Genomic DNA, 286,981 nt, shown 5'->3' on the forward strand with positions numbered 1-286,981 from the left:
TTAATGACAAATGTTTGTGTGAATAAATATTTTTGTAAATGAGCTCATTTTCGGAAAGTATAGTTCTGTTTGTCTGACCAGACATTGATTGAGTGAGTGCTAACCAGATGACGGCAATCACTTCAGAATTAAGCAGCAATAGTGGCTTCGCTTCCTCTGCAATTGGATGCTAATGAGGCTCAGAGGAATTGCTTTTGGGTGGAAGCTTTTAGTTGGTTTATGGCATGCAAAAAAACAGCATCTGCACACTGTGCAAAAAAACGTCGTTTATTGCGAGCTTTCGGTCATAGACCTTCAGGCATAAAACAGACAAGTGAATGCAGTGGTTTTAAGGGTTCAAACTACATCATGATTTAGCTAATGCACAACACCTGTGTCAAGAAATTAACCTAGTGACTAAGCATCAAGGGAATTGTAGTCTTAGATTAAGTGGACTACAAAGTATTCATGAAACAGTTAAGACCCCAAAACATATTTACAGTATATATACATAGCAGAACAAAAAAAACAAAGACAATAGAGAAATGTTACAAACATGCAGACATCAGGCAGTAGCCATCATATAGCATAGAACATATCAATCTAAAGTAATTTATTCATAGCATAACACGTCAAAATCCTCATTTAGACCTGGGAGTTGTAGACTTTCTAGGGTATGGATCCAAAAAAGCTATCTGGCATAACCTCCTGTCAACATCACCCCCTCTCTGAAGAGTAATCTGCTCTATGCCCTGGAAGGGAGGAAATGGGTGGGAGTGGTTATTGAAATGAAAGGCTACGGGGTAGTTCACATCTTTTCGTCTTATGGAACTGATTCTTTGTTTGAGGGGACGGGTGGTTTTACCAATATAGATTTTCTCACATGGGCATTTTAACATATACACAACATTCCATTTGAGGGGAAACACCCTTAAAACCACTGCATTCACTTGTCTGTTTAATGCCTGAAGAAGGTCTATGACCGAAAGCTCGCAATAAACTATGTTTTGTTTGAGTGTGCGGATGCTGTTATTTTGCACTCTTTTGATACTCTTCGGTTCCAGCACCTCAGCAAAGTCTGATCACGGATGAGCGGTGGTATTTTCACTATTTGAGTTGGTTTATGGCACAAAATATATTTGTCATAAAGTACATACTGCTCTGAAGGTCTCTGAGATGTTGTGGTGCGGATGATTCCTGAAGTTTCACAGCTCTGCTTTTGAGTACTGCATTGCCTTTGCTGTATTATGCCATCTCACAAACGCAGAAATCTTTAAAAGAAGTGCCTCTGCCATCTGTCTGACAATAGTAATATCCACTCACTGTATTACACAATCGTCCGGTTTCACAGACAAGGCCTGAACCTAGTCTAAAAAGCATCTTCAATGGAGATTTTACATTGACAGCGTGATTTCGTCTAGGACTAGGCTTAAGCCTCTGTGAAACCAGCACTAAAATTGGTAGCTTATCCGTAAGTCACTTGTTAAGCATGATGATGTGAAAGTAGCATTTGAGTTGCAGTGGAGTCAGGGAATAATCAGACGCTGCAGCTGCAACATCACTGCAACATCTTTTATATCACTGCATTGCTTATACTGAGACCTATGCCTGAAATGATAACAGTTCAATCAGTGCTACTGAACGTAGTCTTAAGCAGTGATGAAGAAAAGCAATGCATTAATCACTAGCTTCCTTTGTTGTGATTAACTGTAAATAAAACATACACTGGTTGCAGCATGATGATCTTAGAATGATCTTAAGCCATCAACCTTCCATTACAATAACCTCATTGTCCCAGAGATGACTCGCTTTGCCTGCTTGATGGGCATCTTTGGGTAGACCAGTAATCACATTTCAGACCTAGAGCTTAGTCACAATTAGATTGGTTGCAATGGGCTCCCTGCTGACAGATAGCTTGTCTTAAATGATGGACTGGATGTATGTACTGTACACAGCAAAGCAAAATACTGTTTTTCACCCCCAATTATGGACAATTTGATCCTTTTCAATCCCATCACTTAAGAGTTCTTGTTTAAAACATATTGCACTTTCTCTTGATTCCTTCTAATGTTTAATGGTTAATGCTCATTTGAAGAGCATGGTCACTCATCTTTCATTAGTGTTCAGTACTGTAGCAGTGAACAGGTCTGTACACTACAAAATACATCGCAGTGTTTCAGGTTGTCATTGTGGTTGTCGAAGCAATACATCTTTTGTGTAAGACGCTGATCCATTAGACCTCAGACATGAGTCCTCACTATCGATATTTCTATTACACACCCTATGTGTCTAGATGGATTCACTCTTCGCCACAACCTTGTTAGAGAAACCATTTTGTGGGAAGTGTCATCATAATTCCATTACTCTCTGAGAGTAGCCCTCTTGCCTTTTTCTTCCCGTATACACTCAGCATCTGCAATGTACGCAAGCACTAGCATTAGGTTGAAAGGGAACCAAGAAGTCACAGAATATACACTTGACAGCTGGAATGCATGTGGAGGGGTCCATTATCACTTTGTTGTCTCTTTTTCAACCTGTATCTAACTTATAACATTGACAGAGATCACAGTATTTTAAGTTAGACATTTATTAAAGTGTATCTTCATAAATACAGTTATTGGGCTGGGAGTAGAGGAGTGATGATTCTCCATACAATGTACACCAATATGTTTTGCTGATAATAAAATGTTGGGGTCAATACCATGTCTGAATCCTGTCAGGTGAATTAGACATAGAATGTATCCATTAGAGTGCATTAGAGACAATTAAATTCTCGGTTGACAAGATTTCAGAGGAAATTGACACCAACTTGGTTCCACAGGCTATGATTCTGATGAGATAACGGTTGGCTCTCTTGTGTTCTTAGCTGTCCTTCTGTTCACTTCCACCGGGACCACATGGAATCAAAGTGCCCTCTCTGAAGACACCTGAGAACGTTCAGGGAGAAAGGCTGTCCCTTCAGTAGTCAGGTGGCTGAGGAGCATCCATGCATCTGTCCAGAGAACACCTGTTGGGGCGGAGTGTCACAGTGCCACACCCTCTGACAGGTCTGAGTGGGTGGAGCCATAGCTTATTGTGGTGAATTCTGTAGGCATGGACGGGCTGGGCTCTTTACTGGCCTGTAGAAAGATATTAAATATAATTGAACTAGGGAAGGCAGCTGTATAAAGGTTAAAAATAAAGAAAATGTGTAGATTGTTGAGAAAGAAAAATAATGGTCATGAATGGATGTATGGAACCTACTTTTCTTACATTATCAAACTTTCTGTCACTGTAGACCTCATTCTTGTCAATGAAAGTCAACATGATCCAGTCACAGATAATGGAACACTAGAATTAAATCAAGTGAAAACATAACAATGATTAAAAGCTAGCACGAATAATGGAGGTTGGCCACTGATCTAGCTTCTCTCATACTACGAGACTGGTTGGCACCAGAACTTACAATTCCAACTGATGTCATGGCTGTCACTGTGTTGATAATAGTTGGGATGAAGCTGAACTTCCCAGCCTGCAAAGGAATTATGGAGTATTGAGTACAGTACAGTACTGGTGAACATGGAAACTGAGGACACTACCTGTGGTCCATGGCATACAGACATATTCCTCTGAAATATGAGTAAATGTGTGTTGTTGTTTTTATTATTATTACTATTATTATTATTATTGATTGACTGAGTGACAATGATAGGGGAAAATCATACATGTCCATGAACAATGACATCCAGACGAATCCCAAAGGCCTTGATAAGTGTCCTGAACTCTTGTCCATCCTTGCTGTAATACTTGGCAAACCTACAGTATGCATCATTTTTAGAATCAAATAAGCAGAGAATGACAGGGAGAGGGACAGTTAATCTATCATGCCCTTCAATGCCAAAAGATACAATACAGTTAGTCATGTCAAGGAGTGAATGGCTCACCTGTAGTGGTAACCTGAGTTGGGCAGGTTCTTACGGAAATCCAGTCGACGGAAGGAGTATGTGGGCTTGCAGTTGGACGGATCCAGGTCTAGGTCACACTTCCAGTTGATAAACACACCAATCACTTCGCCCTGACAATTATCATGATCGGATTCAGAGTTTAAAGACATTGTAGCTTAGATTGTGTCCTGTTGTTGGTTGATAAGGGTATTCGGTAAAATGTGCAAATTAACGGCATCAAATTAAAAGGTTACATGTCAAGGTGCATTGTATACGCATACATGTACTAACTTACAGTCCTGCAGAGCTCACTGAAGTTCTCCCTGGCTTGATCAGCAATGTAGCCCAGCTTGAAGATTGGGCAGTAGGGTTCTTTCTCCTCATGGTAATGGCACTTATTCAAATAAGCTTTCTGCCGTCTGTTTGGTTTGATGTTTCCTCTGCCAAAGAGATAAGAGAAAAGTGCTTGTAGTGCAGCAACAATAATACAGTGAAAAACTCAAGAAAGATCTACTTGTTATGGCTCCACATTAGAAAGATTGGCCTTGTATTTCAACCTGATAGAGAGAGAGTCTGTGTGTGTGTGTGTGTGTGTGTGTGTGTGTGTGTGTGTGTGTGTGTGTGTGTGTGTGTGTGTGTGCACATGCGTACGTGTGAGTGAGTGAGTGAGTGAGTGAGTGAGTGAGTGAGTGAGTGCAAAAAAGAGAGAGTGGGTGAGGGGGTTTGGGGGAGTGGCATGTATTGTCATACTTACCTCAGAACTTTAAATTTGGGGAAGTGGATGGTATTCTTGATGTAAACAGTGAAATTGATGGCCTCTATTAATGCTGGTTCTCTGTAGGATGCAAGATTAATTACTGACTTTGTCTAGATTGGAGATATTGTTTGTTTTTTACTGTCTCACATTTAAAATGTACATTGTATTGGACACTTACCGTACTGCTGCATATTCCTCAACAGGACACCAGGTCTTTATCTCACAGGTCCTGAATGTGTGGTTGTAGTATGGCACACAGCGCCCGGTTCTCTGTCCTGCAGGAAACAACGCAGATTGAACACATCGGATAAATCGTCCAGGACATACTGAGACTGGCTTACTAAAAGATTACAGAAAAGATACCATTGCCATCAAAGTCAACTTCTCCTGCAATGCAGTCAGAATCTGCTGTGCAGTTGGCTTTGGGAACCATGAAATACTGAAAAAAGAGAACATCATTGTGAAATATCTGAATTTTCATGTTCTTTGTGATTGTGTTACAGCTGACACTGACATACCTTAATTACCTCATCTTACAGTGCTTTTTTATCAATGGGAAATATTGAACAACTATACAATTCAATGTCCACATCTAGTAATGATATTGTAAAATCCAGCACAGTAATGTTTTTCATGTTGTACCTACTACAGCACTGAACAATGGAGTGTACTACCACCAACTCTGGTTGACCTCTCACCTCAGCGCACACCCCCTGGCTCTGATTATGTGTGACTTCCCTTCTGAGTATTGTGCTGATCACGTCACCACCCTGCAGTTGAAATGCCACACAGAAGAATGTACCATATACTATAATGCTGTAAAGACATTCTAATGACAGTCATGTGATGACAGATATTATCTCTGTATAAGCATCTCTTCAAATAAACACAGACGAACAGTTTCCTTGATCGCATTGTATGTTCTACAGTATTGTACATCTGGTGGGCTCACCTCTGGGGGACCAACATACTCCACCATGTCCAGGACATGGTCCCCCTGCAGTGCTATGCCTTTCATTTTAGTGTAGACTGAGCTCTCTGGCCGTGTCTCACTGTCCTGATATGCCTTCTGACTGATGAAGACATACCTGTAGGGCCACATTCAACATTTCTGAATTATTTATTTTATTTATTACAGATTTTGATTTCGAATGAGGGATTACCGTACAACATCTTCAAATACAGTATATGCCAGTTATTGGGTGTTATGTGATACTGGAGGTACTTGAAAATGAAAAACTGGTCCTCTTCAATTTGTCTACCTTTTCTCTTGATTTACTGTGAAATCCAATACGGAAACCACTTGTACATAAGAAGATTGATAACTTTCAATACAATTCAGGATGTCCTCTGACAGTAGCCTAATCTATGACAATGAGATTTGGATCATATTACATAATAATGGTCAGTAATGGCCAGAGAAGCTGCCGCCATCCCTCTAGATGACAGCGGTGACTGAGTACCATTTCCATCAATTATTTTTATGAGGTAATTGCAAGTGAAAGGCATTTTCTCACCAAAACCTATTTCACAGTGCATTTAGCTATAGTTTAGATACTAAAAGCACGTCTTTAAGAACAAATTCAAACAAAAAGCAAATTATAAGTAAATGTACAAGCTAACCTTGTATAAAATAATAATCATACGTGTTGTAATTCACTAATCTTCACTGCCAATACGTTCTCAAGCCAGACATAAGTCACCTTGTTTATGATGATATCAAGAAAGATCCAAAGCACACTAGTTACTCCAAGAACCAAGATACTCTCTCCTGAACACATTAAAAAGTCATAAAATAAGATAATTACGCCATTGCATGCTGATTCAAATACATACATACATTTACTTTTCAAAAAAGGCATGCATAAACAGAAGGTTATAGCTTACCATATGAAATACGTGATCACCAAAAACTGAACCCCCCTATATATGACTCCAAGAGTTTTGTTTTTAACCACCATTACCTTTGGGGTTTCATAATCCCAGAAACCAATAAAATAATCCTTTATAAACTCACGCAGTCCCATTGTGATGAGTTTTGGAGCTGTGTGTACAGATGATGTCCTGTGTGCAGCGGTGAAAGTAGACGTGTGCCGTACGGTACCTGCTCCATTCGCACGCGCGTGCATGCACGTGCAAGACAGTCGGCTTATGATAGGTCTAGACTCAGATATGCAGCGTTGTTTCATCTCAGTGTATGGCAGAATCATTGGCGCAAAAACGAATAGATTAAATCATAATGGGCGGAGGGTCTGGGAGTCCTCTCCATAGGAAACATTTTGTTATTCTGTTAGCGCATTTGATACAATCATTTTCAGCAACATTATAAGCAGCAGTTCGCTAAGACACAACATGGCTTGGCTAGTGCCAAGTATCATGGACGGACGCATATTTTACTATTTAGAGGTAGCCTGTTTTTTTTTTTTTGCTTTGGTTACACAGGACCTATCCATGAATTGCTCCAGTGAGGCTGCTTAGGCTATTCCATGCAAAGAAGTATGCTATAATAAAATAGGCCAACAATGGGCTACAGAACCGATATAAACAGGGATTTTCAACAACAAAAAAAGAAGAAAAAAGATGGACATAATAACCTAACGGTTTAATTAGCCTAGGTTACTTTTAGAATTATTTCCAACATTGATTCGGTAGGTAGATTACTGAGTGCTGGTAAACTTCACCAGTTTTTACAGCACACACGCGCCAACTGCAAAATTGTATTTGATCCTGGCTACAACAACTTCAGACAACTACAGGGGGTTATTTGTTAATTAAGAAATGAATGTGATAATTACATCACAAAGGGAAGTGAGAGTATATATTTAGCCTATTATTATTGTTGATTTTCGGAATTGGTCTACTATTTAATTGGTATTTTTAAGGCGTAGCCTATTTGAAAGTACAGAATGCCTGAGAGCCTTATATTGCATTATATTACATTATATTTTGATTGGTCATCTGGTGCCTGAATATTATTTTTCTTTTTTATTCTATTTAGGTGGACCTTTTCTGATATTGTTGGCTTAGGCTATGATAGAGCGTCTCTTCTATCATGTAGCCAATCATTTCATCATTCTTGCATTGTGTTTTTGTAAAAAAAATGGCATGGGATAATGTGTATTGAGAAAAGTATGTGTGTGTGTGTGTGTGTGTGTGTGTGTGTGTGTGTGTGTGTGTGTGTGTGTGTGTGTGTGTGTGTGTGTGTGTGAGAGAGAGAGAAACAAAGAGAGAGCGCTTTTGGCATCAGAAGGTTTTTGTAGGTAGCCTACTTCTCTAAAGAGCATTATTACTGTAACTAGTTGGCACTGTATCTCGGATGTGATGCTGCTGTTGCTGCAGTGTGAACTATTGATGGGTATAGCAGGCCCTAGACCTAATGGATTTAAAGATGTAAAAAAAATGGAGCTCCTGACAAAACTCAGACGGATGACGTCATAATCACAACAGTCGAGATGACATAATAACGTCACAATCAAATGTGGGTTTATAAAAGACAATCGAGCCAGTTTGATGTCAGTATTCACAAGGATCAACACGCTATCACAAGGTAAGCGCCTGTGGACGTTAGCGTACTTGTGTGTGTGTGTGTGTGTGTGCGTGTGTGTGTGTGTGTGTGTGTGTGTGTGTGACTGGGTGTGTGTGTGTGGGGGGGGGGGGTCTGGGTGTGGCTGCGCGGGTGTGTGTGTGTGTGGGGGGGGGGGGGGCGGGGGCGGGGGTCTGGATGTTTCTGCGCGGGTGTGTGTGTGTGTGTGTGTGTGTGTGTGTGTGTGTGTGTGTGTGTGTGTGCGGGTGTGTGTGTGTGTGTGTGTGTGTGGGGCGGGGGCGGGGGTCTGGGTGTGGCTGCGCGGGTGTGTGTGTGTGTGTGTGTGTGGGGGGGGGGGGGGCGGGGGTCTGGATGTGGCTGCGCGGGTGTGTGTGCGCGCGAGCACTGACTCCGCTGAGTGTCAAAGTCTAGCTCGTTTATTGTTTGAAAGTGATCAAAAGTGTATGCCAACAGAGATTCTTATATAAATAAGCTTTTTCTTTACAACCCGACGTCCTAGCCATATTTTTTGAAGGTAGAAATACGAAAAGGATAATGGCTTTTTGGCACGTTGCAACTGATGCTTCAATCACAATGTCACGCAATATCAACGTCAGTCACTTTTGAAGTTCAAACAGCCTCACAGTCATCCATGAACTCATAGGGGACAAGTCATTCTATAATAATTATATATAAATATAAAATACGTCATTTCACATTCTCTTCCTTGTTCAGTTGTTTGTAGAAAGTTATAGAAATGCCAAAGAAGAAGAAGAACCAGGGAGATGACTTCAATTTCCAGTCTGCTTGGCAGCTTGAAAAGGAGTTTCACGATGACGACATCACCTTAACCGAATCTCTGGCCCACAGAGCAGCCAGCCCGGAGGACCAACCCAGAGGTGTGTGGTGTGTGGTGTGTGGTGTGTGGTGTGTGGTGTGTGGTGTGTTGTGTGGTGTGTGTGTGTGTGTGTGTGTGTGTGTGTGTGCGTGTGCGTGTGCGTGTGCGTGTGTGCGCGCGCGCTGAGTAGAGATCAACGTGGGTCTTGCGTGTAAATTACCGGAGAGTCTTGAATTACAGATTTGCGCTTTAAAAATTTGCCTTGACAAGTAAAAGTCATATTAGGTGTAAATGGATTGTATTAATAGGATTGTTGTAATTTATCAGTTACATGATTATAGGTTACATGATTAACTTTATCGGTTACATGATTCACTTTATAGGTTAAATGATTAACTTTATAGGTTACATGATTAACTATCGGTTACATGATTCACTTTATAGGTTAAATGATTAACTTTATCGGTTACATGATTAACTTTGTAGGTTACATGATTAACTTTATAGGTTACATTATTGATTAATATGTTACATGATTGAAAATTAAAAGAGATTGATTAATATGTTACATAACTTAAAGAAGTAAATTTCTGTTGTATTGACTAAGAATAGGTAGAACTGCAGGTCCCAGAAGGCCTTGCGGCAAGACGTCATAGAAGTTGACAGTTTAGTTTGTTGGTTTTGAGAAATGACTAGGGGACAAGTAATTATATAATAATAATATATAAATCTAAAATACGTAATTTCACATTCTCTTCCTTGTTTTTCATATTGTAGCCATGTATAACGATAGCTCAAGAACGACAAGAAGGAAGCATGAGCAGAAGGCACGCCTTCAGCAGGCTACTAGGCGGAGGGAGGAGGCTGCTAAGCTGAAGGAGAAGTGGAGGGCCCGGTTGGAGGCCATGGACTCTGCGTTTGAGGCTGAGAAGGTGGAGACCGTCACTGCAGAGGACAAGAGTCTGCAGAGTGAGGCCCTGGAGGACAAGGAGGCAGCAGAGGAGGCTCTGGTCCTTTGCAGGGAGGAGGTGAAAGAAGGCAGACTGAGAGAGAGCGACCTCCAACAAAAACTCCACGTTATGGAGCAGGAGAAGAGGAGCCTCGTCTGTGACAACTCCGACCTGGAGAAGGAGAGGAGCCAGGCCCTCGCTGCCCAGCGAGAGACTGAGGGGAGCCTGGCCGGGGTCAAGGCGACCCTCCTGGAGACCGCCAACGCCACCAGGGAGGCAGAGGACCACATCAAGGCCCTGCAGAAAGAGGCCCTGGAGGACAAGCGGGCGGCAGCTGAGAAGGCTCAGGTGCTTGACAGGGAGGTGGAGGAAAGCAGACAGAGAGAGAGCGACCTCCAACAAAAACTCCACGTTATGGAGCAGGAGAAGAGGAGCCTCGTCTGTGACAACACCAACCTGGAGAAGGAGAGGAGCCAGGCCCTCGCTGCCCAGCGAGAGACTGAGGGGAGCCTGGCCGGGGTCAAGGCGACCCTCCTGGAGACCGCCAACGCCACCAGGGAGGCAGAGGACCACATCAAGGCCCTGCAGAAAGAGGCCCTGGAGGACAAGCTGGCGGCAGCTGAGAAGGCTCAGGTGCTTGACAGGGAGGTGGAGGAAAGCAGACAGAGAGAGAGAGACCTCAAAAGAAAAGTCCATGTTATGGAGCAGGAGAAGAGGAGTCTTGTCTGTGACAACTCCGACCTGGAGAAGGAGAGGAGCCAGGCCCTCGCTGCCCAGCTGCCTCAGAGGGATGCTAGTGGGAATAAGAAGAAAGGGAAATTCAGGAAATTCTGTTCAATGGTGAAGCGCAAGGTAAAACAGAAATATACAGTGAATTTATAAGAAAGCCACATTCCACATAATTTCACATTAAGGAAATGTAATGTAAAGGTAAAGTCTTACCAGTTTATCGTAAAACAACAGACAAGCTATGCATTGTTGTTGTAGGAATACTGGGGTTTTAAGAGATATGTTCTGTCATTGATTATTCTTCTGTAACAACTGATATAGTGCAAGAGGACCAACCAGGCTGGTGTCCAGCCTCCAGCTGAAGGACAGAAGGACATCAACGTAGGTATCCGGCTGCTGAGCTGCTCTCCAGGCAGACGGCCTCCGTCACCCCAGTAACCGTCTTCACGACGATGGACACAGCAGAGGTAAGTCAACACATAGAACACATAGACCAAGGACATACTAACTAAACTAATAAAGTATTCTATTCTGTAGCTATAGGCCTGGTGAAGCTCATATGAACTCTCTCTCCTGTCTCTAGCACCCGGCACGACTCCTCCAGAGGACGCTCACAACTGCAAACAGCCTTGGCCGGAGCTGCTGTCCACCGTGAATAAAAAATAATTTGGATTCCATTCCTTTTGCTTGTGCATTTTTCATTTTTCTTATGAACTTGTTATGCTGAAGATTGTGTAACTAGATAAGTGATCTTAAATATCATAGCTAGAAGCAACTGCAATTACAGCAACAAATATAGTAGCTAAGCATGTTTACAGCTATGCCTGAGGCAATATCCCAATAGAAATGTAATCATAACAAGAATCATATACAAGAATCATATACAAGAATCATAACAAGAATCATGTACAAGACATATAATGAATCATTAGAAATATACATGAGCTAGAAATGGTATGCCTACTGAAGAAAGATGGTCATCCATTCTCCCTCCCTCCCTCCCTCCCTGATACTAAACAACAAAGTAATTACTATTAAAGTGATTATTACTATACATTTATTAACTTTAACTTTATGAAGCAGTTTAATTGGAGTTGTGTTAGCCACATAAAGAAAATACATATCTAGAACTGAATTATGAAGGTTACTATGGGATTAGGTTAGAGAGAGAGAAGGAATGAGGATTGTGTTACAAGCAATATCCCCCTACCTGGTCGTACCCTTAAATGTCCACTAGATGGCAGGCATGTATCAGCATAAAGCAGGGGTCTCCAACCTTTTTTCATCTGAGAGCTACTTTGAAAAAATGTAAGTGGCCGAGCGCTACTCATATCTTATTACTTACATTCATTCACATAACGAATTCTTTTGTCTTTTTGTCTCTTTCAAAAAATATTGTGCATGTGTGTAATAAGTGTGTTGACTCATTCCTACACTTAGTGAGATGACTGTCACTGCATGGAGTCTACTACTACAGTTGTGTATGCTGGAGTGTATCCACTTAGGTTCACTCTTATAGAGTCATTTAAATGGTCATCTGTCAGGCTTGTTCAGAATGTAGATTTCATTACATTCATATCAGAAAAAGCTGATTCGCAAAGGTATGTAGACAAATAAAGCAAATACTTTCAGGGCTGCTTGGTGAATATTCTTATAGTTGTCTGGGTCTACCAGGCTCCAGAAATGTTGTGAATGTTGTTGCGATTGTAGCTGGACATTATTCTGGAGATTTAACCTCCATCTCCATCTCTACAGGATTGACACTGAACAGTTAATCTATCTGCTCTCAGTGTTTCCCCTAGGTTTGCTGCCTTGGGGGGGTGGCATGGAACCCCCCCCCTCTGTGATGATAACTCAGCATTAAGGGTTGGTTGGGGGTAAGACCCTGCGACATACCAGCGTCATGTCCAGGGGGTGTACTTGTACATCAAGCCGCCTCACGCTACAGAAACAGGAGAATCCTGCCCTATGGGCCATTAGGCTCGAGAACCATCGGTTCACAAGGCTACTTACGTATGTGGTCTTGACTACCTGTCCACTTTCTCACCTCTCTTTCTCACCTCTCTATCCTCCTCTCTCCCTCTTTTGCTGTCATTAGTAAATGATCATTTAAATCATTATAATCTACTCTATGAGTTTATTACACAATGTCAATAGTTCCACCTGTTGTGAAAGGGATTGTCCCTGTGAGAGGGATGTCCCTCAACCAGTTTGACAGTGTCTGGGTGTCTTTTGATCATATCAACTTGAATTGATTTAAATCGACTTTACCTGAGTCCAATCAGAGCTGTAGGCACATTCTACAAATGGACAGTTATTTATTTTGAATAGCAGAAGTCTGAAAAGTAACAGTCAGGTATTTGACAGGCAAAATGACTGTAGCCTGATATGTAGTCAGTATAGGCCTGAAGAGAGTTAGTCCCAGTGCGACGCTGTTCGCGTCCGCGTGGCTGCAGCTAATCAGTTGGTGAATTCACTGCAGAACAAAAGTCACCTTTTGTTACACAAGGGAAGGATGAGGGGCTGTTACCTGAAGTTCCTGCCTCAGTACTCTTAATAATAATAATAATAATAATAATATTAATAATAATAATAACCCCCAGGAGAGGACATGGCGTGAGGACTGGAGTGCCTAGTGGAGAAATGGCGTGTGACTGTGCAGACATGACCACCCACCAAGATAAAGGTGATGATGGTGTCTGTCTGCTAGCTGAGGACACAGAAAACATTGGCCCACGGTTCCCTCTGATTTTTTCCCCATCTTTTATTTTTCAGCAGGGAAATTCCATATCTTATTATGATGTACATTCACACTACATGTTTCCTCTATTTATATTCCTATTACCTCTTTAAGTTAATTTAAAAAGGCTTGGAGTTAATTTGAACCTCTTTCGCATGCAACCCGCAGGTGTTCAATTTACCGGTATGAACGTTTTTAAAATCTCACACACATTTCCTGATGTATTATTTATGTCTCATTGAGTTAATTGACATAAGTGGATCTACATAGGCCTATGTTAGAAATGAGTGTAGCAATTTCTTATTGGGTTTTGGTGTGGGACTTGTATAATCTCCACATTTTAGTGTGTGAACCTTTGGCTCCTGTCCAGGTTTGAAAGCAAAGCAGTGAAGGAAGAATTTAGATGTGTGTGTTTGTGTGTGTGTGTGTGTGTGTGTGTGTGTGTGTGTGTGTGTGTGTGTGTGTGTGTGTGTGTGTGTCATTGATGTCGTCATGCAATTAGCGAAAAGGCAAGAAATTGCTAATGACAGCTGTGCCACGGATTAGTGAATGATGTGCCTGGCACACTGAAAAGAAGATGAGGTTTACCAAATGGCATCCATTATCCGTTGTGTCCAGTATGTATTTGAAATATATGATATGAAAATGAAATAATGTTGTACGTCATAAACCCTTCATGTACCGTAGGTGTATGTACTGTATCAGACCTTTTGGGTCAGACCTTCAGCCTTTAACTTCTCTTCAAAAAAGGAGACAGTCAAAAATGTATGCTCCAGTCTCTCTCCCCGTTATGAGAGTGACTCAATTAATTTAGATAGACCAGTTGAAGTTTTCCCAATTGTCCCATTGTGACGCAATAATCCGTCGCACCACAAAATTTGACAAAATTTGACAGTGCGACAAAATCGCACGCCGTGTGCTTTGTCCCATTCAAAACGAATGGAATAGAATAAATCGCATGCCGTGTGCATTGGGATGAGATTTTCTCATAGACTTCAATGGTGTGAGTTGAAAATCGAATTTTGTGGTGCGACAAAATCGCACGCCGTGTGCATTGGCCTTGAGTCGCTTTGGAATAAGGCGACTGCAAAATGCCAAAATGTTAAATGTAAACAGTGGATTATTATAATTTTCTATCAATCCACACACAATACCCAATAATATAGAGTTGTGCCAAATGAATAATAAAGAGCCCCCCTTTGTTGTTGCTCATGTTCTTTTGTGTCAGACCTGTAAGGCAAGGAAACATTGTTAATTTTTTGGGCTTGTGAGTGTCATACTGTATCTCTTTCTAGGATTCTATTTCCACATTTCCATATTGACATGTCCACCTCTGGACAGCATTAAAGCGGCTTGGGAGCATGATTTGGGACAGGCACTATATGATGATCAATAGGATTCCATCCTCACATCAATACACAAATCCTCACTGCATAAGACGCTGCCTATGGCAATTTAATTTAATTAGCAACTGGTGGGAGAGGTGAGATTGGAAGGGGGGGGGGGGGGGGGGGCTGTCTTATTTTACAGTTTTACTGTTAACATCGCCATTGTTCTTTTTGTTTGTTTGTTTTTATTTACATGTTGATGTGTAGCCTATTCTGTAAACAATGTGAATTCATTTGCCCTGCCCCACAAGCTCTGAAAAAAAAAAAAAAATCGAAATTCAATAAAACATGTTTTGAAAAGAAAGACATTGGGTTAGGTTTCTTTTTCATGTTATAATTCCCACAGGGGAAACAACAACTCTTACCCATAAATATATATCACTTTTATTTTAGACACTATTTGTATATAGTTCAGCATATCATACCTGAAAATAGCATATTCTTGCTTGCATTCTTCATACTTGGACCTGTGTTTAGAAAGTGTAAAAGAAAAATAATGACATAAATGACATGTTAATTTATTTATCCATCCCTCACTTACCCTTTATTTCTAAATCGATCTGCCATTTATCCATATTAGCCATATCAAATATATATGATAGTCCATAATAGATTTGTAGATGTTCAGTAGATGTTCAACTAACTGTCAACAACATTTCAGCACACTATGCATTAACCTTAGCCCTAACCTGAGCCCCGACCCTAACCTTATTCTTTACCCTTAAAGAGTTGCATGTGATAGTTTGATCGTTTGCTATAGCTATAGCCTACCGCCACTATTTATTTTACCGGACCGGACCGAACAAGTGTCGGGTCAGATATAGTGTTCCCGTGTCAAATAGTGTTCCCCTTATATTAATTGTGGTTTTAAGACCAGGCTAAATTGATTATTATATAATTGATCTTATAGCAATTTGTCAATTTGACACCAACATCAATCAAAATGTTTGATTTGAATAGCATAAGGTTACAGATGCAATCAATAAAATCTTATCAGCAAGCATCAGTCACTTTCTATAGATGAATAAATACAAAATATACATATTTTGAATACATATGCCTAATGATATTCATAGAGACGTGTATTGGAATATCAAAATCACAGTTATAATTTACAAAATGTGATGAACAGGGGTATTGACAATAATCCTATAAGGGTTTGAATGGAAGTAGGCCTAATGTAATTTCTGACCCCTAAATATTATAAGCCTCTTATAAGAGTATGTCATATCTTAGCTACATCTCTATATTATTTTTAAAAGACGTCTGGCTCTATCCAAACCCTCAATCCAGCCAGGGAGTATTATGGAATGGACATTTAATGGAAGACGAAAGCCCCCCAAACATTCACTTGTATCTGTCTGCTACTATGTAATGACAAACGTTTTCCGATATTCTCTTATAAGTGGATAAATGTTAAAAGCATCCAAAGAATCCTTACATGTTACATGCCCTTAAACGAGTCCCTATTGAAGTTACATGGAAGCCCTCTCAAATGTGTTACAAAATGTTATTTCTCTATATGCTTCATGTGTTGATGTGAAATTAATTTACATTCGTTTTCTATTAGGCTAATCAATTATTATTTTCCAAGGGAACAGAAAATAGTAGTCTTAGTATAGTGAAAGCCGTTGACAGAATATAATATAAATGTAAGCACATTGTTCTGGTCAGTTTGCTTCTGTAAAGACATTACCAACGGAGATCTGCCAAAGAGAGTATTCCCTATCAACAAGTGCATGCAGATAAAGTGCTTTTTTCAGGTTGTAATTGTATTCAGGCTGAACATAGACAGCTTGTATTCGCGGGGTCCTGCGAACACAGTCCACGCATGTGCATCTCATTCTACACGTGCGTCAGTCGTCCACGGGTCTTTTCCTGCTAACCAACGCGCTTGTGTTTACGTGTTGTGTTGAGAAGAAAGACCGTGTAACAAGCAACGTATTTAATAGAATAGTACCTACATATTATTTGTAAATGGGGGGTCTACAGAAGAAGAAGGTACGTAGTTAATGCAACAATGTCAACAGCTAACGATAGCTCAATCAGCTGTTTCGTAGCAGGATGCGTTGTTAGTAAGCTAGTAGGCCATTGCAATGTGCTAAGTTTGAAAATGTTTACTGTAATGATGCTACTCAAATATGATCGTGTAATTAGCTAACCAGATATATTTATTGCCAAAGTTTCTAACCTCCGTCCTGCATTTTATTTGTTATCAGTATGAGAGGGGCTCTGCCACCAACTACATCACCAGGAATAAGGCTCGTAAGAAGCTGAGTTTGAGTTTGGCAGACTTCAGGTAGGCTTATAACTTATCAACCAAGAGTGTGTTTTTGACTAATGGTAATAAGTAATAGCATTATTTGATTTCATGAGTCTTCACTAGCCACTGTATTGTCAAATTGATAGGTTCTCACCCACTGCAATGTTCTAACTTTACCTCTGTTCTTCTTCAGGCGACTGTGCATTCTGAAAGGCATCTACCCCCATGAGCCCAAACACAAGAAGAAGGTGAACAAGGGTTCCACAGCCCCTCGGACATTCTACCTGCTCAAAGACATCCGCTTCCTCCTGCACGAGCCCATCGTTGGAAAGTTTAGGGCGTACAAGGTAATGTTGATGTCTTGTGGTTAGATGTAATCAGATTTACTGCTCCCCCACACATTGAAAATGTCACCTTTTCAGTGCTCGCGGTCTGTGACGACCCTATTAACACAGAAACTGAAATAAAGCTATTCTGTCCGTTTTTTGTGGGCTGCCTATTTAGGAAAACATGCTATTCAACAAGCCATTTAGATTGGCTGCCCTCGCCAATGTAGTTTGGGGTCTCTTCGGACACTGTTGAACATTCCCCCCCACCGTACATTCAAAGGGAAACTCCGATCATTTCCATTTCAATGGTCTTGGATTCCTTGTTTTGTGGGGAACACATGGATATTTGTGTTTTAATTGTATTCCCCCGGAAACCGTGTGGTTTTTCCACCGTGCCTCCACACAGCAAACCACTGATGCTTTTCTGACCCGTGAAACAGTCTGTCCAGAAAATTACTGAAACAGAGGAATTTAGAGGCATTCTAGAATGCCTTTAGATTAAAACCTCAGCAATTCTTCAATTATATGTTTTGGGGGCCCCAGAGACCTACATTAACTTGTGAAAAAGAAACTGATAGAATACCATTTGAAGAGTTTCAACAGGCATTTTGTAGCATCACTTTGTTCTGTCTGTGGCAGATATTTGTGCGTAAACTGAGGAAGGCTTACGGAAAATCGGAATGGACAGGAGTGGAGCGACTGAGAGAAAACAAACCTGGTTATAAACTTGACCACATCATCAAAGAGAGGTGAGGCTCCATGCAGTGCCAACAACCAACAGAAGAGGGACCTATTTCTTTTTCTTTCTTTTTAAAAATTGTGATTGTTGATCTCTATACTGAAGAAGAAAATCTGTTGAAACTGACTTTGTAACATTAGTAAGGGGAGGCAAAACATGTGGCTTGAAGTCAGATATTTGTGGTTGTCTGACTAGTTTCTTGTAGTTGTCTTATATGTGTGTTCATGTTTTTCTGACAGGTATCCCACGTTCATAGATGCTCTTCGTGATATCGATGATTCCCTCTCCATGTGCTTCCTGTTCTCCACATTTGCACGCACAGGGAAATGTCATGTCCAGACCATCCAGCTGTGCCGACGCCTCTCTGTGGAGTGGATGAACTACATAGTTGCGTCTCGCTCACTCAAGAAGGTAGGAACTAGGAACATCTTCATTGAAGGTTGATGTAGTGCAGGGATGTTGATGAAGCGAGGATGATACTGACTGTTAGCTGTAGCCAAACGCCTTTCAAATAGATCAAGTCAATTAATACATATATATAACAACCAAACAGTGTCAGAGAGAGTCTATTTGGCTGAAAATGCTACGGATCTTGATTGCTGTTAGCACTTGACAATGGATGTTTGAACAAGTTTGCAATTTGGTCTGGATTTTGAATGCTTTTGGGCAATGGATAGCTGGTGGTCAGATGTATTCTTAAACCCTATTTTGCTTCTCCTGACAGGTTTTCCTCTCCATCAAGGGTATTTACTATCAAGCAGAGGTCCTTGGACAGCTCATCACATGGCTGATTCCCTACCAGTTTGCTCATGATGTAAGTGCTGATTGACAGTATAGCAGCCAAATTCAAATGCATATGTCAGTTTGTCAGGGGTCTTGATAGTTTAAAATGTACTTCGTTAAGCATTAATCACCTTCATTCTCCCCTTACTAACGTCTCCCATGCAATTGGGTTTTATCAGTCAAAAGATCACATACAGAACAAGATTCAGTGTTAAGGCTGGCCTGAGGCCAGTAAACAGATGTGCTGGGACAGATGAGTCACAGGTTATATTAGCTTAACAGAGAAACAGAGACCTACTGTTATAGCTAATAGAATCCAAAAGTGCTTTCTACAATGCAATAAAGAATAACATTTTTAGAAATTCTATGTTATGTTACAAAATGTTTGAATATATAGAGACTGTACAACTAACATAAAGCCTTGCAAAACCTCCAATGTATACCCCATCTTAGGGCCAGAGAAATTCAGTTTGTACCAGTAGATTTCAGGGTTACTGGGTCGGTGAGACAATGGTTAACGTTGAACCATGCAGTGGCAGTGATACATAAAATATTTGGCAAACTTTGCTTGTTGACTTAGCATTGACCTTGCAATTGATCTGATCTTGACTTAAAAAAGTAAAAGATAGAATGTTTGCAGAAGATAGCAACATGGTTGTATGAAAGACAAGCAAGTCGAACCCTAATCCTTATTGGTAAAAGTGAGGTTTGTGACCCCTCTTTGTAAATGGATGATAGGATTCTTTCACAGACAGAAAGTACTGCCTTTTACTTTGTGTGCTGTCATGTATTTAATCAAATAAAAGGACCACATTTTCAATATTAATTCACTGCAGGGAGTTGTACTTCTAGCACAAGCAGAATCCCTTGCCCTGTGTTAAACATGCCTTAAGGGTAACCATAGACATTATATTCAAATGTCTTTAGTCATTAGTTTTAATTTCTCCATCAGCATCCAACAGATGTAGACTACAGAGTGATGGCCACCTTCACAGAGTTGTACACCACCCTACTGGGCTTCATCAACTACCGCCTCTACCAGACTCTCAATCTCGTCTACCCACCCAAGGTACACAATACAGCACAGCCGTCTCTCGCCCATTTCAGCAATGGCATTTCACAGAAATTCTTATGTTTTAACTTTTAACTTTTTTCATTATGTATTACTATATTTGTATGAATAAACTGTAGATTATTGGTCTTTAGTTATTTTGTTTCATGCCTTTTTCTAATTCCCACACTCTCCAGCTGGACAGCAAGGCAGAGTCTGAGGTGAAGGCGGAGGATGAGGAGGACTATGCCATGGATTCTGAGAGTTACTTAGAGGTGGGACTTTGAAATGTTGTGTGGCTTGATAGTGTAATACTTATATACCTGCTGTGTATCTATGACAAACCTGTCTGTATCATTGTGAGTTACTCGGTATTAAGGGTAGATGTTGATCAGCCTGAGCAGGTTTGAAGCAGTGTAAACTGGATCAGTATATTTCATGTTCTCCTGTTCCCTCACAGAAACTATCAGCCCTGAGTGCCAGCCTTGCGCGGGTCGTGGCCACAGTGGAAGAAGAGGAGGCTGCACTCGACCAGTTCCCTTCTGAGGAGGTACAGAGATACTGTTTATAAGTACCGGGTTATTCGGTTTGTTTTCCAACAACCAATTATATAGACACTTAACCCTAATGGACTGGGTTTACATAGCTCTTTGGTGGATTGAATTTGATTATTTGATGATTAATTATTGTTGGAAAACTTAGAGATAAGATGAAAATCCATGATAAACTAAAGGCAGAATTGAGAGACTAAACACCCCTTCACTAAAAGCGTAATATTATTAGAGGTGTTGGACTGGGGAGCACAGCTCTATGGTTACCAGGAAAGAGGATTTTGTAAACAAAAGGATGAAACTAATCAGATCTCTGTACCTACTCCCTTCTCTTTTTCTATAGGAGGACGTGGAGAAGATGGAGGCTAGAGAGAAGGAGCAGAAAGAACAGGAAACACAGAAGAGGCTTTTTGAGGGGCTGAAGTTTTTCCTCAACAGGGAAGTGCCCAGAGAGCCTCTGGCTTTTGTCCTGAGGTTAGTGTTTTCTTCCTCTGAGACACCCCCCAACCATTCTATACTGAATCAAGTCACTCTGCCACACTTTGATAAATGCGAGGAGAGCAAGCGAAACATGCCAAACTGAGCCTGACCATGGACTTTTGGACAGATTCTTTACCACTTCATACTTCAAAGGCAGCTGTGATGCACCGTAAATTGAAAGTTAACTTTTTTCTTGATTTCCCTCAGGTGTTTTGGTGCTGAGGTGTCTTGGGACAAGTCCCTCTGCATCGGTGGCACTTATGACGTGACAGATGAGACCATCACCCATCAGATTGTGGACAGACCTAACATGGACAAGCAGTACATCAACAGGTGTGGGAGCACAATAGATCATTCAAGTGCATCTGTAATAGCTTGGAAATACTACCGTCAGATGTCAGTTTTCTTGCTCTTTCAAATCTCAGTTTAAGCTACTCACTCACTGGGGTCCTTCCCTCAGTTCCCTTCAAAGATGGGGTCGGCCCCACAATGCCCCCTTTGAGAGAGACCTTCCTGTTCTGAAGTCTCAAAAGACCCCTGTTCTCCAGGGCTTCCTGGGGGGGTGGGTGTGGGTGGAGGGGGCGAGTAGAGTCATGCCTGACAGATCTTGACTACATTTTTACATGCACATTGTACGCGGAATACTGGCCCTTAACAACACTTTCTGGTTAAGAGTATACCCCGGTTTTAGCGTTTACATGAGACATAACATATCCAAATACCATGCCTGCTAATAATCCTGTTTACATAATCAAATTAACTAACCTGACTAAGCCCCTCCATGCACATTATTTTACACTAAATATTATTAGGCTGGATCACAAACTACCAGGGAGGAGATGCTAGTCTTTGTTAACCTATGTTTTCTGTTTGCATTATTGCAGAAGAGCAACAATCATGTCGATTCCTGTCCTTAATAGAGACAGAGCGTGAGGCATTAGAAAATGCATGTTATGAACCTCTCATTTATGCATCAGACCCCTCAGAGACTATCATTACCGACAGACAAAACTCAACTGCACATACTTGAATCTTCTCTGGCCTTTCTAAATTGTATAGCTGAGCATGGGCAAACAAGCACATTTTCCAATACAAGGAGAAACCAGGATAAGATGTTTACATGTCTCAGTATTCTGCTTATTAGAGACAACCCACATACTTTGGTTTCATACGTGGCCAGCCGGGGATCGAACCGCAAACCGTTGTCCCACTTTGCTCTTTGCCTTTTGATTTAAGCTAGTGAAAATAATTAAATACTCTTAAGAGTGTATGATTTGTCTTGGCATTCATAAAATGTCACTGTAAGTGTTGACCGTCAAGAAGGGTGTAATGATTTGGTTGTCCATGTCCTTGTGTCAGGTACTACATCCAGCCCCAGTGGGTGTTTGACTCTGTCAATGCCAAGCTGCGTCTGCCTGTGGAGGACTTCTTCCTTGGGGTGACTCTGCCCCCTCACCTGTCGCCCTTCGTGGAGGAGAAGGATGGGGACTACGTGCCTCCAGAAAAGCTGAAGCTCATGGCCCTACAACGAGGGGAAAAGCCTGGTAAGAACCAAGCCCCTCTGTTGCAGCTATATGAGATCAGCATCTGTTATGCATGGATGTATATTACGTTATCTTAACGTTTACCATTTTCAAACCTCAGTACGAGAACAGGATGAAGAGAGTGAAGAGGAGGAGGATGAGGAGGAAGAAGATGAAGAAGAGGAGGAGGAGGAGGATGAGGTAGATGATGAGGAGTTGACAGATGAGAAGAATCTGAAGAAGATGGAGGAGCAGCGATCCAAGGGCAAGGTAAGAGACGTCTACCTGTCTTTCACATTCTGAATTGCTAATTTTATATAACGATTAAACAATGTGGTTATCATATGAGGAATATTTAGTAAGATGATTCTCTCCCCTGCAGTCTCTGCCAGTGAAGGTTACTCCTGGGAAAATGAAGCCAGAGAACCGCATGCGTCTGGATCAGGAGGAGAAAGCAGAGGAGAAGCGCCTGGCCATCATGATGATGAAGAAGAAGGAAAAGTACCTTTACGACAAGATCATGTTTGGGAAGAAGAGAACCGTTCGAGAGGTATGTCTAGACCTGCCTCCCACAGCTAGAGTATCCATGGATAGATGCTGCAAACTATGAGCTTGAATGTGGTCACCATGGGAACTGCAGTACTGTAACAAATCCATGAATGTACACAGGGGTCTAGAGGAGGAGGCGTTATTATGGGAAACAGACAGAACATTCCTAATAGAAACCCCCTAATCTGATCCCTGCTATGTATCTAACAGGATAATGGTTAACAAAGTTGAATAGCTGGGCCCTGGAAAGCTTGCTTGCTAGATGATTGTCCATTTATCGGGCTAGTTACCTTGGTGTGTAATAACAATAGGTTCTCTTCTCACTCCACTGTTCATTAACTCAATCTACTTTCCCTTAAAGGCAAACAAACTGGCCACCAAGAGAAAAGCCCACGAAGAGGCTGGCAAGGCTGAGAAGAAGAAAAAAAAGACCAAGAAACAATAGTCACCTGACAGGATATAAAGGACATTTATTCTCATGAGTTTGTTATGATACTTGATCCTATTCAGAGTGAGGGGAGTATGTATCGTATGTCATACAATTAGTTTGCTGGCTGCTTACCATTGTTCCAGAATATGACATAACCTTTTGCCATTGTAAGGAGCATGACCATATTCTATTTGTGAGAACTCAGATATTGTGGTTAGATTTTCCACTGATGCACCATATTTTAATCTGTTGTATTTGTAATTAAAAGGTGGTCTATATGTTCTTCAGTACAAAAACCTGTTTTGAGTCTTCTTCTTATTTTTCTTTGATTAGTAGCAAACCAATCACAAGCCCCACAAGATGAGCTTTGAATGTGGCCTTACTTGGAGGGACTCCATTGGCTGATTTAGCCATGATTATCTTTCTCACTTTAAAAAAAAAATGCAACTGAGAATTAGTTTTTTGGGGGTGTAGTTTTATGAACCATCCAAAAATCAACCTTCAAATCTGTCAGAAATCTTCCAAACAACAACATCCTTCCTAATAATAATAATAATAATATTATAAGATTCAAAGAGGCAGCCACCAGACACAAAACTGAAATTCTGTGAACACTCCCCCAGTACATGCCTGGCAATAACAATATGTTTGCATGCAAACACAGTGTTGGTAGTAAGACTACTCTATTTTAGAAACATTATTTGTAAATGAACAATTTCTTTCAAGGTATTTAATTCCCTGATCATTACTGATTAAACAGTCATTACAACCATTAGAAGCTTTTAGAATTTAGAAATCTTAAATGTTACATACTGGATCTTTAAAGTACATTTATTTCTAGTATACTTTTTGTTAGCATGCTGAAGCACAAATTTAAGGGCATGAAATTACGTATACGGTACTTTAAGTAAGTGCTTGACTTAAGCCTTTGTATTCCTTGCGGAACACAGGCCATTGATGAACAGTTTCAGCTGTACTTCTATTGTTTATTGTTTGGTGTGTTCCCACAGGTTGGTGTTGTTGATTGTGTTTGGCCAGTAGATCCCCAGGAGGTGTTTAAGACAGCGATTAGTGAATGTCTGCAGCTTGTTGGTGATGTTAGTAGTGGTCTTTCAGGTTACTGATCCATATAGAAGTATGGTCTTAATGTTGGAGTTGAAGATGTTGAGCTTTGTCCTGGGTGAAATATTTTTGGAAATCCAGATCTTGTTTCGGATGTTAAATGCTGTTCTTGCTTTCCCTATTCTTGCCTTTTACATCTTACTCTGTTCCACCATCCACAGCTATGACACTTCCTAGGTAAGTGAATTTGTCGACCTCTTCATGTGCCTGGTCCCTGATAAATATGGGATTTCTGTTTTGGTTGTTGATCCGCATGATTTTGGTCTTTGGTCGATTTATTTTGAGTCCAAACTCAGCGGCAGGTGTTTCCATCTGGGACTTGTCTTTCATCTGTTGGTGGGTATGTGAGAGTAGGGCAATGTCATCAGCAAAGTCTAGGTCCTCTTCTGTCAAACTCCACTGGATGCCAGTTTTCTTATTGTTGGTTGTGTGGTTCATGATCCAGTCGATGCATAAGAGGAAGAGGAAAGGAGTGAGCAAGCAGCTCTGTCTCACTCCGGTGAGCACTTCAAACCTTTCTTGTGCGCATCCCTGGTGGAGCACTTGGCACTGCAAGCCCTGATGTGTGTTCTTTAAGATGTTGATGTATTTTTTAGGGATTCCATAGTGCGCCATGAGTTTCCATAGCAGTTCACGGTCTACACTGTCAATGAAGTTGACATGTCAACACAGACAGGTGTGTGCCATTCAATGGATTGCTCGATGATGATCCTGAAGGTGGCAATTTGCTTGCTGCACGATCTTCCATGCCTGAAATCATCCTGGTTTTCCCTCAGTTTTTCATCCACCCCCTTCCTCAGTCTCTCCAAGATAATTACTCCCATATATTTTGGATCAGCTGGTATAGCATGGTAGTTGAGATTTCAATATCGGCCTGTAACACCTATGCAGGGATCTCATCTGGCCCTTCTGCCTTGCCATATCGCAAGGCCTTAATGTTCTTCTTGATCTGGTTGGGGGGTCACAGTTGATCTCAAGCATGTGTGAGGCTGGTGGTATCTACCATCTGGACAGGGGGCTGTCTGTTGAGCAGCTCCCTAAAGTGCCTCCACCTTTGTTGTTGTTCTTCCTTGGTAGTAAGGAGTCGTCCCTGTTTGTCACAGATCTGGGTGTTTGTCTGCCTACATTTGCCGGCTAGTTTCTTGGTAGTTAGGTAGAGTTCCTTCTGGTTGTTTTTCCCAGCTGCTTGCTGTGCCAAGTCCTCAATGTATTTCCTTTTGTCACATTTGGCACTTTTCTTCACCTCCTTGTTTGCTGCTTCATAATCTCTATGGACTGTCTGTATCATAGTTCTTTACGTTTCATATCCAATTCATTATCCCGTACACATCCCTGTGTACTTTATGACCTGGTCTCCTGGCCTTCATTAAGCCTAAGGAGACAGCATCCCTGGTACATTTATTTACAAAGCCATACTGGGCAAAGTCCTCTCATATCTATGCAATCTCATGTCACTCACCAACAACTGTTATGATTTTCGTTCCACTATGGTTGCTCTACAGGACCTTTGACTTAGATGCCTCTTCATATTGTAATTACTTACTTACTGTTGCATCAGTCTGTACCACTAGGAGTCACATTTTTAGGTTTAGACGGGCTGAATAATTTAGTGGTGCTGGCTGTGTCTCTGGCTAGCAGATGGCAGCCTTCTGGGTTTCATACGTCCTCATTCGATAGATGGGCCAACACTGATACCAGAGGTGTGGAATGTGATGCCACAGGCCCTGGGAGTCAGTTAACATTCTGCCAGTGGACAGAGGCTAACGGCTCGAATGCACTGCAAGCGGCAACCTCGGCAGTGCATGCTTTTAATTTCGGCACCCATGTTCCTGCGTTAGAGCAGCCATACAGCACGTGTGAGGTGTGTATCTCAAGCTGGCTGCTGGGGCACGCCATCTAGAGATTAGGACTCTTGCCTATTTTTTCTGCGTGGAAAAAATTAAATAAACTGAATGTACAAATATAGGGCTGGCAGTAGCAGCTCCATAGTTACGCCGAAAACCCACCAGCGACCTTACCTTACCTTACTTGTGCGTGGCGGAACTTTTGCTGGACTTTTTGCTGCGTCGTCCTCACCAAACGCGTGTTTGCTACTTCCGCGGCGTGTCTCAAATAGCGGGTTTTCTGTTCTACAGGTTTTCAGAGGTGTGCTTATCGAGAACTATTGATGTCTTGATGCCTTGCTGTCCCTATTTCCCCCTCTTTCTCCTCTGTCTCTTCACCACTTTCATTAACTTAATTAAGATATCACCGGGGGGAAAAATTACTACCGTTCTTTAATACGGAGCTGCAGCCCTATCATTGTATATTGAGCCCTATCGTTGTATATTGAGTTTGCCTTTGATAATGGCCATCAATAATATAATGTTTCATTTCACTTCATTATGAATTGTTCAACCTGCTAGAAAGGGCGCCTAAATGAGACTCACAGACAACGCGTAGGTAAGGTAAGGTTGACGCTTGCGGTGGAATTTGGCCCTTAGAGCCACAGAAGACACGCAGCCAGTAGGGAAGCCTCAAGCGTGAGAGCTGCAGCAGTTCCGCCACTCACACGCGCTGCATGTACACAGGCGTCCGGTGTGTTCGAGGCCTTAGGTCTCCATGGTGTCAGAGTGTGTGGGGGGCTGAATGATTGGTCAGTGCCATGGCCAGTGGGTGGTGATGACGAAGGAGCGCTACCCTCCAGGCCCTGTGATGGTGCTGTGACCTCAGTGAGCCAAGGGCCAGGCCAGTCATGCCCTCTGCTACTCAATCTCCTCATTCACTGACTGAACCCCTATGCTCAGCCCCTCCCCACTCACCCGCATGCCTGATCTGCATTCCATGCATGCCCGCCCAGTCCAGGTCTCAGCCTGGCACTCAGGGCGCGTGCATGCAAGGGCACACTCCGCTCAACAAAAGCCTAAGTGTTGTGGTCAGGCACAGGGAGGGAGGGATGATCAGCATGCTTCCTATGCTGTCTCCCTGAATATTGGAGGGCCACAGTGTGGCCAGAGGGAGGGAGCATGCCCCCCATACTGTAATGGCCAGTGCTGTATGACCACATCTTGCTACATACCGGCTCCCTGAGCCAAATAGACTCATCAATCCCTTTCTCAGATGTCTGGCTCATTTTCTATTGACACCACCTTATTGCAGTTGCTTATTGCAACCCTCGGGTACATAAGGTTCAGAGATAGGACATGTTAGAATAGGTATAGCATAGCATAGAGTACAGCACAGTGTTTTATTTGTATAGTAGTGGATAGTGTACATAGCCTTTATTTATGTAAACCAGCTCTTTTCCCTTCTTTTTAGTTTTTTTTCCTAGCACCAGGGGAGCCCCCCCTCCCAAATTTTGTTGTATAGTACCTGTACTATATCAATGACAATAAAGACCATTCATTCATTCATTCATTCATTCATATTGAATAATGCATAGTTCCAAAGGATAGATCCAAGAGGTGAATTGATACAAGATGTTTTCTTTTGCCCCCTGCTCTAATTGCCCACTGACTACCCATTCACGCTATGTCAGTGTCTGTGCATCGTATCTCAATATGGTGTGGTACATTTTTTTTGATGTAACAGAATGCAGAATGAATAAAAAACTAAATATGTACTGTTCTGTAGCCCACTTACTGTACTGTGCTTGAGCGTTAGAGCTGTTGACAATAGTTAATGATTGATGTACTTCAAATGTATGTTTGATGTATTTCAAACATCCAATAGACCCAATATTCAAATAAAATGATCTATATGAAGCTGGCTTGCTAAATAAGCCTTTTGAAAAATGCTGTCAGAGAAAGACCAGGCTTGATCACAATTGAAGCCTTTGTGTGCAGGGTTTTGCATTTGTTCCTTTTTTTAGTATTTACAACCCCCCCTATCAGCTTGCAGCTCAGACTCCAGTGTCCAGTGTCTCTCAATAGCCTTCTGTATGCAGCAAGAGGATAGAGCCCGATGCCCTCCCCCTATCCCACCCTTTCTCTCTCGCGACCTCTCTCTTTCACACATACTGACAAGTGCAAGTCCCCTGACAGAGAGGTTGACGTCACTGGATGAACCTCCGTGTGGTGCTCTGTTCAGCTGGATCAGTTTTATAACTGAGATCGGAAGAGGCAGTGGTGGCCAGAGACATCAGGTGTGCACATAAAGAGAGAGCACCTGCCAGGTGAAGGGGTTTTGGAGTGTCACACACTATAAGGAAAGAGCTGGACTATGTGTGGGGCTAATGACAGCATGTGCGACTTGGCGGGATCAGGCAGGAGCCACCAGTGTACTGGACAGCCTATCTGAGACCACTGGAGCTGAGAGAGAAAGCTGAGGACCATCGTCTTACAGCTATGCATTTGGGGAAACAACTGTCATAGGTTTAAACTTCAGCAGCATTTTCCATCTAACAAGAGGGTAAAACGAGATATTCATTTTCATAATGAAAGGCAGATATCGTATGAGTGATCAAATGAGATTTGCTGTTGACAGGTTGAGGCAACTTTTCTGGTGCATCATTCACTGTCATTGGAGTAAGTAACCACACTGGACATTGCTTGTGCCAATGATATGTTATGTTATTCTTGACAGATTATCAAACAGTTATGTGTAATATCCATGAACCACATATTATAGAATAGAGCCCATACTGTTTAACAAATGTTTACATTTTTGACAGTTATATCACACTATGTCAATAATATTCTTGTGTATAACTGAGGGTTATGACATTGCTGGTTACGTGATTCATGGAGAGAGAACATTTGGATACTACTGTTGGCATTGTTTAATACTGTAGTTATTAATCTGAGTTTACTCATTACTCAACTAGATCTGTACTGTATATTTGATATACCATAAAACATTTAGTTTAAAAAATAAATAAATAATTATTTGTTTACATTTGAATATTGTTTCCAAGGTAAGCAGCCGTCTTAAGTGATGACATCAAAGAGCTTTATCAATGCAAGGTGTAGGCTAAATCACTGGGCCCTAGGGTCCCCTTTGTTTGGAGGCTAATTTTCTACTGTATCCCCAAGGCAGAGGAAATGCTAACCTAATCAAACACACATTCATACTGAGGGCCATTTGTGAGAAAAAAACAGCTCCATCGTAAAACCCTGAATCCAAACTAGCGCTCAAATGCCTCCCATCACCCTGGGCTTGGGAGCAGAGAGAATGCACCCTCACATTGCCTCTATAATAGCCCCTTCATGGAGCCCAGACAAAGGAGCAGAAAACATGGCCCTTTACTCCATTCTATAACAGTCTGTTATCTGTTATAACAATCAAAATACAAAATAGGCGAGTGTTTCAGTTTCAGTTTTCAATAACTACTTTTGAGAGAATTAAGCTTTAACAAAAAAAGAAAAACAGATCTTTCATTGGTTTGTTTCGTCTCTCTTGTTCCTCCAGTCTGCTACAGGGGACAACTGTGTCTCACATGTTACTCTATAATTCTGAGTCAGCTTCAGGGTCAGTACAGATCTGATAACAGACTGCAAGGCGGAATGGCTGGAGGTAAACAGGATCACTTTCAATGATAATATATTATTCATCAGAGAGATAGATGACACAGAAACACAAGGGACTGTAGTGTATACTGTAGTTCACTGCAATTTCAGGAATGTTATCTAGCCGTATTAAATAATGAATAAACAAATACACATTTTGTAACACTTGTCCAAGATGAACCCATGCTGTTGACACACCTTTCACTCATCATGAAGGCAAAACCCTAACCCTAACCCTAACCCAGAGGAGTGGACCAAGTGGATGTCCTGAATTTGTCCTGAGGCATGATGAGCACCATTTGTGCACACAGCATCCTGTGCTCATTGGGAACGTCAATTTGACAGAGCTGCTGTATGTGTTCTTCTGTATAATTGGGCACATGAGACAATGGAACCATCTGACTAATAGATTGTAATGAGCACCTCTCCTTTTTCCGACTCAAAAGAAGATTTGTTAAAACCTTAGAAGGTTTAAGGACAGCCAGCCCTTTACTTTTAGTAAATTGTGATTATGTTGAACTGTTGCCTAATGTTACAATGCTTTTATTCCAGATTACCCTGTATTGGGGACCATGGTTGGCAAGCAAGGGAGGCACTGGAGGTCAATGTGCAAAGGTCTCATCCTGGGGACCCTGCTCACCAGCTGTATGATACTGCTCTACTGCCTGACCGCTCCACAGGTCCACTTCAATCAGCCTGAGTAAGGCTCAATATAACACATTTTTTTAAATATATTTTTTTTTTATTAATATTTTTTTATATATTTTTTAAAATATTTTACTGGGTGGAAGTTGGTGCAATGCTCACACTGCCATATTGCAGTTCCAACTATAGACCTAAAGTTAAAACTACTATCGTAAAACTACGACTTATTTTAAATTAATGATCGTACTATAAAACTAATTTGGACATGTACTTCTTTATCTGTAGGGTTCCAGTGCCTTACTCCTGTGCACATCGTCCTACTCAAGCACACATCACACCAATCTCAAACAGCTCCCAGCACGTTCCTGGACAGGCAGACCTCTGCACTCCTAAAGTGGACATCATGTTTATGAAGACCCATAAGACAGCCAGCAGCACGCTCCTCAATATCTTCTTCCGCTTTGGAGAGAAGCACAGGCTTAAGTTTGCCTTCCCCGACAGTAGGAATGACTTCTTCTACCCCTCACCTTTCCAGCGCTCCCAGGTCAAGGACTATAGGCCTGGAATGTGCTTCAACATCATCTGTAACCACATGCGCTTCAATAGTGCTGAGGTGGCCAAAGTGCTTCCCACAGACACCTCCTACATCACCATCCTGCGAGACCCTGCTGAGCTTTTTGAGTCCTCCTTCCACTATTTTGGTCGTCTGGTGCCTCTGACCTGGAAGATCCCAGGGGAGGACAAGCTGACTGAGTTCCTGACTGACCCCTATCACTACTATGACTCTGAGGGCTTCAACTCCTTCTACCTCAAGAACCTGCTGTTCTTTGATTTTGGGCATGACAATACTCTAGAACTAGGAGACCCGCGGGTGGCGGAGGGGATCAGGTCCATTGCACAGCGGTTCCAGCTGGTTATGATGGTGGAGCATTTTGAGGAGTCACTCATCCTGCTCAAGGCCGCCCTCTGCTGGGAGATGGACGACCTGCTCTTCTTTAAGCTTAATGCACGTAAAGGCTCCACTGTGTCAACACTGACACCAGAGCTGAGAGCAAAGGCCCTTGAGTGGAATGCCATTGACTGGAAACTGTACCAACACTTTAATGCTACCTTCTGGAGGAAGGTGGAGGCATACGGGCGTAAGAGAATGGCAGACGATGTGGCTGAGCTGCGGAGGAGGAATGCAGAGATGGCAGCCATCTGTATCGAGGGAGGGCATGCTGTGGAACCGGGGAGCATCCAGGAGACAGCCATGCAACCCTGGCAGCCCATTGGAGAAAAGTCCATCATGGGCTACAACCTGAAGAAGAACGTGGACAAGGCCCACCGCAAGCTGTGCCGTAAGATGCTCACCCCCGAGCTGCAGTACCTGACAGAGCTGGGGGTAAACCTGTGGATCACTAAGCTGTGGGGCCACGTGAGAGATGTGATAAACTGGTGAATAGAGAGACATGAGCAAGAGTGGCCAATTCAACATTAAAGGGAGTGCGTGAGAGTGAGTGAGAGAGAGAGAGAGAGAGAGAGAGAGAGAGAGAGAGAGAGTGTGTTTGTGTGTGTGTGTGTGTGTGTGTGTGTTTACTCTGACCTAAAGGTATTTGTTTAGTATAGCCTCCTCAATCATGAAAAAAAGTTGTACTTATTTCAGCAGTATTTACTTGTTTGCCTTGTACTGTATGATTGTAAAATGTAATGTTGATAAGTGCTTCAGAACTGCAAAGTTCACCTCACAATCTGAACAGTCTGCACACCCAGTAACAAAATGCCACACTTCCCTGTGTCACTCTCCCTGTTTCTGTGGGGCAAATTGTTCCCTGTCCTTTTCTTCCTATTTATTGATGTTGAACTTGTGTGAAATGAATACTAGTGATTTGAACCCTTTTCCTCTTCAGTTGTTATTGGTAACAACAACAACAATGCCAGTAGGTGTTGTTACGGAATCAGGAACACACACACATCTCGCAGAAGATAAATAAATAGATAAAAGAGAAATCTCCCCTTCCTAACAAGAACATACTCCGATGTACCCCTATCCCATCCACTTTCCCCTCACTCCAGCCAATCATCTGAAATGATAATCGTATATTGTATCTTTAAAATAAAAACAAGAAGAAAATGGTCTGTTGTATTGATTTCAGTAATATTGTGGAATGTAAACTCAAGTAAACTACCCACCTTTTTATTTTGGTGAATTGGGGTTTCAGCTAGGTCAGTGTTATTTGGGTTTACTGATTTTCACCACTACATCCATGATTACTTCATCAAAAACGTATACAATGTTGATAGTTTAAATGACGACTCGCAGCTCCTTTTACTGCCTAGATGCGATGACAGCATGAGATGTCGGAGATCCAAGCAAAGGATCTGTGAAATTTCCCTGTGGACAAGTAGGTCACTGTTTACTGTGATTGGTTAAATTGTTCTTCATTAATAGCCAATGGTGACTTTTCTTATGGTTTCTTGGAATTGATGTTCTAATGAACATGAGATCCATTAGCAACACTACCTAATAAACTACAACTCCCGCCCAAAATAAGCTTTTTTAGGGGCGTGGGCGAATTTGTGTTCTCTGAGCTCAAATAAGCTCCATCTAGCAACATTAAGACTTCCGGTTTCGCTTTTTGCCTCAAAAATAAAAGCGCGAGTTAAAACATGAATGAAATCTTATCTTATTTTAGCTGAAATAACCACACACAGTACACAACACAAAGTAATTTTGAGCTTTAAAATGTACATGTCATTTTTAACATGACTATTATATTGGTATGAACTGGACTGTACAGAACTATTTTCTAAGATTGCAATACTGGTACCACTTTACTTGGGAGCACTCCTAGAATGCATATCAGGTGAGTTTAAATCGATGCGGATGTGATAGCAAATTATTCTCGCTAGTTACTAACTCTGGCCATACACCACAACGTGCCCAATATGCACCGTGTAGGACACATATAATGGACGGTACAGAACTATTGAAAAATAGTGAAAAGTCATTCGGTAAAGTTGAACTTGGTTGCTGCTATTTTGAAGAAATCCTCATTTACATACATTTACAGTGACCGGAAGTAGGTGGGCGGAGTCCCACTGTTGGAGGTCAGGGAACATCGACGTGGGCGATTGGGTTGCTAGTTTGTTTTGCTACAAGAACATATCATATTCAATATTAAACAACTTTTGGATTAATTGCCTCCAAGTCGTCGAAGTATTTTGAGGAAGAAGGCGGACATAGATGAGCTAACGCTACCATATATCTCTTCCCAATAATATTGTCATCTTATTTCAATCAGTGCAGAGCACAGCTAGCTACCGTGCTAATAGGCTACTACAGTTAGTTCACAGCCAGTCATCACCAGCAGTGCTGGCTACTTGTAAAAACCATGTAAAACTACAAGACATGTTTGCTTGCTAGGTGGAGGTTTGCTAAGCTAGATAAATGACAGGCAGTGTATCCCTTGGCTGTTGATCCCAGCGGACACACCATCAACAGCTAAGTGGGGTTGAATGTGATGGTCTCCAGCAATCATGTCTTGTAAATCCACCAAAGTCGCCCCAAGTGTTGATTTCGACCATAGCTGTTCGGACAGTGTGGAGTATTTGACACTCAATTTTGGCCCATTTGAGACTGTCCATCGTTGGAGAAGGCTCCCACCGTGTGACGAGTTTGTTGGTGCAAGGTAACCTGGAAGATAATCTATCTTGACATATTTTTGAATTGCAGACAGTATTGCTTGTGGTGCAGTGTACTCATCTTTCTACCCCTTTGATGTTATGCAGGCGCAGCAAGCACACTGTTGTGGCATACAGGGATGCCATATATGTTTTCGGGGGTGATAACGGGTAAGAGGTGTTTTGCTTTGCATTGGCATCCCTTGTGATGGTGGTAGATTATTTTTATTATTATTATACAAATTCCTTACCCTTGCCTAAACCCTCCATGCAGGAAAAACATGCTGAATGACCTGTTGCGCTTCGATGTCAAAGATTGCTCGTGGTGTCGGTAAGGATTTTCGACATCAGTTCCTGAATAGACGTGGCCCTGCCAGTGTTATCATAGGCGTCATCATGTGTCTGATATCTGTTACAGAGCCTTTACCACTGGCACCCCGCCTGCACCCAGGTATCACCACTCTGCTGTGGTGTATGGCAGTAGCATGTTTGTTTTTGGTGAGTTGATATGTTCTCTTCCCTTTTCTCCAGTTTGTGCTACATGACTGGATAGGTGGATAATTACTACATCTTCTGTCTGAAACATTTCAGGTGGATACACTGGAGATATCTACTCAAACTCCAATCTGAAAAACAAAAATGACCTTTTTGAATACAAGTTTGCAACCGGACAGTGGACCGAATGGAAGGTGGAAGGCAGGTAATGTTTTAGCCATAAGAACATAATGCATGTGTGATACACTTGCTGATTAAACAAAATCAGTAGCTGCCCATATAACTTCAGACAGCAGTACATAATAAAATTATATAAATTATAATGCATTATAATTATTATAATGCAACTTTTCAGTTTGCCAGTGGCCAGGTCAGCACATGGTGCCACGGTCTACAGTGATAAGCTATGGATATTTGCTGGCTACGATGGAAATGCCAGGTAGGTTTGTCAGATGATTTAATATTTATATCTATATTCTTCAAACCTATATTTACCTAAAAAGGTAACTTGTTTGTCATTGTTTTCCCTGCCTGCAGGTTGAATGATATGTGGACCATCAGTCTTCAGGATCGAGAGCATGCCTGTTGGGAGGAGGTAAGAATACAGTGCCTTTGTCAGTAGAAGGAACATCTCAAGACTATAAAAAAAACAACAACAACCACACAAAAGTTAGATGAGTTGCATAAAAAGCTAATGCTGCGAATTGTTTTGGTGTGTACCTCAGATTGAACAGAGTGGTGAGATTCCCCCGTCCTGCTGCAACTTCCCGGTGGCTGTGTGCAGGGACAAGATGTTTGTGTTCTCTGGCCAGAGTGGAGCCAAGATCACAAACAACCTCTTCCAGTTTGAGTTCAAGGGACACATGTGAGTAAGACCCGGGGGAGGTTCTCTCTCTTTGGAATTACCCAAGGGGTGTTTCCTAGCCATATTCCATGATACATTTAAAAACGAATTTTCAGGGGCAATGCTGATCTCAGGATGTCAGGGGTCAGAGATGAGGTTGTTTTCTTTTTAAATCCTTCTGTTCAGGTGGACACGCATCCCAACAGAACACCTGTTGCGAGGTTCTCCTCCGCCCCCCCAGAGACGCTACGGCCACACCATGGTGGCCTTTGACCGCCACTTGTACGTGTTTGGAGGCGCTGCTGACAACACCCTGCCCAACGAGCTCCACTCATATGACGTAGACTCCCAAACCTGGGAGGTGATCCAGCCCAGCCTGGACAGTGAGGTACTGTATGTGATCTAGACATGACTAGGGCCATAGTAATCTGTTTTCTCTGTGTCCCAAAAGCAGATGTGGGAGCATGATGTGTGTATTTACCTGTGCATTGTTATAGTTTAGGTAATTTTTTTATAAGAAAGAACCCGTGTCTATGTATTGGTTAGACTGCCAAGACTAAAGAATATTTGATACATCAGTTGCAGGGCAGCATGTTCATTGTGACCTTGTCTGTTGTATATGTGTTTTGAAGTACTACTGCTCTCTACCTTTTACAGGATCCCTTTGGAAATGAAATGATCTCATCTCAAGGGTCAATCCTGGTAAAAAAAAGCTTTAATATAATATCTATATATATATACAATCTAAACTGTTTCTTCTGATACCTACTTGCTTTCTGTATTTTTGTCTTTATTAACATTGAAGATAGTCAGCAGCATATATAGTAGTTTTCCTTTGTGAATTACAGACAAGTGGGTGACATCCCTCAGGTATGTAGTTCTGCCTGATGAAGGGGTCACATTCTATTCTATAGCGCATTACCAAACAAATCTGGTCACAAGGTATGGACCACTTAGCCTGTCATTATTTGACTACAGGGGATTTTAAAACAAGGTCTGAAGAGCAGAAAAGGACTCTTCTGGGTCTTATTATGCACTGATTAATAATCTGACTACCGTATTTTCCGGACTATAAATCGCGTTTTTTCCCCATAGTTTTACATTGCCGTCTAAAGCCGCCAGAGGGCGCTCTGGGCTTGTCACAACTATATGCTGCTCCTATACCACTGAAGAATTAGCTGAAACATTAACGGTAGCTTGGTGAACTTGTTTACTGGTAACTTGCTTGTTGGCTAGCTGTTTTGTTATGTTAATTTAGCCTATTCAGCCTCCCAGGTATGTTCTTTATGCTATTGTGTAGCTGAATAACTGTTAATGTGGCTTGTTATGTTAATTTAGCCTATTCAGCCTGTTGTTCTGTGTGGTATTGTGTAGTTGAATAACTTGCTTTTCCAGATTAAATGTCTGTTCTTGGTCTTGGATTTTGTGAAATACATTTCTAAATAAATGCGACTTATAGTCCAGTGCGATTTATATATATTTTTTTCTTTATGCCGCATTTCTTAGTGGTGCGACTTATACTCCGGTGCGACTTATAGTCCGGAAAATACGGTAATCTGTTTTGCTCTCTTTTCAGTTATTTTGAAAGGATATCCAGCCATATACCCATGGGGTATTTCCTTGTTGTTCCTCGTTCTGATTTCTGTATGTTTACAGATGCCCAGTGGCAGACTCTTCCATGCCGCTGCTGTGATTCAGGACGCCATGTACATCTTTGGTGGGACAGTGGACAACAACGTGCGCAGTGGAGAGATGTACAGATTCATGGTAAGAGTCTGTGTAGGGTGGGGTTATAATTGACAAGCCTCTGCTCTGAAAAGGTTTCACAATTTGCTACGCCCCATGCAAACCATTTGGTTTCTACTCCTGTTAATCAGTTAATCAGAGCTGTTCTTTTTTCTGCAGTTTTCCTGCTACCCGAAGTGCACCCTCCATGAGGACTATGGAAAACTCTTTGAGAACCGGCAGTTCTGTGATGTGGAGTTCATCCTGGGGGAGGTGAGTCCTCACGGCTGCCATGTGCCGTTGGGAGACTAAGCTTCTCCCTCTCTCTTCTCACTTTCATGCTGCTGTTTCTTTCACTCTGTACAGAGGGAGGAGAGAGTCCTGGGTCACATTGCCATTGTGACAGCTAGATGCCAGTGGCTACGTAAGAAGATCCTGCAGGCACGGGATAGGCAGAGACAGGTGTGAGGCTTCACTCTCTTACCTCCATTTCATAAAGTAACCTTACTGTTTCTCCAAGCTTACAGCACTCCATCACAGAATGGAAGCGATAAACGTCCGAGACTCACTCAGCCACAACTTATAAATGCACTCTAGTCTAGTCATTGCCAAAGGCACATTTTTGTAGTATCTACTAACTACCATTTGCTCTCTCCTGTCTCTATAGAAGAGTAAACAGGAGAGCAGTGAGGAGAGTGAGGAAGGGGTGGCAGGAGGTCCAAAGGATATCCCAGCGGGAGCACGACTAACTGGGACACAGCCTATGCTGGAGGTGTCCATAAGGGAGGCAGAGGCCCAGCCTTTTGAGGTGCTGATGCAGTTCCTGTACACAGACAAGATCCAGTACCCTCGACGAGGTCAGCGTTCAACACCTGCTCATCCCTACTGATAACATAATTTATTCTCACATTACTGACTGAATCATCTAAAGAACCTGAAGTGAAATTATGGCATTCGTCCCCCCTCCTTGTATCTTCTTAGGTCACGTTCAGGACGTCCTCCTGATCATGGACGTCTATAAACTTGCACTGAGCTTCCAGCTGTCAAGGCTGGAACAGCTCTGTGTGCAGTACATTGAGGCATCAGTGGACCTCCAGAATGTTCTGAGTGTGTGTGAGAACGCCAATAAGCTGCAGCTGGATCAGCTCAAGGTAGGTCACTTAAGGAGGTTCAAAAGATGACGCAATGATTGTTTCCGGTAGAGCCAACCCAACACATTCCCACTTCCTGTTTCAGGAGCATTGCCTAAACTTTGTGGTGAAGGAGACACACTTTAACCAGGTGATCATGACTAAGGAGTTTGAGCATCTGTCCACGCCTCTGATAGTAGAGATAGTTCGGAGGAAGCAACAGCCTCCGCCCAGGGTGTACTCAGACCAGCCTGTGGACATAGGAACGTCCCTGGTGCAGGACATGAAGGCCTACCTCGAGGGAGGCGGCTTGGAGTTCTGTGACATCGTCCTGCTGTTGGATGGACACCCTCGGCCCGCCCATAAAGCTATACTTGCTGCTCGCTCCAGGTACTGTCCAGGTCCAACGGAAGATTTTCAAACCGGCAGGCTCGACTGTTTAGAGTGTGGATGACTCCCATTGGGTGACATGACCTGACTATAGTGGTGTTCATGTATGGAAGTGTATGTATCACCATTACTATTCTCTAATGGAAGGTTTTATATGTCTCCTACTCATCCCTGCAGCTACTTTGAGGCGATGTTCCGTTCTTTTATGCCAGAGGACGGTCAGGTGAACATCTCCATAGGTGAGATGGTGCCCAGTAAGCAGGCCTTTGAGTCCATGCTGCGCTACATCTACTACGGTGACGTCAACATGCCTCCAGAAGATTCTCTGTATCCTCCATCTCATCAATCTCCAATGAAATAATAAACCATTTCTAGGCGGTACTTTTAACACATGATGATTCCGTATGTTCATCAGATAGAGGATAAATGTATTTATTATTTCCTTGACTCTTGTTGACAGTTACCTGTTTGCAGCACCATATTACTATGGTTTCTCCAACAACAGACTACAGGCTTATTGCAAGCACAACCTGGAAATGAACGTCACTGTAGAGAACGTCCTACAGGTAGTGGATTTGAAAGTCATTACTTTTTACTGTGATCTAATTACACATGTAGCCAGTATGAAATACTATTCAACTAATTTCCCGGTAAAGATGTTAGGTCTATACAATATTAACGTTTAGGCGGAGCCCCAATTCATGAAGTGTTATTGCTAAACTGCATTACTACGGGGCGCTTAGTGGCGTAGCACATTATGCACATATACATATTCGCAAGGTCACTGGTTTGATTCCAGCCTATGACATATCCTGCATGTCGTCCCTCCTCTCTCACCCATCCTACCTGTCAATTTCTACTGTCTCTATCCCAATAAAGCAGACATTTTTTGCACATCCCTCTCCCAATTAAATCATTCTCACAAGAGCCCATAACTACAGTATGATTTACGTGTGTGTGCAGCTCTCTGTGATCAGTTCTCTCTCTTAATCAGGGCTCACATGTTTTAGTCTGTAGCTACACAACCTTTGTGTGCAGTTACAGAGATATGCAGATCTTGTCGTCACTCCGTTTATCCTCTGTGCATCTTTCAGATCCTCGAGGCGGCAGACAAAACCCAGGCCCTGGACATGAAGAAGCACTGCCTGCACATTATTGTCCACCAATTCATCAAGGTGGGTGGGCTGGTGTCTGGAGCCCTGGGGGGTTGCTGCCCCCCACTCTGCAATTAAGCTAGATAACTCTCTAGCCCCTTCCTCCTTGTGCGGAAACTGACCCCCTTACCCAAAAGGATTACGCCTCCTCTGTCTGCTCAGAGAGAGTATACAGCCAGGCTTGCATTACAAGCACCTTATCCCTCACTGCTGTAGGGTCACAGTGCCAATCTGATTAGAGTTTGTTTAAATGAAGCAGTGACAACAACGCAGTTCCTCTTCTTGTTTAACATTATGTTACAGTTAATTCCCTTATGCATCAGCCTTTGTTTCTCAGTTTTCGGTTTTTATCTGCTATATCTTTTTACTTTGTCTATCTTTATCTGCCAATTTGGCTTTGCTCTCCTGATTGAGGTCTTTATTTACCGTTTTATTTTTGCTTTCCTCCCCCTCCAAAGGTGTCCAAGCTCCCCAACCTGAGGTCCCTCAGCCAGCTGCTGCTGCTGGACATCATCGAGTCTCTGGCCACACACATATCAGACAAACAGTGTGCTGAGATGGGCTCCGACATATAGGAGAAGCTGGTGGTCCTCTCGTTGAACCCTTCCCTGTCCCCTTGGCCTCTGCAGCACTTTTAGTCATTCCCAGTTACAGCACAGATCTTTAGGTGTTACTGTGGACCTTACACTTCTCACATCCTGGCCCTGAAATGACCTTTATCTATGCTGGTTTACATTCTATCAGATCTCTTAATTGATCATGTTTGAATGAGCTGTGGGACGACTACTGAACTTCGGAAGACGTCACCCGATACTGTGCATCTGAACCAGGATTGAGAGTGCTGATCTTGACGATTGCACTAGCTTTAAGGAACCCCCTCATCCTTGTTCATTTAGCCATGCATGATTTATGAGTACCTTTTTTAATCTATTTATTCCCTCATATATTCACCTTATTATTTCAGTGATGCTATGTAAAAACCAAATCAAAGTCCAACGGTCCTCTCCACATGTTGAGATGTTACATACTGTATATGTATTACCTTTGTTTGGCATATGCAGTACAATAATCCATATTGGTTGCTCTGTAAGAATATGATTCAAGATTAAGTTAGGACATACAGTGGTCTCTGGGGAGCTTGTTTTCCTAAGCTGCTGAATCAAAGTTGTTGTTAGATGTAATAATGTACCTTCACTGTTCATTGTTGTATCATGTATTTGTTACCGTTGCTGATCAATGAAGGTTATTGCTAGCATTCAACATGGTGATGACAAAATGTATTCCCAATAGGTTTTGAAGTCAAGAAGGCTTCCTGTGACCTAGTGTATGACTCGGCTATATTTTGTTTCCTGTTAGTGGCTTAAATTGGCTGAATGTTTGACGTTAGCACACAGGATTGATATGTGTCATTAGATATAATCAACCAGCTGCTACTACAGTTGGAGAAATAAGAGCTCTCCCCTATTGATTTATGCTATGACAACATGATATTTAGTCAAGTGTTTGCTCGCACTGGCTCCATGTACTCAATGCCTTAATAAATTACCTATTTAAATTCATCAAGGTACTGTAGCCTTACTTCTGAATTTAGTCCTTGTGTATCACCCCCATTTGATTGATTAAGCTTTATTTCAATAGATTTTTCTGTAAACCGAGGGACAATTCGTTAAGGACAATTTCAGTGAGAAATCAATGTTCGTGTGTGTGGGAAAAGTTTGATTGCTCTTAAAATAGGTTCCCAAGGGGCGCTTAGGTGGCGTCGTGGGTTAAGCGTTGACCATGTAACCGCAGGGTCCCCGGTTCGATTCCGTCCGGGGACATATCCTGCATGTCATCCCTCCTCTCTCTCTAATCTCTACTATATCTGTCAATAAAATGAAAAATATGAGTGGGACTGCCCCACTCAGAAAACATTACTTAAAAAAAAAAAAGTTCCCAAAACCCTTTCAAGATAAAATCGGAAGCAGTCCGTTTTTTTTTAAGAAACCCTGATTCAGTTTAGATAATAATTTTTAGTCTCTGGCTATTTCACCTGCTGTGTGCTGTCCACCCTGCCTACCTTTCCATGAACTGAAACATAAGAGTAGAAAAGACTGACTGACTTGATACTAGCACAATGGGTCTCATTCTCTCTGACAGACTCTCCCAACACTGGTTGCCAGAGTGTGCAACGGACACTGCCTTTAGCCGTTAGGCAGCAGCAAGTGGAGTTATTTGTAATTAGCATCTTTGCTGGCACACAGCAGCCAGGGTCAAGGAGCTTGGTTTCAGCTCCCTCTCCAGATGCTTCCATTCTGCATGATAGACTTATGTGGCATTGAGTTTGACTGAACTCAGAACTATGGGTTAGCCTGTGGAGTGAATATTGTTGCAAATTCCCACTTGAGGAAAATTGTGGACTGAGCCATTGTCACAGCAGTTGATCGTGGCATCAAAGGACACCGCCAAACCAGGTCAAATCATTGACCTTTATCTCAGCCTATTAGCAGTGTCCTTCGGCAGTTTCAGTTTCCACAGATATGTGGAAGATAAGCTAGCACAATGCACCTTTCAATAAGGGGACAAATCCCTTCAATTTAGACAAGGTTATCAAAAGCAAGGCATAGTATAAATGATCTTGGACCACGAATGTTGATATATTTCTATATGCATGCTGCATCAATCAAGATCAATCTTATAGGAGCCTGTAGGCAAATCTAGTCTATTCTACTCTTTCAAGAATGCTCTCGGTCCTAGTCTCGCCTTCATTTTCTGGTACAACTCTGATCTGCAAATTGGAGGATGCAAAATGTGACTCAATTAAAAAGCCGAGCTGAATGGCCGGATAGTATTTCCTATTCCCTGCCAGTGACAAAGCGAGATCCCTAAAACCCCACAGTGGACCTCACCAAGTGTTGGGCCCTTTGTAAGTAGTAGTGCTCTGAGCACAAGGTGCTATTCATAGTGTTGACACTTGAGCCACTTGGCAAATCAACAGATTTTCTCTAGCTTTCTTAAAAGATGAGAAAAAAACTTGACTGCAATTAAGACCCAATCTTATAAGCTCATATCAGTGACATCAGCACAGAATTCATTTGAAGTAATTAGTGCTACAAGAAGCAGTGTTGGACATTCAATAAGTCTACAGAATTGGACTACTCTGGACACCCTTGGGAGGGTTTCGAGTCCTTCCTCTTTTTGGGTTGTTCCCCCATGCCCAAGTTGCTCATGTTTCCTTCATTTGAGGCTACTTGTGCAGTGCACACACTCAGCCCATATTCCCACTGGACATATCTGGTTTCATTTAAAAACAGTGCTCATTGTTCCCTATGATGATATTTATCACTACGCCAAAACAGTATGTCTGTTGTAATGCTACAGGGCCTGGGATAATCTCTCGGTTATCAGGTGCATTTTATTAAGACGCAGGATGAGGCGGGCTGAATGGGTCGGTCCAAGTGCTACCACAGGAGGGGGGACGGGCTTATCAGTCGCTCACAAACTTTTCTTTGGCCTGGACAGAGCAACAGTGAGAGGAGTAGAGAGAGAGTGTGAGGGGTGTGAGAGAAAAAGAGAGAGAGACAGAAGATGGTGTTTTTGACCACGAAAATTATGCAGAGGACTGCACTCTTCGTCTCATTCGGGGGTATGGTCACTACCCTCATTACCACCTTCCTCCCTCTTTGGAAAACCATGAACTCAGATCTGAATGAGGTGGAGAACTGGTACTCTGGGCTGTGGCACACGTGTATCTTCACTGAGGAGGTTGGAGTGCAGTGCAAGGCCTATGAATCCATCATGGCCCTACCTGTGGACCTGCTGGCTTCCCGGGTGCTCATGCTGGTGTCTATAGCCACTGGTACCCTGGCTGTGGTGGTGGCCTTCCCGGGGCTGGACGGGGTGGAGCTGTGCTCTGGGAGGCAGGGATTGAAGAGAGGGCTCCTCATCCTCAGTGGGGTGCTGTCCTGGGTGTCGGGCCTCACCACCCTAGCTCCGGTCTCTCTGGTGGCCTATGTAACTGTGGTGGAGTTCTGGAATGAGAGCATACCTGACGTAGTGCCACGCTGGGAGTTTGGGGAGGCCATGTTCTCTGGTTGGTTCTCTGGTTTCATCTTGGTCATCGGGGGCACTCTCTTCTTCGTAGCTGTGTGCATGGCAGAACATGACCAGCACCCACCCACCGGCCTCCCTTACACCCCCCAGGAGAAGACAAAGACACAGCACTACTTAAAGACAGAGGTTCTATAGTTTCATTCATAGGTTCAACTTTGTGCATGTTGCTAATACCTGATTACAGATACATTAGAATGCTAAAAGAAGAAATTATTGACTGTGTGAACTGTGTGAACTTATGTTTATTGACTCATAAGTCAAATTATTGACTTATGTGAACTGTTTTGAGATGTTCAAAGTCACTTTTGAAATGTTTCAAAGCCATATGTGTACATTTTGATACTGTTGAACATGGATAAAGTATTTCTGATGGAAAAGTGCAATGAAAGCCTTTGTTGGTTACCTGTTTGCAGTCTTTGTTATTTGTTATTAGCATGAGCCTTTAGGGTAATGTCATCAGAGTCTCTCCAACTTCATTCCAAGTGCCCACTCCATTCCATTCCATTCAAGTCTCTTCGTATTCATTGAGCTGAATGGATTGTGTGTCTTGCCGTGCAGGTTTTTCTGCAAATGAGGATAAAAGAGATCATATCCACTAAATGAACATTCCTTTTAATGATGAACAGTACTTAAATGGGGTTTAAAGAAAATATCTTGAATATATGGAAAATTAGATTACTTTGAGTAGTGCTTTTCCAGAATCACTAGAACTCTTGACGGTCCCTGATCAATATAACATGATATAGAGGGGCTATTTACTTAGCAATGCAAAGCGTTACTGAAGCCAAGGCCAGTTTGAATAAGCATGGCAATTGCTGAGATTCATTGCACAGGGGAGATAAATCCAATCTCAGCCGAGAAAGCCCAGAGTCTGTCGGATCAGTGCCTGTATAGGAGTGAATGGGCATTAAGAAGAGTTTTATCAAGAGATGCATTCCAATGCTGCAGCTCCTGTGTTGTGTTTCGTCTCGGGGAGGGACTTGGTCAAACAAGGTTGCCTGGGTTCCAAATGCACATTTTGGCTTAGGGACACTGCTGTATGCTGCACAGGCAGTGAGACCTTAACAGATGAAGAAAAAAGAGGAACAATGGCCAAATGTGGTCTAGTATTTGATTCCATTTAGAGAAAGTGACTAACAGGGTTAACTCCACACCTCAAGCTGCTAACAGAAGCATTTTGAGAGGCTTTGGTATCATAGCCCATAAATGATTCACTCATGATACTCCACTAATCTGGGTCTGGAGAGCATGGCAGTCCCTGGGTTACTGTGCGGATCGGAGTACTCCTGTAATTAAATTAAACTGAGTGATGTACTAGTAATGTAATATGGCTCTGCCCTTGGAGAGAGATGATCAGTCATCTTACTGGCCTTAGAGTAACACAATGACAGCCACACACATTAACACACACATGCACACACACACACACACACACACACACACACACACACACACACACACACACACACACACACACACACACACACGCACAAACAGTGGTCCTGTTCTATTCTTTTCTTTGTGACCAGCAGAGGGTACACTGAGCCCGCCAACACAAGACAAATCAGTGTGTTTCAGCCAAAGCAAAAAATGGGAAATAATAGTTAGAATTATATAAATGTGTGGGTCTGACAAATCCAACCCCTTTATATAAAATGCAGAAGACATTATGTGTATTTATTACATTAGCTATGTAACAATATATCCATGAAAGTAATACATTTGAAAGGGATGTGAGATGTGACCTTGTCATGATAATAGTAGTTGAATAGGACACCTGCACTGTTCCACTTTACCTCAATGGAAGAAAGCAGAAAGGAAATGGTATGACAGTAAAGAATAATGATCAATTCATATAATTGTTAGTTCCACCACCCCAATCAAATACCCAATCAAATCGACCAAAGAGCCCTGTCCACACCATCCCCTCTTAAATAAGAAAACATATCCGTGACTGCAGGGATTACTTTACTTTGCCATGTTCCCATGCTCTACAGTGAAAGTGCTGTATAATACTTCGGTATGGTGTAATATTTTCATAGCTTGTAGACAGACAAACAAACTTACAAGCAAGTGCCAATAACAAAAGCTTGAATTTTGGTATATAGGCCTACAGTATGTAGGTAGAACACTCAGACAAGCCGCTACATTAGTCAGTCAGATAAGGGTTTACAGTAGGCAGCAAATCCTGCACAAAGACAGGCATACAGGCATACAGTACACACACACACACACACACACACACACACACACAGACACACACACACACACACACACACACACACACACAAGCAAACCATCAGACAATCAGGCAGGCAGGCAGGCAGGCAGACCAGGCAGTGCAGGGGGGAGGCCAGCAAGTCTTTGATCAGGCTTAACTGGCAAGTCAGGCCTTTGGCATCTGAAGGCGGGGCTGAAAGGATCTGAGCAGGAGGGGGACTGTGTTTGTATGTGTGTGTGTGTGTGTGTGTGTGTGTGTGTATGTGTATGTGTGTCCGTGCGTGTGTGTGTGTGTGTGTGTGTGTGAGTGAGTGAGTGTGTGTGTGTGTGTGTGTGTGTGTGTGTGTGTGTGTGTGTGTGTGTGTGTGTGTCCGTGCGTGTGTGTGTGTCCGTGCGTGTGTGTGTGTCCGTGCGTGTGTGTGTGTGTGTGTGTGTGTATGAGTGTGTGTGTGTGTGTGTGTATGAGTGTGTGTGTGTGTATGAGTGTGTGTGTGTGTGTGTGTGTGTGTGTGAGAGAGAGAGAGAGAGAGAGAGAGAGAGAGAGAGAGAGAGAGAGAGAGAGAGAGAGAGAGAGAGAGAGAGGGGAGGGGTAGAAAGAAGAGAGCAGAACGCTGTGAGAATTCGTGCTGTGTTAGCATCCCCCAGCAACTCCATCAATACTGCATACAGCTGAGAAACTGGCAAGGGTCCCCTGGTGCTGCATTGGCGGGCACCGTCAGTGAAAAAGAGCAGCTCCTACGATCAGCCCTGACAACTCTGCTGGAAGGGGTTCTCCCACAGATAGCACCCACCAGAGCTTCTGCTGCTGCTGCTGCTGCTGCTGCTGCATCCTGAGAGGAGACGAGTGGAGGAGGGTATAACAGGACACACAGAGTGGAGGAGGGTATAACAGGACACACAGAGTGGAGGAGGGTATAACAGGACACACAGAGTGGAGGAGGGTATAACAGGACACACAGAGTGGGAATACTACAAAGGAGAGGGAGCCAACCCCAGAGAGGGACAGGATTCTTAGGGGACTGGAGCGCTAGTGTGCTATGGTGCGCTGCAGGATAGGCTGAACACTGGGGAGTTTGAGAGGAACTCTATGCACCTGCTCCACACAGGCTTTGGTAAGGTCCTTTCCTTTTTTGTAGGCCTACTGTTTGTAAAGGCTGATTTTATTATTCTGTTTAGTGTGATTCTCTGTGTATCGTTACTCTTTACTATTTTGTGGTTCGCCTGTGGTACACCATTAATAGCTATACAAACAGTAGCAAGTTACTCACACCTGGTCCAGTTCCACAGCTTTGTTTTATTCCTTAGTGAAGTGGAGCAGTGTGGTGCAGTATATTCATTATACTCACAAAATGCATCAAAAAGCATAGCATCAAAACAAGACTGTCATTTATTTTTTCCTCATTTCAACTCAGTGAGTATACTTAAATACAATGTGTATGTGTGTATGTGTGTATGTGTGTGTGTGTGTGTGTGTGTGTGTGTGTGTATGTGTGTGTGTGTGTGTGTGTGTGTGTGTGTGTGTGTGTGTGTGTGTGTGTGTGTGTTTGTGTGTGTGTGTGAGTGTGTGTGTGTGTGTGTGTGAGTGTGTGTGTGTGTCTGCGTGCGTGCGTGTGTGTGTGTGTGTGCGTGCCTGAGAAATTGGCTATTTCAATTGTTGTTTTTGTCCATGGAAGCTGCTCCCCTGCAGGAGTGGACACCCCTCTGTAAAATGCAATTCTGGTTTTCCATGACATCACAGCTCCTTTGGCCTAATTGAGAAGCAAATGCTGAAAGCAGCACTACAATATCCTGACACTACCTGTAACAATGAATCTCTAGTACTTTTGCACACTACTCTTACTCTTCCTGCGTCAGGGGCTATTTGTCATTTATTTGTCATGTACATAACATGTCAACTTTTGATGAAAGTATTTGGAGTGATATGGTAAACACAAATAAGTATAACAATCTATAGTGGAGTATATAGTGGAGTATAATTTCTACAGAATAACAAATAAGGAAAAGGTGTGCTCAACTCTAAATAAAGTTTGGTTTTGATTGCTGTGTATTTGGTTGCTGTTTAGCCCAAGGTTGATCCAGTAAGGACATGTCCACAGAGACTGCTGACTATGTAATACATTATCATTTATTTTTCTATACTAGAGACTGCTGGCCGTATCATAACTTCTCCAGAGCCACGTGGTATCCATGTATTATCCAAAGGGCACTAATGGTCAGCCTCTGAATTCCACAACAAGCTCAACTACATGACCCCTTTAACCTGATCATGGTAAAAACACATTTCAGACATCGTACATTACATTCCAGACTTAGCCGTTCTCACCACCTATTGTATGGACATCTAACTGAGCATTACATACAGTATATTATTATTATTATTATTTCACAAATTAACTTTGATAAAACACTGTACAATAACATGAGAAATGCGTTTGCTGGGATATAGATGTCATATACTGCAAGTCTGATTTACATCCTACCGGAAAGAGGCAATAACAATGATGATTTCCTTATGGGTAAACATATTGAAATAAGCATACAAACATGTAGTAGACAAATGGGGAATGTGCCTGGTTACAATATAAGCCTAAGATTGTTTCACATGTAAGCTTCATATTGGGGACTTTGATCAGCTATAATTAATCCAATGTTTACACATTAAGAGTGTCAGACTGGTAGATTGTTGTTGAAACAAACAACAAAGTCACTCAAAAGCTTCTTTCCATCCTTTAACAATTAAACAATTGTTATTATTTCAGATTCTTTGAGCCTGTTCCTTTTTTGATCAATCATGGCAGAGCTACCAGCTAAATATTTGATAAGCAGGATTTCTAACATAACACAGAAACACTTCCTGAATGGGTTTAACTTTACAACTTCATTAGTCTCAGGGCAACATGGTAAATAGCTATTAATTGTCTTGTACCTAAAGGCTGTTGCTCAAGCAGTGGTTGATGCAATCGTGGGATGATTCCTAAGCTTATCTTGTATTTCACAACCATTCCTATAGCTGCAGGTGAAAAGGAGGAGGAAGTGCGGTCAAACATTAAGTGGGGTGTTACTTTGTCATGAATGTTGGCTCTTATCAGCTGTGGATCAAAGCACCAGTCCTAATCTTTAACCATTGACCTGCAGAACAGGTGTTGCGAGAATGATTGAAACCGCTGTTGTGCATGCCATCCAATGACTGAGATGTTAATTCACTCTTTGCTAAATTACCTAAGCCATTTGTTTGCTTACCTTGAAAGCAGTCGTTGACAAGGATACACTGCAATCCATGCTTTGTTTTTATTTACTGACACCAACTGCTAGCATGCTCTAACCAAAGACCAATAAAAGGCTATGTTTCCTACTTGGCATGTATTTATTTCATGCCCAAATCATGTCAGAGTAACTTTGAAAGGGATTGTGTAAAACCATTTAAAGCTTGCTAAATTGGAGGACATTGATTGTTTTTTAGTCAGTCAGAAGATGTTAATGTTAGTGGTTGGTGATAGTGGTTAGGTAAACAAAACCAGGATTGCAGTCTGTCCTTGTCCATAGACTGTTTTCATGGTAAGGAAATTCATGTTACAGTAAGTTGTGTAACTAGGGAGAACTAGCCCTTTGAGCGACTCATAAATCATCCTACTGATACACTCCACAGAGAAATATGCTTATATAGAGAAAATGCTTGTACTGTATATGAACCTCTGCAAATCTTCAGTGGTTACAATATGGTGAATGATTTGTGAGTTTGTGTTTATCTTCAGACACACACACACACACACACACACACACACACACACACACACACATAACCTTGTACGTATCTGTGCTCCTTTTCTTGAGGAAGCAAAGTTCTCCCTCCCTCTGAGGGGTGGGTGGTGATGATGCCTCACCTCCCTGAGGAGTGGTGGTGTGGTATGTCCGTCGTGAGTACAATCCCAGTTATCAATAGGTGCTGTTTGCTGTAGTGAGTGATGCATTGGTGCAACTAGAGTAAAAATGGCTGCTTTCTCAGTTCACTCGTAGCACATCCATACTTCCATACCAGGGGGAAACTGCCAAAACATTGAGCTGCAATGGCTAATTCCCTACATTCCAGTAAAAAGTATTACATTTGTGGAGAAGTGAGTGAGACTGACAGCTTGTTTGCAGGAAGGATTATTAGCACTGCTTAGGGACAGGCCCAACAGTAAGAGACTGGCATCTGCGTCATATGTTGTGAAGAGCAAATCTGCTTAACCTACTTTGAGTTAGCACAAAATAAATCAGGCTTGTTGCTGGAACCCCAGGATGGCAGCCTTTACGATCCAATTTTGTGTTCATAAAATGGTAATTTGTATGAAATTATTGACTCACAACATGTAAAATAGATTTTGAAATGTCAGATTTTATATGTGTTTGGTGGTTTATCATTGAGTGTGGTGAAACACTACCCTCAATGTTTCTCAAAGACTTCACCAAGATAGTGTGGATGTAAAATGAATGTACTGTAGTAAAGGATTCATAGTTGCCATGGAGATTTCCATGAATCGTGTAGGACAAACAGAGACTCCCACATTCTGCTAGAGAGAAATAGGCTTGTCCACTTGTTTTTATGCTCATTTTACCATTTACAAAAAATATTTTAAAACATGCTCCTAACTCTTGAGTGTTTCCTCTAAAAAGCTCACAATGCTCCTTACTTAGTATCTCTTACTTATGATTAGTGATTTTACTGGGACGTAGGCTACAGTATATTACTTTGAACTACTAAACTAACATTGTCATTATTGTCACATTGACAATATGACAGCGATAACCGCAGGCCTTTTACTCTATGAAATGTATTTAGTAACTCACAAGGGATCTTTCCACTTATCATTGGTCTCTGGAACTTTTCTTGAGCCACTGCTCCATTCAATAGTGCCCTTTTTCTAACTTCAAGGACATTAAGATGTGATCTGAATATCAAGTACTCCCTTAAGTTGCAATGCCGAAGGATAGTACCGGTATGCTGATTAATGTCGACTGATAAATCTCGTCGACTGATAAATCTGCTCTCCTCTAACTACTTGTACTGTATTCTGTCATATTCCTATGAACAGCTGTATTGTTGAGTAACAGTGCGTGGGTGAAATACCATGAGTGCTGGCAGGCGTGTGTGGGCAATGTGGCAACTAAACAAGGGTGGTTTTGAAATTCATGGGGCCTCTGCTTCCCTTCAAAACACAGTGTGACAAGAAAGTTAATAGGTGTCTAAATGGTGTTAATATTTAACAGTTTCCAGTTTATTTAACAGTTTAACATGCATTCACAAAAGTAACAATGGCCGTGGAAAATGTTTCCAATTAACACCATTACTTCCATGTAAGAGACTTACAAACAAACACGCATGCACGCATGCACGCACACACACACACACACACACACACACACACACACACACACGCGCGCACACACACACACACACACACACACACACACACACACACACACACACACACACACACACACACACACACACACACATTCACACACACACACACACACACACAGGGCAAACTTTTTTTAAGCCTACATTGTTGCCAAATGTGGAAAAGAAGACAACAATATACATTTCTTGATTAATCAAATAAGCAAAATGGGGACGATCTACCCTATCACTGACATATCAAAGTATTATGATCTGTTTACAGCTCAGCAGCTTGGTGACCAGCAGCAGAGCCTCTCCTTTTCAAAAACGTGGTTGATGAGAGCTGTTTTGCATCAAAAACAAAGCTGTGAACAGTTCCATTGGAACTGCTGCAGACAGTGCCATGAATGCTAATAGTTGTTATTGCTAGGCTAGAGCAGCCTCAAAAGACTGACCTGATTTTGGGGCTCTTCAAATACTGAGCTGTTTTACTTTATTCTATTATTGTTGATTTCGTATCCTGCTGCAAGCCTAAGAATTTTACTATTGTGTACCTGTACATTGGATGTTATAAAATCAATTCTGATTCTGATTCTGTTGTTCCTTCTCCTCAGGTGATGTGGAGGAGCTGATATCTGCTATGGCTTGCCTGGACCTGCAGGTACTGATACCCCCCCTCCAGCATTGTTGTTACCCCCCAACTCAGCAGCCCAACCCTAGGATCTGACCCCCTCTCCCCTTCACCTCCCCTGGGCATCATCAGCCAGGTCTCCTGGCTCTACCCTGGGCCCATCATGGGAGGATGCTTCTCCAAACCCAAACCAGGTGACCACCTCCCCCTCTAACCCCCTGTACTCCTTCAACCTACCCCACTCCAAATCCTGTAATAATTGGCACTTGTTCTCCAGCTATATATAGGTCATACAAACTGCTCTCCTGACTGCCTTTGTAGGGTTTGTAGCATGGCGTTTTGTTGGGGAGGAATTTTAATGCTCTCAGTTGCATTGCTTTGAAGAGGATTACGTAGTAGAATATGAGTTCAAATGTAGCACAGTATGTCTGTTTCAATACATATGTGATGCTGTTTCAATGAAGCCGACTCGAGGAAGATTTATAACATGATTTCATCTTTTGAGCCTTTAGTTATTCTCAAGTTTATGATAAACAGCAGTGCTGCATCTTGGAGAAAGCAATAACTTTGGAATAGAATTATAAAAAAAAAAAAAAAATCAAATCAAATCCAAAACGACACTAACATAGCCGAAATAGTGATATGTTGTGACTAAAGTTGAAGTCGCAGAAAACTGTCTCACCACTAAGGAGAGTTGTTATCAGTACTAAGGAGAGAGTTTGGAGAGTAGAGTGACCTGAGTAGGAGAGAGAGGATTCGGGGTAAAGTATGTCCTGCATACTAAGGAGAGAGTACTAAGGTAGAATTTGTCCTCAGTACTAAGCATAGAGAGAGCGTTGGGGGGGGGGGGGGGGGGGGGGGGTAGTGTAGCAGAGCATAGGCCCCTTACTGTGAGAGTAAAGGCTCTAAGGTCTAATTAGTCAAAGTCTATTAAACAAATGAGGCCCTGACAGAACCTTTGACACAGCGGTGACGAGAACTGACCACAAACATTAACTTTGCAGACAAAACCTGACCAAACAGCTCCTTACTTTACACAATGTTGTGTGTATGGATAGTAGGACACAATACCACACAGTAAATACAGTAAACAAATATATAAAAAATAAAAAGATTTGTCAGTCAATTGTTGGAATTTTGTATTTTATGCTCTAGGCGAGGGGTCGCCCATAGACGGCGACCCTGGAGCAATGAGGGGTTCAGTGCCTTGCTCAAGGACAGTACATTTACCTTTTTTGCATTTAGCAGACTTATTCCAAAGCGACTTACAATCGATACATACAGTATCAAGTATTTTTTTTGATATACAGTATCTACTGTATCGATACATACAGAATCAATACAGTAGATACTGTATATTTAAAAAAAACAGTCAGTATGCAAACACAGAGTGAGAACAATAGCAACAACAACAACAAAATCGCAAGAAAAAGTAATCATAGAAAGTTAATCTGGTGTTCTCCAAGTAATGTAATACTGTGTAAAAAGGTTTCTGAAAGAAGGACCAGTTGAATGTTTCAGCTCAATGTGAATCAGTAGAGTCAGTTCAAGTGAAACTGTTCATAATATCATCTTTACAGTCATTAATGTTACCGTTCTGGAAAGTTATTGCTGATAGAACTCATCATTGCTGAGGAATATGTCCTTGTTTTGTTATTTAGAATGCTCTTAAATTTACATGTTCTTAATCTTTTTCGGATATACATCACATTAAATGCATTCCATATTTGGGAGAGATTCCTCAGCAATTAAGCATACACTGATGAGCCAAAGGATTATGACCACCTGCCAGTCATTGTCAATAGTCAGAGGTCATAATGTTTTGGCTCATCAGTGTTTTCGTAACTGGAGGAATGAAGTTTGGATTTGGAACTGTTCTGATCATCCTGTGGATGGGATGATATAAAGGAATAATCCAAACAAAGTCATTGCTAACTGAAATCTAACACAATATTGAAAATTATCCTACATCTGGTCCTTAATAAGAATCTCTCTGGTAAGAGTCTGCCATAAAGAGAAGGGTGTCATATAGAATAAACCCTGTGTGAGTGTGGGGATGGAGTGCTCTCTCCTTTCCTCTCCTGCAATTGCAGTCACTCTTATGATTTTCCATTGATTTTAATTAAGACTCGCTCAGCAGGTGAAAATTCCAGCCAGATTACTGTGTAAGAACTGGATGGTCAGCACATTTTCCAGCCGAAGAGATAAAGCTGGCTGCAGTGAAAAAGGGTTACACAACCACCTCTTAAAATGTAGGAATAAAAACCTAAAGGTAACATATCAGATGTCATCAGATGCCTCCATAGGCCACAAAGACCTGTCACCCAAGAGAAAATGTGTAGAATTTGTACTTTTGACAAAGATTGTCACAACACAAATTTGCACTACCTTTACAGTAAATATTCACAATACATTTGTCATGGTCAAGTCATTTTAACTTGACAAAGCACTTTCTCCATTAGGATTTGGCTGAATAAAGACCAAATTGTTTGATTATGTAAGCCTGTGTAAAATATCAATTAAAAGTAGTAGGAAGAACTAGCGGAGAGAATAAATAACTGAGAAGTGCTTTTCTAATGGGTTCTACAGTTGAGGTTAAAGTGGAGCTAACCCTCTTGGCGAAAGAAAAGGAAGTGGATGTGATGTCACCAAATGGAAAGGCGAGCCCCTTCTCTGACTGCCGGCCCAATGGGGCGCTGGGACACTGCTCAGATGAGGACTCTGCCCCTCTCCGGCTCTACCACCAACCCAGAGACTATGTGGAGGCGTCCGTGTGTCACGTCAAGGATCTGGAAAATGGACAGTAAGATTTATAAAAAGACAATGTACTTTATTAATTTGCCTCATTACCTTCTATATCTATATATCTAAATCTTCATTGCACCATGACGTGTGTGTGTGTGTGTGTGTGCGTGCGCGTGCGTGCACGCGTGTGTGTGTGTGTGTGTGTGTGTGTGTGTGTGTGCTCTTATCCCTTTATAGGATGCGTGAGGTTGATTTGGGGAGTGGCAGAGCTCTGCTAATCAAAGAACATGGGGAGTTCTCTGCCATTGCTCACAAGTGTCCACACTATGGAGCACCGCTGGTCAAAGGTGAGTCTCCATGTTATCAACGACCTGTGTAATGTTATCATGGTTTGACTTCTCTGGTGTAAAATGAAGCTTTGGGTTTTCACGTTGGATGCCACAATGGGAAATATCTTTCTGTATTTCAGGTGTCTTGTCCAAAGGGCACGTGCGATGTCCGTGGCATGGTGCATGTTTCAACATCGCTACAGGAGACATCGAGGACTTTCCTGGACTGGACAGCTTACCCACCTTCCAGGTGACCTCCCTCGTTTGTGATATCATTCAGATTCCCTGCTTTATCCTGTCTCTCTCAGCATCCTCAAAAAAGTGTACCCATCGCTCATGTCTGTTTGCTTCAGGTCAGAATTGAAAAGGACAAGGTGATCATTCGCGCCAACAAACAGGTAAAGACATTGGGAGTATTTAGACAGATTATTGAGGTGAATTTGGAATCCTGGTTCACCTATGACCCTGTAAATGTTTCAACTTCCAGGCTCTTCAGTCCCAGAAGCGGTCAAAGCCAATGGCGAGGTGTTCGGCAGTCATTAACTCCAACACAGGCTTCAGCCATGTTCTCATCATTGGATCAGGTCAGTTGGAGTATGCTTTGTACTCTCATTAATAGTAATTCTAATAAGTCTGTTTGTGTATGTTTGAACTGTTGACATTTATCCTATGTATGTGTTTTGTTGGTTCGTATTCACATCTCAGTAAGACTCTACTACAATAAATGTGTTGGTTTTGTGTCTCAAGGTCCAGCGGGTCTGGTGTGTGCAGAGACGTTAAGACAAGAGGGCTTCACAGATCGTATCATCATGTGCACCATGGACAAACACCCTCCGTATGACAGGCCTAAACTGAGTAAGGTTTGTACAGAGACCCAGAACACAACACAGACCACAAAGGCTACTCATACAGATTTGTAATAATATTTATTTCAATTGGAAGAAGGTTTTGGAAAAAAACATTGCAAAACTGGCAATAAACCTGGATTGTCACTCATGCCAACTGTTCATGGTTACAGTTTTTATCATCTTCCTGTAGATTTCATGCTCCAAGATTCGGTCAATATGATTTTGTATTTTTGAACCCATCTTTATTCTTGTCTAAATATTGGTATAACATCATTCCTTGTAATGTTTATTTAATGTTTAATGTTTATGGGTTTTTTTGGTTGTAAAAACCTGCGGGAACATAGTCCTCTGATTTTGCAATTCTTATAATTAAAATCACTAACAACTTTGCTTTGAGGCTCGTTTGTGTTAGAAAGGTTGCATTTATTCTCTCTCTGTCACCCATTAGTGCAAGTGTTGTGCTGTGATAGGGTATAACCAACCCTCTCCCCCTTAGTCCCTAGAAAGCACAGCAGAGCAGTTAAAGCTACGCTCCATGGAGTTCCTTCAGAGCCATGACATCGAGCTGCTCACAGAGAAGGAGGTGAGACAAGGTGCCAGAACTGGTCTCAGACCAGCAATGAAGGGGAACAAATCCCCCCTGTGACATGTTGGCTAAAAGATGTTTCTTTTAACTGTGGGATGTCTTAATTTCCTGTAGGCAGTAGCAGTGGATGTCAAGACAAGGGCTGTAACATTTCAAGATGGCTTCAGGATGGAATACAAGAAGCTATTTATTGCTACAGGAAGCAAGTAAGGAGTAACAGTTGCAGTTGAATGCGGTGAAATATAATTCTGTTATGGCTTATAGAGTATGACCAGTGTTTATATGAATGATTCCTTTATTGACACTGATCCACCCCTGACTTTTGTTTGTAAGACCCAAGCCAATGAGCTACAAAGGCAAGGACATTGGCAATGTGTTTCACCTCATGACCCCTGAAGATGCCAACAGCGTAGCCAGGCTGGCCAATAACAAGAATGCTGTGGTTGTGGGAACTTCATTTGTTGGTGAGACATATGACAATACAGTATAAACAGAATATAAACAGAATTATAACAGTTCTGTTACAATTGAGTAACTTCACATTATGTGCTGCTTATACCTATGTAGTAACACTGCAATTGCTATAATAACAACATGGTTAAAGGGTCAATCTTGGATTGGTATATCCATTCTTTTTACTTTTAAATGAATTATGACCCCTGAAGATGGCCATTGATTCTTGAAGAATTTACTGTAGTATGCCTCATAAGTGTAGTACAACTGTCTTACCTCCTCAGAACCCAAAATACAAGCTTATTTTACTTCAATGTAAACAACATATAGCTTCAGCATGGTTAAAACTATCATTTTGATCTCATGGATGGTCAGTCCTTGTATCCATGAACGAATTTGAGAGTGGTTACATTTCAACAGCATCCACTTATGAAAACACAATAGACATTTTTAAGAGACAGTCATTCAACACACACATGTACAACATAGCAGAACACATCATCTTCAGCCCAATCCAATGTGTGTGTGTGTGTGGGAGGGGGGGGGGGGGGGGGGGTGAGACACTTTGTTATTATTTAAATCCCAGATGCCCCTTTAACATGTTGCAATAATGATTATGAAACAATAATTCAGTAATTGCTTTGTAATTGCATAATAATGGAGTTGAGTGAATGACAGTTGCATGTCCTACTTGTGTAAAGCTGCTCAATACAATTACAATACAATCACAAAGCTTTCACTAAATTGCTATGTTAATACATGTTAATACAATACTAATAATATTCGTATTTAATTAGTTAATACTAACTAACTAACCAAACTGTTAACTAAATTGTTACCGCACATAAAGTGTAGTGTGTGGTTAAGTGGTCATCTGTGAATGTGATACATGTGTGTCTTCTGTATTGTTTATCAGGCATGGAGGTGGCTGCTGCTCTCACAGACAAGGCCCACTCTGTCTCTATCATCGGGATCGAAGCCATCCCCTTCCGGCAAGCTCTTGGCGAGAAAGTAGGGAAAGCCATAATGAAGGTAGGGACACACTCCTGAGAAATCAGGCTGTACACACCTTACTGCAGAGCAACTTGATTAGCATTTTTACACCGAAAAATTGTATTTCAGATGACAATCACATTGTATTTTAGATTAAAATATTACATAGTCAATGGGAAAAAATTACCATAAGATAATCTTGGAGTAATACCACCGGTGTGTGCTCTGTCGTTGCAGCTGTTTGAGACGAACAGGGTGAAGTTCTACATGCAGAATGAGGTGGCGGAGATGCTCGGCCATCATGGACAGGTATTCAGAAAGTGAGAGAAACAGCCTGACATGATGAACAGTAGGACTCTCTCTCCCCTTTTCCCTGGTTAATCAAGCCCATTTTCAGAACAGACATGATTGGTCTAGGTGAACCACAGTGTGTCGGCTAAAAGAGAGGATCAACACTGGATTACTGTACTACCAAAACCTCAATTTGGAGTGTGGCTCTAGTGATACTGTACGTACTGTATGTGGCCTCACTGTTTTTTGTCAATGTTGTTTTTATGTCGTTCCACAGTTGAAAGAAGTGGTTCTGAAGAGTGGGAAAGTTCTACGGGCAGATGTGTGTGTCATTGGCACAGGTGAGACAAGCTCAAATACAGTGGGGCTGGAGGAGCACAGGAGTACTTCCTCAGCAGTCCTAGAGAACATTGACTTCACATACAACTATATTTTACACACCCGCTAGTCAATGTCCATCACTATGTTCTGATTCATGGCGGTGAAGTATCTAATAATAATAATCTAATAATTGACCTGCTCTAAATCATGTGTCTATATAGCCTATCATAATATGTCTTCACCCTGCAGGCTCCGGCCCAGCGACAGGCTTCCTGAAACAGAGCGGGGTTCACATGGACTCCAAGGGCTTCATTACCGTCAACAAGGTAAAAACTAAACAACACCACAACAAGACAGAAAACACAGCCTGTTCTGCTCTGTACTGTGCACTCGAGTTTATCTTTATTATCCCATTGGAAATAATTCATTCCATGCATGGCTGCATTACAAGGATATACAGGAATACTATGTCATTTGCAATGCAGTTATCAACTAACACACCAAATTCATCTTCCGAATTGTCAGACGATGCAGACGAATGTTGATGGCGTCTTTGCTGGAGGAGACGTGGTGACGTTTCCTTTCCCACAGCGCAGCAATAAGAAGGTGAACATCCCTCACTGGCAAATGGCCCATGTGCACGGTGAGTGTTATCATCTCCTAGAGATCAAACAACTAAGCTGCTTGTCCTCTACTGTGGACTAATTAGTATACTGATCATTTGGTTGTTCATAGTAACATTTACATGTAATAACAGTAATTACAGTAAGTACAGTATAAATTACATATATAACTTTGACCTAAAGTTGATCATGAGAACACCCTATGCTTGTGTCTGATTGACAGGAAGAGTAGCAGCACTCAGCATGATGGGAAAAGCCACTGAGATCAAAACGGTGCCTTACTTCTGGTCAGCCATGTTTGGGAAAAGCATACGCTATGCAGGTAAACAGGGCTTCTCCTCAGGAGGGAAACAACGCATGTTTTGTTTTTCTACTGTATGATTTCATTAGCTTTCAGTTGAACTGAATATGTGAAAAGTAATCGGTAACTCAGTATAAATGTCTCATTGTTTTATGAGTAGTTAAGTAGGCTACACACTCTCTGAATTCCAAATGGGCCCCCAGCCCCCAGCCCCCACTCCACAGATCCCTAAACCTAGGCACTCCTATAGATCTGAAGGGATTGGATAGATATAAGCAATATGGTGAAAACTCTGAGTAGTCTGTCAGAGGGCAAGATGTCACCATGTTGCTTACTTACACCTATCCAATCCTTTCTGATCTACAGGAGGGGATAGGCAGGGTCTGAGGCCCCCTTTAAAAAGCCTCTGTTGAGATTGTAGCTGCATCACTGCCACCTAGCTGTGAAGCCAGAGAGGTGAGCCGTCATGAAAATGGAGGTGTGTATTGGTGTTACAAACCAATGGTTCATCAGAAATTATTCATTTTTATTGTCAAGGTTACGGCGAGGGCTTTGATGATGTCGTAATCCAGGGAGATCTGGACGAGTTGAAGTTTGTGGCATTTTATACCAAGTAAGTGTATATATATATATATATACTCACCGGCCACTTCATTAGGCACACCTTGCTAGTACCGAGTTGGACCCCCTCTTGCCTTCAGAACTGCCTTAATTCTTTGTGGTATCTTCAACAAAGGTGTACCTAACAACAAAGGTGTACCTAACAGCAAAGGTGTACCTAATGAAGTGAGTGTATATCACTGGCTATCTGCAGGATTGCTGGCTTAGAGCAATTTTCTATCTTTTTTTATTATGTTTTTAATATACAATATGCAAGGTATCACTCAGCATTCTTTTTCAAAAGATCATTGCTTCAAACTACATTTAAAAATATAACCGCAAGCGGCAATGGGGCGTGTTCCTACAGATATGCCCCCATAACCATAAATGGGGTGAGATTGACAGACACAGGGTTGGCCTACAGACAGGTTGTAGATTGACAGATAGGGGGTAGACCTACAGACAGGGGGGTAGACCACTCATCTAATATGGGCCAAGTTGAACTCATGATATACTAAGCTATGATATTATGAAGTACCCTAGGACCACGGGCCTGTAAGATACCAATCACCTAATTATGGAATGATATACATAGGCTACTATGCTACAATGATAATATACACTAAGTGTAAATACAAAAATGCATTGTGGATTAACCTTCCCAGTTAATGACCATGTTGTATGCCCACGCCAAATGAAGCGTCATTATGTCACAAACGTGTCGAAAATTTCAAACATCTGTAATGTCCTTTTTTTGTTTTTTTAGATATCTTCAAATACTTTGACATAGTAACCCATTGTAGTGCCCTCTATCAGCCTGTCGACTGCCATAAAAATTGAGGTAGCAGGGCAAATTCTCAGAGTATTTGAAAATTGTTTTCTTTTCATATAATTTTCTCTGATATCTTTAAATGGATCTCTTATCCTTTAACATCCTATAGAGAGACGTGCACCACGCATGTTCATATACAATTTCGGACCAATCTGAATTTTTATACGTTTGGCCAAATTTTCCACCTCAAGAAAAATCCATCATGGCGGACCGTATGGGTTCTTGAGGCAAATATGTTCCCTATGAGGAAAGACACATATGTACCAAGTTTTATAAATGTTCATCCAACAGGGTGGAAATTCCAGCTTTTTGTTTTCATATCATTTTCTCCGCCATCTCGGAATGGATCTCTTATCCTTGAACACCCTATAGAGCAGGGGTGGGCAATTATTTTTCCCAGGGGGCCAAATGAGCAACTGAAAATATTTTGGAGGGCCGGGCCAAAATTCCGAACTCAATTATGCATAATTGCATTTTATTTCTATATAAAAAGCAGTAAATGGCATTGTTTTGACCGCTGGTAAGAGTGTATGTTATTATTTGGCAATTAAAAGGTGAGGTTAGCTTTCAAAAATATCATTTATTCAAATAGAATTTCCAAAATGATAAACAAAATGTGAAACATTTGACTCATTTTCAGTCACATTAATAACAAAGGGCATTTTGAGTTTCATGTACTATTGAAACAAGGCTTTTTTTAGCTTCCTAAAGACATCACATCATCTTTGTAGCCAAAATAAACAAGACATGTCACTTGTAACTGTGTAAAGAAAAGTGTCCCAGTTTTGTAGCCTTTTTGACTTTACATGCCTATATTAAACATTTAATGTTTTCAGAACTGTGCACAAAAAAAGTGTCCCATTTCACTTGTTATATTTCCACATTTTAGTGTTCTTCAGTTCTTTGTTTTCATTCAGTGTGAGAAATCCAGTCTCTGTTGAGCTTTAACAAGTCCATCAAAGTCAGGTTGAATGTCTGAGGTGGAGATGCGAAGCACAGCTGACAGATGTTCATCAGTGAGAGAGAATCTGTACCTGGATTTGGTAAACTTCATGACTGAGAATGTCTGTTCACATATGTAGGTGGATCCAAAGAGAACCAATATCTTCTGAGCATGTCTCCTCATGTTTTGAAAGTTCTCCTCCTTGAGAGCAGAGTAGAACTCTAGCAGTGATGCTGACTTGAAGTGCTCTTTCAGTAGTGAATCAGACTGCAGGTCAATGAGTTCAAGCTGAACATCAGTGGGTGCACTATCAACACTGCAGGTAACGGGAGAGGAAACCAGCTGCATTTCATCCTCAACCTTTTTGAAATCTTGAAAACGCCTTGAAAATTCACCATGCAGTGCTCCTAACATTGATGAATACCTGTGCCGGTGATCAGCTGATGGTTTGACTTCTTTCAGGGTTTTCATGTGTTCGAGATTGTTGCTGCCTAGTTGCCTTGAAATGAATTGCAACTTTGTCATGAAGGCTTTCACATGGCTATGCATTTCATGAACAAAAAGGCCCTTTAGTCCTTGGGCCAAACCCCCAAATTGAACATTTCACTACCAAATTCTGGGCAAATCCTAGATGTGATTTTCTTATTCCTATACATCCCTAGATTATGTTTTGATATGATAGACCTTTTGGATTGGCAGCTTATTAGTAGTTATCACCTCGTAAAGGTACGGAGTGCTTTTTTCAAAACCGGAGTTTTGCCTAGAAAAGTCCCCTGCCATATCTTGCTCCCCTTCGTATGATTCGCGCCTAGCTGTGGTGTGGTTGTGATAGAGACATGAGCCTTTTCATGTTCTTTATGCGCCTGAGTCTCCTAAACACGTAGAGACCAACCCCGAGTCGATCAATGATTCCTACGATGAGCTATGGTAACTTTACCGCACCTACCCCCTACCGATGAATGCCTAATTTTTGCGGTTTTCCGGAGGTATTGTGCGGTAGGTGCGGGAAAGTTACCATAGCTCAGCGTAGGAAGCTCTGATCGACTCGGGGTTGGTCTCTACGTGTTCAGGAGACCCAGGCGCATAAAGCAAATCTGGCTCATGTCTCTATCACAAGCACAGCCCGAGCTATGCGCGACTGACGCGAAGGGGAGCAGAATATGGCCGGGGACTTTTTGATGAGTAAAACATGTTACCTAATAGATATCACCATGAAACTTCCCCAGTTGATTACTTACATTGAGACAATCATTTTTTGTATTACAAGTTTTCAGAAATGTTCTGTTTAAATATGCAAATGATGTATTATCTACTTAAAATATGAGTTAATTTGCATATCTTTAAAGAACATTTGGACCACAGATTGGATAAAGACAGTAATTAATTACTATACATCCCTAGATTATTATTTGATGTGATAGACCTTGTTGGACCTTGTTGTTGGTAGTTTAATACCTTATCCCCTCTTAAAGTATGGACTGCTGTCATTTAAAATGTGTGTTAGCCTACGTTCTGTACGGGAGTGGACCCGAATGCAGGACACTGAGGCGGAGGCAGATGAACAGTTACATTTATTTAGCCCACAAGGCAGTGAAAGCTGTAGGTGTATGGAGTCCGGTGGTAGGTCTGGTCCAAAATTGGGAGATGTTTTCTGATTTCTGCCGCCCTCAACAAAGTTCTCCATAAGTCCAGGTTTTGGGGTGACACCAGGTTTGAGTTGGAGTCATCATCAGAGCAGTGGATGATGCTGTCCATGATCAGAGCAGTGGGTGATGCTGTCCATGATCAGAGCAGTGGATGATGCTGTCCATGATCAGAGCAGTGGATGATGCTGTCCATGACAGAGCAGTGGATGATGCTGTCCATCATCAGAGCAGTGGATGATGCTGTCCATCATCAGAGCAGTGGATGATGCTGTCCATGATCAGAGCAGTGGATGATGCTGTCCATGATCAGAGCAGTGGATGATGCTGTCCATCATCAGAGCAGTGGATGATGCTGTCCATGACAGAGCAGTGGATGATGCTGTCCATGATCAGAGCAGTGGATGATGCTGTCCATCATCAGAGCAGTGGATGATGCTGTCCATGATCAGAGCAGTGGATGATGCTGTCCATGATCAGAGCAGTGGATGATGCTGTCCATCATCAGAGCAGTGGATGATGCTGTCCATGCCGCTTTCTTGGCAGGTTGCTGCTGCATTCACCTGAAGTTGGATCCATCGTTAGACTTACACTTACTGCTGATGATGTGGGTCTCTGAAATAGAGGAATACATCTAGTTTGACATTAAATTACCAACCTTACTCTAAACTAAAATATTGTCAGGGTGCAGTAATTGGGGCAGATCTCATTACAACAGAGGGGCTACAAACAAGGAATCTTCTGTAAATTTAATGTAAATTAAGTTACATTAATATTACTACAATATAAAACCCTGTCTCAAGCCTGGGCACACAACAGGCTACTTTGCTAGTTTAGCTAGCTAACTAAAGTGTTATTAACTATAAATAATAATAATGCATTTTATTTGTATTGCACTTTTCATTCAAAAGAATCTCAAAATAAATCACAAAAATGAACACAGTTCAACAGTCAAAGGCCTGTCTTAAAAGAGTCCAGGCTCTGTACTGCCCTTAGCTGGCTAGGAAGGCTGTTCCACAGGCTCTGTACTGCCCTTAGCTGGCTAGGAAGGCTGTTCCACAGGCTCTGTACTGCCCTTAGCTGGCTAGGAAGGCTGTTCCACAGGCTCTGTACTGCCCTTAGCTGGCTAGGAAGGCTGTTCCACAGGCTCTGTACTGCCCTTAGCTGGCTAGGAAGGCTGTTCCACAGGCTCTGTACTGCCCTTAGCTGGCTAGGAAGGCTGTTCCACAGGCTCTGTACTGCCCTTAGCTGGCTAGGAAGGCTGTTCCACAGGCACGGCGGAGCCGAACAGAAGGCTCGGTCCCCCATGGTGCGGAGCCTGGTATTGGGGACCTGGAGGAGCAAACTGTTTGAAGACCTGAGGGTGCGGGTGGAGGTTTGTGGAGTGATGAGTTCTTGTAGATAGGGAGGTGCGTGTCCGTTGATGCATTTATGGGTGAGAAGAAGGACTTTGTAGTCAACCCTGAATGAGACAGGGAGCCAGTGTAGTGAGTGTAGAACGGGGGTTATGTGCTTGTATTTGTGGACTCTCGTCAGGATCCTGGCAGCGCTGTTCTGGATGTATGGCAGCTTCTGTATGCTTTTGCCAGGAATCCCGATGAAGAGCGGATTGCAGTAGTCAAAGGCATGGACAAGTTCTCTGCATCTGACAGGGTTAGAGTGGGACGGAGTTTGGAAATATTTCTGAGATGATAGAAGGAGGTTTTGCACAGGTGTTTTATATGGTCACTGAAGGTCAGGTGAGGGTCAAACCTAACCCCCAGATTTGAGACTGAGGAGGAGAAGGGGATGACTTGACCCTCGAAGGGGAGCTGTGAGATGGGCGAAGACTGAACCTGGTGTGGGGTGCCAACAAGAAGAGCTTCGGATTTGTTACTGTTTAACTGAAGGAAGTTGTTGTTCATCCATGCCTTTATCTCCTCAAGACAGGTGGTGAGACATGACATGGCTGCAGAGGGGCTTGGGGCAGTTTTAATGTAGAGCTGTGTGTCATCAGCATAACAATGGAAAGACATCCCATATCTGGTGATGACACGACGAAGAGGATGGGGCCGAGAACCGACCCCTGTGGAACACCACAGGTAACAGGGAGAAGTCTGGACTTGCATCCTCCCAGTGAGACGTATTCAGTCCTGCCAGAGAGATAGGACTGAAACCACTTCAGTGCAGAGTCTGAGAGTCCAATGGTGGTGTGGAGGCGCTCTAGGAGGATAGTGTGATCCACCATGTCAAATGCTGCTGTCAGGTCCAGGAGGATGTCATTAGCAGTTCATTCGTCACCCTTAGCATAGCCGTTTCTATACTGTGGGCTGAGCGAAAGCCTGACTGAAATCTTTCAAACAGGTTGTTGTGTTTGAGGTGATCCTGGAGTTGGGAAGCAACTTCCTTCACTAGCACCTTGGACAGGAAGGCAAGGTTGGTGTATGACTTGAGCAGAGCAGTGGGAATGGGGTCCAGGGCGCAAGTGCATGATTTCATTCCTCTAAGGATTTCCATAATGTGGCTCTGTTGAACCTCTGTGAAACATGGGAGAGATGGCAAACTCCCAGGCGAGGGGTTGGTAGCAGAGGGAGACAGAGAGGAAGAGCTGGGCATCAGAGAGCGAATGTTGTTGACCTTGGATCTGAAAAAGTCAATGAAGCTGTTACATCGCTGCTCTGTAGCCTCAGTAGTGGGAGATGGTTGTGGCTTCAGGAGATGATTTATGGTAGAAAAAACTAGCTAGCTAGTTATAATAATAATAATAATAATAATAATAATAATAATAATAACTTGCATTTATATAGCACCTTTCAGGGAACCCAAGGTCGCTTCGTTATCTAACCAGCTATACATTACCACTAACTCTAAACTAGCTTGCTAGCTAAAGTTACCTGAGGTAACTTACCTCTAAATATGGATCTGGCTGGGGCTAAGTTAATTTATTTGAGGAGGTAAACACACACTTTATTTGTTTTAAGCACTTTGTTTTAGATTTTTATTCTGGAAAACTATGTAAATTAATGCATATTTTAAGTAGATAATGTATCATTTGTATATTTAAACATACAAATTCAGAAAACAATAAATGTACCCATCCATGGGTTTGACCTTTCATCTGACTCCGCCTCAGTGTCCTGCATTCGGGTCCACAAGTCCCCTGCCATATTTTGCTCCCCTTCACGTCAGTCGCGCATAGCTCGGGCTGTGCTTGTGATAGAGACATGAGCCAGGTTAGCTTTATGCGCCTGGGTCTCCTGAACACGTAGAGACCAACCCCGAGTCGATCAGAGCTTCCTACGCTGAGCTATGGAAACTTTCCCGCACCTACCGCACAATACCTCCGGAAAACCGCAAAAAGTAGGCATTCATCGGTAGGGGGTAGGTGCGGGAAAGTTACCATAGCTCATCGTAGGAATCATTGATCGACTCGGGGTTGATCTCTACGTGTTTAGGAGACTCAGGCGCATAAAGAACATGAAAAGGCTCATGTCTCTATCACAACCACACCACAGCTAGGCGCGAATCATACGAAGGGGAGCAAGATATGGCAGGGGACTTTTCTAGGCAAAACTCCGGTTTTGAAAAAAGCGCTCCGTACCTTTACGAGGTGATAACTACTAATAAGCTGCCAATCCAAAAGGTCTATCATATCAAAACATAATCTAGGGATGTATAGGAATAGGAAAATCACATCTAGGATTTGCCCAGAATTTGGTAGTGAAAAATGGTTTGGCCCAAGGACTACTTGCCCTGCAGTTGTGTGTTCAGTTCATTCATCATTGCAGTCACATCAACAGCAAATGATAAATCTGCCATCCAGTCCTCATCAGACAGCTCTGGGATGGTTTTGCCTTTCATCTCCCAAAACTCCTGTATCTCTGATTTCAGAACCCAAAACCTTTTTAGCACTTTGCCCAGGCTGAGCCATCTGACAGCTGTGTGGTACCTGACATCACCATGTTCGCTCTCTTGCTCCTCCAATAGTGAAACAAACTGCCTGTGATTTAATGCTCGCGCTCTAATGAAATTAACTGTTGTAGTAACAACATCAACCACATGGCTAAGTTTTAGCACTGACTTGCACAACGCTTGCTGATGAATAATACAATGTATAAACACCAATTTCTGCTCTGCGTTGAGTTCACTCACTTTATCTTGCCTTCTTTTCAAAAGTGTAGGATATTTTCTCTGTTTCAGTGATACAAGAAGAGATGAAAACTTCTGGCCCAGGTTAAAAGTATTTATTCAAAAAGGTCGGGTCTTCAGATTACAGGCACACTTAAACAGTCACAGTCGAGATAGTCAAAAAAGCAGGCCGCTCGCGCCTCTGCACGGAAGTCTTATAGCTCTCCTCCTAGGCCTCTGATTGGCCTAGACCCTTGGGGGCGTGCATATGCGTGTGTGTGTGACTGCGCATGCGCAACAATGGATTCTCAAATCTCCCCGCGATCATCTGTAATAATATGTATGTATATATATATATATATATATACATGTAATATGTGTAAAAATATACGTTAATATATGTGTGTTATATGTGTAAGATATACGTTATATAAGAAGGCTATTAATATGTGTAAAAATATACTACACATCCCCCCTCGGACCACCCAGAGGGTGTTCCGAAACTAAATGATCACATAAACCAAAACAAAAACACAAACCCCACATATCACAGCTAAGAAAATATAAAAAAAATTAAAAAAATAAAAAATAAAAAAACAAAAAACAAAAAATAACTAATAAGAACCCAAAGACATCATGCAAAAAATAGAAATCAACCAATAACAAAAAGAATCTTGAAAATAACAACCACAATTAAACTAAACACAATCCATCATGCACAAATTAACATAGAAACTTCCAACGACCGATGTTTTCTTTGTCCTTGAAGCGTCGGGGTCAGAGGTTACTAGCACTTGTACCCAGTTGGAGAACAGCCTTTACCGCTGTCTCAGATTGATATCCTTTCCCAGTCAAGAGCGTTTTCTTCGTTGCGCTAGGAACAGAACCGCTTTCCTATCTTTGCATAACCACCACACCACTTCTCAACTGACATCAATCACATGATATAGAAAGAAACAAACAGTAATCGACGCAAATAATCACAAAACTTCACTTAATAAACAAATCATCAAAAGAGGAAACAAAATCAGAAAGCAAAACAGAATCCAGCTTTTGCTCCTCAGCTACGTTGGTCAACACCAAAGCATTAATAGGAATATCCGAAATACACTTTCCAAAACATTTGATCAAAATACCAAGTAACATAATACAGATGATAATGACAACAAAAATAATAGCGACGGACCTGATCATATTACCAATACCTGAAAAAGCAGAATCAAAGAAATCTAACATATTCCAACCGTGTTCTTTATGTAAATCCTCAACACCCTTCTTGTTAGATTCATGAAAATCATGCAAAGCGTTACCAGAATCCGAAATATAACTGCAGCATTCACCGCCTATCAAAGCACAAGTACCACCCTGACTGGCCAAAATAATGTCCAAAGCCATTCTATTTTGGAGAGCTACATTCTTAGTTTCAGTCAATTCAGTGGCCAGGGCAGACACTACAGCATCCGAAGCATTAATGTGTTTTTCAAGAACGGATGATAAGGCACTTAATTCAGTCTGAGTGTTGTAGACACCATAACTTGGGAATATTAGGCCAAAAAACTTCTGAGCGGCAGACAACGCCCTACGACTACGATGGGTTGCTTGTTTGTGAAGTACAGACATCTCCTCCCGAGTAACTTTCCTAATCAAAGGTATCAGATGAGCCAAATAACAACCACCCTCAATGAAAGCAGGAAGCTTAGAGAATGCATCATTATCACACACAAGAAACACATGTTCCGGGAGTTGAAGCTCCGTACCAGGATACGAGAAAATGGTTCCACCTACACAAGACGCAGCCCCTAACTGACGAACCGAGCTGATCTTGGGCCGTACTTGAATGTCAATACAGGTTGTAACATTTACGAGAGGCATGACTCTAAGCTGCGTGGTGCCTCTCTGCCGTCTGGTAGTATTGGTATCATGTAATTTCATTTGAGGCACCATAGCACAATCAACAACTTTACATTTTAATCCAGAAATAACAACTGAACCCCTCCACCGTGTAGAAGTCACACTCCCAGAACATGACAGATGAGGACTCAATGCAGTACCATTTAATTGAGCGAACATAGCTTGGATAATATATATCTTCTTCGGACCTGTTGGTTGTGACAAATGTGTAAGCCTATCAATAATAACCTTCCCCACACCGCTAGGCCTATGGTGTTTGTTAACCGCTGCTGTCAGACGTTCCAACACACCAATATCCACACCTGCATAGGAAGAATTTAAAGGAACCAGAATCGTGCTGGGCTGACAAGAAGAGCTCTGGTTCTTGCCCTGTAAAACAAATGGGGCTAAACCCTGCCAATTATAATGAAGCCATTCTGCTTTAGTTAACGGTATGGGGAAAAACATAGGAGCAGACGCACTTACAGGGACCTGTTGACAAATCCAGCAATCAGAATAATTCATTTTTGAAGCAAAATCTTTCATGATACTAGTGGCAGAATTAGGGTGGGACCGTGTCCCCAGGTGATTAGAATCATACAACAAATAATCGTCAGTAGCAACTACAATCGCCTTCGTAGGAGCCTTCACAGCAACATTTTCAACCTTTCCTGGTAACTCATCGTGAACATATTTATGCACCAATGTCTCACAGTCCGAGGTCCTATAGTGGTGTGGATAGTCAGGCCTGGTCCTACAAATTATGTCCTTGAAATTGTTGGATTTACTAGACACCGGTTCACCGATATCACGTCTAGCACACCAATACGAGCTCTCTTCCTGGTCAACATTAGTTAATGTCACACGAGTTTCTTGCATGTTGCTTGAGTACTGATCAAGTGTAATATATGTAGTATCCAATAAATACCACTCGCTCTCTTCGGCGGTATAGATCAAACAATCATCAATAGTACAACGTGAATGTGGGCAAGTAAAAGCTCTACTTGCGATGACCATTCTTCTCTGACGTCCAGGCATAACAGTGTGTGAGTAAAGTGTAACATTGTCCAAAGAAGTCAATGGGGTAGGAACACTAAGGGGTATATCAGTCTCTGAAACGGCATGGCTTGAGTTTCCTCCTAATTGGCCTTGGTGTTTTACGGGGTCTGACTGGTTGAGGTGTATCACTGACAGGTCTGTGTCTCTCAATGGTACCTCGGTCCGGGCATCCGCCCGGGTTGCTGACATCTCCATCTGGAGCATTGTCAGGGTCGGAAGGGGTGACAACAGGGGCAACACCAGGCTCGGTAGAACCCCCAAGAGGGGTGTCGCAGTCACTGGATCCTTCACGGTCTCCGTTGACCCACTCATCAGTGGGCTGGACAGGGTCTGGGACGAGGCCCCCGGCATCATCTGCATCATGACGCAGATACTCACCAACATCTTCGTCAGCCTGCATGTCCAAGCTGTGGACTTCCTCGTCCCCAGGGATCTCCTCACCATCCTGCTGAGGTTCTCCCTCATCGTCCTCATTGGGCGCCTTGATGCAGTGATGAACGTGATACCAGGTGGGGGACCCCTTGATCTGGAGGGCAGTCCCAGTGCACCGAACGACCTCGTAAGGTCCTTCCCGTCGAGCCTCATGCCACTTCCGTCTGTAGACCTTCACGTATACCTTGTCACCCGGTTGCAACGCGTCCTTCCTCTCCTGTGCGTTCACCTCCTCCTCACGTTCCTGTTTGTGGAGCACATAAGAAGAGATACTCTTTTGCCGGTTAGTCATGTACTGTACATAGGCTTTCATGTCACTCTCCAGGAGAGCCAAACTTGGCCCTTTCCCACTGGTTCGTACACAGGGAGCTGTCATTATCCTCCCCATTACCAGTTCATGGGGAGTCAAGTGCAGCCCTCGAATCTCACTGGAACGACAGGCCATCAATGCAAGAGGGAGTCCTTCCAACCAATTAAGACCTGTATGCTTACAGACCTTAGAAAGACGGTTCTTAAGGACCCCGTTCATCCTCTCTACTATCCCCTGGCTTTGAGGTGAGTAAATACACCCAAGTCTCTGCTTGATTCCCAACTTTTGTAGTATAAGCTTTACCGTCTTATCCACAAATTCCTTACCATTGTCTGACGATATCCTATCTGGAATTCCAAACCTAGGCATGACTTCCCTGCATAGGAACTTTGCTACAGACTGAGCATCCTTTCTTCGAGTGGGGCAAGCTTCTACCCATCTGCTGAACCTGTCTACTACAACTAGCATGTACCTGTATCCTGCAATAGGTTGAATCATGTCCACATAATCAATCACTAAATGTTTCATTGGCCCGTTTGGGGTAGGGATATGCCCAGTTCCCACTGGTATTCCAGGTCTGATATTGTTCTTCAAACAGACCACACATTGACCAAGGACATGGTCTATTTGTTCCAACAAATATGGAGCCCAAAAACCATATTCCTTGGTGATCTTGCGTCTTACCTCCCCCCTGGACACATGTGCTAATCCATGAGCTTCCTGTATCAGTACGCCTAATAAATCTGGGGGTGCCACAACCAGCCCCTCATGATTTCTCCATAGACCTGTGTCATCCTGACTAGCTCCTCTTGTTAACCATAAGTTTTTGTCTAGCGCATTTGCCTCACTCTGTAACATCAACAAATCCTCAAGCGTGACCATGCCCTGTAACTGTACTTCATGTGTGACCAGCAGAACTTTACCTGCTTTGTCTGCTCCTGTAATAGCTTTGGCTGCATCATCTGCAGCCCTGTTACCTTGTGTGACATGTGATGAGTCAGATCTGTGTGCGGCACACTTTACTATGGCTAATTCCCTTGGTTTCATCATGGCTTGTAACAGCTTCATGATTTGAGCGTGGTGCTGAATAGGCGAACCATCAGTTTTCTTAAAACCCCGTCCCTTCCATACAGCTCCATGTAAATGACACACATTGTGGGCATAGGCAGAGTCGGTGTATACTGTCACTCTTTGTCCGGTTCCCAAATTGCATGCTTCTGTGAGGGCAATCAATTCAGCCAACTGAGCTGAACAAGGCTGAGGAACAGCCTCGGCCTGTTCTACAATGAACTTCGAATTTTGGGATCGGACTATGGCATACCCGGCACGTAAATGTTCTCCTACCCGGTAACAAGATCCATCAGTCCAATACTCAACGTCAGCTTCCTTTAAAGGCAAAGCTAGTAGATCTGCTCTAAGCTTAGAGTACCTCGTAGCTTCCTTCACACAATCGTGTGGTTCCCCATCTTCTGGGGTTGGCAAGGTCTCTGCTGGGTTAAGTGTGTTACATCTTAGTAAGGTTACATCTTCCCTTTCCAACATCCTGTAATAATCCCTAATCCTAGGCATCGTCAAAGTGTACTTGCCTTGATTCAAGAGGTTCCTTAGACTGTGGTGGCAGAGAATGGTAATTGGGTACCCCATTGTTAAGGCTGTTGCCTTCTCGTACATAAGATAAGCCCCGGCCATTGCTCTGTAACATGGCGCGAAACCCATTTCTACCTCTGAATATGCGACAGAGTAATAGGCTATGGGCTGTGGACTAGGTCCAATGCCTGTTGGTTGCGTAAGAACAGCGCAGGCATACTTCCCCTCGGCTGAAGAAGAAACATACAATCCAAATTCTTTGGAATAATCTGGAAGCGCTAAAGCTGGCGCTTCTTGCAATTTGTGTTTAATTGTCTCAAACGCCAAATCAGCTTCCCTTGTCCAAGTAATGCAAGATTGGAGGTTATCACTACCTGTTTCCTTAATCATCCCCCTCAATGGAGCGACTAGTCTAGAGTAATCCTCCACCCATGCTGAACTATACCCAGTAATGCCCAAAAACATCATCATTTCCCTAACCGTTCGTGGTTTTGGAGCCTTCTGAATAGCTTCCAAATGTTCATTTGTGACGCTGCGATGTCCCTGCGTAATGGATTGTCCTAAGTAAGTTACCTTTTCCTGACAATACTGTAGCTTTTTTTTAGACACCTTGTGTCCCTTCTCCGCCAAAACCTTTAACAGTTTGACGGAATCCCTGTGACATGTTTCTTCATCTGGGGCACAAAGGAGTATGTCATCCATGTACTGAATGGCAGTACTACTTATCATCTGTTCTAACCCGTCTAAGTCCTCCCTTAAGACCTGATTAAAAACATGAGGACTGTGTTTGTACCCCTGTGGCATTCTGGTATATTGATAATGCTGACCTTTGTAGGTAAACCCAAATAACCCTTGACTTTCTACACTAAGAGGTATAGAAAAGAAAGCCCCGCATAAATCAATCACTGTAAATACTTTGGCTGTAGATGGAATCTGAGTTAACAGCACATGAGGATCAGGAACTTCAGCTGGATAGCTGACGACTACCTCATTCACAGCCCGTAGGTCATGTACCAGACGATATGAACCATCAGGTTTCGTCACTGGCAGAAGAGGTGTATTGCTTAACGGATATTGAGTTATCTTCAGGACTCCTGCCTCTAACAGTCCTTTGATCTGTGGCTCAATTCCATCAATTGCTTCCTGTTTCAATGGGTATTGGTTTTTCCAAGGGGGTTCTGCACCCGGTATGAGTTCAACTCTCAATGGACGAGCTGATTTCACAAATCCAATGTCTGTACTGTTCTTTGCCCACAGGTCGGCTGGCACGTTCTGCATCATTTCTTCTCTGAGGTCTCTGTCAGCTTGTACAGGAAGGATTAGCTGGTTCATTAGCTTCACAGTCTGCGGATGTCCTATTCCTTGAGCAGAGATCATCAGTTTTGTGAACTGTCCATCAATGCTCCTCCAGATAGCAGGGTTTTCTTTTGTCGTTACAAATCTGGCTTTTTCTGAGTCTGCCATCATTGCCCCTAAATGCTTCTGCTTATAGTGTTCAGATATCATAAGTGTCACATGAGGGATGCTACCCTCAATCTTATGCTCCTGATCTAGATAAGTGTCACTGTTTATCTTCATAGCCACTCCCTGAGGGCCTAGGATTATACAACTTGCACTAAGCTGTACCTGTTTTGGCTGATGCTTCAGCCACTCATCTGGGGTTGCATCTGCAACTTCTCTAAAATACTGGAGTGTACAATGCAATGGATCAGTAGGCCTTCTGGCCTCTGCCATGTGTGCCAGGATATAATTGTCCCACATCCTTGCTGGTTCCATTAGGTCTGGGCTAAGCCCTCCCACCCAATATACCATAGATGCGTTGTTGTCCATCATGACAGACAGTTGTCTGTTCTCTTGTGGCACTGTCACCTGACAGCCGTCCGGTGTGCATTTCACGGTACAATTTAACTGGCATAGTGCATCTCTCCCTAGTAGCCCTATTGGCGTGTGTTCTGATACAAGTATTGACAGATTTGCTCTCTGTCCTTTGTACTCTAAGCTTACAAGCTCAGTAGTAGGGATCAGCTGTTTAATTCCCTCGAATCCGATTGTCTTCACATATCTCCCAGACATAGGAAGGTGCGTGGCGTCTTCAGGCTTCAGACAGGTGTAGGCTGCTCCACTGTCCACCATCAATTCTAATGGACGTTGGTTGACCGACACCCATATTGTAGGTTCATCTTCAGGCCTGTTTGTCACCACCAGCTGGCACCCCCCTTTCGGATCTTCTGGGCACCCCTATAGCGCAGCTGCTGGGCCTCCATAGGGGTTCACCACTCCTGGAGCCGGTGCAGCAGGGGGCTTATTTCCTCCTTTCTGTTTCCCCCCTGCGCCCCCCTGGTTCTTCTTAAAGCAGGTACGTTTTAAGTGTCCATACTGGCCGCATACGAAACATGGTCCTAGTACCCTCCTCGGTGCTGTGGTCCATCCCTCTTGTGGTGGTCCTTGGCCAGGCTGGTTGTATGGAACCACTTGCACCCCTGGTGGCCCCTGTGGGTATGGATTCCCCCCTTGTGGCCCCTGTGGGTATGACTGGGGAGGGACAATTTGCAGTTGCTGTGGCTGAGATGGAACCTGTAGGGCTATAGTCTGCTCTCTCTCTTTGGTTTTCTTGCCTTCTTGCAATTGCACTTGAGTTAGTTTTCTGAGTGAGTCCTCGTCTTGTGCCTTCTGTGCCTGAATCTTCTTTCTAAATAATTCTACTTGGTGTGCTATGTTGTCTATATAAACAGCCTTGCTCATGTGTCGTAGGCCCACCACTTCTGCTAACTTGTTCTTAACTGGGGTAGGGAGACCTTGTTGAATCTTTTCCCTGATTATGGCTTTTTCTAACGGGTTATCTTCGGCATCCTTCCCTGTCACACTTCTCCATTGAGAGTGCACACGGGCAACGTACCCCCGGGGATTTTCATCTCCCCCCAGTGGCTTCACAATGACATTGTCTGGGTGAATGTGAGTAGGGTATGTTTCTCTGATTGCCTTCCACAGCTTGCCTCTGTTTGCTGCGAAGAGTTCTGGATCATAAACGGATGTATCGATATATCTATGAAGTCCCGCCTTCATCAATATTTCCTGCATGGTGTCCAATCCTGTAATGGTAGCTAAGAGTCTTTTCAAATCCCCCATAGCAGCGTGCGTCCCTGTCAATCTCACGTCGACTTGTGCCGTCCAAGGATGACCTCCATCTTCCAGGACTGGGAGTTTTTCGATCACTTCTGACAGATCCGTATGATTCCAAGGACGATATTCCATCTGGTTACCTCGAATCAGCACTGGGAAGTTCCCCTGAGTTTCCTCTTCTTCCGATGCTGTTTCATAATCGCTTACTTGTGGCTCTTGTGGCTCCGTCTTTATTTCCCGCCTTGGTGTCGCTTCCCGCCTTGGTGTCGCTTCCCGCCTTGGTGTCGCTTCCCGCCTTGGTGTCGCTCCGGACCTTGGTGTCGCTCCGGACCTTGGGGAGTTCAACCGGGATGCAGGTGAAGCTGCCGCTTGAGATTGACGACACGTTTCTCTTTCTACGTCTAGGTCCTGCAGCTGTTGTCTGTAGTCCTCTTCGTTTCTTAGGATTTTCGCACGGAGTTTTCTTGCCCTCCTTTCTCCCTCCTCTTCATCCCTGTCTTCCTGCAGCTTCTTCTTCTTTTGCTCTAAGCTCTCTCTTCTCTTCCCTGCCTTCAGAGACTTCTGCTCATCTTCAGAACTATTTTCTTCTTTTCCCTTCTTATAGCGTATTTTCCCTCCCTGCTTTTCGGCCCTGGCTAGTAGTTTTCTTATCGGAGAACTGTAGCCTCCTTGTGCATTGCTGTCATCACTGGAATCTTTGCCATCTCCTCCACTGCCATCTTCACCGTCATCCGTCTTGTCCCTCCTGTCGTCCCCTTTTTCCCTCGGCTCCTCCTTTATTTTCGGTTTGGCACCAGACCTGTTCTCTGGTTCGAAGTCCACGGTCACTTTCGCTCTTCCCCTCTCCAGTACATTGTCATCCTTATCTTTGATAGTGAAGGTTCCACTCGTACTTAGGATAGGGACCTGAGGGTAGATCCGCTGAGAATTGTCCTCCAGTCTCTTGGCATAGGGAGGAGGACTGGAGATTGGAGCTGTGTGTGAGAATGGAATGTTCACTTTCTCTTCCATTGCTTTGGCCAATTCATCTCTTTTTTCTGGATCCATGTGAGCTGTTTTCTCTTTCCAAGCTAATGCTACTTTCTGCCCCTCTACCTTGAAGAGGTCTAAAATAGCTAACTCTAACCTGCGTTTCTCTGATCTAATCTTTCCTTTTTGATGCGCCTTATGTACATTGATAAGTATCTCCAATGTTGCAATTAATTGTAAATCAAAGGTGCCCTCTGCTGGCCATGGTTGTTCAATGTCTGCCCAACGAATATTCCATTTCGTTGATATCTCGCTAATCTCCTTAACAAGAGGATTCATTTTTTCCACTATAGCCACAGGAGATGAATTTGCTAATATTCCCTTGGCTGTATTAACAGCCCTCACAATGTTACTGGGTTTGGCTCCCATGTTTGAAGTATTTATACTGCTTAATATGCTGAAAATATGCTATAAGGTGTACTTTCCTTACAACCCACCTTCTGTTGCTGTATCTGCTAAACAGATGCTAGTCCAACTCTTAACTGTGTCAACTGTCCACACAGAACACTACAACTCCGGAACAACGGATTGTTTCAGTGGTATTGTGTATTATTGACTTAAATGTAATCTATGTGTATGCGTTTTAATCTAAATGGTTTTTTCCCTTATTATGTATGAATGTGTCACTTAATTGCTCAATCAATACTAATTATAGTTCAGGTCAACTTAATTATTAAACTACAAAGGCTGTTCAACACAATTATCAAATTACAAAAAGCAGGTCACGCTTTAAGTCTTTCTGATCCACAACCCCTTGCTTGATCAATCCTTAGATAGAAACTGTTCTGCTATTCTTTAATCAAGAACTGTGAAAAAAGAACTTAACTTCAAATAAAAAGATGTAAAACACGAATATTAATCACGACCTGTAAAGAAATCGACTTGTCATTGGGAAGGAATAAAATGATTAATTATTCATTACAATCTGTAAGGAAATCGACCTGCTACTTGGAAGGAATGCACAATCAACTAGACTTAGTCATTTACACTTCATTGATGAAATCCTGTGGAAGAAAACGTCATCCCTAGACCACTATAAACCAATTGCTCAAAGTTTTGTGAAAACTGAAAATGAAATAATCTGAATAATTAATTAAATCAATTTGTAATTACTTAAATTAATTGAAGTAACCCTCCATTTATCATTGTAAAAGACTATATCGTCGACCTCAGGCGGATGCACTGATGGAGAACCAGTGGTCCAGTGTGATTCGTATTCCGTCCACTGGAGAGCAGCAAACAATTAAAAATGTCTTATATTGTTTCATCCACTAGAGGGCAGTACACAATTAAAAACGTCCTGTCTTGTTTTAACCACCAGAGGGCAGTACACAATTAAAAACGTCCTGTCTTGTTCTAACCACCAGAGGGCAGTACACAATTAAAAACGTCCTGTCTTGTTTTAACCACCAGAGGGCAGTACACAATTAAAAACGTCCTGTCTTGTTCTAACCACCAGAGGGCAGTACACAATTAAAAACGTCCTGTCTTGTTCTAACCACCAGAGGGCAGTACACAATTAAAAACGTCCTATCTTGTGTCAACCACTAGATGGCAGTCAAGAATTAAAAACGTCCTATCGTGTCTCGACCAATAGAGGCCGCCACACCGAAGATGTTTTACAGAATGACTACCTTACCTAAAACTCTCAATCTTCTGATTTATTTTTACAATCTATCCCTAAATCAATTGTTTAAGTGAAATGAATGAATGATTCGTTAGAATTATTCACTATATCATCATATACATTGATTTAAAACTTATGGAATCAATCAATTGTTCTGGGAAACAGAAAATGAATGCTCTGAATAATTAATTCAACTGATAAGTAATTAATTAAATTAATTAAAGTAATTTGCTATAGGACAATCAATTAAAAACATCAATCTATGAGTGATCTCTACAGATCTCTCGTCAGCATTCTATGCAAGCAGACAGGGCCGTTTTATTGAGGTCTGTGACCCTGCTGTGATTCTGCTCAGGGAAAGCAGCCTGGTCTAGACTCACGCACAAATGCCACATATGCTTTGAATCTAACCTAAAGTCACAATCTATCTTTACTTTTAACAAACTATGACAAATATCTTTAAACTACGTTAAATCTATGTAATGCAACAATCACCCGCAACGTGTCTGTATGTTTGAACAACAGAGGAAGAAGGAAGAGAGGCTTTGTCCTTCTCTGTGGGGTAACCCCCGCGTGTTTGTAGCCTGCTTTAAAACAATCTCTTTAAACTTATTTGAAATACCCCGAGATCAATTCACTCTATCTCTATTTTTATCAATCCCAGTCTATTTGTATGGTTTTATCGTTATCTTTTAAGAGATGAGTACTGACATTTATCAAAACCCGCGCGTGTGTATTTGAAAAAAATGAATGTCAGGGGGAAAAACCAAGACTGTAAGATTAATCTTCACAACACTGCTTTTCCACAATAATTATTATTCTCCACGACACAGCAATTCTCAAGATAATCTTACTCAACTACTTCTAAAATGGCACATGCTTGTTACTAGGCCCTGTGTGTCCACTAAGCCTGCCTGTCTACACAAAGGGAAAATACTAGCGGCCTTGTTCACAGGTCTGACATGCGTTTCAGACAAAGGGATAATATGGCGCCCTTTTCAACCAGCCACGTTTCTCCTCCGTGCTCCCCAGTAATTTAACAATGCATATCTCTAAAATAGCACGGACTCTGCTCTTTCAAACTAGGAATTCCAATTCCATTACCATTTGAATAAAGCTATTTTACACTTCACCAGACTATTGCCTGACACAAATCACATTTATTAGCCTGCTAAAAAAACGTCTTCCCCTAGCTGGCTAATACCTTGTTCTTAAAACAAGACCACAATAATAACCACACACACGATAGAAATCGTACAATTATAACACTTTTCTCAATACAGGCTTTATAACCCGGCTCTCTCTGACTAATCTCGACCCAGTTATATATTAAAAAGGATCCGTTTAAAATATAGCTTACACAGTCCAATTTGCACAGCTTCGCCTGTACTTACCCTGGAGAGCTGCAAAACGACCGATCCAAAGCTATTAAAAAGGGTCCCTTCGTGGTTGCCACTTATGTAGGATATTTTCTCTGTTTCAGTGATACAAGAAGAGATGAAAACTTCTGGCCCAGGTTAAAAGTATTTATTCAAAAAGGTCGGGTCTTCAGATTACAGGCACACTTAAACAGTCACAGTCGAGATAGTCAAAAAAGCAGGCCGCTCGCGCCTCTGCACGGAAGTCTTATAGCTCTCCTCCTAGGCCTCTGATTGGCCTAGACCCTTGGGGGCGTGCATATGCGTGTGTGTGTGACTGCGCATGCGCAACAATGGATTCTCAAATCTCCCCGCGATCATCTGTAATAATATGTATGTATATATATATATATATATATACATGTAATATGTGTAAAAATATACGTTAATATATGTGTGTTATATGTGTAAGATATACGTTATATAAGAAGGCTATTAATATGTGTAAAAATATACTACAAAAGCCCAACATATTTCCCTGTCAAATTCGGACATCCATCCGAGAATGGCTTACCAAGGCTCATTCATATCTTTAGCTCTATAGCAAATTCCCCTTTACTGTGTCTTGGATGAAGGACAGAGAAACTACCAAGTATTGAAATGCAGTAAATACAGTCGTGTGAAAAAATTAGGACACCCCATGAAATATTTACTTGTTTTTTTAAGAGATATGGACATATTGTAGTGCCGAGAGACGGGAGTCGGAGGCGGCGTATCAAATGTCACAGCTAAACGTTTATTAACAAACATGAACAAGCTGCGACCACATGCTTCAAGCAGTAACTATCACTCCTGTAACAACTTGAGTACCACGCACTTAACCCTCCGTGCGGAAACAATCATACCCAACCCATAGTTCCGGGGGTGAATTATGTTAACCCACCACACAAGCCCCCCCAGAATTCACCCATAGTCAAAATCCCTGTGTCGGGGAGGGACGACGATCCGACCCCGGCGGGTGCGGGACACAGGGGCAGGGCCAGCCGGGGCCGGGGCAGGGGAAACCGGGACAGGGGCAGGGGCAGCCGGCGCAGCTGAAGGCACCGTGACCGGGGGCGGGGGGTGGGGCATGGGGGGGCGGCCACGGCGTGGGGGCTGAGCCAGTTCCAATGGCCGGGAAACGTCCACGTGAGCGGACTTGATCCTATCAATGGAGACCGTCTCGTGTCTACCACCAACGTTCACCACTAGGGTCTTGTCCCCGTGTTGTAGGACCTTGAACGGGCCATCGTAAGGGGGGCGTAGGGGGCCGCGGTGGGCGTCGTGGCGAATGAAAACAAAGTCCGACGAGCGCAGCTCGGTGGGGACCCGGAAAGCAGGGGTACCGTGCTGTGAAGTGGGGACGGGTGCGAACACCTCAGCGGCCTCCAGCAGGGAGGAGCGCTGCCTGGCTGCAGACCAGGGGACAGTGGCATCCGGGATGAAATCCCCGGGGACTCGTTTGGCCGTATACGAGTTCGGCAGACGAGGACTGCAAGTGAAACAATAATACCCAACCCATAGTTCCGGGGGTGAATTATGTTAACCCACCACAATATCAATATTTAATCTTCTTTCAAACAATATCTATAGATCAAGGTGATGTAACTGAACCAAAAACAATGAAAATAACAAAGATGTCAATTTCTACTGAGGAAAAAGTTAGGACCTAATAGCTGGTATTTCCTCCCTTTGGATGAAATAACCTCAATTAGACATTTACGATAACTGTCGACCAGTCCCTGACATCGACTGGGAGAACGTTTTTCCCACTCCTCCGTGCAGTATTAATTCCAGCTGTGTGATGTTTGAGGGATGTCTTCCATACACATTCTGTTTCAAATCACCCCACAGTATCTCATTAAGATTAAGATCTGATTGACTTGGCCATTCCAGAACTCTCCATTTCTTTCTTTTGAGCCATTCCTTAGTGGATTTACTGGAATGTTTTGGGTCATTGTCATGTTGCATGGTTCAGCTTTACGTGTTGGTCAGATGGTCTCACATTTTCTTCAAGCCCCCTCTGATAAATAATTTGTAGTGTATTCTATGATGGTGAGCTAGCCAGATCCTGCTGTAGCGAAGCAGCCCCAAACCGTGACATTTCCACCCCCATGCTTCACCATTGGTATGAGGTACTCGTGCTCAAATGCTGTCTTTGGTTTGCGCCAACGCCAAACATGCGGTCAAATTCGGACATCCATCCGTAGTGACACCTGCCAGTCTGTCCCATTCGAGTCCCAGTTTGTCCATGCATGCGTTGACCTCGGTGAACAGATCACTCCCCGTTGTGGTTCCTTTCATTGGCCGGATTGCTGCCAGCTCCTCCGTAAGCTTGAAGTCGCGCGTTATCCCCCGGAGGAATATGAGCAGCTGGGCTGTGTCACGGACGTCACAACTCTCATCCAAAGATAAAGAAAAAAAAGTCGAAGCTTCCCACTTCACTTTGCAGCTGAAACTCCAGATTCTCTGCGATGTCCTCCACCCTTCTCGTCACGGTGCGGCGGGACAGCGCGATGTTTTCAAACGCTTCTTTTTTTTCTGGGCATAGCAGTGCTGCAGACTCGACCATGCACTCTTTCACAAACTCCCCCTCCGAGAATGGCTTACTGTTCTGGGCGATGTTGTGGGCTATCACAAAGCTGGTTCTGGTCGCTGCATCTCTGGCTGCAAGCAGCTTTGTAAAACAGTCTTGTCGTTTTTCTAGCTTGGCTAGTAAATCCGTTGATGTCCGCGCTCGTTCGGCATCAGTCAAGTTTTTGTATTTCTCGGCATGTTTCGTCTCGTAATGCCGTTTCAAATTGTACTCTTTAAACACGGCGACATGCTCCCCACAAACCAAACACACAGGTTTACCCTTGACTTCAGTAAAGAAAAAAATAGTAGTCCATATTTGTTAGAAAGTTCTGCGTTCGGCATCCACTTTCCTCTTTTTGGCATGAGCCGACATTTTCGCATTAAGGGGTGACAAGTAAGGTAGACAGGTTGTCAATCACGTGCACGATTGCGTGCACTGTGAGAATAAATGGGCTTCAAAATAAAAGCAATGCGGTTTTAGTCCACCCATAAGATAATTAGAAAATATAATATATAAAAATGTTTTTATTTTTTTATTTCTCTAATTATCATGTAATCTTTTCGCGGGAGGTCAGAATTATCCGGTGGGACGTATTTGGCCCGCGGGCCGTACAATGCCCAGGTCTGCTATTCATAGCTTTCATGTGACGTCACAGCATAGTGGAAACGCCCACCTGACGGGCAAAAGGCACTTTTTGCAGGCAAAACCCACGGGCAAAACCCACTTTTTGCGGGTTAATAACTTTGATTTCCCGTGGGTTAGGAAAATAATTCCAACGTGTCCGGATAGAGTAGAAGACAGGGAATCCAACACTATTTGAATGGAGTCGATCCTCCACTCCTATCACCGTGGACACAGCAAGGAGCGAATTCCCGGATATAAATATTCCCTCGCCTCGCTGACAGCGGGAGTTGGGAGTTTCGTCCAGCAGCCAGTGAACGCCCGGTTGATCGAGTTTCATATTAAAAGTATATCTTCTCGGGGTGTCAGCGCGGTGGTTAAGGGCTCAAAATGACCGTATACTGATGGTGAATTTAGCAATAATAGTCTTATGTTTGTACCACCTCCATAACCGGTGTTATTCACGGGAAAAGCCGGTCAAGGAGGCACCCTTTGCAGGTCAATAACTTTGATTCTCCGGGGGTTAGGAAAATAATTCCAACGTGTCCGGATAGAGTAGAAGACAGGGAATCCAACACTATTTGAATGGTGTCAATCCTCCACTCCTATCACCGTCGTGTATCTTGATAGTTCTTCATGAGTGAGGTGGTCTAAATAGTAAGCAGCCATGTTGAGCGATGTTGCTATGATACTTTTTGCCCGTCAGGTTGGTGGTTGCTAGGGAAGAAACCACGTGACTGAAAGCTATGAATAGAGAGACGTGCACCACGCATGTTCATATGCAATTTTGGACCAATCTGATTAAAGGCCGGTTTTCTTCTCCCCTGTGCTGTGCCTCTTCCGGTTAGGAACTCAACGGAGCTCAAAGCTCAAAGCGGCATAATAGCGATCTTTTTGTTGGTATGCTTGTTGTAAATAAAAGTTCTATGATGCATTGAAATGACATTAAACTAAGATAATACGATGGTTATAATAATTTTTCAAATCTTTATTAATAAGTAATTACAGAAAAGGTGAATGACATTTCTGTCATGACTTCCGCATTTTGGGCGATGAGAGAGTTGAGACTTGTCTGAATCATGTGCTACCAAGCGGACCAATCACAGAGCTTACGGTTACGTGCGCTCTGACGCGTGGTTAGATTTTTTGAGAGGAGCACGTCAAGGCTACGCACGGTCATGCGGGACTACGTAAGCTTACGCGTAGCCTACGGCGTCGACTTTACGCAGAAGCCTAAACCGGCCTTAAGGTTGATTTTAAGTTCATTTGCACCTGCAGACAAATCCATGATGGCGGACCTTATGGGTTCTTGAGGAAAATATGTTCCCCATGAGGAAAGACACATATGTACCAAGTTTTATAAATGTTCATCCAACGGGGTGGAAATTCCAGCATTCTGAAGTAAATTATTAACTTTTGGTTATTATAGTGCCACCTATGGTCTAATCATGGTCATTATTTCTGCCATAGTTACTGATGCTCTCTAGTTGTGGCATGCAAATTCATATAATTTTTGGTCAGGGACTTTTTGAGCTATTTGACCAAAGCAAGGAAAATAATAATAATAAGTAAAAAAAAAAAAAAAAAAACTATAACAATACTCTTCCTAGTAGGAACACTAAATATGTTGTCTTAATCTGCCTCGTCTATAGGGGTGAGGAGGTGGTTGCTGTGGCCAGCATGAACTATGACCCCATTGTATCCCGTGTGGCAGAGGTCCTGGGGTCCGGAAAGACGATTAGGAAGCGAGATGTGGAGTAAGTACATTTGCCCCTCTTTAAAATCTGGTCTGGGTGACAACGAGGTTTTTATGTTCTTTAGATTTCTCGAGGTTTAATGAGGAAACACATATGCCAATGTTATCACATGCTGTAGACATGAAATAAGGAAGAGACATGAAACTACTGTATATAACTTTGATGGAATTCTCCTAGAACACATGTACACTGTATGTGTAACATTGTTTGGATGTTTGTTTACAATCAGTTTGTTTAGTGTGTACTGTATTTCTGTAAATTGTATTTTTCATGTCTCTCATGTTTATCTCTCATTTTCAATTGTGCATTCACAAAAAATTGGATGTTAACTCGACCTGGCAAGTACGAAAACATGTGCTTTTGTTCATAAACTATTTCAGCCATGTTCCACTCAAGATTTATGGCAGATTTTTCTCAGACTCTATACTATAAACTTAATTCTTGTATAAAAAGTATAAGCATCCTGTTTAAAGGCTTTTCTTTCCTTTTCTTTGGACTGCAGGACAGGCGATATGTCTTGGTTGATAGATAAAGGCTCGCAGTGACATCTCAAGCTCTCCATGTCTATGGGGTCTGCTGGACACAGTGGACACTTTTGGTGCTGAGGCTGAGCAGCTATACTGTGGCCATACGGTGGACTTACTACTGCTGACCCTGTCTGGACCTGTTAGGGTAACCCCCCCTGGAGTCAAGGCTGAAACTGTTTTACATATTGTTCTACAGAGATTCTGCATACTGATGGACTGTACATACTGTATTCTATACTATGAGCCATACACAGTTTTAACATACAAAAATACTGTGGTGGCAAATCTTGTGGTCATGACTGCTTTCTCAGATTTCACAGTGAAGAAATATCGGATTCAGTCTTTGTGCTTCTGCATGATGTATCTACCTGTACACTTTGTTTATAAGGGGCTAGAGATTGGGGGTATTGACATTTTTTGTACAACTTTGTATATAGCTATAATCCTTAATGCACTGTAACAAAACTGGACTGTACAATTTAAACTGAACTTTTCTAAGTTTGAGATACATGACTAATATGTTTGAGTGTGCTCATGGAGTTTTTAAAAGGGGAATGATTGTGGGATGATCACATGATAAACTAGGGTGCGTTCCAATTCTCTACCCTTCACCACTAGTGCATTGAAAAGCATTCAATTGGTGCAAGCACGGCTGGAGTTTCAACCATATTCCATATACCAATCCATTCCTTTCAAATCCACGAGGGGGAGTGTTAGGAGCCTTCAGGAGAAGGGTAGAGAATTGGAACACACTAGTTTATCAAGCTGTAATCATCCCCTGTAAAAGTTGGCAGCAACTTGCCGCTGATGTTTGCTGAGCTCTAACATAACAAATACATTGTTACACATCTATACACATAAAACAAAGCTAAAATCAGTCGGCTTTGAATATAGACCTTCAACTGCACAAAGTTCGTCTTAATGCCATGCAAAGTATTGTAACAAGATATGCTACATAATCTGTAGTTGCAACAGCCACTTGAATGTCCCTGTCCCCATTTGACACATATACACACACACACACACACACACACACACAAAGCATGACATCCTCACAATACAACCTGTGTGCTTTAAGATGCTAGCAAATCACTCCTTTTAGTATTACAATGTACCTCTTCCTATTTGTGACCGTCGTTACCTTGCTCGTAGATTGCACAAATTAAAAATATAAATGAATTTAAATCTATGTTAATGCTTGCTCAATAGAACAATAGATGTCAATATTTTCTAACCAAAGTAGTAGTTGTTTTAGATATCATGTAATAGTTGCTGAAGGCTATTTTTGGTAGATGTCACTTCCCATTGATGTTCTTTGTTACTAACTCAGGGAACTGAGGTTCAAGTCCTGGTCATATTGGGGTTGGTCCCGTTGCAAAAATATATTAATTTGTGGCTTTTATTTTTTTGCCAGACATTGGTTCTCTGTATTTGAAGTGATCCTCTCATTTTCATTCACAACTTACTGTTTTCTTTGGTGTGTAGAGGAATAACTATTTCCATTTTATTGGCATGATGAAGATTTTAAAAAGACTTCAGCCCTAAACACATAATTTTGAAAGGAATATTCTTCATACAGAGAAGCTTGGAATGGTATTTTTATAATGGAAACTTTGAAATAAAAGTATTCAATAATGGCTCTTTACTGCTCATTGTACTGCAAGTGTTGCAATGACAGCGCTTCTTTCAAAGGCAAGGCAGAAAGCCTCTTAGTACAGCAGAACGTGTCGGGACATGTGTCTTGAGATTATTAGGATACTCTATTCTGTTTTTGTCTATATACTGTACCTCATTATGCAATACAGCATCTATGTAACATTACATCAGAAAAATTATACAAAGAAGAGCCAAAACAAGTTTCAGAAAAAGCAGAAAATATTTAATAATCAACTTTAATGACATTGAGATTTTATGAGAGGCCTCATACTTTGAAATACTGCAACATGATGACAACTATATATCACTACAGACTGTTGGAGGAAGACATTCTATAGGTCATAAAAACATAAAAATGCTTCTCAAAAAGGTTAAAACAGAATAGATAAATTCACATACAATTAAACAAGCCAATTATTGAAAAGAGATACTTAGAAAGAGCATCAATACGAAATGAATCCTCAAATACATATCACAAAGATACATAGAAGACATTCTTACACATTTTGTTCCAAAATATGATTGCAAACAGCCCGAAGAGGGGTTTCTGCATTGTTTGGGCATAAAGCACCTAAAGACTTATTGTAAGACACCCCGAGATGCCAATAAATATATGGCATTACATGGTAACAATAACTGTCTTATGATCTGGTATTTGAATTGCATTTGATACACTGATCTAAATAAAACAGGTAAGATTAAAGGAAAGGTTTACGAAAGAACCAAGTAAAAGGTATAGTGTACATCACAAGAGATATATCCAAGAGATAAAATACACTTCAGTGTATTGAGACTTCACAGTTGACAAACATTAAAACATTCCTCACATCTATTAACACTGGACTACTGCACTGTGTTAGCCATTGTATACTGTAGATGGAGCATATTTATTCAAAAAAATAAATAGATTATCTTTGGAGAAAGGAGACAGCACTGGCAATTGTATTTCATAAACCAGCCATTGGAGAAGTTTAGGTCTGGTATGATTAGTACTGGCAAGAATACATGAGCATATATCAGTTTAAATTGTGTTTGTGTAAATTATGCTACAATGCAAAGCTTTCCCTGCTGTAGTGTCTCCGTAAAAAAACAACATGATATTTATGCAGCATTTGTGTTTTGGACTCATGTTCAGAGTACATAGTATACATATAACATCACATTAAAGATTTTTGAAGACTATGAAACACCTTGCTGGCAAAAAGGCAGTTGCAAGTTTAAGTCATAAAGACAATGGAGCCTATTAGCATGTAAACAGTGCCGTGCTTTCAGATGTAAATACATACACATGCAAAAAAACACACACATGAGATTTGCTTTTGTCACATTTTCACAGTTTCTATAAAAGGCACTTTGAATCCCGTTCACCTCTGATTACCTATGAGTGTATTATATTGCTTATTGCATTCAGGCTCTAATACCTTGTTCAGAACCTGTTTAGAGCGTCCAGTTGGTTATGAAGACATCCAACAAAATCGCATTTCCATGAGAGAGTCCGACATGTATAGATTACCAATGGACTCCCCGGCATCAGAATTCATACTCAGCTGCACACTGCTGGAGATACTCCTCATACAATTTAGACTGTTGAAAGAAGTAAGATACAGATGACATGTACTGTAAAGTACACACACGTTATGTCTCAGTAATCAATCTAACAGACTACTATGTTGTTTTAATAGTTTCTTCACCCAAATATTCAGAATTAGAACCAATTAAATTAATTCTCACCTTCTTGGCTTTAACGACATCCTGGACATAATCATTATACTCAGCAAGACTCCTCTTCTCCTTCTTCGTAAGAGTCCTATTACCTTGGCTTTGGGAAAAATCATGTCAACAACTGTCATTCAACATGGAAATAAACAAACTTCTATATTTTGTGTGTGTGTGTGTGCGTGTGTGCGTGTGTGCGTGTGCGCTTGTGTGCGCATGTGTGCGCGCATTAGTTCGTGCCTGCATTCGTACATGCGTGCATTAGTTCGGTTGTGCTTACCGCGCAAAATACTTGGCAAGAAACAACAAAAGATAGCAGATAGCACCAACAAGGATCACAGACAATATTTGGCCATCCTCTGGTATACAGTCCCATAGAAACACCACTATTGCCTGTTGAAACAAGAACAGAACAGTGCATTCATGAGAAGAGGGGGCAAAGAGAAATCTGCCTGATTCCAAGTCTGGGTTAATTATATGAAGATAACTTTGCCTTTGTGATCTATGTTTACTCAACAATAAATGTGCAGTAATCATGTACCCTGGGGGGTATTCCATCAACGTCACTAAAGGAAAATCCAGGCTTATTCTGATAAATCTTGTGAGACTTATCAAAACATCTTTAGCGACGTTGATGGAATACCCCCCTGTACTACATAAATTGTTTTGTCATCTTTAACAGCTGTCCTTATTTTATTTTTTTATATAATATTTTATTCAATTTGCACAACAGAACAATCAGACAGCACAGGTATTGTCAAGTTACAAAACAAAAATAATGGTTAGCATACATGGGTTGCATTACTACACTGGACATATATGACACATCAAACACAACAGAGTCACGTCAAAGGTAAAGAGACTACAAAAGCAAAACCAATTACTATGATTTATTTGTGAAAACAAATCGCGGGCGCCCTTTCTGCAGTAGGTCAACTAAATCATCAGGGAGATAATCAAGAAAGGGTTGCCAAATATTATAGAAAAAGTTGTCATTCCCCCTTAATGTAGCACTGAGGCGTTCCATAGGAAAGACCTTAAAAGTTTATTTGTACCACTGTGTGATGGTGGGGGGTTTCTCCTCGATCCACTGGAATAGACAGATAATAAATTAATAAAACAGTATCAAATACACCATGCCTACACATTTCTCAAATCCTGCAACCACTGTAGGCACTTCAGCCTAAAGTGTTGACACTGATGAAACATCACACAGTGTGAATATGATACGAGGGCTCAGGTCAGGGGTCACATACCGTGGAAAAACTGAGGGTCCGGGCCAGCACCTCACCCAGCAGCACATCCAGCTCCTCTCTGGAGAAAGTGTTGACGATGAAGCTGAGGATGAAGAAGAAGGGCAGGAAGAAGCCCAGCGCCCCACAAAGGAAGGAGTGGAGCCGTGCACTGTTGTTGAAGCTCACGTCTGCCCTGCAGGAAGAGAGAGGATGAGGGGGTTAACGGATGTTGAGTGTGAGGGGGTTGTAAAGGTATTGGGAATGAATAGGAAGGTTTTTCAATGATCCAAAAATGTGAACTTCCAAAGTCAACATAAGGGAGACCACAGAGACAGTGGTCTTACCTATCTTGGGCCAGTTTACTGCTGATTGTGGAGCAGATGAGGTCACAGTCCTTCTCCAGGTGGTCCAGGGTCTTCTGGACAGCCTGGTTGATGGTTTTCTCTATGGTCATACATACTCCTTCAATCTGATTCACACACCGGCTAGGCTGGACACAAACACAGAACAGGAGAAGAATAAGCAACAAAAATGTGTTTCAATTGACAGTGGTTATGAGAATCACAATGTGGTGGAATAGTTCTAGAACCTCTGGATTTGACATGATGTACACATGTTTGAAAGTGCTGAGGCTGGAAAGTTTGATGCTAAAATCTAACGAGGGGTATTGATTGACAGCCTTGTGCACTTTGCGGGGAGTGGGGCCTCAATCTCTCAGTGGAAATAAATTGGTGCAGGAAGGATACATAAATCCACCAACCACTGCACAGCTTCACCGCCATTGATCACAGGATGGGGGAGCGATTACTCACGTCTGGGACTGCTGGTATCAAAGGTGGCTGATCAGACGGCATGGTTTACAACCACTGTTCCCTCCAGAGACAACATATAACTCTCACAGCCGTCATATTATAAATTATTTATCCCTTTCTTAGCCATCAATTGTCCTGATCTGGAGGAAAATTTACATTCCAGAGCAATCAATGGCCGCTTAGCACCTGAGATAGCAGAAAACTTTAAATTCCAATCTTGCCCAAATCTGCTCACAAGCTGGAGATCCATTACAGTAAAGACTTCCATAACAACTCTAACACTTTTGGTCACTGGTTTATATATACTATTTATATATTACGACACTATACTTCTGGAATAGAGACCTCTGTATAGGGCGAGGTCTGGATAGATTAGTCTACAGTAGTTTTGACTAATGATGTCTTACCTTCTGTGGGTTGGGGATGTATATCGTAGGCATCTCAAAACCACACTTGTTGAGTCCTGGTCGGCGACACAGTTCCTGGACTATTTGCATCATTACCCGCTGTTAGTGAGGAAACATCAGTTACGGTAATACAGTTGGAACAAAATGAGTGTTCTAGTGATTCTCGTTATGCTATTCTTAGCTTGATGTTGTAACACAATTAGCAATGCTATGTCTACATTTTAGTTTTTTCATATGTTTCTAATCTGGGTTGAACAAAATACTGAATACAGGTTAAAATGGACAATGTATCGCCAGACAGTTGAAATGTATTGACCTGTCTATCAATCTCGCGCCCAGCTTCATCTGCCTTGCTGAGGTAGAAGCGCAGCTTGTCTGCACACTTTTCACTCAGCTTCTCCACGATGTTGAGTGTGCGTTTGCAGAGCGCCTGGCCCATGGGGTCAAAGAAGACAAAGATCAGGTCCGCCTGCTCCCCTGGAGAGACACATGGGCGGAAAGGACACAGACACCTTTACAGGGCACGGCTTGTGATGAATGAACAGTTGAATTATATGTTATTACAATGTTGTTACCGCAGTAATAAAAGCATAACCTGTTAATAGACAGGTTACTACAGTAATTACAGTGTTACTGAACAGTTAGGGGCAACTCCAATGTAAAGTGTTGCCCACTTACCAAACGAGGTGATGGCCTTGTTGACATCAAAAGGATAGAGCATGTCCCCATCTACCAGGCCGGGGGTGTCTACGAACGTCACCAGGCTGAACTTCTTCTGCTTGGAGGTGGAGATTTCAGCCGACAGGTAGTCTGTGACACCTACAACATACATAGAGACTGGTGGAGGCCGAAATTTGATGACAGGCTCGTAGTAAAGCATGGAATGGAATGAGGAATGGTATCAAACACGTGCCGTCCTCCGATTTCTACCTCCACCAGCCTCCCCAGATACACTGTGTATAAAGTACAGGATGCTAGACTACAGGACCACCTTCAGGAGAAGTTCAGGGTGTTAAATAAGACGTTGACGCCCAGTGCCCACTGAAGGCTGTCAGCTCCAATGTCTTGTTTTATTTGTTACTCAAAGCCGCATTGTGGTCAATACTTTGATAGCTCGTGCACATGGACACTTGGAGTCGGTGACAGACTTTTCCATTCCCAAAAAAGCCAATCTTTCTGAATTGTTCAGATATAATGGCTGGAATGGGTTGACATACATCTTCTCAGATTGTATATGCTCATACTTAACTACGTAATACGTAACTCATGTTACCCCATCATTTTGAAAACAGGATTTTAATATCACATCATAAAAAAAAAGCCAAATGCCCTCATAGATCGACCCTTGATGACTCTCATAGCCCAATTCTTAGGACTGAATGTTCGGACCATCCTCTCTGCAGAGAGGTCTGTTGTCATGGTTACCCACAACAGCTATTCAACTGGCAGCTTTAGGGTGGGGAGTGAGACATAAAGCTAGCCAGTGAAGAACGACTGTGAAGCAACGCGTAGTGCAGTTACATTATTCCACAAACACCATGCACGAGCTTGAGCCCTCCACCCCCTCCCTCTGAGCAGCAGAACAGAATGGCTGTTGAAAGTCCACATCACCCCCGTTCTATGGGTGCCTTGGGATGACACTGGGTCTTTTTCATAGCAAGAGGCAGGTGTTAACAACCAGTACAAATCACACCCTTGTACTGCTGCTGCTGTTGTGACACATTAGCATTCCCTTAAGGTTATCCTACATCACCATGGCTGCTTTGCTAAGGCATCAATCTCCTCCTCCCTGGTTCCCAGACAAGCTCCAATAGACATCCATCCACAGACCATCACCATTTACCAAAGCTGACTCAAGACATATCAACATAATATCCACATAAGATCCTACCTCAAGATCTGTCTCCACAGCACAACAGGGGGGCATTTCAACACAGTGACTCACTCAGGGGATCTAGGCAGTTACTACATCCAATGGTGGAGGGGATCCAGTTATGAGACATTAAATATGAAAAAGTCCAGTCTGCCCCTACAGGTGTTGTAGGAGAAGACCTCTGCGGCCGTTGTCATTAGGCAAAGAACATTTAAGAATAGCTAAAATAGATAGATTAGATACAGACATGCTAGCCCATATGTGATATATTCTATAATTATAAGCAGCCCATAAGCCTCTTGAAAGGTGAAAAGGTAATGAGTGATATCGGCTCCCTGCTAGCTCCGGCTGCCTCACAGGGATAAATGGCATATCCAATGCAAAAAAGGGCAAAGGCGGCAAAAAATGCTGCATCACCCAAGACCAGGACCACACGGACATGAATGACAGCACAGGACAGAACCACCCAGGGAAAACCTAATCACACCAGCCCATCCCTAAATAATGTGGATACAACAACTACAGATTGGAAATGGTTTCAGTACATCAAATTTGATATGTGAACAAGTAAGCTCTTAAGGACAGGTTGGTACAAGACTCATAAATAAAACAATGATACAACATTGCTAAAAACAGGCATGCAGGATTAAACACTTTCTGTTCTAACATAAAATTCTCAATCATGGTTTACATCAAAGCATACTGGAGTTACTTTAGCAAATATAGAAACACATCACATCCTGATAACCTATAGGCCAACAAACAAACTACGTGAACAAGGCCATATCACAAAAGGATATAAAACAGCGTTTTGATGAGTCATCCTCATGCGCATTGATGAGTTCACATCTTAAGATGTTTTTGGAAAGAGGCCTCCCTGATGTTGAGTTGTAAAGATGTATTTCCACGACAGATCCATTCTCCGACCCTGGGCCTGTGGCTCCTCAGCGGAGATGCTGCTGGAGCTTCTGGCTGTGTGTGCCGTCTCTAATGGCTGTGACATTTCTCAGCAGCTCCTCCTGACTCAACCGCACTGCTGTCAGTGGGGCGTGTGAGTCACACGTTATATAGTGTGCTCTGGGCACCCAGTGAACTCCCGCTCTATACATGTCTCACTGTCAGTATGGAGCCACACTGCCCTCCTCAGAGACAAGCCGGTCACACCCAGACCAGATCGACATTATCTATCACCTTCCCCACTACATTGGAGCTCAAGCCCACTGCAGTCACATACTGCACTGGCACCTCTCTACTCTGTCAATAGCAGAGCTTGGCGTGAAACCAACTATGTATACAGCATAGTAATTAAGTCACAGCAAAAGATGGAATCTTAACAGTCAATTATTTGTCATACAGGAAGAAGAAATTAATAGTTCCACAAACAGACGCCCACCTCTAGAACCCTGGAGGGGTTTCAAACCCTCTGGGGAAGCCATACCTTTAAACTCCAGGAGTGGCCGGAAGTGTGGGTATAGATGTAGCGTTGCATTTCCCTATGGAAGAGAGAAGATAGTGAGAGAGGTGATAATAAAATGCTGAACATGTCTACTTGTGGACTGAAGAGCCCAGCTCGATAGGATAGTTGTTCTCTCCTCCTTGCACCCCCAAACGACACATTAGGTCTCAATTCCAGGAGCTTTGCTGCGGCTATCAGCTCCTGTGAGTGCCTGCTTTGAGCCCTGTATATAGCAGATAATCCTTCCAGTCAAGACCTTCACTGTAATTATTTAATTAATCTTCCTCTGCTTCATCAGAGTTTGGGAGAGGGAGAGGGAGGGAGAGAGAGAAAGAGAGAGAGAGAGAGAGAAAGAGAGAGAGAGAGAGAGAGAGAGAGAGAGAGAGAGAGAGAGAGAAAGAGAGAGAGAGATGGGAGGAGAGAGAGCTTGTTCCCTTGTCTTGTTGTACTGCAGAGACGCCTCTCTCTCTCTTCTGTGTGTGTGTGTGTGTGTGCGTGTGTGTGTGTGTGTGTGTGTGTGCGTGCGTGTGTGCGTTTCTGTGCAGCCCAGCCCCTCTGAGGAGCAGCATGCAGACTGAGCCTTCATCACCACTTACAGAAGGAGTGCCACTAGCACAGCCACATATGCATCGCCTCACCAGGCTACACAAGTGGCCTCACATTGAAGCTCTTGTTGCATGTCTACTACTGCTGCATTCCTGATGTATTTAAAGACATTATTCAAGTCACACACATAACACTGCATTGAAAGAGACAGGGGGGGAAAAAAGCCTTTCTGAATATGTAATAGTGATGACTAACCAACTACAGTAATTATAGCCATATGGCTAGAACAATAATGAAAGCACTAAGCAATCATTATTATCATTATGACACTCTAAACACAAGTTATAAAAGCATGGTTAGAAAGTACAACCTTACCGTCAGTGATTCTCTTTTTCGACCACTTGTGATGAAAGTAAAACCCTGCGTTTCGATGGCAACACCTGTTTTCTGTATATGCTCTTCCACATACCTGAAATGGCAGCAATTTGAGACGGCTCAGAATTGGTGTGTAACAACACATATGTAACAATATAACAACACATATGTAACAACACATATGTAACAATATAACAACACATATGTAACAACACATGTTATGACAGTATGTGCACTGAACATAATCCAGTGATTTAAAAATACATATGTGGTTTATCACAGACTCTTACATTCAATGAGACAATATTGATTTCACATATCAAATACTAATAAACCATTGAGGATACAGTGAAATCAATCAAAAGGTCACTCCGGTGTACAAACAAATGTACACCTAGAAACTAAACATTTTCACAGCTTATGTACAGTATATCATAACAAATACTTTTCTGCTTGACATCTTTCCTATGTAAATCATTTCCTATGATCTCCTGGTTGATTAGGTACTATATCTGGGCTAATCTTGCACCACCTCCATTTCCAGTGAGGTCACTGGCTAATCCACCTCTTTTACTACTAATTTAATAGAATACCTCCTCCTTCCATCATTCATTCCTTCCTGAATTCATTCTCACACACACTTACTCAGCTCCTGATCCTAGCCTGGTCTGTGAGAGTGATAAAGCTAATGAGGGCTTATAGTATTACCAGTTGATGAAGGAACTCTTTCCAGCAGAGTGGTTCCCCATTATCATCACAATCATCTTCTTCCGGGGAGGAAGGAGCAGGACGCCCAGACTGCTTGCAATTTTCACCAGTCCTGAACACACGTGGCAGGCAGGCAGGCAGGCAAGCATGCGCACACACACACACACACACACACACACACACACACACATACAAATGTTTAGCAACATGATGTAGGTTCACTATGAAACATGTTTGACAGACGAGTTAAAAAGGAGGAATATGAGCACTTCAAACTAAATACTGTGTCAAGTAAGAAAAAGCTGTAACTGTAAGACTAACTAAAACACCTAGAAAAACAAAATGGAATTCAAAGTGGGTCGAAAAGTAACCATCACATAAAGACTACAAAACAGTGGTTGGTGGCTGTCCTTCCTCTGGATACTTAATAGAATAGTTTAGGTCTGCCAGTTCATCATATTACTAGTCTTACCAGATAGTCTAAGTGTCTCTGTCAGCCGTTGACATGTCTGATTAAGTCACTAGGGCTTAAAAGAACAAAATTCCACTTAAGGTGATCCAATGAACTACAAATAACACGGTAATCTGTTATAATGCCACTCTCTTTAATTTGACACCTGCTGCGAGCTTGTGTATACAGATCTAGAAGCCAAGGACAGTACGTACTTACACTCACCAGCCACTTCATTAGGTACACCTTTTCAACTGCTCGTTAACGCAAATATCTAATCAGTCAATCACGTGGCAGCAACTCAATGCATTTAAGCATGTAGACATGGTCAAGACGATCTGCTGAAGTTCAAACAAAGCATCGGAATGGGGAAGAAAGGTGATTTAACTGACTTTGAACGTGGCATGGTTGGTGCCAGGCGGGCTGGTTTGAGTGTTTCATAAAGTGCTGATCTACAGCCCCGCGGTGGTGTAGCGGTCTAAGCACTGGCCGCTAGTGCATGCTGCCCACCGGGGCCGGGGTTCGTATCCCGGCTCGCCAGATCCAGATATGGCCGAGGCACATGGGAAGCGGCATATTGGCCGGCCGCTTCCGAGGGTGGGATAGGAGTATTTCTGGACTAGGATCCGTCGCGCAACACCGCCCCCGTCTGGTGCTGGAGTAACGGTACTGGGCTCGAGGAGCCAGTCAGCCTAGTCTGCCTGGCGGCCTCCTCTGGGACTGCCGGCCACGGGGTCGGGCGGCGGATCCTTCGCAATAGGCAGGGGATAATTGGATGCTAAGTTGGGTTAAATTGGCTACCAAATTGGGTGAAAAGGGGATAAAATCTGCAAAACAAATAAAAAAATTAAAAAAAAAAGTGCTGATCTACTGGGAGATTTTCCAGCACAACCATCTCTAGGGTTTACAGAGAATGGTCAGAAAAATATAAAATATCCAGTGAGCAGTTCTCTGGGCGAAAAATGCAGAGGTCAGAGGAGAATGGCCAAACTGGTTTGAGCTGATAGAATGGCAACAGTATCTCAAATAACCACTCGTTACAATCAAGGTATGCAGAAGAGCATCTCTGAACGCAGAACACGTCGAACCTTAATGCAGATGGGCTACAGCAGCAGAAGGCCACACTGGGTGCACACTCCTGTCAGCTGAGAACAGGAAACTGAGGCTTCAGTTTGCATGGGCCCAGCGAAATTGGACAATAGAAGATTGTTAAAATGAGTCTTGATTTCTGCTGTGACATTCAGATGATAGGGTCAGAATTTGGTCATCATCTAATGGCTACTTCCAGCAGGATAACGCGCCATGTCACAAAGCTCACATCATCTCAAACTGGTTTTCTTGAACATGACAATGAGATCACTGTACTCAAATGGCCTCCACAGTCACCAGATCTCAATCCAATAGAGCACCTTTGGGATGTGGTGGAACGGGAGATTCACATTGTGGATGTGCAGCCAACAAATCTGCAGCAACTGCGTGATGCTATAATGTCAATATGGACCAAAACCTCTGAGGAATGTTTCCAGCACCTTGTTGAATATATGGGAACCCTTTTGGATTATTCCCGTTTGGGAACCCTTTTGGATTATTCTTTGTTACCTTTTGAGAAGATGATTACTAAGGCCCAGACCAAGGTGATTTACTCATTAGGGCTTCAATGAGTCATGTGATTATAATTCCAAGGTTGAACTATATATTCTGAAGCAACTCTATGCCTTCTAAAGTATCCAACTGGCTGTTGTGTCTGGTGTTAAAAACCATGGGTTCCTCTAAACAGTAGTCCAGGGATGTCAGAATCATGATAGTTCACTTCCACCATCAAGGAGAAGGCTACAAAAAACTCTCGCAACATTTCAAACTACCCATTTCCACTGTCAGAAACATAAATGGAACAATTGAAGTCAAGGCAAGATCTGGAAGACCAAGAAAATGTTCAGATAGAATGGCCCGAGATCTGGTGAGAAATGTTCAGAAGAACCCACATATCACTGCAGAAGAGCTGTAAAAAAGAGTAGCAGACACCGGTTTAGTTGTTCACAGGACAACAATACAGCGTACCTTAAACAACAAAGACCTTTATGGCAGAGTTGCCAGAAAGAAGCCTTTCCTACGACCTCAACACAAAATTAAGCGTCTGAAGTACGCAAAAGAAAACCTTGAGAAACCTGAAGCCTATTCGAACAATGTGCTTTGGACTGACGAAACCAAAATTGAACTTTTAGCCACAACCAAAGAAGGTATGTTTGGAGAAAAAAGGGTGAAGCATTTGTAGAGAAGAACACCTTGCCAACTGTTAAGTATGGAGGTGGATCCATTATGCTTTGTGGTTGTGTAGTAGCTGGAGGCACAGGCAATATTGTGTGGGTGGAAGGAAGAATGGATTCCACCAAATATCAATACATTCTAGAGGCTAATGTTCGAAGGTCAGTCCAGAAACTGAAGTTGAAGAGAGGTTGGGTATTCCAGCAAGAAGCATACCTCAAAGCATACCTGAAGTACCTCCAGGAAAGACGGATGAAGGTTTTGGAATGGCCATCAGTCCCCAGACTTGAATATTATTGAAAGTCTGTAGAGAGATCTCAAACATTCCGTGCATGCAAGAAGGCCGAATAAAATTTCTGAGCTAGGTGTTCTGCCAGGAAAAATGGGGGAAAAGTCCCAAAAGAAAGAATTGAAAGACTCTGGCTGGCTACAGGAAGCATTTGCAAGCTGTTATAGTTGCCCGAGGAGGAGTTACAAAGTACTAGCTGACAGGGTTCCCAAACCTTTGCACAACGCCTTTTTCCTTGTTTTATTATTCAACTGTAAAAAAATAAAATAAAAAGAATCTTGCTTTAAAATGTGATGAAATGTGTCATGTTTAACTTTGTACCATTGGTTAGGTTTGCTTCTTTTCACTTAGATATTAATTGTAAAAGGCATTTTGACTAGGGGTGCCCACATTTTTTGCACCCCACTGTATATACAAAAATGTCTACATGAAATAAAGGGTACGTCTGTCATTGCGAGTACCTCACTGTTAAACACCATAAGCTGCTGATAGATAGGGCCATCTGTATCAGCAGGCCCTGAGATACTCTGACCTAGCCTGCTAACCTGAGAAAAACAGTGAAATAAATTAGGCATGCATAAGCATACATGTGATAAAGTGCCTTTCCACATTGGAAATAAGTGCCAAAACCACACTGACTAAACTGACTACAGTATAGAGGAAGAAGCACAGAAGTTAACCACTATAAACTACCCCTATGTTGATTAATGTTAGTCCAGTACTAGAACTACAGCAATGGCCCAAGTGTCAATGTCACAAACAGGTGACAGACAGTGTCATGCTTGTTGATTAGTTTAGATAGAATTATACTTATAGACTTTATACAGCAATGCTTTGTATAAACTTTTGAGTCAGAGGAAACTTTGGAATGAATCTGGCTACTTTGTTGCATAAGCCTGAGCACGACTACCCATGGCTGTTTTTTCCACGATTGGTAGGCTATTGTAGGCTATGTGCATTAGTTATGAGCATGTTAATTACCGTTTTCGCTGTCGACATATAAACTGTGGCATTCTCTCAAAATTCGTTCACCGGGTGTGGTAATCGCAGATTCCAAAGGGTTTGCTACCGAACGGGGCTTTCTACCGCCCGACATTATGGCAGTAGAAGAACTACCTTTCACCAGTTTCAGAACGATAGGGGGAACAGTTACAGTGTTGCACCAACCCAGCTAACTGGACCTACAACGCCCCCCAGAGGCCAAAAATGATAACTACAACTTCTACATTCTGATTCCAGTCCCAGGGCTTCAGAGCCCGTTAAAGGTTGCCACACTTTCACAAAGACCATTAGCTTCCCAGGGTAAAATAAGGTGTACATGATGTCTTCTAAATGCTTTGTTTTACAGTTGTTTTCAAATGTTATTGGAGCTTTTATTCAAAAGGTAATACAGTTGACTGGAGGTACACACTGGGGATAACTGTGGAATGGTCGGCTGCTGGCCAAGAGGAGGCTTAAAGCTTTGTTGGTCACTTGACTCCAGAAACAACGAGGTCTTTGATCAATAAAAGTGTAGCCTACTTATGACCAGAACATTTAGATACAATGTGAAAATAATTGTATAACTTTTAGAATTATAAAAGAATACCTTTGGTAATGGTCAGATGGAGTTATCAAAGAGTGTTTTCACATATTTCAAATTATATTTAGGTCAGTGCTGTGCCTGTGCGCAAAAGGAATGGAATGTTTGAGGGCTACTTTCGATCGCCCCAGGGTATATGAATGAGAAATCTGCTCAAATCACATCGTAAATATGCTGTCCTTGTGCCACAATCAAAGTAGGCTACGGCAAGTACGCTGTAGAGGCAAAACTAAATGAGTCCTGAATTTTGCTTCAATTAACGACTTAAAATGAATAGCAGTAAAGAGTCTTCAAAACAGGTAACTGATTTAGTTTTTACTATTATTAGGCTAGAAAATATAAGCATACTGGCCAACTGTTTGATGACTTCACGAAATTGATTATCTGTGGCTGGTGGGAGGGAGACATGCCTGTCCTTTAATTGATTTGAATGCTATGTCTGTACAGAGAACTGAATTACGCACACGCAAAAAAAGATTTTTTTTTTCGAAAGGAATGTCATGCTATAGACAAGGGAAACATCGGTCATGCTTAGGACAAAATGATCAATTGAATCATCCTCGTTATTTATACTGCGCATCCGACTGATCCTCCCTATCGCCCAGGATGAGCGCTGAGAGAGAGTCAACTGTGTAACATACTTGTTAGGTTGTGGTGGACAGCAAAAAAAAAAAAAAAACGCGTTTACATAGCCATCACAAACATAATTTGTAAAAAATGAAAACAGGGTTCAGAATGACCAAAAGAAATGGGGATACGGAATATCAACCTTTGCTCAAAGATTGGCCCGTTAACAATACTAAGGAATCAAAAGGGAAAATTAAGGTATGTATCATAATAATAATAATAATAATAATAATAATAATAATAACAACTCTAATACTGTGTTTAGGCTACATGTGAATGGGCCTACAGACTATAATCAGTAGCCTATCAATAATTCATGAAGGCTTATGCAGTGTGGTCTACATGTCTTTTTGTGACATGTAATGTCTTTACACAGAAAATGGGCCCTCAAATTAGGATTTATTATGAAAGCAAAATGTTTATATTTTGTCTTGGTTGTGATACACATTAGGCATGTAGGCCTATTGCAGGATTTTTGACCATTTCAATGTTGAATACTAAATGGTGTCTAAATGGTAAACTGGTGATGATTATTGTTGCTGAAGCTATTCCCCATCATTATCATGTTCAACACTGGACATTCAATATGCTCTTATTATAGAAATGATATGTGCATGTTTTTAATCACTCAAAATGTACTTACTCGCCAATTGTACTTATTTGGTTACAGTGTCCTAACAAATCCCTTTTAATGGCTGTTTGTGCAGCTTGCATTGGAGGGACCTTTCAGTATGGTTATAATGTTTCTGTCATCAATGCCCCCACTAAGGTAAGACATGTTTGTCAACATGAATTCTACATAAGAATATTAATAATAGTTTTTATTTGTTTTATGTCTTGTCCTCATTTACCCAGCACTGTCTGAGGCAGTCACATGCAGCCTTTGAGGTTCAGTAAATCTTAGGTCCCACCACATAGTCATGATTTGACAAGAAGAACTATGTGATTGTAGTGGCCTAGTTGTGCAACTTTTATTTGTTTCATACATTTCTCACACACATTCAGAGGTACTGTATGATTTGAATACTCAAATCATGCACTTGGAAATTCAGATTGAATTGAACCAATTGAACCAATTAATCTCTTTATAAATTAAGTCTGTATTGAGTAAATGTTCCTTTTTTGTTCAGTCTATACAGAATTTCATCAACCAAACCTGGCTGGAGCGCTATGATATTCACGTCTCAGAGGAAGTTCTGACTCTTCTATGGTCCACTATAGTATCCATTTTCACTATAGGAGGATTTATTGGAGCACTTATTGGTGGCACCCTGGCTATTACATTTGGGAGGTATTAAGAATTTATTTTGATTTTTAAAGATGTGGCAGATTTTGACTGCTAGCTTTCACATACATGGCACATTTACTACACTGTTAATCAATTGTGAATATTACCTGTCACAGAAAAGGAACATTGTTGGTCAACAACATATTTGCCTTACTGGCTGCTCTGTTTATGGGCCTGAGCTATCCCACTGGACTATTTGAACTGATCATCGTTGGACGCTTTTTCATAGGAATAAATGCGGGTAAATATTTTAGTATGGGGATTGCGTGGTTAATCTATGAAGTGTTGATATCATCATGCATTGATATCGTTATTTCTAGAATATGATGCAGAGGCATGTATTTTCTTCTATAAGTACATTTATTGAATGTTATGTGAAATCCCAGCGTAGTTATTGAGCTCATGCACACAGAAGGATAACTCTATCCAGACAGCACATGAGAAAAAGCAGAGATATTAGTTTTTGTTTTATTGACTTGCACACAGGTGTAAACAAAAGAGGAACATGTTGAGAGTTATATGCTGGGGAGGGTTAAGAGCTCTAACAGAGGCTTATTTATATTTCTTATGACTTCACTTGGCAGGCATTTCCATATGCGTCCAGCCTCTATATTTGGGGGAAATTGCCCCAAGGGCACTTCGTGGTGCCATGGCGATGGGAACCTCCATTTTCATCACTGGGGGGATTGTTACTGGACAGGTGATTGGGCTCAAGTAAGTACACTGTACCCACTCTTGACTCTTAGAATAGCTATGTGAAAAAGGACAAAAAAGTGCATTATGTTTTGATAGAGGGTTGTGTTTTTTCTCCTACTGAGTTTCTATGGTCCTTTAGTGAGCTTCTTGGAAAAGAAGAATACTGGCCCATCCTGCTCGCCACCACCTGTATCCCAGCATTCATACAACTCCTCACACTGCCCTGGTTCCCAGAGAGCCCTCGTTACCTGCTGATTGACAGAGGAGATGATCTTTTATGTCAACAAGGTACATTAACAGAGGAAATGCATATTAAATCAATTGGAAAACTCTTAAGACAGACAACCAAACCTATATATTTGTTTTTTTTATCCTTTATTTGTTTAATAGAGAGAGCTGACACCCTCAGTCCGTTTATAGTGATTAAACATGGTGCGCATGACGGGAAGTTTCTAATGGGGGATGATTTAGTCTTTCTTATCTAAGGTCAGCAGACGCAGAAACATCAGCTGTAGAGAATGTTCCCACTAAACTCAAGCACATGACGGAATACTGAAAAATCTGCCTTATTAGACACAGAAATTTTATGCTTTGACCCCCACAGCAATGCAAAAACTGCACGGTTCAGATAACTTTGACAGTGAGCGGGAGGACATGGAGAGTGAGAGGATCAGCGCTATGGGAATTAAACCCAAGAAGCCATGGGAGCTGTTCTCAGACAGGAACCTCCGATGGCAACTCCTGACCATTATCCTGCTGCACTCTGCCCAGCAGCTCAACGGCATCAACGCTGTACGTCAGCAGCACATGGCCCTTTGATGTCCCCTCCAGGCTGACATATCTATCTGTATTAACACAAGTCACATACTAGAAATAGAGTATTCTAATCAGTAGATGAAACTTGCTTGACATTAATGTTTGGTGCTCTTTTGCTTTGTGTTTTCCATTTCTCTGTTACAGATTTATTTTTATGCAGATTATGTGTTCGCCGAGGCTGGCATTCCAGACGATATGATATTACATGTTACTGTAGGAACTGGAGCCTGTGAGTGTCTCACTGCCCTGACCTGTGTAAGTAGCAATTAGCCATCATATACACATTTCCTATAGTATTCAGAGCCATGTGTCGCATTCCCCTTGCCATGCATCCGCATGCTTTTGTGTTTTCCACATGAATTATCCCTAACATATTTATGCTTTGGTTTGTTAGCCACCATATGTCTACCTAGTGTTCTCATTGAAAACAATGGTTCTATGTTTGATGTACAGTATGTCATGTGCATACCAGTGGTTTGATGTTGTTAGATGATGGTGTCAGAAGATTACTGATTGTAAGGTCACTTAAAAAACCTTACCTTTCTCCATACTTGGCTTGCTGGAATGTCATGTGAGATGCTGTATCTTTCAGGGCATGCTTGTCGAATCTCTGGGAAGGAAAGTACTTATCATCGGAGGGTACACACTTATGTCCATCTGGTGCATTTTCTTCACTCTGACCCTCACATTTCAAGTAAAACATCTTTGATCTACCAATTCCACTTCATTTAGCATCCTACTGAAATATGTACAAAACATTGGTTTATGAGTATGTTGTGGTTCTCTTTTCTTTACACACAGGATGCCGGCCCCTGGGTACCTTATCTTAGTATGGCATGCATCTTTGCTTTCATTCTGAGCTTTGGCTTGGGACCAGGTAACTAACAGAACATATCACAACTTTATGCTAGTATCTCCAAGCTGAAGGTGTGTGTGATCTGGAGAAACCATGATTTTACTGGTGGTGATAAGCTAGAGTGTTGAGTTGTTTCAAACTGACACTGTACCCTGTGTCTTGCAGGTGGTGTGACAAACATCTTGACCACTGAGTTATTCACACAAACCACACGCCCTGCAGCTTACATGATTGGAGGTTGTGTCAACTGGCTCAGCTTCTTCTTTATAGGCATGGCGTTCCCATTTATTGTGGTAGGTGCCAACTGTGATTTTCACTTCACGGCTGGTGTTTCCATGAGTATTCTACCATTAATGTATAGCTTTATGGTTCTTGCTTTTTAAGCAGGACTGGATACTAACACTGAGGTAAGATAAGGTAAGATACTGAGGTAAGATAAATATGTTTAAAGCTGATCCTAAATCTGCTCTTTTACATCCACAGACTGGGTTGCAGCACTATTGTTTCCTGGTGTTCTTGGTCATTTGTTCCTTGGTGGCAATATACATATTCTTTGTTGTTCCTGAGACTAAGAACAAGACTTTCCTGGAGATCCACACAGAGTTTCAATCCAGAGACAAGAGGAAGCCCCCGAAAGCTGACATTCGTCAGAGGTTACTAATATAAACCCCTCTGTAAAACTGACAATTCAATGTATATTCCACTGTTAAGAACATAATCAACATTGTCATTTCAACCAAGGAAACAACACAATAACTATTTTAAGCGCTATTCTTTTCTATGACCAGGTCCTCAGAACATTATAACTGTAATGGATATGCAACATAATCATGAATAAGTGATTGGTTTGTACTGTAGTTCACTTACCTGTGTTTTTAAGTCACAAGTCCAGAAAATGTTCATTGTTATTTTGTAGAATTTGACTGGAAATTATACAAATACCTTATCGAAAAGTAGGATACATTACTGACATGATATATTTCTGCATATTGGCTTTTGAAATGTCTATTAATATCTTTTAATAAAAATAAAATATGTCAACAACTTGTCAGTCTGATATATACTGCACAATTAACATTGCTTAGTTTATGGTGAAAGTGATCAAATATGAATACATATAAATGTATACTAACACCAAACATAATAACTCATTTCCAAACCAACTCTCTGCGCAATGTTTTTTGTCCTTGCCATGAGTAATAAAAATGTGTTATTTTGCATGACTTTTAATTTGAAGTTTTGGAAAAACAGAAGTGTGTAAATGATGGTCAGGAGGTACAGTAGAGTCAAAAAGAAGGAAATGCCATTTCACCTTTCAAATAAGAGATAAACTAGCTGAGAACATTATGAGAACAACATTGTGATGTATTTGCTGCAGCTTTCTAAATCTAATAATTATACAGTAAATAATTAGCATCTTGACAAAAAAAGGAGAAATAGGCTGAGGTCTTATAACAATAAGTATCCATTCTTAAATTGATAAAATGTCAAAGTACAACCAAATAAATGTGGTTTTATCGAATGCTTTGGTCGATTCCTCTGCTCTCCTCTCTGCTTGAAGTTTCCAGTTACCCGGATTCATTAGGCTCCTCCCACTAGAAAAACATGGCCACTTAGGTAAACGTCCATGCGTGTTTGTTGACATGTACGTTTAGCCATTATTTCAGAGTATTGACGAGATATATATAGTTACCAACAATGTCTAGATTAATAGTCAAAAACCTCCCAAACGGGGTAAGTAAGCGGGAACATCTTTATTTGAGCTAACTTCTTACAATTACCCAGCTCTTAGTGTAATCTATTCAGTGAGTGTTACCGGCTAGCTGGCTAACCTTACTAGTAACGTGAGTTAAAGTGAGTTAAAGTGTGTGTTTGTGCTTGCAGATGAAGGAGGAGAGGTTCCGAGGGATGTTCGCCGCCTTCGGAACCCTGACAGATTGCACTCTGAAGTTCACCAAGGACGGCAAGTTCCGCAAGTTCGCCTTCGTAGGGTTCAAGACTGAGGAAGATGCCGAGAAGGCATTGAAGCATTTTAACAAGAGCTTTGTGGACACGTCCAGAGTAACGGTAAAACAGATTTCCTCCACTGGTTTACAGATCCATTGTAGCTTTGGCCTAACCTCGGACCCAGGCTACTAAGAAGTGTCTGGTGCCGCGAGATTAACTCCTTTGTCATGCCAAACACGGTCATGGCTCACGATTGATGTGTTGTATGTTGTGTACAGGTGGAGATGTGCAAGTCTTTTGGAGACCCCACCAAGGCTAGAGCATGGAGCAAACACACCCAGAGCTCAGGCCCAGCTTCAGTCCCTGACCCAGCCAACAAAGAGCCCAGGGGGGATAAGAAGGTATAGGGCGTGTTTTCAATGTTGTCAATGTTTTATATGCCTTACATGGCATCCCCAGATGTGTCTCAGATGTGATGTGTACAGTATGACCGTAATATGTTGTAAATTGTACTAATACCTCACTGGATATTGTGTTGCATTGCTGCTTGAGATTGATCTGTGATTGTCTTTCCTTGTGTGCTCTTTGCTAGATGAAAAAGGAACTTCCCAGTGTCCTGGGCAAAGTAAGTCCATGTTTGCTAATTTCATAGAGTAATCACAGTGTGTCATTTCAGTTGTGTGAGAGAGAGCATCCATCTGGAAAAGCAATACTGGGTGTGGAGAGAGACACAGATGGAGAGATACTCCTTGTCTTTCCGGTGCACTGTTTAACTGTGTGTGTGTGTGTGTGTGTGTGTGTGTGTGTGTGTGTGTGTGTGTGTCAGCTGGAGGAGGACCAGGGTTTCCAGGAGTTTGTGTCACTACATCAGAATCGCAGCCTGGCACCCTCCTGGGCCAATGACGACCAATTAGCCGCCCCTGGATCTGAAATGGATCAAAAGAAGAAAGTAAAGAATCAGGAGAAGAAGAAGCCCTCTTCTGATGATTACCTCAACTTTGATTCAGACCAGTCAGAGGAGGAGGAAGAGAAGGATGAAGATGAGAATGAGGAAGGGGAAGATCAGGGTACGTACACCTGTCTTTATGTTTGCTGGTGGGGCTGTGTCTTTATGTTTGCTGGTGGGGCTGTGTCTTTAACAGTGTGTTTTAACTGACAGGTGCTGCTAAGGAGGCTCTGGAATCTGGTTTGTCTGACATGGAGTACCTGCGCTCTAAAGTGGCACAGACAGGGGGCACCGTTGAGCAGAGTGAAGGGGAGGAAGAAAATGATGAAGAAGAGCGTGGCCGTGTGCATCAGACAGACAGTGCCTATGAGAGTGGTGACAGAGATGTCCAGAAGGCCAAAACAGCAACTCCCTCCCTGGATAAAAAACAAGGCAAAGCTGGAAAGCCTACCAAACAGGAGGTAAGATCTTACCCCTGACCTTAAGTCCCTAGCATTTTCCCGGGACTCTAAATATTTACCTCTCTTACAAATAACTTTTAGCCCTTTCTGTCAACATTTAACGCTTAATCATAAACCTCTGGATTTAAGTTTGAGTATGTATGAGACTGGTGCAGTATTGTTTTAACATTGCAGTTAAAGCCATCGGTAGTGTAGCATCTCTGTAACAATGTGATTTTTTTTCTTTCTCTCTGCTCCATAGTTTGAGCCCACCACAGAGTTCACAGTGAAACTGAGAGGTGCTCCTTTCAATGTCAAAGAGGTGTGTGTGTGTGTGTGTGGGGGGGGGGTCTACAAATTGTAGTTCTTGTAGCTTCTGAGTGTATGACAGAATGTTTTTGTTTGTTTGATATAACCAGCAACAAGTTCGAGAGTTCATGACCCCTCTGAAGCCTGTTGCTATCCGAATAGCCAAGAACGAGACCGGCAACAAAACAGGTGTGTGTTTCTGTGTTCAGGTCGGTCTTCTCCTCCTCCCATGCCTGCTTCTATGTTGACATAGATATTTCTCTGGTTGTATATATGTTTGAGTATATGAATGTGCATATATATCTCAGGTTATATATATGTGGACCTGCGCTCTGAGGAAGAGGTGGAAAAGGCCCTGAAGAGGAACAAAGATTACATGGGTAAGCAAATCAGCCGGTCTGTGTGTTGGTGTACTCTATTCACTTAAAACCTTAAAGGTAGACTCTGTGATATGACACAGCCACAAAATAGTGGGGATACTACTGGCAGAGATGATAAGCCAAATTGAAGCATAAACCATGGAAACGTCATATCACTGAATCTACCTGAGATGTTCAGTGTGTTTGTGTGTTCTTAGGGGGCCGCTATATCGAGGTGTTCCGGGTGTCTGTGTGGCAGGCCCGGACGGACAAACGTGAGAAGGGGAGCGAGAAGAATTTCACCAGGGAGCTGAAGGATGATGAGGAAGAAGAAGATGTAGCAGAGTCTGGACGACTCTTCGTCAGGAACCTGCCCTACACCTGCACTGAAGAGGAGCTCAGAGACATATTTTCCAAGCATGGTGTGTTTCTCATTAACAAACAAATGTTTACATTGCCAAAGCATCACAAACAGATCAGAAATCAGAAAGTAATGACAAATGGTAATAATGATGGAAATAATATGTCAGTCAATTATAGTATCTCTCACACACAAACCCAGCCCAGCTCCATAACTCTGTGTTCTGCAGGTCCCCTGTCTGAGGTGGTTTTTCCCATCGACAATCTTACTAAGAGGCCTAAAGGATTCGCCTTTGTCACCTACATGATACCAGAGAATGCTGTGTCAGCACTGGCTCAGCTAGATGGACACGTATTTCAGGTAACTAACCCTAACCCTAATTGTTTTGCCGATGCTCTAATAGACCTTATTTACAGTAGAAAAGTGTAAGCTTGATTATAGAGGGCATATAACTGTTATTCTCACACAAATCCATTCTCTCGCTCTCTTTCTCTCCATGTCTCTTTCTCAGGGCAGGATGCTGCACCTGCTTCCCTCCACACTGAAGAAGGAGAAGGCTGACTCCTCCCTCTCCGGCCCTGGCTCCTCCTCTTATAAGCGGCAGAAAGATGCCAAAGACAAAGCAGCTGGAGCCAGGTCAGTCAGACACACAAATCATCAACAAAGTTTACATTCCAGTGTTGTTATGGTCCGGTATGATTAATGTCTTTCTGTTTTTTTTAATGCTACGATGTTTCTTCCTCTCCAGCTCCCATAACTGGAACACCCTGTTTCTGGGCACCAGTGCAGTTGCAGACGCCATTGCTGAGAGATACAACACCACTAAGAGCCAAGTACTCGACCACGTGAGTACTACTCCTTCTACCTGTCTTCCATGCGTATGAGCCCCATACATACAAAGATAGTAATGAATAGGTTGCGTTACGAGTTATCTCTCTCCCTGTAGGAGTCCAAGGGTAGTGTTGCAGTTCGGATGGCTCTTGGTGAGACTCAGATCGTCCAGGAGACTCGACAGTTTCTACTGGACAACCAAGTGTGTCTGGACTCCTTCAGTCAGGTAGGTGTCTGTCTGTCTGTCTGTCTGTCTGTCTGTGTCCATCTCACATTGACTTTTGATACTTTTTGTATTTGTCGTGTGTTTATTTAGGCGGCGGCTGGCAGGAGTACATGTGTGTTCCTGGTGAAAAATCTTCCTGCTGGAGTGACGGTGTCAGAGCTGGAGGCACTGTTCTCGCCCCACGGCACCCTCGGTAGAGTGCTTATGCCACCTGCTGGGCTTACCGCCATCATAGAATACCTGGAACCAACTGAGGCTAAACGTGCTTTTACAAGACTGGCCTACAGCAAGGTGTGCGTGTGTGGTGGTGGTGGCTGTGTATGTGTGTGTGGGGGTAGCTGTGTGTGTGTGTGTGTGTGTGCGTGGGGGCTGCTGTCAGCATTAAGCAGAGGACGAGAGGAGAGATGTTTCCTCCCTAAATGTGTTCTCTCTCTTTCTAGTTTCAACACATCCCACTGTATTTGGAGTGGGCCCCTATTGGAGTGTTTACAGCAGCCAGACCTGACCCAGGTAAATCACACACATCATCTCTTTCTAGCTTGGCTTCTCTGGTTCCCTCTATAGTACAGACACATTATTCATCGTATACATGTTGTACCACTGTTAATGAATGAGAGACAATTTATTAATCAGAGTGTCTCTCAGTCACAAAGTCCAACCCCGAAACCCCAGCACCAGAGAAAGAGGGGAAGGAAGTGGAGGAGGAGGAAGAAGAGGATGAGGAGGAGGAAGAGAGTGCTCCTGGCTCCACACTCTTCGTCAAGAACCTCAATTTCAGCACAGCAGAGGAGACGCTGCATGAGGTAGGGTCATGATAAGGAGTTACGGTTCAGATTGATGAAATAATGAGGTTTAGACGATGAGAGTGAGTCGATGTGGTAAAGAGGTTGAAGTTGGGCCTTGATGAATATCTCATGGTTGTTGTTTCTCTCCTTTTCTCAGACCTTCTCCAAATGTGGCAAAGTGAAAACCTGCACCATTTCCAAGAAGAAAGACAAGACAGGTACTGAACATTTAGGCTGATACTGGATAAATGCTATAAAAGCTTCAGTGATGAATGATGCCTCAGTACTGTTTGTCATCTGTTGGCTCCTGTAGGCAAGCTGTTATCCATGGGCTATGGCTTTGTCCAGTACCAGACCCCCGAGGCCGCACAGAAGGCCATGAGGCAGCTACAGGTATTAACCTAAACCCTACACATACTGACCTTAACCACAACCCCAACCCTACAGGTGATTTCTCAGTCAAACAAAAGACACAATCATCCTGTTAAAGGTGTAAGATGACCTGACCATCTTCCCTTACCCTGGCGCTTCTGCTACAGTCAATTATTTGTCCTAACTGGTGTTTTCTCCCTCTTGCCCTGAACTGCCTCTCTCATAGCACTGCAGTGTGGATGATCACCAGTTGGAGCTGAAAGTGTCTGAAAAAGCCACCAAGTGAGTCTTTCTAAACTGCAATAGAGATCATTCAGACTGTAGACTAACCATATGCCCCCCCCCTATCTCTGTTAATATGGTTAAATAATATGGTCCCCTCTCTCTCCCTCTCTCTCATCTCAGGTCTGCGACAGTGTCTCGCAAGAAGCAGTCAGAGAAGAAACAGACCAGCTCCAAGATCCTCGTACGCAACGTTCCCTTCCAAGCCACAGTCAGGGAGATTCGAGAGCTCTTCTGGTAATACACACACACACACACACACACACACACACATTGCAATGAACCTGTTTACTGTATTGGATGAGAGAATGATGATGATATGTGTCTCCCCCCAGCACGTTCGGAGAGCTAAAGACGGTTCGTTTGCCCAAAAAAGCGGCTGCTGCTGGATCAGGGTCTCACCGTGGGTTTGGCTTCGTCGACTTCCTCACCAAACAGGATGCCAAGGTGAGTGTGTCTGTGAGAGTATAAGTGATGGCAGCTGGAAAAAACGTAAACAAGTCAGCGACCAATCAAATTGTTCAGACTTTTATTCTGAAAAATGTAAATAGATTTCAACATTGTTGAAAATCAATGACGCACTCGCTAGTCAAGCCAAAATATTGCAATGCAATGGATTTGGTGAGTAATCGCCACTACTACCTAGTTAACTATAACACTACTTTACATTAGCAGGCTCACAAAACAAGCTTTTTTTATCTGAGAGAGACATATTGCAATGCCAAAATATTGCAATGCAATGGATTTGGTGAGTAATCGCCACTACTACCTAATGTTAATGTTAATGTTAATTTTATTTATAATGCACCCCCCATCCAACTTTTACATCGGCCCGGGGCGCAGCCCGGGTAAAGGAACAAATAAAGACAAGGACAAGGACAAGGAACACAGAAAGCAAACAGACACAGACTACTTAAACGAACAACTCAAGGGATACAATTTACAACAAATAGGGAGTAGACTTAGGGAACATCATTGACGAAGAGGTGGGTTTTTAACTTGGCTCTAAAGGAGTCCAGAGTGGGGGCAGACTTGATGGCGGAAGGGAGCGCATTCCACAGGGTCGGTGCTATTACCGCAAAGGCACGGTCACCCTTCCTCTTGAGGTTGGTGCGGGGGACCCTCAGGCTGAGATGGGCGTCGGACCTGAGCCTGGGCCTTGAGGTGGAAGACAGTTCCAGGAGGTCCTTGATGTAGGGTGGGGCGAGACTGTTGAGAGCTTTGTAGACAAAGGTGCAGATCTTGAACTTCACTCTCTTCTTTACTGGGAGCCAGTGAAGGGAGATGAGGACAGGGGAGATGTGGTCCCTCATTTTAGTGCCTGACACCAGCCTGGCAGCGGCATTTTGGACTAGCTGCAGGCGGTAGATGGTCTTATCAGGAAGTCCAGCATAGAGTGAGTTGCAGTAGTCGAGCCTAGATGAAATTAGCATGAGGACGACCCTCCTCAGGTCACTGGGGGTGAGGAAGGACTTGATCTTGGCTATGATACGTAGTTGGTAGAAACATGACTTCACGACGGAGCTCACTTGTCGGTTAAGGTTGGACATGTGGTCTGACAAGGGTGGACAGGCTTCCCATGTTGGTGCTGAGCTGAGTGATGGCGGTGGTGTTGCCGATGAGGAGGATTTCCCCCTTGCTCTCATTCAGCTGTAGGAAGTTCTGGGCCATCCACTCCTTCACATCGTGGAGGCAGTCCATCAGGCGCATCAGATCGGCGGGGTCGTCAGTGTTGATTGATAAGTAAAGCTGGGTGTCGTCCGCATAGCAGTGGAATGAGATCTGGTAGCGTTGAGTTAACGTTAACTATGAGTGAGCGTAACCTAGTTAACTATAACACTACTTTACATTAGCAGGCTCACAAAACGGATTTTTTTTCTGAGAGAGACCCCACACATGAAGATAAAAAATCATGGATTGAACAGTTTTGATCGTATTGTGTGTGGTGTGCTCCGATATTCCCAATACAGCACACCACATACATAAAGATCTGTCCTACGACAGTCTAGAGTCTCGTCCCCCAAGCCAGAAATCTCGCGTGATCAGGGTAGTAGTACCCTGACTGACCTGTACGAGGCAGCCATGTGCGACAAGGGAAATAAAGTGCCGAAGAACAAAAGAGGAAGATGCATCAGTCAGCTCGCTTCTTGATTGGCTACATTCCATTCCACGTCACAATCGGACTCGGGAGTCGCCCTCACACAAGAGGACTTTTGATCATAAATATTGAACACATTTAATATTTACGACCGTCGGCCCCAACCATTTTCCGACCAGATTGTCGGGAGAAATTGACTCATAACACACCTCACACCACAGGATAATCTTGTAGGATAATCTTTAGGGCCTTCCGATAATTGGGCGTTTGCTGTCCTTGGTCAGAAGGGGGGAAATCGGGCCAAAATTGGCTTTAGTTGACTAACATTGAAATATATTTTTCTGAATAAAAGTCTGAACATTTGATTGGCTGCCTACTTGTTCCCGGTTTCACCAGCTGCTGTCACATATGGGAATATGTGCTTTTGTAAAAAAAATAAAAAAAATACTAGAAGTTCAGAACTCCAGGTTACAGTTCTAGGTTATTCTCATAAAATAATATAACCTAAAATAGGTCTATAAAACAAAATGTCACCAAGTCTTTGATGTCGAACACACTGTCTGTGCTTTGCTGAGAAGTATTATGTTGTATTGTGCTTCCCATGTAGAAAGCTTTTACAGCGCTGTGCCACAGCACCCATCTGTACGGGCGGCGGTTGGTGCTGGAGTGGGCTGACGCTGAGGATACCGTGGAGACGCTGCGCAGGAAAACCGCACAACATTTCCATGGTAACACCCAACATTAGCCCCAAACTCAACACATACACACACACACACACACACACACACACACACAACTACCAGTTCCTCATTCTCATATTCTCTCTCTCAGATGCTCCAAAGAAGCGACGGCAGGCAGAGGTGATGGAGGGGATTCTGGAGACGATGGAGGTAGCAGGGAAGGAGGTGGACTGACCTCCTAAACACCCCCCACCAATCTTCACCCTTTGCCCTGATTGGTACTCTGTGGACACATGTGGGTGGGACTGAATATATCTGGACCTGATTGATCAGAATCAGACTGATGGCATCCAATCCAGCAGGCGCCTTTTCAGGACTTTTAGTATTGTTGTGAAGTTTACCTCTTATGTACATCTGTGACACAGCTCTGTGTGTTTCTGATGACCATCAGTCGTGGCAATCATAAATGAAATTGTGTATGAGAGGGACAGGGGCTGTGGGAATGACTTGTGGCCATTCTACTAAATAAATGTACTTATTTCATACAGTGGATTTTAAAACAGTTTTGTGTTTGAATTTTAGAGATGTAGTTATTTTGTCTTATATGGGATATTAAACTAGTTGTCAATAGGTATTATCATAGTCATATCATATGGGGAAAACTGGATGTAAATGTGTTCAATTGTGTGATTGAGTGTGTGTTTATGTGAATGATTGTATGGTATGTGGTTTTGTGGTGCAAAATGCAGTGCTTTTATTTTGATACAAATAATACAGACATGTATGACCCCTTAAGTAAATGTAATCAATGTTATCCACCAGTAGTTATACCGTCTACGGTAGTGTTTTTCAACCACTGTGCTGCCGTGAGAGATCATCAGATGTTCTGTGGGAAATTATCAAATTCCACTTACCGTATTGACCCGAATATAATACGGGTTTTTTTCCCCGGAAAAAAGTTGCATCGTGTTATATTCGCGCCCTAGACTTTTACACGTCAATATTAATTCACAACGTATGGCGCCAAAAGACTGTTCCCCACGCGAGCCACCGTGTTTCTCCCTCTCACACACACCCCAGTGACGGGTGCCTGTCGCCCCCACACTGCAGAACAAGGCTCTACTAATCATGTGTTTAACAGGCAGCATTAACACACACACACAGACAGTCACACATTCAGACACACACACACACACACGCACAGACACACACACACACACATGCACACACACACGCACACACTCTGACACTGCTTCTAATAAGAGGGAGACATAGCAAGCAAGACGTGGGTGCACGTGTGTGTGGTTAGGTGTGTGTGTGTGTGTGGTTAGGTGTGTGTGTGTGTGTGTGTGTGGTTAGGTGTGTGTGTGGGTGTCTTGACCATCTTCAAGGAGGCCAATCAATGCCTCTACATCTCAGGATCTTACAGTAACTTGTTAATGTTCACTATGGTAACCAGAGACAGGGGGGGGAGAGAGGGAGGGAGGGGGGGAGAGGGGTAAACTATTTCTGTATAGAATATTCTATTGCAAAGGCGAGGGAGGCTGGGAGGTGGAAGATAGGGAGGGAGGGAGGCTGGGAGGTGGAAGATAGGTAGGGAGAGAGGGAGGGAGGCTGGGAGAGGGGGGGGGAGAGGGGTAAACTATTTCTGTATAGAATATTCTATTGCAAAGGCGAGGGAGGCTGGGAGGTGGAAGATAGGGAGGGAGAGAGGGAGGGAGGCTGGGAGGTGGAAGATAGGTAGGGAGAGAGGGAGGGAGGGAGAGAGGGAGGCTGGGAGGTAGAAGATAGAGAGGGAGAGAGGGAGGGACGCTGGGAGGTGGAAGAGAGGGAGGGGGATAAACTCATATTTCTGCACTCATTTCTATTCTATGGAGTGTGGTATTCAGGGGTAGGTGGATGTGGGAGGGAGGGAGGGGTGGAGGGAGGGATGTGGGAGGGAGGGAGGGAGGGGGATAAACTCATGTTTGTACTTATTTCTATTCTATGGAGTATGGTATTCAGGGGTGGGTGGATGTGGTAGGGAGGGATGGAGAGAGGGATGTGGGAGGGAGGGAAGGAGGGAGGGAGGAGGTCAACAGTTTATCTATCCTGGTTTTCAGAAGTGTGTATTACAGGGTTCTGTACATGGCTTTGCTTTGATCCTCCTTATTGGAAAATGATCGCTTAAGACCACAGGGACCAGGGCTGCATATAGGGGGCGCAGAGAGGCCTGGGGTGTGTGTGTGTGTGTGTGTGTGAGTGCGTGACTGTGTGTGTGTGTGTGTGTGTGTGTGTGTGTGTGTGTGAGAGTGTGTGGTGTGTGTGTGTGTGTGTGTGTGCGTGTGTGTGTGCGTGTGCGTGTGTGTGTGCGTGTGCGTGTGCGTGTATGTGTGTGCCCATGGTTTTATTGCATTATGTCTGTGATGGATGTTGATGTGTAGACACTGCCAGTGCTGTGATGCATTATGATGCATATATGTATAAAATCATTATCATTAATTCTAAGACATGTGGTGATTAACCGGTTTGCGTCCTAGAAAGGCGATGTGAGCTTCTCTTCAAATAAGGTAGGCCCAAGCAACAATTGAGTTGTTGGCAGATATTACAATTGGACCACGTTTGGTAGTGCATATGCAGGGTTTTTCCTGCATATAGAGAATTATGAGGCGGCCGCCTCCGACAAAACTGCAATTGCGGCACTGCGCCGACGTGGTGGCGGGGGCGCTGTTTCGCAAATAAGTTAGCTTTCGTTTTCGCTAGCGAAATAGCTGATAGTTGATGTTGACTGCTCAAGGAGAATACATATTTGAAAGTACAGAATGCCTGAGAGCCTTATATTGCATTATATTACATTATATTTTGATTGGTCATCTGGTGCCTGAATATTCTTTTTCTTTTTTATTCTATTTAGGTGGACCTTTTCTGATATTGTTGGCTTAGGCTATGATAGAGCTATGATAGAGCTTCTATCATGTAGCCAATCATTTCATCATTCTTGCATTGTGTTTTTGTTAAAAATGGCATGGGATAATGAGTATTGAGAAAAGTATGTGTGTGTGTGTGTGTGTGTGTGTGTGTGTGTGTGTGTGTGTGTGTGTGTGTGTGTTGTGTGTGTGTGTGTGTGTGTGTGTGTGTGTGTGTGTGTGTGTGTGTGTGTGTGTGTGAGAGAGAAACAAAGAGAGAGCGCTTTTGGCATCAGAAGGTTTTTGTAGGTAGCCTACTTCTCTAAAGAGCATTATTACTGTAACTAGTTGGCACTGTATCTCGGATGTGATGCTGCTGTTGCTGCAGTGTGAACTATTGATGGGTATATGCAGTGGCGCCGGCAGGATTAGATTTCATAGTACGCACAGAAACGTAGCAAAACTTTGCAGACTAGCCTACAATATTGATTGATTGATTGAAAACTTTATTAGAAGATTTGCAGAAGTAGGTACATGAAAGTACATATTACATACAAGGTCAACTAAAAGGATAAAAACCCAAGAAAGCCACTGGCTTATTTCAATTGGGGTCCTTGATTCACCTTAACCGAATCTCTGGCCCACAGAGCAGCCAGCCCGGAGGACCAACCCAGAGGTGTGTGGTGTGTGGTGTGTGGTGTGTGGTGTGTGGTGTGTGACTGTGTGGTGTGTGGTGTGTGTGTGTGTGTGTGTGTGTGTGTGTGTGTGTGTGTGTGTGTGTGTGCGTGTGCGTGTGCGTGTGTGCGCGCGCGCTGAGTAGAGATCAACATGGGTCTTGTGTGTAAATTACCGGAGAGTCTTGAATTACAGATTTGCACTTTAAAAATGTGCCTTGACAAGTAAAAGTCATATTAGGTGTAAATGGATTGTATTAATAGGATTGTTGTAACTTTATCAGTTACATGATTAACTTTATAGGTTACATGATTAACTTTATCGGTTACATGATTCACTTTATAGGTTAAATGATTAACTTTATAGGTTACATGATTAACTTGATCGGTTACATGATTCACTTTATAGGTTAAATGATTAACTTTATCGGTTACATGATTAACTTTGTAGGTTACATGATTAACTTTATAGGTTACATTATTGATTAATATGTTACATGATTGAAAATTAAAAGAGATTGATTAATATGTTACATAACTTAAAGAAGTACATTTCTGTTGTATTGACTAAGAATAGGTAGAACTGCAGGTCCCAGAAGGCCTTGCGGCAAGACGTCATAGAAGTTGACAGTTTAGTTTGTTGGTTTTGAGAAATGACTAGGGGACAAGTAATTATATAATAATAATATATAAATCTAAAATACGTAATTTCACATTCTCTTCCTTGTTTTTCATATTGTAGCCATGTATAACGATAGCTCAAGAACGACAAGAAGGAAGCATGAGCAGAACGCACGCCTTCAGCAGGCTACTAGGCGGAGGGAGGAGGCTGCTAAGCTGAAGGCAGCAGAGGAGGCTCTGGTCCTTTGCAGGGAGGAGGTGAAAGAAGGCAGACTGAGAGAGAGCGACCTCCAACAAAAACTCCACGTTATGGAGCAGGAGAAGAGGAGCCTCGTCTGTGACAACTCCGACCTGGAGAAGGAGAGGAGCCAGGCCCTCGCTGCCCAGCGAGAGACTGAGGGGAGCCTGGCCGGGGTCAAGGCGACCCTCCTGGAGACCGCCAACGCCACCAGGGAGGCAGAGGACCACATCAAGGCCCTGCAGAAAGAGGCCCTGGAGGACAAGCTGGCGGCAGCTGAGAAGGCTCAGGTGCTTGACAGGGAGGTGGAGGAAAGCAGACAGAGAGAGAGAGACCTCAAAAGAAAAGTCCATGTTCTGGAGCAGGAGAAGAGGAGTCTTGTCTGTGACAACACCGACCTGGAGAAGGAGAGGAGCCAGGCCCTCGCTGCCCAGCGAGAGACTGAGGGGAGCCTGGCCGGGATCAAGGCGACCCTCCTGGAGACCGCCAACGCCACCAGGGAGGCAGAGGACCACATCAAGGCCCTGCAGAAAGAGGCCCTGGAGGACAAGCTGGCGGCAGCTGAGAAGGCTCAGGTGCTTGACAGGGAGGTGGAGGAAAGCAGACAGAGAGAGAGAGACCTCAAAAGAAAAGTCCATGTTATGGAGCAGGAGAAGAGGAGTCTTGTCTGTGACAACTCCGACCTGGAGAAGGAGAGGAGCCAGGCCCTCGCTGCCCAGCGAGAGACTGAGGGGAGCCTGGCCGGGGTCAAGGCGACTCTCCTGGAGACCGCCAACGCCACCAGGGAGGCAGAGGACCACATCAAGGCCCTGCAGAAAGAGGCCCTGGAGGACAAGCTGGCGGCAGCTGAGAAGGCTCAGGTGCTTGACAGGGAGGTGGAGAAAAGCAGACAGAGAGAGAGAGACCTCAAAAGAAAAGTCCATGTTATGGAGCAGGAGAAGAGGAGTCTTGTCTTGAGCAGAAGAGGAGTCTTGAAGGAGAGGAGCCAGGCCCTCGCTGCCCAGCGAGAGACTGAGGGGAGCCTGGCCGGGGTCAAGGCGACCCTCCTGGAGACCGCCAACGCCACCAGGGAGGCAGAGGACCACATCAAGGCCCTGCAGAAAGACGCCCTGGAGGACAAGCTGGCGGCAGCTGAGAAGGCTCAGGTGCTTGACAGGGAGGTGGAGGAAAGCAGACAGAGAGAGAGAGACCTCAAAAGAAAAGTCCATGTTATGGAGCAGGAGAAGAGGAGTCTTGTCTGTGACAACTCCGACCTGGAGAAGGAGAGGAGCCAGGCCCTCGCTGCCCAGCTGCCTCAGAGGGATGCTAGTGGGAATAAGAAGAAAGGGAAATTCAGGAAATTCTGTTCAATGGTGAAGCGCAAGGTAAAACTGAAATATACAGTGAATTTATAAGAGAGCCACATTCCACATAATTTCACATTAAGGAAATGTAATGTAAAGGTAAAGTCTTACCAGTTTATCGTAAAACAACAGACAAGCTATGCATTGTTGTTGTAGGAATACTGGGGTTTTAAGAGATATGTTCTGTCATTGATTCTTCTTCTGTAACAACTGATATAGTGCAAGAGGACCAACCAGGCTGGTGTCCAGCCTCCAGCTAAAGGACAGAAGGACATCAAGGTAGGTATCCGGCTGCTGAGCTGCTCTCCAGGCAGACGGCGTCCGTCCCCCCAGTAACCGTCTTCACGACGATGGACACAGCAGAGGTAAGTCAACACATAGAACACATAGACCAAGGACATACTAACTAAACTAATAAAGTATTCTATTCTGTAGCTATAGGCCTGGTGAAGCTCATAATATGAACTCTCTCTCCTGTCTCTAGCACCCGGCACGACTCCTCCAGAGGACGCTCACAACTGCAAACAGCCTTGGCCGGAGCTGCTGTCCACCGTGAATAAAAAATAATTTGGATTCCATTCCTTTTGCTTGTGCATTTTTTATTTTTCTTATGAACTTGTTATGCTGAAGATTGTGTAACTAGATAAGTGATCTTAAATATCATAGCTAGAAGCAACTGCGATTACAGCAACAAATATAGTAGCTAAGCATGTTTACTGCTATGCCTGAGGCAATATCCCAATAGAAATGTAATCATAACAAGAATCATATACAAGAATCATAAACAAGAATCATAACAAGAATCATGTACAAGACATATAATGAATCATTAGAAATATACATGAGCTAGAAATGGTATGCCTACTGAAGAAAGATGGTCATCCATTCTCCCTCCCTCCCTCCCTCCCTGATACTAAACAACAAGTAATTACTATTAAAGTGATTATTACTATACATTTATTAACTTTAACTTTATGAAGCAGTTTAATTGGAGTTGTGTTAGCCACATAAAGAAAATACATATCTAGAACTGAATTATGAAGGTTACTATGGGATTAGGTTAGAGAGAGAGAAGGAATGAGGATTGTGTTACAAGCAATATCCCCCTACCTGGTCGTACCCTTAAATGTCCACTAGATGGCAGGCATGTATCAGCATAAAGCAGGGGTCTCCAACCTTTTTTCATCTGAGAGCTACTTTGAAAAAATGTAAGTGGCCGAGCGCTACTCATATCTTATTACTTACATTCATTCACATAACGAATTATTTTGTCTTTTTGTCTCTTTCAAAAAATATTGTGCATGTGTGTAATAAGTGTGTTGACTCATTCCTACACTTAGTTAGATGACTGTCACTGCATGGAGTCTACTACAGTTGTGTATGCTGGAGTGTATCCACTTAGGTTCACTCTTATAGAGTCATTTAAATGGTCATCTGTCAGGCTTGTTCAGAATGTAGATTTCATTACATTCATATCAGAAAAAGCTGATTCGCAAAGGTATGTAGACAAATAAAGCAAATACTTTCAGGGCTGCTTGGTGAATATTCTTATTGTCTGGGTCTACCAGGCTCCAGAAATGTTGTGAATGTTGTTGCGATTGTATAGAATGGAATTACTGTGCAAAACAGAAATGTACATGTTTTGGAAATCTCAGAATTTTGTAACCCTAGTCTACACTAATTGATTGAATGATTAATGGCCAGAAACTATGTTTTAACCGAGAAGTTATGGCTTGTCAAAAACCACAAAAGACAGGAAATTCCAAATGAGCACCACCACCCATAGGTGCACCCTTACACTCCAGCAACACACAGTGTTGATACCTGCTATAGTGCTGCATGTTGCTACTCCACGGTTCTAGAGTATGGTATTATATATACTTTGGTTTCTGATGGGTTGATCATTCAGATAGGCGGGGGAATAGCACCAGGTTGACAGTCAAGACTCAAGAGCGACTCTTATTTTGAAATGCCAGTCCCGGTCGTCACATGATACGGTCATATGACTTGTCGTTGTGGAGATGGCTATAGTCACGTCAACAACATTTGTAAACATTTTTGTTTTGTGCTTTTCGTTGACGTCTATTCGAGCCGAAATTTATTCCGCAGTCCTCGATGAACAAACTGGGCAATTGTCTTTGCACAAGGGCTATCGTAGCGATTATGTCGCCTGGGCGAACTTTACCGACGACATCAAGAACTCAGGGTAAGTACAGTAGCGAGTGAATGAGAAAACTCCTAAGCGAAGTATCAATATCTCTATTTCTATATACATCTGTCATATTGACCTGTGGGAGGTGCGAAAGCTATTTACAATTAGAGATTATAGGGACATTCACATTCTCCCTGGAGTCATTTAGGGCTATGTGTGCCTTACTCAAGGGCATATTAGTGGTGGTGTTCCCAGGTCGGATTTGAACTCTTGACCTTCTGATCCACCCCAACTCACTATCCGCTTCGCCACCAATAACCCTACCCCTAACCATCCATTCATAAGTGCCTTGGCTAGAGTTTGGGATAGGACATCGGCATTGATGTTACATACTCCCTCTTCTCGCAGCTGGGGGTTTCTTGAAGTGACCACTAGCGGACGCTATAATGACAGCATCCAGGCATACACAGCAGGAGCTGTGGAGGCTGCAGTTACCTCCCAGGTCAGGATCGTCCCCATAGCAACTCTAAACCATTGTGCTAATTACATATTTGCTCTGCTTCACATAGCCTACTGCTTATCTAAATCTGTCGTGTGTGTGTGTGTGTGTGTGTGTGTGTGTCTCACAGCTCATCTATAAGCACTGGATGAACACTCTGATGGGGTACTGTGGGCCTTATAAGTTTGAGACGGGTTACTGCGAGCGCCTGAAGAGTTACATCACAGCCAACCTGCAGTGGCTCGGAGAACAGATAGAGGAGCAGCCGCAGTCGCCTTACTGGCACCAGGTATTCATTTGTGTGTGTCATTTGCGCATGCGTGCATGCTCTTCATGGTCCAAACTCGCACAACACACACTCTATCTCTCTCTCTTTTTCAGGTGCGTTTGGCTCTGTTACAGCTGAAGGGACTAGAGGACAGTTATAATGACCAGCTGCTATTTCCCAAAGGCCCTTTCTTACTCAACCCCTTTGGCTTCCTGTAAGTGATATCACTTCTAGATCTTCTATCTTGTTCTAGGCCCTTTCACACAGGAACTTTGTTCCCTGCATCTCTCTCTCTCTCTCTCTCTCTCTCTCTCTCTCTCTCTCTCTCTCTCTCTCTCTCACTCACTCACTCACTCACTCACTCACACACACACACACACACACACACACACACACACACACACACACACACACACGTACACATAGCAAGAGACATTATTCTTTGACGTGGTGAATAGATCCTGTCAATTTGTATACTATATATATTTGTTCCTGTGTGAAAGCACTTTGAGCTGCAATATATTATTATTATTATTATTATTATTATACCGCTTTACATCACATTCTGAATATTTCACCCTTCTGAACCCACCCTAGTCATCCCAGTTCTGACCCCCCCTCCCCCCTCCCTGTGGCCAGACTGTTCCAGATGGGTGGAGATCTGGAGGATTTGGAGTCGGCCCTAAACAAATCCAGTCAATCACAACCATTAGGCTCTGGATCATGTTCGGCCCTCATCAAGCTGTTGCCTGGCAACAAGGACCTGCTGGTGTCACATGATACCTGGAACACCTACCAAGCCATGCTCCGCATCATGAAGAAATACAGCTTTGCCTATCAAGTGTCCCCTACAGGTAGCTAATCTCCTAACTCCCTAACCCTCTCATAGAGATATGCTACCCCAGTGTGTCTCCTACAGGTAACTAACCCTGACCCCTCCAGTAACCTCTAGTTCAGAGTGTTTTCATGAACCCTCTCATATAGAACTTGACTGTGCGGTTCTGTGCCCTGAGGTCTGTTCTGTGTTCTCAGACAGTGAAAGTCTCCCCGGAGGAACCCAGGCATTCTCCTCCTATCCCGGATCCATCTTCTCTGGTGATGACTTCTACATTCTCAGCAGCGGGCTGGTGAGAGCTGTGTGTGTGTGTGTGTGTGTGTGTGTGTGTGTGTGTGTGTGTGTGTGTGTGTGTGTATGTGTGTGTAACTGTCATAGAACAGTTTTAAGTAAATGGAATAGTTTAGCTAATTGAACTCATCCCACGTTCCTCTATTCCTCCACAGGTTACTTTGGAAACCACTATTGGCAACAGCAACCCTGCCCTCTGGAAATTTGTTCAACCAACTGGAGCTGTCCTGGAGTGGTTGAGGAATATTGTGGCCAATCGGCTAGCTACAAATGGAAAGGAGTGGGCAGAGATTTTCAGCATGTACAATAGTGGAACGTGAGTGCACACACTTAGAACCTGTACCTCCTAACCTTCCCAACCCCCCCAAGGAGGCAGTTTATTGGAGCAGAGTATTGGAACTGATGAGTGTGAGCAAACATCACATGAGGTCAGCTGAGGGGTGTGTGTGTGCGCGTGTGTGTGTGTGTGTGTGTGTGTGTGTGTGTGTGTGTGTGTATCAGCGTCAGCTGACAGTTTTATTTCTCTCTGAAGTGCTGAGTCTTGCCCTCTTGTGTGTGTCAGAACTGATTTAGACCTACAGATCTAAAGACTCTTTTTCTCCCTCTCACACACACACACACACACACACACACACACACACACACACACACACACACACACTCAGCCCTGGGAGTGTAGAATTACAGGCCAGAGGTCAAAGGTGAATTTCAGGCAGTTATCTCTGCTGCTTTCTCATGTTGTTATTTCTGTGTGTTTTGTGTGAAGGTATAATAACCAGTGGATGATCGTGGACTATAAACACTTCACCCCGGGGAAGACGGATATTAAGGGCCAACTCTTCACTGTGCTGGAGCAGATTCCGTAAGTCTGTGTACACACTGTCTCCCGGCAAAAGCTCCGGACTAGCCCCCCTCTTAACGGGTCAGATCTATCGGCCCAAAGGGTGCAAAATTAATCTAAAGTTTTTACAGTTGACAAGAAGGCACTACCCTGCCTCTAAACACTGTCACTAACCCTCCTTACCCTAAACCCTAAACATTCCATCCCTATACCCCTCTTCTCAAACTTATGATAGCCAATTATTGTTTAGTGCCTTACTTCCCTTTTTTATTGGAAAGTACATAAATTCCCCAGGTGGAAACCACCCTTTCTGGGTCTCTGCACGGCATCCTTAGATGTCTGCAGAGTTGTGTCGTTATGGCGCTTCTCCACTACCATACCGTACCAGAACCTGTGCGCCCGCTTTGTTTTGCTTTCTCCACTGCCAACTGGCCCGTACCAGGCCGTAGTACCCGTATGATTTTAGCTACCCTTCCTGACTCGGAGCGGAAGGTACCATCTGTGCTACAAAGTGACGCGTCATACAGCTGTTGTTTACAATGGTCCGAGAGCCTTGAGACCATTTGAGTGTGCAAATGCTGCTTTTTTCCACTCTATTTGATACTCTTCAGCTGCAGCACCCCAGCTAAGTCTGATCACGGATGAGCGGTGGTATTTTCACTATATTGGGAACAATATAAGCGCCAATAGTCAACCTCTCTTGAGGCCTGGCAGCCGTCTTGGCTAGGGCTAAAGGCTAATTGGAGAACTTCCCTCTGGTGACATCTTGGCTAATGGCTACTGGCTAAAAAGAGGAAGTTCCTCCTCTCCCTGAGACCATCTGGTCAAGAAGGGGAAAGTTTACTTGTTCTTAGGCTGAGATTATTTTGGTAAAAAGGGAACTCCTTTCTCTTCAAGCTCTGCCACTAGTTCAACATAAATCATTGTTTTAATCAATATAACGTTATCATTGACTAAATGCCCTCTGGGCTCGTTGTCACATGTCAATGGTACATTATGATGGAAACGGATGGACAAAGTCGCTGTTTGAATCAAAGAAAATTATTTTAATAATTACCACTCTCGGGTAAGGACCAACAAAAAATTCAACATAACGACAAAAACAAACACAAAGGAATAATAATGATAATAATAAAAAAGAACTAAAGAGAATAGCAAATACTAATGCTGTGCAGACAGGTAAGAAGCCAGGAGTGGAGTGTTCTCTGGTCTTTTATACTTGGGGCACCAGGTGCAATCAGCACCTGAGGAACAGGACACAGGTGTTAGACATCAAGTAATCCCAGAACCACACTATACAAGACAGACACCGAGACAGACAGAGTGCGTGCGTGCGTGCGTGCGAGCTTGTGAGCTTGTGAGGGTAAACCCATGAAGATCCATCCAGATGTATACCAGACAACAAATACCCCAACACCCAGACAGACAAACAGACAGATACCCATGTGGTCACACATCACAATCAACAACAAGATTAAACACATTGGTCCTATCTCAAGTCTTATCATTCATCATCTTTAACACTCATAATGCGGGGTACACACATAAGGATTTTCGGATGTCTGAAAACGACAGAAAACGCCCGATTATCAGATGGATCTTAACATTTTCCTATAACAAAATCCTGTGGTGTGAGGTGTGTTAAGAGTCAATTCTCTTCAATTTTGCAATCAACTCTCCCGACAACCTGCTCGGAAAATGGGCTTGGGGAATGACAGATTCCGGACTCTCTAGAGTCTCGTTCCCCAAGCCAGAAATCTCGCGTGAACCCATCCTTTTAATATTGCCTTTAAATTACAAAATAATTAAATTAAGATTATTGATCATCATGATTAAAGCACTTTGAGCCGCAACGTTTGCAGGAAAAGCGCTATACAAATAAAGTTATTATTATTATTATTATTATTATCTAACGTAGTACCCTGACTGACCTGTACGAGACAACCATGTGCGACAGGGCAAATAAAGTGCAGAATAACGAAAAGAAGAAGTCAGCTCGCTTCTTGATTGGCTACATTATAGTTAGACTCGCGAGCAGGGTTGCCAGATGTAAATGACATGTTCCACCCTAACCACAGTCTAAAACCGCTAATTCCACCAAAATATCTGGCAACCCTATGATTTCTGGTCGTAATTATTGAACACATTTCACATTTACGATTGCCGGCCACGCCCATTTTCCGAGCAGGTTGTCGGGAGAGACAATTGACAATTGACAATTGACAATTGATTGACTCTTAACACACCTCACACCCCAGGATTCTGTTATAGGAAAATGTTAAGAGCCATTTGATAACCGGGCGTTTTCTGTTGTTTTCAGCCACCCGAAAATCGGTGAAATCTCAGAAAATCCTTATGTGTGTACCCCGCTTAACTCTCTTTGATTATAGAGGCACTGTTTGTACCAGCTACATTACATTTCATATACATCTTGCAACACAATCAATCCCATTCTAGTGGGTATTGTCGTGTATTCTTATTGGTTATGAATCAAAGAACAGTTAGTTTAAGACAATTTAATCAGTTACAGGCAGATTTATACATTACATGCGTTCCCCATGGACCCCGGGTGGGAAGAGCGAGAGCTCTCTCCCTCTGTCCCCGTTTCCTTCCAGAGGGGAGGGGCCAGCGTGTGTGTGTGTCTTTGCCCAACCCCCAGGTCTCTGATAGCTGGTCCAGGGGCCATCTGTTAATGATCAGTGTGTGTGTGTGTGTGTGTGTGTGTGTGTTTAAAATATACTACATATTCATACATAGATCATACATACTACAGAAATATACGACACATCCCCCCTCGGACCACCCAGAGGGTGTTCCGAAACTAAACTACCATAAAACAAAAACAAAAACACAAAACCCCACAAAACATCCCCAAAAAAAAAAAAAAAAATAAAAAAAAATAAACAACAACAGACAGAAAAACTACACCAACACACAACACAAGAAGCACAATAACACAGACCAACCCCGGACCAGTATTAGGAACCAAAGATATCATAAACAAAAAATAGAAAACAACCAATAATAAAAAGAATTTTGAAAATAACAATCACAATTAAACTAAACACAGTTCATCATGCACAAATCAATACAGAAACTTCCAACGACCGATGTTTTCTTTGTCCTTGAAGCGTCAGGGTCAGAGGTTACTAGCACTTGTACCCAGTTGGAGAACAGCCTTTACCGCTGTCTCAGATTGCTAACACTTTCATAGTCAGGAGCTTTCCATTTTCGTTGCGCTAGGAACAGAACCTCTCTCCTAGCTTTGTATAACCACCACATCACTTCTCAACTGACCTCAATCACACGATATAGAAACAAACAAACAATACACAAATAATGACATTCAGTTATCATAACACATAATTCTCCAACAGTAAGCATAGGACAAAGGGAATGCATTAATGCATAGATCTTCACCTCAGGTGAGGACTAGTCTTCTGAAAAGTTCATTAACATGGACTGAGTGACTGATTTTCCAAAAACAGTCAATGAGGCCCTGTCTCCTAAGAAAGTCAAAAATCATGTCTGCTATAATAGGTGCTCCTGTCTTAGCAAAATAAGTTTCCCATGCCCCTAAGACCGTTTCCAGCCATGCTATCATCTGCTGTCCATTCCCGTCGTTCCCTTTGATCTGCTGCTTCACTACCCTATTCATAGTCTTTAATCTTTTCCTAACTGGTCGTCGTCCGTCAGTGTCATTGAGGTTAAGGCAGCCGCCTGGTCCCCTCCCACGCTGATCAAGGTCTGGGGAGTCGCCCTCAGCATCATCTGAAGCATGGTGCAGGCACTCGCCAGCATCCCCAGTAGCACAGGTGTCCAGGCTTTGGACACTCCCAGGCTGGACCTCCAGACTGTCAGCACTCTCTGCTTCGTTGGTTTCTGGTTCATTGGCATCTGGACAGCTTTCCACTGTCCCCTCGGTTTCAGGCACTGCCGGTAATGTCACTGGCTGTAACACTGGCATTGCCACTGGCTCTGGCAACACCACAGCATCTCCTCGTAGCTCCTCCTTCTCAGGTTCTCTGGGGACCTCGGCACCTGTTGGCACAACATCCTGCCTACTCTGTACATCCACCCCCCTGTCCACCACCCGTGGCCCTATTGGGGTAGGGATATGCCCAAACACCACTGGTGTACCCACTCTGATGTTGTTTCTCCAACAGACCCCACATTGACCTAAAGCATGGTCAATCTGTTCCATCAAATATGGACTCCAAAACCCATATTTCTTGGTGATCTTGCGTCTTACCTCCCCCCTAGCCACATGTGCTAATCCATGGGCTTCCTGTATTAACATGCCTAATAAATCTGAGGGTGCTACAACCAACCCCTCATGATTCCTCCATAGACCTGTGTCATCCTGACTTGCCCCCCTTGCTAGCCAAACGCTCTTGTCTAACGTAGTTACTCTACTCTGTAACATCAATAAATCCTCAAGTGTGACCATGCCCTGTAATTGCTTTTCATGTGTGACCAGAAGACCTTTACCTGCCTTGTCTGCTCCTGTAATGGCTTTGGCTGCATCCTCTGCAGCCCTGTTACCTTGTGTGACATGTGATGAGTCAGACCTGTGTGTGGCACACTTCACTATGGCTAATTCCTTTGGCTTCATCATGGCTTGTAACAGCTTCATGATCTGTGCGTGATGCTGTATAGGCGTACCATCAGTTCTCTTAAAACCCCGCCCCCTCCATACAGCTCCATTAAAATGACAAACATTATGTGCATAGGCAGAGTCGGTGTACACTGTCACTCTCCGTCCGGTTCCCAAGTTGCATGCTTCCGTGAGGGCAATCAATTCAGCCAACTGAGCCGAGCAAGGCTGAGGAACTGCCTCAGCCTGTTCTACAATAAACTTTGAATTCTGTGCTTTAACTAAGGAATACCCAGCGCACAAAGTTTCTCCTACCCCGTAACAAGACCCATCAACCCAATATTCTATATCAGCTCCCTTTAAAGGCAAAGCTTGTAGGTCTGTTCTATGCTTAATCACTCTGGCTGTCGATGGAATCTGAACACCGGATGGCACCGTCACCTGACAGCCGTCAGGTGTGCATTTTACTGTACAGTTCAATTGGCATAGAGCATCTCTCCCTAGCAGCCCTGTTGGCGTGTGTTCTGACACAAGTGTTGACAGAGTTGCTCTCTGTCCCTTGTACTCTAAGTCTACAAGCTCAGTTGTAGGAATCAGCTGTTTAATTCCCTCAAATCCGATTGTCTTCACATATTCTCTAGACATAGGGAGGTGCGTGGCGCCTTCAGGCTTCTGTGTCACCACCAGCTGGCACCTCCCACTCGGATCTTCCGGGCACCCCTATAGGCCAGCTGCTGGGCCTCCGTAAGGGTTCATCACTCCTGGAGCAGGTGTAGTAGGGGGCCAATATCCTCCTCCTTGGCTCCCCCCTGCGCCCCCCTGGGGCCTGTTGCAGCAGGCACAGGCTAGATGTCCATTCTGGTCGCATTGGCATGGTTCTAGCATCTCCTTCCCTGCTGCTGTCCATCCCCCTGGTGGTGGTCCTTGGCCAGGCTGTGTGTACATCTGGTATGGAACCGCTTGCACCCCTGGTGGCCCTTGTGGGTATGGATACCCCCCTTGTGGCCCCTGTGGGTAGGACTGGTAAGTAGCAGGATACCCCCCTTGTGGCCCCTGTGAGTAGGACTGGTAAGTAGCAGTCTGCACTCCAGGTGGCTGTTGCTGTGGGGCTAAAGCCTGCACTCCCTCTATGTTCCTCTCGCTTTCAGTCAATTGCAAATGAGTCAATATTCTGAGGGATTCTTCGTCTCGTGCCTTCTGTATCTGAATGTTCTTTCGATATAACTCAACTTGATGAGCTACGTGGTCTATATAAACAGCTTTGTTCATGTGTCGTAGCCCCACCACTTCTGCTAGCTTATCCTTAACTGGGGTAGGAAGCCCTTCTTGTATTTTTTCCCTGATTATGGATTTTTCTAAGGGGTTATCTTCAGCGTCTTTCCCTGTCACACTTCTCCATTGAGAGTGCACACGGGCAACATAACTCCTGGGATTCTCATCCCCCCCCAGTGGCTTCACAATGATATTGTCTGGGTGAATGTGAGTAGGGTAGGTCTCTCTGATTGCTTTCCACAGCCTGCCTCTGTTTGCTGCGAAGAGCTCTGGATCATAAACTGATGTATTGATATATCTATGAAGTCCTGCCTTCATCAATATTTCCTGCATTGTATCCAATCCTGCAATAAAAGCTAAGAGTCTTTTCAGGTCTCCCATCGCGGCCTGCGTTCCTGTCAGTATCACGTCGACCTCTCGCGTCCACGAATGTCCTCCCTCTTGAAGAACTGGGAGTTTCTCGATCACTTCAGACAAATCTGTATGATGCCACGGATGATATTCCATCTTGTTACCCCGAATCAGCACTGGACAGTTCTTTAATGTATGTGATGACATTCGGTGACAATCTCCCTCTTTCTCCGGGCGTCTTCTCCCACCTTTCCTTTCGGCTGTGGCTATCATCTTCCTGACCTGCGCGTTGTAGCCTCCATCTGCATTGTCGTCATCACTTGAGTCTTCACTGCCATCTTCGCTGTCATCTTCCTCGTCACTCCTGTCGTCCCCTTTTCCCCTTGGCTCCTTCTTCTTCTGGGAAGGTTCCTCCAGTGCCTTAGCATATGGAGGGGGACTGGAGGCAGGACACAGGTCTAGGGATGAAATGTTCAATTTCTGTTCCAGTGTTCTGGCCAATTCTTTTTTCTTTTCCGGTTCCATCTGAGCTATTTTCTGTCCCTCTACCTTAAATAGATCTAAAATAGCTAACTCTAACTTGCGTTTCTCTGATCTAATCTTTCCTCTTTGATGTGCTTTGTGCCCATTGATAAGTATTTCCAATGTTGCAATTAATTGTAAATTAATGCTGCCCTCTTTCGGCCACGGCTGTTCAATGTATGCCCAACGGCTATTCCATTTCGTAGACATTTTGCTAATTTCCCTAACAAGAGGATTCATTTTTTCCACTACAGCCATAGGGGATAACGTAGCCAACATTCCACGATGTTCACTAATATCTTTTAACAGCTTCGTGGAATTCGACCCCATTCTACTTTGCTCAATATGCTGACAATATTCTATATTAGATAAGGTGTACGCTTCTTACAACCCACCTTATTTTGTCTTGTTTGCTAAACAAATGCTAGTCCAATATAACTGTATTAACCATCCCCACAAAAACCCTGCAACTTCAGAATAACAGACTTGCCTCTTGTGTATGTCAGTGCAGTATTAACTTAAATCTAATAGCTGTGTAAGTACTTTATACTTAAATGTGTTTCCTAATTGTTTATGAATATGTGTCACTTGATTACTCATTCAATACTAATTACAATTCTGGTCAACACAATTATTAAATCACAAAGGCTGATCAACACCTAAGTATTCACCGATCCACAAAAACCCTTTTACTGCTCAACTATCAAATATGTACTATTCTGCTATTCCTTAATCAAACACTGTGGAAATGACCTAACTAAAATAAAATATGTAAATTACAAATATTAATTACAACCTGTAAATAAATCGACTTGTTATTTGGAAAAGAATGAATGATTAATTAGAATTATTCATTGACACTTCATTGATGCAAACCTGTGAAGTCATTCAGCTATTTATCAAAATATCAAAAAAGGAATGATTATCATTAGATTATCACAAAACAATTGATCAAAGTTTTGTGAAACAGATAATGAATGATCTGAATAATTAATTCAACCAATTAGTAATTAATTAAATTAATTAAAGTAATTTAATATAGAACAATCATTTAAAAACATCAATCTATGAGTGATCTCTACAGATCTCTCGTCAACATTCTATGCAAGCAGGCAGGGCCGTTTTATTGGGGTCTGTGACCCTGCTGTGATTCTGCTCAGGGAAAGCAGCCTTGTCTAGGCTCACGCACAAATTGCCTCATATGCTTTGAATCTAACCTAAAGTCACAATCTATCTTTACTTTTAACAAACTATGACAAATATCTTTAAACTACTTTAAATCCCCCGATGATCAATTCACTATCTTTCAATCCAGTTAGACTATTATTTATCTCATTCAAATATTCTACAATGCAGTCTCTTCACAGAGATATCTAGGCTTCTTTGTGTCCGCGTGTCTGCGCGCGTGCCCGAGCGTGCGTGTTATCGCTCCGCTTACACAGGACAACACAAATGGCGTCTACACTCCGCTGACAGTACACTGCAAATGGCCGCCCACACAATGGCGTCCTCTCACACAGACAAAGAGTAATGGCGTCTACAGTTCTGCTCATATGTTTTTCACTGCTACAATAATGCTCTTTCACATATCTTACAAAATAGACTTCATAATCCACCCACACTCCAACACATAAACACAACCTCACCGAATTTTACACAGACACACACGATATTCCAATACCGTACAAACAAATCACATCAATACCATCAAACACTATATTTTACAAAAAACAGGCTTCAAAGTCCGGCTCTCACCACCCACCCATCAAAGATTATGAAAAGTTTGCTTCTATTCCAACAAGATTACCGTTACACAGATTCTTTTGACTATAACTTATCTGAGATTTACAGTCTTTTTTAAACACACCAATCGACTAGAGAGAGATCTCTGCAGAAAATCTACCTTCTTCGTTAGATTGAAGTTTGCAAAATACTGTAAATTAAGTTATATTATCTCCTGGCTAGCTCGCCATTACTGTCGTGTATTCTTATTGGTTATGAATCAAAGAACAGTTAGTTTAAGACAATTTAATCAGTTACAGGCAGAGTTATACATTACATGCGTTCCCCATGGACCCCGGGTGGGAAGAGCGAGAGCTCTCTCCCTCTGTCCCCGTTTCCTTCCAGAGGGGAGGGGCCAGCGTGTGTGTGTGTCTTTGCCCAACCCCCAGGTCTCTGATAGCTGGTCCAGGGGCCATCTGTTAATGATCAGTGTGTGTGTGTGTGTGTGTGTGTGTGTTTAAAATATACTACATATTCATACATAGATCATACATACTACAGAAATATACGACAGTATCTTAGATATATTGATTTCTCTCAGAGTACAAGTGTTCAGCGTTTTCACTTCCTGATTATATTTTTGTGCAAGCGGTAAGCGTGAGTTACATTTCATGGCAAATTATTCTGTCAGAACATCACAGAGACAATCATCATAGCAAATTCCATATCTTCTGGAGTCGTTTGTGGTATACCATGGTTGTCAATCATGTGGAACAGTTCAATGTCCTAGTTCAAGTCCCGACCCGGCATTAGATCCTCCTCGGACGGAGGTGGGGTCTGCTCATCGTTGCCCTCTGCTGATGGTGTTATAATGACCCCTGTTAGGATCATCTGTGATGTGTCTCCCTCTCCTGGCCCTGTGGCTAGTTGCTAATGCTCTTCTTCATCTTCTCTGATGAAATCAGTATAGTGGAGTTTGAGGAACTTTTGACATTGGTGATGTAATGCACAGGCCTGTCAAACTGAACCGGGTCTAGGAGGGTCCACCCTGGCGGAAGATTCCAGCAAGGCAGGGATATGTCTTTTGTCTCAGTCCCTGGGTCTTTAGCCGTTGGTTTAGCTGTTGTCCGGGGATCTGAGATCTGTTTACTGAGCTGGGATAGATATCTGGCCTCATCCTGTGCCTTTCGTCTCCTCAAATATAAGGCAGTATTTCTGTACTTTAGGTTATAAACCTTAACTGGACTCCCCGCTGCACTATGCTCGACTGCGTATTCATCTGGGTCATAATAGTGGAACCTAGGTCCCCACTGGTGATACTTCTGACCAATCGTGCTCTGACTCAGTGTCCCTGAGTGTTACTGACGCCTCACTCTCAGTCTCAGAAACGGACAGGCTTAAGGCTTCATCATCCTCTGGTTCATAAATGAAACCCCTAGATCTCCTTCCCCCGGTGGACAGCTCCATGCGGGTAGAGGTTTGGGAGGCCTGAGATCTAGGAAAATGGCTTTGGGGCTCAGGTGTCTCTATCCTAGCGACTTCTAGCGGTTCGTTGTTGGATGTAAGGTATCATGGATATTTTCAACAACACACAATGCACCCAAACCCATCCACCATGTACACCTCAACACACCCACCATGTACACCTCAACACACCCACCATGTACACCTCAACACACCCACCATGTACACCTCAACACACCCACCATGTACACCTCAACACACCCACCATGTGCACCTCAACACACCCACCATGTGCACCTCAACACACCCACCATGTACACCTCAACACATCCACCATGTACACCTCAACACACCCACCATGTGCACCTCAACACACCCACCATGTACACCTCAACACACCCACCATGTGCACCTCAACACACCCACCATGTACACCTCAACACATCCACCATGTACACCTCAACACACCCACCATGTACACCTCAACACACCCACCATGTGCACCTCAACACACCCACCATGTGCACCTCAACACACCCACCATGTGCACCTCAACACACCCACCATGTACACCTCAACACATCCACCATGTACACCTCAACACACCCACCATGTGCACCTCAACACACCCACCATGTACACCTCAACACACCCACCATGTGCACCTCAACACACCCACCATGTACACCTCAACACATCCACCATGTACACCTCAACACACCCACCATGTACACCTCAACACACCCACCATGTGCACCTCAACACACCCACCATGTGCACCTCAACACACCCACCATGTACACCTCAACACATCCACCATGTACACCTCAACACACCCACCATGTGCACCTCAACACACCCACCATGTACACCTCAACACACCCACCATGTACACCTCAACACACCCACCATGTGCACCTCAACACACCCACCATGTGCACCTCAACACACCCACCATGTACACCTCAACACATCCACCATGTACACCTCAACACACCCACCATGTACACCTCAACACACCCACCATGTACACCTCAACACACCCACCATGTGCACCTCAACACACCCACCATGTACACCTCAACACACCCACCATGTACACCTCAACACACCCACCATGTACACCTCAACACACCCACCATGTACACCTCAACACACCCACCATGTACTCAGATCAACCCCTAACCAGCTTCTCAACTCCATCCAACCCAAACAATGAATGAGTATCTAATCTCTCTAATCTAATCATTGTTGTAGGGGGCTAGTGGTTTACACAGATAAAACCCAGGAACTGTTGGAGAAGGGCTACTGGGCCAGTTACAACATCCCGTAAGTACCAAGAACCATATAATTAATTACATCAACTACAAAATGCAGGAATAGAGAGGTGTGTTCTGAGTCTGAGGATTTGACTCAGAACCTCCCATTATTATTATTTACATGAGATGTGATGCAAACTGTGTGTGTGTCCAGGTACTATGAGGTGGTGTTTAACACCAGCGGCTGTCGAGAGCTGGTAGAGAAGTTTGGTCCGTGGTTCTCCCTGGACCAGAACCCCAGAGCTCAGATCTTCAGACGGAACCAGACCAAAGTCACAGACATGGACTCCATGGTCCGCCTCATGAGGTATGGCCAGCCAATAAGAAGCCTCACATCAGATGTGTTACAGGAGGTGCTGGTAAAAACCTGAACACCATGCTAGTTTTGTGCTGCTACCATCGTCCCTGTATTTCTTTACGCAGTGCCCACTTATGAGTATCTGCCTCTCTGCTCTTAGGTACAATAACTTTGAGGAGGACCCGTTGTCTCGGTGCGAGGGCTGCAACCCGCCTGCTAACGGGGAGAATGCTATTTCAGCACGGTCAGACCTGAACCCTGCCAATGGGACGTATCCCTTCGGAGCCCTGAGACAGAGACCACACGGGGGAACAGACATGAAGGTATGTCTTTCTCCCGCACTCTCTAAACTCATTCAGACAGTGTCATTTGAGGTTAGGTGTTTAGTGCAGTGACATCATGCCACATCATTATATCTGTTAGTCTCTAGTGAGGGACTGATTGGCGTGTGTGTGTGTGTGTGTGTGCACGTGTGTGCGTGTGTGTGCACGTGTGTACTTCTGCAGGTGACGTCGTATGGAATGTTCCGTGAGTTTGGTCTGCTAGCGGTGAGCGGGCCTACCTGGGACCAGGTACCACCCTTCCAGTGGAGCTCCTCCCCCTACAGTGACCTGATGCACATGGGCCACCCTGACACCTGGGCCTTCACACCTGTACATGTCACCTGGTCCCCCTAACCATACCCCTCACACCCCCTCACCGCTGAGCCTTCACATACCTGTATACGTCAACTGTACACTTCTCCCTCACTGCTATCCTTATGTTTTATTTCAAAAGGGAAAGGAATCATAACTTTTGCACTTTTGGGTTAGCATATGTATCTAAAGCTCTGGTGTAACTACATTGAGAAAAGGGAAATGGCTGTAACAAAGAACATATCTCGTAATGTGATGTGAGATCTGCAAAAACTCTGTTTTCAGAGAGAATAGATTTTCCCTTTAGACAGTGCAAAGGTAGAACCTAAAACATGAAATGAATTGCACTAGCCTATTAATTTAGGCAACATGAAATAAGACATTGTGGGTGCGATGATTAGATTTATAAGGAATATTGCTGCTATGGTATTATTTTAATTGAAGCATATCTCTACAATGACAATGCGATTTGATTTGAACTTGTTTTCATATTTTTTTATTCAAAGGTGTAATGTAGGCCTACTCAGTGTTGTATTTGTAATGCACTGATAAATTATTGTGGCATTAAAGATTTCTTAAAGATTGTGGCGTTAAAGATTAAAGATTGCTTTTGGGCGAATGTCATCCTTATAATACTTTTCTGATATCAAAGACGTCAGATTCTGTTTGTCAAGACAACATTCACTATTACTGGTCATCGATTGATCTATTGATCATCTGGGTAAGAAACAACAACAGCGATATTGTCTAATAAGACAATGCCTAATTATTATACCATGGGGCTAAAGAGAAGCAACCTTAAAGAGATGCTACTGGATTTTTGTTACTAATTCTTCAATAACATTTTAGCTTAAGTGATTATATGTTTCATGATATAATGTTTATCAATCTCTTTTAGACCATACCTCCGTCTTCGTTTAAGGCCAACAAACCTTGGTAAAATAATGCTCAAGTTAGTGGGGAGGTGTGGCTAAAAATATACAACATCCTGTAACATCCATTTAACTGGCTAGGAAGACTCTTATTTTGAAAAGACTGTGGTTTCACACAACACTGCTAGCAGCAATACTCCAGACATGGTTAGCTACCGGGTCGCCCGTCGCAGCTGAGCTGACAGACTGTTGCGTTCGTGTCTGATTGTTTCTCCCAAACGGTTCGCTGCTCCAAGATATGTACAAAGGTGAATGCAACTTCCTAATAACTCGTTTTGTCGTTCCAGAAAGCATTTAGCAAGCTAGCTAACATGTTAGATGGTTAGCTAACTTTGTCCAACTAGCTCAGGTAGGAAGTTGCAGCACACCTGTTTTTTTATTGTACTTTCAACTTTGAGTGGTAAACCCGCTGATTCAGCTGGCTACAGTGGCGAGATAAACATGGCAATCATTAACTCCAATGATTGAGAAACACGAGTATTTATGAGCAGCAACGGACGCGATCGTCATTGTGGATGTGGATGGTCCGCCGATTCATCAATCAGCTGATCCTCGTAAGCAATAAACAATCCTGTCTCTGGCGGTGATTATGTTGTGGCATGCTTTTCTGCAGTGTGCATGAATATTCTTACAGTGTGATGATGATTATGTAAATTGGTGCTCAATATTAAGACCTGTTGTTTTGCCAGAACAGTGACTGTAGTGATGTTAGCCTGGCATGCTATACTGTAGTCAATTGCTTGTTATAGCTAGACTGTCTGTATTGATGGCTAAAATAAGAGTAAGCAATGTTCTTTCTCTGACGGTAGCTTTAACAATAGTGATGATGGCATAGGCTACTACCTCAAACCCATTAGTGTTGTTGATACAGTAGTTGAGTAGTTTTAACATACAAGGATAGCTCTACTAACCTTGTTAGTAAAATAGACCTGTATTTAAGTAGGGATAAGTGGTCACCGGTGGTGATAATAATGATAGGGATGGGACAGAGGTTCTGACCGGTACAATTGCTGAAAGGCCACTAGTTCTGGGCAACACAGGGCCACAACGAAACATCATAAGGCTAAAATCTATGTGGCGAAAGAGAGTCTGAGATAAGCATGAGGGATGTGATAGACAGTGGGATTCTACGTGAGTTTTGGAATAACCTATGTATCTCAACTGAAAGACCTTTCTGTATGACCTCAATACTGTTGTAACGGGTGTTTGTGTGTTGTATTCCAGGTGTGTGAGATGGGTTCCTGGCAGCCGGTAGCTAATTTGAGAGACTTCTTCTCCCAGCATCCTCCAGGAGTGACCTTCTTCTTGTGTCTGCTGACCCTGGCCCTCTCACTCTTCTACTTAAGCTCTTACAGTCACACACACACCCTGGCCAACCCTGATAGTACACAGGTGTGTGTGTGTGTGTGTGTGTGTGTGTGTCTATAGGTTTGCCCAATTCAGACACTACATGTGTATGTGCCTGAGTTGTATTGATTTGTGATCTGATTTGTGAACACTGTTTCCTCTTAGGATTGGAACCAATTCCTGGCTTCTTTGTCACGCCTCCAGCTGTGTACAACAACCAATGTTACAGCGATGGAACTAGGCTATCCAGTCACCATGCCTCCGATTGGTCAAAAGACAGGTGGAACACCATTGGCTAATTCCTCCCAAAGCCTTTTTGCGCATCTGTCACTGCAGGTGCCGCTGGCTCTAACACAAAGCTCAGCGAGCCAACCCCTGAGAGACCTGGGGCTACACACCACCCTCTTGGCGCATCAGCTAGGCCTCACAGGTCAGTGTCATCCTTCCCCACACACACACACACACACACACACACCACAGCAGTACCAAGTGCAGACCTAACTAGAATAGCTTGAATAACCACTAAGTAGTGTTTGTTCTTAGACTCTACCTCAGAACTCACACATGCAAGGGTGTGTGTGTGTGTGTGTGTGTGTGTGTGTGTGTGTGTGTGTGTGTGTGTGTGTGTGTGTGTGTGTGTGTGTGTGTGTGTGTGTGTGTGTGTGTGTGTGTGTGTGTGTGTAAGAAGGAAAAAGTGAAGTCCTCAGTAGGTGTATAACCTCCTATTGCTGTTTCCTTCCTTAGGTGATGAGGTTGTGAATGTGACGATGAGAGTCTTCTCTCAACCTGCAGGTGACGGCACACTCACCTGCCTCACCATTAGTGCGCCTGCACACATACTGCCCCAAACCCCGTGAGTTTCCTCATAGATCTGTACACAACTTGTGTGTGTAAAACCTTGTTTCTACTTGAACTTTGGAGCTGAGCCTACATGGGCTTGGCCCTCATTTTCTATTTCAGTTTCCAGAATTTGTGTTGAAAAACAGTTGATACTATAACGCTGCTAACTAGCTGGCCCTCTCACAGAAAGCACTTAGTAGGATGTGCAAAGTTTTTATTTTTTTATATGTACAATTTGTCCTAAAATGTTCCTTTTTTATACAGAAGTACATCAAGATACAATTTAAATGTGCAATCCACCCACCCCTTTCCCTTTACTGGTTAAGAGCAACAATATACATGTATGTATATATATATATATATATATATATATATATATATATATATATATATATATATATATGCATATATACACACAAAACATAAATAAAGAGAATATTGAAAGCAGTTATCTTCGAAGGATGTGCAAACATAACAATGTGTGTGGGGACGGAATAGGCCTATAGTAATTTAGTTTAGATTTATTTTTACTTTAATCATAAACCAAACCTGTGTGTCTTCAGACCGCTCTCAATCCTGTATGTTTGTGTGTTTAGATTGCCCCCAAAGTGTCCAGCCCATGAGAAGATGGCATCTCCTGTCTCAGTGGTTTCTATGGAGATGACCAATCAGAAGCCCTTAGTGACACAGACCTGTTACAGCCTACAGTACACTTTCGATCCCACATTCACAGCCATGCTAACACAGGTACACACACACAAACTCAAGACTTTGAGTACTCAAACACACACACCTATGCTGCCTCATTTTAGTTACTACTCTCTCGCACACTACCCTCTAATCTGGTGTGTGTCTGTGTGTGTGTTGCAGGAGCAGCAGGGTGTAGCAGAGCAACACTTGTTGGAGGTGAGCGCGTGTCTGTTGGGAGTGTGTTTGCTGATGTGTCTCTCTGCCAGCCTCACACAGTCTCACACACGCCGCTACCACAGTAATGGATTGGACCTGCACAGGGTAACACTGCTTCCAAAACTCGAGTATTATGTTACAGTGTTTCACATGTTTAGATTAGTTCGGTACATTTATGAAACCCTTTTATTACAGATAATATCACATTCTTTACGTGTCATGTGCCCTTGGTGTTGCCTTCTTCTGTTTTCACCCTGTCTTCTCTTCTGTCCTGGTGCATTTGAACTCCAACCTGATGTCCAAGCGAGTATGCATTTTGTGTGATGTTTGTGTACTATGCTGTCTGAGTTTTTAATCCATGTATCACGGTATGATTTCATTACAGGAACCTCTAATAGACTCCTGAACCTACCCATCACACTATGGAGCAGTCAGCAGGACATAGAGGGAGGAACAAAGGATGGTTGTACAAAGGATTATGGAAGGAGGGGTAGTTCTATGAAGGATACATTTATGTTTTTTGGAAGAAGGACTGTAATAGTGGAAGTTAGTTTCCATCGGGACCAGGCTGCCAACAAACATTGCTTTCTGATTGGCTGTAATTTTAGACTGATATTCTACTCTGGGAGTAGTGTGAGGATTTAATTACAATTGATTTATTATATTAATTTATTAAACTGTTTAAATTTTCCAACAGCTTGTTACATCTCAAGTGTTTACCATGAACATACTTTCATATCTAATGCATCATTTCTGTTGTGATTGAATGGCTGACAGTCCACAGAGCTGTGGTTTCATCAGATTAGACTCCACATCAGAGATTCTACCTAATCTGCAGGGCAGAGGGGAACAGCTCCTCAAAAACTCAAACCATGACTGCCACAAACACTCTGTTCTATTATCTTGGGCCACTTGGCACTTCCATCCTTGTGGCGATAGCCACTTGTACTATTTCCTCTCTTGTTAATTTCTGATTGTGGTATGTTGTTGTGTCAACAACCTCGGTTGCACCTAATCCAGAAAACGACATACATGTTATTCACACATACAGTATATTTACATTTAGGATGCAAGAACAGAACATAGTATACAACTACATGGTTGTGGGGCGGCTGTGGCGCAGGAGGTAGAGTGATCTAATGATCACAAGGTTGGCAGATCAGCGGTTCGAGCCCCGGCTGGCCACATGTCGAAGTGTCCTTGGGCAAGACACTGAACCCCAAAAAGTGCACCCAGCGCCTTGCATGGCAGCTTGCCGCCATTGGTGTTTGAATGTGTGTGTGAATGGGTGAATGAGAAGCCGTTGTAAAGCGCTTTGGAGCAGCATTACCATCATTTGCCTCACACAGTGCAACACACTCCTTCGCATAGAGTCGATCAGGTAGTTGATTGTGGCCTGTGGAATGTAGGTCCACTTCTCTTCAAAGGCTGTGCGAAGTTGCTGGATATTGGCAGGAACTGAAACACCCTGTTGTATACGCCGACCCAGAGCATCCCAAACATGCTCAACGGGTGACATGTCCGGTGGAGTATAGGCCATGCAAGAACTGGGATGTTTTCAGCTTCCAGGAATTGTGTACAGATCCTTGCAAAATGGGGCCGTGCATTATCATGCTGCAACATGAGGTGATGGTGGTAGATGAATGGCACAACAATGGGCCTCAGGATCTCGTCACGGTATCTCTGCATTCAAAATGCCATCGATAAAATGCACCTGTGTTCGTAGCGTATGCCTGCCCATACCATAACCCCACCGCCACCATGGGCCACTCTATTCACAATGTTTACATCAGCAAACCACTCACACGCTGTCTGCCATCTGCCCGGTACAGTGGAAACTGGGATTCATCCATGAAGAGACTTCTCCAAAGTGCCAGACGCCATCAAAGGTGAGCATTTGCCCACTCAAGTCGGTTACGAAGACGAACTGCAGTCAGGTCAAGACCTCGGTGAGGACGACGAGCATGCAGATTAACTTCCCTGAGACGGTTTCTGACAACTTTGTGCAGAAATTCTTTGGTTATGCAAACCAATTGTTGCATCAGCTATCGATCTTGCAGGTGAAGATGCTGGGTGTCGAGGTCCTGGGCTGGCGTGGTTACACGTGGTCTGTGGTTGTGAGGCAGGTTGGATGTACTGCCAAGTTCTCTGAAACACCTTTGGAGACGGCTTTTGGTAGAGAAATGAACATTCAATTTACAGGCAACAGCTCTGGTGGACATTCCTGCAGTCGGCATGCCAATTGCACGCTCCCTCAAAACTCGCCACATCTGTGGCATTGTGCTGTGTGATAAAATTGCACATTTTTTAGAGTGGCCTTATATTGTGACCAGCCTAAGGCACACCTGTGCAATAATCATGCTGTCTAATCAGTAGGCTATCTTGATATGCCACACACATGTCAGATGGATGGATTAGGCTACCTCGGCAAAGGAGAAGTGCTCACTAACAGATTTAAACACATTTGTGAACACGATTTGAGAGAAATAGGCCCTTTGAGTACATCAAAAAAGGTATTCGATTTTTGAAAGATTTGAGCAAAAACTAAAAGTGTTTCGGTTCTCCTTCTGACTAAACTGCCAGAAAAAAAAAAATACTATTAATAATAGTGACTGTAACACTTTTCTGGATATACAATTATCAGACGAAAGAAAAGTGGAATTATATTCCTTTAAAACAGCAAGCATTTGGTACTGGTTGTCGTTGCTTATCTTCTAAACTGGAATATCTCACCAGGGGGGTATTCCATCAATGTTGCTAAAGGAAAATCCTGGCTTATTTTTGATAACTTCTCGCGAGACTTATCAGAATATGCCTGGATATTTTTAGGAACTCTCGCGAGACTTGTCAGACTAAACCTGGATTTTCTTTTAGCGATGTTGATGGAATACCCCCCAGATCGCCCAAAAGTAGCAGCGAAACGAGTCAGGCGGGTTCTTACTGGCTGTCAGTGCAGGATAAAGGCGGGCCTTCTCCTGCTCTCTGCGCAAGACTGGGAGAGAGAGAGGCGAGGGACTAAAGCCATTTCGCGGCCTTCTTCGGAGCTGGTGTGTGTGCATTCTGGAATGTTTATGTTTGAACGCTTATTTCTTTGCCGACGGATGTTTACCATTGACCGTAACTCTATCTGAACTCGCTGGCGTTTTAAACGGTTTGCTAAAGTAGATAAATACTTCCTAACCGGGCCTTTTTACAGGTGTTTACTACTACTACTACGACTAGGTAAGCTACATGAGGATGTAGCTATGTAATCAGAATGTTAGGTGGGTTTTGGGATATCACTGCTAGTTAGCTTTGTAATCAGTGTACCGGCCTTTTATCGAAGACTGGACTGGACATTACTGCCTGCCAGCGTTGACAGAACATAGTATGACAGAACAGTCTACTTCCTCATCCATACTTAAGTCATAAAACGACGTCAAGATGAACCCTTTGGAATGATACATAACCGTTTCAGCACTTGTGAACCTCCCACGTGAGAGGATTGTCTTTTGGGAGTCTTGCTTTGAGTGAAGCGGTTCACCTGGCGCGTGGTGCTGTGGCTGAGGACGTTTGAGAGTAGACCTAAGCAGTCTTAAGAAAAAGCCTATAATATAATGCCCAATGTAGCGAGTAGGCTATGTCAACCATTAGGGGTTAATCAATGATTGAGTTGTTTCCTCTCTATGTATTATGCTCTGCATGATCGCACCTTATTTCAGGTCATTGGTTTTTTCCCCCCATCCAGATACGTTTATTTTTTGTTCATTTTTAAACCAGTGTACTGTTGTGATTGTGTAGGTTCTCATGAATAGATCCACTCCACTGGACTGAAAGGAAGTCAAAAAGAAGACCAGGAAGAGAATAAGTAGTAGTTTTAGTGAGTGGTAATGGCCTACTCTAACTACAGCAGCCTGAATAGGGCTCAGCTCACCTTTGAGTATCTACACACCAACTCGTAAGTACCATCTTGGGGAAAATACACCCAATACATACCACACATGCATCACACCCAGACCAATTCTCACGCCACCAATGTTCACTTTGCCCAACATGCCGACTTGTGTTTTCAAGGTTTTCTAGGCCTATGGAATAACTGTTTACTAATGACTGCAGTCAGGTGTGGTGGGACTGTATCCATTTTACCCTCAGTCTGTGACTTGCACTGCACATGATCCATAACAAGGTGACCTGCATGATTCCAAAGAAAAAACAGAGCTCTGAACATGTTACATGAACCATTTGTATGCTGGTGGATTTTGAGATGAAGCCACTCACTAGTGGTCTCCTGAGCCCAGGGCTTCACTGTCTTATCAGTGTAATCCAGAATTGTAGGGGCTCCAACACAGTTTAAAAGCTAAGTTAGAATAGACACTATGGATGACTATATGAAACCTGCTTTCTGGGCACCACTGAGTCTGAAGACAATGGAAGGATGGGGGGGGGGGGGGGGGGGGGGTCAGGAGGACTGACGTTGACTGCTACGGAACAATGATTGAGTACATAAAACTGAGCAACACCTGTTTAAAACCCCTGTGAACTGCTGGGATGTTATATAATTGGGTGCTGATGTTCCAAGGTCACTGCTATGTGACAGCCAGACATGAGATTCTCTTTCTATAGCTGCTGTGGCTTACAAAACAAGATTAGGATTCAGATTCACCATAGAGGCCAGGTAGAGCCTGGACATTAACACCATCAAACAATACTGCAAGGATCAACTTTATCTTATGCCACCTGGTGCATGTAAGGCCCCTATTCAATGTGCATCAGCGTACAGAAGCGTACAGCGTACAGAAGCGAGCGTGGCGCAGAGGACCAAACCGCAGACCATGTTATCCTGGATTGCCCGGTGTACCACCCACCCAACGGGATGCATGGTCTGTCGGTATTAGATGACGAGACGATGACGTGGCTTCTGGAGGGGTGTCCAGAAATATAGCCCAGGTGAGCCCCTCAACCAGGTCTCGGGGTGGTAAAAGGGTAGCCCCTCGGCCCCGAGCCTGGTGGAGTGGAGAGGAAAACAACTACCCATACGCCGAAGAAGAGGCGTACATCTCTTAATCATTTGGGTTAAGAGTGTAAACATAATGCAAGAGAATTCAAGAACATGGTCTAAGACTGGTATGGTCCAAGGCAAATACCAGTGGCAGACCATCCCTCCTCATTGAAGTGTTTTTGTATTTCCTGTATCAAGAATGAGCTGACACTATCCATCCCCTACAATAATCAAAAGGAAAATACTAGAGTATGTTAAATGTAATGGGAGGAAGAGGTCTGACGGGCCAGATGAGACTTTTTGGGGAGGACAGGGGAACCCTGAGGAATGTCAATGAAGCCCCAGTATGCACAGGAGAGGAAACCCCTCGCAAAGTTGAAACAACTCCACGTTCGCAGGAGAGGGAAGCAGTGCTCCTGGGAATCAGTTGAGACTTGCTGCTGATATTCAAGGTGTCAATGCTGAGAGAGACAGCTAAATGTTTGTCTTCATATCAGTCAGATGTTATGAGAGCATAATTAGAATTATGAGAATTATAATTATCAAACTGCACAAGAGAAAGTTGTTTTAATCACAAGCAGATGAATTAAACTCTGAGCTTTCTAGATACCTTGTTTGAGAGAGCACACAGAGAACCCAAATGCTTCTTAATTGTGCTGGGAATCTCAGCCAGCCGCTGTGTAGCAGACGTGTATCAGCTAGACAGTGTTGGCTTCTCTGGTGCTTTGTCAACCCAAATACGCTCGGCAACAAGTAGGCCTACTACTGCGAGCAGAAGATGGAGGGTCAATACCCACCGGTCTCTGCGGAGGAGGTCAAAGGGTGATGATTGCAGCAGTGTTGGCTTTACTATTGTGCTGGAACGTCACTCCCTGGAGACATGTAAGTCCAAATGAGGATGACTAAGTAGTAAATGAAGGAAGATGCTGTGTGATGACTTTCCACAGTAAATTACAATGTACACTGAAGCCTGTTGATGGATGGATGGCGTGATGTTACTACTTTATGAGGAAGACTCTGGAGTAAGAAAAGGTTGTAGGCTTAGCACATCTTAAAAATATATTGTCACCTTCTTAAAATAATGGCTTATGTCACTTTTGAGGAGAATGATGTTTTTGTCTAAATATCATATATTCTATATTTGGTTCAGTTTTTCTCAACTTGAAAATATGACGTTCGCCATTATTTTAAGAAGGTGATGATATACAGGCTTAAGAAAAAGTGCAGATGTGATTTATCATATGAAGCCATTTTCCGCAACAATTTTTGCAACAGTCATTCAGGAGTGTTGATCTTCATTTTCTTACTACTGGACCCCTGGGTCCTACCCACTGATTTAGAGCCAACCATCACAGTACACAATCAGTCGCCCCCGCTATCCCTTACCACCACCCATAATCATTTCATACTACTTGCCCGCCTCTACCCAGACTTTCTTTGCCATTTAAATAAATGTTCAATTGAATTGACTGGTTGTTGTATGTTTCCAGGACAACCCACGAGTTTCTATTTGGAGCTCTGGCTGAGCTGGTGGACAACTCCAGGTACTAATAATGTCAATTGCTAAGGCCTTGAGTTTAATGACTCTTCTATTAACGATACACAACACTGTTCTCACTATGTATATGTGCTGCTAAATCACTTAAAATAAAACTTAGCAGTGTCAGGTTATGTTTACCCTGATCGGTCATACACCTGTCGATCATCTATCCTACAGGGATGCAAATGCAACCCGGATCGACATTTACACAGGTACGCCATGCACACACATATATATACACACACACACACACACACTCTCCGACTCCAACACACATCTACCATCATGTTCTAACCTGTATTGCACCTCCCCTGGCTGACAGAGAAGAGACAAGACCTCCGTGGAGGCTACATGCTCAGTTTCCTGGACGATGGGACAGGAATGGATCCCAGTGAGTGCTACACTGATGTCACTCATATACAATGACTTACAATAACAGGGCTCTAACTAACTGAGACTGAGGTCCAAGTTATACTAGCATGTCTCATGGTAGGTTTAGTCTAACAAGTCAGTGCAGCATTGAACCATGCTAATCGCTGGCTCTTTCTCTACATCTCACTCACTCTCTCTCTCTCTCTCCATCCTTCACTCTCAGATGAAGCTACTCATGTGATTCAGTTTGGGAAGTCCAGTAAGCGAACTCCAGAGTCCACTCACATCGGCCAGTACGGCAACGGGCTAAAATCGTAAGAGACATGTGGAACTCCCAGATGAAGCTGACGGACAGACCCCACTGAATAGATGTGTTGTGTCTTTGGAGGTTATTGACTTACTGTGGTGTGTCTGTTCTTTAGGGGCTCCATGCGTATTGGGAAGGACTTCATCTTGTTCACTAAGAAGGAGAACACACTCACCTGCCTGTTCCTGTCTAGAACATTCCATGAAGAGGAGGGGCTGGATGAGGTCAGGGGTCAGCTGTAGTGGTTTAATCTGGCAATAAAGTGTAGGATGTCTTTTGTTGAATCCCAAATGGACTCCTAGCATCCAGGCACTTTATGTAGATCTGAAAGGACTGGAGAGGTGTATCCAATAGGGCCATGATTTCACTAGTTTCTGTTGTTTATACCTATTCCATTCAGTGTGTATGGCCTGTACAATAATGCTGGTTATCTTCCCTCACACCGGCAAAGAACCGTTTCGGTTTGCATTTGCAAACCAAGTCTGGAACCGGCTGCCGCGTTCAGACCGAAACTGAAAAGTTGGTTCGCAGCAGGAATCTGAAAATAGTGGTTCTCAAGCGGAAACCAAAACGTAGAACAGTCACGTTGTCAGTAGGTGCGTCATATTCTAGGCTGCAAAGACCAGCAAGAAGGAAGGAGACAAAATGGAATCTAATCTAAATCTAATCATTAGTGATCAAAACAATTATCAAAAGTTTCATAATTCTCTCTATCTTCCTCACATGCTTAGCAAACACACACACTCACACAAGCGAACGCAAATTTCGTAAGCCATTTCTATTCCAGTAATGGCGCAGCTGATTAGTAAGAGAACGCGTGTAGAAAGTGTCTTTTGTTTCGTTTCATAGAAAATAGTGTTTATTTCAGATACTGTAGTGGAAGATATTATCCTAATTTCCAGTGAAGTAGCCGCCATCTAGTTGTGACATTTTTGTTTATCCTGCCCCTTCATCACCCATCGTTGATGACGCGGATGGTTCTGGTTACACTGGTATGAACGCGGGCTAGTTCGCCAGACAGCATCAAGGTTCGGAGGTTCCCGAACACGAACGTGAACCGGAACAGTTCTTTGTCGGTGTGAAAGCCCTATGAGTGACTCCTCTGTCAGGCGATGAGGTTAGGACTCAGTAAGATGGAGATGGTCCTTTAAGCATTTGTGTAATATTCAGTTATTCCCTCCCCTGTCAGGTGATTGTGCCTCTCCCGACCTGGGAACTGAAGACCAGGCAGCCAGTCACAGCTGACCCTGAGAAGTATGCCATTGAGACAGAGCTCATTTACAAGTACTCTCCTTTTAAAACTGAACAACAGCTGATGGAGCAGTTCAACAAGATAGAAGGTAGCAGTGGTAAGTGTGTGTGTGTGTGTGTGTGTGTGTGTGTTTTGCCGGGAGGGGCGGCGGGGGGCAGCTGTGTGTTTTAACAGCAGTCATTTGTGTGTGAAGGTACTCTGGTGATCATCTATAATCTGAAGCTGATGGATACTAGAGAACCAGAGTTGGATGTAGAGACAGACTACCAGGATATTCTGATGGCTGGGACTCCAGCAGAGGGAGTGTGAGTATTAGTGTGTGTGTGTGTGTGTGTGTGTGTGTGTGTGTGTGTTTTCATGCGTGCATGATAGCATGAGGGGGGGACATAAACATGAGGGGGGGAAATATATATTTTGGATAAACATTTGTACTGTAAATGTGCATGACTAACCTGTACTTAAGGTAGTGATCAAGACTATGTGCGTGTAGTGATAGCATCTCTTCCATCCCCACAGTAAGCCAGAGCGGCGATCATTCCGAGCATACGCAGCTGTTCTGTACATTGACCCACGCATGAGGATCTTCATTCAAGGACACAAAGTCAGGACCAAGAGAATGTCCTGCTGCCTTTATAAACCTAGGTAACACACACACACACTTCACAAAGAGGTCTTCGTGCACCTCATAGAAATCCAGGTGCACTCTATACAGTCTATACAACAACTGTGTCTGTGTGTCATCAGGGTGTATAAGTACACGTCAACTCGCTTCAAAACCCGTGCTGAGCAGGAAGTGAAGAAGGCTGACCACCTTGCTAAGATCGGTGAGTCTCCATTCGAAATAACTATTTTAACTCTCAGAACCCTTTTCTACACACTTAAACCACCTGTGCTGTTGGCTGAATGCGTGTATGTGTCTTTCAGCTGACGAGAAGGCTCGCGAGGCGGAGAGTAAGAGTTTAGCTCTGGAGGCCAAACATGGCGATGACCTGTCCAGAGATGCACGGGTAAGAACACACACACACACACATACAAAACGAACCATCACATTGTTGCATGGAAGTTATTGTTCTTTTTTAATTCTATAAACATGGCAATATCTTGCAACCCACTTGCAATATCATGCCCGGTCCTCTTCCCCAGGCCATGCTGAGGAAAGCCCAGGAGTTGGCCTTGATGCTTCGTGGAGATGCCGAGATGAAGAGGAAGATCCAGGAGACCAAACAGAAGTCAGTCGAGACGATCATTTACATTTACATTTTTGGCATTTAGCAGACACCTTATTCCAAAGGGACTTATAATCGATACATTTGACTAAGCAAGTGAATCATAAATTCACCTGTCGTAGCAGGAAGAGTAATCTAGCTCAGGCCAGGGGCCATTGGCAGTCGTGAAGACAATAAAAACAATTGTTTAAATGCAAGGGTTTATTAATTTACAGAAGTCAGTCTACCTTATAAATAAACAAATACAATTAAGCTAGTTACAACTATAAAACGTACACATCCCTACTTCTCTTTCTCTCTTTCTCTCTCTCTCTCTCCACCCCTCTTCCCAACGCTTCTCTTTCTCTACCCCTCAGAGCATTAAAGGAGCCTAAGGAGCTGAGTTTTATCTTTGGGGTGAACATCGGGCAGAGGGACCTGGATGGGATGTTTGTGTATAACTGCTCTCGCCTCATCAAACTGTACGAAAAAACAGGGCCTCAACTGGAGGGAGGAATGTGAGTCACACACACACACACACACACACACACACACACACACGTATGTAACTGAAGAGGAAGTATGCTAACTGTGGACTCTTAATGCTTAACTCTACTATCAACTATAAATGCGTATTTCTCTGTATGTATGTCAGGGCGTGTGGAGGTGTGGTGGGGGTTGTGGATGTTCCCTACCTGGTTCTGGAGCCCACTCACAACAAGCAGGACTTTGCAGATGCTAAAGAGTACCGACATCTTCTGAAAGCCATGGGAGAACACTTAGCCCAGTACTGGAAGGATAGCAACATCGGTGAGACTCACGCAACAGCAGAGTTATACTGACACAACCCCTTAACCACTATAGAATGGTTCAAATTGTTTCTGTGTTTTGTTGTGTGTGTGTGTGTGTGTGTGTGTGTGTGTGTGTGTGTGTGTGTGTGTGTGTGTGTTGTAGCTCAGAAGGGCATTGTTAAGTTTTGGGATGAGTTTGGGTACCTGTCTGCCAGCTGGTCCTCGACCCCCTCCTCAGAGCAGAGGTACAAGAGACGCCGTGCCATGGAGATACCACTCACTATACAGTGTGGTAAGTTGCACTCACGCACACAGTAACTTTCAGCACATATACAAAGACACTGATCTCCTTCTCTCCATCCCCTACAGATAAGTGTTTAAAGTGGAGGACTCTGCCATTCCAAATGGATGCAGTGGATAAACGATATCCAGACAGCTGGGTGTGTCTGATGAACCCTGACAGCACCCAGGATAGGTACACAGAGAGACACCCACTATTACATATAGTCACCTTCTTAAAATAATGGCTTAAGTCACTTTTGAGGAAAATTATGTTTTTGCCTAAATATCATATATTCTAGATTTGGTTCAGTTTATTCAGACTTTTGCAACACTTTAGAAATATGATGTAAGCCATTATTTTAAGAAGGTGACAATATGTGTATGCGCTACTGATATGATGGAACTATTGGCATCATTGTGTGTGTGTGCGTTCTGGTGTTTTAGGTGTGATGCGGCTGTGCAAAAGCAGAATGTACCGTATGGAGTTCTAAAGAAGGACAAGCAGACAACTGAGGACAAACAAAAAGAGCTCACAGATAAGATCAAACAACAGCAGGAGAAACTACAGGCACTTCAGGTAGACACACAGTTACATAAACATGCACACTCCTTTTTCAGAGGGGAACTTTCTCATGTTTGTTGATTAAATAGACTTGAGCCCAAACTGTTTTTGATGAATGGCGTAAATCTGCACCCCCTAATTGGTGTGTCTGTGTGTGTCTGTGTGTGTCTGTGTGTCCGTCCGTCCTCGTGTCCTCAGAAAACTAGTACTATCAGGTCTTCAGCAGATGTGCGGAAGTTACCTTTGGATGTCAGCTTGAGACCTAACACAGAGAACTCTTCTCAGGTACCTCACACTGGTACATACTCTCTCTCTTGCTTTCTAAATATAATATAATATATACATATATCAATCTCCTGTTCTCTGGGTCTCCTAGGCAACCAGGTCGTCAGAGCGAGTGACACGCCCCCGCTCTCCCCCCTTACCCGCCGTCCTCAAAAACCCCCCAAGCTTCCCTCCATCCTTCAGCCGCAAACCCACTAATGCCCGGACTGCTGCTGCAGCTCCCTCTCCACCCCCTGCTCCCAAAGCTGACCTATCTAAAGCCAGAGCTGCAACAAAGCTCCCACCCCCAGCTGCAAAACCCACCCCCAAAGCACCTGCCAAGACCCCTGCCAAGCCCCCTCCACCCAGCCGCAGCTCACGGGTAAGTGTGTGGTGGAATTCATCAGCTTGCTGGGTCAGGGTTTGTTTTTGTGACTATTTGGTTTATACTTCAACCAAAAGTGTTGGCTAGGTGAACAGTAAGATCCATGAAATTGAAAAATTCACAAAACACATATATATATATATATGTAGATAGTTAAATGTCCACCCATAGGTTGTGAGTGATAGCAGATGCCATGGATAAGTCATGGTCAACTGTAGTTTGGCTGGTATGATTTGCTGGCTGAAATGCGGACGAGCGGGAACTACGTAACAAGACTTGATTTTCACTTTCAACATGTGTTTAAAACCTGTGTTCTGACAACAGAGTATTGTCTGCTGCTATAAAAACATCTATGGCCTTTGTTGTGGCCTGGTCTAAATAGGTAGCGTAAATGCCACAGCTGGTTTCCACTTCACTCAGTTTTTTCTTGTACCTGTGATGTTCACATTCGGGTGATGCCGACTCAAATGAGTGAACAAGTTCGACGTACAGCCAGCTACATACCCGATCACAGTTGAACAATGCCGGCATATAGCTTTGGTCCGATCCACCTGTCTTTGTCCATCGTCATTGTAGGTAACCGAGAAACCGTAGTTTTCCCAAAAAGGAGATTTAAGGGAAGCTAGAGGAACTTCAAGCTCTAGTTTATCTGTGTTCGCCATAACGACTGCTAAATTACTAACGATCTCTCTGTGGCGTGTGTGCACATGCGTACTGGCTGAGATTACCTTTCTGTGCGTGATTAATATATATTTTAAAAATAAAATAGTGCTACAGAACCAACATTAGTTCTGTCCGTTTAATTTGCGTTTATTTGGGAAAATGTTAAAAATCGACTGACCATCAGGAACGAATAATCGGTTATTCTGTTCCATCCCCAGAAAGCAGTTATGGTAGTAAGGTCTCTCTGTATGTATGGTATGGTATGGTCTCTCTGCAGACTCCAGCCAAATCCTCTCCTGCCAAACCAACCACACCTGCTAGCAGCCAACGCAAGAGAGTGATAGAGCAGGAAGAGAGTGAGGAAGAAGAGGAGGAGGAGGAGGAGGAGGAGGAAGAAGAGGAAGAAGAAGAAGATAGTGAGGAAGAGGAACCACAGCTCAAGAAATCCAAGATAGCATCGGCAGTTGGGAATCGTGGTAAAGCTGTTGAGAAGGCATCTCCAGCCAAACGGGGCAAGGTGACAGAGGTATGTATGCACGCACATACATACACACACACTAAACTACTTCTCAGACTTCCAAGTGTGTTGAGAGCATACATCTTTCTTTTCAAGACCCTGGTCAAGTCAACTGTCCAGCAGATTCAGTCTCAGTTTTGTGTTGTTTCACAGTGTCAATTCATCACATTTTCAGTTCAGTTATAGTGATGGCAAGAAGAACCTTGCTTAGCACGTATAGACAGACAGATAGACAGACCAAAAGATGGAAAGACCTATCGTTAAGGAGGAAGTAAATGAATGAGGGCACATGAAAAGGAAAAAGGATGGAGTAGTGTTAGAAGAAGAGAGAGAAGAAAAAGAAGGCTGCCTTGGCTGAGAAGAAGTGGAGGTCCTTCAAAGACAACCAAGAAAGGAGATATAAAAGCACGTCAGTCCATGACAAACGTGTCAGAAGTGAGCAGGCCTCTATTAAAGCAGAGTGACATGGAGGGTAGTCTCTATTATGAATGTGGACTCCACTATGTATGCTAGCTGGTGCTTTCTCAAGTCCCCAAACAGTGATAGCAAATGAAGAGACGGCTAGAGTTCCACAGCTGCCCCATGGTGCAGGTCTTCATGCAACGTTGAAGTGGAACAGCAAGACTGCAGCTGCAATCAGACCCACTCTGCTGTTGACCTTGTAGGTGGTCATGCCCCCTGCCAGCACTAAGTTCCCCCAGCCTGAGAAGAAGAGTGTAACCATGGCAACATCCCGGCCGACCCCTGCGACACCGCCCCTGACTGGCAGAGCATTGCCCTCCTCCACCCCTAAACTCACCCCCACCCCACAGCCTGGGGCTAAAGCCAAGGTACACACACACAGACACACCTTACAGCCTCCATGACCAAACCCCCCACCCTTCACCTGAGGACCAAGGTACTCACTACTGTCTGTAACCCTCACCTTCAGCCAAGACCAAGGGCTCTTCTCCTTCTCAACTAACTCAACTACTAAGTAGAATGGGTCCTGTCTTCTACTAACTCTGCTATATATGGAATGGGTTCTCTCCAGCTCTCCTTATTGACTTGAAATGACAAGTCGGTGATGGGTCCTGTCCTTCTCCCCTAACTCTACTCTAAATGGAATGGGTCCTGCCCTACTCCTATCTACTCTTTATGGAATTGTCTCAACTCTAAATGGAATGGGTCCTCTCCTTCTCACTTTGGATTTTGGTGTCTCTTTTCTATTTCCATCCCTGTGTTTTCTACACAGACATGGTCAGGACCAGCTCCTGACAAGACACGCTGAGTGACTGTCCAGTGGATAGGTTCTGGTATAATTCTGGGTTGTGAGCGTTTTTAAATGTACTGTGTTTTCATGTATTGTGTTGTGCATCTTTCAGGTGTCTGATAGTGATGAGGGGGAGGACCCAGCAAAGGATCTGAAGAATGCTCAGAAAGGTGAGAGATGCCAGGTGGTCTACAGAGTTCCACAGCTGAACACACAGTGGGACAACAGGACTTGGGATGTACACAAATGCTTATGCTCTGAAATGCATCCATAGTCCCTGTAATGAAATTGTGTATGTGTGTACATGTGTATTATCTCCTGTAGATAAGGGTTTGCTGGTGGAGGTGCGTGTGAGTAAGGAGTGGTACACCGGCAGAGTGGTTGCCATAGAGACCAGTAAGCAGAGTGTTCGTTGGAAGGTGAAGTTTGACTACGTGCCCAGATCCACCCCCAAGGATCGCTGGTACGGTCACTCTTAGAGAGAGAGGCATAAAGACATAAATATGTATGCATTCTCTCTGTTCTCTTACACATCTGTGTGTGTCTGTAGGGTGTTCAAGGGCAGTGAGGAGGTGAGGTTGATGCGCCCAACCTCCCCCATCACTCAGACCCCTGACACACAGCAGGAGACAGAAAAAGCAACCGCCCCCATGGAACCTGACACCACCCAACCAGGAACCAGTCGAGAGGTGACCGACAGCCTGGTCACCATGATGAGGTAAGCTAACAATGTCATCACTGGTATTGCTGTATTGTTTGGATATGATGTAACTGCTGCTGTATGATGGTGTGTGCGTGGTGTGTCTCCAGGACACTGCTTCGTTATTTCTTTCCCCCTGATTTCCGGATCCCAAAAGATGACGTCAACAGTATGACAGCAGGGGAGCTGGTGGCCTTCCCCATGGTAAGACTGACCGCTGATTTGTACACACAACCCTTACCGTGATCCTCAGTTATAGAGATCTAATCTGGTCTCTCCGGGCTTTGATCTGCAAGGTTCTTAAAGCAGACAAAATCTGACAAATCATGGTGTCATGGAGGTGAGGTTCCAAATGGAAAAAGGGTTGAAAAAATCCCTCGGATGTTTTCATAATTCGACTAGGTCAGTTTTAAGTTTCATTTGGTTTCTTCAAATTTCTTCACACAATCTTTGCCCATCGCTCGCGAGGTAGATGACAGCAAGCATACTGAAGAAGTGGAAGTTAGAGGGAACGCATGTGGAGAAGCTAAACAAAGCTGATTTGGCAAAGTGAATGCAAACAGAAGAGATGGATTATCACGAATGGAAGAGATGCATGCGTGCAATAATGTATCTGTATCTAATCCTGTCTGTGTGTCCCTGTAGAAGGAGTATTTTCAACAGTACGAGTTGGGTCTTCAGTCATTGTGTAACTCGTACCAGAGCAGAGCTGATGCCAGGGCCAAAGCTGTGGAGGAGAAGAGCAGCAGTGCTGAGACTAAGTTGAGGGAGGCCGATGAGAAACTACAGAAACTACGAACCAACATTGTAGCTCTGCTACAGAAAGTACAGGAGGTAGTTATACACACACTGTCTCTCAGACTTACTTACATACACACACACACACACACACACACACATATACAGTCATACGCTGAACACTAATGTCTCTCCTTCCCTCCTATAGGACATTGACATAAACACAGATGATGAACTGGACGCTTACATAGAAGACTTGCTCACCAAGGGAGATTAGAAAAGAGAAGAGGAGAGAAGAATGAACAGAGACAAACACAGACAAAGAGTCTCCACTCAGTTCCTTACTTGCAAGACAGCTCTCCACTCTATTTTATTCTAGACTCTGGTTGGTCTGTGCTTCCGTTCATATAGGGTGAGGGTGTCCATGTTTGTGGGGCAAAAGGTGTGGCCGATACATGCACAGTTCCCTGAGCATCTGAGGATGACCTCTGTTTGGTTTGTTTTTATAAAACTGCAGTATCTTTATCTTTCTGTTTCTGTTAAGTTAGCATCTCCATCCTCTCTGGGTTTGTACAGGTTTTATGGTGGTCCGACTGAGACTAGCCCATTAGCGTGTAGCGCATGTCTCATTTTAGTCCTTTTATATAGCCGTTATGTATGCTAATCTGTATTAAACCAAGAAGTCTTGATTGACTGTAGAACAAAACAGTCTTGAATAGGTTATCCCAGTATTCCCAGCCCAGACCAGTTCTAAAGCTTATCAGGTTTACCAACCGTACTTACTGCGTTTTATCAGTATCATTATTCCCCCAATATTTCATCTTGTCATCTTGATGTGACTGTTCACTGTGTTCATTTTGGTCTGAAAGTTATTGTCTGGATTTCAACTAACTGGCTTTTCTGTTTTGAGTTATTTAAAATGATTTGTTCATAGTATCAAAGAGGATGCATCAGTGGCCAAGTTTCTTCTAACGGACATTTTTAACATGTCATGGAAAGTTTTATTAAAAGATGGACATGTTGGCTGAACAAAAGATGCTGTATTTTTGACTAATCTCTATATGAAGCAACAATAAAAACAGGTTCCCAGACAACTTTACTACATGCTTATTATGTTATGTCATTACGTTGTCACTACATATAAACATCTTGAATATCATATGCATTATTACTGTGAAGTGAAGGACTGAAGTGAGTGTCGAAGCCCAAGTCTTCGAATGTCAGAGGTAATGTAGAATAGTTAGTGTACGTATTAAGTTTTGAATCTTGTAAAACAAAGGCTGGTTCAGGGGATCCCTACGTTACCAGCTTTGCCGAATGGCAAGGCAAGTTTATTTGTATAGCACATTTCATCCAACAGGGGCAATTCAAAGTGCTTTACATACATTATTTAAAAATACAGCATTAGAAAATAAAAATTACAATGAATAAAAGCAAATATAAGAAGTAAATAGATAAAACATTTAAAAAGACAGTTAATGGAAAAAAGACATTGATAGAAGTGTTTGTGTTTAATCATAACTGGTGCAAAACATGAAGGTTTTTAGCTTAGATTTAAATATTTTAAGGGTTTGGGCCTGTTTGATTTCTTCAGGGAGATTGTTCCAGGAGCATGCAGCTGCGTGACTGAAAGCTGCTGCACCGTGTTTTGTTTTTACTCTTGGAATTATTAGCTGATTAGTCTCAGCTGACCTTATATTAGGGACCTTGCGGGAATATAGGGTGGGAGGAGATCTGATATGTATTTTGGTCCAAGACCATTTTGTGATTTGTATGTAATTAGGAGGATTTTGAATTCAATTCTCTGAGAGACTGGTAGCCAGTGCAGGGATCTCAGGATTGGTGTAATGTGTTTTTGTTAGGACCCTAGCAGCAGCGTTTTGGATGAGCTGCAATTTACGAACAGCTCCTTTAGATAGGCCTGTTAGTAGACCATTACAATAATCGAGACTACTCGAAACAAATGCATGGATGAGTTTTTCAAGGTCTTGCTTGGACATGAAACCTCTCATTCTTGTTATGTTTTTCAGGTGATAGTAGGCTGATTTAGTTATCGAATTTATGTGGCTGTTGATGTTTAGATCGGAGTCTAGAATTACACCAAGATTTCTGACCTGTTTTTTAGTTTGAAGAGAGAGAGAATCAAGTTTTGCACTGACTTTCGATCTTTTGTCAGGTGCACCGAATACAATTATCTCTGTTTTGTCCTTGTTTAGTTGGAGGAAGTTTTGTGTCATCCAGGCGTTTATTTGCTCAATGCAATTACAGAGATTGTCAATGGGACTATAGTCGTTCGGTGAGATGGCTATGTAGATTTGAGTGTCATCCGCATAGTTGTGGTAGGCAATTTTGTTCTTTTTAATGATGTGTCCCAATGGAAGCATGTAGAGATTGAATAGAAGGGGGCCAAGGATTGACCCTTGGGGAACCCCACATGTCATTTTAATTTGGTCAGATACAAAGTTGCCAATGGAGACATAGTAGCTTAGTTTAGGGCAGTGCCTGAAAGTCCTACCCAGGTTTTTAGTCTATCTACTAGAATGTCGTGGTCTACAGTGTCAAAGGCAGCACTAATGACACTGTGGTCATCCACAAACAATCCATCTCTCAGGTCGCCTCTTACAAGTACCTTGGGGTTTTCATTGACAACTCACTCACCTGGAGCACTCATGTAGACAGCGTTTGTAGCAGATTACAACAACGACTACACTTCCTACGCCGTCTTAGAGTTCATGGTGTTGACCAAAAATGGATGCTACTCTTCTACCAGTCTGTCTTAGAGAGTCTCATCAGATACGGCATTACATCTTGGTTTGGTAACCTATCTGTACAACTAAGGTCCAAACTGGTCCGACTGGAAGCATGGAAGATCATAGGGGTGAAAGACCACTCATCCCTGCAGTCTATTTTTGAACAGGCTACTCTCAGACAGGCTAATAGAATTCTCATGAATCCCTCCCATGTCCTACATGCAGAGTATGAACTGCTGCCCTCTGGGAGGAGGTTCAGAGTCCCCCGCGCTAGACTAAATAGATTTTAAAAATATTTTATTCCCGTTTCTGTTAAACTTTTAAACTGCACCAGATGAATGTTGAACATATCTTGCTTATCGTTTTATTCCCACTCTTGTTTTAATCAAGGCTGCCTTCTGTATAGATAACAAGACACCAATTCTTATTGAGTCAGCACCCCCCAATTTTAGAACCTTAGATGTCGTTAGATCCCACAAAAAAGGTGGTGGAATCGCCTCTTTCTTCCGAGACAGTTTTAACTGCAAACAGAAATCCTTCGGGGAATTTTTATCATTTGAATATCTTTCAGTTGTTTTTAAATGTTCCACTCGAATTATTTTTATAATTTTATACAGACCACCCCAATACTCTACTAGCTTCTTTAATGAACTTACAGAGCTTCTCTCCATCATTACTACTGAATTTAATGGTCTGATCATTGCTGGTGATTTCAATATTCATGTAGATAACTCAGAGGACAACAAATCCAAAGAACTCTCTGTTCTGTTAGATGTTTTTGAACTTCAACAACATGTGAACCTCCCTACTCATAATCGAGGTCACACTCTGGACCTTATCATCACCAAAGGCCTAGATATTTCAAATGTTGTTGTAACTGACATTGCCCTGTCTGACCACTGTTGCATATTCTTTGACGTATCTATCTTTCCTGTTATTCAAACTATGTCTAAAACTATTTCCAAACGATATATCAATGAAAAGACCAGTGCACTGTTCACACAGGCCTTTTCCCTAGCCCCCCCACCCCAAACTTCTATTCCAACCTCAGTAAATGACCTTCTACACGATTTCAACTTAAAAATCACAAAAACCATTGATGATATTGCACCCATTAGATCCAAATGCATCTCTGGTAAGCAAAAAGCTCCCTGGAGAACTGCCCCATCCGTAAAGACCCAAAAAAGAGAATGTCGTAAAGCAGAGCGCAGATGGAGAAAAACAAACCTTCAAGTCCACTATGATATCTATAAAGAGAATCTTCAGAACTATAACTTAGAAATAAGAAGTGCCAGGCAATCATTTTTCTCTAAGATCATAAACAATAACATAAATAATGCCCGCATCCTTTTCAGAACTGTTGACAGACTAACAAATCCCCCAACACCCATTGCTCAGGAATTTCACTCAACTAGTAAATGCAATGAGCTTGCATCCTTTTTTAACAATAAAATAGAAACCATTAGAAGGCATTAGGTCTTCTGTGTCAGGCATGAAAAACATGTCCCCATTAACAACCCCAAATAGGGCGGACATAACAACCATGTCACAATTTAACACCATTGATTACAAGACCCTAGATAAAATCATGTCACGTCTTAAACCATCCACCTGTGCCCTTGATGTCCTGCCAACAAGCTTTTTTAAAAACATATTTAGCTGCATGGCAGGCGAACTAATACAAATAATTAACACCTCCCTTTCATCAGGAATCTTCCCTGAAGCCCTGAAAACTGCAGTTATTAAGCCTCTACTAAAAAAGAACGGCCTAGACCCATTTGTACTAAACAACTACAGACCCATATCAAACCTTCCCTGTACAGGAAAAATTATTGAAATGGTTGCCCACGAACAACTTAGCAATTATTTGACCCTAAATGATCTCTTTGATGACTTTCAATCAGGCTTTCGCCCCCTACATAGCACTGAAACGGCCCTTATTAAGGTCCTTAATGACATTCGCGTAAACACAGACTCCGGAAAAATCTCAGTTTTGGTACTACTAGATCTTAGTGCTGCCTTTGACACTGTAGACCATGACATTCTAATAGATAGACTAAAAACCTGGGTAGGACTTTCGGGCACTGCCCTAAACTGGTTTAGATCCTACCTACAGGACAGAAGCTACTATGTCTCCATTGGCAACTTTGTATCTGACCAAATTAAAATGACATGTGGGGTTCCCCAAGGGTCAATCCTTGGCCCCCTTCTATTCAATCTCTACATGCTTCCATTGGGACACATCATAAAAAAGAACAAAATTGCCTACCACAACTATGCGGATGACACTCAAATCTACATAGCCCTCTCACCGAACGACTATAGTCCCATTGACAATCTCTGTAATTGCATTGAGCAAATAAACGCCTGGATGACACAAAACTTCCTCCAACTAAACAAGGACAAAACAGAGATAATTGTATTCGGTGCACCTGACAAAAGATCGAAAGTCAGTGCAAAACTTGATTCTCTCTCTCTTCACAGTAAAAAACAGGTCAGAAATCTTGGTGTAATTCTAGACTCCGATCTAAACTTCAACAGCCACATAAACTCAATAACTAAATCAGCCTACTATCACCTGAAAAACATAACAAGAATGAGAGGTTTCATGTCCAAGCAAGACCTTGAAAAACTCATCCATGCATTTGTTTCGAGTAGACTTGATTATTGTAATGGTCTACTAACAGGCCTATCTAAAGGAGCAGTTCGTAAATTGCAGCTCATCCAAAACGCCGCTGCTAGGGTCCTAACAAAAACAAAGAAATTTGAACACATTACACCAATCCTGAGATCCCTGCACTGGCTACCAGTCTCTCAGAGAATTGAATTCAAAATCCTCCTAATTACATACAAATCACAAAATGGTCTTGGACCAAAATACATATCAGATCTCCTCCCACCCTATATTCCCGCAAGGTCCCTAAGGTCAGCTGAGACAAATCAGCTAATAATTCCAAGAGTAAAAACAAAACACGGTGCAGCAGCTTTCAGTCACTCTGCTGCATGCTCCTGGAACAAACTCCCTGAAGAAATCAAACAGGCCCAAACCCTTAAAATATTTAAATCTAAGCTAAAAACCTTCATGTTTTGCACCAGTTATGATTAAACACAAACACTTCTATCAATGTCTTTTTTCCATTAACTATTGTCTTTTTAAATGTTTTATCTATTTACTTCTTATATTTGCTTTTATTCATTGTAATTTTTATTTTCTTATGCTCCTCTTGTGGAGGGATGTGGAGGGATATGGAGTGGTGTAGAGGGATGTAGAGGGATGTAGAGGGATGTGGAGGGATGTAGAGGGATGTAGAGGTATGTGGAGGGATGTAGAGGGATGTGGAGGGATGTAGAGGGATGTGAAGGGATGTGGAGGGATGTAGAGGGATGTAGAGGGATGTAGAGGGATGTAGAGGGATGTGGAGGGATGTAGAGGGATGTAGAGGGATGTAGAGAGATGTGGAGGGATGTAGAGGGATGTAGAGGATTGTGGAGGGATGTAGAGGGGTGTAGAGGGATGTAGAGGGATGTTGAGGGATGTGGAGGGATGTAGAGGGTTGTAGAGGGATGTAGAGGGATGTAGAGGGATGTGGAGGGATGTAGAGGGATGTAGAGGGATGTAGAGGGATGTGGAGGGATGTAGAGGGATGTAGAGGGATGTAGAAGGATGTGGAGGGATATGATTAAACACAAACACTTCTATCAATGTCTTTTTCCCATTAACTATTGTCTTTTAAAATGTTTTATCTATTTACTTCTTATATTTGCTTTTATTCATTGTAATTGTTATTTTCTTATGCTCCTTTTGCTGTATTTTTAAATAATGCATGTAAAGCACTTTGAATTGCCCCTGTTGTATGAAATGTGCTATACAAATAAACTTGCCTTGCCTTGCCTTGTATTGTCTGTTGCTCTTTGTTGGCTGCTGTGGGGTGCAAGCCCAATACAAATTTCCCAGTGATGGGACAATAAAGTGACTTTTGACTTTTGACTTTGACTAAGATCTAGTAGTACCAAAACTGAGATTTTTCCAGAGTCTGTGTTTACGCGAATGTCATTAAGGACCTTAATAAGGGCCGTTTCAGTGCTATGTAGGGGGCGAAGGCCTGATTGAAAGTAATCAAAGAGATCATTTAGGGTCAAATAATTTGTTCGTGGGCAACCATTTCAATAATTTTTCCTGTACAGGGAAGGTTTGATATGGGTCTGTAGTTGTTTAGTACAAATGGGTCTAGGCCGTTCTTTTTTAGTAGAGGCTTAATAACTGTTTTTAGGGCTTCAAGGAAGATTCCTGGTGAAAGGGAGGTGTTAATTATTTGTATTAGTTCGCCTGCCATGCAGCTAAATATGTTTTTTTAAAAGCTTGTTGGCAGGACATCAAGGGCACAGGTGAATGGTTTAAGACGTGACATGATTTTATCTAGGGTCTTGTAATCGATGGTGTTAAATTGTGACATGGTTGTTATGTCGGGAGCGTACCTATGTTCCCCGGGTCCTATGTTCCCCGGTTCCCCGCTTCCGAAAAAGGGTCCTATGTTCCCCGCTTCCGAAAAAGGGTCCTATATTCCCCGGGTCCTATGTTCCCCGGTTCCCCGCTTCCGAAAAAGTGTCCTATGTTCCCCGCTTCCGAAAAAGGGTCCTATATTCCCCGGGTCCTATGTTCCCCGCTCCAGAAAAAGGGTCCTATGTTCCCCGCGTCCTATGTTCCCCGCTCCCGAAAAAGGGTCCAATGTTCCCCGCTCCCGAAAAAGGATCCTATGTTCTGTTTGAAGTAAATATGTTGTCCAGTAGGCCTATGTTGTTGTTATTATTATTATTATTATTATTGGCCTAATTTAATTATTATTGTTATTGTTATTATTTAGGTTTACTGTTTGAAGTAAATTGAACCATATGCACAAACATAGTTTAATTAGTTGGTTGCAATAAAAGCCTATATTTTGGATTGATATCTCTACTGTATTTATTTGATTTCGTTTGACAAAAATATAGAGTGCCCCACGGTGGTGTAGCGGTCTAAGCACTAGCCACTAGTGCAAGCTGCCCACCGGAGACTGGGTTCGAATCCCAGCTCGCCAGATCCGGATATGTAGTGGTCTAGTGGATAGTGAGTTGGACTTGTGATCGGAAGGTTGTGAGTTCAAATCCCGCCTGAAACCACACCACTACTAGTGTGCCCTTGAGTAAGGCACTTAGCCCTCAGTTACTCCAGGGGGAATGTCCCTGTAATTCGTAATTGTAAGTCGCTTTGGATAAAAGCGTCTGCTAAATGGCAAAATTAATTAAAAATTATATGGCTGGGGCACACACAGAGAGCGGCATATTGGGCGGCCGCTCTCGAGGGTGGTATAGGAATAGTTCCGGACAAGGATCCGTCGCGCAACAGCGCCCCCGGGGTGCTGGAATAACGGTGCTGGGCTCGAGGAGCCAGTCAGCTAGTCTGCCTGGCGATCTCCTCTGGGGCTGCCGGCCACGGGGGTCGTGCGGCGGATCCTACGCAATAGGCAGGGGATAATTGGATGCTAGGTTGGGTTCAATTGGCTACCAAATTGGGTGAAAAAGGGGATAAAATCTGAAAAACAAATGTAAAAAAAATATATAGAGAAAAAATATTTAATAATGTGTATATATATATATATACACTGTCACTGGTGTTCTTTTAGGAATATACGATTTTCAATTCCATCTCGAAAATGATCTATCTAGGGAGTTACATTCATCAACACATAGCATTATGACGTCACGTTAACTCGCTGGAGCGGGAACATAGGACCCTTTTCCTGGAGCGGGGAACATAGGACCCGGGGAACATAGGACCGTTTTTCGGACGCGGGGAACATAGAACCCTTTTTCGGAAGCGGAGCTAAGAAATCGGGGAACATAGGACCTGGGGAACATAGGGATGACCCCGTTATGTCCGCCCTATTTGAGGTTGTTAATGGGGACATGTTTTTCATGCCTGACACAGAAGACCTAATGCCTTGTCTAATGGTTTCTATGTTATTGTTAAAAAAGGATGCAAGCTCATTGCATTTACTAGTCGAGTGAAATTCCTGAGCAATGGGTGTTGGGGGATTTGTTAGTCTGTCAACAGTTCTGAAAAGGATGTGGGCATTATAAAGCTCCAGGGAGCTTTTTGCTTACCAGAGATGCATTTGGATCTAATGGGTGCAATATCATCAATGGTTTTTGTGATTTTTAAGTTGAAATCGTGTAGAAGGTCATTTACTGAGGTTGGAATAGAAGTTTGGGGTGGGGGCTAGGGAAAAGGCCTGTGTGAACAGTGCACTGGTCTTTTCATTGATATATTGTTTGGAAATAGTTTTAGACATAGTTTGAATAACAGGAAAGATAGATATGTCAAAGAATATGCAACAATGGTCAGACAGGGCAATGTCAGTTACAACAACATTTGCAATATCTAGGCCTTTGGTGATGATAAGGTCCAGAGTGTGACCTCGATTATGAGTAGGGAGGTTCACATATTGTTGAAGTTCAAAAACATCTAACAGAACAGAGAGTTCTTTGGAATGTCCTGCACTCTTACAGTTTGTCGGATGCCCTTTTACATTGTGGCCACTCAACGAAGGCACCTCACTAGACTCTTAAAGGGGCAGTTCATCCACATATCCTGAACGAATTCAAGACTATAATGGTATAGGTAGGAGGTGGTTGAGTGATGAGCCAAGAAAGACTGCAGTCCACTTGTGAGTAGTGGCCTATCGGGACGATTGACTGGTGATGTTTTTCTGCTGATCCTTGTGCACTTTTTAGCTGTGCTTTTTAGCTGTGCCTTCTCAATGATCAATAACATCCATAACACATAATAAACCGATCAATCTGTGATCTGTGAACGCCCACTCGATTAAAGGCATACCAAACGGTCGGAATTCAGGAAGGTCAATGACCAGGATGATGTGAGGTGACGGATGGGGTTCGAACCTGGGTCTCCCTACATGGAAGATACAAACATCTACCATTAAGCTAATAAGACATCCTCAGTAGTTTACATGTCTCAGGGAGGGCTACTTTTGCCAGGTGACTCGAGTTTTTACCATTCTCTTCATATAATTCAGTCTGGTTCGGCCATCTTGGAGGCCGATTGTGACTACCTCACACTTGAGGGGGCGTGGCGCAATAAATACATGATCAGCGGATGGGATGACCCCAACCCCTGGACCATACATGTGCGCGTAGCATAGAGTCATGCAAGCACAGGCTAACTGCCCAAAACTAGAGCATCCTAACCAACTGCATCACAGTGTCATACGGCAACTGCACTGTGTCTGACCGGAAGGCCCTACAACAGGTGGTGAAAACCGCTCAGTGCATCATTGGCACCAAACTCCCTACCATCGAGTCCCTCCAGGCAGACCGGTGTGGGCGTAGGGCAGCAAGCATCATCAAGGATACTGTCGTGTATTCTTATTGGTTATGAATCAAACAACAGCTAGTGAGTTTAAGATGATTTAATCCGAGTTACAAACAGATTTATACATACACGTGTTGATCCTGGGGCCTGGTGACAAAAAGAGACCGCTTCCTCCCTTCCTCGCTGGTTTTCCCTAGTCCCCTAGATCCCTGCCCTCTTATGCAAATACAGTCACAGGTCATAGCCTATCACCTTATCTAGATGGTCATGAGGGCCGTCCCCTGTGATGTCACTGTGATGTCACCCTTCCGGGTGCCCGCTGGTGCAAACATGAAGGCTACAGAATAGCATGACCCCCTATCATACTATCTATGCATGTGTGTGGAAATATACGACAATACCTCGTCTGTTTGATCCCCTGCCAGACTCAGGAGTACTTCCTCAGGTCCCATACCAGCAGGCTACAGAACAGCTTCTTTCACAGAGCTGCCACTCTGATAAACAGTCTCCCCCACACACACACTCCGTTGAACAATCCCTCGGGCACTGTGGTCAACCCAATTTAGCCTTTGCACTACTGCTTGGTTGCACACACCCCTGGTCAATGTGGACACTCAAATACTACCTTGCACATACCTTTGATATAGCCACTATTTCTACATCTGTACATACCATACTGTACATAGCTCATAACTGCACTTGCCATACTGTACCTATCACTGTCAGGTTTTTATATTATGTTTTATATCACTATTTATTTGCACTTCTGGTTAGATAGTAAACTGCATTTCGTTGTCTGGTACTTGTAGTCTGCCATGACAATAATGTTGAATCTAATCTAATCTATATACTACTGAATTTGTTGTGACACACACACCCTGATATGTTTTGAACTTTTATTTTGAAAGCCTGAGCCATAAACCGACTGGTGAGGTGTATGTCAGTTGGCTACGATCAAGTCGGGGGGAGGACCTACTCGAACAGCAAGGTTGTTGTTTAAAATTCATGTTTTATAGCTATTTGCTTGTGGTTCGCAAACGAGTATTCCCAAGTATTCACTTCGGCAATTACGGCTATTTACATGTCTACTAAAAGTAACTTAAACATGAACATGAACACTACACTCTAACATTGACAAGAAGTAGAACGACGTGCAGCAGCTCAATATGATGATCGCCCCTCAAGAAGGTATATCGCTCTTCTTGTTCCGCGGCGGAGGACAGAGGAGAGAGACGCTCCTGCTAGGAGCTGGACGGATGGAAAGTGGAGAGTGATTTTTATGTTTTATTTTTTCGGGGGTTGGTTGATAAACATTTGACATTTTCTGCAGAAGGGAGAAAGTGAGAGATCGCGGACCGTCGGGGATTGTCCAGCCAGACGTTTTGGGGGTCTCGGCTATAACAGATATATTTCTTACGCAAACATTTACTGGGATTTACTACCGACGTGTGCGATGTGGAGAATACAAGTGGTGTTGTGGTTCACTTTCTCTGTGCTGCTGTCCTTGTCTGGAGGGGAGATGAAAGCCCGGAGCTGCAGCGAGGTTAGACAGGCTTACACGACCAAAGGCTTCAGTCGGCGACGACCCCCCCTCCCCCCTCCCTCCCCCACCCGGCGACGACCCCCCCTCCCCCACCACCCGGAGACTCTCTACCGAAACCGTGGAACAATGGACAACCCCCCCCATCCCCCAATCCTCACCCCCCTACCTGGTCTACACTCTGAGCAAACGCAATGTTATTATGTCGCCCCCCCCCCCTCCCCCCGCCTAAATCTACTGGTGTTTTTGTACCCCCTCCCCCCCCCCCACCATGACCACACACTGTGCATACTTGTTGTTTTGTCCCCCCGCCCGAACTACCCATTGTACATATTATATGTCTGTCCCCCTGCCCGAACTACCCACTGTACATACTTTGTGTTTTGTCCCCCGCCCCCACCTGTGGTGTATGTCCCCACCTGTCCTACCCGCTGTACATACCTTATGTTTTGTTGTATTGTTCTTCCCATGTTGGATGTATGTTTATCTTGTAGATAGTACTAGTTATTTGTCTGTATTATCTTGTAGATAGTACTAGTTTTTTGTCTGTCTTACATGTAACGATTAATTGAGTATCAAGGACCCCAATTGAAATAAGCCAGTGGCTTTCTTGGGTTTTATCCTGTTAGTTGACCTTGTATGTAATATGTACTTTCATGTACCTACTTCTGCAAATCTTCTAATAAAGTTTTCAATCAATCAATCAATCAATGATTGAAGTTAGACTGCTGCTGGCCAGAGTGAACTTTTACCTAGTTTTGTCCACAAGGCTGCAATGTTTTATTTTGTAAACAATACTGTGTATCTCAATGGTTTCCTATGTTGTGAAGACACATTGAAACATTGGCCATATGCAACATTATTATTTGACATAGTATCGTCCAATCTCATTTACCACATAGAAATACAGTGGCAAGAAAAAGTAAGTGAACCCTTTGGAATCATTATTTATTATTTGGAATTATGTATACATTTGTCTTAATAATATGGTCTGATCTTCATCTAAGTCACAATAATGAACACACATAATCTGTTTTAACTAATAACACAAATTATTGTATTGTTCTTGTCCATATTGAATACATTTCAAACCTAGGTTGTAAAAAGTATTTGAACGGCTAGGTTAATGACTTCTACAAAAGCTAATGGGAGGCAGGAGTCCAATAAATTAAACGAGATTGGAGGTGTGGGTTAAAACACTCAAACATTTAGAATTTGCTATTCGCACAAAGCATCTGCTGATGAGAGCCATGCCTCGCAAAAAAAAAAAATAGACCTATGGCATTGTTGTTTTGCATCAAGCTGGAAAGGGTTACAAAGTGATAGGTTATAGTTCAATGCTATTTTCTGACTTAGCCTGTTTGTAGGACAGGTGATGATAACCAACGCTAGTTCCACAGACCTTAGTAGGCTTTCAGACACAAAGAGACGCGAGTTGGAGCTCAGTTTTACTTGCAAGGAGAGTGATTTCAGAGAGACCGTGTTGAGGGTCAGTTCAAAATGCCTCTGAAATTTCACTCTCCTAAGTCAGCCTTTTATTTCAACAGAACGGAAAAAGGGGCAGGCAAAGCACTGCGTTAATTATAAGCAGTTTCATCGGAAAGCATCTTAACATAAATAGTTCCCATGGAACCTTACAGCTTAATATAAACATTTCCCATGGAATTCCCAGCCCAAATATAAACATTCCTATGGTAATGTACCTTAGCATAAATAGTTCCATGGCCTGCTCTGCCCAACACAAACATTCCCATGAGAATGCACATCCTGGACATAAACACTCCATGGACTGCTCTGCCCAACACAAACATTCTCATCCCAATGTACAGCGCTTAGCAAAATCAGATTTACGACAGGGCCCCTCTGACAACACAATGTCAGGAAGGGAAACTACCCAGGCTGGGATAGCAGATAACACATACCTTGTATGGTTGTGCTTAAGAAGCACAACAGTTGAACTCTCAGAACAGAAGTGTAATGCACAGAGCACATGGACTCAATGTACTCTTCAAAACATCCACAACATCATGAAAACACAATTCAAACCTATCATTCCCTGCTGTTTTTCATAATTTATCACGATACAAACATCCGTCTCTTTATTCAGGTAGAGCTATCTTGTTTCCACATTTTCTAGTTCAACCGTCATTCAACGTCGCCGTACAGATCACAGACATGAATATTCATTTTTCTCAATTTGGGTTAGAGGCTGGTACTTTGGATCCATCACAATCTCTCGAGTCAACATTTGTTGTACAAATATTCCTGAAATCAGTTTGTTGGTCATAGCTTTGAAGCAGGGGAAGACACAACAAACGAGCACAGCCAGAAATATCATTACAACAAAGAAAATCATTAGTCCTTTTACTAATAGTTGTTTCATGCCTCCTAGGTTCAGCCAATCCAACCATCCCCACGCATTCTGATCAGTGTGGGATGTTGTCAGGATGTGTTGCAAGTCACGGAGTCGGTTCAAAGCGTCAGTCATATTGGGCAAGTGTAAGTTGTCTGTGATGTAAGTGCAGCATGTGGTGTTAAGCATCACACATGTTCCTCCTGCCACTGCAGTCAATAGGTCAAGAGCCATTCTGTTCTGGAGTACCATCAGTCTGATCTGATCGATTTCGCGGTTCTGGGCTTCGTTTATCGTAAGGGATGCATTTACAAATGTCTCTAATTGATAGTTCAGGGTTTCTATGCGCAGGGAATGCTTCCCTATCCCTATCCCGGGGAACAATGCAAGTACAATCTTTTGACTAGTAGTCCAAAGTTTCTTGTCATCTGGGACATCACTGCCCCAGATTGGGTCGTGTGCCTGGACTTGGGCGTCTCGTTTGGTTCGTCGGGAGGAGATGTCATGGGTCATGATGTAAGTGTGTTCTGATAGGACAACGGGAGCACACACCCCGGCCCAGTTATCTGGGAGATGAGTGTATGCCTTATTCCCACAGACCCAATATATCCCCTGTACTGGCCGAGTGCCATTTCTAGGGAAATCGTTCATTCTCTGCCATTCTTGAACCATTCTTAAACCTTTAAGGCTCTCATCGAGATCCGGATCGAGCTGTACTCTGCCCTTTCCTATAATGTACTGTGTTCTTGTCTCTGGTATTCCTATAATGTACTCTGATATTATTGTCTCTGGTATTGTCCAAGTAATTTGGCATCTTATCTTAGGGAGTTTCCCTAGAGAAATTGTTCCTTTCTTCCTAGTAAAGCAGTTAGCGAGCTCGACCCCAGGTTCGAATCTAACTAGAGGGGTCAAGAGTGGTTTGGGCAAATGGAGATGCAAGGGGAGCGTTTCTGCGCATAGGGGCCTAATGTTCCAGAAATATGGAGATTTGTCTTTTCCACTTATTCTGCTTATGAGGCACTCTGTTTGTCGACTTGAGAGCGGAACCACCCACAGAGTGGGGTGGCTGGCTGAGACAGGCAAATGAGAGCAAACATAACAGTCAGTCATATTCCTATTCTGCGCCTGTCTGTGAACATATTTGTACCACGTGTTAGTCAGAAAAGGGTGTGTGGCGGTGTCTGTGTCTTGTGTTAGGTCAGCCAGATATCGTCGTGTTCGTGTATAAATATCAGTATCTTGCTCTGGAGTCTGTCCTATGATTAACAGAGTGAGGCCTAAGGCCAGGAACACCATTGTCCAAAAAAGATGTGGTCCCCTCATTCTAATATGGTAGTGGATCGGGAGAATTCTTCACCGGTTTGAGACGTACCGTCCTCTACCAGGACGACCCCCTTTGTAGCCGGACTTCCACCACTACCCGTCGTTCGAGGGGAATAATGTCACTTTCTTACAATGGCTTTGGTGTATCCACGTATCTCGTTCTGCGATCTTGACGGCAGTTGGGGTGCTCAACAGTACTTCAAATGGCCCAACCCACCGCGGGCTGTGCCAATGTTTTCTCTTTATTTCTTTGATGAGGATCTGGTCACCAGGTTGTAGTCTTGGATCCTGTAGGGAGACAGAAAGGTCTGGCAGATTATTTGTTCTGGCTATTTCCTGTTTTCTAAATAGCTGGGTCATCCACGTGGCCAGTGTGTTTTCCGTTTCTGCCAAATCTACTTCCCTAATGTCGTCTACTATGGGTAGTCTAAACCTTCTCCCATTTACTATTTCAAATGGGGACAGACCCATAGGTGTCGGTGTTATTCTCATGTATGTTTCCACTAGAGAAACACACTCTTCCCACCTTCGCCCCGTTTCTTCCATTGCTTTCTTAAGTCTTAGTTTTATTGTGCCGTTTGTTCTTTCTATCAATCCTGCACTTTGAGGGTGATAGGAACAGTGATTCTTTAGTTCAATGTCCAGGTGTTTGGACACGTGTTTGATCAATTCGTTCACGAAATGTGAGCCATTATCACTATATATTCTTTCTGGGATGCCGTGGTTTGGAATGATGCGGTTACATATGGCTTTGGCCACTGTAAGTGCATCATTCGTTTTTGAGGGTACTATTTCAACCCATTTTGACATTGGACAGATGAGGGTCAAACAGTATCTGTACTTGTTTGGCCCAGAGCTGTGGAGTTCGATAAAATCCATATGCATGTGTTGAAATGGATGTTTTGCAGAGGGGAACTTGCCCCTCTTTGGTCTTTCATTTCCTTGTGAATTATGTTTGCAGCAGGTCATACACGATCTACAAAAGTTTTTTGAAAATTGTGTGTAATTATATGTGTGGAAATGTTCATTAATCCTGTTAATCATCCCTGCTGTTGATACGTGGCAAACCCCATGTATCAAATGAGCTGCTGTTTTGTAGAGACTCTGTGGTAAAACAATTTTCCCATTTATTCTATAAACTTTGTCCGTCCCTAGGACTGCGTTGTCTCTAGCCCATTTAATTTTTTCTTTGTCTGATGCATTGTTCTGCATGTCTATAATAGCTTCAAATGGTATTGGCTGCGGAAGTGGTTTTGTGTTGACGAGAATCTCAGTTCCGTATTTACCCGCAGCTGCTTCTTTTGCTGTTCTGTCTGCAAAATCATTTCCTTTCGATGTTCTGTCTGTTCCTTTGGTGTGTGCAGCGCATTTGCATATAGCTAGGGAGCGAGGTAGCAGAACTGCTTCCAGTAATTTGGTCAGCAGTTCTGAGTGTGTTATGGATTTTCCTGTAGAGGTTTTCATTCCTCTCCTAGCCCATTGTGCAGCGAAGGTGTGTGTCGCTGAATATGCATATTGGCTGTCGGTGTATAATGTGATGTCTATTCCTTTGGCTGCTACACATGCTTTTGTTAATGCTACTAATTCAGCTGCTTGAGCTGAATGTGAGTGTGGTAGTTTGCCAGCTTTGATGATTGATGTGTCTGATACTACAGCGTATCCTGTCATGTTCTGTCCTGTCAGTGACTTTGAGCAAGACCCATCCACATACCACACTTCTCCTTTCCCTAGTGCAGTATCTTTTAGGTCTCGCCGTGGTTTGCAAGTTTGTTCTGTTTGCTCTTTACACGAATGGGGGTTTCCATCATCTGGGGTGGGCATCAGTGTAGCGGGGTTTAACACTGTGCACCGTTCTATGCTGATGTGAGGTTGTGACAGTAGCGTGGCTGTCAGAGCGAGGAAACGAGCTGGTGAGAGGAACGCCATTTTTGTTTCATTCAGCAACATGGAGACAGCGTGCGGTACCAATAACCTCAACGGGTGGAACAGGACTATTTCTGCCGTGCACTGTACTGCCATTGCTGCCGCGCAGACAGCCTGAACGCACGGTGGAAGTGCCAATGATACTGGGTCTAATCGTTTAGAGTAGAACCCAATGGGTTGCTGTTTTTCTCCATGTTTTTGAGTCAATACTGAGGTCATAAATCCTTGTTTGCAATCTACCATCTGAGTAAATGGTTTCCCATAGTCTGGTAATGCGAGTACGGAGGAGCTTACTAGACTTTGTTTTAGTGTATTAAATGCGTCTAATGCTTCCGTGTTCCAATCGAGTTTATCGCTCATTTTTAATGTGTCTGTGTATATCAGATTCAGCAGGGGTTGGGTGATGGCGGCATATTCCGCCACCCAAGCCCTGCAGTAGTTTGTCATTCCTAAGAACTGCATCATTTGTTTCTTAGTCTGTGGTTGTGGTGTTGCCGTCATTGATGTTTTTCTGTCTGGGTTAATGCGACGTCCTTCTTTGTTTAATGTGTGTCCTAAGAACACAACTGCTTCTTGACATATTTGCAGTTTTGATTTCGATACTTTACTTCCTGTTTTTTCCAGATGCTGTAGCAACTGGATCGTGACGGCCATACATTCCTGTTTGGTGGGGGCGGCCACCAGCAGGTCGTCTACATATTGCAGAATCTGTGAGGACTCTGGAATATGAAGGTCCGCCAGGCAATTTTGCATTGCCTGGTGGAAAATCATTGGACTTTCAGACCACCCTTGTGGCATGCGTGTGTATGTGTATTTTTTGTGTTCGTATGTAAATGCGAACCACCCCTGTGAATCTTTATCCACTGGGATGGAGAAGAACGCATTGCTAAGGTCTATAACAGAGAAGTATGTTTGTCCTGCAAATAAACTGTTTAGTAGAATGTGAGGATCTGCTACGACTGCAGCCGCGCCCTGTGTGGCTTGGTTTACAGCTCGGAGATCCTGCACCATTCTCCATGACGTTTGGTCTGCCTTTTTTACAGGAAATATTGGTGTATTGCATTCTGCGTCGGGGCATTCCCTAAGAATGCCTGCTTTTATCATGTCCTGTATAACTGGTTTGATACCTATGCGGGCGTCGTCTTTTAATGGGTATTGTCTGACATTGGGTCGATAAGTTGATTTGGCTTTGACCCGTACTGGTTTTACTTTAAAAATTAATCCCACATCGGTCTTTCCTTTGGACCAGAGGCTATCTGGAATCACTTTAAGTGCGTTCTCAGCCTCTGCACTTAATAGTATTATTTGTCATTCGTCCAAATTCGTGTGTGGTGTCATTGTTGTAACCCATGCTAGGCTTTTTCGTTCTATATTTTGGTATCGCTGCCAGCCCGGTTTCTCACTCATGTCTTCCCACCCCTGACATATGCTTGCTACCTGCCGAGTGAAACTACCCAGCTGCTTCCACTCGGTACCTGGACCAATAGCAAGTGAGAGATGGGGATACTGAGTCGAGCCCAGCAGTTTCGTTGCCTCTGGGGTTAGCGAGGTTGAAACTGCTGCGTTTCCTAGCTCGTCTTGGTAGAGGTAGCTAAGAACTGTTCTCTGTGGCCCCATTCTATCGAATAGGGCTTGATAGGGCGGGTCAGGCCCTGGCTTTTTAGCATATCTAAGGGTGATATGCAGTTCTGTTGGTTTCATTCTGGTCTGTCCCTCTCGTGGGGATACATAACTAATCAACGTTTTGGCCGTTTCAGTTGGGGCTGGATGTGGTAGTTTGAGGGACCAGAAATAGTGCGGTTGTCCTAACCCATGTCGCACCATTAACTGGTCTTCTGCTCTTTCAGTTGGTCCTACTGCACGTACTCCTCCAGCTACTGGTATAAGTCTAAGTTTTAGTAGGCATATGCCATCTCTCCCTAGGAGATTTACTGGACAGTCTGGAATTAGTGAGAACGATAATTTACCCTCTATACCGGAGAGAGGGTCGATTATGTCTAAGGGTTGTGATACTTGATGTCTGCTAATTTGACCATTTGCTGATTTAACGCAGTGTTCTGTTATTGCTGGCCACATATTTGCCAATTCTACTGTAACCACAGAGGAGTCCGCCCCTGTGTCACATAAGAATACGATGCTTTTTCCTTCTATTTTTATTCTTCTCATTGGTTTAATTTTGTTATATGAGAGCGACCAATTTGTCATTACTTCTGAAATGTCCAATAGGGGTGTGTCGCCTGTCTTTTCAGGTTGTAAGCCTGTGTCTGACCAGTCTGAGTCTGAGTCTGATCCCTGACCGTCTAGTCAGTGTTGTTGTTGGTGGACAAAATGTCCCTCATTGTTGTTGTATCCCTGTCCCCCCCGGTTGGCCCCCTGTTGGTTCTGTTGTTGATATCCCTGTTGGTTATCCCCCCGTCTGTCTTGTCTGTGGTTTTGGCACTCTCTGGCCATGTGGCCTTCTTGTCCACAATTATAACAGAGGAATTTCCCATCTTTATTTAAGCCCGTTCTTTTTTGATTTCCCCCCCCCTCTCTGTTTTGTCCCTTGTGTCCTTTGTACTGATTGTTTCCTCCCCCACCCTGGTTGTGATTCCCTTTATTTTGTTTCCCTTGGTTGTTCCTATTTCCGCCTGAGTTTCCTCCCACATAACAACATATTTCTGTCCCGTCCTCTGTCTCTAGCATCAGCTGATTTCTCTTTTTGTCTTTCTTTCGTCTGAGATCCTCCACTGCATGCTCTGCATAGTTCATGCATTCTGTCACTCCACCAGTCTTGTGGTTTATATTATGCTTCCTAATGAAGTCTGCTATGCCCGCTGAAAAACCTCCCATAAGGGCGGCCTTCAGTTGTTGTTGGTAAGGTGAAGCGTCAGTGGGGTCATGTGGTAGTCCCCCGTGACGTCTGAACACTTGTTCACAGCGGCCTCGGTACTCCTGGAGTGACTCGCCGGCCTTTTGCTGACACGATGTTATTTTAGTGTAGTCTGTTACGGGTGCGAACACTCGACGAACCCTGGTTATTAACGCATCCATTGCAGCGTCCAAAGCTTCGCTGCGAGTTTCTAGGGCCGCATCGGCTTCGTCCCTGCCTGTAAAGTTGTCTCTTACCCTGGCCCACTCGTATTTATATATAGTCTGACAGGCCTGCACCATCTCTGGTCCATTTAGCCCGTACGAATCTCTGAGTTGGTTTACACTTGGTTCCTTCAGACCTCCCCTCTTCCCAGGGCGCAGTCTCAGGCTGGAACCCTTTCCGATGGAGGTTCACTGCCCTCCAACCCCAGGTCAGAGTCAGTAAACCCCCACCCCTTCCGCTTCCCAGAGTCTCCTTTTCAGAGCTCTGATCACGGAAAGCACCACTCGCCTACTAGCTGTACGTCGCTTTCAGCTTATGGTGGCCTGACTGTACATTGAGCTGAGCGCAGCCACCATTTTCCTATGGCTTAAGGCTTTTGCGACCCAACCGGCCGGTGACCCAGTCGATAGCGATCCCCAGTCAGTGTCTAAACACCAACCCTGTAGCGGTGATTGGCCGCCCAGTTGGGAACCGACGGTCTGATCCCTAGCCCACTTTGCTATGGGTCTAGAAACTTTGACCGTTTACACCAGCCTTGCCTGTTCACGGGTGTGGTCCCCACATCCCGCTAGGTGTGGGCTGTCGCCCACGTACCACGCACTGCCCACACACCTACATGCGACAGCTGCGCCGACTAGACGGTACCACGGTAGTATGTTCATTCATACTTCATCAGACACGGGGGCCTTCAGTCTTCTCCCCAGCACTATATTGCGTTCTTAACGTGCCCTCGGAACTTTGCAATTCCACCGCCGCCTGTTAGGGGCTAGGTTCGGGGTGCCTAATCCCCTGCCTAACCCATTGCAATGGTCGTCTATGTTTTCTCTGAAGTGTGGTACACTCTCACAAGCTGCCCTGCAGTCTGTGACAGTCCATGGTCGGTATACTGACATGACCCCTCTTACGATGGGGTTGGCCACTTGGACCATAGGTGCTAGGATTGTTGCATCATCCCCATTGTCCAAATCATTGGGTAAGGGCGGGTATAATTGCTCCACTGGCTTGCCCTTGGGCATTATCCCAGAATATGCCGGCGGGTCAGTGGGGGGCGGGGCGGTGTTATGATCTTGTATTCTTTTTAATATGAGTGGTATTTTTGGTCTACGCTTTTCCTCTTTCTCTGTCCCTAACCCCCACCCTTCTTCTTTCCTGCTCTCCCTCTCTCTCTCTCTCTCTGTCTCTCTCACTCTCTCTGCCTCTCTCTGTCTCTCTCTCTCTGTCTCTCTTGCACTCCCACTTGCCTGCGTCTCGTCATCTGGGTCAATCATCGTGAGCACTGTGCGCTTGGTCCCTGTCATCTTCCTAGCTGCTTGATTTAACCATATTTTAGCGCATATAACTTCTTTTTCTATTTTCTTTTCATCTTTCCTGCCTCTCTTGGTTTCTAATATAAGTTGTAGGCGTTCTAATAAGAGTTCGCACGCTGCTGGGTCTAATTGTCCTTTAAAACCAAACGTTTTATCCCATTTTCTCAAATACTTCGTACTTTTGGGGAAACAGTATTTCATAAATTTAACATCGAGTTCCCCTTTGTCTTTTTTCCCTTTGCTATTTGAACAGCCACAATTACCCATTATTTATGTGTGTGTGTGAATGTGTGTGTGTGTGTGTGTGTGTGTGTGTGTGTGTGTGTGTGTGTGTGTGTGTGTCTGTCTGTCTGTCTGTCTGTCTGTGTGTGTGTGTGTGTGACTATCAAATCAAATCAAATCAAATTTTATTTGTATAGCGCATTTCTTACAAGATGCAACTCAATGCGCTTCACACAATGAAAATGTTCAGTCAATCAGTCAATCAATCAATACTGACAGAGCCGCGAGCAGGCAAAAGTAAAAAACCTGTATACTATGAAGCCAGGAAAAAATTCCCTTGCAGCCCTCTACCAATAGAGCGACTACTAGCCAGTTTGCCTACCAGTACCCAGCGGTCCCCAAGGGGAGGCCAAGGACCACCGACTATGTGTGTGTGTGTGTGTGTGTGTGTATGTGTGTGTGTGTCTGTCTGTCTGTGTGTGTGTGTGTGTGTGGCTGTGTGTGTGTGTGTGTGTGTGTGTGTGCGTCTGTGTGTGTGTGTGTGTGTGTGTGTGTGTGTGTGTCTGTGTGTGTGTGTGTGTGTGTGTATGTGTGTGTGTGTGTGTGTGTGTGTGTGTGTGTGTGTGCGTCTGTGTGTGTGTGTGTGTGTGTGTGTGTGGTGTGTGTGTGTGTGTGTGTGTGTGTGTGTATGTGTGTGTGTGTGTGTGTGTGTGTGTGTGTGTGTGTGTGTGTGTGTGTGTGGTGTGTGTGTGTGTGTGTGGGGGGAAAGCCTCTTCTGGAGCTTGGTGTCCCGGCAGGAATTCAGGTCTGTTCGCTCAAATGTGTGTGTGTGTGTGTGTTTGATTGCTTGAATTGATTGAAAACTTTATTAGAAGATTTGCAGAAGTAGGTGCATGAAAGTACATATTACATACAAGGTCAACTAAAAGGATAAAAACCCAAGAAAGCTGCTGGCTTATTTCAATTGGGGTCCTTGTGTGTGTGTGTGTGTGTGTGTGTGTGTGTGTGTGTGTGTGTGTGTGTGTGGGGGGGGAAAGCCTCTTCTGGAGCTTGGTGTCCCGGCAGGAATTCAGGTCTGTTCCGCTCAAATGTGTGTGTGTGTGTGTGTGTGTGTGTGTGTGTGTGTGTGTGTGTGTGTGTGTGTGTGAGGGGAGCTGTCTAGGGGGAGGGACCGAGCAAGGCGACTCTCTCTCTGTCTGTCTCTCTCTCCCTCTCTCGCTCACACACTCGTTGCTTACACACACAGTTTCTTCCTGTTTTAAGCGCACACACCACTTTCCTCAAAAGCACACACACAGACACTTTTTCCTGTGCCACTTTTTTTCCCCCTCTCTCAAGCACACACACAGCAGGCTTTTTTTTCCAGTCTATCGCTCTCTTCAACATATAACTGACTTTCTATCCTACACTTATTCTAAAAACTGCCACAATTACACATTATTTATGTCAATTCTTCTGTTTTTACTAGACAACGTGTCGTTCAAAACCTAATTTCCTTAATTCACCGCAGTGTGCGTCGCGGATGACAGAGCGTTACGTTGATGCCATGAGGTTTCAACTCTGCTCCTCCGTTCGTCACCAGTGACAATCAATTTCTCACAGACATTCACTTTTCAGTCATAGTTATCAGTTTCCAGTCTTAGTCTGTTGTTTACACAGCATAAGGACATTCATTTATTTTTCGAAATGGATTCCTTGTGTATGCCAACTCAGTCCAAGTTCAATTAGTCTACTGTTTTTATAACTCAAAGATATTCATTTATTTTTCAAAATGTATTCTTTTTGTATTGTCAAACAATTCCTTATTTTGTACAATTTCAGGATAATAGACTATTCATTTCGATTGCAATCTTTCTTTATCTATCATATTTACCGTGTTCTTTGTATCTGTCGCCTGGCCTGGGATCTCGTCGGTCGTCTTTGGAGGAGGAAAGGAGGAACTGACATCTAACGCACCGGCCTGGAGCGAATTGACGTTCCAGGACTTTCTCCGGGTCGCTCGATCCCGGGCTGTCGACAGACTTCGGCGTGTCGTTCCTTCTGATCTCCTCCTCGACGATGTTTGAGATTCGGCTCAGAAGGACCAAAAATGATAGGTTATAGTTCAATGCTATTTTCTGACTTAGCCTGTTTGTAGGACAGGTGATGATAACCAACGCTAGTTCCACAGACCTTAGTAGGCTTTCAGACACAAAGAGACGCGAGTTGGAGCTCAGTTTTACTTGCAAGGAGAGTGATTTCAGAGAGACCGTGTTGAGGGTCAGTTCAAAATGCCTCTGAAATTTCACTCTCCTAAGTCAGCCTTTTATTTCAACAGAACGGAAAAAGGGGCAGGCAAAGCACTGCGTTAATTATAAGCAGTTTCATCGGAAAGCATCTTAACATAAATAGTTCCCATGGAACCTTACAGCTTAATATAAACATTTCCCATGGAATTCCCAGCCCAAATATAAACATTCCTATGGTAATGTACCTTAGCATAAATAGTTCCATGGCCTGCTCTGCCCAACACAAACATTCCCATGAGAATGCACATCCTGGACATAAACACTCCATGGACTGCTCTGCCCAACACAAACATTCTCATCCCAATGTACAGCGCTTAGCAAAATCAGATTTACGACAGGGCCCCTCTGACAACACAATGTCAGGAAGGGAAACTACCCAGGCTGGGATAGCAGATAACACATACCTTGTATGGTTGTGCTTAAGAAGCACAACAGTTGAACTCTCAGAACAGAAGTGTAATGCACAGAGCACATGGACTCAATGTACTCTTCAAAACATCCACAACATCATGAAAACACAATTCAAACCTATCACAAAGTAATCTCAAAGAGTTTAGATATTCAGTCCACACTGTCTATAAATTGTCTATACATTGTCTATAAATGGAGACGATTTAGTACTGTAGCTAATCTCCCTAGAAGTGGGCGCCTAGCCAAGATGACTCCAAAGGCACAACACAGAATGCTCAATGAGGTAAAAAAAGAACACTAGAGTAACAACTAAAGGCTTGAAGGAATCATTGGAACTGGCTAACATCTCTGTTCATGTGTCTACCATACGTAAAACATTGAACAGGCATGGTGTCCATGGCATGGAGGAAGCCGCTGCTCTCCTAAAAAAACATTGCTACACGTCTGAAGTTTGCTAAAGAGCACCTTCACACTCCACAACGCTACTAGAAAATGTTTTGTGGACTGATGAAACACGCAGCACTACTTATGGTGTAAAAAGGGCACCGCATACCAACATGAAAACATCAACCCAACTCAAGTACAGTGGAGGGAGCATCATGATTTGGGGCTGCTTTGCTGCCTCAGGGCCTGGACAGCTTGCCATCATAGAGGAGAAAATGAATTTCCAAGTGTATCAAGGTGTCCTACAGGATAACGTTGGGGTGGCTGTCCACTAGCTGATGCTTGAGTGGTGCAGCAAGACAACGACCCTAAACATCTAAATAAATCTACTACAGTGGCTTCAAAAAAAGAAAATCAGAAAATCCAGTCAGAGCCCAGACCATAACCCAATAGAGATGCTGTGGAATGACCTTGAGAGCCGTTTGCACTAGACATCCTAAGAATATGGCTGAGCTGAAGCAGTTCTGTAAGGAAGAATGGTCCAAAATTCCTTCTAAACGTTGTGCAGGTCTGATCCGCAGCTACTGGAAGTGCTTGCTTGAGGTTATTGCTGCCAAAGGAGGGTCGACCAGTTATTAAATCCAAGGGTTCACTTACTTTTTCACTAGCACTGTGAATGTTCAGTGGGTGTGTTCAATAAAGACATGAATGATTATAATTGTTTGTGTGTTATTAGCTTAAACACATTGCGTTTGTCTATACTTGTGACTTAGATGAATATCAGATCGCATTTTATCACCAATTAATGCAGAAAACCAGGTAATTCCAAAGGGTTCACATACTTTTTCTTGCCACTGTACTTTTTCTGCTGGTGGCGTTCCCAATCTGACAATAGAGGTGTTTTAGTAATCGAATGAAAATTATGTATGCTATTTTTGCATTCGAAAAAGTCATTTGCTGTTTCGTTTTTTTTTTTTATGTTGGTTGCTTGCAGAAATTAGTGACTATTGGTGACTAATAGTGAGTATTAATATGCCACCTGCTGTGACTTTCGCTCTTGTATTATGTTTTATTGTGTCTTTTTCCTTGTTATGTAAAGCACTTTGGGACCCTTGGTCTGGGAAAGGTGCTCTATAAATAAATGTTACTTACGTTTAACCAATATCAATATTATTACATTGTAGGTCAGATCTTAACGATGGCCGCCGTGAGCCGGCTGTTTCTCAGCCGACAGGTCACCAGAAACAATTACCGGGTGTTCCCTGGATTGTTCTGCTCATGCAGTTGGTCAGACAGCGTGGTACAGCAAGGTACAGTCCGTATAACTGCTCCCGAAGGTGTTCTTCTGATAGACAAGCAACCCACGATTCTGATACTGATGTTCTTTATTTTGTGTGCACACCGTACACACAAACACCGTGAAAAACTGCAATGTGAAATAAAGTATTAATTATACATTGAAACCAAAATGAGGCTACGTCGAGTCGGCTACCCACTCAACATACTAGCCACCTCTCTAGCTAGCATGGCGTTCCGACATCACATACATGTGAGAAATTACTAGAGAAAACGGCAAATCAAAATGCACAGTCAAACAGTAACAAACAAAACAACAACATACCGTGTGCGCCTTCTATTCAGAACCTCAGGAGTAGCTAGAATAGTTAAATACAGACTTAAACATCAAACTTCTCTTCCGACCGTGACGGAAACCCTTTCTTGAACAGTGAGCAGTGAGGTGTCGTCAACAGTGAGGTGTCGTCGTGAACAGTGAGGTGTCGTCAACACCTCACAATTACACAGTTTAAATAAACAAAATAAACAATAATTGTACAACAATAACATATACATTTCTATAAAGAATCTTTTTACATTAAACAAAATAAGAAAAGTGATTCTTGTCTATGACAGTTACACTGCCACCAAAATTACAAAGATTTTCTTAACCAAATTTTTTACCTTATCACTAAATCCTGTAATTTTCCTATAAGATGGAAATTAACATTCAAATAACCAACCCATTATTTCTAAATGTTTACGGCTTCCGTTTTGTTACAATTTCAATGATAGTTTAGGAACTCTCCACTAGTACCACAAATTTTTGAACTGGACGCTCAAGAAAAGATGGTTGCGTCAAGCGTTCACCTTTCTTTCCTAAGTTACTTTGGCCTACTTGGATTTTTTTTTTTTTTAATAAATTTATTTTTGATTTTATCCCTTTTTCACCCAATTTAGTATCCAATTATACCCAACCTAGTGTCCAATTATCCCCTGTCGCCTATTGCGTAGGATCGGCCGCACGCGCACCCCGTGGCCGGCAGCCCAGATGAGAGAGCCGATAGACTAGCTTACCGGCCCCTCGAGCCCAACACTGTTGTTCCGGCACCAGACGGGGGCGGTGTTGCGCGACGGATCCTTATCCGGAAATAGCCTATACCACCCTCGGGAGCGGCCGTCCAATATGCTGCTCCCCGTGGGCCCCGGCCATATCCGGGTCTGGCGAGACCGGGTTGTTTCGATCCCAGTCCCCAGTGGGCAGCTTGCACCAGCGACTGATGCTTAGACCGCTGCGCTACCGCGGGGCCCTGCCTACTTGGATTTTAACCTTTCGCACCAGACCATCATCATCTTCACTTGTCTCAACAATTCTGGCTAGCTTCCACTAATTTCTGGGAACATTGTTAACACAGTGATAAGAGAATCATGAAGCACTGTGATTTATTTTCTTATGTGCAGTCACATTTTGGACATATTCAGTTGGCAGGAAGTTCTCTTGTTAAGCACGTCTGATTGTGTCCTTTCACCCGCTCCTTCACTGCTTGCTCTTTTGCTTCTCTGCTTTGTTTTATTTTATTTTATTTATTTTTTTTTTTCGTTTCTGCCTGCCTAGCTGTCTGAAGTGCAGCCTCTTGGGGTTCAGTCCGTAGGCCCTCAGCCTCTGTCCGCTGAACTCTCGGCCCCCCATCTTCACCCTGAAGGGCCCCGGCATGAGGCGTCCTCCGGACTGCCTGTGTTTCTTCTTGGGCCATTTTGGCCTTTCAGTCCTAGGCTTGGCCGTTGCTGTTGTCTCCTTGACGACGGTCTCGGCTGTCTCCTTGACGACGGTCTCAGCTGTCTCCTTGACGGCGGTTTCTGCTGTCTCCTCGACGACGGTCACCGTCTTCTTCTCCTCCTCCAGTTTCATCTTCTTCTTGGGGACCAGGAAGTCATCCTCGCCCTCCTCTCCGGCCTGTCTCAGGGCCTGGACCACAGGGCCTTCAGCAGAGTCTAATGAGGTGGCCAGGCTGGGTCCAGCCTCACTGTTCTTGCCTTCTGCCTGGTCTTTGTCCTCCTCGGAATAGAAGGAGCTCAAGATTTCTTTCTTTTTGCTTTGATTTTTGGCTATAATGACCTGCTTGTTGTTCGGAAGCTGAGGACGCTCTCTGAAGGGTAGGGGCATTTCCAAATGTCCTTCCTTGTTGTGTTGAACTTTCCCATTTAGGAGCTGTAGGAACTGAATTTCTTCTTGGGATATGCTCTTTTCTTTGGGGTTCGTGTCCAGGACATCTGTTTCCAATGCCTTAATCACAGAGGCAGGTGTGATAGGCGGAAGTTCTTTTACAGAAATTCGATGGCAGAACCCTGGCGCATCCCTTGAGCTTGTGCGAGGTGTTTTTGATCCTACTATGCTCCAGCCTAAATCCGTCTTGACTGCGTATGGATCGTAGTCTTCCCCTGATATCACTTGTTTTGGTTTCAGGGCCCTTGCACAGTCATAGCCAATTAGGAGTCCTACAGGACAGTTCAACAGATCTGGCATATCTTCTGCTATGCTGAGAAGGTGCGTCCACTCTTTCGCACTTTCACGAGTGGGTATACTATTTTGCTCCAATGGTATGTATTCTTGAGTGTATGCGGGTGGTAGCTTGATGCACTCTTGTGACATGTACCCTCTCACTTTCAGCGCAACCACTCTTTGACAGTTCACTATTGAACCCCTGTCAGTCATTGTTGACAACTTCAATTTGATTGGTTCTGTGTCTGCTTGTATCTTTTCACAGACCTCTTGGTCAATAAATGTATTACTGCTCTGTGTGTCCAGTAATGCATACACTAAGGTTTCAGGGCTGTTTTTTGCTGCACAAGAGAGCCACACCGGAACAATCATTGAAGTGCGATCACTGTTGTCCACTCCCACGCTGCATAAGGCAGTGGAAGTACTTTCCTTTGGTGGACGTGCTTCTGGTCTTTCTCCTTGCACATGTTCTTCATGAAGCGGAGAGGGATGGCTCCGCTTGCAAATATTGCAAGTAGCTCTTTTTCTACAGTTTTTGGAGACATGGCCAACTCTGAGACATCCGAAGCACATTTTGTTGTCGAGGATAAACCTTTTCTTTTCCTCCAGAGGCATTGCTGCAAACGTTTCACATTTATATATGAAGTGGTTTTCTTGACAGCAAATGCATTCTAATTGCCCATTGCTTTCAGTGGCCGAAGCCCTGGTTTTGAAACCTGTGTTACTTTCTGATGCACTTGAGTACCTTGAAGTGACTTTTGGTTTTTGTGACACCTTTGTTGACGTCGCCATGGAGCTGGCTTTGTGACGCTTCTGTTCCCTCTGTTCTGGTCTTTCATCTGTCTGCTTTAATGCATGAAGGGAGGAAACTGGATTGCATGCAATGCGTGCCTCATCTGCCACAAAGTCCGAAAACTCCTTGAAACCTGGATATGGCTTTCCTTCATCCAGTGCTCTAGTGACGTAACGGTTCCAGCGGCTTGTTGCCCAGTCAGGAAGTTTCAGTAGTAACTTCTGGTTTTCTTCACAGTCGTCTAAAACCTTTAGACCTTGTACATGGGGCATTGCATTCTTGCAGGAGATGAGGAAGTCACTAAACTCCCTTAGTTTAAGCGAGTCTCTTGGACCAATCTTTGGCCAACTACTCAGCTTTCCCCGGAATGCTCTTTGGACCCCGAAGGAGTGGCCATAGCGCTTGTTCAAGGCATCCCAAGCCTGTGTGTACGCTTCCGCATCAGTTCTATAGAATGTTCCTTCTAACACACTAAGTGCTTCCCCACCTATGTATTTTTTCAAATAGAACATCCTATATGCTGGGTTTGTACAGCTTGTTTCGATTAAAGCCTTGAAGCAACTACTCCATTCAATGAATTTAAGTGGGTCTCCTGTGAACATGAACGGCTCTGGTGCTGGAAGTCTAGTCATTGCCAGGGATTCTTTTAATGCATGAAGCATCGAGGCTTCATTCTCCTTTGGCTCTGGGTTGCTTTCATAGCAAGGAGGGACTGAAGCACTTTGGGAAACTTGAGCACATGGAGTACTGTCATGCTGTATTGGAAGCTGACTTGTTGGAGGACAAGTGGTTATTACTTTAATATTTCCTATTTCAGCATTACATTTTGATTCCTCTTCAGCATACACATTGTATTCAGCCTCCATGGCTTCAAGGTCCCTTTGATCTTCCAGCATCTTCAACCTCACTTGCTGGGCTAGCACCTCCTTCTTTGACCTCTCTTGCTGGGCTAGCACCTCCATCTTCTGAGTGGAGACGTCTCTTTCCCTGTTTATTTCAGCGCGTTTTGCTGCCAAACGTGCCGCTACATCTGTCTTCTCTGAGACATGACTTCCTTGATGACTACTCTGCCTATCTCTTGACACAGTTGATCCATAAATTGACCTAGCATCTTCTCTTTGGAGTAACTGTTGTAGAGCCTTTTTTGCATCCACTGCATCAAACTTCTTAATATCAGCTTCTGTATAACGCTTTTCAAGGAGTGCAGTTATTTCAGTAGTAACTGAGGTGCAGCTATCTATTTTCCTTTTTATATCTTGAGATGGAATGGCCAGAGCACGTAAAATCTCATATACTTGTTTTAGTTCTGAGTCATATTTGTCTACGGCTGTGATCATTTCACTTAACTCAATTTTAGAGCGTTCTTCCTTTAGTTTAGATCTCATGAGTTGAACCTCTGCTTTGAAGTTTACATATGTGCGCATAAACTTTCTTTCCTTGTTTGCTATCTCATTCTTTTTTAACTCAAGCATTTTCTCTGTTGGGCGTCTTTCCCTTTCTGATCGCCTCAGCTCTGATTCAGATTCAGATGATAGCTCCTGGAGCCCTTCTTTATTTGTTTCTAAATCTGCATCAATTTCCCTTATGCGATTTTCAATTGTTTGTATTTCTGAGTCGTCGATTTCGGTATCTAATCTCTCCTCTAATTGTGCCTTTTCAATTTCTAGAGACAGAATTATTTGCTCTAGTGTACACATTTCTGATATACTCTGGTCCATTTTTGCTTAACTACTTTGAAACTATATTTCAATCCCAAATGACAAGGCAAACTATAGAACCATTAGGGAAATGCACACTATCAATTATCAAACAAGTTACACAATTCTCTGATCAACTTACAGAATTATCAATATGCAATAATTACATTTTCTACATGTATTATTAGTATAACATCAAATATAGAAGAGACTTTGTTTCCAAACTCAAAAGATACATTCTGACCTGGTATCCCAAAGGTGTAATGACTTATTGCTACTCAATTGTCCAAGGGTGTTGAAATACTGCCTCCTTGTGGCTGTCCTTGGCAATGGCAGTCTTTTATTCTTCAAATGGCGCAAACAGTCACGTCAACGAACGCTGGGATATGTAGGCAGGTCTTCCACGTGGAATGCGGCGATGGAGTCTTTCAGGGACGCAGGTCTTGCTCTATCCTGGCAGGAACGCTGGCGAGCCTCGGTGCTCAGTCCATGGCTGTTGAGATGATTATTTCACTCGTCCTAGGCTTGGCCACGTTTTCACTCCATGCCATGCGACGTTACGTTTTTCACTATAACTGCTCCCGAAGGTGTTCTTCTGATAGACAAGCAACCCACGATTCTGATACTGATGTTCTTTATTTTGTGTGCACACCGTACACACAAACACCGTGAAAAACTGCAATGTGAAATAAAGTATTAATTATACATTGAAACCAAAATGAGGCTACGTCGAGTCGGCTACCCACTCAACATACTAGCCACCTCTCTAGCTAGCATGGCGTTCCGACATCACATACATGTGAGAAATTACTAGAGAAAACGGCAAATCAAAATGCACAGTCAAACAGTAACAAACAAAACAACAACATACCGTGTGCGCCTTCTATTCAGAACCTCAGGAGTAGCTAGAATAGTTAAATACAGACCAGTGGCGTACCGCAAAATTCCGAGGCCCCCCCGCAAGGTGGCGGCGGGGGCCCTTTCGCAACGGAGGTTTAAAAAAACTTTCGCAATATGCACTCTACATTCTAAATGCTTGACTAAGCAAAAGGTACAAACAAGTGAGAGCAATAGCCTATAAAACCAAATGGTAGACTACATCAGTATTATAAGTAGAAAAGTACAAGCTTTATTTCTTTTAACAAAGTGTGGTGTGCACAGCAGTGCGATATCTGTAAACATACAATCTGTAGACTCTCCGCTAAGGGTTGCCAGATGGGATTGAGAATTTCCAACCTAACCAATCTAAAAACTTCTAAATCCACCAAAAACCAGCCCATCTGGCAACCCTGTCTCCGCTGCATCAGAGTCTACTTGTTGCGCAAAATTGGCCAGGGTTTGTCAAATCCTTTGTTGGACATCTCGTTTCTTAAGTCCTGGTATATTGTGGCATTTCTTTACTGTTCGCCATCTGGGGTCTCATTCATAAAAAAGTACTTGAACGTCATCTTTGACTTTGACGTAAGCACATTTTTCTAAACGGACGTAAGCATTATTTATAAAACGAGCTGAGATGATTTCAACTTGCGTACTCGCTTCCTTCTATAAATACCAAACATACTTGGAATTGAACGCAGGTGAATGAGGTTTGTATTAACGCCCTGTGATAGCGGCTGAATGAAGCCAGGTGCTATAATATAATATAATACAGACAGTACATTATGAACTGTCTGTATTATATTATATTATAGCACTTGGCTTCATTCAGCCGCTATTTGAGTTCGTTTTGGGCGTTCGTTTTGGGATGTGTTCGCGTTTGGGGCTGTGTGATAATCTAATTATGTGTAGTTATGTGTTTCTAGCATGTCGATGTTCTATCAGAATGTTGTGATGTTATCAAAATTAAGAAGATGAATGGCTGAAATGACGCAAAGCGGGGAAAAACAGATACGACATCTAAAGTCTGGAACGATTATATTTCAAAACAAGGCTTCCCTTTAACTCGGGTACGGGGGGCAAAATATTGTACGGTTATCAATACGTGAGTTACCTTGCGATTCCCACCCCTAACTTCATCCCTGTGTGTTGTCAGACACAGTGATTTATAGAGTGCCAGACCATACAAACTGCACAGTTTACACGCTAATGTTAGGTAAATTCGCTAGAATTAACCTTTTAGGTGGTTTGGTTATCCGATAGTGGAGATTCAAGGGAGTCAATAATGTCATCCACACCCATTGTTTGCACAGAGCTCACCTAATACCTTAGATCTCACAGCCCGGTCAAAGCGGTAAATTCTAGTATTAATATCGCGCAAAATCATGCAATGCGTACCAAATACTGACATGTCAATCCGGACGGTAATATAATTATCAGAGGACCTCAGGGTTTGCTGAAAAACAGTAGGTCATTCCAGCCGGAATAATTACTGGGGTCCCCGGAGTAAATCACTGACATGGTCGGTCCGGACGGGATAAAAATTACCGAATTACCCCAGGTAAAACATATTACCGAGGTCCTCAGGTAATTTATATGCCGTCCGGACAGGGCTATACACACACAGTGTCTATAATAATAAAAAATAAATAAATGGAGAGATGAAAAAAAAAAAAAAAAAGTGTCTATATACTGTATATACATATGTTATTATTTATTTTCCTTCTATCACGGAGACTGCCAATGGCCCCTGGACTGAGCTAGATTACTCTTCCTGCTACGACTGGTGGATTGATTGATGATTCACTTACTTAGTCAAATGTATCGATTGTAAGTCGATTATAAGGCGTGGCGTCTGCTAATGTCAAAAATGTAAACACACACACAGAGTCAATCATGCAGTCAGTCATCCAGTCAGTCCATAGTCAGCTATGTTGAGTTACTCACGCTGGGAAATGGAGATATTTGGTGGTGACTGGCTGGTCTCCCCTCAGGCTGGGTGTCTGAACACACACACCCATGACCCCAACACCAGTCACAGAGAGGGGGGAGAGAGAGAGACGGAGAGGAGAGGGAGAGCGAGAGGGAGAGAGAGAGAGAGAGAGAGAGAGAGGAGGGAGAGGGAGAGAGAGAGAGAGAGAGAGAGAGAGAGAGAGAGAGAGAGAGAGAGAGAGAGAGGGGATGTTAGTGAGCCACAGTGATTCACACTGAGAACGACAGAGGGATTAGTCTGCATATTCAGGGTATGAGATATGCTTGTGATCTGAGTATGTGTGTGTGTGTGTGGGCTGTGTGTGTGTGTGTGTGTGTGTTTGGGAATAAAATGACTGGCTCGGAGGAGGAAAGATTAGTGTGAATGCGGAGTCTCTACGGGAGACTTCGGGATTCACTCTCCTTGCAAGAAAATAAGAATCATGATTGAGTCCGGGTCTCTTTGTTGTTTAAAGTCTACTACGGTCTGTTTGAACTAGCGATGGGTTAGCATGGCCTGCTTTACAACCAGGCTGATCAGAATATAGCATTTAACCCTATTAGAACCGAACAATACCAAACATACTTGGAATTGAACGCAGGTGAATGAGGTTTGTATTAACGCCCTGTGATAGCGGCTCAATTATAGCGGCTGAATGAAGCCAGGTGCTATAATATAATATAATACAGACAGTACATTATGAACTGTCTGTATTATATTATATTATAGCACTTGGCTTCATTCAGCCGCTATTTGAGTTCGTTTTTGGCGTTCGTTTTGGGATGTGTTCGCGTTTGGGGCTGTGTGATAATCTAATTATGTGTAGTTATGTGTTTCTAGCATGTCGATGTTCTATCAGAATGTTGTGATGTTATCAAAATTAAGAAGATGAATGGCTGAAATGGCGCAAAGCGGGGAAAAACAGATACGACATCTAAAGTCTGGAACGATTATAGTTCAAAACAAGGCTTCCCTTTAACTCGGGTACGGGGGGCAAAATATTGTACGGTTATCAATACGTGAGTTACCTTGTGATTCCCACCCCTAACTTCATCCCTGTGTGTTGTCAGACACCGTGATTTATAGAGTGCCAGACCATACAAACTGCACAGTTGACACGCTAATTTTAGGTAAATTCGCTAGAATTAACCTTTTAGGTGGTTTGGTTATCCGATAGTGGAGATTCAAGGGAGTCAATAATGTCATCCACACCCATTGTTTGCACAGAGCTCACCTAATACCTTAGATCTCAAAGCGGTAAATTCTAGTATTAATAACGCGCAAAATCATGCAATGCGTACCAAATACTGACATGTCAATCCGGACGGTAATATAATTATCAGAGGACCTCAGGGTTTGCTGAAAAACAGTAGGTAATTCCAGCCGGAATAATTACTGGGGTCCCCGGAGTAAATCACTGACATGGTCGGTCCGGACGGGATAAAAATTACCAAATTACCCCAGGTAAAACATATTACCGAGGTCCTCAGGTAATTTATATGCCGTCCGGACAGGGCTATACACACACAGTGTCTATAATAAAAATAAAAAATAAATGGAGAGATGAAAAAAAAATAAAAAAGTGTCTATATATACATATGTTATTATTTATTTTCCTTCTATCACGGAGACTGCCAATGGCCCCTGGACTGAGCTAGATTACTCTTCCTGCTACGACTGGTGGATTGATTGATGATTCACTTACTTAGTCAAATGTATCGATTGTAAGTCGATTATAAGGCGTGGCGTCTGCTAATGTCAAAAATGTAAATGTAAACACACACACAGAGTCAATCATGCAGTCAGTCATCCAGTCAGTCCATAGTCAGCTATGTTGAGTTACTCACGCTGGGAAATGGAGATATTTGGTGGTGACTGGCTGGTCTCCCCTCAGGCTGGGTGTCTGAACACACACACCCATGACCCCAACACCAGTCACAGAGAGGGGGGAGAGAGAGAGACGGAGAGGAGAGGGAGAGCGAGAGGGAGAGAGAGAGAGAGGGAGAGAGGAGGGAGAGGGAGAGAGAGAGAGAGAGAGAGAGAGAGAGAGAGAGAGAGAGAGAGAGAGAGAGGGGATGTTAGTGAGCCACAGTGATTCACACTGAGAACGACAGAGGGATTAGTCTGCATATTCAGGGTATGAGATATGCTTGTGATCTGAGTATGTGTGTGTGTGGGCTGTGTTTGTGTGTGTGTGTGTGTGTGTGTGTGTGTGCGCGTGCGTGCATGTGTGCGTGTGTGTGTGTGTGTGTGTGTGTGTGTGTGTGTGTGTGTGTGTGCTTGCGTGCATGCATCCACATACCCAGCCATCACCTTGTCTTGAGATGTCTTAAGATGTCTTAATTAACCAAAATAAGACATTTTGTCTGTCAAGATGTCTTAAGTCGTCTTAAGACCTAACCTGAAGACATGCACTCATTCACTCACTTAAGACATGGAGCATAAGAGCCATATTTTCTGTGTCTTGAAGACACAGAACATCTTGAGATGTCGTAAGACACTGAATATCAATGTCTTAAGACAGTTAGGCGATCTTGTTCCAATTGGAATAATTCAAGTATAATAATGAATTATCCTATTATATATTCTACATTATTAATTAGTTAATAATAATTCAATTGGTGTGTCCCAGGACAAAAAATGCATGTCATCACTGTAAAAAAACATTTTGGATTTTAGTTCCTTTAACACATTTTTGTGAGTCAGGTCAACTAAATTTTGCCAAAAAGTTGAGACAACTAGACATGTTAAGTTTTAATCCATTCAACCTGTCTGTGAAATTAAAATAGTCCACTCAAATCAGAATGATGAGATCGCTCAACTTGTCCAAAACGTTTCCAGTTGTTGCACATGCGCAGAACACTGCCCCTGCAAAATTCCGTTTGTCAACCTGTGCATCCAGCAGCCTTTCTCCACACCTGATTCTAATTAACAATTAGATGCTGCTGAATTCAGTCGTGGGTCGTGATGAACGTAGTAGTAGGAATATCGAGAAAATTATCAAAATTATCAAGAATATAACGAATATAAAGAATATCAGGAGTGCGAATTAAGGTGAGTTAATAATTTTATTTGTCAGAGTTTAATGTTCAATTGTGTAATAATTTTGCCGTTTGCCCCCTTGTTAACCTCACCAGTGACATGATCTATTTAGCTAGCTAATATAGCTAACAAGTGAATTCAGTCGATGCAAGAGGGTTTCAGAAGCTTGATTTCGTTTGCTGAAATATGAGTTCATGTAGTATAATAATAATAATAATAATTCATTGTTTTTATATAGTGCGTTTCCGGGGCTCAAAGGTGTATAGGCTAGTTAGCACTCGCTTTTCTGACTGCGGTGAAAGAACGAATGTGCATCATGTTTAGTTAGTTAGCTAGTTAGTAACACCATCACTTGAATATGGCCCGTGTTAGCTTGCTAGAGAATTGGTTTTGTTTTCTGGAATATAACATTATGGCTTTTAGCTGGCTGAGTCAGGTGTAGCTAAAGTTTAATTGTGGGCTAGGTAGTTAGCTATCAAGGTAACTAGCTAGCTAGGTAACTAGCTAAGTAGCTAGGTAGCTAGGTAGTTAGCTATCAAGGACCCCAATTGAAATAAGCCAGTGGCTTTCTTGGGTTTTTATCCTGTTAGTTGACCTTGTATGTAATATGTACTTTCATGTACCTACTTCTGCAAATCTTCTAATAAAGTATTCAATCAATCAATCAATAGCTTGGTTTGTAGAAACGCCGAGTGACCGCATGTGTAGGGGTGCACATAACTTTTTGGGGCCAGTGCTCAGAGGAGCACCTAGGGATGATGCTTGGTGCTCCCCGAGCTCGCGAGTCACGACCCGTCCCACAGGATGGATAAAAAAGGGATACATGGATAACTTATATTAGCAAAACGACATTTATTCATAAATAAAGATGAACGAACAAATGATTGTGTGCAAAACAAAAGAAACAAATGCAAAATCAAATGACTGCTCTTTAAGCATGAAAGTCTGTCAGACTCCTTTAAACACAATGAAATCAACTGACATCTCTTTAAGCACTAACTGAATGTCTGTTCTTTAAACACACTGAAATAAACGGACATCTCTTTAAGCACTGCTCTGTTCTGTAAACACTGAAATCAACTTTTCAACAAAAAGTTACAGCCTAAGCATTTATTTATGCTACAAGCTTAATCGTCATCATCACTGCTCTCTTGACTGCTGTAAATTATCACTGTCCTCAATTTCAACGATGGTAGAGGATGTTTTTTTTGTGATCAACTTTTTTTTTTGTGATCAACTTTTTTTTTCTTTTTTTGTGTGTGCACTAACATTAAACCACTTTTACTTTTTTTTCCACAGAAAGTGTCACTGGAAAGGAAGTCAGAAAGAAGACCAGGAAGAGAATAAGTAGTAGTTTTAGTGAGTGGTAATGGCCTACTCTAACTACAGCAGCCTGAATAGGGCTCAGCTCACCTTTGAGTATCTACACACCAACTCGTAAGTACCATCTTGGGGAAAATACACCCAATACATACCACACATGCATCACACCCAGACCAATTCTCACGCCACCAATGTTCACTTTGCCCAACATGCCGACTTATGTTTTGAAGGTTTTCTAGGCCTATGGAATAACTGTTTACTAATGACTGCAGTCAGTTTTTATTTTTTTTTATTTTTTTATTTAACCTTTATTTAACCAGGCAAACATGTAAGAACAAATTCTTATTTACAAATGCAGCCTGACCAAAAAGCAATGGCTCTTTGGGGTGTGGTGGTACTGTATCCATTTTACCCTCAGTCTGTGACTTGCACTGCACATGATCCATAACAAGGTGACCTGCATGATTCCAAAGAAAAAACAGAGCTCTGAACATGTTACATGAACCATTTGTATGCTGGTGGATTTTGAGATGAAGCCACTCACTAGTGGTCTCCTGAGCCCAGGGCTTCACTGTCTTATCAGTGTAATCCAGAATCGTAGGGGCTCCAACACAGTTTAAAAGCTAAGTTAGAATAGACACTATGGATGACTATATGAAGCCTGCTTTCTGGGCACCACTGAGTCTGAATCTTAAAAATATATTGTCACCTTCTTAAAATAATGGCTTATGTCACTTTTGAGGAGAATGATGTTTTTGTCTAAATATCATATATTCTATATTTGGTTCAGTTTTTCTCAACTTGAAAATATGACGTACGCCATTATTTTAAGAAGGTGGATGATATACAGGCTTAAGAAAAAGTGCAGATGTGATTTATCATATGAAGCCATTTTCCGCAACAATTTTTGCAACAGTCATTCAAGAGTGTTGATCTTCATTTTCTTACTACTGGACCCCTGGGTCCTACCCACTGATTTAGAGCCAACCATCACAGTACACAATCAGTCGCCCCCGCTATCCCTTACCACCACCCATAATCATTTCATACTACTTGCCCGCCTCTACCCAGACTTTCTTTGCCACTTAAATAAATGTTCAATTGAATTGACTGGTTGTTGTATGTTTCCAGGACAACCCACGAGTTTCTATTTGGAGCTCTGGCTGAGCTGGTGGACAACTCCAGGTACTAATAATGTCAATTGCTAAGGCCTTGAGTTTAATGACTCTTCTATTAACGATACACAACACTGTTCTCACTATGTATATGTGCTGCTAAATCACTTAAAATAAAACTTAGCAGTGTCAGGTTATGTTTACCCTGATCGGTCATACACCTGTCGATCATCTATCCTACAGGGATGCAAATGCAACCCGGATCGACATTTACACAGGTACGCCATGCACACACATATATATATATATATATACACACACACACACACACACACACACACACACACTCCGACTCCAACACACATCTACCATCATGTTCTAACCTGTATTGCACCTCCCCTGGCTGACAGAGAAGAGACAAGACCTCCGTGGAGGCTACATGCTCAGTTTCCTGGACGATGGGACAGGAATGGATCCCGGTGAGTGCTACACTGATGTCACTCATATACAATGACTTACAATAACAGGGCTCTAACTAACAGAGACTGAGGTCCAAGTTATACTAGCATGTCTCATGGTAGGGTTAGTCTAACAAGTCAGTGCAGCATTGAACCATGCTAATCGCTGGCTCTTTCTCTACATCTCACTCACTCTCTCTCTCTCTCTCCATCCTTCACTCTCAGATGAAGCTACTCATGTGATTCAGTTTGGGAAGTCCAGTAAGCGAACTCAGTCCACTCACATCGGCCAGTACGGCAACGGGCTAAAATCGTAAGAGACATGTGGAACTCCCAGATGAAGCTGACAGACAGACCCCACTGAATAGATGTGTTGTGTCTTTGGAGGTTATTGACTTACTGTGGTGTGTCTGTTCTTTAGGGGCTCCATGCGTATTGGGAAGGACTTCATCTTGTTCACTAAGAAGGAGAACACACTCACCTGCCTGTTCCTGTCTAGAACATTCCATGAAGAGGAGGGGCTGGATGAGGTCAGGGGTCAGCTGTAGTGGTTTAATCTGGCAATAAAGTGTAGGATGTCTTTTGTTGAATCCCAAATGGACTCCTAGCATCCAGGCACTTTATGTAGATCTGGATGGACTGGAGAGGTGTATCCAATAGGGCCATGATTTCACTAGTTTCTGTTGTTTATACCTATTCCATTCAGTGTGTATGGCCTGTACAATAATGCTGGTTATCTTCCCTCACACCGGCAAAGAACCGTTTCGGTTTGCATTTGCAAACCAAGTCTGGAACCGGCCACCGCGTTCAGACCGAAACTGAAAAGTTGGTTCGCAGCGGGAATCTGAAAATAGTGGTTCTCAAGCGGGAACCAAAACGTAGAACAGTCACGTCGTCAGTAGGTGTGTCATATTCTAGGCTGCAAAGACCAGCAAGAAGGAAGGCGACAAAATGGAATCTAATCTAAATCTAATCATTAGTGATCAAAACAATTATCAAAAGTTTCATCATTCTCTCTATCTTCCTCACATGCTCAGCAAACACACACACTCACACAAGCGAGCGCAAATTTCGTAAGCCATTTCTATTCCAGTAATGGAGCAGCTGATTAGTAAGAGAACGTGTGTAGAAAGTGTCTTTTGTTTCGTTTAATAGAAAATAGTGTTTATTTCAGATACTGTAGTGGAAGATATTATCCTAATTTCCAGTGAAGTAGCCGCCATCTAGTTGTGACATTTTTGTTTATCCTGCCCCTTCATCACCCATCGTTGATGACGCGGATGGTTCTGGTTACACTGGTATGAACGCGGGCTGGTTCGCCAGACAGCATCAAGGTTCGGAGGTTCCCGAACACGAACGTGAACCGGAACAGTTCTTTGTCGGTGTGAAAGCCCTATGAGTGACTCCTCTGTCAGGCGATGAGGTTAGGACTCAGTAAGATGGAGATTGTCCTTTAAGCATTTGTGTAATATTCAGTTATTCCCTCCCCTGTCAGGTGATTGTGCCTCTCCCGACCTGGGAACTGAAGACCAGGCAGCCAGTCACAGCTGACCCTGAGAAGTATGCCATTGAGACAGAGCTCATTTACAAGTACTCTCCTTTTAAAACTGAACAACAGCTGATGGAGCAGTTCAACAAGATAGAAGGTAGCAGTGGTAAGTGTGTGTGTGTGTGTGTGTGTGTTTTGCCGGGAGGGGGGGGGGGCAGCTGTGTGTTTTAACAGCAGTCATTTGTGTGTGTAGGTACTCTGGTGATCATCTATAATCTGAAGCTGATGGATACTAGAGAACCAGAGTTGGATGTAGAGACAGACTACCAGGATATTCTGATGGCTGGGACTCCAGCAGAGGGAGTGTGAGTATTAGTGTGTGTGTGTGTGTGTGTGTGTGTGTGTTTTCATGCGTGCATGATAGCATGAGGGGGGGGGGGGGACATAAACATGAGGGGGGGAAATATATATTTTGGATAAACATTTGTACTGTAAATGTGCATGACTAACCTGTACTTAAGGTAGTGATCAAGACTATGTGTGTGTAGTGATGGCATCACTTCCATCCCCACAGTAAGCCAGAGCGGCGATCATTCCGAGCATACGCAGCTGTTCTGTACATTGACCCACGCATGAGGATCTTCATTCAAGGACACAAAGTCAGCACCAAGACAATGTCCTGCTGCCTTTATAAACCTAGGTAACACACACACACTTCACAAAGAGGTCTTCATGCACCTCATAGAAATCCAGGTGCACTCTATACAGTCTATACAACAACTGTGTCTGTGTGTCATCAGGGTGTATAAGTACACGTCAACTCGCTTCAAAACCCGTGCTGAGCAGGAAGTGAAGAAGGCTGACCACCTTGCTAAGATCGGTGAGTCTCCATTCGAAATAACTATTTTAACTCTCAGAACCCTTTTCTACACACTTAAACCACCTGTGCTGTTTGGCTGAATGCGTGTATGTGTCTTTCAGCTGACGAGAAGGCTCGCGAGGCGGAGAGTAAGAGTTTAGCTCTGGAGGCCAAACATGGCGATGACCTGTCCAGATATGCACGGGTAAGAACACACACACACACACATACAAAACGAACCATCACATTGTTGCATGGAAGTTATTGTTCTTTCTTAATTCTATAAACATGGCAATATCTTGCAACCCACTTGCAATATCATGCCCGGTCCTCTTCCCCAGGCCATGCTGAGGAAAGCCCAGGAGTTGGCCTTGATGCTTCGTGGAGATGCCGAGATGAAGAGGAAGATCCAGGAGACCAAACAGAAGTCAGTCGAGATGAACATTTACATTTACATTTTTGGCATTTAGCAGACACCTTATTCCAAAGGGACTTATAATCGATACATTTGACTAAGCAAGTGAATCATAAATTCACCTGTCGTAGCAGGAAGAGTAATCTAGCTCAGGCCAGGGGCCATTGGCAGTCGTGAAGACAATAAAAACAATTGTTTAAATGCAAGGGTTTATTAATTTACAGAAGTCAGTCTACCTTATAAATAAACAAATAAAATTAAGCTAGTTACAACTATAAAACGTACACATCCCTACTTCTCTCTCTCTCTCTCTCTCTCTCTCTCTCCACCCCTCTTCCCAACGCTTCTCTTTCTCTACCCCCCTCAGAGCATTAAAGGAGCCTAAGGAGCTGAGTTTTATCTTTGGGGTGAACATCGGGCAGAGGGACCTGGATGGGATGTTTGTGTATAACTGCTCTCGCCTCATCAAACTGTACGAAAAAACAGGGCCTCAACTGGAGGGAGGAATGTGAGTCACACACACACACACACACACACGTATGTAACTGAAGAGGAAGTATGCTAACTGTGGACTCTTAATGCTTAACTCTACTATCAACTATAAATGCGTATTTCTCTGTATGTATGTCAGGGCGTGTGGAGGTGTGGTGGGGGTTGTGGATGTTCCCTACCTGGTTCTGGAGCCCACTCACAACAAGCAGGACTTTGCAGATGCTAAAGAGTACCGACATCTTCTGAAAGCCATGGGAGAACACTTAGCCCAGTACTGGAAGGATAGCAACATCGGTGAGACTCACGCAACAGTTACACTGACACAACCCCTTAACCACTATAGAATGGTTCAAATTGTTTCTGTGTTTTGTTGTGTGTGTGTGTGTGTTGTAGCTCAGAAGGGCATTGTTAAGTTTTGGGATGAGTTTGGGTACCTGTCTGCCAGCTGGTCCTCGACCCCCTCCTCAGAGCAGAGGTACAAGAGACGCCGTGCCATGGAGATACCACTCACTATACAGTGTGGTAAGTTGCACTCACGCACACAGTAACTTTCAGCACATATACAAAGACACTGATCTCCTTCTCTCCATCCCCTACAGATAAGTGTTTAAAGTGGAGGACTCTGCCATTCCAAATGGATGCAGTGGATAAACGATATCCAGACAGCTGGGTGTGTGTGATGAACCCTGACAGCACCCAGGATAGGTACACAGAGAGACACCCACTATTACATATAGTCACCTTCTTAAAATAATGGCTTTTTTGAGGAAAATTATGTTTTTGCCTAAATATCATATATTCTAGATTTGGTTCAGTTTATTCAGACTTTTGCAACACTTTAGAAATATGATGTAAGCCATTATTTTAAGAAGGTGACAATATGTGTATGCGCTACTGATATGATGGAACTATTGGCATCATTGTGTGTGTGTGTGTGTATGCGTTCTGGTGTTTTAGGTGTGATGCGGCTGAGCAAAAGCAGAATGTACCGTATGGAGTTCTAAAGAAGGACAAGCAGACAACTGAGGACAAACAAAAAGAGCTCACAGATAAGATCAAACAACAGCAGGAGAAACTACAGGCACTTCAGGTAGACACACAGTTACATAAACATGCACACTCCTTTTTCAGAGGGGAACTTTCTCATGTTTGTTGATTAAATAGACTTGAGCCCAAACTGTTTTTGATGAATGGCGGAAATCTGCACCCCCTAATTGGTGTGTGTGTCTGTGTCTGTGTGTGTCTGTGTGTGTCTGTGTGTCCGTCCGTCCTCGTGTCCTCAGAAAACGAGTACTATCAGGTCTTCAGCAGATGTGCGGAAGTTACCTTTGGATGTCAGCTTGAGACCTAACACAGAGAACTCTTCTCAGGTACCTCACACTGGTACATACTCTCTCTCTTGCTTTCTAAATATAATATAATATATACATATATCAATCTCCTGTTCTCTGGGTCTCCTAGGCAACCAGGTCGTCAGAGCGTGTGACACGCCCCCGCTCTCCCCCCTTACCCGCCGTCCTCAAAAAAAAAACAAGCTTCCCTCCATCCTTCAGCCGCAAACCCACTAATGCCCGGACTGCTGCTGCAGCTCCCTCTCCACCCCCTGCTCCCAAAGCTGACCTATCTAAAGCCAGAGCTGCAACAAAGCTCCCACCCCCAGCTGTAAAACCCACCACCAAAGCACCTGCCAAGACCCCTGTCAAGCCCCCTCCACCCAGCCGCAGCTCACGGGTAAGTGTGTGGTGGAATTCATCAGCTTGCTGGGTCAGGGTTTGTTTTTGTGACTATTTGGTTTATACTTCAACCAAAAGTGTTGGCTAGGTGAACAGTAAGATCCATGAAATTGAAAAATTCACAAAACACATACTGTATATATATATATATATATATATATATATTAGGGGTTCGGATCGCCCTCCACGGTTCGGAACGCATGTGTACCGCGGATCAATTGCAAAAAGTAATAATATTACTTAATATTAGTTAATATCTCTTGTAAATCACAATGTAGAGTTGCCATGAAAAGATAGACGCGACAGTTGCGGGCTTTGTTTTACTCTAAAGCGCAATGATAGGTTGATAATGCGAAAGAAAAAGAATCCGTTGTTTGCTCACTACACGTGAAGCTGGGAATCCACAACAACAAGGCTGCGTTCGTAAATCCGCTCTGAAATCTGATCAGCGTTCAAGGAACGCCTCTTGTCCAATCAAATTACTTGGTCGCTTTATGACGTCGGATCCAGTGTGCGCTCCGGCGCTCTCAAAGCGAATTTACGAACGCGGCCCAGGTGTATCATGGCGAGTGCTAGTTACGTTGTTCGGCGGAGAAGAACTCGAAATGCCTCCCTTGTCATTTAAATCCCATGTACTGGAGCACTTTGGCTTCTCTGTCAACTATGACGGGAGGCACGAAAAAGGTAGCTCGACAACTTCTGATAATGTAGGCATTTTTTTCATACCATGTTCAAAATAAGGGTTCACTTTATTATTTAGTTAAAAGTGGCATAAAACATGTTTATTCATCTGCTTTAAAGAGCCCAGTGACTCACTGCTGCAACCAGGCGCCTCCTCCCTCTCTCCTATCATTTAAATTGAGTGTATTTCAGTATAATTATGTAATGTTTGAGTGTAGAATATGTTATATATATTATATATATGTATGTATATATATATATATTACCAGTTTTTACATCTTGAATGTTGTTGTTTTTTGTCACATAGTAAAAGTGGTGTTTTTACAGAATTCAAGGAAAAAGCAGTTTTTATAAAAACAAAAATGTTTTGTGTTGATCGGAAAAATTATCCGATCCGTGACTCAAAAACCGTGACCCGATCCGATCCGTGAGTTAGGTGATCCGTTACACCCCTAATATATATACTGTATGTAGATAGTTAAATGTCCACCCATAGGTTGTGAGAGTGATAGCAGATGCCATGGATAAGTCATGGTCAACTGTAGTTGGTGCTTGTTTATAAAGGGCTGGTATGATTTGCTGGCTGAAATGCGGACGAGCGGGAACTACGTAACAAGACTTGATTTTCACTTTCAACATGTGTTTAAAACCTGTGTTCTGACAACAGAGTATTGTCTGCTGCTATAAAAACACCTATGGCCTTTGTTGTGGCCTGGTCTAAATAGGTAGCGTAAATGCCACAGCTGGTTTCCACTTCACTCAGTTTTTTCTTGTACCTGTGATGTTCACATTCGGGTGATGCCGACTCAAATGAGTGAACAAGTTCGACGTACAGCCAGCTACATACCCGATCACAGTTGAACAATGCCGGCATATAGCTTTGGTCCGATCCACCTGTCTTTGTCCATCGTCATTGTAGGTAACCGAGAAACCGTAGTTTTCCCAAAAAGGAGATTTAAGGGAAGCTAGAGGAACTTCAAGCTCTAGTTTATCTGTGTTCGCCATAACGACTGCTAAATTACTAACGATCTCTCTGTGGCGTGTGTGCACATGCGTACTGGCTGAGATTACCTTTCTGTGCGTGATTTATATATATTTTAAAAATAAAATAGTGCTACAGAACCAACATTAGTTCTGTCCGTTTAATTTGCGTTTATTTGGGAAAATGTAAAAAATCGACTGACCATCAGGAACGAATAATCGGTTATTCTGTTCCATCCCCAGAAAGCAGTTATGGTAGTAAGGTCTCTCTGTATGTATGGTATGGTATGGTCTCTCTGCAGACTCCAGCCAAATCCTCTCCTGCCAAACCAACCACACCTGCTAGCAGCCAACGCAAGAGAGTGATAGAGCAGGAAGAGAGTGAGGAAGAAGAGGAGGAGGAGGAGGAGGAGGAAGAAAAAGAAGAAGAGGAAGAAGATAGTGAGGAAGAGGAACCACAGATCAAGCTATCCAAGATAGCATCGGCAGTTGGGAATCGTGGTAAAGCTGTTGAGAAGGCATCTCCAGCCAAATGGGTCAAGGTGACAGAGGTATGTATGCACGCACATACATACACACACACACACTAAACTACTTCTCAGACTTCCAAGTGTGTTGAGAGCGTACATCTTTCTCTGTTAAGACCCTGGTCAAGTCAACTGTCCAGCAGATTCAGTCTCAGTTTTGTGTTGTTTCACAGTGTCAATTCATCAAATTTTCAGTTCAGTTATAGTGATGGCAAGAAGAACCTTGCTTAGCACGTATAGACAGACAGATAGGCAGACCAAAAGATGGAAAGACCTATCGTTGAGGAGGAAGTAAATGAATGAGGGCACATGAAAAGGGAAAAGGATGGAGTAGTGTTAGAAGAAGAGAGAGAAGAAAAAGAAGGCTGCCTTGGCTGAGAAGAAGTGGAGGTCCTTCAAAGACAACCAAGAAAGGAGATATAAAAGCACGTCAGTCCATGACAAACGTGTCAGAAGTGAGCAAGCCTCTATTAAAGCAGAGTGACATGGAGGGTAGTCTCTATTATGAATGTGGACTCCACTATGTATGCTAGCTGGTGCTTTCTCAAGTCCCCAAACAGTGATAGCAAATGAAGAGACGGCTAGAGTTCCACAACTGCCCCATGGTGCAGGTCTTCATGCAACGTTGAAGTGGAACAGCAAGACTGCAGCTGCAATCAGACCCACTCTGCTGTTGACCTTGTAGGTGGTCATGCCCCCTGCCAGCACTAAGTTCCCCCAGCCTGAGAAGAAGAGTGTAACCATGGCAACATCCCGGCCGACGGGTCCTGTCCTTCTCCCCTAACTCTACTCTAAATGGAATGGGTCCTGCCCTACTCCTATCTACTCTTTATGGAATTGTCTCAACTCTAAATGGAATGGGTCCTCTCCTTCTCACTTTGGATTTTGGTGTCTCTTTTCTATTTCCATCCCTGTGTTTTCTACACAGACATGGTCAGGACCAGCTCCTGACAAGACACGCTGAGTGACTGTCCAGTGGATAGGTTCTGGTATAATTCTGGGTTGTGAGCGTTTTTAAATGTACTGTGTTTTCATGTATTGTGTTGTGCATCTTTCAGGTGATAGTGATTTCTGATAGTGATGAGGGGGAGGACCCAGCAAAGGATCTGAAGAATGCTCAGAAAGGTGAGAGATGCCAGGTGGTCTACAGAGTTCCACAGCAGAATACACAGTGGGACAACAGGACTTGGGATGTACACAAATGCTTATGCTCTGAAATGCATCCATAGTCCCTGTAATTAAATTGTGTATGTGTGTACATGTGTATTATCTCCTGTAGATAAGGGTTTGCTGGTGGAGGTGCGTGTGAGTAAGGAGTGGTACACCGGCAGAGTGGTTGCCATAGAGGCCAGTAAGCAGAGTGTTCATTGGAAGGTGAAGTTTGACCACGTGCCCAGATCCACCCCCAAGGATCGCTGGTACGGTCACTCTTAGAGAGAGAGGCATAAAGACATAAATATGTATGCATTCTCTCTGTTCTCTTACACATCTGTGTGTGTCTGTAGGGTGTTCAAGGGCAGTGAGGAGGTGAGGTTGATGCGCCCAACCTCCCCCATCACTCAGACCCCTGACACACAGCAGGAGACAGAAAAAGCAACCGCCCCCATGGAACCTGACACCAACCAACCAGGAACCAGTCGAGAGGTGACCGACAGCCTGGTCACCATGATGAGGTAAGCTAACAATGTCATCACTGGTATTGCTGTATTGTTTGGATATGATGTAACTGCTGCTGTATGATGGTGTGTGCGTGGTGTGTCTCCAGGACACTGCTTCGTAATTTATCTCCCCCTGATTTCATCCCAAATGATGACGTCAACAGTATGACAGCAGAGGAGCTGGTGGCCTTCCCCATGGTAAGACTGACCGCTGATTTGTACACACAACCCTTACCGTGATCCTCAGTTATAGAGATCTAATCTGGTCTCTCCGGGCTTTGATCTGCAAGGTTCTTAAAGCAGACAAAATCTGACAAATCATGGTGTCATGGAGGTGAGGTTCCAAATGGAAAAAGGGTTGAAAAAATCCCTCGGATGTTTTCATAATTCGACTAGGTCAGTTTTAAGTTTCATTTGGTTTCTTCAAATTTCTCCACACAATCATTGCCCATCGCTCGCGACGCGAGGTAGATGACAGCAAGCATACTGAAGAAGTGGAAGTTAGAGGGAACGCATGTGGAGAAGCTAAACAAAGCTGATTTGGCAAAGTGAATGCAAACAGAAGAGATGGATTATCACGAATGGAAGAGATGCATGCGTGCAATAATGTATCTGTATCTAATCCTGTCTGTGTGTCCCTGTAGAAGGAGTATTTTCAACAGTACGAGTTGGGTCTTCAGTCATTGTGTAACTCGTACCAGAGCAGAGCTGATGCCAAAGCTGTGGAGGAGAAGAGCAGCAGTGCTGAGACTAAGTTGAGGGAGGCCGATGAGGAACTACAGAAATTACGAACCAACATTGTAGCTCTGCTACAGAAAGTACAGGAGGTAGTTATACACACACTGTCTCTCAGACTTACTTACACACACACACACACACACACACACACACACACACACACACACACACATATACAGTCATACGCTGAACACTAATGTCTCTCCTTCCCTCCTGTAGGACTTTGACATAAACCCAGATGATGAACTGGACGCTTACATAGAAGACTTGCTCAAGTAGGGGCATGGCCTTGTGGCGTGAACAGATGTAGTATGGAGCAAAAGTTGGCCACATATTCTTCCCTTAGCGTTGTATCTTGAATGGAGGGCTTGTTATCTTATCAATAAAGCAATTTTGGCTGTATAAATGCATGGATTTATGTGGTGCACACTGTGGATACTTTAACATTATACAACCAACTTATAAAACATATTTTATGTCCGTGAAGATGATGAACTATAGATGAAATAATTGTGTTAGATATAATCATCAACCAAACATTGATGAGATGTTCAGAAAAGGTTCATGTGAATTTACGGAGCCATTTGAAGAAAAGATACGAAACTACATTTTAAAAAGTAAATATGTTAATTTCTTTGAGAGTGATACAGTTTTGGTATAGGACATTCACAGTTATTCCGAATGAACGGCGTTTACAGAAGATCACACGACAGACGTAAGCCCAAATTATGTATGAATTCACACTGTGCAAGCATTCGTAGAACGGAGAAGGCGAGAGGAAAAAACGCTGAGAGTGGTCACTCTAATATTCCATCTCTGTTATTATTTGACCATGTCAAACCATTAGTTGATACCGTGTCAAATCATCCATGGAATCTTTTATAAAGCAATGGAAAACTAAAATAATGAATAACATAATGAAAGAGAAAAAAAAGAAATATGAAGTGCTTCTGTATTGATTCTCTCTCAGTGAGTAAAGCTGACTGTGGCAACCAAAACACACAACAATATATTAATTATCCCCGCTTCCGAAAAAGGGTCCTATATTCCCCGGGTCCTATGTTCCCCGGTTCCCCGCTTCCGAAAAAGGGTCCTATGTTCCCCGCTTCCGAAAAAGGGTCCTATATTCCCCGGGTCCTATGTTCCCCGCTCCAGGAAAAGGGTCCCACTGGTCTTTTCATTGATATATCGTTTGGAAATAGTTTTAGACATAGTTTGAATAACAGGAAAGATAGATATGTCAAAGAATATGCAACAATGGTCAGACAGGGCAATGTCAGTTACAACAACATTTGCAATATCTAGGCCTTTGGTGATGATAAGGTCCAGAGTGTGACCTCGATTATGAGTAGGGAGGTTCACATATTGTTGAAGTTCAAAAACATCTAACAGAACAGAGAGTTCTTTGGAATGTCCTGCACTCTTACAGTTTGCCGGATGCCCTTTTACATTGTGGCCACTCAACGAAGGCACCTCACTAGACTCTTAAAGGGGCAGTTCATCCACATATCCTGAACGAATTCAAGACTATAATGGTATAGGTAGGAGGTGGTTGAGTGATGAGCCAAGAAAGACTGCAGTCCACTTGTGAGTAGTGGCCTATCGCTAAAGGACGATTGACTGGTGATGTTTTTCTGCTGATCCTTGTGCACTTTTTAGCTGTGCTTTTTAGCTGTGCCTTCTCAATGATCAATAACATCCATAACACATAATAAACCGATCAATCTGTGATCTGTGAACGCCCACTCGATTAAAGGCATACCAAACGGTCGGAATTCAGGAAGGTCAATGACCAGGATGATGTGAGGTGACGGATGGGGTTCGAACCTGGGTCTCCCTACATGGAAGATACAAACATCTACCATTAAGCTAATAAGACATCCTCAGTAGTTTACATGTCTCAGGGAGGGCTACTTTTGCCAGGTGACTCGAGTTTTTACCATTCTCTTCATATAATTCAGTCTGGTTCGGCCATCTTGGAGGCCGATTGTGACTACCTCACACTTGAGGGGGCGTGGCGCAATAAATACATGATCAGCGGATGGGATGACCCCAACCCCTGGACCATACATGTGCGCGTAGCATAGAGTCATGCAAGCACAGGCTAACTGCCCAAAACTAGAGCATCCTAACCAACTGCATCACAGTGCCATACGGCAACTGCACTGTGTCTGACCGGAAGGCCCTACAACAGGTGGTGAAAACCGCTCAGTGCATCATTGGCACCAAACTCCCTACCATCGAGTCCCTCCAGGCAGACCGGTGTAGGCGTAGGGCAGCAAGCATCATCAAGGATACCTCGTCTGTTTGATCCCCTGCCAGACTCAGGAGTACTTCCTCAGAATCAGAATCAGAAGACTTTTATTGCCCTGACATGTAAACATGTTAGGAATTTGGTTTGGTACCATGGAGCACGGTTTACAGAAGTACAGGTGCAAGACAGGACAAGACAGTGCAAACCAACATCAAAGTGCAAGAGTCATAATTAATATCAATATAAAGTGCAGAGATCAAGTGTTCAAGTGTTCATATCCAGACAGGTCCTCAGGTCCCATACCAGCAGGCTACAGAACAGCTTCTTTCACAGAGCTGCCACTCTGATAAACAGTCTCCCCCACACACACACTCCGTTGAACAATCCCTCGGGCACTGTGGTCAACCCAATTTAGCCTTTGCACTACTGCTTGGTTGCACACACCCCTGGTCAATGTGGACACTCAAATACTACCTTGCACATACCTTTGATATAGCCACTATTTCTACATCTGTACATACCATACTGTACATAGCTCATAACTGTACTTGCCATACTGTACCTATCACTGTCAGGTTTTTATATAATGTTTTATATCACTATTTATTTGCACTTCTGGTTAGATAGTAAACTGCATTTCGTTGTCTGGTACTTGTAGTCTGCCATGACAATAATGTTGAATCTAATCTAATCTATATACTACTGAATTTGTTGTGACACACACACCCTGATATGTTTTGAACTTTTATTTTGAAAGCCTGAGCCATAAACCGACTGGTGAGGTGTATGTCAGTTGGCTACGATCAAGTCGGGGGGAGGACCTACTCGAACAGCAAGGTTGTTGTTGAAAATTCATGTTTTATAGCTATTTGCTTGTGGTTCGCAAACGAGTATTCCCAAGTATTCACTTCGGCAATTACAGCTATTTACATGTCTACTAAAAGTAACTTAAACATGAACATGAACACTACACTCTAACATTGACAAGAAGTAGAACAACGTGCAGCAGCTCAATAATGTGTTTTTATACCATTCCATTCCATGCATTACAATGAGCCTGTCCTCCGATTTCTACCTCCACCAGCCTCCCCTGGACCAAGAACAAAACAAAACCATACAGCCCAGTATGGCTCACTGAGCTAGTGTAAATTGATAGTATCTGACCGTAACAATGGGTTAAACCAAACAGTCAAACAGTATCCCATTCCTATGACTGTAGACCAGGGGTGGGCAATTAATTTTCACAATGGGCCACATGAGAAACCGGGACTATTGTGGAGGGCCGGACCAGTAGGCTGAACTTAATTCTGCTCAATATTACTTTTATCGCTTTATAAAAAGCAGTAAATGATATGGTTTTGACTAGCTGCTACTGGTAAGAATACATGTTACGATAAGGCTATGAAAATGTGGAGTATATACAAATATAGAAGAGCAAGAGGACTCATTTAAACACAGGGAAGTAAATGCAGCTATAGTTTTGACCTTTTGCAACATCAGTTTGTGCCTATTATTTATTAACATTACATACATACAACATTACGACTCACAGTGTAGTATTTCTACCTTCTGAAATGATGGCTACAAATCTGCTGACATGCACTTGTGATCACTTTCTTTTTCAATAAAGCAAGCTATTAGATATTCACTTTCAATTCAATGTACAATTCACATTTCTCAAAAACAACAAACTGTCAACTTATATGACGATTTTCTACAAGACATTCTGGAACCTGCAGTTCTTCTTCTTCTTAGTGGGTCTGCTGCACCTTCTCAGGAGCTGCATACACAGACACCTGCATCCCAGCACCACATTAGTACATAAAGAAATGTCCGTCTGGCCACCAGAGGGAGGCAGAGATCTTAGATTGCTAATGACTAATGAAGGACCCTTCCCTTCAAGAAGTTTGGATGGTGGATGGGGAGATCAAGATGTAACTTGCATAGCCAGTGTTGAACAACTGCTCAGCTATGGTGGAGTGTAACAAACTCAGCTCTTAAAGCCTGGGCTCATGAACATGTGATGTTTTGGCTTCTTCATAGGTGGGTTCAGCTGTCCACTCCTTAAACTCTTTTCTATGAGCACAATGTAATGATACTTCATCATTCATAATTGGAAGCAAGGAAACATTTTCCCCTCTAGTCCTGAGAGCCCCTGTCTGAACCCCGGAGGATGTTCTTGCACTGACAGATGTGATGTCACAGATGACGAAGGCCACCAGATATGAGCTCATCGTCACACTCGGAGCAAAATGGTCCTCTACTAGGCCCTCTTCCAGCTCCACTGTCCGCTCCTGTAAAAAAGACACACATACACACACACACACACATCCTTAATTTCCCCTCGGGGATCAATAAAGTACCTATCGATCTATCTATCTATCTATCTATCTATACACGTTATAACACATATACACTCAACCTCTGCTTCAACAGGGTAACACACACACACACATACATACACACTCACTATGGGCATGTTAGATAGGGCGATGTGCTCCAGGGTCCTCTTGATCCTGATAGAGTAATTGGCCTTGAAGCTGGGCTCATCAAAACAGGGGAAAGCCATCCGGGAACTGGTGGGCTCAAAGTGAGTGGACGCCAGGGTCCTAGAGAAAGAGAGAGAGAGAGACAGAGAGAGAGAGAGAGAGAGAGAGAGAGAGAGAGAGAGAGAGACAGAGAGAGAGAGAGAGAGAGAGAGAGAGAGAGAGAGAAGGAGTATTATAGCAGATTACATGGAGAGATTGAGGCACACAATCCATACAATGAGAGGTCCCTACCGTGTCTCCCCTGTGCTGGTCCTGTAACTGCTCCTGTAAACCCATAGAAACCATCTGCAAGCTCCGCCCCAAACTCCAAATACAGATAGTACTTCAGTCCAACACTGAGCACTCTGGGAGAGAAGAAGGCGGCCTGCTCATGGGCGTGGTTATAGAGCACCGGGAGCACCTGCATAGAAGTCAGTTGAAAAGTAATACAGTGAGTTTAAAAAAAAACTTGTTTTACAGGTCAAAAAGACTTTTGAGAAATATTATATCAGAATTGATCAATCAAATATCCCAAATAGTACACCGAGATTGAAATGTCCCTTCTACTAATCATGACTTGACATGAACACCTGGTCAGACAGATGAGCAAGGTTTTGGTCTAGGATGGTTGCCATGGTGATATGTAGCCCTTTCTCTCTCTCTCTCTCTCTCTCTCTCTCTCTGTCTGTCTTTTTCTTTCTCTGTGGGGAGATTCCATGGCGGTTGTGAGATCACATGATCACATGATTGGAAGCTGATAATCCCCCATAGAGCACTGCTGCCGAACTCAGTGACATATCACAGCCCTGTGGAATGTGACTCCCAGGCACACACACACACACACACACACACACACACACACACACACACACACATACACTCATGCACTCACACACACAAGCATACTCACGACTACACGACACAGTGGAATACCCATCAGCCATAGGATAGGGACACCTCATACACCCACACAGACAGACAGACATGGCGGACCCATCCAGGATGCTCTTTTACCTCCATATCATCAATCTTTGGACAGGTGAGTAGAGACTGGCGTTCCCTAACAGCTGAATCATGTGTCATCATTGATACAGGCTTGGCGCAATTTGTTCAGTATTTGTATTCAGTAGCGTCATTTCATGATGAGTGCATTGTTTCTTATTTTACCTGTTTAACTGTAAGTGAGGCTATTGTGTTTTTCTCTTTTTTTATATGAGTTTTTCCAAATTGTATATAGAATAATTGTACAATGACATGAATATACAAAGTCATTATAACCGAAATCTGTGTTAGTTGTTATTTATGACCGGTGATTGCACTTCTCTGTTCTCTATCTCTGCTCTTCCTTCTCCTTCTCTCAACCTCTTTCCCTTTCTTTCTGTCTCTCTCTTCTCCCTCTGCCCTGTGCAGTCCTCGTAGAGTGTGATGTGTTAGCATCTCTGGCCCCTCCGGTGCATCTATCAGGTGAGAGGGTGGGCTGGACGCTGTTGGTGTGTGTGGTCAGTGACCTGAGGAGGGGCCATCTCGAGGTCACCTGGAGGTCATCGTCATCCCAGGGTCACCAGCGCAGTCCCAGAGTTCCACTGCACATGTTGAGTATTTGTCACCACTGCGCTCAGAGCGAATTTACGAACGTAACCCAAGTGGCGTGGCTTCCTGTGCTAAATCCTTTAATTCAATACACACTGATCAGTACAAGTTTTAAACAGTCGAATTGATCAGTTCCTCCGTGGCGCAACGCGTTCTTCCGTGCGCGACTCATTCATAGGTACAGGGTTCGAATCCCGGGTCTGGCGGATGGCCCCCCGAGTGCGCGCGGAGAGAGAGAGAGAGAGAGAGAGAGAGAGAGAGAGAGAGAGAGAGAGAGAGAGAGAGAGAGAGAGAAAATAAAGACAATAAGATTTTACGTTTTTGATGGCAGACAGTAAGTCTGTCCCTTATAATATATATTTTTTCAGAGTAGCACATGTGTTGTGTGATAGGAAGGTCGTAGAGACACCATTCAAATGGTTTTCGATTCCCTGGGTTCTCCCCTATCCGGGGGCGTTGGAATTCTTCTCCTAAAACACGGGGAAGCACAGTTATTAACCCCGAGAGAGAGGATCAAAGATCGAGTATTTTGCGTTTTGGATAGCAGAGTGTAAGTGTGTAAGTCTGTACCTTCTAATATTTATATTTTGGAACATCTCTGTGAACCAGGGAGAAACGGAGTTTCGCATTCATGGACTTCCGCATTCACTGCGTGTGTGACTGTGTCTGTCTCTCTGCCAGCCTGCACGGGCTTTGTGGGAGGAGCTACGGAGCCGGCTCGCGTTGACTTCGGAGAACTCCGGCGATCTTCGGAAAACTGTGTCCGCGATGACAAACCAATGAAAACCAATGTGTCTACATTCACTTGACTGAATGTGTACGTGTGTGTGATATGTTTGTAACATCTCGACGTGACTGGATGTGTCTCTGAAGCAGGGAGACACGGACTTCGCATTCTCCGTGTGTGTGACTCTGTCGTTCACTGCCCGTTCAGCGCCGTTCAGACAGTGGCGGCGCTATGGGGTGGCCATGTATGTGTATGCATGTATGTGTATGTATATATACATATGTATGTATATGTTAATGTATGTTAATGTATGTTAATGAGCTTCATGTTAATGAGCTTCATGCTAATGAGCTGTATGTTAATGAGATGTATGTTAATTAGCTGTGTGTGTATACGTGTGTGTATGTTAATGAGCTGTATGTTAATGAGCTTCATGCTAATGAGATTCATGCTAATGAGCTTCATGTTAATGAGATGTATGTTAATGAGCTGTATGTTAATGAGCTGTATGTTAATTGGCTGTGTGTGTATACGTGTGTGTATGTTAATGAGCTGTATGTTAATGAGCTTCATGTTAATGAGCTTCATGCTAATGAGCTTCATGCTAATGAGCTGTATGTTAATGAGCTGTATGTTAATGAGCTGTATGTTAATTAGCTGTATGTTAATTAGCTGTGTGTGTATACGTGTGTCTGTGTGTGTGTATGTTAATGAGCTGTATGTTAATGAGCTTCATGCTAATGAGCTTCATGCTAATGAGCTGTATGTTAATTAGCTGTATGTTAAAGTGGGAGTGGCCCTTGTGTCTAAGTGCATGTGTCAAAGTGGGCGGAGCTTGTGTCTAAGTGGGCGGAGCTTAAGTCAAAGTGGGCGGAGCTTGTGTCTAAGTGGGCGGAGCTTAAGTCAAAGTGGGCGGAGCTTAAGTCAAAGTGGGCGGAGCTTGTGTCAAAGTGGGCGGAGCTTAAGTCAAAGTGGGCGGAGCTTGTGTAAAAGTGGGCGGAGCTTAAGTCAAAGTGGGCGGAGCTTGTGTAAAAGTGGGTGGAGCTTAAGTCAAAGTGGGCGGAGCTTAAAGCAAAGTGGGCGGAGCTTAAAGCAAAGTGGGAGGAGCTTGTGTAAAAGTGGGTGGAGCTTAAGTCAAAGTGGGCGGAGCTTAAAGCAAAGTGGGCGGAGCTTAAAGCAAAGTGGGCGGAGCTTAAGTCAAAGTGGGCGGAGCTTAAGTCAAAGTGGGCGGAGCTTGTGTCAAAGTGGGCGGAGCTTAAGTCAAAGTGGGCGGAGCTTGTGTAAAAGTGGGCGGAGCTTAAGTCAAAGTGGGCGGAGCTTGTGTAAAAGTGGGTGGAGCTTAAGTCAAAGTGGGCGGAGCTTAAAGCAAAGTGGGCGGAGCTTAAAGCAAAGTGGGCGGCGCTTAAGTCAAAGTGGGCGGAGCTTAAGTCAAAGTGGGCGGAGCTTGTGTCAAAGTGGGCGGAGCTTAAGTCAAAGTGGGCGGAGCTTGTGTAAAAGTGGGCGGAGCTTGTGTCTAAGTGGGCGGAGCTTAAGTCAAAGTGGGCGGAGCTTAAGTCAAAGTGGGCGGAGCTTGTGTCAAAGTGGGCGGAGCTTAAGTCAAAGTGGGCGGAGCTTGTGTAAAAGTGGGCGGAGCTTAAGTCAAAGTGGGCGGAGCTTGAGTCAAAGTGGGCGGAGCTTAAAGCAAAGTGGGCGGAGCTTAAAGCAAAGTGGGAGGAGCTTGTGTAAAAGTGGGTGGAGCTTAAGTCAAAGTGGGCGGAGCTTAAAGCAAAGTGGGCGGAGCTTAAGTCAAAGTGGGCGGAGCTTAAGTCAAAGTGGGCGGAGCTTGTGTCAAAGTGGGCGGAGCTTAAGTCAAAGTGGGCGGAGCTTGTGTAAAAGTGGGCGGAGCTTAAGTCAAAGTGGGCGGAGCTTGTGTAAAAGTGGGTGGAGCTTAAGTCAAAGTGGGCGGAGCTTAAAGCAAAGTGGGCGGAGCTTAAAGCAAAGTGGGCGGCGCTTAAGTCAAAGTGGGCGGAGCTTAAGTCAAAGTGGGCGGAGCTTGTGTCAAAGTGGGCGGAGCTTAAGTCAAAGTGGGCGGAGCTTGTGTAAAAGTGGGCGGAGCTTAAGTCAAAGTGGGCGGAGCTTAAGTCAAAGTGGGCGGAGCTTGTGTAAAAGTGGGTGGAGCTTAAGTCAAAGTGGGCGGAGCTTAAAGCAAAGTGGGCGGAGCTTAAAGCAAAGTGGGAGGAGCTTGTGTAAAAGTGGGCGGAGCTTGTGTAAAAGTGGGCGGAGCTTAAGTCAAAGTGGGCGGAGCTTAAGTCAAAGTGGGCGGAGCTTAAGTCAAAGTGGGCGGAGCTTGTGTAAAAGTGGGTGGAGCTTAAGTCAAAGTGGGCGGAGCTTAAAGCAAAGTGGGCGGAGCTTAAAGCAAAGTGGGCGGAGCTTAAGTCAAAGTGGGCGGAGCTTAAGTCAAAGTGGGCGGAGCTTGTGTCAAAGTGGGCGGAGCTTAAGTCAAAGTGGGCGGAGCTTGTGTAAAAGTGGGCGGAGCTTAAGTCAAAGTGGGCGGAGCTTGTGTAAAAGTGGGTGGAGCTTAAGTCAAAGTGGGCGGAGCTTAAAGCAAAGTGGGCGGAGCTTAAAGCAAAGTGGGCGGCGCTTAAGTCAAAGTGGGCGGAGCTTAAGTCAAAGTGGGCGGAGCTTGTGTCAAAGTGGGCGGAGCTTAAGTCAAAGTGGGCGGAGCTTGTGTAAAAGTGGGCGGAGCTTAAGTCAAAGTGGGCGGAGCTTGTGTAAAAGTGGGTGGAGCTTAAGTCAAAGTGGGCGGAGCTTAAAGCAAAGTGGGCGGAGCTTAAAGCAAAGTGGGCGGAGCTTAAGTCAAAGTGGGCGGAGCTTAAGTCAAAGTGGGCGGAGCTTGTGTCAAAGTGGGCGGAGCTTAAGTCAAAGTGGGCGGAGCTTGTGTAAAAGTGGGCGGAGCTTAAGTCAAAGTGGGCGGAGCTTGTGTAAAAATGGGTGGAGCTTAAGTCAAAGTGGGCGGAGCTTGTGTAAAAGTGGGCGGAGCTTGTGTCAAAGTGGGCGGAGCTTAAGTCAAAGTGGGCGGAGCTTGTGTCAAAGTGGGCGGAGCTTGTGTAAAAGTGGGCGGAGCTTGTGTCAAAGTGGGCGGAGCTTAAGTCAAAGTGGGCGGAGCTTAAGTCAAAGTGGGCGGAGCTTAAGTCAAAGTGGGAGGAGCTTAAGTCAAAGTGGGAGGAGCTTAAATCAAAGTGGGTGGAGCTTACGTCAAAGTGGGCGGAGCTTAAATCAAAGTGGGAGGAGCTTAAGTCAAAGTGGGAGGAGCTTAAGTCAAAGTGGGAGGAGCTTGTGTCAAAGTGGGCGGAGCTTGTGTCAAAGTGGGCGGAGCTTAAGTCAAAGTGGGCGGAGCTTAAGTCAAAGTGTGAGGAGCTTAAGTCAAAGTGGGAGGAGCTTAAAGCAAAGTGGGCGGAGCTTACGTCAAAGTGGGCGGAGCTTAAATCAAAGTGGGAGGAGCTTAAGTCAAAGTGGGAGGAGCTTAAGTCAAAGTGGGAGGAGCTTAAGTCAAAGTGGGAGGAGCTTAAAGCAAAGTGGGAGGAGCTTAAATCAAAGTGGGAGGAGCTTAAGTCTAAGTGTGTGTCACGTTCACCAAATGAGGGACCGGACTGACAGAGTAGCACATGTGTTGTGTGATAGGAAGGTCGTAGAGACACCATTCAAATGGTTTTCGATTCCCTGGGTTCTCCCCTATCCGGGGGCGTTGGAATTCTTCTCCTAAAACACGGGGAAGCACAGTTATTAACCCCGGTAAGAGTCACACTACGGGGCGTATAACGCTGGCTATGAATGTGGTAGAAACACAAGGTGAACATATTTAAGTTCATTAGGTCTACACGGTCATTTTAAGCCTAACCCCAGCCCTCTACGACCCCGGGAAGTCATGTTATTGAGCTTCCTGCAAATTAGCCACATGCTAAAGGCATCATTCTAACCACCCTGGGTGACAGGAAGGTCGTAGAGACACCATTCAAATGGTTTTCGGTTCTACTGTTTCATCTACTGAATATTTTGAGGCGGGATTTTTCAGAGAGAGGATCAAAGATCGAGTATTTTGCGTTTTGGATAGCAGAGTGTAAGTGTGTAAGGCCTCCCTGCTGAGGCTCCCACTGCGTCCTCTCGCTCTAGCCTCCTGGATATCTGAATTGTGGATACACGTACTTTGTAAACATGATACATAGTTCTGTACATTTTGAAAAAAAGCAACATGTGAAGGTGACATGGTAATGCCTTCTCTCTTTTTTCCCATCTGCATTCACCTCTCTATCTCTTTCCCCCAGCATGCATCTCTCTTTCTCTCTCTCTCTCTCTCTCTCTCTCTCTCTCTCTCTCTCTCTCTCTCTCTGTCTGTCTGTTTCTTTCTCTGTGGGGAGATTCCATGGCGGTTGTGAGATCACATGATCACATGATCACATGATTGGAAGCTGATAATCCCCCATAGAGCACTGCTGCCGAACTCAGTGACATATCACAGCCCTGTGGAATGTGACTCCCAGGCACACACACACACACACACACACACACACACACACACACATACACTCATGCACTCACACACACAAGCATACTCACGACTACACGACACAGTGGAATACCCATCAGCCATAGGATAGGGACACCTCATACACCCACACAGACAGACATGGCGGACCCATCCAGGATGCTCTTTTACCTCCATATCATCAATCTTTGGACAGGTGAGTAGAGACTGGCGTTCCCTAACAGCTGAATCATGTGTCATCATTGATACAGGCTTGGCGCAATTTGTTCAGTATTTGTATTCAGTAGCGTCATTTCATGATGAGTGCATTGTTTCTTATTTTACCTGTTTAACTGTAAGTGAGGCTATTATGTTTTTCTCTTTTTTTATATGAGTTTTTCCAAATTGTATATAGAATAATTGTACAATGACATGAATATACAAAGTTATTATAACCGAAATCTGTGTTAGTTGTTATTTATGACCGGTGATTGCACTTCTCTGTTCTCTATCTCTGCTCTTCCTTCTCCTTCTCTCAACCTCTTTCCCTTCTTACTCATTCACTCTTTTTTTCTGTCTCTCTCTTCTCCCTCTGCCCTGTGCAGTCCTCGTAGAGTGTGATGTGTTAGCATCTCTGGCCCCTCCGGTGCATCTATCAGGTGAGAGGGTGGGCTGGACGCTGTTGGTGTGTGTGGTCAGTGACCTGAGGAGGGGCCATCTCGAGGTCACCTGGAGGTCATCGTCATCCCAGGGTCACCAGCGCAGTCCCAGAGTTCCACTGCACATGTTGAGTATTTGTCACCACTGCGCTCAGAGCGAATTTACGAACGTAACCCAAGTGGCGTGGCTTCCTGTGCTAAATCCTTTAATTCAATACACACTGATCAGTACAAGTTTTAAACAGTCGAATTTATCAGTTCCTCCGAGAGAGAGGATCAAAGATCGAGTATTTTGCGTTTTGGATAGCAGAGTGTAAGTGTGTAAGTCTGTACCTTCTAATATTTATATTTTGGAACATCTCTGTGAACCAGGGAGAAACGGAGTTTCGCATTCATGGACTTCCGCATTCACTGCGTGTGTGACTGTGTCTGTCTCTCTGCCAGCCTGCACGGGCTTTGTGGGAGGAGCTACGGAGCCGGCTCGCGTTGACTTCGGAGAACTCCGGCGATCTTCGGAAAACTGTGTCCGCGATGACAAACCAATGAAAACCAATGTGTCTACATTCACTTGACTGAATGTGTACGTGTGTGTGATATGTTTGTAACATCTCGACGTGACTGGATGTGTCTCTGAAGCAGGGAGACACGGACTTCGCATTCTCCGTGTGTGTGACTCTGTCGTTCACTGCCCGTTCAGCGCCGTTCAGACAGTGGCGGCGCTATGGGGTGGCCATGTATGTGTATGCATGTATGTGTATGTATATATACATATGTATGTATATGTTAATGTATGTTAATGTATGTTAATGAGCTTCATGTTAATGAGCTTCATGCTAATGAGCTGTATGTTAATGAGATGTATGTTAATTAGCTGTGTGTGTATACGTGTGTGTATGTTAATGAGCTGTATGTTAATGAGCTTCATGCTAATGAGATTCATGCTAATGAGCTTCATGTTAATGAGATGTATGTTAATGAGCTGTATGTTAATGAGCTGTATGTTAATTGGCTGTGTGTGTATACGTGTGTGTATGTTAATGAGCTGTATGTTAATGAGCTTCATGTTAATGAGCTTCATGCTAATGAGCTTCATGCTAATGAGCTGTATGTTAATGAGCTGTATGTTAATGAGCTGTATGTTAATTAGCTGTATGTTAATTAGCTGTGTGTGTATACGTGTGTCTGTGTGTGTGTATGTTAATGAGCTGTATGTTAATGAGCTTCATGCTAATGAGCTTCATGCTAATGAGCTGTATGTTAATTAGCTGTATGTTAAAGTGGGAGTGGCCCTTGTGTCTAAGTGCATGTGTCAAAGTGGGCGGAGCTTGTGTCTAAGTGGGCGGAGCTTAAGTCAAAGTGGGCGGAGCTTAAGTCAAAGTGGGCGGAGCTTGTGTAAAAGTGGGTGGAGCTTAAGTCAAAGTGGGCGGAGCTTAAGTCAAAGTGGGCGGAGCTTAAGTCAAAGTGGGCGGAGCTTAAGTCAAAGTGGGCGGAGCTTGTGTCAAAGTGGGCGGAGCTTGTGTAAAAGTGGGCGGAGCTTGTGTCAAAGTGGGCGGAGCTTAAGTCAAAGTGGGCGGAGCTTAAGTCAAAGTGGGCGGAGCTTAAGTCAAAGTGGGAGGAGCTTAAGTCAAAGTGGGAGGAGCTTAAATCAAAGTGGGCGGAGCTTACGTCAAAGTGGGCGGAGCTTAAAGCAAAGTGGGCGGAGCTTAAAGCAAAGTGGGCGGCGCTTAAGTCAAAGTGGGCGGAGCTTAAGTCAAAGTGGGCGGAGCTTGTGTCAAAGTGGGCGGAGCTTAAGTCAAAGTGGGCGGAGCTTGTGTAAAAGTGGGCGGAGCTTAAGTCAAAGTGGGCGGAGCTTGTGTAAAAGTGGGTGGAGCTTAAGTCAAAGTGGGCGGAGCTTAAGTCAAAGTGGGCGGAGCTTGTGTAAAAGTGGGTGGAGCTTAAGTCAAAGTGGGCGGAGCTTGTGTAAAAGTGGGCGGAGCTTGTGTCAAAGTGGGCGGAGCTTAAGTCAAAGTGGGCGGAGCTTGTGTCAAAGTGGGCGGAGCTTGTGTCAAAGTGGGCGGAGCTTGTGTAAAAGTGGGCGGAGCTTGTGTCAAAGTGGGCGGAGCTTAAGTCAAAGTGGGCGGAGCTTAAGTCAAAGTGGGAGGAGCTTAAGTCAAAGTGGGAGGAGCTTAAATCAAAGTGGGCGGAGCTTACGTCAAAGTGGGCGGAGCTTAAAGCAAAGTGGGCGGAGCTTAAAGCAAAGTGGGCGGCGCTTAAGTCAAAGTGGGCGGAGCTTAAGTCAAAGTGGGCGGAGCTTGTGTCAAAGTGGGCGGAGCTTAAGTCAAAGTGGGCGGAGCTTGTGTAAAAGTGGGCGGAGCTTAAGTCAAAGTGGGCGGAGCTTGTGTAAAAGTGGGTGGAGCTTAAGTCAAAGTGGGCGGAGCTTAAGTCAAAGTGGGCGGAGCTTAAGTCAAAGTGGGAGGAGCTTAAGTCAAAGTGGGAGGAGCTTAAATCAAAGTGGGCGGAGCTTACGTCAAAGTGGGCGGAGCTTAAATCAAAGTGGGAGGAGCTTAAGTCAAAGTGGGAGGAGCTTAAGTCAAAGTGGGAGGAGCTTAAGTCAAAGTGGGAGGAGCTTAAAGCAAAGTGGGAGGAGCTTAAATCAAAGTGGGAGGAGCTTAAATCAAAGTGGGAGGAGCTTAAGTCAAAGTGGGCGGAGCTTGTGTAAAAGTGGGTGGAGCTTGTGTAAAAGTGGGTGGAGCTTGTGTCAAAGTGGGCGGAGCTTAAGTCAAAGTGGGCGGAGCTTGTGTAAAAGTGGGCGGAGCTTAAGTCAAAGTGGGCGGAGCTTGTGTAAAAGTGGGTGGAGCTTAAGTCAAAGTGGGCGGAGCTTAAAGCAAAGTGGGCGGAGCTTAAAGCAAAGTGGGCGGAGCTTAAGTCAAAGTGGGCGGAGCTTAAGTCAAAGTGGGCGGAGCTTGTGTCAAAGTGGGCGGAGCTTGTGTAAAAGTGGGTGGAGCTTAAGTCAAAGTGGGCGGAGCTTAAAGCAAAGTGGGCGGAGCTTAAAGCAAAGTGGGCGGAGCTTAAGTCAAAGTGGGCGGAGCTTAAGTCAAAGTGGGCGGAGCTTGTGTCAAAGTGGGCGGAGCTTAAGTCAAAGTGGGCGGAGCTTGTGTAAAAGTGGGCGGAGCTTGTGTCAAAGTGGGCGGAGCTTAAGTCAAAGTGGGCGGAGCTTGTGTCAAAGTGGGCGGAGCTTGTGTCAAAGTGGGCGGAGCTTGTGTCAAAGTGGGCGGAGCTTAAGTCAAATATGGCGGAGACGTTGTTACTTCTACCCGTGAGTCTTGTCCTGTTGTATGTGAAAGACATTGTCCATGTCTGTTTGTGAATGCATCCCATCTGTGCCTTCAGTATTTGTGTCCTTGTATACTTGTTTCTATGTGGACAGAAATAAATGATTAAAATGTGTGTGTGTGTGTGTGTGTGTGTGTGTGTGTGTGTGTGTGTGCGGGTGTGTGTGTGTGTGTGTGTGTGTGTGTACACAGGTCACAGGTGTAGCCTAGTACAGATGTGTTGCTCACTGGGTCTCTGATATGATCAGACTCTCACCTCAGATCTAACAGCCCTCGGCAGGTGTGTCCCCTGTGGTTATCTGTTCCAATACTGCTCTATCACATCAACTCCAAGGGAGGCCTCCCTGCTGAGGCTCCCACTGCGTCCTCTCGCTCTAGCCTCCTGGATATCTGAATTGTGGATACACGTACTTTGTAAACATGATACATAGTTCTGTACATTTTGAAAAAAAGCAACATGTGAAGGTGACATGGTAATGCCTTCTCTCTTTTTTCCCATCTGCATTCACCTCTCTATCTCTTTCCCCCAGCATGCATCTCTCTTTCTCTCTCTCTCTCTCTCTCTCTCTCTCTCTCTCTCTCTCTCTCTCTCTCTCTGTCTGTCTTTTTCTTTCTCTGTGGGGAGATTCCATGGCGGTTGTGAGATCACATGATTGGAAGCTGATAATCCCCCATAGAGCACTGCTGCCGAACTCAGTGACATATCACAGCCCTGTGGAATGTGACTCCCAGGCACACACACACACACACACACACACACACACACACACACACACATACACTCATGCACTCACACACACAAGCATACTCACGACTACACGACACAGTGGAATACCCATCAGCCATAGGATAGGGACACCTCATACACCCACACAGACAGACATGGCGGACCCATCCAGGATGCTCTTTTACCTCCATATCATCAATCTTTGGACAGGTGAGTAGAGACTGGCGTTCCCTAACAGCTGAATCATGTGTCATCATTGATACAGGCTTGGCGCAATTTGTTCAGTATTTGTATTCAGTAGCGTCATTTCATGATGAGTGCATTGTTTCTTATTTTACCTGTTTAACTGTAAGTGAGGCTATTATGTTTTTCTCTTTTTTTATATGAGTTTTTCCAAATTGTATATAGAATAATTGTACAATGACATGAATATACAAAGTTATTATAACCGAAATCTGTGTTAGTTGTTATTTATGACCGGTGATTGCACTTCTCTGTTCTCTACCTCTGCTCTTCCTTCTCCTTCTCTCAACCTCTTTCCCTTACTCATTCACTCTTTTTTTCTGTCTCTCTCTTCTCCCTCTGCCCTGTGCAGTCCTCGTAGAGTGTGATGTGTTGGCATCTCTGGCCCCTCCGGTGCATCTATCAGGTGAGAGGGTGGGCTGGACGCTGTTGGTGTGTGTGGTCAGTGACCTGAGGAGGGGCCATCTCGAGGTCACCTGGAGGTCATCGTCATCCCAGGGTCACCAGCGCAGTCCCAGAGTTCCACTGCACATGTTGAGTATTTGTCACCACTGCGCTCAGAGCGAATTTACGAACGTAACCCAAGTGGCGTGGCTTCCTGTGCTAAATCCTTTAATTCAATACACACTGATCAGTACAAGTTTTAAACAGTCGAATTTATCAGTTCCTCCGTGGCGCAGCTCGTCCGTTCGTGCGCGACTCATTCATAGGTACAGGGTTCGAATCCCAGGTCTGGCGGATGTCCCCCGAGTGCGCGCGGAGAGAGAGAGAGAGAGAGAGAGAGAGAGAGAGAGAGAGAGGATCAAAGATCGAGTATTTTGCGTTTTGGATAGCAGAGTGTAAGTGTGTAAGTCTGTACCTTCTAATATTTATATTTTGGAACATCTCTGTGAACCAGGGAGAAACGGAGTTTCGCATTCATGGACTTCCGCATTCACTGCGTGTGTGACTGTGTCTGTCTCTCTGCCAGCCTGCATGGGCTTTGTGGGAGGAGCTACGGAGCCGGCTCGCGTTGACTTCGGAGAACTCCGGCGATCTTCGGAAAACTGTGTCCGCGATGACAAACCAATGAAAACCAATGTGTCTACATTCACTTGACTGAATGTGTACGTGTGTGTGATATGTTTGTAACATCTCGACGTGACTGGATGTGTCTCTGAAGCAGGGAGACACGGACTTCGCATTCTCCGTGTGTGTGACTCTGTCGTTCACTGCCCGTTCAGCGCCGTTCAGACAGTGGCGGCGCTATGGGGTGGCCATGTATGTGTATGCATGTATGTGTATGTATATATACATATGTATGTATATGTTAATGTATGTTAATGTATGTTAATGAGCTTCATGTTAATGAGCTTCATGCTAATGAGCTGTATGTTAATGAGATGTATGTTAATTAGCTGTGTGTGTATACGTGTGTGTATGTTAATGAGCTGTATGTTAATGAGCTTCATGCTAATGAGATTCATGCTAATGAGCTTCATGTTAATGAGATGTATGTTAATGAGCTGTATGTTAATGAGCTGTATGTTAATTGGCTGTGTGTGTATACGTGTGTGTATGTTAATTAGCTGTATGTTAATGAGCTTCATGTTAATGAGCTTCATGCTAATGAGCTTCATGCTAATGAGCTGTATGTTAATGAGCTGTATGTTAATGAGCTGTATGTTAATGAGCTGTATGTTAATTAGCTGTGTGTGTATACGTGTGTCTGTGTGTGTGTATGTTAATGAGCTGTATGTTAATGAGCTTCATGCTAATGAGCTTCATGCTAATGAGCTGTATGTTAATTAGCTGTATGTTAAAGTGGGAGTGGCCCTTGTGTCTAAGTGCATGTGTCAAAGTGGGCGGAGCTTGTGTCTAAGTGGGCGGAGCTTAAGTCAAAGTGGGCGGAGCTTGTGTCTAAGTGGGCGGAGCTTAAGTCAAAGTGGGCGGAGCTTAAAGCAAAGTGGGCGGAGCTTAAGTCAAAGTGGGCGGAGCTTAAGTCAAAGTGGGCGGAGCTTGTGTCAAAGTGGGCGGAGCTTAAGTCAAAGTGGGCGGAGCTTGTGTAAAAGTGGGCGGAGCTTAAGTCAAAGTGGGCGGAGCTTGTGTAAAAGTGGGTGGAGCTTAAGTCAAAGTGGGCGGAGCTTAAAGCAAAGTGGGCGGAGCTTAAAGCAAAGTGGGCGGCGCTTAAGTCAAAGTGGGCGGAGCTTAAGTCAAAGTGGGCGGAGCTTGTGTCAAAGTGGGCGGAGCTTAAGTCAAAGTGGGCGGAGCTTGTGTAAAAGTGGGCGGAGCTTAAGTCAAAGTGGGCGGAGCTTGTGTAAAAGTGGGCGGAGCTTAAGTCAAAGTGGGCGGAGCTTGTGTAAAAGTGGGTGGAGCTTAAGTCAAAGTGGGCGGAGCTTGTGTAAAAGTGGGCGGAGCTTGTGTCAAAGTGGGCGGAGCTTAAGTCAAAGTGGGCGGAGCTTGTGTCAAAGTGGGCGGAGCTTGTGTAAAAGTGGGTGGAGCTTAAGTCAAAGTGGGCGGAGCTTAAAGCAAAGTGGGCGGAGCTTAAAGCAAAGTGGGCGGCGCTTAAGTCAAAGTGGGCGGAGCTTAAGTCAAAGTGGGCGGAGCTTGTGTCAAAGTGGGCGGAGCTTAAGTCAAAGTGGGCGGAGCTTGTGTAAAAGTGGGTGGAGCTTAAGTCAAAGTGGGTGGAGCTTGTGTAAAAGTGGGCGGAGCTTGTGTCAAAGTGGGCGGAGCTTAAGTCAAAGTGGGCGGAGCTTGTGTCAAAGTGGGCGGAGCTTGTGTAAAAGTGGGCGGAGCTTGTGTCAAAGTGGGCGGAGCTTAAGTCAAAGTGGGCGGAGCTTAAGTCAAAGTGGGCGGAGCTTGTGTAAAAGTGGGCGGAGCTTGTGTCAAAGTGGGCGGAGCTTAAGTCAAAGTGGGCGGAGCTTAAGTCAAAGTGGGCGGAGCTTGTGTAAAAGTGGGCGGAGCTTGTGTCAAAGTGGGCGGAGCTTAAGTCAAAGTGGGCGGAGCTTAAGTCAAAGTGGGCGGAGCTTAAGTCAAAGTGGGCGGAGCTTAAGTCAAAGTGGGCGGAGCTTAAGTCAAAGTGGGCGGAGCTTAAGTCAAAGTGGGCGGAGCTTGTGTCAAAGTGGGCGGAGCTTAAGTCAAAGTGGGCGGAGCTTGTGTAAAAGTGGGCGGAGCTTACGTCAAAGTGGGCGGAGCTTAAATCAAAGTGGGAGGAGCTTAAGTCAAAGTGAGAGGAGCTTAAGTCAAAGTGGGCGGAGCTTGTGTAAAAGTGGGCGGAGCTTACGTCAAAGTGGGCGGAGCTTAAATCAAAGTGGGAGGAGCTTAAGTCAAAGTGAGAGGAGCTTAAGTCAAAGTGGGAGGAGCTTAAGTCAAAGTGGGAGGAGCTTAAAGCAAAGTGGGCGGAGCTTAAGTCAAAGTGGGCGGAGCTTGTGTAAAAGTGGGCGGAGCTTAAGTCAAAGTGGGCGGAGCTTGTGTAAAAGTGGGTGGAGCTTAAGTCAAAGTGGGCGGAGCTTAAAGCAAAGTGGGCGGAGCTTAAAGCAAAGTGGGCGGCGCTTAAGTCAAAGTGGGCGGAGCTTAAGTCAAAGTGGGCGGAGCTTGTGTCAAAGTGGGCGGAGCTTAAGTCAAAGTGGGCGGAGCTTGTGTAAAAGTGGGTGGAGCTTAAGTCAAAGTGGGCGGAGCTTGTGTAAAAGTGGGCGGAGCTTGTGTCAAAGTGGGCGGAGCTTAAGTCAAAGTGGGCGGAGCTTGTGTCAAAGTGGGCGGAGCTTGTGTAAAAGTGGGCGGAGCTTGAGTCAAAGTGGGCGGAGCTTAAGTCAAAGTGGGCGGAGCTTAAGTCAAAGTGGGCGGAGCTTAAGTCAAAGTGGGCGGAGCTTAAGTCAAAGTGGGCGGAGCTTAAGTCAAAGTGGGCGGAGCTTAAGTCAAAGTGGGCGGAGCTTAAGTCAAAGTGGGCGGAGCTTGTGTCAAAGTGGGCGGAGCTTAAGTCAAAGTGGGCGGAGCTTGTGTAAAAGTGGGCGGAGCTTAAGTCAAAGTGGGCGGAGCTTGTGTAAAAGTGGGTGGAGCTTAAGTCAAAGTGGGCGGAGCTTGTGTAAAAGTGGGCGGAGCTTGTGTCAAAGTGGGCGGAGCTTAAGTCAAAGTGGGCGGAGCTTGTGTCAAAGTGGGCGGAGCTTGTGTAAAAGTGGGCGGAGCTTGTGTCAAAGTGGGCGGAGCTTAAGTCAAAGTGGGCGGAGCTTAAGTCAAAGTGGGCGGAGCTTAAGTCAAAGTGGGAGGAGCTTAAGTCAAAGTGGGAGGAGCTTAAATCAAAGTTGGCGGAGCTTACGTCAAAGTGGGCGGAGCTTAAATCAAAGTGGGAGGAGCTTAAGTCAAAGTGGGAGGAGCTTGTGTAAAAGTGGGCGGAGCTTGTGTAAAAGTGGGAGGAGCTTAAGTCAAAGTGGGCGGAGCTTAAGTCAAAGTGGGCGGAGCTTAAGTCAAAGTGGGAGGAGCTTAAGTCAAAGTGGGCGGAGCTTGTGTAAAAGTGGGCGGAGCTTACGTCAAAGTGGGCGGAGCTTAAATCAAAGTGGGAGGAGCTTAAGTCAAAGTGAGAGGAGCTTAAGTCAAAGTGGGAGGAGCTTAAGTCAAAGTGGGAGGAGCTTAAAGCAAAGTGGGCGGAGCTTAAGTCAAAGTGGGCGGAGCTTGTGTAAAAGTGGGCGGAGCTTAAGTCAAAGTGGGCGGAGCTTGTGTAAAAGTGGGTGGAGCTTAAGTCAAAGTGGGCGGAGCTTAAAGCAAAGTGGGCGGAGCTTAAAGCAAAGTGGGCGGCGCTTAAGTCAAAGTGGGCGGAGCTTAAGTCAAAGTGGGCGGCGCTTGTGTCAAAGTGGGCGGAGCTTAAGTCAAAGTGGGCGGAGCTTGTGTAAAAGTGGGTGGAGCTTAAGTCAAAGTGGGCGGAGCTTGTGTAAAAGTGGGCGGAGCTTGTGTCAAAGTGGGCGGAGCTTAAGTCAAAGTGGGCGGAGCTTGTGTCAAAGTGGGCGGAGCTTGTGTAAAAGTGGGCGGAGCTTGAGTCAAAGTGGGCGGAGCTTAAGTCAAAGTGGGCGGAGCTTAAGTCAAAGTGGGCGGAGCTTAAGTCAAAGTGGGCGGAGCTTAAGTCAAAGTGGGCGGAGCTTAAGTCAAAGTGGGCGGAGCTTAAGTCAAAGTGGGCGGAGCTTAAGTCAAAGTGGGCGGAGCTTGTGTCAAAGTGGGCGGAGCTTAAGTCAAAGTGGGCGGAGCTTGTGTAAAAGTGGGCGGAGCTTAAGTCAAAGTGGGCGGAGCTTGTGTAAAAGTGGGTGGAGCTTAAGTCAAAGTGGGCGGAGCTTGTGTAAAAGTGGGCGGAGCTTGTGTCAAAGTGGGCGGAGCTTAAGTCAAAGTGGGCGGAGCTTGTGTCAAAGTGGGCGGAGCTTGTGTAAAAGTGGGCGGAGCTTGTGTCAAAGTGGGCGGAGCTTAAGTCAAAGTGGGCGGAGCTTAAGTCAAAGTGGGCGGAGCTTAAGTCAAAGTGGGAGGAGCTTAAGTCAAAGTGGGAGGAGCTTGTGTAAAAGTGGGCGGAGCTTGTGTAAAAGTGGGAGGAGCTTAAGTCAAAGTGGGCGGAGCTTAAGTCAAAGTGGGCGGAGCTTAAGTCAAAGTGGGAGGAGCTTAAGTCAAAGTGGGAGGAGCTTGTGTAAAAGTGGGCGGAGCTTAAGTCAAAGTGGGCGGAGCTTAAGTCAAAGTGGGCGGAGCTTAAATCAAAGTGGGAGGAGCTTAAGTCAAAGTGGGAGGAGCTTGTGTAAAAGTGGGCGGAGCTTGTGTAAAAGTGGGAGGAGCTTAAGTCAAAGTGGGCGGAGCTTAAGTCAAAGTGGGCGGAGCTTAAGTCAAAGTGGGAGGAGCTTAAGTCAAAGTGGGAGGAGCTTAAATCAAAGTGGGCGGAGCTTACGTCAAAGTGGGCGGAGCTTAAATCAAAGTGGGAGGAGCTTAAGTCAAAGTGAGAGGAGCTTAAGTCAAAGTGGGAGGAGCTTGTGTCAAAGTGCCCAACAGACAGGTGTGTCCCCTGTGGTTATCTGTTCCAATACTGCTCTATCACATCAACTCCAAGGGAGGCCTCCCTGCTGAGGCTCCCACTGCGTCCTCTCGCTCTAGCCTCCTGGATATCTGAATTGTGGATACACGTACTTTGTAAACATGATACATAGTTCTGTACATTTTGAAAAAAAGCAACATGTGAAGGTGACATGGTAATGCCTTCTCTCTTTTTTCCCATCTGCATTCACCTCTCTATCTCTTTCCCCCAGCATGCATCTCTCTTCTCTCTCTCTCTCTCTCTCTCTCTCTCTCTCTCTCTCTCTCTCTCTCTCTCTCTCTCTCTCTCTCTCTGTCTGTCTTTTTCTTTCTCTGTGGGGAGATTCCATGGCGGTTGTGAGATCACATGATTGGAAGCTGATAATCCCCCATAGAGCACTGCTGCCGAACTCAGTGACATATCACAGCCCTGTGGAATGTGACTCCCAGGCACACACACACACACACACACACACACACACATACACTCATGCACTCACACACACAAGCATACTCACGACTACACGACACAGTGGAATACCCATCAGCCATAGGATAGGGACACCTCATACACCCACACAGACAGACATGGCGGACCCATCCAGGATGCTCTTTTACCTCCATATCATCAATCTTTGGACAGGTGAGTAGAGACTGGCGTTCCCTAACAGCTGAATCATGTGTCATCATTGATACAGGCTTGGCGCAATTTGTTCAGTATTTGTATTCAGTAGCGTCATTTCATGATGAGTGCATTGTTTCTTATTTTACCTGTTTAACTGTAAGTGAGGCTATTATGTTTTTCTCTTTTTTTATATGAGTTTTTCCAAATTGTATATAGAATAATTGTACAATGACATGAATATACAAAGTTATTATAACCGAAATCTGTGTTAGTTGTTATTTATGACCGGTGATTGCACTTCTCTGTTCTCTGTCTCTGCTCTTCCTTCTCCTTCTCTCAACCTCTTTCCCTTCTTACTCATTCACTCTTTTTTTCTGTCTCTCTCTTCTCCCTCTGCCCTGTGCAGTCCTCGTAGAGTGTGATGTGTTGGCATCTCTGGCCCCTCCGGTGCATCTATCAGGTGAGAGGGTGGGCTGGACGCTGTTGGTGTGTGTGGTCAGTGACCTGAGGAGGGGCCATCTCGAGGTCACCTGGAGGTCATCGTCATCCCAGGGTCACCAGCGCAGTCCCAGAGTTCCACTGCACATGTTGAGTATTTGTCACCACTGCGCTCAGAGCGAATTTACGAACGTAACCCAAGTGGCGTGGCTTCCTGTGCTAAATCCTTTAATTCAATACACACTGATCAGTACAAGTTTTAAACAGTCGAATTTATCAGTTCCTCCGTGGCGCAACGCGTTCGTCCGTGCGCGACTCATTCATAGGTACAGGGTTCGAATCCCGGGTCTGGCGGATGGCCCCCCGAGTGCGCGCGGAGAGAGAGAGAGAGAGAGAGAGAAAATAAAGACAATAAGATTTTACGTTTTTGATGGCAGACAGTAAGTCTGTCCCTTATAATATATATTTTTGTAACATTGTCCATCATTTCTTGTCAATTTCAATAAAGACAGACACACACAGACACACACAGACACACACAGACAACGACAGGTCATGCTAGAGGAAGAGAGGAATGGGAGAGAGAGAGAGAGAGAGAGAGAGGATCAAAGATCGAGTATTTTGCGTTTTGGATAGCAGAGTGTAAGTGTGTAAGTCTGTACCTTCTAATATTTATATTTTGGAACATCTCTGTGAACCAGGGAGAAACGGAGTTTCGCATTCATGGACTTCCGCATTCACTGCGTCTGTCTCTCTGCCAGCCTGCACGGGCTTTGTGGGAGGAGCTCCGGAGCCGGCTCGCGTTGACTTCGGAGAACTCCGGCGATCTTCGGAAAACTGTGTCCGCGATGACAAACCAATGAAAACCAATGTGTCTACATTCACTTGACTGAATGTGTACGTGTGTGTGATATGTTTGTAACATCTCGACGTGACTGGATGTGTCTCTGAAGCAGGGAGACACGGACTTCGCATTCTCCGTGTGTGTGACTCTGTCGTTCACTGCCCGTTCAGCGCCGTTCAGACAGTGGCGGCGCTATGGGGTGGCCATGTATGTGTATGCATGTATGTGTATGTATATATACATATGTATGTATATGTTAATGTATGTTAATGTATGTTAATGAGCTTCATGTTAATGAGCTTCATGCTAATGAGCTGTATGTTAATGAGATGTATGTTAATTAGCTGTGTGTGTATACGTGTGTGTATGTTAATGAGCTGTATGTTAATGAGCTTCATGCTAATGAGATTCATGCTAATGAGCTTCATGTTAATGAGATGTATGTTAATGAGCTGTATGTTAATGAGCTGTATGTTAATTGGCTGTGTGTGTATACGTGTGTGTATGTTAATGAGCTGTATGTTAATGAGCTTCATGTTAATGAGCTTCATGCTAATGAGCTTCATGCTAATGAGCTGTATGTTAATGAGCTGTATGTTAATGAGCTGTATGTTAATGAGCTGTATGTTAATTAGCTGTGTGTGTATACGTGTGTCTGTGTGTGTGTATGTTAATGAGCTGTATGTTAATGAGCTTCATGCTAATGAGCTTCATGCTAATGAGCTGTATGTTAATTAGCTGTATGTTAAAGTGGGAGTGGCCCTTGTGTCTAAGTGCATGTGTCAAAGTGGGCGGAGCTTGTGTCTAAGTGGGCGGAGCTTAAGTCAAAGTGGGCGGAGCTTGTGTCTAAGTGGGCGGAGCTTAAGTCAAAGTGGGCGGAGCTTAAAGCAAAGTGGGCGGAGCTTAAGTCAAAGTGGGCGGAGCTTAAGTCAAAGTGGGCGGAGCTTGTGTCAAAGTGGGCGGAGCTTAAGTCAAAGTGGGCGGAGCTTGTGTAAAAGTGGGCGGAGCTTAAGTCAAAGTGGGCGGAGCTTGTGTAAAAGTGGGTGGAGCTTAAGTCAAAGTGGGCGGAGCTTGTGTAAAAGTGGGCGGAGCTTAAGTCAAAGTGGGCGGAGCTTAAGTCAAAGTGGGAGGAGCTTAAGTCAAAGTGGGAGGAGCTTAAATCAAAGTGGGCGGAGCTTACGTCAAAGTGGGCGGAGCTTAAATCAAAGTGGGAGGAGCTTAAGTCAAAGTGAGAGGAGCTTAAGTCAAAGTGGGAGGAGCTTGTGTCAAAGTGCCCAACAGACAGGTGTGTCCCCTGTGGTTATCTGTTCCAATACTGCTCTATCACATCAACTCCAAGGGAGGCCTCCCTGCTGAGGCTCCCACTGCGTCCTCTCGCTCTAGCCTCCTGGATATCTGAATTGTGGATACACGTACTTTGTAAACATGATACATAGTTCTGTACATTTTGAAAAAAAGCAACATGTGAAGGTGACATGGTAATGCCTTCTCTCTTTTTTCCCATCTGCATTCACCTCTCTATCTCTTTCCCCCAGCATGCATCTCTCTTTCTCTCTCTCTCTCTCTCTCTCTCTCTCTCTCTCTCTCTCTCTCTCTCTCTCTCTCTCTCTCTCTCTCTGTCTGTCTTTTTCTTTCTCTGTGGGGAGATTCCATGGCGGTTGTGAGATCACATGATTGGAAGCTGATAATCCCCCATAGAGCACTGCTGCCGAACTCAGTGACATATCACAGCCCTGTGGAATGTGACTCCCAGGCACACACACACACACACACACACACACACACACATACACTCATGCACTCACACACACAAGCATACTCACGACTACACGACACAGTGGAATACCCATCAGCCATAGGATAGGGACACCTCATACACCCACACAGACAGACATGGCGGACCCATCCAGGATGCTCTTTTACCTCCATATCATCAATCTTTGGACAGGTGAGTAGAGACTGGCGTTCCCTAACAGCTGAATCATGTGTCATCATTGATACAGGCTTGGCGCAATTTGTTCAGTATTTGTATTCAGTAGCGTCATTTCATGATGAGTGCATTGTTTCTTATTTTACCTGTTTAACTGTAAGTGAGGCTATTATGTTTTTCTCTTTTTTTATATGAGTTTTTCCAAATTGTATATAGAATAATTGTACAATGACATGAATATACAAAGTTATTATAACCGAAATCTGTGTTAGTTGTTATTTATGACCGGTGATTGCACTTCTCTGTTCTCTATCTCTGCTCTTCCTTCTCCTTCTCTCAACCTCTTTCCCTTACTCATTCACTCTTTCTTTCTGTCTCTCTCTTCTCCCTCTGCCCTGTGCAGTCCTCGTAGAGTGTGATGTGTTAGCATCTCTGGCCCCTCCGGTGCATCTATCAGGTGAGAGGGTGGGCTGGACGCTGTTGGTGTGTGTGGTCAGTGACCTGAGGAGGGGCCATCTCGAGGTCACCTGGAGGTCATCGTCATCCCAGGGTCACCAGCGCAGTCCCAGAGTTCCACTGCACATGTTGAGTATTTGTCACCACTGCGCTCAGAGCGAATTTACGAACGTAACCCAAGTGGCGTGGCTTCCTGTGCTAAATCCTTTAATTCAATACACACTGATCAGTACAAGTTTTAAACAGTCGAATTTATCAGTTCCTCCGTGGCGCAGCTCGTCCGTTCGTGCGCGACTCATTCATAGGTACAGGGTTCGAATCCCAGGTCTGGCGGATGGCCCCCCGAGTGCGCGCGGAGAGAGAGAGAGAGAGAGAGAGAGAGAGAGGATCAAAGATCGAGTATTTTGCGTTTTGGATAGCAGAGTGTAAGTGTGTAAGTCTGTACCTTCTAATATTTATATTTTGGAACATCTCTGTGAACCAGGGAGAAACGGAGTTTCGCATTCATGGACTTCCGCATTCACTGCGTGTGTGACTGTGTCTGTCTCTCTGCCAGCCTGCACGGGCTTTGTGGGAGGAGCTACGGAGCCGGCTCGCGTTGACTTCGGAGAACTCCGGCGATCTTCGGAAAACTGTGTCCGCGATGACAAACCAATGAAAACCAATGTGTCTACATTCACTTGACTGAATGTGTACGTGTGTGTGATATGTTTGTAACATCTCGACGTGACTGGATGTGTCTCTGAAGCAGGGAGACACGGACTTCGCATTCTCCGTGTGTGTGACTGTCGTTCACTGCCCGTTCAGCGCCGTTCAGACAGTGGCGGCGCTATGGGGTGGCCATGTATGTGTATGCATGTATGTGTATGTATATATACATATGTATGTATATGTTAATGTATGTTAATGTATGTTAATGAGCTTCATGTTAATGAGCTTCATGCTAATGAGCTGTATGTTAATGAGATGTATGTTAATTAGCTGTGTGTGTATACGTGTGTGTATGTTAATGAGCTGTATGTTAATGAGCTTCATGCTAATGAGATTCATGCTAATGAGCTTCATGTTAATGAGATGTATGTTAATGAGCTGTATGTTAATGAGCTGTATGTTAATTGGCTGTGTGTGTATACGTGTGTGTATGTTAATGAGCTGTATGTTAATGAGCTTCATGTTAATGAGCTTCATGCTAATGAGCTTCATGCTAATGAGCTGTATGTTAATGAGCTGTATGTTAATGAGCTGTATGTTAATGAGCTGTATGTTAATTAGCTGTGTGTGTATACGTGTGTCTGTGTGTGTGTATGTTAATGAGCTGTATGTTAATGAGCTTCATGCTAATGAGCTTCATGCTAATGAGCTGTATGTTAATTAGCTGTATGTTAAAGTGGGAGTGGCCCTTGTGTCTAAGTGCATGTGTCAAAGTGGGCGGAGCTTGTGTCTAAGTGGGCGGAGCTTAAGTCAAAGTGGGCGGAGCTTGTGTCTAAGTGGGCGGAGCTTAAGTCAAAGTGGGCGGAGCTTAAAGCAAAGTGGGCGGAGCTTAAGTCAAAGTGGGCGGAGCTTAAGTCAAAGTGGGCGGAGCTTGTGTCAAAGTGGGCGGAGCTTAAGTCAAAGTGGGCGGAGCTTGTGTAAAAGTGGGCGGAGCTTAAGTCAAAGTGGGCGGAGCTTGTGTAAAAGTGGGTGGAGCTTAAGTCAAAGTGGGCGGAGCTTGTGTAAAAGTGGGCGGAGCTTAAGTCAAAGTGGGCGGAGCTTAAGTCAAAGTGGGAGGAGCTTAAGTCAAAGTGGGAGGAGCTTAAATCAAAGTGGGCGGAGCTTACGTCAAAGTGGGCGGAGCTTAAATCAAAGTGGGAGGAGCTTAAGTCAAAGTGAGAGGAGCTTAAGTCAAAGTGGGAGGAGCTTAAGTCGAAGTGGGAGGAGCTTAAGTCAAAGTGGGAGGAGCTTAAATCAAAGTGGGCGGAGCTTACGTCAAAGTGGGCGGAGCTTAAATCAAAGTGGGAGGAGCTTAAGTCAAAGTGAGAGGAGCTTAAGTCAAAGTGGGAGGAGCTTGTGTCAAAGTGCCCAACAGACAGGTGTGTCCCCTGTGGTTATCTGTTCCAATACTGCTCTATCACATCAACTCCAAGGGAGGCCTCCCTGCTGAGGCTCCCACTGCGTCCTCTCGCTCTAGCCTCCTGGATATCTGAATTGTGGATACACGTACTTTGTAAACATGATACATAGTTCTGTACATTTTGAAAAAAAGCAACATGTGAAGGTGACATGGTAATGCCTTCTCTCTTTTTTCCCATCTGCATTCACCTCTCTATCTCTTTCCCCCAGCATGCATCTCTCTTTCTCTCTCTCTCTCTCTCTCTCTCTCTCTCTCTCTCTCTCTCTCTCTCTCTCTCTCTGTCTGTCTTTTTCTTTCTCTGTGGGGAGATTCCATGGCGGTTGTGAGATCACATGATTGGAAGCTGATAATCCCCCATAGAGCACTGCTGCCGAACTCAGTGACATATCACAGCCCTGTGGAATGTGACTCCCAGGCACACACACACACACACACACACACACACACACATACACTCATGCACTCACACACACAAGCATACTCACGACTACACGACACAGTGGAATACCCATCAGCCATAGGATAGGGACACCTCATACACCCACACAGACAGACATGGCGGACCCATCCAGGATGCTCTTTTACCTCCATATCATCAATCTTTGGACAGGTGAGTAGAGACTGGCGTTCCCTAACAGCTGAATCAGGTGTCATCATTGATACAGGCTTGGCGCAATTTGTTCAGTATTTGTATTCAGTAGCGTCATTTCATGATGAGTGCATTGTTTCTTATTTTACCTGTTTAACTGTAAGTGAGGCTATTATGTTTTTCTCTTTTTTTATATGAGTTTTTCCAAATTGTATATAGAATAATTGTACAATGACATGAATATACAAAGTTATTATAACCGAAATCTGTGTTAGTTGTTATTTATGACCGGTGATTGCACTTCTCTGTTCTCTATCTCTGCTCTCCCTTCTCCTTCTCTCAACCTCTTTCCCTTCTTACTCATTCACTCTTTCTTTCTGTCTCTCTCTTCTCCCTCTGCCCTGTGCAGTCCTCGTAGAGTGTGATGTGTTAGCATCTCTGGCCCCTCCGGTGCATCTATCAGGTGAGAGGGTGGGCTGGACGCTGTTGGTGTGTGTGGTCAGTGACCTGAGGAGGGGCCATCTCGAGGTCACCTGGAGGTCATCGTCATCCCAGGGTCACCAGCGCAGTCCCAGAGTTCCACTGCACATGTTGAGTATTTGTCACCACTGCGCTCAGAGCGAATTTACGAACGTAACCCAAGTGGCGTGGCTTCCTGTGCTAAATCCTTTAATTCAATACACACTGATCAGTACAAGTTTTAAACAGTCGAATTTATCAGTTCCTCCGTGGCGCAGCTCGTCCGTTCGTGCGCGACTCATTCATAGGTACAGGGTTCGAATCCCAGGTCTGGCGGATGGCCCCCCGAGTGCGCGCGGAGAGAGAGAGAGAGAGAGAGAGAGAGAGAGAGGATCAAAGATCGAGTATTTTGCGTTTTGGATAGCAGAGTGTAAGTGTGTAAGTCTGTACCTTCTAATATTTATATTTTGGAACATCTCTGTGAACCAGGGAGAAACGGAGTTTCGCATTCATGGACTTCCGCATTCACTGCGTGTGTGACTGTGTCTGTCTCTCTGCCAGCCTGCACGGGCTTTGTGGGAGGAGCTACGGAGCCGGCTCGCGTTGACTTCGGAGAACTCCGGCGATCTTCGGAAAACTGTGTCCGCGATGACAAACCAATGAAAACCAATGTGTCTACATTCACTTGACTGAATGTGTACGTGTGTGTGATATGTTTGTAACATCTCGACGTGACTGGATGTGTCTCTGAAGCAGGGAGACACGGACTTCGCATTCTCCGTGTGTGTGACTGTCGTTCACTGCCCGTTCAGCGCCGTTCAGACAGTGGCGGCGCTATGGGGTGGCCATGTATGTGTATGCATGTATGTGTATGTATATATACATATGTATGTATATGTTAATGTATGTTAATGTATGTTAATGAGCTTCATGTTAATGAGCTTCATGCTAATGAGCTGTATGTTAATGAGATGTATGTTAATTAGCTGTGTGTGTATACGTGTGTGTATGTTAATGAGCTGTATGTTAATGAGCTTCATGCTAATGAGATTCATGCTAATGAGCTTCATGTTAATGAGATGTATGTTAATGAGCTGTATGTTAATGAGCTGTATGTTAATTGGCTGTGTGTGTATACGTGTGTGTATGTTAATGAGCTGTATGTTAATGAGCTTCATGCTAATGAGATTCATGCTAATGAGCTTCATGTTAATGAGCTGTATGTTAATGAGCTGTATGTTAATGAGCTGTATGTTAATTGGCTGTGTGTGTATACGTGTGTGTATGTTAATGAGCTGTATGTTAATGAGCTTCATGTTAATGAGCTTCATGCTAATGAGCTTCATGCTAATGAGCTGTATGTTAATGAGCTGTATGTTAATGAGCTGTATGTTAATTAGCTGTATGTTAATTAGCTGTGTGTGTATACGTGTGTCTGTGTGTGTGTATGTTAATGAGCTGTATGTTAATGAGCTTCATGCTAATGAGCTTCATGCTAATGAGCTGTATGTTAATTAGCTGTATGTTAAAGTGGGAGTGGCCCTTGTGTCTAAGTGCATGTGTCAAAGTGGGCGGAGCTTGTGTCTAAGTGGGCGGAGCTTAAGTCAAAGTGGGCGGAGCTTGTGTCTAAGTGGGCGGAGCTTAAGTCAAAGTGTGTGGGCGGAGCTTAAAGCAAAGTGGGCGGAGCTTAAGTCAAAGTGGGCGGAGCTTAAGTCAAAGTGGGCGGAGCTTAAGTCAAAGTGGGCGGAGCTTGTGTCAAAGTGGGCGGAGCTTAAGTCAAAGTGGGCGGAGCTTGTGTAAAAGTGGGCGGAGCTTAAGTCAAAGTGGGCGGAGCTTAAGTCAAAGTGGGAGGAGCTTAAGTCAAAGTGGGAGGAGCTTAAATCAAAGTGGGCGGAGCTTACGTCAAAGTGGGCGGAGCTTAAATCAAAGTGGGAGGAGCTTAAGTCAAAGTGGGAGGAGCTTAAGTCAAAGTGGGAGGAGCTTGTGTAAAAGTGGGCGGAGCTTGTGTCAAAGTGGGCGGAGCTTAAGTCAAAGTGGGCGGAGCTTAAGTCAAAGTGGGCGGAGCTTAAGTCAAAGTGGGAGGAGCTTAAGTCAAAGTGGGAGGAGCTTAAATCAAAGTGGGCGGAGCTTACGTCAAAGTGGGCGGAGCTTAAATCAAAGTGGGAGGAGCTTAAGTCAAAGTGAGAGGAGCTTAAGTCAAAGTGGGAGGAGCTTAAGTCAAAGTGGGCGGAGCTTGTGTAAAAGTGGGCGGAGCTTAAGTCAAAGTGGGCGGAGCTTGTGTAAAAGTGGGCGGAGCTTAAGTCAAAGTGGGCGGAGCTTGTGTAAAAGTGGGTGGAGCTTAAGTCAAAGTGGGCGGAGCTTAAAGCAAAGTGGGCGGAGCTTAAAGCAAAGTGGGCGGAGCTTAAGTCAAAGTGGGCGGAGCTTAAGTCAAAGTGGGCGGAGCTTGTGTCAAAGTGGGCGGAGCTTAAGTCAAAGTGGGCGGAGCTTGTGTAAAAGTGGGCGGAGCTTAAGTCAAAGTGGGCGGAGCTTGTGTAAAAGTGGGTGGAGCTTAAGTCAAAGTGGGCGGAGCTTGTGTAAAAGTGGGCGGAGCTTGTGTCAAAGTGGGCGGAGCTTAAGTCAAAGTGGGCGGAGCTTGTGTCAAAGTGGGCGGAGCTTGTGTAAAAGTGGGCGGAGCTTGTGTCAAAGTGGGCGGAGCTTAAGTCAAAGTGGGCGGAGCTTAAGTCAAAGTGGGAGGAGCTTAAATCAAAGTGGGCGGAGCTTACGTCAAAGTGGGCGGAGCTTAAATCAAAGTGGGAGGAGCTTAAGTCAAAGTGGGAGGAGCTTAAGTCAAAGTGGGAGGAGCTTGTGTAAAAGTGGGCGGAGCTTGTGTCAAAGTGGGCGGAGCTTAAGTCAAAGTGGGCGGAGCTTAAGTCAAAGTGGGCGGAGCTTAAGTCAAAGTGGGAGGAGCTTAAGTCAAAGTGGGAGGAGCTTAAATCAAAGTGGGCGGAGCTTACGTCAAAGTGGGCGGAGCTTAAATCAAAGTGGGAGGAGCTTAAGTCAAAGTGAGAGGAGCTTAAGTCAAAGTGGGAGGAGCTTAAGTCAAAGTGGGAGGAGCTTAAAGCAAAGTGGGAGGAGCTTAAGTCAAAGTGGGCGGAGCTTGTGTAAAAGTGGGCGGAGCTTAAGTCAAAGTGGGCGGAGCTTGTGTCAAAGTGGGCGGAGCTTGTGTAAAAGTGGGCGGAGCTTGTGTAAAAGTGGGCGGAGCTTGAGTCAAAGTGGGCGGAGCTTAAATCAAAGTGGGAGGAGCTTAAGTCAAAGTGAGAGGAGCTTAAGTCAAAGTGGGAGGAGCTTGTGTCAAAGTGCCCAACAGACAGGTGTGTCCCCTGTGGTTATCTGTTCCAATACTGCTCTATCACATCAACTCCAAGGGAGGCCTCCCTGCTGAGGCTCCCACTGCGTCCTCTCGCTCTAGCCTCCTGGATATCTGAATTGTGGATCCACGTACTTTGTAAACATGATACATAGTTCTGTACATTTTGAAAAAAAGCAACATGTGAAGGTGACATGGTAATGCCTTCTCTCTTTTTTCCCATCTGCATTCACCTCTCTATCTCTTTCCCCCAGCATGCATCTCTCTCTCTCTCTCTCTCTCTCTCTCTCTCTCTCTCTCTCTCTCTCTCTCTGTCTGTCTTTTTCTTTCTCTGTGGGGAGATTCCATGGCGGTTGTGAGATCACATGATTGGAAGCTGATAATCCCCCATAGAGCACTGCTGCCGAACTCAGTGACATATCACAGCCCTGTGGAATGTGACTCCCAGGCACACACACACACACACACACACACACACACACACATACACTCATGCACTCACACACACAAGCATACTCACGACTACACGACACAGTGGAATACCCATCAGCCATAGGATAGGGACACCTCATACACCCACACAGACAGACAGACATGGCGGACCCATCCAGGATGCTCTTTTACCTCCATATCATCAATCTTTGGACAGGTGAGTAGAGACTGGCGTTCCCTAACAGCTGAATCATGTGTCATCATTGATACAGGCTTGGCGCAATTTGTTCAGTATTTGTATTCAGTAGCGTCCTTTCATGATGAGTGCATTGTTTCTTATTTTACCTGTTTAACTGTAAGTGAGGCTATTATGTTTTTCTCTTTTTTTATATGAGTTTTTCCAAATTGTATATAGAATAATTGTACAATGACATGAATATACAAAGTTATTATAACCGAAATCTGTGTTAGTTGTTATTTATGACCGGTGATGTCACTTCTCTGTTCTCTATCTCTGCTCTTCCTTCTCCTTCTCTCAACCTCTTTCCCTTCCTTACTCATTCACTCTTTTCTTCTGTCTCTCTCTTCTCCCTCTGCCCTGTGCAGTCCTCGTAGAGTGTGATGTGTTAGCATCTCTGGCCCCTCCGGTGCATCTATCAGGTGAGAGGGTGGGCTGGACGCTGTTGGTGTGTGTGGTCAGTGACCTGAGGAGGGGCCATCTCGAGGTCACCTGGAGGTCATCGTCATCCCAGGGTCACCTGGCTCCAATCAGCTCCCCCTACAGTGTGGCCGGGGACAAGCTGGTCGGTGGCCGCAGTCCTGTGGCGGTAGTAACCGTGGCAACCCACGAGTGGCCGTCGTACAGCTGCTCTGTGAGTCACCTCCGCCACTCCAAAGTTATCAGGAGACACCACCTTCCCTACTCAGGTATGCCTGTGTGCGTGCGTGCGTGCCTGCGTGTGTGTGTGTGTGTGTGTATTTTACAACTACTACTTATTACTATCAAGACACAACACACCTCCTTCTTGGATAGGCTTGGTAGATGTAAAGGGCATATTTGAAAACACCTGGGATGAACCATATAAACACTTTTCTATTATTTCAGATGAGGACTATGGAAGCAGTTGCGATGGACATCCAAATATTGTACATGACGGTAAGTGTAATCTTTAACATTTTTCAAAGTCACCCACAACCACACTTTATCATCATCAATAATACTTCTGTGTCCCTCTCTCCAGCCATTGGCTGGTGGACTGACCAGGTAACCCTCCTGGCCCTAAGGCTCCTCCTACTGAAGACCACCATCTTTAACACTCTGATCACCTCTTACGCTGTAATCAAGTGGTGAGACGCAACTTTTAACCGCAACCCTTCATCCCTGATTCTTTCATTGCTCTTGCTGTTATAAAGTGGCGAGACCCCTACAGTTTACTCAGGTGTCAGATGATAATAAAGATCATCTGTTTCATCTCATGTATTTAGATGGTATATTTCTATTATACAGTGCTGGTCTGCTACATTAATAGTGTACTAACAGTATCGATCTCTTTGTCAGATCGTCAGAGCTGGATGAGGAGATGATCACTTCTATAACCAGGACTCCCATTGAGGGGGTATGCAAGGGACTGCCATCGACAGACCGTGTCTGAAGGACAGACCGTGACCGCAGAGACAAGGATGTCCAACATGGTTGGGGTCAGAGGATTTTACACTGACATTTTAGGAACACGTTCAAGGCATTTGTGCGAATTCACAGGAGTTTGAGCGTGCTTTTCACAGACTTTACTCATGGGAGATCCCAGGTGTTCTGGTGCCATATGTGTGGTATGGCAGTTAGAAGTGTTTGTGGGGTTAAACCTGCGCTCTTTGATCACACACTCTGACCTCAGACAGATGCACGAACACACAAGCCACAGGCATGAAGATCAGTCACTAGAAGGGTTTTACATGTCATTACTGTAGAAGCCTGGCCTCCCTGCCTTGCCATCATAGTGGTCCATGTGAATAAAGACATATACCGGTTTACCTGGTTTCTCACTCTGACCTCATTCACTTCCTGGTAAAAACACTGAGACCAGGGACAATAGCAGAGTGAAGAAGCGATGTATGTAGATGGTGTCAATTTTGTTGTTTCATTTCAAGTTGACCACAAAATGGATGGGTCTGGTTACTGGGTCTGTGTACCTGTTGGCCAGACTTCTTTTTGTTGTTGTGGGGAAAAAGAAACAGAATGATCCACAGTGGGTTTGTTTTTCATTTATTATTTTTTAAATAAAACACTTGCACACATTTTCTTTTTTTCCAAAGTTTTCTTTAGCGCCTCCATTTGAGTAAAACACTGACATAGCAACGGAGCGCCACTAGGTGGCAGTACAATCACATCTGACACACTGATCAGTACAAGTTTTAAACAGTCGAATTTATCAGTTCCTCCGTGGCGCAGCGCGTTCGCTCGTGCGCGACTCATTCATAGGTACAGGGTTCGAATCCCAGGTCTGGCGGATGGCCCCCCGAGTGCTCGCGGAGAGAGAGAGAGAGAGAGAGAGAGAGAGAGAGAGAGAGAGAGGATCAAAGATCGAGTATTTTGCGTTTTGGATAGCAGAGTGTAAGTGTGTAAGTCTGTACCTTCTAATATTTATATTTTGGAACATCTCTGTGAACCAGGGAGAAACGGAGTTTCGCATTCATGGACTTCCGCATTCACTGCGTGTGTGACTGTGTCTGTCTCTCTGCCAGCCTGCACGGGCTTTGTGGGAGGAGCTACGGAGCCGGCTCGCGTTGACTTCGGAGAACTCCGGCGATCTTCGGAAAACTGTGTCCGCGATGACAAACCAATGAAAACCAATGTGTCTACATTCACTTGACTGAATGTGTACGTGTGTGTGATATGTTTGTAACATCTCGACGTGACTGGATGTGTCTCTGAAGCAGGGAGACACGGACTTCGCATTCTCCGTGTGTGTGACTCTGTCGTTCACTGCCCGTTCAGCGCCGTTCAGACAGTGGCGGCGCTATGGGGTGGCCATGTATGTGTATGCATGTATGTGTATGTATATATACATATGTATGTATATGTTAATGTATGTTAATGTATGTTAATGAGCTTCATGTTAATGAGCTTCATGCTAATGAGCTGTATGTTAATGAGATGTATGTTAATTAGCTGTGTGTGTATACGTGTGTGTATGTTAATGAGCTGTATGTTAATGAGCTTCATGCTAATGAGATTCATGCTAATGAGCTTCATGTTAATGAGATGTATGTTAATGAGCTGTATGTTAATGAGCTGTATGTTAATTGGCTGTGTGTGTATACGTGTGTGTATGTTAATGAGCTGTATGTTAATGAGCTTCATGTTAATGAGCTTCATGCTAATGAGCTTCATGCTAATGAGCTGTATGTTAATGAGCTGTATGTTAATGAGCTGTATGTTAATTAGCTGTATGTTAATTAGCTGTGTGTGTATACGTGTGTCTGTGTGTGTGTATGTTAATGAGCTGTATGTTAATGAGCTTCATGCTAATGAGCTTCATGCTAATGAGCTGTATGTTAATTAGCTGTATGTTAAAGTGGGAGTGGCCCTTGTGTCTAAGTGCATGTGTCAAAGTGGGCGGAGCTTGTGTCTAAGTGGGCGGAGCTTAAGTCAAAGTGGGCGGAGCTTGTGTCTAAGTGGGCGGAGCTTAAGTCAAAGTGGGCGGAGCTTAAGTCAAAGTGGGCGGAGCTTGTGTAAAAGTGGGTGGAGCTTAAGTCAAAGTGGGCGGAGCTTAAAGCAAAGTGGGCGGAGCTTAAAGCAAAGTGGGCGGCGCTTAAGTCAAAGTGGGCGGAGCTTAAGTCAAAGTGGGCGGAGCTTGTGTCAAAGTGGGCGGAGCTTAAGTCAAAGTGGGCGGAGCTTGTGTAAAAGTGGGCGGAGCTTAAGTCAAAGTGGGCGGAGCTTGTGTAAAAGTGGGCGGAGCTTGTGTAAAAGTGGGCGGAGCTTAAGTCAAAGTGGGCGGAGCTTGTGTAAAAGTGGGCGGAGCTTAAGTCAAAGTGGGCGGAGCTTGTGTAAAAGTGGGCGGAGCTTGTGTCAAAGTGGGCGGAGCTTAAGTCAAAGTGGGCGGAGCTTAAGTCAAAGTGGGCGGAGCTTAAGTCAAAGTGGGAGGAGCTTAAGTCAAAGTGGGAGGAGCTTAAATCAAAGTGGGCGGAGCTTACGTCAAAGTGGGCGGAGCTTAAATCAAAGTGGGAGGAGCTTAAGTCAAAGTGGGAGGAGCTTAAGTCAAAGTGGGAGGCGCTTGTGTAAAAGTGGGCGGAGCTTGTGTCAAAGTGGGCGGAGCTTAAGTCAAAGTGGGCGGAGCTTAAGTCAAAGTGGGCGGAGCTTAAGTCAAAGTGGGAGGAGCTTAAGTCAAAGTGGGAGGAGCTTAAATCAAAGTGGGCGGAGCTTACGTCAAAGTGGGCGGAGCTTAAATCAAAGTGGGAGGGGCTTAAGTCAAAGTGAGAGGAGCTTAAGTCAAAGTGGGAGGAGCTTAAGTCAAAGTGGGAGGAGCTTAAAGCAAAGTGGGAGGAGCTTAAGTCAAAGTGGGCGGAGCTTGTGTAAAAGTGGGCGGAGCTTAAGTCAAAGTGGGCGGAGCTTGTGTAAAAGTGGGTGGAGCTTAAGTCAAAGTGGGCGGAGCTTAAAGCAAAGTGGGCGGAGCTTAAAGCAAAGTGGGCGGCGCTTAAGTCAAAGTGGGCGGAGCTTAAGTCAAAGTGGGCGGAGCTTGTGTCAAAGTGGGCGGAGCTTAAGTCAAAGTGGGCGGAGCTTGTGTAAAAGTGGGTGGAGCTTAAGTCAAAGTGGGCGGAGCTTGTGTAAAAGTGGGCGGAGCTTGTGTCAAAGTGGGCGGAGCTTAAGTCAAAGTGGGCGGAGCTTGTGTCAAAGTGGGCGGAGCTTAAAGCAAAGTGGGCGGAGCTTAAAGCAAAGTGGGCGGCGCTTAAGTCAAAGTGGGCGGAGCTTAAGTCAAAGTGGGCGGAGCTTGTGTCAAAGTGGGCGGAGCTTAAGTCAAAGTGGGCGGAGCTTGTGTAAAAGTGGGTGGAGCTTAAGTCAAAGTGGGCGGAGCTTGTGTAAAAGTGGGCGGAGCTTGTGTCAAAGTGGGCGGAGCTTAAGTCAAAGTGGGCGGAGCTTGTGTCAAAGTGGGCGGAGCTTGTGTAAAAGTGGGCGGAGCTTGTGTCAAAGTGGGCGGAGCTTAAGTCAAAGTGGGCGGAGCTTAAGTCAAAGTGGGCGGAGCTTAAGTCAAAGTGGGCGGAGCTTAAGTCAAAGTGGGCGGAGCTTAAGTCAAAGTGGGCGGAGCTTAAGTCAAAGTGGGCGGAGCTTAAGTCAAAGTGGGCGGAGCTTGTGTCAAAGTGGGCGGAGCTTAAGTCAAAGTGGGCGGAGCTTGTGTAAAAGTGGGCGGAGCTTACGTCAAAGTGGGCGGAGCTTAAATCAAAGTGGGAGGAGCTTAAGTCAAAGTGAGAGGAGCTTAAGTCAAAGTGGGAGGTGCGTGTGTGTTTATTTAGATTTTCCAGTCGATGTTAGTAAATATAGCAACTGATGTTGGTGTAAGTAGCAAAATATGTTATTATTTATAGCTATCCATATTTAAACTGTCATCAGGTCTGCTGTGGGAACCAGGTGGTTAATCCACACACCCTGACAACAACTACTTATTGTTATAGCTTATTGTGATAGCTTATTAGGATAGTTTATAATACACAAAATGTATACACTTTTTGTCTTTGTCTGTGTGTGTGTGTGTGTGTGTGTGTGTGTGTGTGTGTGTGTGTACACAGGTCACAGGTGTAGCCTAGTACAGATGTGTTGCTCACTGGGTCTCTGATATGATCAGACTCTCACCTCAGATCTAACAGCCCTCGGCAGGTGTGTCCCCTGTGGTTATCTGTTCCAATACTGCTCTATCACATCAACTCCAAGGGAGGCCTCCCTGCTGAGGCTCCCACTGCGTCCTCTCGCTCTAGCCTCCTGGATATCTGAATTGTGGATACACGTACTTTGTAAACATGATACATAGTTCTGTACATTTTGAAAAAAAGCAACATGTGAAGGTGACATGGTAATGCCTTCTCTCTTTTTTCCCATCTGCATTCACCTCTCTATCTCTTTCCCCCAGCATGCATCTCTCTTTCTCTCCCTCTCTCTCTCTCTCTCTCTCTCTCTCTCTCTCTCTCTCTCTCTCTCTCTCTCTGTCTGTCTTTTTCTTTCTCTGTGGGGAGATTCCATGGCGGTTGTGAGATAACATGATTGGAAGCTGATAATCCCCCATAGAGCACTGCTGCCGAACTCAGTGACATATCACAGCCCTGTGGAATGTGACTCCCAGGCACACACACACACACACACACACACACACATACACTCATGCACTCACACACACAAGCATACTCACGACTACACGACACAGTGGAATACCCATCAGCCATAGGATAGGGACACCTCATACACCCACACAGACAGACAGACATGGCGGACCCATCCAGGATGCTCTTTTACCTCCATATCATCAATCTTTGGACAGGTGAGTAGAGACTGGCGTTCCCTAACAGCTGAATCATGTGTCATCATTGATACAGGCTTGGCGCAATTTGTTCAGTATTTGTATTCAGTAGCGTCATTTCATGATGAGTGCATTGTTTCTTATTTTACCTGTTTAACTGTAAGTGAGGCTATTATGTTTTTCTCTTTTTTTATATGAGTTTTTCCAAATTGTATATAGAATAATTGTACAATGACATGAATATACAAAGTTATTATAACCGAAATCTGTGTTAGTTGTTATTTATGACCGGTGATTGCACTTCTCTGTTCTCTATCTCTGCTCTTCCTTCTCCTTCTCTCAACCTCTTTCCCTTCTTACTCATTCACTCTTTTTTTCTGTCTCTCTCTTCTCCCTCTGCCCTGTGCAGTCCTCGTAGAGTGTGATGTGTTAGCATCTCTGGCCCCTCCGGTGCATCTATCAGGTGAGAGGGTGGGCTGGACGCTGTTGGTGTGTGTGGTCAGTGACCTGAGGAGGGGCCATCTCGAGGTCACCTGGAGGTCATCGTCATCCCAGGGTCACCAGCGCAGTCCCAGAGTTCCACTGCACATGTTGAGTATTTGTCACCACTGCGCTCAGAGCGAATTTACGAACGTAACCCAAGTGGCGTGGCTTCCTGTGCTAAATCCTTTAATTCAATACACACTGATCAGTACAAGTTTTAAACAGTCGAATTTATCAGTTCCTCCGTGGCGCAACGCGTTCGCTCGTGCGCGACTCATTCATAGGTACAGGGTTCGAATCCCAGGTCTGGCGGATGGCCCCCCGAGTGCGCGCGGAGAGAGAGAGAGAGAGAGAGAGAGAGAGAGGATCAAAGATCGAGTATTTTGCGTTTTGGATAGCAGAGTGTAAGTGTGTAAGTCTGTACCTTCTAATATTTATATTTTGGAACATCTCTGTGAACCAGGGAGAAACGGAGTTTCGCATTCATGGACTTCCGCATTCACTGCGTGTGTGACTGTGTCTGTCTCTCTGCCAGCCTGCACGGGCTTTGTGGGAGGAGCTACGGAGCCGGCTCGCGTTGACTTCGGAGAACTCCGGCGATCTTCGGAAAACTGTGTCCGCGATGACAAACCAATGAAAACCAATGTGTCTACATTCACTTGACTGAATGTGTACGTGTGTGTGATATGTTTGTAACATCTCGACGTGACTGGATGTGTCTCTGAAGCAGGGAGACACGGACTTCGCATTCTCCGTGTGTGTGACTCTGTCGTTCACTGCCCGTTCAGCGCCGTTCAGACAGTGGCGGCGCTATGGGGTGGCCATGTATGTGTATGCATGTATGTGTATGTATATATACATATGTATGTATATGTTAATGTATGTTAATGTATGTTAATGAGCTTCATGTTAATGAGCTTCATGCTAATGAGCTGTATGTTAATGAGATGTATGTTAATTAGCTGTGTGTGTATACGTGTGTGTATGTTAATGAGCTGTATGTTAATGAGCTTCATGCTAATGAGATTCATGCTAATGAGCTTCATGTTAATGAGATGTATGTTAATGAGCTGTATGTTAATGAGCTGTATGTTAATTGGCTGTGTGTGTATACGTGTGTGTATGTTAATGAGCTGTATGTTAATGAGCTTCATGTTAATGAGCTTCATGCTAATGAGCTTCATGCTAATGAGCTGTATGTTAATGAGCTGTATGTTAATGAGCTGTATGTTAATTAGCTGTATGTTAATTAGCTGTGTGTGTATACGTGTGTCTGTGTGTGTGTATGTTAATGAGCTGTATGTTAATGAGCTTCATGCTAATGAGCTTCATGCTAATGAGCTGTATGTTAATTAGCTGTATGTTAAAGTGGGAGTGGCCCTTGTGTCTAAGTGCATGTGTCAAAGTGGGCGGAGCTTGTGTCTAAGTGGGCGGAGCTTAAGTCAAAGTGGGCGGAGCTTGTGTCTAAGTGGGCGGAGCTTAAGTCAAAGTGGGCGGAGCTTAAGTCAAAGTGGGCGGAGCTTGTGTAAAAGTGGGTGGAGCTTAAGTCAAAGTGGGCGGAGCTTAAAGCAAAGTGGGCGGAGCTTAAAGCAAAGTGGGCGGCGCTTAAGTCAAAGTGGGCGGAGCTTAAGTCAAAGTGGGCGGAGCTTGTGTCAAAGTGGGCGGAGCTTAAGTCAAAGTGGGCGGAGCTTGTGTAAAAGTGGGCGGAGCTTAAGTCAAAGTGGGCGGAGCTTGTGTAAAAGTGGGCGGAGCTTGTGTAAAAGTGGGCGGAGCTTAAGTCAAAGTGGGCGGAGCTTGTGTAAAAGTGGGCGGAGCTTAAGTCAAAGTGGGCGGAGCTTGTGTAAAAGTGGGCGGAGCTTGTGTCAAAGTGGGCGGAGCTTAAGTCAAAGTGGGCGGAGCTTAAGTCAAAGTGGGCGGAGCTTAAGTCAAAGTGGGAGGAGCTTAAGTCAAAGTGGGAGGAGCTTAAATCAAAGTGGGCGGAGCTTACGTCAAAGTGGGCGGAGCTTAAATCAAAGTGGGAGGAGCTTAAGTCAAAGTGGGAGGAGCTTAAGTCAAAGTGGGAGGCGCTTGTGTAAAAGTGGGCGGAGCTTGTGTCAAAGTGGGCGGAGCTTAAGTCAAAGTGGGCGGAGCTTAAGTCAAAGTGGGCGGAGCTTAAGTCAAAGTGGGAGGAGCTTAAGTCAAAGTGGGAGGAGCTTAAATCAAAGTGGGCGGAGCTTACGTCAAAGTGGGCGGAGCTTAAATCAAAGTGGGAGGGGCTTAAGTCAAAGTGAGAGGAGCTTAAGTCAAAGTGGGAGGAGCTTAAGTCAAAGTGGGAGGAGCTTAAAGCAAAGTGGGAGGAGCTTAAGTCAAAGTGGGCGGAGCTTGTGTAAAAGTGGGCGGAGCTTAAGTCAAAGTGGGCGGAGCTTGTGTAAAAGTGGGTGGAGCTTAAGTCAAAGTGGGCGGAGCTTAAAGCAAAGTGGGCGGAGCTTAAAGCAAAGTGGGCGGCGCTTAAGTCAAAGTGGGCGGAGCTTAAGTCAAAGTGGGCGGAGCTTGTGTCAAAGTGGGCGGAGCTTAAGTCAAAGTGGGCGGAGCTTGTGTAAAAGTGGGTGGAGCTTAAGTCAAAGTGGGCGGAGCTTGTGTAAAAGTGGGCGGAGCTTGTGTCAAAGTGGGCGGAGCTTAAGTCAAAGTGGGCGGAGCTTGTGTCAAAGTGGGCGGAGCTTAAAGCAAAGTGGGCGGAGCTTAAAGCAAAGTGGGCGGCGCTTAAGTCAAAGTGGGCGGAGCTTAAGTCAAAGTGGGCGGAGCTTGTGTCAAAGTGGGCGGAGCTTAAGTCAAAGTGGGCGGAGCTTGTGTAAAAGTGGGTGGAGCTTAAGTCAAAGTGGGCGGAGCTTGTGTAAAAGTGGGCGGAGCTTGTGTCAAAGTGGGCGGAGCTTAAGTCAAAGTGGGCGGAGCTTGTGTCAAAGTGGGCGGAGCTTGTGTAAAAGTGGGCGGAGCTTGTGTCAAAGTGGGCGGAGCTTAAGTCAAAGTGGGCGGAGCTTAAGTCAAAGTGGGCGGAGCTTAAGTCAAAGTGGGCGGAGCTTAAGTCAAAGTGGGCGGAGCTTAAGTCAAAGTGGGCGGAGCTTAAGTCAAAGTGGGCGGAGCTTAAGTCAAAGTGGGCGGAGCTTGTGTCAAAGTGGGCGGAGCTTAAGTCAAAGTGGGCGGAGCTTGTGTAAAAGTGGGCGGAGCTTACGTCAAAGTGGGCGGAGCTTAAATCAAAGTGGGAGGAGCTTAAGTCAAAGTGAGAGGAGCTTAAGTCAAAGTGGGAGGTGCGTGTGTGTTTATTTAGATTTTCCAGTCGATGTTAGTAAATATAGCAACTGATGTTGGTGTAAGTAGCAAAATATGTTATTATTTATAGCTATCCATATTTAAACTGTCATCAGGTCTGCTGTGGGAACCAGGTGGTTAATCCACACACCCTGACAACAACTACTTATTGTTATAGCTTATTGTGATAGCTTATTAGGATAGTTTATAATACACAAAATGTATACACTTTTTGTCTTTGTCTGTGTGTGTGTGTGTGTGTGTGTGTGTGTGTGTGTGTGTGTGTACACAGGTCACAGGTGTAGCCTAGTACAGATGTGTTGCTCACTGGGTCTCTGATATGATCAGACTCTCACCTCAGATCTAACAGCCCTCGGCAGGTGTGTCCCCTGTGGTTATCTGTTCCAATACTGCTCTATCACATCAACTCCAAGGGAGGCCTCCCTGCTGAGGCTCCCACTGCGTCCTCTCGCTCTAGCCTCCTGGATATCTGAATTGTGGATACACGTACTTTGTAAACATGATACATAGTTCTGTACATTTTGAAAAAAAGCAACATGTGAAGGTGACATGGTAATGCCTTCTCTCTTTTTTCCCATCTGCATTCACCTCTCTATCTCTTTCCCCCAGCATGCATCTCTCTTTCTCTCCCTCTCTCTCTCTCTCTCTCTCTCTCTCTCTCTCTCTCTCTCTCTCTCTCTCTGTCTGTCTTTTTCTTTCTCTGTGGGGAGATTCCATGGCGGTTGTGAGATAACATGATTGGAAGCTGATAATCCCCCATAGAGCACTGCTGCCGAACTCAGTGACATATCACAGCCCTGTGGAATGTGACTCCCAGGCACACACACACACACACACACACACACACATACACTCATGCACTCACACACACAAGCATACTCACGACTACACGACACAGTGGAATACCCATCAGCCATAGGATAGGGACACCTCATACACCCACACAGACAGACAGACATGGCGGACCCATCCAGGATGCTCTTTTACCTCCATATCATCAATCTTTGGACAGGTGAGTAGAGACTGGCGTTCCCTAACAGCTGAATCATGTGTCATCATTGATACAGGCTTGGCGCAATTTGTTCAGTATTTGTATTCAGTAGCGTCATTTCATGATGAGTGCATTGTTTCTTATTTTACCTGTTTAACTGTAAGTGAGGCTATTATGTTTTTCTCTTTTTTTATATGAGTTTTTCCAAATTGTATATAGAATAATTGTACAATGACATGAATATACAAAGTTATTATAACCGAAATCTGTGTTAGTTGTTATTTATGACCGGTGATTGCACTTCTCTGTTCTCTATCTCTGCTCTTCCTTCTCCTTCTCTCAACCTCTTTCCCTTCTTACTCATTCACTCTTTTTTTCTGTCTCTCTCTTCTCCCTCTGCCCTGTGCAGTCCTCGTAGAGTGTGATGTGTTAGCATCTCTGGCCCCTCCGGTGCATCTATCAGGTGAGAGGGTGGGCTGGACGCTGTTGGTGTGTGTGGTCAGTGACCTGAGGAGGGGCCATCTCGAGGTCACCTGGAGGTCATCGTCATCCCAGGGTCACCAGCGCAGTCCCAGAGTTCCACTGCACATGTTGAGTATTTGTCACCACTGCGCTCAGAGCGAATTTACGAACGTAACCCAAGTGGCGTGGCTTCCTGTGCTAAATCCTTTAATTCAATACACACTGATCAGTACAAGTTTTAAACAGTCGAATTTATCAGTTCCTCCGTGGCGCAACGCGTTCGCTCGTGCGCGACTCATTCATAGGTACAGGGTTCGAATCCCAGGTCTGGCGGATGGCCCCCCGAGTGCGCGCGGAGAGAGAGAGAGAGAGAGAGAGAGAGAGAGGATCAAAGATCGAGTATTTTGCGTTTTGGATAGCAGAGTGTAAGTGTGTAAGTCTGTACCTTCTAATATTTATATTTTGGAACATCTCTGTGAACCAGGGAGAAACGGAGTTTCGCATTCATGGACTTCCGCATTCACTGCGTGTGTGACTGTGTCTGTCTCTCTGCCAGCCTGCACGGGCTTTGTGGGAGGAGCTACGGAGCCGGCTCGCGTTGACTTCGGAGAACTCCGGCGATCTTCGGAAAACTGTGTCCGCGATGACAAACCAATGAAAACCAATGTGTCTACATTCACTTGACTGAATGTGTACGTGTGTGTGATATGTTTGTAACATCTCGACGTGACTGGATGTGTCTCTGAAGCAGGGAGACACGGACTTCGCATTCTCCGTGTGTGTGACTCTGTCGTTCACTGCCCGTTCAGCGCCGTTCAGACAGTGGCGGCGCTATGGGGTGGCCATGTATGTGTATGCATGTATGTGTATGTATATATACATATGTATGTATATGTTAATGTATGTTAATGTATGTTAATGAGCTTCATGTTAATGAGCTTCATGCTAATGAGCTGTATGTTAATGAGATGTATGTTAATTAGCTGTGTGTGTATACGTGTGTGTATGTTAATGAGCTGTATGTTAATGAGCTTCATGCTAATGAGATTCATGCTAATGAGCTTCATGTTAATGAGATGTATGTTAATGAGCTGTATGTTAATGAGCTGTATGTTAATTGGCTGTGTGTGTATACGTGTGTGTATGTTAATGAGCTGTATGTTAATGAGCTTCATGTTAATGAGCTTCATGCTAATGAGCTTCATGCTAATGAGCTGTATGTTAATGAGCTGTATGTTAATGAGCTGTATGTTAATGAGCTGTATGTTAATTAGCTGTGTGTGTATACGTGTGTCTGTGTGTGTGTATGTTAATGAGCTGTATGTTAATGAGCTTCATGCTAATGAGCTTCATGCTAATGAGCTGTATGTTAATTAGCTGTATGTTAAAGTGGGAGTGGCCCTTGTGTCTAAGTGCATGTGTCAAAGTGGGCGGAGCTTGTGTCTAAGTGGGCGGAGCTTAAGTCAAAGTGGGCGGAGCTTGTGTCTAAGTGGGCGGAGCTTAAGTCAAAGTGGGCGGAGCTTAAAGCAAAGTGGGCGGAGCTTAAGTCAAAGTGGGCGGAGCTTAAGTCAAAGTGGGCGGAGCTTGTGTCAAAGTGGGCGGAGCTTAAGTCAAAGTGGGCGGAGCTTGTGTAAAAGTGGGCGGAGCTTAAGTCAAAGTGGGCGGAGCTTGTGTAAAAGTGGGTGGAGCTTAAGTCAAAGTGGGCGGAGCTTAAAGCAAAGTGGGCGGAGCTTAAGTCAAAGTGGGCGGAGCTTAAGTCAAAGTGGGCGGAGCTTGTGTCAAAGTGGGCGGAGCTTAAGTCAAAGTGGGCGGAGCTTGTGTAAAAGTGGGCGGAGCTTAAGTCAAAGTGGGCGGAGCTTGTGTAAAAGTGGGTGGAGCTTAAGTCAAAGTGGGCGGAGCTTAAAGCAAAGTGGGCGGAGCTTAAGTCAAAGTGGGCGGAGCTTAAGTCAAAGTGGGCGGAGCTTGTGTCAAAGTGGGCGGAGCTTAAGTCAAAGTGGGCGGAGCTTGTGTAAAAGTGGGCGGAGCTTAAGTCAAAGTGGGCGGAGCTTGTGTAAAAGTGGGTGGAGCTTAAGTCAAAGTGGGCGGAGCTTGTGTAAAAGTGGGCGGAGCTTGTGTCAAAGTGGGCGGAGCTTAAGTCAAAGTGGGCGGAGCTTGTGTCAAAGTGGGCGGAGCTTGTGTAAAAGTGGGCGGAGCTTGTGTCAAAGTGGGCGGAGCTTAAGTCAAAGTGGGCGGAGCTTAAGTCAAAGTGGGCGGAGCTTAAGTCAAAGTGGGAGGAGCTTAAGTCAAAGTGGGAGGAGCTTAAATCAAAGTGGGCGGAGCTTACGTCAAAGTGGGCGGAGCTTAAATCAAAGTGGGAGGAGCTTAAGTCAAAGTGGGAGGAGCTTAAGTCAAAGTGGGAGGAGCTTGTGTAAAAGTGGGCGGAGCTTGTGTCAAAGTGGGCGGAGCTTAAGTCAAAGTGGGCGGAGCTTAAGTCAAAGTGGGCGGAGCTTAAGTCAAAGTGGGAGGAGCTTAAGTCAAAGTGGGAGGAGCTTAAATCAAAGTGGGCGGAGCTTACGTCAAAGTGGGCGGAGCTTAAATCAAAGTGGGAGGAGCTTAAGTCAAAGTGAGAGGAGCTTAAGTCAAAGTGGGAGGAGCTTAAGTCAAAGTGGGAGGAGCTTAAAGCAAAGTGGGAGGAGCTTAAGTCAAAGTGGGCGGAGCTTGTGTAAAAGTGGGCGGAGCTTAAGTCAAAGTGGGCGGAGCTTGTGTAAAAGTGGGTGGAGCTTAAGTCAAAGTGGGCGGAGCTTAAAGCAAAGTGGGCGGAGCTTAAAGCAAAGTGGGCGGCGCTTAAGTCAAAGTGGGCGGAGCTTAAGTCAAAGTGGGCGGAGCTTGTGTCAAAGTGGGCGGAGCTTAAGTCAAAGTGGGCGGAGCTTGTGTAAAAGTGGGTGGAGCTTAAGTCAAAGTGGGCGGAGCTTGTGTAAAAGTGGGCGGAGCTTGTGTCAAAGTGGGCGGAGCTTAAGTCAAAGTGGGCGGAGCTTGTGTCAAAGTGGGCGGAGCTTAAAGCAAAGTGGGCGGAGCTTAAAGCAAAGTGGGTGGCGCTTAAGTCAAAGTGGGCGGAGCTTAAGTCAAAGTGGGCGGAGCTTGTGTCAAAGTGGGCGGAGCTTAAGTCAAAGTGGGCGGAGCTTGTGTAAAAGTGGGTGGAGCTTAAGTCAAAGTGGGCGGAGCTTGTGTAAAAGTGGGCGGAGCTTGTGTCAAAGTGGGCGGAGCTTAAGTCAAAGTGGGCGGAGCTTGTGTCAAAGTGGGCGGAGCTTGTGTAAAAGTGGGCGGAGCTTAAGTCAAAGTGGGCGGAGCTTAAGTCAAAGTGGGCGGAGCTTAAGTCAAAGTGGGCGGAGCTTAAGTCAAAGTGGGCGGAGCTTAAGTCAAAGTGGGCGGAGCTTAAGTCAAAGTGGGCGGAGCTTAAGTCAAAGTGGGCGGAGCTTGTGTCAAAGTGGGCGGAGCTTAAGTCAAAGTGGGCGGAGCTTGTGTAAAAGTGGGCGGAGCTTACGTCAAAGTGGGCGGAGCTTAAATCAAAGTGGGAGGAGCTTGTGTCAAAGTGGGCGGAGCTTAAGTCAAAGTGGGCGGAGCTTGTGTCAAAGTGGGCGGAGCTTAAGTCAAAGTGGGCGGAGCTTGTGTCAAAGTGGGCGGAGCTTAAGTCAAAGTGGGCGGAGCTTGTGTAAAAGTGGGTGGAGCTTAAGTCAAATTGGGCGGAGCTTGTGTAAAAGTGGGCGGAGCTTGTGTCAAAGTGGGCGGAGCTTAAGTCAAAGTGGGCGGAGCTTGTGTCAAAGTGGGCGGAGCTTGTGTAAAAGTGGGCGGAGCTTGTGTCAAAGTGGGCGGAGCTTAAGTCAAAGTGGGCGGAGCTTAAGTCAAAGTGGGCGGAGCTTAAGTCAAAGTGGGAGGAGCTTAAGTCAAAGTGGGAGGAGCTTAAATCAAAGTGGGCGGAGCTTACGTCAAAGTGGGCGGAGCTTAAATCAAAGTGGGAGGAGCTTAAGTCAAAGTGGGAGGAGCTTAAGTCAAAGTGGGAGGAGCTTGTGTAAAAGTGGGCGGAGCTTGTGTCAAAGTGGGCGGAGCTTAAGTCAAAGTGGGCGGAGCTTAAGTCAAAGTGGGCGGAGCTTAAGTCAAAGTGGGAGGAGCTTAAGTCAAAGTGGGAGGAGCTTAAATCAAAGTGGGCGGAGCTTACGTCAAAGTGGGCGGAGCTTAAATCAAAGTGGGAGGAGCTTAAGTCAAAGTGAGAGGAGCTTAAGTCAAAGTGGGAGGAGCTTGTGTCAAAGTGCCCAACAGACAGGTGTGTCCCCTGTGGTTATCTGTTCCAATACTGCTCTATCACATCAACTCCAAGGGAGGCCTCCCTGCTGAGGCTCCCACTGCGTCCTCTCGCTCTAGCCTCCTGGATATCTGAATTGTGGATACACGTACTTTGTAAACATGATACATAGTTCTGTACATTTTGAAAAAAAGCAACATGTGAAGGTGACATGGTAATGCCTTCTCTCTTTTTTCCCATCTGCATTCACCTCTCTATCTCTTTCCCCCAGCATGCATCTCTCTTTCTCTCTCTCTCTCTCTCTCTCTCTCTGTCTGTCTTTTTCTTTCTCTGTGGGGAGATTCCATGGCGGTTGTGAGATCACATGATCACATGATCACATGATCACATGATTGGAAGCTGATAATCCCCCATAGAGCACTGCTGCCGAACTCAGTGACATATCACAGCCCTGTGGAATGTGACTCCCAGGCACACACACACACACACACACACACACACACACATACACTCATGCACTCACACACACAAGCATACTCACGACTACACGACACAGTGGAATACCCATCAGCCATAGGATAGGGACACCTCATACACCCACACAGACAGACAGACATGGCGGACCCATCCAGGATGCTCTTTTACCTCCATATCATCAATCTTTGGACAGGTGAGTAGAGACTGGCGTTCCCTAACAGCTGAATCATGTGTCATCATTGATACAGGCTTGGCGCAATTTGTTCAGTATTTGTATTCAGTAGCGTCATTTCATGATGAGTGCATTGTTTCTTATTTGACCTGTTTAACTGTAAGTGAGGCTATTATGTTTTTCTCTTTTTTTATATGAGTTTTTCCAAATTGTATATAGAATAATTGTACAATGACATGAATATACAAAGTTATTATAACCGAAATCTGTGTTAGTTGTTATTTATGACCGGTGATTGCACTTCTCTGTTCTCTATCTGTGCTCTTCCTTCTCCTTCTCTCAACCTCTTTCCCTTCTTACTCATTCACTCTGTTTTTCTGTCTCTCTCTTCTCCCTCTGCCCTGTGCAGTCCTCGTAGAGTGTGATGTGTTAGCATCTCTGGCCCCTCCGGTGCATCTATCAGGTGAGAGGGTGGGCTGGACGCTGTTGGTGTGTGTGGTCAGTGACCTGAGGAGGGGCCATCTCGAGGTCACCTGGAGGTCATCGTCATCCCAGGGTCACCTGGCTCCAATCAGCTCCCCCTACAGTGTGGCCGGGGACAAGCTGGTCGGTGGCCGCAGTCCTGTGGCGGTAGTAACCGTGGCAACCCACGAGTGGCCGTCATACAGCTGCTCTGTGAGTCACCTCCGCCACTCCAAAGTTATCAGGAGACACCACCTTCCCTACTCAGGTATGCCTGTGTGCGTGCGTGCGTGCCTGCGTGTGTGTGTGTGTGTGTGTGTATTTTACAACTACTACTTATTACTATCAAGACACAACACACCTCCTTCTTGGATAGGCTTGGTAGATGTAAAGGGCATATTTGAAAACACCTGGGATGAACCATATAAACACTTTTCTATTATTTCAGATGAGGACTATGGAAGCAGTTGCGATGGACATCCAAATATTGTACATGACGGTAAGTGTAATCTTTAACATTTTTCAAAGTCACCCACAACCACACTTTATCATCATCAATAATACTTCTGTGTCCCTCTCTCCAGCCATTGGCTGGTGGACTGACCAGGTAACCCTCCTGGCCCTAAGGCTCCTCCTACTGAAGACCACCATCTTTAACACTCTGATCACCTCTTACGCTGTAATCAAGTGGTGAGACGCAACTTTTAACCGCAACCCTTCATCCCTGATTCTTTCATTGCTCTTGCTGTTATAAAGTGGCGAGACCCCTACAGTTTACTCAGGTGTCAGATGATAATAAAGATCATCTGTTTCATCTCATGTATTTAGATGGTATATTTCTATTATACAGTGCTGGTCTGCTACATTAATAGTGTACTAACAGTATCGATCTCTTTGTCAGATCGTCAGAGCTGGATGAGGAGATGATCACTTCTATAACCAGGACTCCCATTGAAGGGACTGCCATAGACAGGCCGTGTCTGAAGGACAGACCGTGACCGCAGAGACAAGGATGTCCAACATGGTTGGGGTCAGAGGATTTTACACTGACATTTTAGGAACACGTTCAAGGCATTTGTGTGAATTCACAGGAGTTTGAGCGTGCTTTTGACAGACTTTTCTCATGGGAGATCCCAGGTGTTCTGGTGCCATATGTGTGGTATGGCAGTTAGAAGTGTTTGTGGGGTTAAACCTGCGCTCTTTGATCACACACTCTGACCTCAGACAGATGCACGAACACACAAGCCACAGGCATGAAGATCAGTCACTAGAAGGGTTTTACATGTCATTACTGTAGAAGCCTGGCCTCCCTGCCTTGCCATCATAGTGGTCCATGTGAATAAAGACATATACCGGTTTACCTGGTTTCTCACTCTGACCTCATTCACTTCCTGGTAAAAACACTGAGACCAGGGACAATAGCAGAGTGAAGAAGCGATGTATGTAGATGGTGTCAATTTTGTTGTTTCATTTCAAGTTGACCACAAAATGGATGGGTCTGGTTACTGGGTCTGTGTACCTGTTGGCCAGACTTCTTTTTGTTGTTGTGGGGAAAAAGAAACAGAATGATCCACAGTGGGTTTGTTTTTCATTTATTATTTTTTAAATAAAACACTTGCACACATTTTCTTTTTTTCCAAAGTTTTCTTTAGCGCCTCCATTTGAGTAAAACACTGACATAGCAACGGAGCGCCACTAGGTGGCAGTACAATCACATCTGACACACTGATCAGTACAAGTTTTAAACAGTCGAATTTATCAGTTCCTCCGTGGCGCAGCGCGTTCGCTCGTGCGCGACTCATTCATAGGTACAGGGTTCGAATCCCAGGTCTGGCGGATGGCCCCCCGAGTGCGCGCGGAGAGAGAGAGAGAGAGAGAGAGAGGATCAAAGATCGAGTATTTTGCGTTTTGGATAGCAGAGTGTAAGTGTGTAAGTCTGTACCTTCTAATATTTATATTTTGGAACATCTCTGTGAACCAGGGAGAAACGGAGTTTCGCATTCATGGACTTCCGCATTCACTGCGTGTGTGACTGTGTCTGTCTCTCTGCCAGCCTGCACGGGCTTTGTGGGAGGAGCTACGGAGCCGGCTCGCGTTGACTTCGGAGAACTCCGGCGATCTTCGGAAAACTGTGTCCGCGATGACAAACCAATGAAAACCAATGTGTCTACATTCACTTGACTGAATGTGTACGTGTGTGTGATATGTTTGTAACATCTCGACGTGACTGGATGTGTCTCTGAAGCAGGGAGACACGGACTTCGCATTCTCCGTGTGTGTGACTCTGTCGTTCACTGCCCGTTCAGCGCCGTTCAGACAGTGGCGGCGCTATGGGGTGGCCATGTATGTGTATGCATGTATGTGTATGTATATATACATATGTATGTATATGTTAATGTATGTTAATGTATGTTAATGAGCTTCATGTTAATGAGCTTCATGCTAATGAGCTGTATGTTAATGAGATGTATGTTAATTAGCTGTGTGTGTATACGTGTGTGTATGTTAATGAGCTGTATGTTAATGAGCTTCATGCTAATGAGATTCATGCTAATGAGCTTCATGTTAATGAGATGTATGTTAATGAGCTGTATGTTAATGAGCTGTATGTTAATTGGCTGTGTGTGTATACGTGTGTGTATGTTAATGAGCTGTATGTTAATGAGCTTCATGTTAATGAGCTTCATGCTAATGAGCTTCATGCTAATGAGCTGTATGTTAATGAGCTGTATGTTAATGAGCTGTATGTTAATGAGCTGTATGTTAATTAGCTGTGTGTGTATACGTGTGTCTGTGTGTGTGTATGTTAATGAGCTGTATGTTAATGAGCTTCATGCTAATGAGCTTCATGCTAATGAGCTGTATGTTAATTAGCTGTATGTTAAAGTGGGAGTGGCCCTTGTGTCTAAGTGCATGTGTCAAAGTGGGCGGAGCTTGTGTCTAAGTGGGCGGAGCTTAAGTCAAAGTGGGCGGAGCTTGTGTCTAAGTGGGCGGAGCTTAAGTCAAAGTGGGCGGAGCTTAAAGCAAAGTGGGCGGAGCTTAAGTCAAAGTGGGCGGAGCTTAAGTCAAAGTGGGCGGAGCTTGTGTCAAAGTGGGCGGAGCTTAAGTCAAAGTGGGCGGAGCTTGTGTAAAAGTGGGCGGAGCTTAAGTCAAAGTGGGCGGAGCTTGTGTAAAAGTGGGTGGAGCTTAAGTCAAAGTGGGCGGAGCTTAAAGCAAAGTGGGCGGAGCTTAAGTCAAAGTGGGCGGAGCTTAAGTCAAAGTGGGCGGAGCTTGTGTCAAAGTGGGCGGAGCTTAAGTCAAAGTGGGCGGAGCTTGTGTAAAAGTGGGCGGAGCTTAAGTCAAAGTGGGCGGAGCTTGTGTAAAAGTGGGTGGAGCTTAAGTCAAAGTGGGCGGAGCTTAAAGCAAAGTGGGCGGAGCTTAAGTCAAAGTGGGCGGAGCTTAAGTCAAAGTGGGCGGAGCTTGTGTCAAAGTGGGCGGAGCTTAAGTCAAAGTGGGCGGAGCTTGTGTAAAAGTGGGCGGAGCTTAAGTCAAAGTGGGCGGAGCTTGTGTAAAAGTGGGTGGAGCTTAAGTCAAAGTGGGCGGAGCTTGTGTAAAAGTGGGCGGAGCTTGTGTCAAAGTGGGCGGAGCTTAAGTCAAAGTGGGCGGAGCTTGTGTCAAAGTGGGCGGAGCTTGTGTAAAAGTGGGCGGAGCTTGTGTCAAAGTGGGCGGAGCTTAAGTCAAAGTGGGCGGAGCTTAAGTCAAAGTGGGCGGAGCTTAAGTCAAAGTGGGAGGAGCTTAAGTCAAAGTGGGAGGAGCTTAAATCAAAGTGGGCGGAGCTTACGTCAAAGTGGGCGGAGCTTAAATCAAAGTGGGAGGAGCTTAAGTCAAAGTGGGAGGAGCTTAAGTCAAAGTGGGAGGAGCTTGTGTAAAAGTGGGCGGAGCTTGTGTCAAAGTGGGCGGAGCTTAAGTCAAAGTGGGCGGAGCTTAAGTCAAAGTGGGCGGAGCTTAAGTCAAAGTGGGAGGAGCTTAAGTCAAAGTGGGAGGAGCTTAAATCAAAGTGGGCGGAGCTTACGTCAAAGTGGGCGGAGCTTAAATCAAAGTGGGAGGAGCTTAAGTCAAAGTGAGAGGAGCTTAAGTCAAAGTGGGAGGAGCTTAAGTCAAAGTGGGAGGAGCTTAAAGCAAAGTGGGAGGAGCTTAAGTCAAAGTGGGCGGAGCTTGTGTAAAAGTGGGCGGAGCTTAAGTCAAAGTGGGCGGAGCTTGTGTAAAAGTGGGTGGAGCTTAAGTCAAAGTGGGCGGAGCTTAAAGCAAAGTGGGCGGAGCTTAAAGCAAAGTGGGCGGCGCTTAAGTCAAAGTGGGCGGAGCTTAAGTCAAAGTGGGCGGAGCTTGTGTCAAAGTGGGCGGAGCTTAAGTCAAAGTGGGCGGAGCTTGTGTAAAAGTGGGTGGAGCTTAAGTCAAAGTGGGCGGAGCTTGTGTAAAAGTGGGCGGAGCTTGTGTCAAAGTGGGCGGAGCTTAAGTCAAAGTGGGCGGAGCTTGTGTCAAAGTGGGCGGAGCTTAAAGCAAAGTGGGCGGAGCTTAAAGCAAAGTGGGTGGCGCTTAAGTCAAAGTGGGCGGAGCTTAAGTCAAAGTGGGCGGAGCTTGTGTCAAAGTGGGCGGAGCTTAAGTCAAAGTGGGCGGAGCTTGTGTAAAAGTGGGTGGAGCTTAAGTCAAAGTGGGCGGAGCTTGTGTAAAAGTGGGCGGAGCTTGTGTCAAAGTGGGCGGAGCTTAAGTCAAAGTGGGCGGAGCTTGTGTCAAAGTGGGCGGAGCTTGTGTAAAAGTGGGCGGAGCTTAAGTCAAAGTGGGCGGAGCTTAAGTCAAAGTGGGCGGAGCTTAAGTCAAAGTGGGCGGAGCTTAAGTCAAAGTGGGCGGAGCTTAAGTCAAAGTGGGCGGAGCTTAAGTCAAAGTGGGCGGAGCTTGTGTCAAAGTGGGCGGAGCTTAAGTCAAAGTGGGCGGAGCTTGTGTAAAAGTGGGCGGAGCTTACGTCAAAGTGGGCGGAGCTTAAATCAAAGTGGGAGGAGCTTGTGTCAAAGTGGGCGGAGCTTAAGTCAAAGTGGGCGGAGCTTGTGTCAAAGTGGGCGGAGCTTAAGTCAAAGTGGGCGGAGCTTGTGTCAAAGTGGGCGGAGCTTAAGTCAAAGTGGGCGGAGCTTGTGTAAAAGTGGGTGGAGCTTAAGTCAAATTGGGCGGAGCTTGTGTAAAAGTGGGCGGAGCTTGTGTCAAAGTGGGCGGAGCTTAAGTCAAAGTGGGCGGAGCTTGTGTCAAAGTGGGCGGAGCTTGTGTAAAAGTGGGCGGAGCTTGTGTCAAAGTGGGCGGAGCTTAAGTCAAAGTGGGCGGAGCTTAAGTCAAAGTGGGCGGAGCTTAAGTCAAAGTGGGAGGAGCTTAAGTCAAAGTGGGAGGAGCTTAAATCAAAGTGGGCGGAGCTTACGTCAAAGTGGGCGGAGCTTAAATCAAAGTGGGAGGAGCTTAAGTCAAAGTGGGAGGAGCTTAAGTCAAAGTGGGAGGAGCTTGTGTAAAAGTGGGCGGAGCTTGTGTCAAAGTGGGCGGAGCGTAAGTCAAAGTGGGCGGAGCTTAAGTCAAAGTGGGCGGAGCTTAAGTCAAAGTGGGAGGAGCTTAAGTCAAAGTGGGAGGAGCTTAAATCAAAGTGGGCGGAGCTTACGTCAAAGTGGGCGGAGCTTAAATCAAAGTGGGAGGAGCTTAAGTCAAAGTGAGAGGAGCTTAAGTCAAAGTGGGAGGAGCTTGTGTCAAAGTGCCCAACAGACAGGTGTGTCCCCTGTGGTTATCTGTTCCAATACTGCTCTATCACATCAACTCCAAGGGAGGCCTCCCTGCTGAGGCTCCCACTGCGTCCTCTCGCTCTAGCCTCCTGGATATCTGAATTGTGGATACACGTACTTTGTAAACATGATACATAGTTCTGTACATTTTGAAAAAAAGCAACATGTGAAGGTGACATGGTAATGCCTTCTCTCTTTTTTCCCATCTGCATTCACCTCTCTATCTCTTTCCCCCAGCATGCATCTCTCTTTCTCTCTCTCTCTCTCTCTCTCTCTCTGTCTGTCTTTTTCTTTCTCTGTGGGGAGATTCCATGGCGGTTGTGAGATCACATGATCACATGATCACATGATCACATGATTGGAAGCTGATAATCCCCCATAGAGCACTGCTGCCGAACTCAGTGACATATCACAGCCCTGTGGAATGTGACTCCCAGGCACACACACACACACACACACACACACACACACACATACACTCATGCACTCACACACACAAGCATACTCACGACTACACGACACAGTGGAATACCCATCAGCCATAGGATAGGGACACCTCATACACCCACACAGACAGACAGACATGGCGGACCCATCCAGGATGCTCTTTTACCTCCATATCATCAATCTTTGGACAGGTGAGTAGAGACTGGCGTTCCCTAACAGCTGAATCATGTGTCATCATTGATACAGGCTTGGCGCAATTTGTTCAGTATTTGTATTCAGTAGCGTCATTTCATGATGAGTGCATTGTTTCTTATTTGACCTGTTTAACTGTAAGTGAGGCTATTATGTTTTTCTCTTTTTTTATATGAGTTTTTCCAAATTGTATATAGAATAATTGTACAATGACATGAATATACAAAGTTATTATAACCGAAATCTGTGTTAGTTGTTATTTATGACCGGTGATTGCACTTCTCTGTTCTCTATCTCTGCTCTTCCTTCTCCTTCTCTCAACCTCTTTCCCTTACTCATTCACTCTTTTTTTCTGTCTCTCTCTTCTCCCTCTGCCCTGTGCAGTCCTCGTAGAGTGTGATGTGTTAGCATCTCTGGCCCCTCCGGTGCATCTATCAGGTGAGAGGGTGGGCTGGACGCTGTTGGTGTGTGTGGTCAGTGACCTGAGGAGGGGCCATCTCGAGGTCACCTGGAGGTCATCGTCATCCCAGGGTCACCTGGCTCCAATCAGCTCCCCCTACAGTGTGGCCGGGGACAAGCTGGTCGGTGGCCGCAGTCCTGTGGCGGTAGTAACCGTGGCAACCCACGAGTGGCCGTCATACAGCTGCTCTGTGAGTCACCTCCGCCACTCCAAAGTTATCAGGAGACACCACCTTCCCTACTCAGGTATGCCTGTGTGCGTGCCTGCGTGTGTGTGTGTGTGTGTGTGTATTTTACAACTACTACTTATTACTATCAAGACACAACACACCTCCTTCTTGGATAGGCTTGGTAGATGTAAAGGGCATATTTGAAAACACCTGGGATGAACCATATAAACACTTTTCTATTATTTCAGATGAGGACTATGGAAGCAGTTGCGATGGACATCCAAATATTGTACATGACGGTAAGTGTAATCTTTAACATTTTTCAAAGTCACCCACAACCACACTTTATCATCATCAATAATACTTCTGTGTCCCTCTCTCCAGCCATTGGCTGGTGGACTGACCAGGTAACCCTCCTGGCCCTAAGGCTCCTCCTACTGAAGACCACCATCTTTAACACTCTGATCACCTCTTACGCTGTAATCAAGTGGTGAGACGCAACTTTTAACCGCAACCCTTCATCCCTGATTCTTTCATTGCTCTTGCTGTTATAAAGTGGCGAGACCCCTACAGTTTACTCAGGTGTCAGATGATAATAAAGATCATCTGTTTCATCTCATGTATTTAGATGGTATATTTCTATTATACAGTGCTGGTCTGCTACATTAATAGTGTACTAACAGTATCGATCTCTTTGTCAGATCGTCAGAGCTGGATGAGGAGATGATCACTTCTATAACCAGGACTCCCATTGAAGGGACTGCCATAGACAGGCCGTGTCTGAAGGACAGACCGTGACCGCAGAGACAAGGATGTCCAACATGGTTGGGGTCAGAGGATTTTACACTGACATTTTAGGAACACGTTCAAGGCATTTGTGTGAATTCACAGGAGTTTGAGCGTGCTTTTGACAGACTTTTCTCATGGGAGATCCCAGGTGTTCTGGTGCCATATGTGTGGTATGGCAGTTAGAAGTGTTTGTGGGGTTAAACCTGCGCTCTTTGATCACACACTCTGACCTCAGACAGATGCACGAACACACAAGCCACAGGCATGAAGATCAGTCACTAGAAGGGTTTTACATGTCATTACTGTAGAAGCCTGGCCTCCCTGCCTTGCCATCATAGTGGTCCATGTGAATAAAGACATATACCGGTTTACCTGGTTTCTCACTCTGACCTCATTCACTTCCTGGTAAAAACACTGAGACCAGGGACAATAGCAGAGTGAAGAAGCGATGTATGTAGATGGTGTCAATTTTGTTGTTTCATTTCAAGTTGACCACAAAATGGATGGGTCTGGTTACTGGGTCTGTGTACCTGTTGGCCAGACTTCTTTTTGTTGTTGTGGGGAAAAAGAAACAGAATGATCCACAGTGGGTTTGTTTTTCATTTATTATTTTTTAAATAAAACACTTGCACACATTTTCTTTTTTTCCAAAGTTTTCTTTAGCGCCTCCATTTGAGTAAAACACTGACATAGCAACGGAGCGCCACTAGGTGGCAGTACAATCACATCTGACACACTGATCAGTACAAGTTTTAAACAGTCGAATTTATCAGTTCCTCCGTGGCGCAGCGCGTTCGCTCGTGCGCGACTCATTCATAGGTACAGGGTTCGAATCCCAGGTCTGGCGGATGGCCCCCCGAGTGCTCGCGGAGAGAGAGAGAGAGAGAGAGAGAGAGAGAGAGAGAGAGGATCAAAGATCGAGTATTTTGCGTTTTGGATAGCAGAGTGTAAGTGTGTAAGTCTGTACCTTCTAATATTTATATTTTGGAACATCTCTGTGAACCAGGGAGAAACGGAGTTTCGCATTCATGGACTTCCGCATTCACTGCGTGTGTGACTGTGTCTGTCTCTCTGCCAGCCTGCACGGGCTTTGTGGGAGGAGCTACGGAGCCGGCTCGCGTTGACTTCGGAGAACTCCGGCGATCTTCGGAAAACTGTGTCCGCGATGACAAACCAATGAAAACCAATGTGTCTACATTCACTTGACTGAATGTGTACGTGTGTGTGATATGTTTGTAACATCTCGACGTGACTGGATGTGTCTCTGAAGCAGGGAGACACGGACTTCGCATTCTCCGTGTGTGTGACTCTGTCGTTCACTGCCCGTTCAGCGCCGTTCAGACAGTGGCGGCGCTATGGGGTGGCCATGTATGTGTATGCATGTATGTGTATGTATATATACATATGTATGTATATGTTAATGTATGTTAATGTATGTTAATGAGCTTCATGTTAATGAGCTTCATGCTAATGAGCTGTATGTTAATGAGATGTATGTTAATTAGCTGTGTGTGTATACGTGTGTGTATGTTAATGAGCTGTATGTTAATGAGCTTCATGCTAATGAGATTCATGCTAATGAGCTTCATGTTAATGAGATGTATGTTAATGAGCTGTATGTTAATGAGCTGTATGTTAATTGGCTGTGTGTGTATACGTGTGTGTATGTTAATGAGCTGTATGTTAATGAGCTTCATGTTAATGAGCTTCATGCTAATGAGCTTCATGCTAATGAGCTGTATGTTAATGAGCTGTATGTTAATGAGCTGTATGTTAATGAGCTGTATGTTAATTAGCTGTGTGTGTATACGTGTGTCTGTGTGTGTGTATGTTAATGAGCTGTATGTTAATGAGCTTCATGCTAATGAGCTTCATGCTAATGAGCTGTATGTTAATTAGCTGTATGTTAAAGTGGGAGTGGCCCTTGTGTCTAAGTGCATGTGTCAAAGTGGGCGGAGCTTGTGTCTAAGTGGGCGGAGCTTAAGTCAAAGTGGGCGGAGCTTGTGTCTAAGTGGGCGGAGCTTAAGTCAAAGTGGGCGGAGCTTAAAGCAAAGTGGGCGGAGCTTAAGTCAAAGTGGGCGGAGCTTAAGTCAAAGTGGGCGGAGCTTGTGTCAAAGTGGGCGGAGCTTAAGTCAAAGTGGGCGGAGCTTGTGTAAAAGTGGGCGGAGCTTAAGTCAAAGTGGGCGGAGCTTGTGTAAAAGTGGGTGGAGCTTAAGTCAAAGTGGGCGGAGCTTAAAGCAAAGTGGGCGGAGCTTAAGTCAAAGTGGGCGGAGCTTAAGTCAAAGTGGGCGGAGCTTGTGTCAAAGTGGGCGGAGCTTAAGTCAAAGTGGGCGGAGCTTGTGTAAAAGTGGGCGGAGCTTAAGTCAAAGTGGGCGGAGCTTGTGTAAAAGTGGGTGGAGCTTAAGTCAAAGTGGGCGGAGCTTAAAGCAAAGTGGGCGGAGCTTAAGTCAAAGTGGGCGGAGCTTAAGTCAAAGTGGGCGGAGCTTGTGTCAAAGTGGGCGGAGCTTAAGTCAAAGTGGGCGGAGCTTGTGTAAAAGTGGGCGGAGCTTAAGTCAAAGTGGGCGGAGCTTGTGTAAAAGTGGGTGGAGCTTAAGTCAAAGTGGGCGGAGCTTGTGTAAAAGTGGGCGGAGCTTGTGTCAAAGTGGGCGGAGCTTAAGTCAAAGTGGGCGGAGCTTGTGTCAAAGTGGGCGGAGCTTGTGTAAAAGTGGGCGGAGCTTGTGTCAAAGTGGGCGGAGCTTAAGTCAAAGTGGGCGGAGCTTAAGTCAAAGTGGGCGGAGCTTAAGTCAAAGTGGGAGGAGCTTAAGTCAAAGTGGGAGGAGCTTAAATCAAAGTGGGCGGAGCTTACGTCAAAGTGGGCGGAGCTTAAATCAAAGTGGGAGGAGCTTAAGTCAAAGTGGGAGGAGCTTAAGTCAAAGTGGGAGGAGCTTGTGTAAAAGTGGGCGGAGCTTGTGTCAAAGTGGGCGGAGCTTAAGTCAAAGTGGGCGGAGCTTAAGTCAAAGTGGGCGGAGCTTAAGTCAAAGTGGGAGGAGCTTAAGTCAAAGTGGGAGGAGCTTAAATCAAAGTGGGCGGAGCTTACGTCAAAGTGGGCGGAGCTTAAATCAAAGTGGGAGGAGCTTAAGTCAAAGTGAGAGGAGCTTAAGTCAAAGTGGGAGGAGCTTAAGTCAAAGTGGGAGGAGCTTAAAGCAAAGTGGGAGGAGCTTAAGTCAAAGTGGGCGGAGCTTGTGTAAAAGTGGGCGGAGCTTAAGTCAAAGTGGGCGGAGCTTGTGTAAAAGTGGGTGGAGCTTAAGTCAAAGTGGGCGGAGCTTAAAGCAAAGTGGGCGGAGCTTAAAGCAAAGTGGGCGGCGCTTAAGTCAAAGTGGGCGGAGCTTAAGTCAAAGTGGGCGGAGCTTGTGTCAAAGTGGGCGGAGCTTAAGTCAAAGTGGGCGGAGCTTGTGTAAAAGTGGGTGGAGCTTAAGTCAAAGTGGGCGGAGCTTGTGTAAAAGTGGGCGGAGCTTGTGTCAAAGTGGGCGGAGCTTAAGTCAAAGTGGGCGGAGCTTGTGTCAAAGTGGGCGGAGCTTAAAGCAAAGTGGGCGGAGCTTAAAGCAAAGTGGGTGGCGCTTAAGTCAAAGTGGGCGGAGCTTAAGTCAAAGTGGGCGGAGCTTGTGTCAAAGTGGGCGGAGCTTAAGTCAAAGTGGGCGGAGCTTGTGTAAAAGTGGGTGGAGCTTAAGTCAAAGTGGGCGGAGCTTGTGTAAAAGTGGGCGGAGCTTGTGTCAAAGTGGGCGGAGCTTAAGTCAAAGTGGGCGGAGCTTGTGTCAAAGTGGGCGGAGCTTGTGTAAAAGTGGGCGGAGCTTAAGTCAAAGTGGGCGGAGCTTAAGTCAAAGTGGGCGGAGCTTAAGTCAAAGTGGGCGGAGCTTAAGTCAAAGTGGGCGGAGCTTAAGTCAAAGTGGGCGGAGCTTAAGTCAAAGTGGGCGGAGCTTAAGTCAAAGTGGGCGGAGCTTGTGTCAAAGTGGGCGGAGCTTAAGTCAAAGTGGGCGGAGCTTGTGTAAAAGTGGGCGGAGCTTACGTCAAAGTGGGCGGAGCTTAAATCAAAGTGGGAGGAGCTTGTGTCAAAGTGGGCGGAGCTTAAGTCAAAGTGGGCGGAGCTTGTGTCAAAGTGGGCGGAGCTTAAGTCAAAGTGGGCGGAGCTTGTGTCAAAGTGGGCGGAGCTTAAGTCAAAGTGGGCGGAGCTTGTGTAAAAGTGGGTGGAGCTTAAGTCAAATTGGGCGGAGCTTGTGTAAAAGTGGGCGGAGCTTGTGTCAAAGTGGGCGGAGCTTAAGTCAAAGTGGGCGGAGCTTGTGTCAAAGTGGGCGGAGCTTGTGTAAAAGTGGGCGGAGCTTGTGTCAAAGTGGGCGGAGCTTAAGTCAAAGTGGGCGGAGCTTAAGTCAAAGTGGGCGGAGCTTAAGTCAAAGTGGGAGGAGCTTAAGTCAAAGTGGGAGGAGCTTAAATCAAAGTGGGCGGAGCTTACGTCAAAGTGGGCGGAGCTTAAATCAAAGTGGGAGGAGCTTAAGTCAAAGTGGGAGGAGCTTAAGTCAAAGTGGGAGGAGCTTGTGTAAAAGTGGGCGGAGCTTGTGTCAAAGTGGGCGGAGCTTAAGTCAAAGTGGGCGGAGCTTAAGTCAAAGTGGGCGGAGCTTAAGTCAAAGTGGGAGGAGCTTAAGTCAAAGTGGGAGGAGCTTAAATCAAAGTGGGCGGAGCTTACGTCAAAGTGGGCGGAGCTTAAATCAAAGTGGGAGGAGCTTAAGTCAAAGTGAGAGGAGCTTAAGTCAAAGTGGGAGGAGCTTGTGTCAAAGTGCCCAACAGACAGGTGTGTCCCCTGTGGTTATCTGTTCCAATACTGCTCTATCACATCAACTCCAAGGGAGGCCTCCCTGCTGAGGCTCCCACTGCGTCCTCTCGCTCTAGCCTCCTGGATATCTGAATTGTGGATACACGTACTTTGTAAACATGATACATAGTTCTGTACATTTTGAAAAAAAGCAACATGTGAAGGTGACATGGTAATGCCTTCTCTCTTTTTTCCCATCTGCATTCACCTCTCTATCTCTTTCCCCCAGCATGCATCTCTCTTTCTCTCTCTCTCTCTCTCTCTCTCTCTCTCTCTCTCTCTCTCTCTGTCTGTCTTTTTCTTTCTCTGTGGGGAGATTCCATGGCGGTTGTGAGATCACATGATCACATGATCACATGATCACATGATTGGAAGCTGATAATCCCCCATAGAGCACTGCTGCCGAACTCAGTGACATATCACAGCCCTGTGGAATGTGACTCCCAGGCACACACACACACACACACACACACACACACACATACACTCATGCACTCACACACACAAGCATACTCACGACTACACGACACAGTGGAATACCCATCAGCCATAGGATAGGGACACCTCATACACCCACACAGACAGACAGACATGGCGGACCCATCCAGGATGCTCTTTTACCTCCATATCATCAATCTTTGGACAGGTGAGTAGAGACTGGCGTTCCCTAACAGCTGAATCATGTGTCATCATTGATACAGGCTTGGCGCAATTTGTTCAGTATTTGTATTCAGTAGCGTCATTTCATGATGAGTGCATTGTTTCTTATTTGACCTGTTTAACTGTAAGTGAGGCTATTATGTTTTTCTCTTTTTTTATATGAGTTTTTCCAAATTGTATATAGAATAATTGTACAATGACATGAATATACAAAGTTATTATAACCGAAATCTGTGTTAGTTGTTATTTATGACCGGTGATTGCACTTCTCTGTTCTCTATCTCTGCTCTTCCTTCTCCTTCTCTCAACCTCTTTCCCTTCTTACTCATTCACTCTTTCTTTCTGTCTCTCTCTTCTCCCTCTGCCCTGTGCAGTCCTCGTAGAGTGTGATGTGTTAGCATCTCTGGCCCCTCCGGTGCATCTATCAGGTGAGAGGGTGGGCTGGACGCTGTTGGTGTGTGTGGTCAGTGACCTGAGGAGGGGCCATCTCGAGGTCACCTGGAGGTCATCGTCATCCCAGGGTCACCTGGCTCCAATCAGCTCCCCCTACAGTGTGGCCGGGGACAAGCTGGTCGGTGGCCGCAGTCCTGTGGCGGTAGTAACCGTGGCAACCCACGAGTGGCCGTCATACAGCTGCTCTGTGAGTCACCTCCGCCACTCCAAAGTTATCAGGAGACACCACCTTCCCTACTCAGGTATGCCTGTGTGCGTGTGTGCGTGCCTGCGTGTGTGTGTGTGTGTGTGTGTGTATTTTACAACTACTACTTATTACTATCAAGACACAACACACCTCCTTCTTGGATAGGCTTGGTAGATGTAAAGGGCATATTTGAAAACACCTGGGATGAACCATATAAACACTTTTCTATTATTTCAGATGAGGACTATGGAAGCAGTTGCGATGGACATCCAAATATTGTACATGACGGTAAGTGTAATCTTTAACATTTTTCAAAGTCACCCACAACCACACTTTATCATCATCAATAATACTTCTGTGTCCCTCTCTCCAGCCATTGGCTGGTGGACTGACCAGGTAACCCTCCTGGCCCTAAGGCTCCTCCTACTGAAGACCACCATCTTTAACACTCTGATCACCTCTTACGCTGTAATCAAGTGGTGAGACGCAACTTTTAACCGCAACCCTTCATCCCTGATTCTTTCATTGCTCTTGCTGTTATAAAGTGGCGAGACCCCTACAGTTTACTCAGGTGTCAGATGATAATAAAGATCATCTGTTTCATCTCATGTATTTAGATGGTATATTTCTATTATACAGTGCTGGTCTGCTACATTAATAGTGTACTAACAGTATCGATCTGTTTGTCAGATCGTCAGAGCTGGATGAGGAGATGATCACTTCTATAACCAGGACTCCCATTGAGGGGGTATGCAAGGGACTGCCATAGACAGACCGTGTCTGAAGGACAGACCGTGACCGCAGAGACAAGGATGTCCAACATGGTTGGGGTCAGAGGATTTTACACTGACATTTTAGGAACACGTTCAAGGCATTTGTGCGAATTCACAGGAGTTTGAGCGTGCTTTTGACAGACTTTACTCATGGGAGATCCCAGGTGTTCTGGTGCCATATGTGTGGTATGGCAGTTAGAAGTGTTTGTGGGGTTAAACCTGCGCTCTTTGATCACACACTCTGACCTCAGACAGATGCACGAACACACAAGCCACAGGCATGAAGATCAGTCACTAGAAGGGTTTTACATGTCATTACTGTAGAAGCCTGGCCTCCCTGCCTTGCCATCATAGTGGTCCATGTGAATAAAGACATATACCGGTTTACCTGGTTTCTCACTCTGACCTCATTCACTTCCTGGTAAAAACACTGAGACCAGGGACAATAGCAGAGTGAAGAAGCGATGTATGTAGATGGTGTCAATTTTGTTGTTTCATTTCAAGTTGACCACAAAATGGATGGGTCTGGTTACTGGGTCTGTGTACCTGTTGGCCAGACTTCTTTTTGTTGTTGTGGGGAAAAAGAAACAGAATGATCCACAGTGGGTTTGTTTTTCATTTATTATTTTTTAAATAAAACACTTGCACACATTTTCTTTTTTTCCAAAGTTTTCTTTAGCGCCTCCATTTGAGTAAAACACTGACATAGCAACGGAGCGCCACTAGGTGGCAGTACAATCACATCTGACACACTGATCAGTACAAGTTTTAAACAGTCGAATTTATCAGTTCCTCCGTGGCGCAGCTCGTCCGTTCGTGCGCGACTCATTCATAGGTACAGGGTTCGAATCCCAGGTCTGGCGGATGGCCCCCCGAGTGCGCGCGGAGAGAGAGAGAGAGAGAGAGAGGATCAAAGATCGAGTATTTTGCGTTTTGGATAGCAGAGTGTAAGTGTGTAAGTCTGTACCTTCTAATATTTATATTTTGGAACATCTCTGTGAACCAGGGAGAAACGGAGTTTCGCATTCATGGACTTCCGCATTCACTGCGTGTGTGACTGTGTCTGTCTCTCTGCCAGCCTGCACGGGCTTTGTGGGAGGAGCTACGGAGCCGGCTCGCGTTGACTTCGGAGAACTCCGGCGATCTTCGGAAAACTGTGTCCGCGATGACAAACCAATGAAAACCAATGTGTCTACATTCACTTGACTGAATGTGTACGTGTGTGTGATATGTTTGTAACATCTCGACGTGACTGGATGTGTCTCTGAAGCAGGGAGACACGGACTTCGCATTCTCCGTGTGTGTGACTCTGTCGTTCACTGCCCGTTCAGCGCCGTTCAGACAGTGGCGGCGCTATGGGGTGGCCATGTATGTGTATGCATGTATGTGTATGTATATATACATATGTATGTATATGTTAATGTATGTTAATGTATGTTAATGAGCTTCATGTTAATGAGCTTCATGCTAATGAGCTGTATGTTAATGAGATGTATGTTAATTAGCTGTGTGTGTATACGTGTGTGTATGTTAATGAGCTGTATGTTAATGAGCTTCATGCTAATGAGATTCATGCTAATGAGCTTCATGTTAATGAGATGTATGTTAATGAGCTGTATGTTAATGAGCTGTATGTTAATTGGCTGTGTGTGTATACGTGTGTGTATGTTAATGAGCTGTATGTTAATGAGCTTCATGCTAATGAGCTTCATGCTAATGAGCTGTATGTTAATGAGCTGTATGTTAATGAGCTGTATGTTAATGAGCTGTATGTTAATTAGCTGTGTGTGTATACGTGTGTCTGTGTGTGTATGTTAATGAGCTGTATGTTAATGAGCTTCATGCTAATGAGCTTCATGCTAATGAGCTGTATGTTAATTAGCTGTATGTTAAAGTGGGAGTGGCCCTTGTGTCTAAGTGCATGTGTCAAAGTGGGCGGAGCTTGTGTCTAAGTGGGCGGAGCTTAAGTCAAAGTGGGCGGAGCTTGTGTCTAAGTGGGCGGAGCTTAAGTCAAAGTGGGCGGAGCTTAAAGCAAAGTGGGCGGAGCTTAAGTCAAAGTGGGCGGAGCTTAAGTCAAAGTGGGCGGAGCTTGTGTCAAAGTGGGCGGAGCTTAAGTCAAAGTGGGCGGAGCTTGTGTAAAAGTGGGCGGAGCTTAAGTCAAAGTGGGCGGAGCTTAAGTCAAAGTGGGCGGAGCTTGTGTCAAAGTGGGCGGAGCTTAAGTCAAAGTGGGCGGAGCTTGTGTAAAAGTGGGCGGAGCTTAAGTCAAAGTGGGCGGAGCTTGTGTAAAAGTGGGTGGAGCTTAAGTCAAAGTGGGCGGAGCTTAAAGCAAAGTGGGCGGAGCTTAAAGCAAAGTGGGCGGCGCTTAAGTCAAAGTGGGCGGAGCTTAAGTCAAAGTGGGCGGAGCTTGTGTCAAAGTGGGCGGAGCTTAAGTCAAAGTGGGCGGAGCTTGTGTAAAAGTGGGCGGAGCTTAAGTCAAAGTGGGCGGAGCTTGTGTAAAAGTGGGCGGAGCTTAAGTCAAAGTGGGCGGAGCTTGTGTAAAAGTGGGTGGAGCTTAAGTCAAAGTGGGCGGAGCTTAAAGCAAAGTGGGCGGAGCTTAAAGCAAAGTGGGCGGCGCTTAAGTCAAAGTGGGCGGAGCTTAAGTCAAAGTGGGCGGAGCTTGTGTCAAAGTGGGCGGAGCTTAAGTCAAAGTGGGCGGAGCTTGTGTAAAAGTGGGCGGAGCTTAAGTCAAAGTGGGCGGAGCTTGTGTAAAAGTGGGTGGAGCTTAAGTCAAAGTGGGCGGAGCTTAAAGCAAAGTGGGCGGAGCTTAAAGCAAAGTGGGCGGAGCTTAAGTCAAAGTGGGCGGAGCTTAAGTCAAAGTGGGCGGAGCTTGTGTCAAAGTGGGAGGAGCTTAAGTCAAAGTGGGCGGAGCTTGTGTAAAAGTGGGCGGAGCTTAAGTCAAAGTGGGCGGAGCTTGTGTAAAAGTGGGTGGAGCTTAAGTCAAAGTGGGCGGAGCTTGTGTAAAAGTGGGCGGAGCTTGTGTCAAAGTGGGCGGAGCTTAAGTCAAAGTGGGCGGAGCTTGTGTCAAAGTGGGCGGAGCTTGTGTAAAAGTGGGCGGAGCTTAAGTCAAAGTGGGCGGAGCTTAAGTCAAAGTGGGAGGAGCTTAAGTCAAAGTGGGAGGAGCTTAAATCAAAGTGGGCGGAGCTTACGTCAAAGTGGGCGGAGCTTAAATCAAAGTGGGAGGAGCTTAAGTCAAAGTGGGAGGAGCTTAAGTCAAAGTGGGAGGAGCTTGTGTAAAAGTGGGCGGAGCTTGTGTCAAAGTGGGCGGAGCTTAAGTCAAAGTGGGCGGAGCTTGAGTCAAAGTGGGCGGAGCTTAAGTCAAAGTGGGAGGAGCTTAAGTCAAAGTGGGAGGAGCTTAAATCAAAGTGGGCGGAGCTTACGTCAAAGTGGGCGGAGCTTAAATCAAAGTGGGAGGAGCTTAAGTCAAAGTGAGAGGAGCTTAAGTCAAAGTGGGAGGAGCTTAAGTCAAAGTGGGAGGAGCTTAAAGCAAAGTGGGAGGAGCTTAAGTCAAAGTGGGCGGAGCTTGTGTAAAAGTGGGCGGAGCTTGTGTAAAAGTGGGCGGAGCTTGTGTCAAAGTGGGCGGAGCTTGTGTAAAAGTGGGCGGAGCTTAAGTCAAAGTGGGCGGAGCTTAAGTCAAAGTGGGCGGAGCTTAAGTCAAAGTGGGAGGAGCTTAAGTCAAAGTGGGAGGAGCTTAAATCAAAGTGGGCGGAGCTTACGTCAAAGTGGGCGGAGCTTAAATCAAAGTGGGAGGAGCTTAAGTCAAAGTGGGAGGAGCTTGTGTAAAAGTGGGCGGAGCTTGTGTCAAAGTGGGCGGAGCTTGTGTAAAAGTGGGCGGAGCTTGTGTCAAAGTGGGCGGAGCTTAAGTCAAAGTGGGAGGAGCTTAAGTCAAAGTGGGAGGAGCTTAAATCAAAGTGGGCGGAGCTTACGTCAAAGTGGGCGGAGCTTAAATCAAAGTGGGAGGAGCTTAAGTCAAAGTGAGAGGAGCTTAAGTCAAAGTGGGAGGAGCTTGTGTCAAAGTGCCCAACAGACAGGTGTGTCCCCTGTGGTTATCTGTTCCAATACTGCTCTATCACATCAACTCCAAGGGAGGCCTCCCTGCTGAGGCTCCCACTGCGTCCTCTCGCTCTAGCCTCCTGGATATCTGAATTGTGGATACACGTACTTTGTAAACATGATACATAGTTCTGTACATTTTGAAAAAAAGCAACATGTGAAGGTGACATGGTAATGCCTTCTCTCTTTTTTCCCATCTGCATTCACCTCTCTATCTCTTTCCCCCAGCATGCATCTCTCTTTCTCTCTCTCTCTCTCTCTCTCTCTGTCTGTCTTTTTCTTTCTCTGTGGGGAGATTCCATGGCGGTTGTGAGATCACATGATCACATGATCACATGATCACATGATTGGAAGCTGATAATCCCCCATAGAGCACTGCTGCCGAACTCAGTGACATATCACAGCCCTGTGGAATGTGACTCCCAGGCACACACACACACACACACACACACACACACATACACTCATGCACTCACACACACAAGCATACTCACGACTACACGACACAGTGGAATACCCATCAGCCATAGGATAGGGACACCTCATACACCCACACAGACAGACAGACATGGCGGACCCATCCAGGATGCTCTTTTACCTCCATATCATCAATCTTTGGACAGGTGAGTAGAGACTGGCGTTCCCTAACAGCTGAATCATGTGTCATCATTGATACAGGCTTGGCGCAATTTGTTCAGTATTTGTATTCAGTAGCGTCATTTCATGATGAGTGCATTGTTTCTTATTTTACCTGTTTAACTGTAAGTGAGGCTATTATGTTTTTCTCTTTTTTTATGAGTTTTTCCAAATTGTATATAGAATAATTGTACAATGACATGAATATACAAAGTTATTATAACCGAAATCTGTGTTAGTTGTTATTTATGACCGGTGATTGCACTTCTCTGTTCTCTATCTGTGCTCTTCCTTCTCCTTCTCTCAACCTCTTTCCCTTACTCATTCACTCTTCTTTTCTGTCTCTCTCTTCTCCCTCTGCCCTGTGCAGTCCTCGTAGAGTGTGATGTGTTGGCATCTCTGGCCCCTCCGGTGCATCTATCAGGTGAGAGGGTGGGCTGGACGCTGTTGGTGTGTGTGGTCAGTGACCTGAGGAGGGGCCATCTCGAGGTCACCTGGAGGTCATCGTCATCCCAGGGTCACCTGGCTCCAATCAGCTCCCCCTACAGTGTGGCCGGGGACAAGCTGGTCGGTGGCCGCAGTCCTGTGGCGGTAGTAACCGTGGCAACCCACGAGTGGCCGTCGTACAGCTGCTCTGTGAGTCACCTCCGCCACTCCAAAGTTATCAGGAGACACCACCTTCCCTACTCAGGTATGCCTGTGTGCGTGCCTGCGTGTGTGTGTGTGTGTATTTTACAACTACTACTTATTACTATCAAGACACAACACACCTCCTTCTTGGATAGGCTTGGTAGATGTAAAGGGCATATTTGAAAACACCTGGGATGAACCATATAAACACTTTTCTATTATTTCAGATGAGGACTATGGAAGCAGTTGCGATGGACATCCAAATATTGTACATGACGGTAAGTGTAATCTTTAACATTTTTCAAAGTCACCCACAACCACACTTTATCATCATCAATAATACTTCTGTGTCCCTCTCTCCAGCCATTGGCTGGTGGACTGACCAGGTAACCCTCCTGGCCCTAAGGCTCCTCCTACTGAAGACCACCATCTTTAACACTCTGATCACCTCTTACGCTGTAATCAAGTGGTGAGACGCAACTTTTAACCGCAACCCTTCATCCCTGATTCTTTCATTGCTCTTGCTGTTATAAAGTGGCGAGACCCCTACAGTTTACTCAGGTGTCCGATGATAATAAAGATCATCTGTTTCATCTCATGTATTTAGATGGTATATTTCTATTATACAGTGCTGGTCTGCTACATTAATAGTGTACTAACAGTATCGATCTCTTTGTCAGATCGTCAGAGCTGGATGAGGAGATGATCACTTCTATAACCAGGACTCCCATTGAGGGGGTATGCAAGGGACTGCCATAGACAGACCGTGTCTGAAGGACAGACCGTGTCTGAAGGACAGACCGTGTCTGAAGGACAGACCGTGACCGCAGAGACAAGGATGTCCAACATGGTTGGGGTCAGAGGATTTTACACTGACATTTTAGGAACACGTTCAAGGCATTTGTGCGAATTCACAGGAGTTTGAGCGTGCTTTTGACAGACTTTACTCATGGGAGATCCCAGGTGTTCTGGTGCCATATGTGTGGTATGGCAGTTAGAAGTGTTTGTGGGGTTAAACCTGCGCTCTTTGATCACACACTCTGACCTCAGACAGATGCACGAACACACAAGCCACAGGCATGAAGATCAGTCACTAGAAGGGTTTTACATGTCATTACTGTAGAAGCCTGGCCTCCCTGCCTTGCCATCATAGTGGTCCATGTGAATAAAGACATATACCGGTTTACCTGGTTTCTCACTCTGACCTCATTCACTTCCTGGTAAAAACACTGAGACCAGGGACAATAGCAGAGTGAAGAAGCGATGTATGTAGATGGTGTCAATTTTGTTGTTTCATTTCAAGTTGACCACAAAATGGATGGGTCTGGTTACTGGGTCTGTGTACCTGTTGGCCAGACTTCTTTTTGTTGTTGTGGGGAAAAAGAAACAGAATGATCCACAGTGGGTTTGTTTTTCATTTATTATTTTTTAAATAAAACACTTGCACACATTTTCTTTTTTTCCAAAGTTTTCTTTAGCGCCTCCATTTGAGTAAAACACTGACATAGCAACGGAGCGCCACTAGGTGGCAGTACAATCACATCTGACACACTGATCAGTACAAGTTTTAAACAGTCGAATTTATCAGTTCCTCCGTGGCGCAGCGCGTTCGCTCGTGCGCGACTCATTCATAGGTACAGGGTTCGAATCCCAGGTCTGGCGGATGGCCCCCCGAGTGCGCGCAGAGAGAGAGAGAGAGAGAGAGAGAGAGAGAGGATCAAAGATCGAGTATTTTGCGTTTTGGATAGCAGAGTGTAAGTGTGTAAGTCTGTACCTTCTAATATTTATATTTTGGAACATCTCTGTGAACCAGGGAGAAACGGAGTTTCGCATTCATGGACTTCCGCATTCACTGCGTGTGTGACTGTGTCTGTCTCTCTGCCAGCCTGCACGGGCTTTGTGGGAGGAGCTACGGAGCCGGCTCGCGTTGACTTCGGAGAACTCCGGCGATCTTCGGAAAACTGTGTCCGCGATGACAAACCAATGAAAACCAATGTGTCTACATTCACTTGACTGAATGTGTACGTGTGTGTGATATGTTTGTAACATCTCGACGTGACTGGATGTGTCTCTGAAGCAGGGAGACACGGACTTCGCATTCTCCGTGTGTGTGACTCTGTCGTTCACTGCCCGTTCAGCGCCGTTCAGACAGTGGCGGCGCTATGGGGTGGCCATGTATGTGTATGCATGTATGTGTATGTATATATACATATGTATGTATATGTTAATGTATGTTAATGTATGTTAATGAGCTTCATGTTAATGAGCTTCATGCTAATGAGCTGTATGTTAATGAGATGTATGTTAATTAGCTGTGTGTGTATACGTGTGTGTATGTTAATGAGCTGTATGTTAATGAGCTTCATGCTAATGAGATTCATGCTAATGAGATTCATGTTAATGAGATGTATGTTAATGAGCTGTATGTTAATGAGCTGTATGTTAATGAGCTGTATGTTAATTGGCTGTGTGTGTATACGTGTGTGTATGTTAATGAGCTGTATGTTAATGAGCTTCATGTTAATGAGCTTCATGCTAATGAGCTTCATGCTAATGAGCTGTATGTTAATGAGCTGTATGTTAATGAGCTGTATGTTAATTAGCTGTATGTTAATTAGCTGTGTGTGTATACGTGTGTCTGTGTGTGTGTATGTTAATGAGCTGTATGTTAATGAGCTTCATGCTAATGAGCTTCATGCTAATGAGCTGTATGTTAATTAGCTGTATGTTAAAGTGGGAGTGGCCCTTGTGTCTAAGTGCATGTGTCTAAGTGCATAAGTCAAAGTGGGCGGAGCTTGTGTCAAAGTGGGCGGAGCTTAAGTCAAAGTGGGCGGAGCTTAAGTCAAAGTGGGCGGAGCTTAAGTCAAAGTGGGCGGAGCTTGTGTCAAAGTGGGCGGAGCTTAAGTCAAAGTGGGCGGAGCTTGTGTAAAAGTGGGCGGAGCTTAAGTCAAAGTGGGCGGAGCTTGTGTAAAAGTGGGTGGAGCTTAAGTCAAAGTGGGCGGAGCTTAAAGCAAAGTGGACGGAGCTTAAAGCAAAGTGGGCGGCGCTTAAGTCAAAGTGGGCGGAGCTTAAGTCAAAGTGGGCGGAGCTTGTGTCAAAGTGGGCGGAGCTTAAGTCAAAGTGGGCGGAGCTTAAGTCAAAGTGGGCGGAGCTTAAGTCAACGTGGGCGGAGCTTAAGTCAAAGTGGGAGGAGCTTAAGTCAAAGTGGGCGGAGCTTAAGTCAAAGTGGGCGGAGCTTAAAGCAAAGTGGGCGGCGCTTAAGTCAAAGTGGGCGGAGCTTGTGTCAAAGTGGGCGGAGCTTAAGTCAAAGTGGGCGGAGCTTGTGTAAAAGTGGGCGGAGCTTAAGTCAAAGTGGGCGGAGCTTGTGTAAAAGTGGGTGGAGCTTAAGTCAAAGTGGGCGGAGCTTAAAGCAAAGTGGGCGGAGCTTAAAGCAAAGTGGGCGGAGCTTAAGTCAAAGTGGGCGGAGCTTAAAGCAAAGTGGACGGAGCTTAAAGCAAAGTGGGCGGCGCTTAAGTCAAAGTGGGCGGAGCTTAAGTCAAAGTGGGCGGAGCTTGTGTCAAAGTGGGCGGAGCTTAAGTCAAAGTGGGCGGAGCTTGTGTCTAAGTGGGCGGAGCTTAAGTCAAAGTGGGCGGAGCTTGTGTCTAAGTGGGCGGAGCTTAAGTCAAAGTGGGCGGAGCTTAAAGCAAAGTGGGCGGAGCTTAAGTCAAAGTGGGCGGAGCTTAAGTCAAAGTGGGCGGAGCTTAAAGCAAAGTGGGCGGAGCTTAAGTCAAAGTGGGCGGAGCTTAAGTCAAAGTGGGCGGAGCTTGTGTCAAAGTGGGCGGAGCTTAAGTCAAAGTGGGCGGAGCTTGTGTAAAAGTGGGTGGAGCTTAAGTCAAAGTGGGCGGAGCTTAAAGCAAAGTGGGCGGAGCTTAAAGCAAAGTGGGAGCTTAAATTCTTCATGCTAATGAGATTCATGCTAATGAGCTTCATGTTAATGAGATGTATGTTAATGAGCTGTATGTTAATGAGCTGTATGTTAATTGGCTGTGTGTGTATACGTGTGTGTATGTTAATGAGCTGTATGTTAATGAGCTTCATGTTAATGAGCTTCATGCTAATGAGCTTCATGCTAATGAGCTGTATGTTAATGAGCTGTATGTTAATGAGCTGTATGTTAATTAGCTGTATGTTAATTAGCTGTGTGTGTATACGTGTGTCTGTGTGTGTGTATGTTAATGAGCTGTATGTTAATGAGCTTCATGCTAATGAGCTTCATGCTAATGAGCTGTATGTTAATTAGCTGTATGTTAAAGTGGGAGTGGCCCTTGTGTCTAAGTGCATGTGTCAAAGTGGGCGGAGCTTGTGTCTAAGTGGGCGGAGCTTAAGTCAAAGTGGGCGGAGCTTGTGTCTAAGTGGGCGGAGCTTAAGTCAAAGTGGGCGGAGCTTAAAGCAAAGTGGGCGGAGCTTAAGTCAAAGTGGGCGGAGCTTAAGTCAAAGTGGGCGGAGCTTGTGTCAAAGTGGGCGGAGCTTAAGTCAAAGTGGGCGGAGCTTGTGTAAAAGTGGGCGGAGCTTAAGTCAAAGTGGGCGGAGCTTGTGTAAAAGTGGGTGGAGCTTAAGTCAAAGTGGGCGGAGCTTAAAGCAAAGTGGGCGGAGCTTAAAGCAAAGTGGGCGGCGCTTAAGTCAAAGTGGGCGGAGCTTAAGTCAAAGTGGGCGGAGCTTGTGTCAAAGTGGGCGGAGCTTAAGTCAAAGTGGGCGGAGCTTGTGTAAAAGTGGGCGGAGCTTAAGTCAAAGTGGGCGGAGCTTGTGTAAAAGTGGGTGGAGCTTAAGTCAAAGTGGGCGGAGCTTAAAGCAAAGTGGGCGGAGCTTAAAGCAAAGTGGGCGGAGCTTAAGTCAAAGTGGGCGGAGCTTAAGTCAAAGTGGGCGGAGCTTGTGTCAAAGTGGGCGGAGCTTAAGTCAAAGTGGGCGGAGCTTGTGTAAAAGTGGGCGGAGCTTAAGTCAAAGTGGGCGGAGCTTGTGTAAAAGTGGGTGGAGCTTAAGTCAAAGTGGGCGGAGCTTGTGTAAAAGTGGGCGGAGCTTGTGTCAAAGTGGGCGGAGCTTAAGTCAAAGTGGGCGGAGCTTGTGTCAAAGTGGGCGGAGCTTGTGTAAAAGTGGGCGGAGCTTGTGTCAAAGTGGGCGGAGCTTAAGTCAAAGTGGGCGGAGCTTAAGTCAAAGTGGGCGGAGCTTAAGTCAAAGTGGGAGGAGCTTAAGTCAAAGTGGGAGGAGCTTAAATCAAAGTGGGCGGAGCTTACGTCAAAGTGGGCGGAGCTTAAATCAAAGTGGGAGGAGCTTAAGTCAAAGTGGGAGGAGCTTAAGTCAAAGTGGGAGGAGCTTGTGTAAAAGTGGGCGGAGCTTGTGTCAAAGTGGGCGGAGCTTAAGTCAAAGTGGGCGGAGCTTAAGTCAAAGTGGGCGGAGCTTAAGTCAAAGTGGGAGGAGCTTAAGTCAAAGTGGGAGGAGCTTAAATCAAAGTGGGCGGAGCTTACGTCAAAGTGGGCGGAGCTTAAATCAAAGTGGGAGGAGCTTAAGTCAAAGTGAGAGGAGCTTAAGTCAAAGTGGGAGGAGCTTAAGTCAAAGTGGGAGGAGCTTAAAGCAAAGTGGGAGGAGCTTAAGTCAAAGTGGGCGGAGCTTGTGTAAAAGTGGGCGGAGCTTGTGTCAAAGTGGGCGGAGCTTAAGTCAAAGTGGGCGGAGCTTGTGTCAAAGTGGGCGGAGCTTGTGTAAAAGTGGGCGGAGCTTGTGTCAAAGTGGGCGGAGCTTAAGTCAAAGTGGGCGGAACTTAAGTCAAAGTGGGCGGAGCTTGTGTCAAAGTGGGCGGAGCTTAAGTCAAAGTGGGCGGAGCTTGTGTCAAAGTGGGCGGAGCTTAAGTCAAAGTGGGCGGAGCTTGTGTAAAAGTGGGCGGAGCTTACGTCAAAGTGGGCGGAGCTTAAATCAAAGTGGGAGGAGCTTAAGTCAAAGTGAGAGGAGCTTAAGTCAAAGTGGGAGGAGCTTAAGTCAAAGTGGGAGGAGCTTAAAGCAAAGTGGGCGGAGCTTAAGTCAAAGTGGGCGGAGCTTGTGTAAAAGTGGGCGGAGCTTAAGTCAAAGTGGGCGGAGCTTAAAGCAAAGTGGGCGGAGCTTAAAGCAAAGTGGGCGGAGCTTAAGTCAAAGTGGGCGGAGCTTAAGTCAAAGTGGGCGGAGCTTAAAGCAAAGTGGGCGGAGCTTAAGTCAAAGTGGGCGGAGCTTAAGTCAAAGTGGGCGGAGCTTGTGTCAAAGTGGGCGGAGCTTAAGTCAAAGTGGGAGGAGCTTAAGTCAAAGTGGGAGGAGCTTGTGTAAAAGTGGGCGGAGCTTGTGTCAAAGTGGGCGGAGCTTAAGTCAAAGTGGGCGGAGCTTAAGTCAAAGTGGGCGGAGCTTAAGTCAAAGTGGGAGGAGCTTAAGTCAAAGTGGGAGGAGCTTAAATCAAAGTGGGCGGAGCTTACGTCAAAGTGGGCGGAGCTTAAATCAAAGTGGGAGGAGCTTAAGTCAAAGTGGGAGGAGCTTAAGTCAAAGTGGGAGGAGCTTAAGTCAAAGTGGGAGGAGCTTAAAGCAAAGTGGGAGGAGCTTAAATCAAAGTGGGAGGAGCTTAAGTCTAAGTGTGTGTCACGTTCACCAAATGAGGGACCGGACTGACAGAGTAGCACATGTGTTGTGTGATAGGAAGGTCGTAGAGACACCATTCAAATGGTTTTCGATTCCCTGGGTTCTCCCCTATCCGGGGGCGTTGGAATTCTTCTCCTAAAACACGGGGAAGCACAGTTATTAACCCCGGTAAGAGTCACACTACGGGGCGTATAACGCTGGCTATGAATGTGGTAGAAACACAAGGTGAACATATTTAAGTTCATTAGGTCTACACGGTCATTTTAAGCCTAACCCCAGCCCTCTACGACCCCGGGAAGTCATGTTATTGAGCTTCCTGCAAATTAGCCACATGCTAAAGGCATCATTCTAACCACCCTGGGTGACAGGAAGGTCGTAGAGACACCATTCAAATGGTTTTCGGTTCTACTGTTTCATCTACTGAATATTTTGAGGCGGGATTTTTCAGAGAGAGGATCAAAGATCGAGTATTTTGCGTTTTGGATAGCAGAGTGTAAGTGTGTAAGGCCTCCCTGCTGAGGCTCCCACTGCGTCCTCTCGCTCTAGCCTCCTGGATATCTGAATTGTGGATACACGTACTTTGTAAACATGATACATAGTTCTGTACATTTTGAAAAAAAGCAACATGTGAAGGTGACATGGTAATGCCTTCTCTCTTTTTTCCCATCTGCATTCACCTCTCTATCTCTTTCCCCCAGCATGCATCTCTCTTTCTTTCTCTCTCTCTCTCTCTCTCTCTCTCTCTCTCTCTCTCTGTCTGTCTTTTTCTTTCTCTGTGGGGAGATTCCATGGCGGTTGTGAGATCACATGATTGGAAGCTGATAATCCCCCATAGAGCACTGCTGCCGAACTCAGTGACATATCACAGCCCTGTGGAATGTGACTCCCAGGCACACACACACACACACACACACACACACATACACTCATGCACTCACACACACAAGCATACTCACGACTACACGACACAGTGGAATACCCATCAGCCATAGGATAGGGACACCTCATACACCCACACAGACAGACATGGCGGACCCATCCAGGATGCTCTTTTACCTCCATATCATCAATCTTTGGACAGGTGAGTAGAGACTGGCGTTCCCTAACAGCTGAATCATGTGTCATCATTGATAGAGGCTTGGCGCAATTTGTTCAGTATTTGTATTCAGTAGCGTCATTTCATGATGAGTGCATTGTTTCTTATTTTACCTGTTTAACTGTAAGTGAGGCTATTATGTTTTTCTCTTTTTTTATATGAGTTTTTCCAAATTGTATATAGAATAATTGTACAATGACATGAATATACAAAGTTATTATAACCGAAATCTGTGTTAGTTGTTATTTATGACCGGTGATTGCACTTCTCTGTTCTCTATCTCTGCTCTTCCTTCTCCTTCTCTCAACCTCTTTCCCTTCTTACTCATTCACTCTTTTTTTCTGTCTCTCTCTTCTCCCTCTGCCCTGTGCAGTCCTCGTAGAGTGTGATGTGTTGGCATCTCTGGCCCCTCCGGTGCATCTATCAGGTGAGAGGGTGGGCTGGACGCTGTTGGTGTGTGTGGTCAGTGACCTGAGGAGGGGCCATCTCGAGGTCACCTGGAGGTCATCGTCATCCCAGGGTCACCTGGCTCCAATCAGCTCCCCCTACAGTGTGGCCGGGGACAAGCTGGTCGGTGGCCGCAGTCCTGTGGCGGTAGTAACCGTGGCAACCCACGAGTGGCCGTCGTACAGCTGCTCTGTGAGTCACCTCCGCCACTCCAAAGTTATCAGGAGACAC

The 286,981-nt window shown here is 44.3% G+C and overlaps 13 protein-coding genes across 16 annotated transcripts; 11 read left to right on the plus strand and 2 right to left on the minus strand.

Annotated features, from left to right (window-relative positions):
- Positions 1-3,002: 3,002 nt before the first annotated feature.
- On the minus strand, positions 3,003-6,686 carry p2rx2 (purinergic receptor P2X, ligand-gated ion channel, 2; the record flags this gene model as incomplete). The annotated part of the gene is made up of 12 exons (XM_080532188.1): positions 3,003-3,098; positions 3,232-3,309; positions 3,425-3,490; positions 3,684-3,774; positions 3,903-4,033; positions 4,198-4,342; positions 4,657-4,737; positions 4,838-4,934; positions 5,023-5,098; positions 5,358-5,429; positions 5,612-5,747; positions 6,547-6,686. The coding sequence occupies 12 exons, from the start codon at positions 6,684-6,686 to the stop codon at positions 3,003-3,005; spliced, it is 1,209 nt and encodes a 402-aa protein (XP_080388314.1).
- A 10,004-nt stretch (positions 6,687-16,690) lies between these two features.
- pes (pescadillo) lies at positions 16,691-23,803 on the plus strand. Its single transcript, XM_080531008.1, has 15 exons — positions 16,691-16,828; positions 17,047-17,126; positions 17,284-17,437; positions 18,059-18,168; positions 18,398-18,569; positions 18,883-18,972; positions 19,894-20,010; positions 20,190-20,267; positions 20,453-20,542; positions 20,887-21,017; positions 21,231-21,356; positions 22,383-22,567; positions 22,668-22,816; positions 22,929-23,096; positions 23,457-23,803. The coding sequence occupies exons 1-15, from the start codon at positions 16,805-16,807 to the stop codon at positions 23,538-23,540; spliced, it is 1,758 nt and encodes a 585-aa protein (XP_080387134.1). The 5' UTR covers positions 16,691-16,804; the 3' UTR covers positions 23,541-23,803.
- Positions 23,804-28,840: 5,037 nt separating this feature from the next.
- On the plus strand, positions 28,841-32,782 carry gal3st1a (galactose-3-O-sulfotransferase 1a). 2 transcript variants are annotated; one of them, XM_080532786.1, is made up of 3 exons: positions 28,841-29,036; positions 30,686-30,833; positions 31,064-32,782. In XM_080532786.1, the coding sequence occupies exons 2-3, from the start codon at positions 30,706-30,708 to the stop codon at positions 32,217-32,219; spliced, it is 1,284 nt and encodes a 427-aa protein (XP_080388912.1). In that variant the 5' UTR covers positions 28,841-29,036; positions 30,686-30,705; the 3' UTR covers positions 32,220-32,782. The 2 variants fall into 2 exon arrangements, with proteins under 2 accessions (XP_080388912.1, XP_080388911.1); XM_080532785.1 differs by lacking the exon at positions 28,841-29,036 and adding an exon at positions 29,045-29,152.
- A 1,118-nt stretch (positions 32,783-33,900) lies between these two features.
- Positions 33,901-41,680, plus strand: lztr1 (leucine zipper like post translational regulator 1). Of its 2 annotated transcripts, none has more exons than XR_013937461.1 (20): positions 33,901-34,449; positions 34,550-34,612; positions 34,716-34,772; positions 34,860-34,939; positions 35,033-35,141; positions 35,292-35,375; positions 35,474-35,531; positions 35,662-35,801; positions 35,967-36,168; positions 36,438-36,482; positions 37,437-37,547; positions 37,686-37,778; positions 37,872-37,967; positions 38,173-38,362; positions 38,487-38,656; positions 38,742-39,025; positions 39,203-39,264; positions 39,486-39,591; positions 40,120-40,200; positions 40,638-40,682. XR_013937461.1 is itself a non-coding variant. In XM_080532149.1 (20 exons), the coding sequence occupies exons 1-20, from the start codon at positions 34,298-34,300 to the stop codon at positions 40,752-40,754; spliced, it is 2,388 nt and encodes a 795-aa protein (XP_080388275.1). In that variant the 5' UTR covers positions 33,901-34,297; the 3' UTR covers positions 40,755-41,680. The 2 variants fall into 2 exon arrangements, 1 of the variants encoding a protein (XP_080388275.1); XM_080532149.1 differs by having other exon boundaries at positions 39,203-39,352; positions 40,638-41,680.
- Positions 41,681-43,588: 1,908 nt separating this feature from the next.
- cldn26 (claudin 26) lies at positions 43,589-44,406 on the plus strand (the record flags this gene model as incomplete). The annotated part of the gene is given in 4 exon segments (XM_080533108.1): positions 43,589-43,628; positions 43,631-43,697; positions 43,699-43,720; positions 43,723-44,406. Coding segments are annotated over 4 exon segments (813 nt in total).
- An 8,259-nt stretch (positions 44,407-52,665) lies between these two features.
- Positions 52,666-86,069, plus strand: aifm3 (AIF family member 3; the record flags this gene model as incomplete). The annotated part of the gene is made up of 19 exons (XM_080530920.1): positions 52,666-52,696; positions 55,092-55,305; positions 55,485-55,594; positions 55,717-55,826; positions 55,930-55,974; positions 56,064-56,160; positions 56,324-56,436; positions 56,921-57,007; positions 57,125-57,216; positions 57,344-57,474; positions 58,380-58,495; positions 58,694-58,765; positions 59,025-59,088; positions 59,318-59,394; positions 59,594-59,711; positions 59,915-60,013; positions 60,530-60,605; positions 85,420-85,524; positions 86,027-86,069. The coding sequence occupies 19 exons, from the start codon at positions 52,666-52,668 to the stop codon at positions 86,067-86,069; spliced, it is 1,800 nt and encodes a 599-aa protein (XP_080387046.1).
- Positions 86,070-87,960: 1,891 nt separating this feature from the next.
- Positions 87,961-100,933, minus strand: LOC308157497 (uncharacterized protein; the record flags this gene model as incomplete). Its single annotated transcript, XM_080531057.1, has 12 exons — positions 87,961-89,291; positions 89,439-89,526; positions 89,704-89,816; positions 90,680-90,851; positions 91,003-91,148; positions 91,878-91,976; positions 92,194-92,354; positions 92,556-92,696; positions 95,189-95,243; positions 96,128-96,221; positions 96,836-96,947; positions 100,819-100,933. 12 exons carry the CDS (start codon positions 100,931-100,933, stop codon positions 89,238-89,240), a joined length of 1,350 nt encoding a protein of 449 aa, XP_080387183.1. The 3' UTR covers positions 87,961-89,237.
- A 1,221-nt stretch (positions 100,934-102,154) lies between these two features.
- LOC308157900 (solute carrier family 2, facilitated glucose transporter member 11-like) lies at positions 102,155-106,368 on the plus strand (the record flags this gene model as incomplete). Its single annotated transcript, XM_080531496.1, has 12 exons — positions 102,155-102,244; positions 102,717-102,815; positions 103,177-103,337; positions 103,451-103,575; positions 103,919-104,048; positions 104,170-104,318; positions 104,635-104,822; positions 104,991-105,101; positions 105,439-105,540; positions 105,648-105,723; positions 105,868-105,995; positions 106,186-106,368. 12 exons carry the CDS (start codon positions 102,155-102,157, stop codon positions 106,366-106,368), a joined length of 1,542 nt encoding a protein of 513 aa, XP_080387622.1.
- Positions 106,369-107,400: 1,032 nt separating this feature from the next.
- On the plus strand, positions 107,401-115,847 carry LOC308157901 (putative RNA-binding protein 19; the record flags this gene model as incomplete). The annotated part of the gene is made up of 24 exons (XM_080531497.1): positions 107,401-107,436; positions 107,587-107,769; positions 107,928-108,050; positions 108,242-108,274; positions 108,476-108,716; positions 108,809-109,056; positions 109,298-109,357; positions 109,455-109,533; positions 109,653-109,724; positions 109,922-110,125; positions 110,294-110,424; positions 110,576-110,700; positions 110,813-110,909; positions 111,011-111,121; positions 111,212-111,412; positions 111,562-111,631; positions 111,767-111,924; positions 112,064-112,124; positions 112,220-112,299; positions 112,505-112,560; positions 112,684-112,797; positions 112,896-113,007; positions 115,266-115,386; positions 115,490-115,847. 24 exons carry the CDS (start codon positions 107,401-107,403, stop codon positions 115,570-115,572), a joined length of 2,799 nt encoding a protein of 932 aa, XP_080387623.1. The 3' UTR covers positions 115,573-115,847.
- A 7,424-nt stretch (positions 115,848-123,271) lies between these two features.
- Positions 123,272-138,748, plus strand: LOC308158848 (putative phospholipase B-like 2). The gene is made up of 12 exons (XM_080532558.1): positions 123,272-123,305; positions 123,660-123,753; positions 123,881-124,039; positions 124,132-124,232; positions 124,658-124,872; positions 125,051-125,145; positions 125,300-125,460; positions 125,911-126,006; positions 137,171-137,242; positions 137,387-137,539; positions 137,691-137,853; positions 138,037-138,748. The coding sequence occupies exons 3-12, from the start codon at positions 123,899-123,901 to the stop codon at positions 138,205-138,207; spliced, it is 1,368 nt and encodes a 455-aa protein (XP_080388684.1). The 5' UTR covers positions 123,272-123,305; positions 123,660-123,753; positions 123,881-123,898; the 3' UTR covers positions 138,208-138,748.
- Positions 138,749-139,249: 501 nt separating this feature from the next.
- On the plus strand, positions 139,250-142,876 carry LOC308157493 (transmembrane protein 248-like). Its single transcript, XM_080531050.1, has 7 exons — positions 139,250-139,651; positions 140,322-140,489; positions 140,610-140,874; positions 141,189-141,297; positions 141,881-142,031; positions 142,155-142,295; positions 142,576-142,876. The coding sequence occupies exons 1-7, from the start codon at positions 139,613-139,615 to the stop codon at positions 142,594-142,596; spliced, it is 894 nt and encodes a 297-aa protein (XP_080387176.1). The 5' UTR covers positions 139,250-139,612; the 3' UTR covers positions 142,597-142,876.
- Positions 142,877-146,059: 3,183 nt separating this feature from the next.
- On the plus strand, positions 146,060-159,033 carry LOC308157609 (ATPase MORC2A-like; the record flags this gene model as incomplete). Of its 2 annotated transcripts, XM_080531201.1 has the most annotated exons (27): positions 146,060-146,127; positions 148,659-148,712; positions 148,886-148,920; positions 149,031-149,099; positions 149,304-149,394; positions 149,503-149,611; positions 150,577-150,736; positions 150,833-150,944; positions 151,156-151,281; positions 151,384-151,463; positions 151,564-151,646; positions 151,783-151,868; positions 152,222-152,362; positions 152,500-152,654; positions 152,799-152,927; positions 153,005-153,110; positions 153,362-153,494; positions 153,678-153,764; positions 153,856-154,125; positions 155,069-155,317; positions 155,974-156,138; positions 156,673-156,730; positions 156,885-157,023; positions 157,111-157,278; positions 157,371-157,464; positions 157,906-158,094; positions 158,207-159,033. In XM_080531201.1, 27 exons carry the CDS (start codon positions 146,060-146,062, stop codon positions 158,273-158,275), a joined length of 3,225 nt encoding a protein of 1,074 aa, XP_080387327.1. In that variant the 3' UTR covers positions 158,276-159,033. The 2 variants fall into 2 exon arrangements, with proteins under 2 accessions (XP_080387327.1, XP_080387328.1); XM_080531202.1 differs by lacking the exon at positions 155,974-156,138.
- A 37,435-nt stretch (positions 159,034-196,468) lies between these two features.
- LOC308157902 (ATPase MORC2A-like) lies at positions 196,469-207,847 on the plus strand (the record flags this gene model as incomplete). Its single annotated transcript, XM_080531498.1, has 27 exons — positions 196,469-196,536; positions 197,554-197,607; positions 197,781-197,815; positions 197,948-198,016; positions 198,221-198,308; positions 198,417-198,525; positions 199,491-199,650; positions 199,738-199,849; positions 200,059-200,184; positions 200,285-200,364; positions 200,466-200,548; positions 200,685-200,770; positions 201,126-201,266; positions 201,390-201,544; positions 201,644-201,772; positions 201,850-201,955; positions 202,208-202,340; positions 202,534-202,620; positions 202,712-202,981; positions 204,948-205,196; positions 205,858-205,908; positions 206,231-206,297; positions 206,452-206,590; positions 206,678-206,845; positions 206,938-207,028; positions 207,475-207,657; positions 207,788-207,847. 27 exons carry the CDS (start codon positions 196,469-196,471, stop codon positions 207,845-207,847), a joined length of 3,099 nt encoding a protein of 1,032 aa, XP_080387624.1.
- Positions 207,848-286,981: the final 79,134 nt, after the last annotated feature.

This window comes from Nansenia antarctica, assembly GCF_963989245.1.
Source record: "Nansenia antarctica genome assembly, chromosome: 5".
NCBI classification, from domain to species: domain Eukaryota; kingdom Metazoa; phylum Chordata; class Actinopteri; order Argentiniformes; family Microstomatidae; genus Nansenia; species Nansenia antarctica.

Bases quoted from the DNA above. Each gene is read 5' to 3' on its own strand.
- pes (XM_080531008.1), top strand. From the start codon at position 16,805: ATGGGGGGTCTACAGAAGAAGAAG. The intron at 18,570-18,882 runs GTAGGAACTAGG...TTCTCCTGACAG, and splicing joins CGTCTCGCTCACTCAAGAAG to GTTTTCCTCTCCATCAAGGG. The intron at 20,268-20,452 runs GTGGGACTTTGA...GTTCCCTCACAG, and splicing joins ATTCTGAGAGTTACTTAGAG to AAACTATCAGCCCTGAGTGC.
- gal3st1a (XM_080532785.1), top strand. From the start codon at position 29,062: ATGAAAGGCAGATATCGTATGAGTGATCAAATGAGATTTGCTGTTGAC. The intron at 29,153-30,685 runs GTAAGTAACCAC...CTTTTATTCCAG, and splicing joins CATCATTCACTGTCATTGGA to ATTACCCTGTATTGGGGACC. The intron at 30,834-31,063 runs GTAAGGCTCAAT...CTTTATCTGTAG, and splicing joins GTCCACTTCAATCAGCCTGA to GGTTCCAGTGCCTTACTCCT.
- lztr1 (XM_080532149.1), top strand. From the start codon at position 34,298: ATGTCTTGTAAATCCACCAAAGTCGCCCCAAGTGTTGATTTCGACCAT. The intron at 35,376-35,473 runs GTAGGTTTGTCA...CCCTGCCTGCAG, and splicing joins GGCTACGATGGAAATGCCAG to GTTGAATGATATGTGGACCA. The intron at 36,483-37,436 runs GTAAAAAAAAGC...GTATGTTTACAG, and splicing joins CATCTCAAGGGTCAATCCTG to ATGCCCAGTGGCAGACTCTT.
- LOC308158848 (XM_080532558.1), top strand. From the start codon at position 123,899: ATGAACACTCTGATGGGGTACTGTGGGCCTTATAAGTTTGAGACGGGT. The intron at 124,040-124,131 runs GTATTCATTTGT...TCTCTTTTTCAG, and splicing joins AGTCGCCTTACTGGCACCAG to GTGCGTTTGGCTCTGTTACA. The intron at 125,461-125,910 runs GTGAGTGCACAC...TTTTGTGTGAAG, and splicing joins AGCATGTACAATAGTGGAAC to GTATAATAACCAGTGGATGA.
- LOC308157493 (XM_080531050.1), top strand. From the start codon at position 139,613: ATGTGGATGGTCCGCCGATTCATCAATCAGCTGATCCTC. The intron at 140,875-141,188 runs GTCAGTGTCATC...TTCCTTCCTTAG, and splicing joins GCATCAGCTAGGCCTCACAG to GTGATGAGGTTGTGAATGTG. The intron at 141,298-141,880 runs GTGAGTTTCCTC...TTGTGTGTTTAG, and splicing joins CACATACTGCCCCAAACCCC to ATTGCCCCCAAAGTGTCCAG.